Source organism: Oncorhynchus mykiss, chromosome 10 (assembly GCF_057628025.1).
Source record: "Oncorhynchus mykiss isolate SJ-2025 chromosome 10, ASM5762802v1, whole genome shotgun sequence".
NCBI lineage: Eukaryota > Metazoa > Chordata > Actinopteri > Salmoniformes > Salmonidae > Oncorhynchus > Oncorhynchus mykiss.
In genome coordinates, this window is record NC_143031.1 from 54,648,787 (window position 1) to 54,924,650 (window position 275,864).

At 41.8% G+C, this 275,864-nt stretch overlaps 10 protein-coding genes and 1 pseudogene across 27 annotated transcripts; 7 read left to right on the forward strand and 4 right to left on the reverse strand.

Annotated features, from left to right (window-relative positions):
* Positions 1-3,347: 3,347 nt before the first annotated feature.
* Positions 3,348-6,806, reverse strand: LOC110534271 (small ribosomal subunit protein eS6). Its single transcript, XM_021619033.3, has 6 exons — positions 6,757-6,806; positions 5,773-5,904; positions 5,091-5,301; positions 4,430-4,576; positions 3,736-3,893; positions 3,348-3,475 (listed from the first exon to the last, which is right to left on the reverse strand). Exons 1-6 carry the CDS (start codon positions 6,760-6,762, stop codon positions 3,380-3,382), a joined length of 750 nt encoding a protein of 249 aa, XP_021474708.1. The 5' UTR covers positions 6,763-6,806; the 3' UTR covers positions 3,348-3,379.
* A 2,641-nt stretch (positions 6,807-9,447) lies between these two features.
* LOC110534272 (alkaline ceramidase 2) lies at positions 9,448-36,166 on the forward strand. 3 transcript variants are annotated; one of them, XM_021619034.3, is made up of 6 exons: positions 9,448-10,353; positions 10,886-11,000; positions 16,703-16,844; positions 25,559-25,696; positions 33,151-33,288; positions 34,120-36,166. In XM_021619034.3, the coding sequence occupies exons 1-6, from the start codon at positions 10,246-10,248 to the stop codon at positions 34,307-34,309; spliced, it is 831 nt and encodes a 276-aa protein (XP_021474709.1). In that variant the 5' UTR covers positions 9,448-10,245; the 3' UTR covers positions 34,310-36,166. The 3 variants fall into 3 exon arrangements, with proteins under 3 accessions (XP_021474709.1, XP_090043256.1, XP_090043257.1); XM_090187130.1 differs by having other exon boundaries at positions 9,975-10,353; positions 33,151-33,311; XM_090187131.1 differs by lacking the exon at positions 10,886-11,000 and having other exon boundaries at positions 9,982-10,353.
* Positions 36,167-47,091: 10,925 nt separating this feature from the next.
* LOC110534273 (tetraspanin-5) lies at positions 47,092-85,691 on the forward strand. Of its 4 annotated transcripts, XM_021619035.3 has the most exons (10): positions 47,092-47,536; positions 52,455-52,505; positions 53,596-53,742; positions 63,922-64,092; positions 74,075-74,200; positions 76,844-76,891; positions 81,302-81,418; positions 82,605-82,666; positions 83,200-83,245; positions 83,519-85,691. In XM_021619035.3, exons 1-9 carry the CDS (start codon positions 47,453-47,455, stop codon positions 83,210-83,212), a joined length of 819 nt encoding a protein of 272 aa, XP_021474710.1. In that variant the 5' UTR covers positions 47,092-47,452; the 3' UTR covers positions 83,213-83,245; positions 83,519-85,691. The 4 variants fall into 4 exon arrangements, with proteins under 4 accessions (XP_021474710.1, XP_090043258.1, XP_090043259.1 ...); XM_090187134.1 differs by lacking the exon at positions 63,922-64,092 and having other exon boundaries at positions 47,235-47,536; XM_090187132.1 differs by lacking the exons at positions 83,200-83,245; positions 83,519-85,691 and having other exon boundaries at positions 82,605-82,670.
* A 3,620-nt stretch (positions 85,692-89,311) lies between these two features.
* LOC149980075 (uncharacterized) lies at positions 89,312-93,414 on the reverse strand (annotated as a pseudogene).
* A 7,986-nt stretch (positions 93,415-101,400) lies between these two features.
* LOC110534276 (microsomal triglyceride transfer protein) lies at positions 101,401-133,371 on the forward strand. Its single transcript, XM_021619040.3, has 17 exons — positions 101,401-102,087; positions 103,927-104,117; positions 105,981-106,124; positions 108,198-108,305; positions 108,673-108,929; positions 109,277-109,427; positions 109,801-109,958; positions 110,345-110,513; positions 113,578-113,685; positions 114,228-114,440; positions 117,068-117,279; positions 122,480-122,577; positions 122,805-122,926; positions 126,180-126,407; positions 126,735-126,859; positions 131,688-131,858; positions 132,006-133,371. Exons 1-17 carry the CDS (start codon positions 102,027-102,029, stop codon positions 132,151-132,153), a joined length of 2,664 nt encoding a protein of 887 aa, XP_021474715.2. The 5' UTR covers positions 101,401-102,026; the 3' UTR covers positions 132,154-133,371.
* LOC110534275 (uncharacterized protein C4orf54) lies at positions 126,447-160,616 on the reverse strand. Of its 2 annotated transcripts, none has more exons than XM_090187135.1 (2): positions 155,579-160,616; positions 126,447-126,821 (listed from the first exon to the last, which is right to left on the reverse strand). In XM_090187135.1, the coding sequence occupies exon 1, from the start codon at positions 160,186-160,188 to the stop codon at positions 155,599-155,601; it is 4,590 nt and encodes a 1,529-aa protein (XP_090043261.1). In that variant the 5' UTR covers positions 160,189-160,616; the 3' UTR covers positions 126,447-126,821; positions 155,579-155,598. The 2 variants fall into 2 exon arrangements, with proteins under 2 accessions (XP_090043261.1, XP_021474713.3); XM_021619038.3 differs by lacking the exon at positions 126,447-126,821 and adding an exon at positions 140,185-140,321.
* A 33,587-nt stretch (positions 160,617-194,203) lies between these two features.
* Positions 194,204-204,467, forward strand: LOC110534277 (leucine-rich repeat LGI family member 2). The gene is made up of 8 exons (XM_021619041.3): positions 194,204-194,555; positions 194,818-194,889; positions 195,588-195,659; positions 195,970-196,041; positions 199,309-199,380; positions 200,241-200,410; positions 200,995-201,159; positions 202,686-204,467. The coding sequence occupies exons 1-8, from the start codon at positions 194,374-194,376 to the stop codon at positions 203,519-203,521; spliced, it is 1,641 nt and encodes a 546-aa protein (XP_021474716.1). The 5' UTR covers positions 194,204-194,373; the 3' UTR covers positions 203,522-204,467.
* Positions 204,468-205,156: 689 nt separating this feature from the next.
* On the forward strand, positions 205,157-226,435 carry LOC110534278 (coiled-coil domain-containing protein 149). 11 transcript variants are annotated; one of them, XM_036933372.2, is made up of 13 exons: positions 205,164-205,353; positions 211,176-211,337; positions 215,239-215,277; positions 218,577-218,684; positions 218,895-219,011; positions 219,699-219,871; positions 220,021-220,093; positions 220,506-220,590; positions 222,449-222,596; positions 222,829-222,905; positions 223,409-223,444; positions 224,690-225,190; positions 225,448-226,435. In XM_036933372.2, the coding sequence occupies exons 1-13, from the start codon at positions 205,303-205,305 to the stop codon at positions 225,465-225,467; spliced, it is 1,590 nt and encodes a 529-aa protein (XP_036789267.2). In that variant the 5' UTR covers positions 205,164-205,302; the 3' UTR covers positions 225,468-226,435. The 11 variants fall into 11 exon arrangements, 9 of the variants coding, with proteins under 9 accessions (XP_090043264.1, XP_036789267.2, XP_036789264.2 ...); XM_036933369.2 differs by having other exon boundaries at positions 225,453-226,435; XR_016483831.1 differs by having other exon boundaries at positions 205,177-205,353; positions 222,454-222,596.
* Positions 208,895-210,699, forward strand: LOC149980076 (uncharacterized). The gene is made up of 2 exons (XM_090188714.1): positions 208,895-209,098; positions 209,271-210,699. Exons 1-2 carry the CDS (start codon positions 208,895-208,897, stop codon positions 209,706-209,708), a joined length of 642 nt encoding a protein of 213 aa, XP_090044840.1. The 3' UTR covers positions 209,709-210,699.
* A 7,336-nt stretch (positions 226,436-233,771) lies between the features above and the next one.
* LOC110534279 (extracellular superoxide dismutase [Cu-Zn]) lies at positions 233,772-237,528 on the reverse strand. Its single transcript, XM_021619043.3, has 2 exons — positions 237,059-237,528; positions 233,772-234,654 (listed from the first exon to the last, which is right to left on the reverse strand). The coding sequence occupies exon 2, from the start codon at positions 234,630-234,632 to the stop codon at positions 233,994-233,996; it is 639 nt and encodes a 212-aa protein (XP_021474718.1). The 5' UTR covers positions 234,633-234,654; positions 237,059-237,528; the 3' UTR covers positions 233,772-233,993.
* An 8,154-nt stretch (positions 237,529-245,682) lies between these two features.
* On the forward strand, positions 245,683-258,891 carry LOC110534280 (ATP-dependent RNA helicase DHX15). 2 transcript variants are annotated; one of them, XM_021619044.3, is made up of 14 exons: positions 245,683-246,258; positions 247,469-247,811; positions 248,499-248,692; positions 249,292-249,451; positions 250,458-250,676; positions 250,855-251,022; positions 251,304-251,390; positions 254,095-254,244; positions 254,543-254,651; positions 254,900-255,091; positions 256,785-256,907; positions 257,693-257,883; positions 258,010-258,179; positions 258,391-258,891. In XM_021619044.3, exons 1-14 carry the CDS (start codon positions 246,197-246,199, stop codon positions 258,506-258,508), a joined length of 2,286 nt encoding a protein of 761 aa, XP_021474719.3. In that variant the 5' UTR covers positions 245,683-246,196; the 3' UTR covers positions 258,509-258,891. The 2 variants fall into 2 exon arrangements, 1 of the variants encoding a protein (XP_021474719.3); XR_016483832.1 differs by having other exon boundaries at positions 246,027-246,258; positions 256,571-256,907.
* Positions 258,892-275,864: the final 16,973 nt, after the last annotated feature.

A 275,864-nucleotide genomic window follows, 5' to 3' on the forward strand; every position in this document is an offset into this window, starting at 1 on the left:
TTGGAACACCTGTATTTGGGGAGTTTCTCCCATCCTTCTCTGCAGATCCTCAAGCTCTGTCAGGCTGGATGGGGAGCGTCGCTGCACAGCTATTTTCAAGTCTCTCCAGAGATATTCAATCGGGTTCAAGTCCGGGCTCTGGCTGGGCCACTCAAGGACCTTCAGAGACTTGTCCTGAAGCAAATCCTGAGTTGTCTTGGCTGTGTGCTTAGGATCGGTGTCCTTTTGGAAGGTGAACGTTAGCCCCAGTCTGAGGTCCTGAGCGCTCTGGAGCAGATTTTTCATCAAGGTTCTCAATTGGCTCTGTTCATCTTTCCCTCGATCCTGACTAATCTCCCAGTCCCTGCCACTGAAAAAAATCCCCACAGCATGCTGCTGCCAGGGTTCCTCCAGATGTGACGCTTGGCATTCAGGCCAAAGAGTTCAATCTTAGTTTCAACAGACCAGAGAATATTGTTTCTTATGGTCTCAGAGTCTTTAGGTGCCTTTTGGCAAACTCCAAGCAGGCTGTCATGCGCCTTTTACGGAGGAGTGGCTTCCGTCTTGCCACTTTACCATAAAGGCCTGATTGGTGGATAGTTGCAGAGATGGTTGTTCTTCTGGAAGGTTCTCAGAGCTCCAATTGGGTTCTTGGTCACTTCCCTGACCAAGGCCCTTCTTCCCCAATTGCTCAGTTTGTCCGGGTGGCCAGCTCTAAGAAGAGTCTTGGTGGTTCCAAACTTCTTCCATTTTAAGAATGATACAGGTGGACTCCAAGATCATCTCAAGGATGATCAATGGAAATAGGATGCACCTGAGCTCAATTTTGAGGCTCATAGCAAAGGGTCTGAATACTTAAGGTATCTGGTTTTAGGAAGGTATCTGGAAGAGCCCTTACTGCTGCTCGATCATCCTATTTTTCCAACTTAATTGAGGAAAATAAGAACAATCCTAAATTTATTTTTGATACTGTCGCAAAGCTAACTAAAAAGCAGCATTCCCCAAGTGAGGATGGCTTTCACTTCAGCAGTAATAAATTCATAAATCCTATGGACAGAGTCTCCCACCTCAGCTGTAGATCTCTGCAGTTCATCCAGAGTGATCATGGGCCTCTTGGCTGCATCTCTGATCAGTCTTCTCCTTGTATGAGCTGAAAGTTTAGAGGGACGGCCAGGTCTTGGTAGATTTGCAGTGGTCTGATACTCCTTCCATTTCAATATTATTGCTTGCACAGTGCTCCTTGGGATGTTTAAAGCTTGGGAAATCTTTTTGTATCCAAATCCGGCTTTAAACTTCTTCACAACAGTATCTCGGACCTGCCTGGTGTGTTCCTTGTTCTTCGTGATGCTCTCTGCGCTTTTGACGGACCTCTGAGACTATCACAGTGCAGGTGCATTTATACGGAGACTTGATTACACACAGGTGGATTGTATTTATCATCATTAGTCATTTAGGTCAACATTGGATCATTCAGAGATCCTCACTGAACTTCTGGAGAGAGTTTGCTGCACTGAAAGTAAAGGGGCTGAATAATTTTGCACGCCTAATTTTTCAGTTTTTGATTTGTTAAAAAAGTTTGAAATATCCAATAAATGTTGTTCCACTTCATGATTGTGTCCCACTTGTTGTTGATTCTTCACAAAAAAAATACAGTTTTATATCTTTATGTTTGAAGCCTGAAATGTGGCAAAAGGTCGCAAAGTTCAAGGGGGCCGAATACTTTACTTTCGGGATTCTCTGCCTCTAACCCTATTACAGGGGCTGAGTCACTGGCTTACTGGTGCTCTTTCATGCCGTCCCTAGGAGGGGTGCGTCACTCTAGTGGGTTGAGTCACTGATGTGATCTTCCTGTCTGGGTTGGCGCCCCCCTTTGGGTTGTGCCTGGCGGAGATCTTTGTGGGCTATACTCGGCCTTGTCTCAGGATGGTAAGTTGGTGGTTGAAGATATCCCTCTAGTGGTGTGGGGGCTGTGCTTTGGCAAATTGGTTGCTGTTATATCTTTCCTGTTTGGCCCTGTCCGGGGGTATCATCGGATGGGGCCACAGTGTCTCCTGACCCTCCTGTCTCAGCCTCCAGTATTTTGCTGCAGTAGTTTGTGTCGGGGGGCTAGGGTCAGTTTGTTATATCTGGAGTACTTCTCCTGTCGTATCCGGTGTCCTGTGTGAATTTAAGTATGCTCTCTCTAATTCTCTCCTTCTTTCTCTCTCTCGGAGGACCTGAGCCCTAGGACCATGCCTCAGGACTACCTGGCATGATGACTCCTTGCTGTCCCCAGTCCACCTGCGGCTATAGAATCCTGACCTGTTCACCGGACGTGCTACCTGTTCCAGACCTATTATATGACCATGCCGGTCATTTATGAACATTTGAACATCTTTGCCATGTTCTGTTATAATCTCCACCCGGCACAGCCAGAAGAGGACTGGCCACCCCTCATAGCCTGGTTCCTCTCTAGGTTTCTTCCTAGGTTTGGCCTTTCTATGGAGTTTTTCCTAGCTAATGTGCTTCAACACATGCATTGCTTGCTGTTTGGGGTTTTAGGCTGGGTTTCTGTACATCCAGGTGCTTCAGACATGCCAATGTTTGTCTTCCATGGTGTCCTCCCATGAACACCATTCCTGTTTAGTGTTTTACATATCGTAGACTCGTCAAAGATGTTAGCATGTTCCAGAGATTTCTATAAATCTTTATCTGACACTGGGATTCTCATTGAGCATTCTGCACTGTGCTCGAGGTCATCTCTACAGGACGGCCATTCCTAGGGAGTAGCAAGTGCTGAAATGTCTTACTGTGGACGATGAACATAAAGGCTTTTAGAGATACTTTAGTAACCCTTTCCAGCTTTACGCAAGTCAACAATTCTTAATCTTGGGTTTTCTGAGAACTCGTGTGCAAGGCATGGTTCACATCAGGCAATGCTTGTTGTGAATACCAAACTCACATTGTGTGAGTTTTTAAATAGGGCAGCTCTAACCAACATCTCCAATCTCGTCTCATTGATTGGACTCTAGGTTAGCCGACTCCTGACGCCAATTAGCTTTTGGAGAAGTCATTAGCCTTGGGGTTCACATACTTTTCCAACCTACACTGAATGTTTAAAGTATGTATTCAATAGACAAAAAAAATACAATAATTAGTTTAAGCACGGTCTATTGTTGAAACTTAGAGGAAGATCAGATCCCATTTGACCAATTTATGTAGAAATCCAGGTAATTCCAAAGGGTTCATACTTTTTCTTAACAGTTTTAGGAGCCATGGAGCCTCTTATGGATGTGAAAATGATCAATACAAATAGAACCAGGATGTTTGTTTCAGTCATTGACATTATTTTAGATGTATGAAACAATAAAAAAAAAACAGTAACAGCATTTCAGCAAAACATTTAATTCAATTCCACATTTCACTTCTGGCTGGACTCAGATTTGGATGTGGAGGCCCTAAGGGAGGAGAGACGGCGCCTTTTGGCGATCTGTTCCTGGCGCTTCTCCTTAGCCTCCTGCAAACAAGGATGAGATGTTAGTCCTCCTACATGTTACTCTGACAAAATTGTTCACGTCATTGGGGATTTTATACATACGGACATTTTTAATTAATTAACCATTTTATGAGTCAACTTGCAATCATACATCAACTCGCTTGCAATCGTTGGAATTAAATCAATGGTGTTCACAACATTCAGGGCAATTCATTACACAGAATAGATAATGACTCATATTACAGCCAAATGCCTAAGTAGTGCCTAAGTCCCTTCGGTACCTTCATCCTCTTGGCCAGCAGCTTGGCGTACTCGGAAGCCTCTTCCTTGTTCTTCTGGGTGCGCTGTTTCTTAAGGGCAATGCGGCGGCGCTTGTGCTGCAGCACACGAGGTGTCACTAGCCTCTGGATCCTGGGAGCCTTGGTCCTAGGCTTCTTACCTGGAAAAGATGGGGGAGAAGAGGTTACCAGTGGCATTTACTACAAAGTGTGTGCGTGCGCATAGGAAAATAGTTAAGGTTTCAATGTTTATGAAATGTATGTAGATCTTAGTGATTGAGAGTTATAGCTGTTGTTCATTCTAGTTAGCATTCTGAATGTTCACATGAAAGAAATGTCCCATTCATTCAAAATGTCCCACACAAAACTATAAGTTGCCTCAAATGAGATTTTAGCAAATCTACTTATTGGGAGAGCATTGCAGTTCAACCAGCCATGGTCAGAGGGTCAGGTTGCATCTGGTAAAGCAGCTCTACAGTTTCTATAGCACAACATTGTCCCCCCTTTGAGGCTACAGACTAGCCAGAAAGGGTCTACTGGTGTGCCAGACAATAACTTTTGCACAATTTGGCAAGCAGAAATATTAGAAGTTAAAAAAAATAAAATCATGCTGTCAAGAGTTTACAAGTGCTGATGTGCTAAGCTTGTTACCAATCCATTCATTAACAGGACCATTTAGAAGCAGTGTTGGCCTCACCTTCTTTAGTCAGGGGTCTCCTCACAACATACTGCCTGACATCATCCTCCTTGGCCAGGTTGAAGAGCTTGCGGATCTTGCTGGCCCTCTTGGGCCCCAAGCGGCGGGGCACAGTGCTGTCGGTCAGGCCGGGGATGTCCTTCTCACCTGGGAGATGGAGGAAAAAGGTGTCAGGCCACTAGATAAATAAAAAAAAGTCTATACAGAAATCACCACCCAAATGGTTAACCACATCCAAGCGCTGGATGTTCAAGTTGTTTTCAAAGGTATATAGTCTTGAAACATGCACATCTTGTTTTCCTTAATGGGTTTTGTAAATTTGTATTTGGTATATTGTGTTTAATAGATTAGATTTATGCAGGACTCATCTTTAAAAAATTAGAAGGCCCTAGTCTCAGTAGGACTTCCCTGTGAAAATGAAGGTTAAATAATACATGGAAAAAAATATGACCTTTCAAAATAACCCAATGTTAAATGGGAAAAGGATTGGGAGAGCATTGCAGTTCAACCAGTCATGGTCAGAGGGTCAGGTTGCATCTGGTAAAGCAGCTCTACAGTTTCTGTAGCACAACACTGTCCCCCCTTTGAGGCTACAGATCAGCCAGAAAGGGTCTACTAAGGTGTGCCAAAGTGAGTGGTTACCATCATTACAACTCCATACCTTTCTTGATGATAACCAAGTTCAGCACGCTGAGGTTGGCATCAACGATGCAACCACGGACAGACTTGCGTTTGCGCTCTCCTGTCCTACGGGGGCGGTAACAGGAATGGCCCTTGGCAAGCAGCAAGCGCACACGGCCATGGGTCAGCACACCCTGCTTCATGGGGAAGCCCTGCTTGTCGTTGCCTCCGCTGATGCGCACCATGTAGCCCTGAGAGAGATGAGAGCCAAGATTAAGTTTTAAAAAACCTTGCTCTATACAAGGACCTGATGATCATACAAGTTAGACATTTGTTTAGTGAAATGTATTAGCGAAAGGTTTGGAAGAGCAATGCAGTTCAACCAGCCATGGTCAGAGTGTAAAGTTACATCTTGTAAAGCAGCTCTGCAGTTTGTAGCACAACACTGTCCCCCCTACAGACCAGCCAGGAAGGGTCTACTAAGTTGTGTGAGATCATGTTGAGTTGAACACGAAACCGAATGTTGATACTGCTCAAGACACACTGGCATCCAAGGCATTAAATTTACTATTCCAAAATTACCCAGTGCTATAGTCAATGAGCTTGGAGTAAATAATGAAGACTACATTCACTTGAGTTTGAGGCTAACTAATTTAACTATTTAAAAAAAATTGCCTGCAGGATCTGAAAACTGAGCATCTTTCTTAGTGACTGTAGCTTACCTTCCACTCATCTCCCAGGGGATCAGCAGCCACCTCTGTGGCCATACGCTTCTCGTAGAAGGTTCGCAACTTGCGCTCATCATCCACTTCAATCAGCTTCTGACAGCCAGTGGCAGGAAACGAGATATTCAGCTGAGAGAGACATATATAGATCAGTGTGTTGTAGATTGACCAGATGTAGCAAGCTCTCATTGTTGAGAAGGCCATAGCAATGTACATCAGGCAGATTGCTTGCTTGACAATCACCTTGAACCTATGCTACCCATCCATAACCAACTTTAAATGTCTTGAATAATTAACTACTACAGTAGCCTAACCAAAACGATGGTGAGACGGCTGAATTGAATGCAACATGATGCAGATGTACACGGGATGCTAGCATGTTGGCTGTTAATGCAATTGGTTAATTCTTGTTAGCTAGTTTCCTAGAAACAAGATTCGTTACACAGAACACGGGATGCAAGTGAATTTCAGTCACGGGAAAATAATTCGGCAGCTAACTTCACACTATTTGGAACGATCCAGGGACACGCTGTTAAGTAGCTAACGTTAACTGTAGTTAACCAATGTCGGAAGCTAGCTGGCTGTAAGCGGCCTTGAGGATGACTACGTTGCGATTAACAAACCTGCAACTGATTGGCGAAATATGGATGTGTGAACAAACCCACATTAGAGATAATATTCGTACCCCCACCCCAAAGAACAGCAGAGGATACGTTGTTGCGGTTCTTTGAATGACGCCCGGCAAGACATGCACATTTCTCTCAGGAGGCAGACATGTTTTCAGGTTCACTTAGTAACGTTGCCACCCATAGCTAACTAGCTAGCTAGCAACAAAATCAACATGCATCCTAAAATACAATGCAATATCTGACTAAACAAGATACCGTGTTATAATATTGTAATAAACTACTCCAATTCGGCCTGGACATTAACAAGGATATACATGTTAATTGAAAGATGAGTTGAATTGAATTATCTTACCTTCATTTTGTAAAACTGGCTCGACAACAGTCTGCCACCGAAAAGAGAGCGGATGTCCGCCTTTCTGTCTCACATAGGCATCATATGTTATCGCGATAACACGTGGTGTTAGTTACAATGTTGCGTTTTATCATATTAATTTTTCACCAGCATTTAAAACTGCATGCACAAATGTAATGGGAACATTCCGTTTAATACTCCTAAATGAAACATGTAATTATTAAAAAAAATGTAACTGAACCTGGTCTCTAATATCCCCATATTCCCCTCCAATGACAGTATAAACAAGGCATTCGTCTTTCTTTATTGTCAACTATAGGCCTTTCAATATGTTGTAATTCACTACATATATGATTTCATAATTTTTGTCTTTATGGAAAATTATACTTGTGCATCATCATGCATCTGTTACAATTAGTTGCTGTATTCAAGGGTAGTCCTACTTGAGATTTCACCACACTTCAGTGCCAGAAACATGGGAGGGAAAGGTAGATTTATGGAGTAATGGGGTGGAAGAGCCAAGATTGAGTGAAATGCTAAGGAAATATTCAGGGGATGTAGTATTTAACTATGCATTTCATTTCCTTAGGAAGACGAGAATAATGGGTAGAATGTAGACATTCCCTTTCCCTGTTCCACACTCCAGTCTAGTTGGTGGCGGTAATGCGCCCCAAAGTTGGTTGCCAACTGCCATATAAAATCCACAGAAGAAGAAGAAGAAGAATTACAGCGAATTAAATTGTAGACCAGTTAGCCAAAAGAGCTTTGAAACCTGATATAATTGATATTAATGTTCCACTGGGTAGAGGTGAGGCCAAGTGTATGATCAGAGTCATTTTGATAGATGTGTGGCAGAAGAGATGGGACTCTGAGCCCAAGTGCCGGCATTTATATGCCCTGCAAAGAAAGGTCGGTGGACCAATATTCAATGGTCAGATTAGGAAGGAAGAGGTGGTGTTTGCTTGATTGCTCTTCGGACATTGTCCATTGAACTTGTCATTACATCTGGTTGGCAAGCATGTGAATGGTTTGTGTCTGGACTGTATGATCCATGAAACGGTGGTAAGTGGTAAGTATGTTGAGGAGAGGAAAAGATCGAAGTGTAGGGTCATTGAGGTTGGACGGGGTTGGACGGGTTGGAAGGGATTTTGGGGATGTGGGAGGGTCTATAAGAAGTTAGTAGAGCTCTTTTTTATTTTCTCAGAAGTACTGAGTTAGGTAGGAGGATTTAGAAATGTTGTAAACCGTAATAGACTACACACTCCAGCACTGTAGGTTGCAGCACGCAACGTTGGCTTGCGGACCACCATTATATACCGTATGTGAACTGATTGCCCTCCATCTATCTTCAGAGCTCGTGCTGCTAGGTGGCCTAAACTGGGACTTGCTTAACACCCCAGCCACCCTACAATCTAAGCTTGATGCCCTCAATCTCACACAAATGATCAATGAACCTACCAGGTACCACCCCAAAGCCGTAAACACGGGCACCCTCATAGATATCATCCTAACCAACTTGCCCTCTTGACTGTACAGTATGTTTGTTTTACTCCATGTGTAACTCTGTGTTGTTGTATGTGTCGAACTGCTTTGCTTTATCTTGGCCAGGTTGCAATTGTAAATGAGAACTTGTTCTCAACTTGCCTACCTGGTAGGTGAAAAAAAGAAGAGAGTAATTGGGTGAAGGCCACGGTGGGGAGGATCGCGGAAAATAAAATAAAGAAGGAAGTGGAACATATTATGAATAAAGGTGGAGTGGGGGATTGCACAGGCCTTCTGAAAGATCTGGTGAAGATGATGATGATGAAAAAAAAAGGAGAGACATTGAATATTTATTGAGTGAATATGGAATGGAGGATCGCACAGAACTTTTTGAAGAGCTTGAGGAGGAAATGGAATAGGACGAGAGTGAGGATTAATTAAATGTAGTGGCAGGTGCTTTGATGACTGCTGAGAAGAAGTTGAGTGTAGAGGAAAGTAGTGAGGTGAGGAAGGTGGGCGTCAAATGCAAAAACAGGGATACAAGCTCCAATAGTTGAGAGATTAAATTTGTTGAGAGTGAGGGTGAACTACCTGCGGTGAGGATCACCAATTTCGGGCCTCATCCTAAAGATGATTTTGGTCCAGTGGGAGTGAGACTTGTAGAGAGAATGGAGTTTTGCTGTGTGGTTGATCCATATGTGGTATCAGGTTGGGTGGAGGAGAGGTTGGGGACTGTTGAGATGGAGAAGGTAACTTGGAGTGGACTCGTGATTATTTATTGTATTTCCTCCGCCCAGAGGGCGCTCTGGTTTACGAGATTAGGGGCAATAATTTTGACGTGCTTTGCTCTCTATGACAGGGCGCCTTTGAAAGGAATGATAACGGGGGTGGAAGATTCCCAGTGTCTGTGACGCCTGCCGCTTGATGAAACATGGGTCTGTTGGGGAAAAGGAGAAGACATTATCTGTCATGCTGAGTTTTGATGCAGTTGTTACCAGATAAGGTAAAAGTAGGAAGTGTCAGTTATCCATTGAGAGTTTATGTTCTGAAAATATTACAGTGTTTATCAGCATATTGCAACAGATGCCTAGATGTGGGAAGTGTGCAGGAGGGCATGAGACAAAGGAATGTGTAGTATCGGTGTAGAAAGTTCTGTGTGTTAGTTGTGGGGGTGATCATGGGACTGGAGATACGAAGTATCCGGTGAGAGAAAGGCAGATTGAGAGTAGTACAGAAAGTGTTGAATACCGAAGCAGTGAAGAGAGTGATAGAGAAGGATGGGTATAGGTTGAGGGATCCTGAGAGGATTCCCGTGGGTAGGCAGAGGTCGAGAGAGTGATGGGAAGAATGTGCGCTTCAGTAAGGTGGGCTTTTTAGCATTTATAGCCATGGTTGTACTGCAGAAATGAATCGAAAGTCACAGAAAATATAGTTTGTAGTGGTAGCGGCAGAGAGGTACTTGGGATTGCGAGGATTTACTGCAGAGCAGCTAGAGGCGGTGTTGAGTGGTAGTGATATGTCCTCTCAGACCGTTGGTCTGGAGTAGGAATAGATAGGGTTAAATAGTGGAATGAGTGGTGTTTTTTTTAGAGAGGGCTAATAGGTGGTAGGGTAATTTTCCTTTTTCCCAATTTTGCATTATTATTTCCAGTAATGTAATGTATGTAGACCATGAATGGCATCACACACCAGTGCAGTAGGTGGCGGTGTATGCAACTAGAAGTTCGATGCGATCCGACAACCAAATCCCAAGAAGAAGATGACGAAGAACAAGAACAATAATTACAGCGCTTTTGCACTTTGTTGAGAGCGGAGTTGCACCACAAGCTTGCATTGGGATATACTGGTGATTTAAAATGCGTTTGAATTTGGATGCATTTTGTATACAGCTACGTGTTTCAAATTATGGTAATTGATCGTCTAGCGGTCCACAGCTGATTTGATAGTCGACTGCTTTATCTCAATAGTGACTGCGGAGTCCTATCTATTACTAGAACAAGTCGAGACATGACTAATCCTATGTTTTGGGACCAACTGCAAGCTGGAAGCTCCGAGGTGGACTGGTGTGAAGGCAATTACCTTATTTACCCTAGCATTGCAGAGTTTTATAACACGGTTAGTCATTTATCTTTATGCCAATATTGTAATCTGTTTTGTGACAGCCATTGTTTAGTGTCTTTGTGTCAATATTTGCTAATCCTTACTTTTCTGCATGGCACTGCTTCCCGTTATTTACTGTATTGTGATTTCGTTTGAATGTTACTACCCCAGATTGGTAGTCGACACATTCTCACTTTTCAACAGTTGGATTTTTAGGACATAGAAGGGGGTAAAGAACACACAGGCGCAGTGGCACCTCCTCTGTTTCAACAGCTGTCAGCTACCATCAATGCTGAGTTGTTTGTTTGTTTTTGCCTATCAAGAAGACATCTTGGTATTTAGATGAAACATTTTCATATTGTTCAGTAGGCCTACCTCTTGTATTCGTATACGTGTTCCTAAAGATTCAAAAGTTCTGTTGCAATACAGAGTGAAATTAATGGATGTGTATTGTATTTATATCAAGCATATCACATGCTTGGTAACTCTTAGGCTACAATTCTGCTCACATTTTCATTCCCTTCATTTTTTCCCCCCCTCATTTCAGATCAGCAACATCTTGTTTTTTGTTTTACCGCCTATATTAATGTGCTTGTTCCGCCAGTATGCAACACATTTCAACAGTGGAATATATCTCATTTGGATTCTACTGGTTGTGATTGGTAAGTTGTTTTGACAAAGCATGATGATTCCTTCATATACTTTGACGTGTGTGTGTGGTCTGAACGTCATCTTATTTTAAGGGCACTCATACTTATAGGTTTAGGTCTGAAAAAAGGTAGTCTGAATATATAGAACACATCCCACACGTTTTCCTTTAATGGAAGACTTAAGGATGGCCATGTCACTAAAATGGCCATGTCTAGGTGTATGATGACACCAACCAAACATTGCTATCACAGTTAGTGCATTCGGAAAGTATTCAGACCCCTTGACTTTTTCCACATTTTGTTATGTTACACCCTTATTCTAAAATTGATTAAATAGTTTTTTTCTCATCACTTTACACACAATATCCCATAATGACAAACCAAAAACAGGTTTTCAGAACATTTAGCAAATGTTTAAAAGAAATCTACTTCACATTTACGTAAGTACAGCCTCAGTCAGGTCTTCTTGGGTATGGCACTACAGCTTGGCTCACCTGTATTTGGGGAGTTTAATCACATTCTTCTCTGCAGATCCTCAAGCTCTGTCAGGTTGGTTGGGGAGCGTCACTGCACAGCTATTTTAGATCGGGTTCATGTCCGGGCTCTGGCTGGGCCACTCAAGGACATTCAGAGACTTGTCCTGACGCCAATCCTGCATTGTCTTGGCTGTGTACTTAGGGCTGTTGTCCTCTTAGATGGTGAACCTTCACCCCAGTCTGAGGTCCTGAGCGCTCTGGAGCAGGTTTTCATCAAGAATCTCTCTGTACTTTGCTCCGTTCATCTTTCCCTTGATCCTGACTAGTCTCCCAGTCTCTGCCGCTGAAAAACATCCCACAGCATGCTGCTGCCACCACCATGCTTCAACATAGGGATGGTGCCAGGTTTTCTCCAGGATGTGGGGCTTGGCATTCAGGCCAAAGAGTTCAATCTTGGTTTCATCAGACCAGAAAAAATATTGTTTCTCATGGTCTGAATCCTTTAGGTGCCTTTCTGCAAACTCCAAGTGTGCTGTCGTGCCTTACTGAGGTGTGGCTTCGGTCTGGCCACTCTACAATAAAAGGCCTGATTGGTGGAGTGCTGCAGAGATGGTTGTTCTTCTGGAAGGTTTTCCCATCTCTACAGATGAACTCTGGAGCGATGTCAGAGTGACCATCAGGTTTTTGAAAACCTCCCTGACCAATGCCCTTCTCCCCCTATTGCTCAGTTTGGCCAGGTGGCCTGCTCTGGGAAGAGTCTTGGTGATTCCAAACTTCTTATTTTTTTCTTTTCTTTTTTTTTTAAATGACTTTTTCTCTCTAATTTTCATGTTATCCAATTGGTAGTTACAGTCTTATCTCATCGCTGCAACTCCCGTACGGACTCGGGAGAGGTGAAGGTTGAGAGCTGTGCGTCCCCCGAAACACAACCCAGCCAAGCCGCAATGCTTCTTGACACAACAGCCGCTTAACCCGGTAGCCAGCCGCACCAATGTGTCGGAGGAAATACCGTACACCTGGCGACCATGTCAGCGTGCATTGCGCCCGGCCCGCCACAGGAGTCGCTAGAGCGAGATGGGACAAGAACATCCCTCCCCTAACCCGGACGACGCTGGGGCAATTGCAAAAACACATTTTTACTATTTTCTACATTGTAGAATAATAGTGGAGACATCAAAACTATGAAATAACACATGTGGAATCATGTAGTAACCAACAAAGTGTTAACCTCTCTAGGGGGTGTGGTTTTTGGCCAACATCCAGTGAAGTTGCAGAGCACCAAATTAAAAAACAGAAATACTCATTATAAAAATTCATAAAACATACAAGTGTTATACATCGGTTTAAAGATGAACTTCTTGTTAGATGTCAGATTTCTTAAAGGCTTTATGGCGAAAGCATACCATGCGATTATCTGAGAACAGCGCCCAGCAGACAAATCATTACAAACAGTTACCAGCCAAGTAGAGGAGTTACACAAGTCAGAAATAGTGATACAATGAATCATTTACCTTTGATGATCTTCACATGGTTGCACTCACAAGACTCCCATTTAGTCATGATCGTTTTGTTCGATAAAGTCCCTCATTGTATCCAAAAACCTCCGTTTTGTTTGTGCGCTTTGTTCAGTAATCCACATGCTCAATGGCAGTCACAACAGACCGACACAAAATCCGAAAAGTATCAGTAAAGTTCGTAGAGACATGTCAAACAATGTTTATAATCAATCCTCAGGTTGTTTTTAGTCATAATAATCAATAATATTTCAACCGGACAAAAGCTTTGTCAATATAAAAGGAAAACAAGAAAGGCGTGCTCTCGGTTGCGCGCATGAAAAACCTCTGGGACACTGAATGGTCCACTCATTCAGAGTGGTCTTACTCCCTCAATTTTCAGAATACAAGCCTGAAACAATTTCTAAAGACTGTTGACATCTAGTGGAAGCCATATGAAGTGCAATTTGAGTCCTAAGTCAATGCATACTGTAATGGCATTTAATAGAGAACTACAACAACAACAAAAATCCCACTTCCAGGATGGATTTTTCTCAGGTTTTCGCCTGCCATATCAGTTCTGTTATACGCAGACATTATTTTATCAGTTTTGGAAACTTCAGAGTGTTTTCTATCCAAATCTATCAATTATATGCATATCCTAGCTTTTGGGCCTGAGTAGCAGGCTGTTTACTTTGGGCACGCTTTTCATCCAGAAATGATAAGTGCCCCCTACCCTAATGAAGTTAAACAAATCAAAATATATTTTATATTTGAGATTCTTCAAATAGCCACCCTTTGCCTTGATGACAACTTTGAACACTCTTGGCATTCTCTCAACCAGCTTCATGAGGTAGTCACCTGGAATGCATTTAAATTAACAGGTGTGCCTAGTTCAGTTAATTTGTGGAATTTCTTTCTTAAAGATATACTTCTCCTTAATGCAACCACTGTGTCAGATTTCAAAAAAGCTTTACCACGAAACCAAACCATGGAATAATCAGAGTACAGCGCTCTGAGACCAAAACAAGCCATACAAATACCCACCATGTTGTGGAGTCAACAGAAGTCAGAAATAGCATTAAGTATTAATTTACCTTTTGATCTTCACTTCATCAGAATGGAATCCCAGTTCCACAATAAATGTTTGTTTTGTTCAATAAAGTCAATTTATGTCCAAATACCTCCTTTTTGTTTGCGCGTTTAGTTCACAAATCCAAATTCACAAGGTGCGAGAACTAGGTCCAGACAAAGTCAAACAGTTCCATTACAGTTCGTAGAAACATGCCAAACGATGGATAGAATCAATCTTTATGGTGTTTTTATCATAAATCTTCAATAATATTCCAACCGGACAATTCCTTTGTCTTTAGAAATGAAAGGGAATGCAGCTCGCTCTCACAGCCACGTGCGTGATTTAGCTCATGGCATTCTGTCAGACCCCTTAGTCGAACAGCTCTTATTCGCTCCCTCTTCACAGTTGAAGCCTGAAACAAGGTTCTAAAGACTGACATCTAGTGGAAGCCTTAGGAAGTGCAATCAGACCACATTTTACACTGTATATTGGATTGGCAAAGACTTAAACCTACAAACCTCAGATTTCCCACTTCCTGGTTAGATTGTTTCTCAGGTTTTTGCCTGCCATATGAGTTATGTTATACTCACAGACATCATTCAAACAGTTTTAGAAACTTCAACATAGGGATGGAGTGTTTTCTATCCCAATATACTAATAATATGCATATCCTGCCTGAGTAGGAGGCAGTTTACACTGGGCACCTTATCCAAGCTACTCAATACTGCCCCCCTGTTAACAAGAAGTTTGTGGAGTGGTTGAAAAACTTGTTTTAATTACTCCTAACTAAGTTTATGTAAACTTCCGACTTCAAGTGTGTGTGTTGTGTGTGTGTGTGTGTATGTTATTTATTTTACCCATATACCAATGGGTTCCCTTCTTTGCAAGGCATTGGAAATCTCCCTGTTTTTTTGTTGAATCTGTGTTTGAAGTTCACTGCTCAACTGAGAGACCTTACAATTAACTGTATGTGTGGGGTACAGGTAGGTAGGCATTCAATGTCAAGCACTATTATTGCACACAGGCCATGCAACTTATTAAGCAAATGTTTGCTCCTCAGCTTATTTAGGCTTGCCATAAGAAAGGGGTTGAATAATTTTTGACTCGACGTTTCAGCTTTTAATTTATTTATTTGTAAAAATGTCTAAACATCATTCCACTTTCACATTATGGGGTATTGTGTGTAGGCCAGTGAAACAAAATCTCAATTTTAATCAATTTTCAGGCTGTAACACAACACAATGTGGAGAAAGTGAAAGGGTGTGAATAGTTTAAGAGTTCAACTGATATTCCTCTGGTTTTGCATTCAGCCCCGATGCCAAGACAAAACCTCTCGAATCTTGGCCATTCTATCGTGTTTGAAGTCAAAGGGGACTGGAAGAGTTATTTCTACAGCTGCCATTTCTATTTTGTTAGGTCTCTGCGAAGCCTACACTGCAGATTGTTGTACAGGCTGTGGGGTTGCCTAAATTTACAGCAACATATTCCAAACAACATATTCCAAACAACATATTCAACTGTATCCTGATCTGCAAGTCTGCAGTCTAAAATGGATGACTATAAAGACCGTAAAATAGATTACAGAGAGTTAATAGCATACTGCATTACATGCCTAGTGGGACAGCAGCTGCACTGTGGCCACAATTCGCATAACTTCTGCCTCTTCTTACAGTTTCTAGAGCTGAGTTCACCTCTGACCTGAGTTGGAACACAGAGCTGGAATCTAATCTAGAGTTGTATGCCTGGTCTCCTGGCTCCTTCCTCTGTCTAGCTAGGCCCTACCCAGAGTGTCTGGATGCAGTGAACACTAAGAGGATGTTTCCCAATTCTGGTCCTGTTGACCTGAAGGGTAAAAACAAAAATGTGCCCCCTTTTTAGTCCCCAGGACCAGAATTGAGAAACACATCCTCTGTTCACTGCATGCAGTTCTGAAGGGACTGGATAAGTCAAGCAGTGTGGCAATGGCTCCACCTTGGTGAAAGAGATTGGACACCACAACACAAATAATCTTTAGTTATTAATTTATTCCACTGTAGCCTAAACACGTTTCGCCGCAGCCATCCTCTGAGATGGCCCCACCTTGCCTTCGCATGGACAAAAGAGATTTTGCCACATTGTTCACACCTGTGTGGTTCCATCGGATCTGGGGAGGTTAGAGTTTAGGTGGGGGAAGGGCTAGGGGTTGATGTCTGTAGGGAGATAATTGTGTTTCAGGTGAACTCTCCCTCTGTTTTCAATTGACTTCTGAGAGGATGTGTGAAATTGTGTTTCAAAACATCCTGCCGCTAATCAGATAAGTTTGATTTCTGCAAGAGGGTGATATTTCCTTGTTTTGAAAGAACCAAGACCACAATTTGATAAGGGAACATTTTTGGAAAATTATCACAAAGTAATAATATAAAAGTGAATAAAATTAGTCTGGGGGAGTTGAGGAGCTCTTTGTGCCTGCAAATCCTGTGCATCTGAAATGGTACCCTATTCCAGAGTCACTGCTTTTGACCAGAGTTAAAGCAATTTCATTCATAGTCCAAATAAAACACCACCTGTGGACTACCAGTAACACCTGTTGTCAATAGCCCCACAAATGATCAGATGTCTTATTATGCCTACTAAAAGGCAGTGTTGGTTTTGTATAGTATGTAACTCTGGTGTGTGTCTCCCTTGCCTCAGGTATTGGCTCCACATACTTCCATGCCACCCTCAGTTTCCTGGGTCAGATGCTGGATGAGTTGTCCATCCTGTGGGTGCTCATGTGTGCCATCGGCATGTGGTTCCCCAAGAGATATCTGCCCAAGATGTTCAGGAATGACAGGTGAGTCAACAGTTTGCCTTGTCTCACTGCTCAATTCACGCCCTTCACCTTGGCCATTGCGCTTCGATGTTTGCAGATATGAAGGGTCTGTGCAGACTCTAGCCTTTTTGGGGACTGGTTGGTTTCTGTTCCATTAAACTACATGATATCAAATAAAATGTTATTTGTCACTGTGATATGCTGATATGCTAAACAGTGATACATACGTACGTACGTTAAACATACATGCATACACTTGTGTGTGTCCTTTTGAAATTATCTGGATTTCTGCATAAATTAGTCATAAAATGATATCTTCATATTCGTAAAGATTTACATTTACATAATTTAAACATTTGCAGTGTAGGTTTGAAAAAGTATGTGAACCCCAAGGCTAATGACTTCTCCAAAAGCTAATTGGAGTCAACTAACCTGGAGTGTAGTCATTGAGGTGAGATTGGAGAAGTTGGTTAGAGCTGCCCTGTCCTATAAAAACACTCACAAAATGTGAGTTTGCTATTCACAAGAAGCATTGCCTGATGTGAACCATGCCTCGAACAAAAGAGTTCTCAGAAGACCCAAGATTAGTTGTCGACTTGCATAAAGCTGGAAAGGGTTACAAAAGTATCTCTAAAAGCCTTGATTGTCTATAAATGGAGAAAGTTTAGCAGTGTTACTCTCCCTATGAGTGGCCGTCCTGCAAAGATGACTGCAAGAGCACAGCGCATAATGCTCAATGAGGTTAAGAAGAATCTTAGTGTCAGCTATCTCTGGAGCATGCTAACATCTCTGTTGACGAGTCCACGATACGTAAAACATTAAACAAGAATCGTGTTCATGGGAGGACACCACGGAAGAAGCCACTGCTGTCCAAAAAAAACATTGCTGCATGTCTGAAGTTCGCAAAAGAGCATCTGGATGTTCCACAGCGCTACTGGCAAAATATTCTGTGGACAGATGAAACTAAAGTTGAGCTGTTTGGAAGGAACACAACACTATGTGTAGAGAAAAAGGCACAGGACACCTTCATCAACCTAATCCCAACTGTGAAGTATGGTGAAGGGAGCATCATGGTTTGGAGCTGCTCAGTCCAATGATGCTGTGACACACCGCCCCAGATCATGACAGACCCGCCACCTCCAAATGGTGTTGATGTGAGCCATGACCAGCCTTTTTAAAGCATTTCATGGCTATAGATTTTAGTGCTACGGGGCGATAGTAATTTAGGTAGGTTACCTTGGCGTTCTTGGGCACGAGGACTAGTAGGTTGGCTTGAAATAAGCTGGTATTAGACTGGGTCAGAGATGGTCAGAGATGGGAGCCCGATACTTTTGTAACCCTTTCCAGCTTTATGCAAGTCGACAACTAATCTTGTGTCTTCTGAGAACTCTTTTGTTCGAGGCATGGTTCACATCAGGCAATGCTTCTTGTGAATAGCAAACTCACATTTTGTGAGTGTTTTTATCACTCAACCTAAGTGACGTAGTGGTCTAAGGCACACACCAGTGTAAGGGGCGTCACTACAGTCCCTGGTTCGAATCCAGGCTGAATCTCATCTGGCCGTGATTGGGAGTCCCATAGGGCGGTGCACAGTGTTGTCCTGGTTTGGCTGGGGTAGGCCGTCATTGTAATTAAGAATTAGTTCTTAACTGGCTTGCCTAGTTAAATAAAATAAACATGTCAGTGAAAACACTGACCAGCTGGTCAATAATGTAAAATATTACATTTCTAAGTTTTAATTTGTTCTCCTTTGAGTAAGCAACTTTCTTTCCGCAATATTAAGCTGATCCACCCTCCAAAAAAAACAAAAAAAAAAGCAACCTTCCGGATGAAAGAAACACTTATTTTTATTATTATTTGACCTTTATTTAACTAGGCAAGTCAGTTAAGAACAAATTCTTATTTTCAATGACGGCCTAGGAACTGCCTTGTTCAGGGGCAGAACGACAGATTTGTACCTTGTCAGCTCGGGGATTTGAACTTGCAACCTTCCGGTTACTAGTCCAACGCTCTAACCACTAGGCGTACTTACTTCCGGTGCCGACAGAGATGGCCGCCTCGCTTCGTGTTCCTAGGAAACTATGCAGTATTAAAAAAAAAAAAAAAATGTACGTGTTATTTCTTACATTGGTACCCCAGGTAATCTTAGGTTTCATTACATACAGTCGGGAGGAAATACTGAATATAAGAGCAACGTCAACTCACCATCATTACGACCAGGAATATGACTTTCCCGAAGCGGATCCTGTGTTCTGCCCTCCACCCAGGACAATGGATTGGATCCCAGCCGACGACCCAAAACAACGACGTCGTAAAAGAGGCAAACGAAGCGGTCTTCTGGTCAGGCTCCGGAGACGGGCACATCACTCACCGCTCCCTAGCATACTACTCGCCAATGTCCAGTCTCTTGACAACAAGGTTGATGAAATCCGAGCAAGGGTAGCATTCCAGAGAGACATCAGAGACTGTAATATTCTTTGCTTCACGGCAACATGGCTCACTCGAGAGACGCTAACGGAGTCGGTTCAGCCAGCTGGTTTCTTCACGCATCGCGCTGACAGAAACTACCATCTTTCTGGTAAGAATAGTATGCCTTATGATTAACGAGAAATGGTGTGATCATAACAACATACTCGTCCTTCTGTTCACCTGACTTAGAATTCCTCACAATCAAATGTCGACCGCATTATCTACCAAGGGAATTCTCTTCGTATATATTCCCCCCCAAGCAGACATATCGATGGCCCTGAACTAACTTTATTTGACTCTATGTAAACTGGAAACCACATCCTGAGGCTGCATTCATTGTAGCTGGGGATTTTAACAAGACTCCCTAAACTGTATCAGCATATTGATTGTGCTACCAGGGCTGGTAAAACCATGGATCATTGCTATTCTAACTTCCGCGACGCATATAAGGCCCTCCCCCGCTTTCCTTTCGGAAAAGCTGACCACGACTCCATTTTGTTGCTTCCAGCCTATAGACAGAAACTAAAACAAGAAGCTCCCACGCTCAGGTCTGTTCAACGCTGGTCCGACCAATCTGATTCCACGCTTCAAGACCGCTTCGATCACGTGGATTGGGATATGTTCCGCATTGCGTCAAACAACAACATTGATGAATATGCAGATTCGGTGAGTGAGTTCATTAGAAAGTGCATTGACGATGTCGTACCCATAGTAACGATTAAAACAACTCCAAACCAGAAACTGTGGATTGATGGCAGCATTCGCGTGAAACTGAAAGCGCGAACCACTGCTTTTAACCAGGGCAAGGTGACCAGAAACATGACCAAATACAAACAGTGCAGCTATCCCTCCAAGGCAATCAAACAAGCTAAGCGTCAGTATAGCGACAAAGTAGACTCGCAATTCAACGGCTCAGACACGAGGTATGTGGCAGGGTCTACAGTCAATCACGGATTACAAAAAGAAAACCAGCCCCGTCGCGGACCAGGATGTCTTGCTCCCAGACAGACTAAATAACTTTTTTGCCCACTTTGAGGACAATACAGTGCCACTGACGCGGCCCGCTACCCAAACCGGCGGACTCTCCTTCACTGCAGCCGACGTGAGAAAAACATTTTAAACGTGTTAACCCTCGCAGGGCTGCAGGCCCAGACGGCATCCCCAGCCGCATCCTCAGAGCATGCGCAGACCAGCTGGCTGGTGTGTTTACGGACATATTCAATCAATCCTTGTCCCAGTCTGCTGTTCCCACATGCTTCAAGAGGGCCACCATTGTCCCTGTTCCCAAGAAAGCTAAGGTAACTGAGCTAAACTACTATCGCCCCGTAGCACTCACTTCCGTCATCATAAAGTGCTTTGAGAGACTAGTCAAGGACCATATAACCTCCACCCTACCTGACACCCTAGACCCACTCCAATTTGCTTACCGCCCAAATAGGTCCACAGACGACGCAATCGCATCCATACTGCACACTGCCCTAACCCATCTGGACAAGAGGAATAGCTGTGAGAATCCTGTTGATCGACTACAGCTCAGCATTTAACACCATATTACCCTCCAAACGCGTCACCAAGCTCGAGACGCTGGGTCTCGACCCCGCCCTGTGCAACTGGGTACTGGACTTCCTGACGGGCCGCTCCCAGGTGGTGAGGGTAGGTAACAACATCTCCACCCCGCTGATCCTCAACACTGAAGCCCACAAGGGTGCGTTCTGAGCCTTCTCTTGTACTCCCTGTTCACCCACGACTGCGTGGCCATGCACGCCTCCAACTCAATCATCAAGTTTGCGGACGAAACGACAGTGGTAGGCTTGATTACCAACAACGACGAGACGGCCTACAGGGAGGAGGTGAGGGCCCTCGGAGTGTGGTGTCAGGAAAATAACCTCACACAACAAAACAAAGGAGATTGTGGACTTTAGGAAACAGCAGAGGGAGCACCCCCTTATCCACATCGACGGGACAGTAGTGGAGAGGGTAGTAAGTTTTTTTTTAAGTTTCTCGGCGTACACATCACGGACAAACTGAATTGGTCCACCCACACAGACAGCGTCGTGAAGAAGGCGCAGCAGCGCCTCTTCAACCTCAGGAGGCTGAAGAAATTTGACTTGTCACCAAAAGCACTCACAAACAATCGAGAGCATCCTGTCGGGCTGTATCACCGCCTGGTACGGCAACTGCTTCGCCCACAACAGTAAGGCTCTCCAGAGGGTAGTGAGGTCTGCACATCGCATCCCCGAGGGCAACCTACCTGCCCTCCCAGGACACCTACACCACCCAATGTCACAGGAAGGCCATAAAGATCATCAAGGACAACATCCACCCGAGCCACTGCCTGTTCACCCCGCTATCATTCTGAAGGCGAGGTCAGTACAGGTGCATCAAAGCAGGGACCGAGAGACAGAAGCTGTTTTTCAATCTCAAGGCCATCAGACTTAAACAGCCACCACTAACATCGAGAGGCTGCTGCCAACACACTGACTCAACTCCAGCCACTTTAATAATGGAAATGTATTTAAAAATGTATCACTAGCCACTTTAAACAATGCTACTTAATATAATGTTTACATGCCCTACATTACATACTGTATATACTGTACTCGATACCATTTACTGCATCTTTCCTATGCCGTTCTGTACCATCACTCATTCATATCTTTATGTACATATTCTTTATCCCTTTACACTTGTGTGTATAAGTTAGTAGTTTTGGACTTTCCTTAGTCTTACCTGGATCGTTAGTGGCACAAAAGAATACGATCAAAAATAGGATGTAGGGAATCATTGCAAATAAAAACATTTATTGAAGTTGATGTCTCACGTGACATGTTGCATTACATCTCAAGTTGAATTACTGGCGCTAAACAACTCAACCTCACTCATCTCCACAATCAATAAGGGCTCTGAGGACATCCTCTATTCACAATGTCGCAGCTGCTCCCTTCAGGAAGAAGGCACAGAGTTCCCAAAGTGAGGACTTCTCTAGGGCTACAGTGCCTTCAGAAAGTATTGATACCCCTTGACTTATTCCACATTTTGTTGTGTTAAGGGCTGTTGGATGACTGTATTACTGCAACACCGGCGGTCACGAGTCATGACGCCAGTCAAATTCCACGTGACCCTTTATTCACTATAATTAGGCTTCTCCAAGCTCTGATGCTGCTGATGGTGATTTGTAGCCTACCAAACTTGCAAACTACCTGGTACTCAACACTCTGTCCCTCTAATCACTCTGACATCAATGCAAATGTGATCGAAAATTGAATCAAATAATTTGAGATCCCCATTAGCTCATGCAGGCTATGCAATTGCATGAGAAATCAGAGTGATGGCCTCTAAAAAGAGGAGAATCCCATCAACTTTCTATAGGCTAGGCTTACTATATTTATTTATTTATTTCTCAACTTTCCTAATATTAAGCACATTGCTTCACTTTTCAACAGGAGTATAGCCTACCTGGCTGGCATGAAAAAAGCGTCCTCCATTTGCTATTTAAGAGCATGTTTTGAGACCCGTGCATGATAATGGTCAATTCTAAATCAAAACAAGTTTCACACATACAGTACCAGTCAAAAGTTTGGACACCGACTCATTCCAAGACATCAAAACTATGAAATAACACATATGGTATCATGTAGTAACCAAAAAAGTCTTAAACAAATCAAAATATATTCTTCAAAGTAGCCACCATTTGCCTTGATGACAGCATTGCAAAGTCTTGGCATTCTCTCAACCAGCTTCATGAGGTAATCACCTGGAGAGCATTTCAATTAACAGGTGTGTCTTGTTAAAAGTTAATTTGTGGAATTTCTTTCCTTCATGAGTTTGAGTCAATCAGTTGTGTTGTGACAAGGTATACAGAATATAGCCTTATTTGCTAAAATACCATATTATGGAAAGAACAGCTCAAATAAGTGAAGAGAAACAAAAGTCCATTACTTCGACTGACCTTCATGTCATAATCTGGAAAATTTCAAGAACTTTGAAAGTTTCTTCAAGTGCAGTCGTAAAAACCATCTAGCGCTATGATGAAACTGGCTCTCATGAGGACCACCACCCAGAGATGTCTCTGCTGCAGAGGATAAGTTCATTAGAGTTAACTGCACCTCAGATTGCAGCCAAATAAATGCTTCACAGAGCAAGTAACAGACACATCTCAACATCAACTGTTTAGAGGAGACTGTGTGAATCAGGCCTTCATGGTCGAATTGCTGCATAGAAACCACTGCTAAAGGACACCAATAATAATAAGAGACTTGCTTGTGCCAAGAAACACGAGCAATGGACATGACCGGTGTAAATCTGTCATTTGGTCTGTGTCCAAATTTGCGATTTTTGGTTCCAACCGCCGTGTCTTTGTGAGACGCAGAATAGATAAACAGATGATCTCCGCATGTGTAGTTCCCACCGTGAAGCATGGAGGAGAAGGTGTAGGGGGTGCTTTGCTGATGACACTGTCTGTGATTTATTTAGAATTCAAGGCACACTTAACCAGCATTGCTACCACAGAATCCTGCAGCAATATGCCATCCCATCTGGTTTGCGCTTAGTGGGACTATCATTTGTTTTACAACGCAACAATGACACAAAACATACCTCTATTTGACCAAGAAGGAGAGAGATTGATTGAGTGCTGCATCAGATGACCTGGCCTCCACAATCACCTGACCTCAACCCAATTGGGTTGAGCAGCCAACAAGTGCTCAGCGTATGTGGGAACTCCTTCAAGACTGTTGGAAAAGCATTCCTCATGAAGCTGGTTTACTGAATGACAACAGTGCAAAGCTGTCATCAAGGCAAATAAATGGTGGCTACTTTAAAGAGTCGTCTATTTTTTTTAAAGTTAACACTTTTTTGGTTACTACATGATTCCATATGATTTATTTCATAATTTGATGTCTTCACTATTATTCTACGATGTAGAAAATAGTGAAAATAAACACCCTAAAATCAGTAGGTGTGTCAACTTTTTACTGGTACTCTATAAATAAAACATTTAAACTATATAATGTTGTGGATCAGTCCTCAGTTTTCTACTATCACAGCCATTAAACGTTGTAACTGTTTTAACAACACCATTGGCCTCATGGTGAAATCACTGAGTGCGTTCCTTCCTCTCTGGCAACTGAGTTAGGAAGGACGCCTGTATCTTTGTAGTGACTGGGTGCATTGATACACAATCCAAAGTGAAATTAGTAACTTCACCATGCTCAAAAGGATAGTCAATATTCAAAAATGTATTATTTTTACCCATCTACCAATAGGTGCCAGAAGCATACCACCCTGCATCCCACTTTTATCTGAAGCTAAGCAGGGTCGGTCCTGGTCTGTCTCTGGGTGGCAGACTAGATGTTGCTGGAAGTGGTGTTCGAGGGCCAGTATGAGGCACTCTTTCCTCTGGTCTAAAAAAAACACAAAAAAAACACTTAGGGGTGTTTAACCTCGGTGGCCTGGCTAAATTCCCAATATCACCATGGCCACCTAATCGTTCCCAGCTTCCAATTGGCTCATTCATCCCCCCCTTCCTCTCCCCTGTAATCTTTCCCCCTGTCATTGCTGTAAATGAGAACGTGTTCTCAGTCAACTTACCTGGTAAAATAAGGGTTAAATGAATGCAAATAACGACGCATTGATAAACCTCTCTGGACTTTGTGGTTGAAACTGCGTTTGAAATTCACTGATGTTGAATACTTGACTAATGACATTTCAGCTTTTCAGTTGTAATTAATTTATAAAAAATTCTAATAGCATAATTCCACTTTGACATTATGGGGTGTGTGTAGGCCAGTGACAATCTGAATTTTATCCATTTTAAATTCAGGCTGTAACACAACAAAATGTGGAAAAAGTCCAGGAGTGTGAGTACTTTCTGAAGGCACTGTTTGTCCTTCTTTGTAACCAAAGCCATCACATCTCTGAAATCCAGCCTGGTCTGGGCTTGCACTTTACTGAACTTTTTGGACCTACCATTGCACACTGCATTTTGATCCAGTGCATTTGGATTGATGTGAAGTGTTTCCTGTGTTGGTGGCTTTGCACGGGTATCCTGGCTAAACTGTCCTACATCAAAATAAAGGATTTTTCAAATCTTCAGATAAATTGCATCTATTTGAATCCTCAATATACAGCTGTTTTTGTTATTTTATACTGTTTTTCTGTTTGTGCACTATATTCCCATGTCGCACTCTTCCCAGTGCTCATCACATTCTAAATAAAGCAGATGCAGCTTTGCCAGTATGTTTTGCTCTGTGGTCTTTGCCTTCTAGGTCAAGGTTCAAAGTGGTCATCGGCATCTTGTCCGGGATCACCACTGGTTTGGCCTTCGTTAAGCCCGTCATCAACTCGGTGTCTCTGATGACTCTGGGTATCCCCTGCACCGTTCTGCTCATTACTGAGCTCAAAAGGTGAGAATGATTTACTGTTTACTTCAACAGGTGAGTTATTAAGAACAAACACCAACAAATATCACATGCAATAGACTAGCTGGTACATCCTGTTGCAGAAGTGGGACCAAGTCACTATTATTTGAGTCACAAGCAAGTCTTAAGTCACAAGATCCATCTCACGTCGAGTCCCAAGTAGAACAGGTCGAGTCAATTTCCCAGCCCCCGTCCCAACAGGAGGCATTTTGCCTCTTGGTAGGCCGTCACTGTATATAAGAATTTGTTCTTAACTGACTTGCCTAGTTAAAAAAAGAAAAGTCCATGTCGTGCATTCTAAGAGCAAGTCAATTCAAGTCGAGCAAAGTTTTTAAGTCATGTCTGAAGTCAAGTAAAAAATCAAATCTATACATGCGATGACTTGTTCAACTAAAAATCTTTCTCTTTTTATTGAGGCTACCAGACAGCCTTTTTCATTATTTTGTCTACAACACATTTTGATTATGTAATTGTAAAATGGGAACCTTGTAGGTAAGGGCATGAAATCAGCAGAAGGCAAGACGGGTTGATGGGAAAGTGCTATATCATACAAAATATACATGGGCAATAGCCCAAAAGAAATAGCCTCTGTATCAGGCTTAACCTGTCCCATCTGAACAGACACCGGTAGAGAGCAAGACTGCAAAGCCTCCCCTTGGGAGACCAAATTGCTATATCCATACCATTTATACATGGAACAATAATTTGCATTTCACTAGTGACTCTGCCACAAAATGAGTGACAAAACATGGCCAGATAATTTCAAGTCATCAGTCTCAAGTCAAAGTCGAGTCCCGAGTCTTGAGACTCCTTGTCAAGTCTCAAGTCATCAATTTTGTGACTTTAGTCCAAGTCATGTGACTTGAGTCCACAAATCTGTCCTATTGTATGGGGCCTACAGCTAGTTGAGTTTGCTGTCCAGCTAAATTATGATTGAGAAGCCACCACAGATTAAATAATTTATGAATCCATTAAATAACAGAAGGCACATTGACATTGAGTCGTTAGTTCTCTCTGAGGGGCCTTATACTGTAGGCCTATGTAGAAACCAGGGTTGGTGTCAAGTCCATTCCAGGAAGAGCATTGAAATGTAATTAATTAATTGGAAAAAAAATCTTCTGGATATGAATGTCAATTAATCTTCTGAATTGGAATGTAATGGATCTGAATGAAAGAATACACCCTCAAATGTAAGGATTATTTTTTATAAAATAATTTGTGGCCTGTTGCTGAGTGAATGTGAAATAGATAGTACTCCAGACTTCTGAATGTTTTGAAACTGTATCTAATGAGGCGCACAAGGTGTGTTTCGGTGTGTGTTCACATGCGATAGTGGACGTGTGTGGGTATGCACGCGAAAGCCGCAAAGTTGAGCCTCAGGGATAATGTCTTCCTCTCACTCACATTGAAAATAGCGATTTGCCTCACTTTGCGGATTCTACATCAAAACCTTACCTCAATTAATATGATTTAGTGTTGGATAATATGTAAGCCTCAACAATTCCCAGTGCTTTACGAAAGTGACAAGTGTAATGTTATAGTGATGTCACAAGTTTCATGGCAAGTAAGCAACACATGAAGTGGACTCAATTTCCCAGTCATCCAGAGGCAGGTTTTTATTTCTAAACTAGGCACACAATTGGTGACAGGTTGTTAAAGGACCATGGAGTTCAGTCTGCTTCTTGTTTCATGATACTGGTATCGTGACAACACTATGTTGTAGTGTAGTAATTTTCAACCAGTAATGGGCAACACTCAGTCAGTGTTAAGTACATTTCTAAATGTTTTTAGGTCAGAGTGTAGTAGCAGTTAACACACAGAAAACCATTTAGACAGAAAACAAGTTCGTCACATTTTGGAGAGTCCACATTTTTGACTATGGTTATGTGTCACCTATTTTGCATGGTGTTACTTTGAGCCTGTTCAATAGTGTGTTGCTGTCAATGTTGAAGGAAATAACATTCTTCCAAATAGCAGCACAAAGGGCCATTCCTGTCATGTGCGCGTGTCGGTTTGTGTATATGCACCTGTGTGGAAGTGGGTGCATGATGTTTTTTCCTTTTCCTACAAGACTGACTCACTTAAAGCATTTAGCCTTGATTCATCCATTGTTCTACTTGTTTCTGATTCTTGACATAGCTCACACGGCCAGTCATTGATATTGTTGTTTTGTTTTCGTAGTTCTGCTAAATGGATGACAGTTCCTGCAGGAGACCCTTTGCAACATGCCCTGCTGCCTTCTAGTACATCACAATTGATTTTGTAACTCCGTTAACATTTCCCTCTAGTTTATCAACTGAGCCAATAGCTTAGCATCTTACCCACTCTTATTGAACTAAAACACTTAGCGCTCTCATGTCAAACGCTAAGTGCATTGTTTTTATTAACAATTTGAAGTCATTGTTCAGCAATGAAGGACTTGTCATAACTCTCCTGTGACGATCTGAGGGATCAGGTTACAGGGGGGTCCGCTCTACAGCGTGCTCTCTCTCATAGACTGGGAAGTCGACTGTTTTATGGTCGGCCATAAAATACTCTGCCCCTATGCTCTGTAGTTTTCGAGATTGGAATGTAAACTTTGGAACACAGAGAGACCCTTGGACATCAAAAGTTTGAGTAATTAAATAAATGTTTCTACTTTTGAGAATGTGGGAATGTTCGTGGACACTTAGGGGACAGTTATGACGAGTGCTTTTCATTTGGTGATCTCATGAAGGACAGGAAACACACAACTGTATCTCTTAAAGTGTACATTTCCCAGCTGTCAGGTTTACATCTAAATATTGTGAAACGTATGTGTTTAAACATGAAACTATTTGTGAAAAGATGTGATGTTAACCTTCTAAATGAGCGTATGGATTTTTATATAAAGATTAACTAGTCGATTGCCACACACCCGTGAGCCCAGACATCACATTAGGCGTCATAGAACCTCCCCTTCTTCCACAGAGTATAAAACCCACTTCCTACAAAATATACATTAAGTAATGGAACGCCAGGATGGAGTCCCCACATTGGACTGGCTACAAATCCTAGACGTAGAATTACTAGTCTGCAGCTAGAAATTACGTAAACCTAGGACGAGAATACCCACAACCCCCAAAACATCTAATCTAAGAACATGTTACACCTGACGTATCCATTACAACAGACACTATCCAGAGCCACGGAGAAAACTACAACCACGAAGGACATTGTGACTTCTGGGGAAGTTAACAAGAGACTCTGATGAACTGACCGCGATTCCAACAGAGAAAAAAATAACGACATACGGGCATAAATATATACATTGCAATTATTCTTGAATGAGTGGCCGTTCATGTGAAAAGGATTAGCATTTCAATTAATATAATTATCAACTGTGTGTAGTGAATCCATTTTGTCTTTCCCGCTCTTTCTCAGTCCCCACCCCTTTCCTTTGTCTACCAAGCAGTCATATTAGCTTCATCAGCTAGAGACTTTTTCTTTGTATAATGTAGTAACCCAAATATCTACTGTTTGTTTGTTTTGTAATTCTGTGTGGTTAGTTAGTTATACAAAATTGGCTTAATTATTTATTTACTATCGCTGATTCATGATTTAGGCTAGGGTTCGTGCAGATATCTAAGGGGTTGCGACATTCAGTAATGAGAACTGATGAGGTAATAATTCATTAATAGAAGACTGTAATATTAAAATATCTGAAGCGTTATATTCGGAAAATTATAACTCTACATCTCAACATTTTTCGTGGTGCCCTGACTTCCTAGTGAATTAATGTTTACATGATTAGTTTAATCCCTTAATAATTAAACCTAGAGAACTAATTTGATAAGTCTTCACATTTAATGATAGTGACAGACATAACAGACTCATCTGTTATTTACGCAATACATTTCAAACCAATTTTTTTTATTTTCTTCATAATCTTGCTAAGTGGGTGAATTTTTTATTTTTAAATCACTGTTAATGCATGATTTGTGTTCTACGTATGTTTTATCATAGAGCCCAGTTTAGAATGGCCTCATCCTGAACTAAAGGAACATATAGGATCTCTGACTATTCCTGGTTGTAACTTCGGGGAAGCACTTGAAAAGGGAACTATTTAATATATGTGGTGCATCTTGCTTTCATTCTATTATCTTTGTGTGCGTTTTCCTTTTTATACCTTGGGGTGAGAGTAGCTTCATCAGACAGACAGACAGAAAGTATATTGAAAGCAGGTGCTTGCACACAGGTGTGGAATTATCATCTCCTCATGCTTAGTGTATAGAAATGCTAAGCAGATCCAGTTGCCATTATTTTTGCTAGAAGAAGAGATCTCTGACTTTGAAAGAGTTGATTGTTGGGGCACGTTTGGCTGGTGACAAAGACTGCTCAACTTGCTGATGTTTCACTATGTCACCAGATCTCAACCAAATTGAACACTTATGGGAGATTCTGGAGCGGCACCTGAGACCAGCATTTTTCACCACCATCAACAAAGCACCAAATAATGGAATTTCTCGTGAAAGGATGGTGTTGCATCCCTCCAATAGAGTTCCAGAGACTTGTAGAATCTATTCCAAGGCGCATTGAAGCTGTTCTGGCTCGTGGTGGCCCAACTCCCTATTAAAACACTGTTGTATTTCCTTTATTTTGGCAGTTACCTGTAAGTAAGAGTTTACATCGCAATGGAGATTAGTCTTTTGTCTGCATATATTAATTGGTACCTGTGTCGCTAGTAGGTGGGTCGTCCACGAAATGAGTCCGTTTGGATATTTTTAGTAGAGATTGTGCACCAATATTGCATTTTAAAAGCCTATTAAATTAAATGAAGTGCCCTTTAAAATTCAATAAATCAAAATGTTTATATGAACAAGGCAACAGTAAACATGTCGTCCCCCATGACTATCCATTATATTGACCAGATGCTCAAGTCGCTCTAACAATGAAAATACATTTCTTAAAAAAATGGAAGACAGTTAGCCTGGGTACCAGGCTCTTCAGCTAGTTAAAGTGTTGGGCCAGTAACCTAAATGTTGCTGGATCGAAACCTCGAGCCGACAAGGTAAAAATCTGTCGTTCTGCCCCAGAGCAAGGCAGTTAACCCACTTCCCCGGGTGCCGAAGACGTGGATGTCGATTAAGGTAGGCCACAGCACATCTCTGATTGAGGGGTTGGGTTAAATGCGGAAGACACATTTCAGTTGAAGGTATTCAGTTGTACAACTGACTAGGTATCCCCCTTTCCCTAATCCACACCCTGTACTTCGCCTCTTCCTCTCTGATGTGACTCACAAATTTCAGTTAATTACCATAGTTCCTGCCTTGTGCCAATCAGTGCAATTTTGTAAATGACAAATCTCTATGGTGAGATGCATCATTCACCAAGTTTGGTCAAAATTGGGTCAGTGCTGTTTGAGTTTGCGTATAAGGATGGAGGGACAAAGACTTACTAAAGTACAAAAAAAATCACTCTCTTTGACTTCTAGGAGGATTTTAACTCACTTACTCCCCAGATTCCTCGGTTTTCATAATCATTGGAAATCCCTAGTTATTTTGTTGCTTTGAAAAAGTAATTTATGAAGATTTATTATTTTATTTCATGTGATTTAGGGACTGTTAAAAAAAACCTGGCCCTCATTTTAAGATCAACCCTGTTCTATGAACTGAACTTTCATTTGAATAAATGTTTTATTTGAACCTTTATTTAACTAGGCAAGTCCAGTTAAGAACAAAATCTTATTTTACAATGATGGTCTACCCTGGCCAAGTCCTAACCTGGATGACACTGGGCCAATTGTGCGCCGCCCTATGGGACTCCCAATCACAGCAGCCAGGGATCGAACCAGGGTCTGTAGTGACCCCTCTAGCACTGAAATGCAGTGCCTTAGACCTCTGTGCCACTCAGGAGCCCAATATGGTGTTACTATTACAAAAATAAATATATCTTAACAAACAAACTTGCATTCAATTGCCCCTCCCCTGTTGCACACAACCAGCTTCCATTCCCCCTGTCACAAGGGGATTTATGGCTGATTTATGGCCTGTTACGCTCCACCCTGTTACTTTATTTGGCACTTAATACTCACTTACTATAGGCCTATTTTAACTTCTTGAGACGGGAAAACAATTTTTTTTAAATATTTTTTTTAAATATTTTTTTTACATGTTATGAAGTTGAAAATGTGCACTTCATGACAATGTTAAAATCAAGTGTATTTTTTTCAACAAGTTACACATTTTGTGGAACGACCCCATTGTCATTTCACTACCAATAGTCCCTGTGTTTTTTTTAACATGCGTATGTATGTCTCCTTCAAGCTCAAAGTTGCATCGAAATGTGCTGATATGAGTTAATAGTTCTACCACAGTTCTTCTGACATTCTATTTCCTGACACTGTCTTTGTCCCGTCTCTTTATTTTTGCACTTCCTCTTTTACTGCTTGTTCTCTTGTGCATGCGTTTCCCCTTCTCTGTGCTTAATTAGCCAGATGTACAGACTAGGCTGGGCGAAATGAACAAAAATCCATATCGTGATAAATTGCCTGAATTGATGCGATAAATAGAACAATTTTATAGCATTAATATGCACCACAGTTTTTTATTTTATTTTTATGTATTATCCTTTAAACTACTACTACAAGTTTTATGGTTGTAGCCATCAATTGTCCCATTAACAGTCACCCATATTAGCAAACTTCACATTTCTCTAGTACAGCCTACTTTTTGTAATGAACGATATCAGCAAAATGCCTGCGATAAGTGGTCGGTGTTGAGGATTTAATGGTTTCTCGTCCCAGTACAGGCCACATGTCACGACACGGCCCATCGCCACACTTCATTTCCCCTGTCAGGCCGAGTCGCCCGTCAATGTGACATGGGACTGAGGCTCAGTTAAATACTGCTCATGCAGTGTGTGTATTTGTAAATGGCAGTACACAACTACTGTCTGACTGAATTGGAAGCATTTACCTGAGGGGAGTCTACCTGCTTGTTATTATTTTTATACCAGATTCAAAATCTGTATAGGGATTTTAGTTGACTATGGCGGCAGGTAGCCTAGTGGTTAAGAGCAACAGGTCAGTAACCGGAAAGTTGCTGGTTTGAATCCCCAAACAGACGAGGTGAAAAATCCCTTGAGCAACACACTTAACGCTAATTGCTCCTGTAAGTCGCTCTGGATAAGAGCATTTGCTAAATGACTAAAATGAAAATGGGATATTTCATTTCCCATTGCTTTTTACATGCATGGCTTCCTATTGTTTGAAGCTCTTTTATTTGAAATGCAATCAGAAGTCATATGTATGGGCATTTACTGGAAGTTGTACTGGCATGTGGTTTCGTGTTGGCTGTAGTTCAAGCCATGAAGTGTTTGTGTGTGTGTTTTCTTGCTAACATTTGAATAGTGTGTGTCACGTATATGTCTTTGTGTGGGTACTTATGCATTGCCAATATGTTATTGTGTGGTGTTTGCAGGTGTGAGAACCCACGTGTATTCAAGCTGGGGCTTATCTCTGGGTTTTGGTGGGCTCTGGCTCTCCTCTGCTGGATCAGTGACAAGATCTTCTGTGAGATGTGGTCCTCTGTCAACTTCCCCTACCTACACTGTGCTTGGTGAGCTTGAAACTGCATGAAAGGTCATTGAGAGAGTTTTCATTTACATTTTGGTCATTTAGCCGACACTGTTATCCAGAGTGACTTAGTCAGTGAATTCAACTAAGATAAATAAAATAAATGAATCGTTTAAGTGACAATGTTTTCAGACCTCAAAAGTGGTCTAATGGTGAGATGAGTCCATGCACCACACTGTCTGATATGTAGATCCAGCTACTGTATATGCCTCAATCTCAAATTAGTGGGAAAGATGGGTAGCTACCGTTTTAATGTAATCCTTTTAAATGGGGTCCCCTTGACGTTCCATCACACATGGTGCACACATGATGATGACACATATTCTTATGACAATGGCTTTCAGAATTATTTTCCCTTTTTAAGAAGCTTGAAGTATTTTATTAACCACTCTAATGTAGGGCTATTCGATTCTAAGCTTGTGGGATGAAACCTGCAACACCTTTGTTTTCAAAGTCCTAATCAGGTACTGATCTGGGTCACCAGAGGACAGCAATGGTTGGAAATTGCACCTGCTGTTTTTAAGAAGGAAAAGATACATGAAGATTAAAAACATGAAATTGTCTTCACACTTTCTGTATTTAAAAATGTCATTTTTCCTGACACCCAGCAGACTAAACTAGTTGAAAACATGTTATAACCAGAAGCTGGTTGAAATTGTCATTATGAACGTCCTTACAACCATTTTTGCCCACTGGGCAAGTTCTTTCACGTCAGTGCAGATAGAAGAAAGGAGATGAGGAAGGGAAGCCACTCAAGTTTGTTGAGATACACCAAATGTTTTCGGTCCTGACCCCATGACTCTTGTTCCCACAGGCACATCCTTATCTGCCTAGCCTCCTACCTGGGCTGTGTGTGCTTCGCCTACTTCGACGTCGCCACAGAGGCCCCCGAACGAGGCCCGGTCATCATGTTCTGGCCCAACGAGAAATGGGCCTTCATCGGAGTGCCCTATGTCACTCTACTCTGTGAAACCAAGAAATCTGACTCTGTCAAGGTGACATAACATCCTCAGGGCCCACTGAGCTTGGAAAATTCCTCACTATGAGGTGCTCCCCAAACATGCACACAAAATACGCCCTGATGTCAGACAATCTGAACAATGCATGTAGAATGCTTTAAAATGAAGTACCTCTAAAGTACTTCTCTGACATGGGTGACAAAGTTGACATAACGTGTCCGTTATCGCTTCAAAATGAAATCCCCTCAATAATGCAATAATGTTTATGCAACTTAGTGTCAAAGCACAAAAGTGACATAAGTGAGGTTACATCAATGCTAAGAAACTTACCAAGTTCATTAATCAACTGCGAATGTAATTCTCAGGCTTTGTTGTGGTGATCGTGAATAATTCAATTTAGAGTAAGGCAGTAATGTATATAGGTGTGTTGTAGTGTTTCTCACAGAAATGTAATTTTTCAGCTCTGGATCTACTATTCAAAATGCTCACTGCCCTTACATTTTCAGGCAATTGAGCACAAATGGTGAGGACCTTGCCAATGGTGTATATTGTGCAGTATTTACAGTATTTTGTGCAGTGGCTGACTGATTGTTAATACTGTTATAGACGTATATTAATTAACCCCTTAGACTCATGGGAATTGACCTATAGGGAGAAATTGAAATATGGAATGCATAACCAAGGTAGCAATTAAAAGGAAACAGTTTGGTTAGTTATTGGGAAATTATCACACTAAAGCTGAGGACACAAGACTGAATCCAAACATTACATTTTTTGTGCATTTTACTTTCAATGTACTTTTCTCCGCATTTGTTGATAACGAAATCTAAATAATCTGGATACATTCAGTTACATGATAAAAAAATATTATTGGAAAATTTGGGTTAGGTACAACATAAGACAAAAAAAATGACAAGTGAGAGATCTAATTGGTGTTCCCAAGTGGCTTCTCCAAAGTGTGCACAGTTCCGAAGTAATTTCAATGCACTTTTTATGACTCAAAGAAGAGTCTTCAACTATAAGGTGCTTTTTTTTTCTTCTCTCCTAGCTGTGCCGTTGAGGAACTAGAGCACGCACATATGTAGTTTTTTGTTGGGAACACAGCCCTGCATCCCCGTCTTTACACAATTACTGTTGTTTACGCAATCCAAAACTGGTCCATTATAAATCGCAATCTGGGTCAGGTGGGCATAACGTGAAAGATTGTTCTATTGCCAACATGACTAGCTAAATCATAAAATATGTACTCACAGTGTTAGGCCTTCACAAGGCAATTCAGAGAAGCAGATAATCATTTTGGTGCGCATAGAATGGAGTCGTGTGCATTCAGATGCATGGTCCTGCAAATTTATCACGATACAACAAATAGGCTCATTCTGTTCAGGACAACCCAGGTTATAATGCCATGTCATCTGTACATCAAACATGTAATATACATGTTGACACTATATTACTTGAGTTGATATGGTAATGTGAAGTAGACTCACAGGTGTTTGGCTTGGTTGTATGACATCAGAGTGGTATAATCATCCTCATAATTTACAGCCTTTCCCTCACTCAGACAACAAAACATTTGCTAAAGTTAACCAATTATAGCGGGAGGGATGAAGGCAACTTCTTGTCGCGCGCGGTGCTCAAGTTCAGAACAACTGTCAGTCAAGACCCATACAGAGCTGTGAAGCTGAAATCCTGAGGAAATCCTGAGCTCTGACTCATGTATAGCATGTTACTGTACAGCCATTGTGTTTGAATTTAGGCTCTTAGCAATCTTTTTCCACACGTATATGGGTACGAATGTGAAGCGTTAAGACTTTCTGTATACAGTATTATCTCAGTTATTGCATTATCTACAACTATATTTAAGAGCATTTGTATTATATACTTTAAAATGTAAGGCCAAAAGCAAACAATTTTTCTCCCTGTTGAAGGCTCTGGAACACACCTTTTTGAAGTAAGAGGTGTTTAGCTGATTCTTATTTTAAACACTCAACCCCCCCAACCATAGTCTTTACTGAATGCGGAGTATTAGAAGAGAAATGTTAGTCAAGTCTCAGATTGTCAGTTGTCATGAAAATGAGAGTAACAGAACTGAAATGTAAAACACTGTCTCAACTGTTCATGATAGTGAATTGCAACGATATAAATACTCCCATAGGCATAAAAGGGATAGGTCAGTTACCATAGTAATTGTTTGCTGTTGATGTCTTCATGATGCCTTGACAGCAATATTATGCTGGTTGTTACGTGGCCAACCCTACTGAATAGTTACCCAAGTCTAAACTAGACAAGTCTAAACTAGACAACAAGGGAGTGTTTGCACCTGTTATTTTCAGAAGGGAATAAGATAAAAGCAACAAGAATAAAACACACAACTATCTTAATATTTAATCTACCTTTAGGACTAAAATACACTTTTATTATAGGAGATTCATGTGCCATTGAACATTAGTTTTTAGTCCAGGAGTAGATTTTCTCTCTGTCTGGGGAAACTGGCCCTTATTATTTTTATATTTCCTCCTGGAAAATAAGTGGTGCAAAATGTCACTGGTGCTAAACAACTCTGGATGGCCAATGAAGTAGGTCTATTTAACAAATTAATAATTATGTTATGAATTTAAGTTGCTTTCTTAATTGTCATTTTTGTGCCAAAATTTTAGTTTTTTTTTTTTTTTACAGTACTTTTAGCCCTTAGAGAAATATAAGGCATGCAATGCATATCCAATTAAGAGGCACTGTGTGTAGTGGCAAGCCTTGCGTGAAGCTGGTTGGCTTTTTCAATATGCCATGATCTGGCCTATCGGTTGATTCCATGTAAGTGAATTGAAATTGAGTAATTGAATACAACTGCTCAACCTACACTACCATTTGGAAGGGAAGGTTGTTGGTTGCGGGAGGCATAGCAAACACTTTTGACTCCAATAACAGTTTTACCACAAGTAATTTAATCTCAAATCAATGAGCTTTTTGTGGACTCCATTTAGAACTGTTCTGTTTTAAACTAAGCTATACTGTTATTTCTTTAAACAGTCTGATACAATTTGTTTTGTATACAATTTGTTGGGTTGTGTGGTGTCAAAGTATAGGGGCAAACAAGTGCAGGAAATTACTCTATCCAGAGTCCACAAAGTGGTATATTTTGTAACTACAGTATCTGAAGTATTTTGTTTAGCCAAAAAGTATATTTATATTTTCCTAAATGTAGAGCACAACCATTCAAATACATGTTTAAAAGGATGCAAGACAAAAAAAACTGAAGTATTATTATTTAGGATTGTCAACCATTGTAGTGAGTCTTTTAAGGTATTGCATGGGAAAGGAATACCGTAACATGTAGTGCACTGTTTTAACAAAGGCAGAAAGAGCTGCGCTGGTGTCTACAAACCTTGATACCTTCTACTTGGACTTTATTTAAAAACCTGCAGACATGCAGGATGGTAACTGTTTTTAGAATATGACCGTGTAAAATCAAGAATCACCATTCTGTTGCTTTCCAAATGTGAGTGATTTGACAAAGTGCAAAGCTTTTTTACTTGTCAAAATATGTGTTTTGAATCCTATGACAGCCTGTGTAGTAGGCTAACTAACTAATACCCCTTTCACACTATTGTGCACTCCCAAAGCAATTTGTGCTGGCTTCACATTGTCCTTTTCAGCAAGGTTCCAGGAACTAGTGGATGTGTAACTGGGCCAACTGAGTTTGGCTTGGCTCAGTAGTGTGAGAAAAAACAAATGTAGGACCTGTTTGAATGCTTTCACTTAAACAACGCAATCTTATTTCTCTCCCTTCCTCAAAGTAATCACAGATGTGAGATGTTTGATTGGCAAAAGCAGTGGTGTTTAAGCTTTACTTTTACTTAACCAATCACATGTCAGTGATGGCCTCAAGGTTTGGGCGGAAAGAATTATGCATTTTCTATTGAAACGGCCTTGACCTAGCCAACCTAAAGCCTACATAATTGTAACTCCGTTCAAGTGAAGTTTAATCTATAAAAAGAGTTCTTGATCCATCTCTCTACCTGTAATGACAATACATTCAAGTTGCACAGCAATATTTATTTTTAGAGTTTATCCTGTTTTGTAGACAAATATTTTTAATGCGATTGAAGTATTTTATATCATTATTTTATGCAACAAAATATAAACTACTACAAAAAAATGCACTGTCTTTGCATTATTCTTTTTGAGGAATTGATTCAGTTGGTTAGATTGGGCATCAAACACATATTGGAACATTATAGCAAGTCTGTCAAAATATGAGTATCTTTGATCACCAACTTATAACTATGGCTCGCTTTAAAACATGTTGGCTGGAATTGAAGCCTATTGTCATTGTACAGTGAAGTTGATATGTTAAAGCGTTAAGCAGCTGTATATTAGGCCAAGGACAATGTGCTTTCTGCCCTAGTCTTGTCATCTGTCGTCCTACCAACTAAAACTACCTGTTGATCAGAGTTTATGCCACCAGGTGGCAGTGTGTTAAAACAAAAACTTACCGACCATCGAAGCACATAAGGAAGCTGTAGCTTTGACTGAAGTGACAACCACAACAATGTCATATCCATGTCATTGGAAAACCTTCATACACAGTGGATTGTGAATTTGTCTGAAAGCTGTCTGTATGGGATCAATTTGTGAAGTTATTATATTTTTTTAAATGTTAAATTTTTACATGTAGCTACATTCCAAAATATATGTGAGATTGATTTGCAAACATTTACTAGATTAGAATGCTGAACTTTGACTGACTATTTAAACAATGACAGATGAGCAGTGCTGTTTTTTGGAATTGGCAACTTCAACACAAACAATAACCACTAAAGAATAACATTTCATAGAATTCATAATGTCCATGTGTTAGAAATTAGGACGGACTGTCCATGCCCACCATCTTGATTGTAGATCAGAGGTACAGTGCCAAATGTGTACTCCTATCGGGCATGTTTCTCAAGTTATTCCTTCTCTACTGTATAATGGTTCAATTATTTTCTGATCATTGTTTGTACATTATGTACAGTACATGCAACATTCCACTGCCGTAATTGGTACAGAATAGAGTTGGTAGGCTATACTTCAGTGTCAGACTCCTCACATCGCAGCCTGGATCCATAGACTAGATGTAACAAGTGGTGTAAAAAATAACTGAAAGTCTTTTTTTTGGGGAGTACCAGTACTTTACTATGTATATTTTTTACAACTTTTACTTCACTACATTCCTAAAGAAAATGATGTAGTTTTACTCTATACATTTTGGCTGACACTCAAAAGTACTCGTTACATTTTGAATGCTTTGCAGGATAGGATTTATTTTATTTTATTACACACATAATGAGAACATCACTGGTCATCCCAACTGCCTCTGATCTGGGGGACTCAAACACATGCTTAATTTGTAAATTTTATATATATATACTTACCAGTACCCAGTGTTCGCGGGGTCCGACATGCCAATCAACCTGCTATCTGCCAATCACGGGAATGACTGAAATGTTCTGATGCCGGGCATCCTGGCGGTTGGCGGAGTGGCGTGGAGGGGGGTTGGGCAGGGGGATGGAGCATTGGAAGTTAAGACCAGGTTTAGCCTTTTACGTCTGGGCTTCACAAGAGAAGGTCACGATTGGTTTGTGGGGTGTCCTTCATTTATTTGGCGTGGGCTACGGCCAAACAGTAGCCTGTGTAAAGTTGGTTTAATAAACCGTCAATTCGTAAACTCAATCCTCTGACTGGACAATTGTTCCTTTATGATCTAGTCAGGTCATTACAGTATGTTACCAATTTAAGATTGGATCAAAAAGAGAGGGTCCTTGCCGGCTGTGGGAGCACAGTCCTTTCAATTCGCACGGACAGTCTTCCAACATCGTCACCACTTTAGTTACCTGAGTGGTGTTCATGCGTTCACTGCTCACCAGTCAAATTTGCCAAGTCTCTGGAGTTGAAATGCAAGAAGTGTGGTCGCTGTGTTCGCTGTTGGTATTGCACTCTGGACTACTACACTTCCCAAAGCAAATGTTGTTTTCCAGCACCAGTCTTGCAGTCGTCATGATGAACCCTCTAAAAAATAAACATATAATTTACTCATCCAAGTACAAATAAATTCTAATACTTGTTGGGGTATTTGGCAATATTCTTACCTGTGACATTGGCAACGTACGACACATCTGCTGGTTGATCTCATAGTGTCTTAAGGGTATTATAGACAACAACTCAGATCTTCTTCGTAGCAAAAAGCTCTCCCAGAACGATTTGGCATTATTTTGACGAGAGTCGTTGATCTGTCCTGGAATGGATGTCTGTTTCAAGATGGAAGCAACCGCAGTGAGTTGGCTAACCAAGGGCAAATGTCCATTACGCGTGGCATCATTACGCGTGCCATTATGCATCTATTCCATTTTCTTTTTCAGACTCCTACGCTCGTTATTGGAGACTTCACCCTGTCGCAGTGGCCTAAACCACCCGCTCCTCCCTAGTTCTCCAAATGGTATTCCAAAGCACGTCTGAAATGTACACTGCTCAAAAAAATAAAGGGAACACTTAAACAACACAATGTAACTCCAAGTCAATCACACTTCTGTAAAATCAAACTGTCCACTTAGGAAGCTACACAGATTGGCAATAAATTTCACATGTTGTGCAAATGGAATAGACAACAGTTGGAAATTATAGGCAATTAGCAAGACACCCCCATTAAAGGAGTGGTTCTGCAGGTGGTGATCACAGACCACTTCTCAGTTCCTATGCTTCCTGGCTGATGTTTTGGTCACTTTTGAATGCTGGCGGTGCTTTCACTCTAGTGGTAGCGTGAGACGGAGTCTACAACCCACAAAAGTGGCTCAGGTAGTGCAGCTCATCCAGGATGGCACATCAATGCGAGCTGTGGCAAGAAGGTTTGCTGTGTCTGTCAGCGTAGTGTCCAGAGCATGGAGGCGCTACCAGGAGACAGGCCAGTACATCAGGAGACGTGGAGGAGGCCGTAGGAGGGCAACAACCCAGCAGCAGGACCGCTACCTCTGCCTTTGTGCAAGGAGGAGCAGGAGGAGCACTGCCAGAGCCCTGCAAAGTTACCTCCAGCAGGCCACAAATGTGCATGTGTCTGCTCAAACGGTCAGAAACAGACTCCATGAGGGTGATATGAGGGCCCGACATCCACAGGTGGGGGTTGTGCTTACAGCCCAACACCGTGCAGGACGTTTGGCATTTGACAGAGAACACCAAGATTGGCAAATTCGCCAATGGCGCCCTGTGCTCTTCACAGATGAAAGCAGGTTCACACTGAGCACGTGACAAACGTGACAGTGTCTGGAGACGCCGTGGAGAACGTTCTGCTGCCTGCAACATCCTGGAGCATGACTGGTTTGGCGCTGGGTCAGTCATGGTGTGGGGTGGCATTTCTTTGAGGGGCCGCACAGCCCTCGCCAGAGGAGGCCTGACTGCCATTAGGTACCGAGATGAGATCCTCAGACCCCTTGTGAGACCATATGCTGGTGCGGTTGGCCCTGGGTTCCTCCTAATGCAAGACAATGCCTCATGTGGCATGAGTGTGTCAGCAGTTCCTGCTGATGCTATTGATGCTATGGACTGGCCCGCCAGTTCCCCAGACCTGAATCCAATTGAGCACATCTGGGACATCATGTCTCAGTATATCTTGCACCACAGACTCCAGGAGTTGTAGGGAGGTCATACAGGCACGTGGAGACCACACACACTACTGAGCCTCATTTTTACTTGTTTTAAGGACATTACATCAAAGTTGGATCAGCCTGTAGTATGGTTTTCCACTTTAATTTTGAGTGTGACTCCAAATCCAGACCTCCATGGGTTGAGAAATTTTATTTCCATTGATAATTTTTGTGTGATTTTGTTGTCAGCACATTCAACTATGTAAAGAAAAAAGTATTTAATAAGAATATTTCATTCATTCAGATCTAGGATGTGTTATTTTAGTGTTCCATTTATTTTTTGAGCAGTGTATATCCACATACTTCTGTTTGCAGAATGCATATGGATATGATTGTTGAGAAAAATATATGCATCGTCTCTACAAGTTGCAACTGCTCACAAACTTTGGCAGCCTGCAAGCGATGTTCCTGGATGAAAAAGCACAAGCCAAATGCGGAGGAAATGGATGTCAACGTTTTGTTTTATGACCGGGGAAATTTAAGTGCCCCCCCCTAGACTGAACTTTTTTTTATTTTTATTATTATTATTTTTTTCCTCCCCAATTTCGTTGTATCCAATTGTTGTGGTAGCTACTATCTTGTCTCATTGCTACAACTCCCGTACGGGCTCGGGAGAGACGAAGGTTGAAAGTCATGCGTCCTCCGATACACAACCAGCCGCACTGCTTCTTAACACAGCGCCGCATCCAACCCGGAAGCCAGCCGCACCAATGTGTTGGAGGCTACACCGTGCACCTGGCAACCTTGGTTAGCGCGCACTGCGCCCGGCCCGCCACAGGAGTCGCTGGTGCGCGATGAGACAAGGACATCCCTACCGACCAAGCCCTCCCTAACCCGGACGACGCTAGGCCAATTGTGCGTCGCCCCACGGACCTCCCGGTCGCGGCCGGTTACGACAGAGCCTGGGCGCTAACCCAGGGACTCTGATGGCACAGCAGTACAGCGCCCTTAACCACTGCGCCACCCGGGAGGCCCCTAGACCGAACTTAACTTAACGGAGAACCTTGAAGTATTTAGTAGGCTACTACAAAGCACGTGCTAAATTTGTCAGCAAACTGCCTCAAGTTCCTGTTGACATGTTGTCTTTTGATGTTTTCTCACTTCAGAAGTAAAATCGAATTGTTTGTCTGTGTATTAACGAAATAGACATTACACATCGTTTAGGGATGCAATTACCAATGCCATATGCTTTACATGCAATAATGGTATTATAACGATCATTTTCCTGAATTAAAAAAATATTTTAATTTATGGTTTTAGATTCATAGGCTATTTGCTGACAAATACTATATGTTGCAAAAAAAGGTTATTATACAGGATCTTTTTAAAAGCTATTGAAATCATAACAAACTACAGATTCTTCACCTTTCAGTAAAGAAATGTATTCTTAATTAATAATAATAATAATACTTGATGGGAAGTATGTATTTTCCCCAAAAATAATGGTCCTATTGTTATTATTCAGAATCATTATTAGTAGAACTATTATGCTAAGTTTTACTAACAAAATACAAGAAGCCTCATATTGAGAGATTGTTTCAGACCTTAATAGAGGGCTCTACGGACCATATGAGAGGGAAGATAATGGGTCAACTCACAGCTGTGATAACTGTCCTTAGGACATTTGCACATTTGTTGCCTCCTATGCCTGGACCATACTGCTACATTCACTTCGAAGTTACACCTGTTAGCTATATATGTGTTCAAACAATTTAGGTTTTTCATTTGTATATATCATCATGTGAGTCATTGCAAACAACTATATTTTCATAATAAAAACAAATGTTACATTTAGTCTTTCAGATCTTGCCTGATAGAACATAAGAAATTAGAAAAAAATATTTAGTAGAATACTGTATGTCTAGTCAGTAATGGGATGTTTGTTTTTGAATAATCGACAGGCTGGTTCAGTGGGCAAGAAAGGTGAAGCGATAAAGCCAGTAACTTGCTGACCAGACCGGACACGTCGCGTGTGCGAGTGTCGCAAAATAAATTTTGAAATCCATGTTATTCAATTATTGCACCCACACTGCTCGAGCGCGCCAACGAGCGTCTGCGTTGCCAAGGGCTAAAATAGAACTCATTCTTATTTGTGATGCAGATCGCACTGCAAGTCCTGCCTCTCCCATCTCCGCATTGGTTTATAGAAGCAGATACCCACGTGCCATCTCCTCATTGGTTATACCCACGTGGGTGATTGAAAGACGAACTGTTTTGCCGGTAGTTGTGGTAATTTAAATGAAAGTTTAGATGCAATCTTCATATAAATTAAATGATGAAAAAGCCTGGAAGGAGAGATGACTAGAAACGATTCGGTTGGCCGTTTTATGTGTGGATTAATTGTCGGAGTAGAGGTCCTTGTGCATTTCAGGTAAAATAACAACTCAATGTTTATATCCCAGGACAAATTAGCTAGCAGCAGCAAGTTAGCTAAATAGGGCAAATTAACGTTAGCTAGCAAGTGCAAGATAACTAGCTAAATTGCCATACATGTTTAATGCTTTTCGACCTGTCCCCAAATTAATGTCATTGGTTCAGAGTTGTTTTGATATTTAAACCTGCGTGTCGTTATCGCGTTTGGTGTGGGGGGGGGCAAAAAAAAATGTATGCACGATAGCGCACGATGGCGCACGCGTGCAGCCTGTTTGGGTTTCGTGTAAGTGACAAAATGAGACCAACAGCTGTTTATTTTACGTTTAATTTGCTCTGTGTAAAGTTCCTATCTGATTTGGTGACACTTAATCTGATTACTGTGTAGGCCAAGTATTCTTGTGAGTACAGTCTAACAAGTATTGTTATTAGTCATTTTTACACTGTACTTACAGCAGTAACCCTAAACTGTAATTACAATGCTACATTTTACTAACAGGAATAATTACACAGTAATTATAGCACGGTGAGTGTATTTGAGCTGTGTGACTATAGATTGGGGTGTCAATTTGGTTAGATGGCCATGACAGTATGAGGGACCGGAGTAGGACTTTCGTTTGGACATTTGGGATAAAGCCCTGGGACAGGCACATGCACAGATAGAGGCCTAACTGTGTCTGAGCACCTCACCCTTTGCCCTCCCAATCACCAAGTGCCCCATTGGGGGTTGGTACAGGTCGCCGTCAAGTTCGCCACCCCCCCACCCCGTCCATTGGTTTCGCCTTTTGGTCTGCCCTGGATCTCGCTCGCGATTGGTTGCGCCTGTTTCCCGGTCTGTCCACTGAGATTGCACGCTCCCGGTATCCGATCATGCATGTCTTGCGATGTGTGTGTTAGGCAGGACCAGAATACCTAACCCAAGACCTCATCTAGCTATAGGTGTGTTTGTGTGAGACAAGCTACATACTTTAAATATCAACAGTACTGCCACAGCAGCATAACATTTGATTAACACTTTATAACACTTGATTTACATCATCATCAAGATTCGGTCTGGTTGGCTGATACACGCAGCAGTGAGACTCAAAAAGAGAGGAGAGGAGCGGCTGCATCAACTATCCTCTGACCTAACGCCAAAATCTCTTCAGTATTGAGTTGCAGGTGTGTCAGCAGCAACAGAGTTAGTTGACTCTAGCTAACCACAATATACTACAATATCCACACAGGCCACTAGCCAGCCAGACATATATCATGGGTTATAATATTATACTATGAAGTTATTATTTAGAAGAATTTAAGATAAATCACAATGAGTAAAAATGATTTTATCGAGCTAGCTTGAGGGGCTGTTATGAATTTCTAGAAATTAATGTTTAAAGTAGATAATTTTTTTCAGGGAGGGGTACATTTTGAGCCCCTGCCCACTGAAACGTCTGCACAGCCCTGCCCTGGAATACTTGTCCTCAATCAGGGCATCAGTTTATAGTTTTAGCAAGGGTGGCACCCTTTGAGAACAGTGTCCTCATCACCTCTTCCAAAGCCCAACTGGGTGCAACCCGGGAGAGCAGAAGAATGCCAGGTGATATGGCTGCTGACTGTAATTATCAATAACATGTCTTTATTGGACTATGGGCATTTTTTATTTATTTAAATGTAACCTTTATTTAACTTGGCAAGTCAATTAAGATCAAATTATTGTTTACACTGGGCCAATTGTGCGTCGCCCATATCCAATCACAGCTGGATATGTTACAGCTCTTGCACTGAGACGCAGCGACCTGGACTGCTGCGCCACAAGTTTGCAGTTCACCCCCATTCACACACACAATTTGACAATTGTCCCGATATTTCCTAAAATAATTAAACTAATTTAGTCCATTTTTCATCAGAAGGAGTGTAAAACGCTTTTCTTTAATTTGAAACTTTGCCAGGCTGCTTTTTATTTTATTTTACTAGGCAAGTCAGTTAAGAACAAATTCTTATTTACAGCCTGTGAACAGTGGGTTAACTGCCTTGTTCAGAGGCAGAACGACATATTTTTACCTTGTCAGCTCTGGGATTCGATCTAGCAAACTTTCAGTTACCGGCCCAACGCTCATTAGGCAAAACAAACTGCTGCGCTGTGGTATAGGCATGGACATTAAAACCAGGGTATAGGCACAGACAGAACAATGAGGCAGATATTTCTGCCGGATGTATAAATGTGAAGCATCCGCTTGGCGTTTCCACTCACTATCAAATGTGATGGTGAGAAGAAGCTCAGTGGCCGGCAGTGAGAGAAGATAGATTTGTAGACTTTACCCTTTGCCAAACATTTTTTATAAATAAAACGTTCAGGAGTGCTAGGGCGAAACGAGTTTTTGCGTTCTCTTACGGAAATTTGCAAATACATGCTAGAACGCGCCAATATGATATCGCTAGCTCGTGCTTGGCTCTGCCCACCTCCTAATTGTTCTGCCAACTATGACTCATTTGTTCCCGTTGGAAACTACAGGCTGTGGGCTATCTTTGTTAAAGGTCTATTGTCGCGTTCAAAACAACCGGGAACTAGGACAAATATGAGGTCAAATCATGACGTCCGTGAACTTCAGGACGGAAAATCGGAGCTCCAGAAAAAGGATTTCAGAGTTGGGTGACTGTTCAAAACTAGTTGTTTCCAAGTTGTTGTGAACGCACTGAAGTCGGAAGTCGTAGATTTCCAAGTTTCATGTTCCGAGTTCCCAGTTGTTTTGAACGTGGCATATATAGTCATGACATGAAAGCTCTCATTGGTAGGCAGACACGTCCATCAAATAACAGCCATGTCTAGATCATGGACCAGACAGAAGAAAGGTTTTAATCTGGTTGGGCTCATACACTGTAGGTGAAAAATAAATATATATATATATATATATATATATATATATAGATATATATATATAGGATACGACATTCGATATTTGTTTTAAAGCAGATAGTTTGTGACCCTACGCATGTCAAAGAGGAAGCAAGATGTTGAACGTTATTACACGCTGAACAATTGTCGGAACATTTCTACTGGTTGAACCGTTAACTGCGGGTTTTCCGAAACGAACTGTCGAACCCAAACCAGATTGGATGTGATTTAGCCCTATTCTGGTGGGCGACATTTGTAAATACGAGCCAGATGATGTCCGGAAAGTATTTCAAGGCTCATGAAGTCAGTTGCTGTATCAAATATTTCATATTTGGATTCAATATAATATTTTGGGTAAGTAAATCTGCTATATGACGATAGTGTCTGTCAGTGTCTGTCATGGCTTTATAGACTAGCCTACATCATATTGAAATGCTTTTCAACCTTGGCCTGCGTTTCACATATGGGGGAAAATGGGCAAGGAATTTGTATCATTAATGTTTTTTTTAAAAGTCTTACATCAACGGATGCAATAAATAACATAATTGATCGAATTGAAATCTGAATGCAGTGCACATTAGGTTATTGGTCGACCATTATTAACATTGAATAGGTGCTTTATGAGGAGACCAACATACGGGACACAAATAATAGCCGAATCGGTGGTAAATGCGGCAATGTTGAACTAAAATAGTAGAATTATGGTTTATTTTGATAAACGCGGGGTCCGGACCTAGATAAGCAGCTTTCCTCTTGCTGTTGTAATTCTAAGCATCCATTTGTGATTACGTCATGATGTCATTTTTTTTCATTAAATTTGTAGGCCTACTGCTCATGGCACTCCTTAAATGAAATGCAAACTATAGCAGCTTACATCTGATAACATGCTCCCTCTATTGTTTCTATTTTGCAACATCTTGGCATCACTGTGCATGACAATTATGTCAACATGCAGACTATTGAGAAAAATATCTACTTTATCTGATATTTAATCTTTCTTTAACTAGGCAAGTCAGTTTTGAACAAATTCTTATTTACAATTACCGCCTACCAAAAGGCAAAAGGCCTCCTGCGGGGACGGGGCCTGAAATAAAACATAAATACAATTTTTAAATATAGGACTAAACACACATCACAACAAGATAGACCTAAGACAACAACATAGCAAGGCAGCAACACATGACAACACAGCATGTTAGCAACACAACATGGTAGCAGCACAAAACATGGTTCAAACATTATTGGGCACAGACAACAGCACAAAGGGCAAGAAGGTACAGACAACAATATATCACACAAAGCAGCCACAACTGTCAGTAAGAGTGTCCAAGGTTGAGTCTTTGAAAGCAGAGATTGAGATAAAACTGTCCAGTTTGAGTGTTTGTTGCAGCTCATTCCAGTCGCTAGCTGCAGCGGACTGAAAATACCTTTGGGGACCTTTAACAGAATGTGACTGGCAGAATGGGTGTTGTATGTGGAGGATAAGGCCTGCAGTAGATATCTCAGATAGGGGGGAGTGAGGCCTAAGAGGGTTTTATAAATAAGCATCAACCAGTGGGTCTTGCGACGGGTATACGGAGATGACCAGTTTACAGAGGAGTATAGAGTGCAGTAATGTGTCCTATAAGGAGCATTGGTGGCAAATATGATGGCCGAATGGTAAAGAACATCTAGCCGTTTAAGAGCACCTTTACCTATTGTTCTATAAATGATGTCTCCGTAATCTAGCATGGTTAGGATGGTCATCTGAATCAGGGTTAGTTTGGCAGCTGGGGTGAAAGAGAAGCGATTGCGATAGAGGAAACCAAGTCTAGATTTAACTTAAGCCTGCAGCTTTGATATGTGCAGAGAGAAGGACAGTGTACCGTCTAGCCAGGGGCGGCAGGGTAGCCTAGTGGTTAGAGCGTTGGATTAGTAAACGGAACGCCCAATTTTTCAGTTTTTTATTTGTTAAAAAAGTTTGAAATATCCAATAAATGTCGTTCCACTTCATGATTGTGTCCCACTTGTTGTTGATTCTTCACAAAAAAATACAGTTTTATATCTTTATGTTTGAATCCTGAAATGTGGCAAAAGGTCGCAAAGTTCAAGGGGGCCGAATACTTTCGCAAGGCACTGTATATAGCAGGCAGACGGGCCTCGAGGCATTGGGGCGGCAGCGTAGCCTAGTGGTTAGAGCGTTGGACTAGTAACCGAAAGGTTGCAAGATCGAATCCCCGAGCTGACAAGGTACAACATCTGCCGTTCTTAACTGACCTGCCTAGTTAAATAAAGGAAAAATAAAAAAAAATAATCAGTTACTGTTGGATTGAACATTCGACTGGGCAGAAAAAGCAACTTTGAGCATTACCAGTATCTCAGAAACAGCCGTCCTGGACTTTTCGCGCACGACAGTGACGAGAATGATGCGACAAAAAAACAAAACAAAAAAGTCAGCGGCAGTCTTGTGGGCGAAAACAGCATGTTGATGAGTGGTCGAAGGAGAATTGCAAGCTAGTCCAAGCTATCAGCCGGGCCACAAACAGACAAATAACAGTTCTGCAGTGGTGTGCAGAACTGCATCTCAGAATGCACAACTCTTCGATCCTTGTCACAGATGGGCAATTGCAGCAGATGACACTGGAACCCATTCCTATCAGCTAAAAACAAGAAGAAGGGGCTCCAGTGGGCACGCAATCACCAACACTGGACAATTGAGGAGTGGAAAAACATTGCCTGGTTCCGGTTGCGTCATGCATCTGATGGCAGAGTCAGGATTTGGCCTAAGCAGCCCCATCCTGCCAACGATACAGGCTACCTAGACCTACCTAGACTTCAGTTACACTGTAGCCTACCTACACTCATCTGCCAGGTGGTGTACCACTGTGTACCACCAACATCCCTGTGGAATGTTTCTGACTTGTAGAATCCATGCCCCGAAGAATTCAGGCTGATCTGGAGGCAAAGGGGGTACGACCCGGTACTAGATGGGTGTACCTAATAAACTGGCAGATGAGTGTAGGTAGGCTACAGTGTAACTGAAGTCTAGGTAGGTTTACTTGTTCCACGTACATGTTTGCGACATGCACAATGTCAAGGATTTTGTTGAGTTTACAAATGTAATGTTAACATGTAATTACTCAAGTTGTAGCCTAAGTAGTCTACTGTCACAATACTGTATTATCATATTAATATTTATCTCTACAATCATTTAATTGTGCCTGCCTACCATGGAGGCAGGGAGCCTAGTTGGACCAGTAGCTGGAAGGTTGCTGTTTCAAGCCTCGGGCCAGGCGTAAACTGGCCAGTACTGGCAGGTACCATCAACTGCATTTGTGCATCTGAGCAAGGCATTTACACTTAAACTGTTCTCCATCCAGAAGAGCTGCTCCATGGCTGACACTGCGCCTTTCAACGTGTGTATATACAGCACAGTATATGGGGGCAGGTTGAGATATACAGTATACAAATGTCTGTTTCTTATGAAATTGACAATAGTGTATCTATTCTATTCGAATCTATGCTAAGGGACCATTTAAAGTGGGACCCCAAATTCGTGATTGCAAATTGCCTTCACTGAAGTGACAATAGGTCGAGTGGCACTAAAGGATAAGGGGGCATGAATTACATCTATATCCAAAATAGATAGGGTATCTTTGTACATACAAATGTATTGAAGTTGTAACACATTATATCATTTTCGCCGTCAATACACTCCAAAAAGACCAGAAAAGAAATGCAGATCTGGTGCATGCAACGTGTTTCGACTATGTCTTCTGAAGTGAACCATTATATATCAGATTGATTGTTTGAGTCATACAGTATAACCTGGTATATAGTCTGTGATATCTGTTGACACAGTGCTTCCCATAGTCTACAATTTGTTGCCATTGTAAGATGTTCCCGTGCTGATTGATAGGTTAGATTATACATTCAGTAGACTACTGATGGAATCCTTGTCTTATAAAACAACAAAAAATAACATTAATAATTTTGGGATAATTATTTATTTTCATATACGGTAGATCCTCACATCTTGTACAGCATAACTTGACAGGTGAAGTGAACTTCAGGTTAAATGTACACTACGGCGCTCTAAAACACAGTGCGGCAAATCTAATTGTTACGGATGGATGCGCACTATATTAATTCAAGTATATATGACTTCTGTTGTAAGGATGTAGATCCATTGATATAAAACCTATAGGCAGGTTCACTGTACACAATTAAGCCTAGTCCTGGACTAAAAAGCGCTTTCTATTTGGCGATTCTGAGCCAGTTTCCTGAATATAAGCCTCTTGGACTAATAATCATTTTCAATGGACAATCTCAATTTCAATATGGTTTTTAAGCCAGCACTAGGCTTAATCTGTATCATGGAAACTGGCACTTAGAGTGCTCTTTAGTCCAGAACTAGTCAAGGCCTAATCTAGCCTTGTCTAAGATCTGTTTGTGCTGTTTTCCCAACTCTTGTGGTCAACGTCATATCAAAAAAGTGTCTTATATAATTTAATTGCAGAGTCATTTATTTTACCATTTTACCATCTTGAGGGCAGGGAAGAGCTACAGGCAAGTGTAAGGCTTAGGTTTGAGGGCCATGTCATACCTACAATGTTATAATGTAAGATACATGGCACACAGATTACCTGTTCTTAAATCAAAGCACTGAAAGAGCCAACTGTATCTCTGCAGAAAATTTGTGCTTCCTTTATTATGCTTTCAAATTGCTTTTAAAGATTCATCCTAGTGTAGGAGGCCCTAGTGTTGGAGGAGGCCCTAGAAAGTCTCCGACACTAGGGCCATGTACATTTCAGGGTCTGTCCTGGATACTGTGACGACTATTATGTAACCTAAACAGTGGTTCAGTCCATGTGCTTTAGCACAAGATGATAACCCAGTTAATGAAATGCCTGTACAGTTTCTCCCTCATCAATTGCTTTTACGGGTATCGCATTGATGGAAATGCAGGAGGCTATTGTGCTGTAGTATTTTTGCTCACATTATTTCAGGGTTATAGAATTTTGCGTATTAGTCCATAGAGTTATGGCAGTTCTAAATTCCTGGCCCCAAAAAATTGAGGAATCCTCCTACATAACAGCAATAATTGGTTGATGTTAACCCCAACAATATTCAGTACAGCATACCTGTGCACATTTTTCATGTCTTGATGGTTGATTAATGGTGGAATAACTTTCCTCAACCACAACTCAGTAGATAAGCCAGAGAGGATGTCTCTAGTTTTATATTAATAAGTCATATCTAAAATACTTTCTCTCTCTCTCGTGGTTCACAGTTACTTGGAGTGGCGTTCCTTGGCATAGGACTTTGGGCATGGAGCGAGAAGGTGAGTCCAGCTGAGATCCCTGGGTGTCCTGTATCCTATAGATAACTAATGATCTGCTAGCTGACTGCTCAAAGAATTCGAAACACATTGCAAGTGTCTGCAGGTATAGTGCATTATGATGCAGTTATAATGCATTGTAAGACTTTTTGAGCATAATGTCTTATAATTATTTAATAATGATCCAGACTAAATACCAGCCAATTTGAGTCAATATAAGCCTGTTTATAACACATTATAAAGGCTCATATACATGCTTAATAAAGCATTATGCTTGCAGGCTTTAAGTGTTACAGAAGAGATCCTAGTGTTATTTATTATTTCTGTTCTACCAATAAAGAAGTATCATATGCCATGGTAATAGATCACAGGTTTATAAGTCTATGACGAGACTGACCCATGTTAAAGAGTATTCCACATCCACCTGCCCTGCATGCGATCATTTCTGTCAAAAAAAGTGAAAACACTGGAGTTTTCCTGTGGGAAGCGTGACTACACAATAGCTCCTGAATGGATTGGACATTCACAGGTTCATTTGTATTTATTAGGGATAACACAATGAAAAAATGGGTTTCTCCTCTTTTGGCTCATATTTCCAAGCTGTCATGCATATATGTGTGTGCGTGTACATATCCTGGTGTGGATGTGTGCGTGCATGCATGTATATGTTTTTTTTATTTATTTAACTAGGCAAGCCAGTTAAGAACAAATTCCTATTTACAATTACGGCCTCCCCCGACCAAACCCAGATGACACTGGGCCAATTGTGCTCCGCCTTATGGGACTCCCAGTCACGGCCGGATGTGATTCAGCCTGGATTTGAACTAGGGACTGTAGTGACAACTCTTCAACTGAGATGCAGTGCCTTAGACCGCTGTGCCACTCGGGAGCCCAAAATGCCCGTGTCTTTGTCATGAGAGTCCTAGAGTGGAATCATTTTTGTATGTCCAATAAGGTCTCCATTGCTCAAGCTCCATGTTTCAAACTCTTTAAAACAGTTGACATGATTGACTATGAATAAATAACATGACTAATTGACTCTTCATGAGTCAATTATATCTAGTGATATCTCTCTCTCTCTCTCTCTCTCCAGGGTGTGCTCTCCAACATCTCGTCCATCACAGACCTGGGGGGCTTTGACCCCGTCTGGCTCTTCCTGGTGGTGGGAGGAGTTATGTTTATCCTTGGCTTTGCCGGCTGCATCGGAGCACTGAGGGAGAACTCTTTCCTTCTCAAGTTTGTATGTTCCCCTTTTTATTCGAGACCATTATATTTTACATTGATATGACATAACATTGGAAGTATTTTTCCTCCCCTTGTCAATACTTAACCCTACCCTACCAAGCAATTATACAGTTGAAGTCGGACGTTTACATCCACTTAGGTTAGAGTCATTAAAACTAGTTTTTCAACCACTCCACACATTTCTTGTTAGCAAACTATAGTTTTGGCAAGTCGGTTAGGACATCTACTTTGTGCATGACACAAGTAATTTTTCCAACAATTGTTTACAGACAGATTATTTCACTTATAATTCACTGTATCACAATTCCAGTTGGTTAGAAGTTTACATACACTAATTTGACTGTGCCTTTAACCTGTCTAGGACTGGGGTTCCGCCTCCCAACAGCCAGTGAAAGTGCAGGGCGCCAAATTCAAAACAACAGAAATCTCATAATTAAAATTCCTCAAGCATACAAGTATTTTACACCATTTTAAAGATACAATTCTCGTTAATCCAGCCACAGTGTCTGATTTCAAAAAGGATTTACAGCGAAAGCACCACAAACGATTGTTAGGTCACCACCAAGTCACAGAAAAACACAGCCATTTTTTCCAGCCAAAGAGAGGAGTCACAAAAAGCAGAAATAGAGATAAAATTAATAACTAACCTTTGATGATCTTCAGCAGATGACACTCATAGGACTTCATGTTACACACTACATGTATGTTTTGTTTGATAAAGTTAATATTTATATAAAAAAATCTGAGTTTACATTGGCGCGTTACGTTCAGTAGTTCTAAAATATGTGGTGATATTATTGCAGAGAGCCACATCAATTTACAGAAGTACTCAAAATAAACATTGATAAAGATACGACTATTATACATGGAACTTTCGATAAACTTCTCCTTAATGCAACCGCTGTGTCAGATTTCAAAAAAACTTAACGGAGAATGCAAACCATGCAATAATCTGAGTACAGCCTTTAAACAACAAAGCAACCTACCCACTACTATTGGGTAGTCAACATTACTCAGAAATAGCATTTTAAATATTCACTTACCTTTGATGATCTTCATCAGAATGCACTCCCAGGAACCCCAGTTCCACCATAAATGTTTGATTTGTTCGATAATGTCCATCAGTTATGTCCAAATATCTTCTTTTGTTCGGGCGTTTGGTAAACAAATCCAAAAGCTCGTTCAGGTCTGGCCATTACAGCCCGTAGAAACATGCCAAACTAAGTATGGAATAAATCTTTAGGATGTTTTTAACATAAAACTTCATTAATGTTCCAACCGGACAATTCCTTTGTCTGTACAAATGAAGTGATGAGCCCCTCCTTTAGAGTAGAATCCTCAAAACAGTTTCTAAATACTGTTGACATCTAGTGGAAGCCTTGGGAAGTGAAACATAACTAATATCACCCTGTATCTTCAATGGGGGCTGAGTTGAAAAACTATAAACCTCAGATTTCCCACTTCCTGGTTGGATTTTTTCTCAGCTTTTTGCCTGCCATTGTAACGGCTTTCTTCTATCTCCTCCTCGGATGAGGAGGTGTAGCAAGGATCGGACCAAAATGCGGCGTGGCTATTGAGATTCATGTTTAATAAAACAACGTAAACACGAATCAATACAAAAACAATAAACGTAATGTGAAAACCGAAACAGCCTAAACTGGTGCAAACTAACACAGATGACACTAAGGACAATCACCCACAAAACACCCAAAGAATATGGCTGCCTAAATATGGTTCCCAATCAGAGACAACGATAAACACCTGCCTCTGATTGAGAACCACTTCAGACAGCCATAGACTTCACTAGAACACCCCACTAAGCTACAAACCCAACACACCATATACAAAACCCCATGCCACACCCTGGCCTGACCAAATAAATGAAAATAAACCCAAAATACTTCGACAAGGGCGTGACAGAATCCCCCCCCAAGGTGCGGACTCCCGGACGCACACCAAAAACCATAGGGGAGGGTCCGGGTGGGCGTCTGTCCATGGTGGCGGCTCCGGCGCGGGAGGTGGACCCCACTCTATCAAAGTCTTAGTCCCTCCTCCTCGCGTCCCTGGATAGTCCACCCTCGCCGCCGACCATGGCCTAGTAGTCCTCACCCAGAACCCCACTGGACTGAGGGGCAGCTCGGGCCTGAGGGGCAGCTCGGGACTGAGGGGCAGCTCGGGACTGAGAGGAAGCTCAGCACTGAGAGGAAGCTCAGCACTGCGAGGAAGCTCAGCACTGCGAGGAAGCTCAGCACTGAGAGGAAGCTCAGGCAGGTAGTTGGATCCGGCAGATCCTGGCTGGCTGGTGGTTCTGGTAGATCCTGGCTGACTGGCGGATCTGGAAGAGTCTGGTTGATTGGCAGATCTGGAAGAGTCTGGCTGACTGGCAGATCTGGAAGTGTCTGGTTGACTGGCAGATCTGGAAGAGTCTGGTTGACTGGCAGATCTGGAAGAGTCTGGCTGACTGGCAGATCTGGAAGAGTCTGGCTGACTGGCAGATCTGGAAGAGTCTGGCTGACTGGCAGATCTGGACGAGTCTGGCTGACTGGCAGATCTGGAAGAGTCTGGCTGACTGGCAGATCTGGAAGAGTCTGGCTGACTGGCAGTTCTGGCTGCTCCATGCTGCTCTGGATGCTCCATGCTGACTGGCTGCTCCATGCTGACTGGCAGCTCTGGCTGCTCCATGCTGACTGGCTGCTCTGGCTGCTCCATGCTGACTGGCTGCTCCATGCTGACTGGCGGCTCTGGCTGCTCCCTGCTGACTGGCGGCCCTGGCTGCTCCATGCTGACTGGCGGCTCTGACTGCTCCATGCAGACTGGCAGCTCTGGCGGCTCCTTGCAGACTGGCAGCTTTGGCGGCATCCTGCAGACTGGCAGCTTTGGCGGCATCCTGCAGACTGGCAGCTCTGGCGGCTCCTTGCAGACTGGCAGCTCTATGCAGACTGGCAGCTCCATGCAGACTGGCAGCTCCTTGCAGACTGGCAGTTCCTTGCAGACTGGCAGCTCTATGCAGACTGGCAGCTCCTTGCAGACTGGCAGCTCCTTGCAGACTGGCAGCTCCTTGCAGACTGGCAGTTCTGAACAGGCGGGAGACTCCGGCAGCGCTGGAGAGGAGGAAGGCTCCAACTGCGCTGAACAGGCGAGGCGCACTGTAGGCCTGATGCGTGGTGCTGGCACTGGTGGTACTGGGCCGAGGACACGCACAGGAAGCCTGGTGCGGGGAGCTGCTACCGGAGGGCTGGGGTGTGGAGGTGGTACTGGGTAGACCGGACCGTGCAGGCGCACTGGAACTCTTGAGCACCGAGCCTGCCCAACCTTACCCGGTTGAATGGTCCCGGTCGCCCTGCCAGTGCCCCCCGGTAAGCACAGGGAGTTTGCCCAGGTCTCCTACCTGGCGTAGCCATACTCCCTGTTAGCCCCCCCCAATACATTTTTGGGGCTGACTCCCGGGCTTCCTTGCGCGCCGCCGTGCTTGCTTCACCAACTCCATTCTCCGATAACCTTCCTCGCACTGCTCCAGCGAATCCCAGGCGGGCTCCGGCACTCTCCCTGGGTCGACCGCCCACCTGTCTATCTCCTCCCAAGTAGTATAGTCCATGCTCCTGCTGTCCATAACGACCTCCCATGTCCACTCCTCCTTTCGCTGCTGTTGCCTGTCACCACGCCGCTTGGTCCTGTTGTGGTGGGTGATTCTGTAACGGCTTTCTTCTATCTCCTCCTCGGACGAGGACGTGTAGCAAGGATCGGACCAAAATGCGGCGTGGCTATTGAGATTCATGTTTAATAAAACAACGTAAACACGAATCAATACAAAAACAATAAACGTAATGTGAAAACCGAAACAGCCTAAACTGGTGCAAACTAACACTAAGGACAATCACCCACAAAACACCCAAAGAATATGGCTGCCTAAATATGGTTCCCAATCAGAGACAACGATAAACACCTGCCTCTGATTGAGAACCACTTCAGACAGCCATAGACTTCACTAGAACAAACCACTAAGCTACAAACCCAACACACCACATACAAAACCCCATGCCACACCCTGGCCTGACCAAATAAATGAAAATAAACCCAAAATACTTTGATCAGGGCGTGACAGCCATATGAGTTATGTTATACTCACAGACATCATTCAAACAGTTTTAGAAACTTCAGAGTTTTCTATCCAATACGAATAATAATATGCATTTATTAGCATCTGGGACAGAGTAGGAGGCAGTTCACTCTGGGCACGCTATTCATCCAAAAGTGAAAATGCTGCCCCCTATCCCCAAAAAGTTGAACAGCTTGGAAAATTCCAGAAAATGATGTCATGGCTTTAGAAGCTTCTGATAGGCCAATTGACATAATTTGAGTCAATTGGAGGTGTACCTGTGGATTTATTTCAAGGCCTACCTTCAAAGCAAGTGCCTCTTTGCTTGACATCATGGGAAAATCAAAAGAAACCAGCAGAAAAAAATTGCAGACCTCACTAGTCTGATTCATCCTTGGGAGCAATTTCCAAAAGCCTGAAAGTACCACGTTCATCTGTACAAGCAAGAGTACGCAAGTATAAACACCATGGGACCATGCAGCCGTCATACTGCTCAGGAAGAAGACGCGTTCTGTCTCCTACAGATGAACGAACCTTAGTGCAAAAAGTGCAAATCAATCCCAGAACAACAGCAAAGGACGATGTGAAGATGCTGGAGGAAACCGGTACAAAAGTATCTTTATCCACAGTAAAACGAGTCCTATATCGACATGTCCTTAAAGGCCGCTCAGCAAGGAAGAAATCACTGCTCCAAAACCGCTATAAAAAAATCCAGACTACAATTTGCAACTGCTCATGGGGACAAAGATCATGTCCTCCAGTCTGATTAAACAAAAATATAACCTTTTGGCCATAATGACCATTGTTATGTTTGGAGGAAAAAGCTTGGTCACAAATGGGTCTTCCAAATGGACAATGACCCCAAGCATACTTCCAAAGTTGCTGCAAAATGGCTTAAGGACAACAAAGTCAAGGTATTGGAGTGGCCATCACAAAGCCCTGACCTCAATCCCATAGAAAATGTGTGAGCAGAACTGAAAAAGTGTGTGCGAGCAAGGAAGCCTACAAACCTGACTCAGTTACACCAGCTATGTCAGGAGGAATGGGCCAAAAAATTCAACCAACTTATTGTGCGACGCTTGTGGAAGGCTACCCGATAGATTTGACCCAAGTTAAATCATTTAATGGCAATGCTACCAAATACTAATTGAGTGTATGTAAACTGCTGACCCACTGGGAATGTGATGAAAGAAATAAAAGCTGAAATAAATAATTCTCTCTACTATTATTCTGACATTTCACATTCTTAAAATAAAGTGGTGATCCTAACTGACCTAAGACAGGGAATTTTTACTAGGATTAAATGTCAGGAATTGTGAAAAACTGAGTTTAAATGTATTTGGCTTAGGTGGATGTAAACTTCCGACTTCAACTGTAGGTCCACTATAATGTGTGTACTAAACCAGAGCACACAGCTTTACGGAGCAGGTGTGTGTTTTTGTTTTGTTTGGACTGGTGAATTATTGCTCTCAATTATGTCTTTAATGATGTATTTTATTACAATGTGATGTCTTTTAGGAAGTCATGGTTAGGTCAGTTTGTTTAAGGATGTTTTTTTAACATCTTTTTAACAACCAGAAAAGGATATTTTTATCAGGTCGTAATATGGTTGAACAGATATCAACCAAAATCTTTCCCAGGACTTCTTGATGTTGTCACGAAAGAGACCTTAGGTAACAGAGACCATTTTGTTCTCAACCAGAAAACCAGTTTAACAAACAGATTTTTTTTCCCCATTTGTGATTGGTGGGCCTTTGATATAAATATTGTACACTCTTAGAAAAAAGGTGCTATCTAGAACCTTGAAGGGTTATTTTGGCTGTCCCCATAGGAGAACCCTTTGAATAACCTTTTTGGTTCTAGGTAGAGCCCTTTTGGGTTCCATGTAGAACCCTTTCCACAGAGGGTTTTACATGGAACTCAAAAGGCTTCTACCTGAAACCGAAAAGCGTTATCCTATGGGGACAGCCGAAGAACCCTTTCAGAATCCTTTTTTTCCAGGAGTGTAGATGAAAGGGAGGTTTAGGTTTATGACAAAAAGCTTTATATTGAGAGTCTTATAAACCAAGGCAACATCTTAGATAATGTCAATGCAATGTTGAATAGATTGGCAATGAATTGTTAGAGGTCCAGAATAGATTAATTCTCTCTCTGATGGCTTGGTTACACCCCCGGGTTCTCTTGAACTGGGTGATGGAAGGGGTAGCTGATAGTAGAAAGCTTGAAAACAACAACAGTGATTACTAATGTGTTTGCATAATATATTTGGTTGGCAGTGTTGATTAGCTCAGTTTTTTAAGTTCAGTTGCTTTATCTACAAATATGTAGCATTTGTTCATGTTTCATATACTGTGCTATGCTTCTATCCAGTGGGGAAAAGATGGAATGCGAAAACATAATGACTTCATATCCTGGCTGTAAACTGGTTTGCTGGTTGTAGAGATCACATAATTCTTTCATGATGTCATAACCAAGTGTCGTGTCTGGACTATCATTAAATGTGAAGACAGTTATTTAATCAAATAAATTCTATAAGTGTAATTATTATTACGCGATTAAACTAATCATGTAAACTTTAATTAACTAGGAAGTTGGGGCACCACAGAATTTTTTTAATAGAGTATTTCCTGAATTGACTCTTCAGATATTTTCATATCTTATCGAGTACAGTCATCTATTAATGTCTATAACTCTTTACCTTTCGTTAGTCTCATTCCAAACGTTGTAAAATTCTTGGTTATTTTCATGAACTCTAGCATAAATTATGAATCAGCGATATACAAATTGGCTTAATTATTTCTTTCCTAACTAACTTAGTTAATCACAGAAATACATAACAAACAAACAGTAGATTACTAACACAATGCATTATTGGTTACTAACACAATGCATTGATAACATGATAGAAAAGTCCCTAGTGAGCTAAGCCGATATGCCGGCTTGGGAGACAAAAGAAAAGGGGTGGGGACTGAGAAAGAGCGGGAGAACAGAATGGATAAAACTACACTCATAGAAATTGCTAATACTTTACATGAATGACCGCTCATTCAACATATTTACGAGTGTATGTCTTGCTGTCTTTCTTTGTGGTCGCCGGTCCATCTGCTGGAGAGAATCAACAGAAAAGTCTCTGGTTGTGTTTCCCTGAAGATCAAAGTCATAGGTGGTTAGTATAGATACCATTCGGGAATGTTAGAATAGATGTTGTTCTGCGGTTGTCGCTATTCTCGTTCTAGGTTTATGTCATTTCTAGCTGCAGACTAGTAATTAGTTTGTCTAGAATTTCTCACTTATTCTGTAGTGATCAATAGTCTCAGAGTTGAACCATTTCCAGCCATGTAGCCAATGCTCCGTGTGGTATGGGCTTCTGGTCTTGTAGTTTTAACCAATTTCACACATAGCTTCAGCTGCATGTTTTCTAGTCTAATGTGAATTTCATCAGGAGTGGGTTTTATACACTTCAGAGAAAAGGGTGGTCGATGATGCCGACGTAATGTCTACGTGGGCGTGGCCATTGATGTGGTTAACTATATGGAAACCTATATTTTCTCATTTAGAAGGTTGATATTTTCTCATTTAGAAGGTTGACATCACATTACATCTTTCCACAAATAGTTTAATGTTTAATCACGTTTCACAATATTTAGATGTAAACCTGACAGCCGGGAAATGTACACTAGGAGATGTTATGTGTGTTTCCTGTCCTTCACCAAATGAAACAACTTTGTTCATTAAATACCCGCGGACCATTCCCATATTTCTCAAAACTAGAAATATCGTTTAATCCTCCAATTTTGGGGATTAGGAGTTGAAGAAAGAGAAACTCTTTGTTCCACTGTGAAATCCCCTCTCACCATACTGCATGTCCAAAGGGGGAGCGGGTCCCTTCCAGGAATTTACGACCTGTCGTTAAGTCATGAAACTGTGGAGAGGGGGGGGGGGGGGGGGCTATGATCCTCCCCCCCCAGGGCACGTCATGACACAAATCAATTAGCACTGTTGGGAGATTTGGAAAGCCATAGGCAAATCAATCAACAATATAATAATACTTTTATTATAAATATTCATCTTTAATTTACAATCTGTAAGTACTAAGTGATTAGAAAGGTTCAGAATTTATGTGAAACATCACAGCACAGTTGAAAAATATATGGCACATGGAAATCATAAGTGTGGTTTACATAGATAGGTGGGATGGACTGAGAGTAGCTGAGGGGTGGGTTATAAAGCTCATATTCTATAATAGTGTCATAATAATATGACTGAAAACACGATATATAATGTATACAGAATGTTTTTAATTATATCCAGATATATATAATGTATATCAAATAACTATATTCTTCCTATGTAACTACTGTGAAAAAAGTGCCATTTATGTAAAACGTGTGTAGAATGTACATGTAACAAAAAAAACTAAAAGTTATTTTTGTCCTCTGAAGAGGGGAGATGGGACACAATTTTTTTTACATTTGAAAATAATAAAAATACATTTACAAAAGCTCCTATCGCAACCAGTATACAACCTGCTCATTAACTTCTTATGGCAGGGGGCAGTATTGAGTAGCTTGGATGAATAAGGTGCCCAGAGTAAACTGCCTGCTACTCAGTCCCAGAAGCTAAGCTTTGCATATTAGTAGTATATTTGGGTAGAAAACACTCTGGAGTTTCTAAAACTAAGCTTTGCATATTAGTAGTATATTTGGGTAGAAAACACTCTGGAGTTTCTAAAACTGTTTGAATGATGTCTGTGAGTATAACAGAACACATATGGCAGGCAAAAACCTGAGAAAAATCCAACCAGGAAGTGGGAAATCTGAGGTTTGTCATTTTTCAACTCTTGGCCTATCGAATTCACAGTGGGATATTGGTCATATTGCACTTCCTAAGGCTTCCACTAGATGTCAACAGTCCTTATAACCTTGTTTGATGCTTCTACTGTGAAGTGGGGGCGAATGAGAGGGTAATGAGTCAGAGGTCTGTCAGAGAGCCACAAGCTCAGTCTCGCAAGCTCTGTTCCATTGCATTTCTACAGACAGGAATTCTCTGGTTGGAACATTATTGAAGATTTATTTTACGTCCTAAAGATTGTTTCTATACTTCGTTTGACATGCTTCTACAAACTGTAATATAACTTTTTGGACTTTCTGCTGGACTTGCAAGCGCGTCGTGAGATTGGATTTGTTTACCAAACTCGCTAACAAAAGTAGTATTTGGACATAAATTGTGAACTTTATCGAACAAATCAAACATTTATTATGGAACTGGGATTCCTGGGAGGGCATTCTGATGAAGATTATCAAAGGTAAGTGAATATTTATAATGCCTATTTCTGACTTCTGTTGACTACACAACATGGTGGATATCTGTTTGGCTTGTTTTGGTCTCTGAGTGCTGTACTCAGATTATTGCATGGTTTGCTTTTTCTGTAAAGCTTTTTTTTAAATCTGACATGCGGTTGCATTGAGAAGTTTATCTAAAGTTCCATGTATAACACTTGTATTTTCATCAACATTTATGATGAGTATTTCTGTAAATTGATGTGGCTCTCTGCAAAATCACCGGATGTTTTTGGAACTACTGAACATAACACGCCAATGTATACTGAGATGTTTTGATATAAATATGAACTTTATTGAACAAAACATACATGTATTGTGTAACACGAAGTCCTGTGAGTGTCATCTGATGAAGATCATCAAAGGTTAGTGATTCATTTATCTCTATTTCTGCTTTTTGTGACTCCTCTCTTTGGCTGGAAAAATGGCTGTGTTTTTCTGTGAATAGGCACTCACCTAACATAATCGTTTGTGGTACCTTTCACCGTAAAGCCTATTTGAAATCGGACACTGTGGTGGGATTAACAAGAAGTGTATCTTTTAAAATGGAGTGAAATAATTGTATGTTTGAGGAATTTTAATTATGAGATTTCTGTTTGGCGCCCTGCACTTTCACTGGCTGTTGTCATATCGATCCCGTTAGCGGGATCTCAGGCATAAGATTTTTTTAAGTGATTTGAACCAATTTTTCTTGCTGGCTATTCCATATTAAGTGTTGGCCAATGTCACTCTGTTCCAGTTCTCTGTGTTCCTGGGGATCATCTTCTTCCTGGAGCTGACAGCTGGAGTCTTGGCCTTCGTCTTCAAGGACTGGATAAAGGACCAGCTCAACTTCTTCATTAACAACAACATCCGGGCGTACCGGGATGACATTGACCTACAGAATCTCATAGATTTCACCCAAGAATACGTAAGAGCAGTTATCTTTTCACAACTGTCTTTCTGTGTGATAAGATAATTTACTGGTGCATCCAGTGGTGTATTTGGGGCTATACGCAGGTACAGTGCCTTTGGAAAGTGTTCAGAATCCTTTACTTTTTCCACACTTTGTCACTTTACAGCCTTATTCTAAAATAGATTTTTTTTAAATAATAATAATTCCCTCAATCTACACACTAACCCATAATGACAAATAAAAAAGTTGTTTATACATTTTTGAAAATGAATAAAAAATGTAATACTGAAATATCACATTTACATACAGTTGAAGTCGGCAGTTTACATACACTTAGGTTGGAGTCATTAACTCGTTTTTCAACCACTCCACAAATTTCTTGTTAACAAACTATAGTTTTGGCAAGTCAGTGAGGACATCAACTTTGTGCATGACACAAATAATTTTTCCAACAATTGTTTACAGAAAGATTATTTCACTTATCACAATTCCAGTGGGTCAGAAGTTTACATACTCTAAGTTGACTGCCGTTAAACAGCTTGGAAAATTCCAGAAAATTATGTCATGGCTTTAGAAGCTTCTGATAGGCTAATTGACATCATTTGAGTCAATTGGAGGTGTACCTGTGGATTTATTTCAAGGCCTACCTTCAAACAGTGCCTCTTTGCTTGACATCATGGAGATATCAGCTAAGACTTCAGAAAAAAATTGCAGACCTCCACTAGTCTGGTTCATCCTTGGGAGCAATTTCCAAACGTCTGAAGGTACCACGTTCATCTGTACAAATAAGAGTATACAAGTATAAACACCATGGGACCATGCAGCCGTCATACTGCTCAGGAAGGAGATGCGTTCTGTCTCCTAGAGATTAATGTACTTTGGTGAAAAAAGTGCAAATCAATCCCAGAACAACAGCAAAGGACGTTGTGAAGATGCTGGAGGAAACCGGTACAAAAGTATTTATATTCACAGTAAAACGAGTCCAATATCGACATAACCTGAAAGGCCACTCAGCAAGGAAGAAGCCACTGCTCCAAAACCGGCATAAAAAAGCCAGACTATGATTTGCAACTGACATGGGGACAAAGATCGTACTTTTTGGAGAAATGTCCTCTGGTATGATGAAACAAAAATATAACTATTTGGCCATAATGACCATTGTTATGTTTGGAGGTAAAAGGGGGAGGCTTGCAAGCTGAAGAACACCATCCCAACCGTGAAGCACGGGGTGGCAGCATCATGTTGTGGGGGTGCTTTGCTGCAGGAGGGACTGGTGCACTTCACAAAATACATGGTATCATGAGGGAGGAAAATTATGTGGATATATTGAAGCAACATCTCTGACATCAGTCAGGAAGTTAAAACTTGGTCGCAAATGGGTCTTCCAAATGGACAATGACCCCAAGCATACTTCCAAAGTTGTGGCCAAATGGCTTAAGGACAACCAAGTCAAGGTATTGGAGTGGCCATCTCAAAGCCCTGACCTCAATCCTATAGAACATTTGTGGGCAGAACTGAAAAGTCGTGTGCGAGCAAGGTGGCCTACAAACCTGACTCAGTTACACCAGCTCTGTCAGGAGGAATGGGCCAAAATTCACCCAACTTATTGTGGGACGCTTGTGGAAGGCTACCCGATTTAAACAATTTAAAGGCAATGCTAACAAATACTAATTGAGTGTATGTAAACGTCTGACCCACTGGGAATGTGGTGAAAGAAATCAAATCTGAAATAAATCATTCTCTTTACTTTTATTTAGACATTTCACATTCTTAAAATAAAGTGGTGATCCTAACGGACCTAAGACAGGGAATTTTTACTAGGATCAAATGTCAGGAATTGTGAAAAACTGAGTTTAAATGTATTTGGCTAAGGTGTATGTAAACTTCCGACTTCAACTGTAAGTATTCAGACCCTTTACTCAGTACTTTGTTGAAGCATATTTGGCAGCGAATACAGCCTCGAGTCTTCTTGGGTATGCCACTACAAATGTGGCACACCTGTATTTGAGGAGTTTCTCCCATTCTTCTCTGCAGATCCTCTCAAGCTCTGTCAGGTTGGATGGGGAGTGTCGCTCCACAGCTATTTTCAGGCCTCTCTGGAGATGTTCGATTGCGTTCAAGTCCGGGCTCTGGCTGGGCCACTCAAGGACATTCAGAGGCTTGTCCCAGAGCCATTCCTGCGTTGTCTTGGCTGTGTGCTTAGGGTTGTTGTCCTGTTGGAAGGTGAACCTTCACCCCAGTCTGAGGTCCTGAGCACTCTGGAACAAGTTCCTGGACATTTCTGGGGAGAATGCCCCTAGCCCTCACCCTTCGATCCAAAAGGTCCCAGACTTGCTCAATGGGATTGAGATCTGGGCTCTTCACTGGCCATGGCAGAACACATTCCTGTCTTGCAGGAAATCACACACAGAACGAGCAGTATGGCTGGTGGCATTGTCATGCTGGAGGGTCATGTTAGGATGAGCCCGTAGGAAGTGTACCACATGAGGGAGGAGGATGTCTTCCCTGTAACGCACAGCGTTGAGATTGCCTGCAATGACAACAAGCTCAGTCCGATGATACTGTGACACACCGCCCCAGACCATGACAGATCCTCCACCTCCAAATCGATCCCGCCCCAGAGTACAGGCCTCGGTGTAACGCTCATTCCTTCGACTATAAACGCGAATCCGACCATCACACCTGGTGAAACAAAACCGCGACTCGTCAGCGAAGAGCACTTTTTGCCAGCCCTGTCTGGTCCAGCAACGGTGGGTTTGTACCCATAGGCGACGTTGTTGCCAGTGATGTCTGGTGAGTCTCCCAATAGCGCTGTCTTAGGCGTCACAGTACTGACATTGCAATTTATTGCCCTGGCCACATCTGCAGTCTTCATGCCTCCTTGCAGTTTGCCTAAGGCACGTTCACGCAGATGAGCAGGGAGCCTGGGCATCTTAGTTTTGGTGTTTTTCAGAGTCAGTAGAAAGGCCTCTTTAGTGTCCTAAGTTTGACCTTAATTGCCTAACTGTGACCTTAATTGCCTACCGTCGTAAGCTGTTAGTGTCTTAACGACTGTTCCACAGGTGCATGTTGATTAATTGTTTATGATTCATTGAACAAGCATTGGAAACAGTGTTTAAACCCTTTACAATGAAGATCTGTGAAATTATTTGGATTTTTACGACAGGACAGGGTCCTGAAAATGGGACATTTCTTTTTTTTTGCTGAGTTTATATATGGAGACTCTTTAGTGACAAAAATAAGGGGTAAAATACATGTACAAATGTAATAAAAGAAAGATCAGGATTTTTTTTTATCTCTCAGATACAGGACAGACACTTCAGAACAAACTTCATTTTGATTGTTTTGGGGGGGACTATCTGTTGTTCCCTTTAGGGAATCTGTTATTCAATGCGTTTGTGTCACATGTGCTCCTTCTCCGGCCTCTAGGTCACCAGGCAGCTTGTGATGGCGCACCCCTGTCACCATCATTATGCGCACCTGCGCGTCATCACTTACCTGGACTCCATCACTTCCCTGATTACCTTCCCTATATATGTCACTCCCTTTGGTTCCTTCCCCAGGAATTATTGTTTCTGTTTCTGTGTCATGTCTGTGTGTTGTCCGTGTTTCTTATTTTGTATTATGTTGTGTTTATTTATTAAAACACTCACTCCCTGAACTTGCTTCCCGACTCTCAGCGCACATCGTTCAAGAATAACCCCTCATCTAGGTAAGCATCAGAGAGTGCTTTTTTTGTGTCAGGTGGAATGATGTCAGGTATGGGGGCCGCTACAGGCTTTCATGCCTCAGCCAGATCGCCTGGCTTCCCTGCCTCCGCCAGCTCGTCAGGCTCTCATGCCTCAGCCGGATTTCCAGGCTCCACTGCCTCAGCCAGCTCGTCAGACTTTCAAGCCTTCGCCGGATCGCCAGGCTCCCCTGCTTCCACCGGCTCGTCAGGTTCTTGTGCCTCAGCCAGATTGCCAGGATCCCCTGCCTCAGCTGGTCTGTAAGGTTCCCGCGTCCCAGCCGGCAACAGGTTCCCGCGCATCAGCAGGTATGACCGGTCCGATCCTGATCCCCGGGATCGTCCCTTGGGTTGGCGTCCTGAGGCTGGAGCCGAAGGCGCCGGGGAGGGGGTATCGTCACGTCTGCTCTCTCCGGTGCTCTAGGCCGCCATGCTCCCGCGTCTCAGCCGGCCTGACATGTTTCCCGCACCTCAGCAGAGGTGACTGGTCCACTCCTGATCCCTGGGATTGTCATTTTGGTCAGCGTCCTGCGGCTGTAGCCACGCGTCGGGGAGGGGGTACTGTCACGTGTGCTCCCTCTCCGCCCTCTTGTTCACCAGGCAGCTCTTAATGGTGCACACCTGTCACCATCGTTACGCGCACCTGCACGTCATCATTCAACTGGACTCCATCACTTCCTTGATTACCTTCCCTATATATGTCACTCCCTTTGGTTCCTTCCACAGGTGTTATTGTTTCTGTGTCATGTCTGTGCGTTGTCCGTGTTTCTTATTTTGTATTATGTTGTGTTTTTATTTATTTATTTATTATTATTATTATTATTATTTAAAACACTCACTCCCTGAACTTGCTTCCCGACTCTCACCGCACATCGCTACAGTTGGGCTAATAGCAGTCAGGCCGAATACAAATGTTAATTAAATACTTTTTAAATATTGTTTTTGTTACTTCAAGGGGTCTTAAAAATGAAATAGCAAAATTTGTTTGAATTTTAACAATTATTTGATGAAAAAATGACTATGTGCTTTCAATTTATGATATCTATCGGTAAAAGTTAACTAAGGCAACAAAAGTTTGGTCCGGAGTCTTGGCTGAATCTTTGCGATGCGCAATTCAGACCCCAATACACCTTCCCAATTAAATGTTCACTGCAAAGTAGGCAGAATGATATCATGATGATTTGTATGAATCGGGAGGGCATTTGTTAAAGCAAAGTGTGGGCAGCGGTGACCGCTGATTGGCTGTATATCCGTGACGCGAGGTGGTTGGAGTTGTCAACAAAGGAGCATGACAGAAACAAGTTTCTTAGAAAATATATACTGTATGAAGCAATCTGTGCATTTGAACAACAGTATAAATACACCTATTTCACTTTTGCTTGTCAAAAACCGAATGACCATTGCTGCACATGCTGCCGCTCTTTTGAACAGATTAGATTATGCTGTTTAGAACGAGCAGCCAGCTCACAAACAACAAGTGCACCAGGGAGAACGCAACAAGCATGCAGATGCAATAAGTGAAAACACATTATGTAACTTGGGATAGATTGCTAACATAATGTCACAAAGCATGATTCGCTAGCCAGTTAACTTCCATATTAATTTAGAAAGACTTGAAATTGGCATGGGTGCTTGCTAGCTAGCTAGCTGATTTTTAAAGGTAGATAACTGGTTAATTTGACAAAAACATAAAAATATTTCTCAATGTTTCTCAAAATGACTGTAGCTGGCTAATTAAATCGATCATGCTTTGTGATACACCCAGTGCTTTGGAATACAATCCGGGGTAGTTCCCCCTCATAGCAAATAGCTGGCAAAACAATCCAAGCAATGTTCGCACGGCCTATGCGCCCACAGAGGCGAAGCTGCTACTGCTGGCAGTCACTGAGGGGCAGAGTAGCCCAACAGCTTGTTTTGAACATTTACCAGACTTTTATGAGTGTTTACAACACAATCCATGAATTATATATATATTTTTAAATAAAAATGTTGTCACTTTTTTATCACAAGTTTTTTTGTTTTTTTTTGTGGACCAATCACAAGTGGGGCACGGCTGCTAATGCCCTAATGGGTGAGCCGCCGCTGACTGTGGGCCTACATTCAAATCGAATCAAATTGTATTTGTCACGCACCGAATACAACATGTGAAATGCTTACTTACTACAAACCCCTAACCAACAATGCAGCTCAAGAAATAGAGTTAAGAAAACATTACTAAATAAACTAAAGTCAAAAATATAATTAAGTCAAAAAGTAATACAAGAAAATGACAATAATGAGGCTATATACGGGGTACAAGTACTGAGTCAATGTGCGGGGGTACAGGTTAGGTGAGGTAATTTGTAAAGTGACTATGCATAGATAATAAACAGCGAGTAGCAGCAGTGTAAAAACAAAGTGTGTGTGTGGGTGGGGGGGTGCAATGTAAATAGTCCAGATGGCCTTTTGATTAATTGTTCAGCAGTCTGATGGTTTGGGGGTAGAAGCTGTTAAGGAGCCTTTTGGTCCTGGACTTGGTGCTCGGGCACCGCTTGCCGTGCGGTAGCAGAGAGAAAAGTTTATGATTTGTGTGACTGGAGTCTTTTGACAATTTTTTGGGCCTTCCTCTGATACCGCCTAGTATATATAGGTCCTGGATGTGAGGAAGTTTGCCCCCAGTGATATACTGGGCCGTACGCACTACCCTCTGTAGAGCCTTACAGTCAGATGCCGAGCAGTTGCCATACCAGGCGATGATGCAACCGGTCAGGATGCTCTCGATGGTGCAGCTGTAGAACTTTTTGAGGATCTGGGGACCCATGCCAAATCTTTTCAGTCTCCTGCTCTCTTCACAGCTGCCTTGGTGTGTTTGGAAAATGATAGTTCTTTGATGATGTGGACACCAAGGAACTTGAAACTCTCAACCTGTTCCACTTCAGCCCCATCGATGTTAATGGAGGCCTGTTCGGCCATCCTTTTCCTGAAGTCCACCAACAGCTCCTTACATTGTCATAGGCCTACAGTACAGAAACACCACTAGCCAAATGGTCTGTTGCCTGTGTTCAGTTGAAAAAATATTAGTTTGTATATTTTTCACTGACATCAAAAATGGTCTCCTGATATGGTTTAAGCATTGTTGTGGACTTAAAAAAAATATATATATTTTTTTAAGTGTGATTTTAAGAGTAAAATCTAGAAAAAAGTATTCACACTCCTTAAACTTTTACACATTTTGCTGTGTTACAGCCTGAATTTAAAATTAATTCAATTGAGATTTTGTGTCACTGGCCTACACACAATACCCCTAAATGTCAAAGTGGAATTATGTTTTTCTAAATTTTTACAAATTAATAAAAAATGTAGGGCTGAAATGTCTTTAGTCAGTAAGTATTCAATGGCAAACCCAAATAAGTTCAGGAGTAAAAATTAGCTGAACAAGGTCCCTCAGTTGAGCAGTGAATTTCAAACACAGATTCAACCACAAAGACCAGGGAGGATTTCCAATGCCAAGAGACCACCTAATGGTAGATGGTGTCACGATCGTTTAGAGATTGATTGGACCAAGGTGCAGCGTGGTAGGCGTACATTTTTCCTTTATTTAAATGACACCGAAAAAACAACAATATACAAAAAAACAAACATAAAGCTACATGCAGTGCAGAAAGCAACTGCACACAAACATTCAAGATCCCACAAACTAAAGGTGGAAAAAAGTCTGCCTAAGTATGATCCCCAATCAGAGACAACGATAGACCGCTGCCTCGGATTGGGAACCATACCCGGTCAACAAAGAAATAGAAAAAACTAGAATGCCCACCCAAATCACACCCCGACCTAACCAAATAGAGAAATTAAAAGGCTCTCTAAGGTCAGGGTGTGACAGATGGGTAAAAATACAAATAAAAAATACACTGAATATCCCATTGAACATGGTGAAGTTATTAATTACACTTTGGATGATGTATCAATATACCCAGCCACTACAAAGATACAGGCGTCCTTCCTAACTCAGTGGCTGGAGAGGAAGGAAAACGCTCAAGGATTTCACCATGAGGCTGAATGGTGACATTAAAACAGTTACATAGTTTAATGACTGTGATAGGTGAAAACTGAGGATGCATCAACAACATTGTAGTTACTCTACAATACTAACCTAAATGACAAAGTGAAAAGAAGGAAGCCTGTACAGAATACACATCATACAAAACATGCATCCTGTTTGCAATAAGGTACTTAAGTAAAACTGCAAAAATAATGTGTGTCACGTTCTGACCTTTATTTCCTTTGTTTTGTCTTTATTTAGTTTGGTCGGGGCATGAGTTGGGGTGGACAGTCTGTGTGTTTTTCTATGTTGGGGTTTTGAGTTTAGCCTAGTATGGTTCTCAATCAGAGGCAGGTGTCGTTAGTTGTCTCTGATTGAGAATCATACTTGTGTAGCCTGGGTTTCACTTTTGAGTTGTGGGTGTTTGTTGCCACACGGTACTGTTTCGGTTTTCGTTCATGTTCACATTTATTGTTTTGTATTTCATAGTGTTCAGTTTGTCTTAAAATAAATGTTATGGACACTTACCACGCAGCGCATTGGTCCTCCGATCCTTCTCGCTACTCCTCCTCAGAAGAGGAGGAAGAATGCCATTACAATGTGCCTAAGATATTAACTTAATGTCCTGAATACAAAACATTATGTTTGGGGAAAATCCAACATCACTCTTCATATTTTCAAGCATGGTTGTGGCTGTGTCAAGTTATGGATATGCTTGTCATCGGCAAGGTCTAGTGAGTTTTTTAGGATAAAAAGAAAAAGAATAGAGCAAAGCACAGGCAAAATCCTAGAGGAAAACCTGGCTCAGTCTGCTTTCCAACAGACACTGGGAGACAAATTCACCCTTCAGCAGGAAAATAACCAAAACACAAAGCCATACACTGGAGTTGCTTATCAAGACAACATTGAATGTTCCTGAGTGGCCTAGTTACAGGTTTTACTTAAATCAGCTTGAAAATCTATAGCAAGAGTTGAAAATGGCTGTCTAGGAACGATCAACAACCAAATTGATAGTGCTTGATAAAAATATATATATTGTACAATGCAGGTGTGCTAAGCTCTGAGAGACTCACAGCTGTAATCGCTCCCAAAGGTGATTCTAACATGTATTGACTCAGGGGCTGTGAACACTTACGTAAATTAGGCATTTCATTTTCAATCAATTTACAAAATTAAAAAAAAACATGTTTTCACTTTGTCTTCATGGATTATTCTATGTAGATGGGTGAAAAATAAGTGGAACAAGTCAAGGGGTATGAATACTTTCTGAAGGCACTGATAGGAAAGCATAGACCTTTTCAGACCTTTCCTTCACGGGTGGGCCATTTGGGAAATGTATACAACTTTTCAACTTTTCTCCAATACTATAGAGGCATTACCATGTCCATCAATTCTTGAATAGAAACCTAGTTCACACTCCCGATTTTGAAGTCAACACAGTCGCTACAGTCCCATTAGTTTTCTTTGTAGCCTCGTTTGAATGTTGCGGTTACGCACATTTGTACGGAATGGGGTGAGTTTACGTTAGTTATTTTCAGAAGCTTCTGCCTAGCATTACCTAGCTAGCTAAATAGCCAAATGCACATAAAACTGTCTATGTGGATTGACAACTACCTAGGTTAATGGAAAGTAATGTAAGGGCCACACCCACTGTGATGCTAGTAGCAATTCAATTATGTGTATTACTGAATGCTCAATTATGTGTATTACTGAATGCAATGTTTACCTCTCAGTAATGCTGCGTTTATATGGTACGAGGTTGATGGCAAACAATGTAATTGTTTTCAATGAGAGCATGACGGTAAATGCTGTTGAGTATTACTGAATGCTCAATTATGTGTATTACTGAATGCAATGTTTACCTCTCAGTAATGCTGCGTTTATATGGTACGAGGTTGATGGCAAACAATGTAATTGTTTTCAATGAGAGCATGACGGTAAATGCTGTTGAGGCTGGAGGTGAATGTCATTAGCCGCCACAGTAGATGACACTTGCCACCAGAGTTCAAATATTTCAACTTTTGGTGTGTGCCCTAGCTTTGTTTTCTACCGGATGTTGATTTGCAATGTTTATTTACTGAAATCACCATAGCAACTCATACCATTGTGCTGGCTTGCTTTTGCCATCACTCATTTTCTTGCTTTCTTGTCCTACTGGTATGACGTTTTTTGCGTCCCTTGTCTGAGCTCAGCATAAGACGTTGTTGATGTCTAAACATGATGTTGTTCTGTCTCTTTGGCCTTTCCAGTGGGAGTGTTGTGGAGCCTTTGGGGCAGACGACTGGAACTTGAACATCTACTTCAACTGCACTGATTCCAACCCAAGTCGCGAGAAGTGCGGAGTCCCCTTTTCATGCTGCACCAAAGACCCCGCAGTACGTGTTCTCTCACTTCACTGAACTATACCCACTATCTTCTGAAGTACAGACAGCTTTTATTGGAGTTGATCAGTCAGTACTTCAGTTATAAAATGCCCCATTCTAATGTCCAGCCACCAGCGTATTACATTAGTTCATACCAATACACTTGAATAGTAAAGTGGCCTGCGAACACACTTAGCAAAGTCAGTAGGTTAAAGCTCAATACCTTCCTAGTTGTTTCTCTCTGCCTAGTCAGAAGACATGTCGTAGTCTCTGTCAAACGCACTGGCTAGATTACAGTATTCAGATCGTAGTGTTTAGTCTTCTCAGAGGCTGCCGAACAGAATGTCCTATCTTAGCTCATGTCCCTTTTTAAGAGGTTAACGTCTCAGTGGCTAACTTCACGTCACCATAAATCATACTCATATGACACATACAAGGAGGGAAACAACTAGCCTGTGCCGCACAGAACTAACTCATACTACAGCCAAACGGCACACAAATAGGCTATATAACCCTAGCTGAACCTTGTTTGAAGATGTTTATGATGAAATCTCTTTTTTTAGCATGCAACAAGACCAGATGGCATATATCTTCAAATTACATTTCCTTGCCTACAAGCACGTGCAAAATCTAAGTCCTTGACATTGACATTATCCATGATATTAAAAATAAAATAATATATTAAAATTAAAAATAACTAATGGTTTGGCTTACTATACAGGTATACAGTGGGGCAAAAAAGTATTTAGTCAGCCACCAATTGTGCAAGTTCTCCCACTTAAAAAGATGAGAGCGGCCTGTAATGTTCATCATAGGTACACTTCAACTATGACAGACAAAATGAGAAGAAAAAAATCCAGAAAATCACATTGTAGGATTTTTTATGAATTTATTTCCAAATTATGGTGGAAAATAAGTATTTGGTCAATAACAAAAGTTTATCTGAATACTTTGTTATATACCCTTTGTTGGCAATGACAGAGGTCAAACGTTTTCTGTAAGTCTTCACAAGGTTTTCACACATTGTTGCTGGTATTTTGGCCCATTCCTCCATGCAGATCTCCTCTAGAGCAGTGATGTTTTGGGGCTGTTGATGGGCAACACGGACTTTCAACTCCCTCCAAAGATTTTCTATGGGGTTGAGATCTGGAGACTGGCTAGGCCACTCCAGGACCTTGAAATGCTTCTTACGAAGCCACTCGTTCGTTGCCCGGGCGGTGTGTTTGGGATCATTGTCATGCTGAAAGACCCAGCCACATTTCATCTTCAATGCCCTTGCTGATGGAAGGAGGTTTTCACTCAAAATCTCACCATACATGGCCCCATTCATTCTTTCCTTTACACAGATCAGTCGTCCTGGTCCCTTTGCAGAAAAACAGCCCCAAAGCATGATGTTTCCACCCCCATGCTTCACAGTAGGTATGGTGTTCTTTGGGTGCAACTCAGCATTCTTTGTCCTCCAAACATGACGAGTTGGGTTTTTACCAAAAAGTTATATTTTGGTTTCATCTGACCATATGACATTCTCCCAATCTTCTTCTGGATCATCCAAATGCTCTCTAGCAAACTTTAGACGTGCCTGGTCATGTACTGGCTTAAGCAGGGGGACACGTCTGGCACTGCAGGATTTGAGTCCCTGGCGGCGTAGTGTGTTACTGATGGTAGGCTTTGTTACATTGGTCCCAGCTCTCTGCAGGTCATTCACTAGGTCCCCCCATGTGGTTCTGGTTTTTTTGCTCACCGCTCTTGTGATCATTTTGACCCCACGGGGTGAGATCTTGCGTGGAGCCCCAGATCGAGGGAGATTATCAGTGGTCTTGTATGTCTTCCATTTCCTAATAATTGCTACCACAGCCGGGGCGGCAGCGTAGCCTAGTGGTTAGAGTGTTGGACTAGTAACCGAAAGGTTGCAAGTTCAAATCCCCGAGCTGACAAGGTACAAATCTGTCGTTCTAGGCCGTCGTTCCTAGGCCGTCATTGAAAATAAGAATTTGTTCTTAACTGACTTGCCTAGTAAAATAAAGGTAAAAAAAAAAAAAAAAAAAATTCTTCAAACCAAGCTGCTTACCTATTGCAGATTCAGTCTTCCCAGCCTGGTGCAGGTCTACAATTTTGTTTCTGGTGTCCTTCGACAGCTCTTTTGTCTTGGCCATAGTGGAGTTTGGAGTGTGACTGTTTGAGGTTGTGGACAGATGCCTTTTATACTGATAACAAGTTCAAACAGGTGCCATTAATACAGGTAACGAGTGGAGGACAGAGGAGCCTCTTAAAGAAGAAGTTACAGGTCTGTGAGAGACAGAAATCTTGCTTGTTTGTAGGTGACCAAATACTTTTTTTCCACCATAATTTGCAAATAAATTCATTAAAAATCATACAATGTGATTTTCTGGATTTTTTTTCTCTCATTTTGTCTGTCATAGTTGAAGTGTACCCTTATCTTTTTAAGTGGGAGAATTTGCACAAATGGTGGCCGACTAAATACTTTTTTGCCCCACTGTATATGCCTATATCAAGCTCATTAACAACCCCAGTTTTAGCAGCCTCTACATCCATTTCTATCTACTGTTTGCAAACTTGTCCCAGGTTTGGTTTTGAGTCAATTAGGCGAATGCTGTGAATATACCGTTTATAAATATCCTCTCGTTTATATTGTAGGAGGATGTCATTAACACCCAGTGTGGCTACGACATTCGAGCTAAAGCGGTGAGTTTAATCATTATTTTTGCAGAAAATATGTTATTTCCCAACAGTAACTTATTTGAGATTCCTGGAAATGCTGTGAAGTACTTAATCCAAGAGTCTTCACCTATATTCTAACTCGAAAGTTGCTGTTATTAGTGTTGAGCCGACACAGTTAGGCTGGTGCAATGCCTGAGTAGTAGAGGGGAAAACGTTCTTCAGAGACCCACTGTCTTGCCTCTTGGATCAAAATGAATAATATTACATGGAAAGGGGGGACTTGATCCTAGATCAGCACTCCTACTCCGAGACACTTGATACATACAGCCCCAGAATCCAACATTACGGCAGTCAGTTCACTTGGAAGCAAGCTCTGGGAGCTTTTTCCACAGCATGGGGATGGGTTGTTTCATCAAAAGGCAGCCCTCAAAATAAAACAGTGGAATTGCGAAATAGGAATCGTAGAAAACTGTTTCCCATTAGTCATTGGCAGGTTGGTTGAGCTAGATGAGGTAATTCTTACTGCACTCCACCCAAGTCTGTCACAACACTGGTCTCACAGTCCATCACCACTCTCCCAGCCCCCCATTTAACAACAGCTGGTTCCCTCAGTACTATGGGTTGCATGGAATTACTCATGGTGGAGAAATGTGCTTTGGGCCAAGTACCATGGGAGAGAGAGTAATGTAAGGAAGGGGTGTATTTATTTTCCAAACATTACCCTCAAACTGTGAAAAGCATACATTTGGAGACTGTTTTGATAAGATTCAGTTCAGGGAAGGTATTTTAACAAAAGGACATGGTGAACTGCAGGATGTTCATGGAATGGCCATTTGGTGAGATATAGTAAGCTCCAAGAGTATTGGGACAGTGACAAATGTTTTGTTGTTTTGGCTCTGTACTCCAGCACTTTGGATTTGAAATGATACAAACATCTTTGGATTGTCAGCTTAATTTGAGGGTATTTTTATTCATATCGGGGGAACCGTTTAAAAATTGCAGCACGATTTGTACATAGTCCACCCATTTTAGGGGGACCAAAAATTATTCTGACTAGGGCTGTTATGGTGACCGTATTACCGCCACACCGACGGCCATGAGTCATGATAGTCAAATTCCTCGTGACCGTTTAGTCACGGTAATTAGGCTTCTTCAAGCTCTGATGCTGTTGATGGTCATTAGTAGCCTACCAAGTTTGGTACTCAGCACTCTATTGTCCCTCTAATCACTCTGACATCAATGCAAATGTTATCGAATATCTAATCAAACACTTCACGAGAGCCCATGAGCTCATGCAACATTTCTATAGGCTATGCAATTACGTGAGAAAACAGAATGATGGCCTCTATTAAAAAGAGGAGGATCCCATCAGCTTTCTATAAGCTATGCCTACTATATTTATTTCTCAACTTTTCTAATATTAAGCACATTGCTTCTCTTTACAACAGGATGGCATGAAGATTAACAATGGGAATAGCATCCTCCATTCGCTATTTAAGTGCATAGATGACATGTATTTTTTCCTCCTGCCCCTGCTTCGAGACAGGTGCATGATAATGGTCCATTCTAAATAAATAAAAATTCACACATATATTACATTATATTACATTACATATATTATATTACATATTATATATTATTTAGTATATGTAAAGACAAGATTAAATCAAGAATAGTCTGATGGTTGACAATATTAGGCTATCACTTGTGAATTATATATTTGTTGCCGGGAAAATCAAAGCATTTTTTCAAATCATCATTACGGTCGCAGCCTTAGAATATAAAAAAAAAAATCTAAACATATAGCCCAACGTTTGCATCTGACCATGGAGAGCCCTCGGGGTTCTCTGTGGTGTAGTGGGTCGGGGCGTGACTAGGGGGGTTTCTAGGTATTGTATTTCTATGTTGGTGTGTGTGTATGGTTCCCAATTGGAGGCAGCTGTTAATCGTTACCTCTAAATGGGGATCATACTTAGTGTGTCCTTTTTCCCACCTGCTATGGGGGATATTGTTTTGTATGAGTGCCTATGTGCGCTACGTATTTCACGATCGTTATATCTTTGTTGTTTTGGAAGTTTCACTATCATTAAAATGTGGAACTCTACTCACGCTGTGCCTTGGTCCAATTATTCATATGACGGTCGTGACGGTATCAAAAATCAAGTGGCCAAATAACTTCGTAAAGTTAAGCACATTAATCTGATTTACAACAGGTGTAGAGCCCAACTGGCATACATATGCAGCGAGTGGGTATCAAGTTTGAGTTTCAATATAAATTTAACCATTAAAATACACATTTATAATAAAAGCATTACATGCATAATTGCATTTGCTGTCACTTTTGAGGGTGGTGTTTTCCTGCTAATGGAACATTTGCGCGTATAGCCTAATGCCATGGGTCATTGCTGAGCTTATAATGTGAAGAAATAGCCTAATAGTTTAGCAACATTTTAAGTTAAACGTTCTGATCTGTTGCGTCATTACTTTAAAAGTGTTTTTGATGCTAGTGGTTGTATTATGACATCCCACAACTGTCCCAGACTATGCTGGGAATATTTATTTCCCGCACAGAATAGGTCAACTTTTGTTCTATGGGGGATAGTAGAGTGTGCATTTGCTGTTTGTTAGGCCTACTTCTCTTGTTGATTGACAAAAATAAATGTGGACAGTTCTTCCAATATCTTCAATTTGCGCTTCGGAGTTAGATAAGGAGGACAGTTGCGTCCCCGATGTGTCTGTCTTCACTTGTATCCTGTGAGAAAGACCCGATCAAGTGACAGAGAGTGAGAGGTTCTTCGGCGCGCCCAGCTGGGAGAAGGGAATTATAATTATTATATTCAGCCCAAGGGCACAACAGCTGCTGGTCGCAAAAGGCATGGATTTTTTTAGGGGGCATTATGGCCACACAAAAAGAATGCCGCCGTGAAATCTGATACATTATCCAGTGCTTGTCAAATTTTAAAAGACTGATGAAGTGTGTACAGCCTGTGCAAAAAACAAAGCAGAGCTCATGCCTTTCAAATCATCATTAGAGTCGCATTATGCAGCCCTAGAATGTTTTAAAAATCTAAACACATAGCCCAAGGTTTGTTTCACAACTAAAGTTACATAAATAACTCTAAATTAAACATATAGGAGTACCTGTTTCTTTATTAACCTCTCAACACAGAATAGCCGCATGTGCGCACTCCCCCAAATAATTTGGAGAAAATATCATTTTTATTTTATTCAGCTATGTTCAATTGTGTTCTTCATACTATATAAAATCATCTAAAATAATGCCACGGAATTCAAAGCAAATCATGTCTGCTAAATGAACTAGTGTAGCCCACAGCCATATGGCATTGCCAGATAAGCCAGATAAGATAAAATAAGCCAGATAAGGACAACTCAGAGTATGCTATTCTGTTCTTCTGAAACACACTACATTTTCTTCATATCATGTTTCTTTAGACTGGTATAAAATAAATCATGGATTTATTGTGATGGTGTAGGCTATAGTACATGGATTTCTTATACTTTTTAAAGTGTAGATGTTCCTTAGGTCTGCATCAGTGGCTTGTAGGCTATGCATGAATGCCAGTAGATGTTAAATGTGTTAATTATCGGTCAATTACCATGAGACCGGCAGTTATTAGCTTGAAATTCACCGGCTAACACAATTTCATGACCGCCACAGCCCTAATTGTGCTTAAAGGAGTTTAAAGTAATCAAAAGTTGAATATTTGGTCTCCTATTCCTAGCACGCAATGATTACATCAAGCTTGTGGTCTAAACACTTGTTTATAAGAATATAATATGTTTCTTAACTCTTCTACATTAATGTGTATGCTACCATGATTACAGATAATCTTTAATGAATCGTGAATAATGATGAGTGAGACGCATATTTTTCATCAGTCTCACTCATCCTTATTCACATTTCAAAACAACAAATGTTGTGAAATGTGTCACTGTCTCAATACCTTTGGAGCTCACTGTATATGGCATGCAAGTCAGGGTGAAGTTGCCGCTACACGCTGATCTTTGGTCAGTTTTGCATTTAGGATTGGGGGAGGGGAAGCTGTTCCTAGATCTATATGTAGGAGAAACTTCACCCCATAGTGCCCGCGAAAACACTTGAGGTGACTAATAAGGTGGCTAACAAAAGCTGACATTTAACATCTAGGCTACTGAACCATGATTAACCTGATGTACAATTCACATAATAATATAACAATACTTTAAAGTAGCTATGCCATTTAGCAGACGCTGTTATCCAAAGCGACTTCTAGTATAGTAACTGTTTTTTGTAAATGTGGTGGTAGCATGATGCTCTAACCAACTGAGCTACACTTGATAACAGAGTAAATACCAATTAAATTATGGACTGTAAGATAAAAATGTTAGCATGAAAGGTCATTGTTTTGTTTTGTGTCGTATCTGCTGTGTTAGGACTCGGAGCAGATGACCTTTATCTACATCAAAGGCTGTGTGCCTCAGTTTGAGAAGTGGCTTCAAGACAACCTGACAGTGGTGGCAGGGATCTTCATAGGAATCGCTTTACTACAGGTTGGGAACACATAAGCCCCAAATACACCGGAGTATGAACCCTAGTTTTACCTGTCTGCTTTCAGTGCATTTTTGGTTTTAAAGCTAAAGCCTGGGATTTGAGAAGCTGTTCAATGGTAATTTCAATTCTTGATATTTTACACATTGATATAGCTCACTGTATATGTATAATTTATAAATGCCTCATGAGTTTAGCACAACTGTTTGTCTTCACCATAATCCAAAATATAAGGGACGGAAATCAATCCAAAGCTGCGTTATGGAGCACTTGACATATTCAGATAATTTCCAATAGAGCTGACATCTGCCATGTTTACCTTGGATGCGATCTCCACGTATGCGGTAACATTGGCTTTAAAAAGGTACATTGTTCGACAACGTTCTATGGGTTGAATCCCCTCCAAGGTTTCATTATTCCATTGTTTACAAACACGAAGAATGTGAACTAATATGGTTGAAACTATCATGTAGATGTCATGGACTGTCAGACCTTGCATCTAGAGTGCTGTCTATGAATTTGAGAGGGGTTACATTTCCCGACCCCCATCCCTCAGATGTATAATAAAACAAATAGCGGGCACCCCTTTTGTTGTTTTTTCAAATCCCAGAATGTAGCTTTAAGGGGCTGTACTTTCAACATTGTCTCTGACATTTTCTCTGATATGTCGCGGGAATGGACTGTAACTTGAAATAGCCAGGTTTTTTTTATTTGATAGTGGTGTCAATGATCAATTTCTTAAGATGTCTTGAAACATTGTTTATCTCTGCTTTTTATGTTCATAGCTGACTATGCTTGTGCATATGGTTGTGGACTTTACTTGCTACTATTTTTTATTTTACCTTTATTTAACTAGGCAAGTCAGTTAAGAACAAATTATTATTTACAATAAAGGCCTAGGAACAGTGGATTAACTGCCTTGTTCAGGGTCAGAACGACAGATTTTTACCATGTCAGCTCAGGGATTCGATCTAGCAACCTTTCGGTTACTGGTCCAAAGCGCTGACCACTAGGCTACCTGCCGCCCAAAATGATACTAAATGATGACTTAGGCTATTGTCTGAGAATAGAATTTAGACATTAAAAAAACTGTATTGCTGATCATAAAACTGACCATGAAACACTGAAATCAACTAGATCTATCACCACAGTAGCGATGTCTCACCTAATCTTTGTGCCCTTTTTCAGATTTTTGGGATCTGTTTAGCACAGAATCTAGTGAGCGACATTGAAGTAGTGAGAGAGAGTTGGTAAGAACCACAATTGATTATTTAAAAACGTATATACTTATTTTTTTTTTTACTTCCATGTTCAAGGAAAACTCCACCCCAAAACTATATTTTGGTATTTGTTTCATTAGTCCATTGATGATTTATTCCCCAAAATGTTTTGCATGTCAGCAATCAAGTTTGTATGTATATGTATGTATATGTAACTATACTAACTAGCTAATATGTAACTTTAAAAATAAGAAATCTGGCCTGTATGATGCATTTTGAATCATATGATGCTGCAGAGTTCTGTATTTTGAACGTTACATATTTTGGGGGTGGAGTTTTCCTTTAAACCAACAAAATAAGTCTGGTTTCAGTATAGTTATGCCCACCTGGTGGTCATAGCCAGTACTAAGGGATTAAATTCTGTTGACCTTTTGTTGAATCACTCTGCATAGAGATGATGTATTGAAAAAACATTTAAATACAACCAGGATTATAAACCCAGGATTTGGTGAGTGCACTTTTCATTTATTTTCACTTTCCTTTCTTTCCCCGTCACACATCAGTTTGTTTACCTGAAACACCTCAAGCAAACTAAAGGTTGTAACGAAGGTAAGCCCCTTTACGCTTGTTCTACAATCGTTCTAGACTCCAGAATCTTTTTAATCTCATCTATTAAAGACCATGGAACCAATAAAACTATAGTTGATAAATAACAGTGAAAGAAGTCCTCCCTGCTACCACTGTATTCTCTTGATTGAAATATATGTCCTTAAGATTAACTACCATACTTTGACCTACATCTTTCATCCATACATTTAAATGAAATATTTTAATCCATACATTTAAATGAAATATTGATTTGATTTCGTATCTCCCATGCAGATCTCTTGAGTTTTGCCACCTTCTAAAGGGAGACGATCAGGACACTTGAGAAATGTACAAAATGAAGAGTCTCGCTGCTTCCTTTATGCTCTGTATATAATACTTTTGTAAGAATTTGTTTTTAAATGTCTCACTGATGCAGTGTCAAACACTGCCTGGAAGGGTCATGTACAAAGCCATATGTATACATATGTGTATATAAGGGAGCCAGACATATGTATCTATATGGCTCTGGTCATGTACAGTATAGAGCTGAGGTCGTTCTGTAAATGCGCTGCATGCCTATTCATAGGGCATTCGTTCTCCTTACCTGTATTCTTTATTGTTATAATGTCTGATGTATTGTACAGTATAAGTCAGATTCCCAGTATGGAGTGAATTGGCTGGGTAGCACTTTGCACACTGTTATAAAGCCTGCATAGCTGTAGCAGTAACATGTATTGTAATGTCATGCTATACTGTGTGAAGTGTCACAAATTGGTTTAGGGTCCCTAAACCATTTTGTGACACTTCACACAGTATAGCATGACATTACAATATCATGCAGCAGTTTGGGATCTTTAGTAAGTTACATTTAAATTAATGACTGTGTTTTGTGATGTCGTTGGTCAAAAAGTGACATGATGAACTATCATTAGGTAATGTGCTTGGTGTCATGTCATGGCAGAATTCATCTATGCTTCATGAAGTTTGAGTCTCGTAATTAAGTGTTCCAGTTTCTAAAGAGGGAACAAGATTTAAAGAGAATTAGTGTTACTAATACCACACACATCCTGTCTATTGACTAGCAATAACTTCAAGAACCATGAACTAACTCAATTTCAGCCACAAGTGTTGTATTTCATTGTTGTGTTCAATTTATAACAGTTGCCCCATAAAGGTGAGGTATCAAAACCCAACTAGGTTCTTTACTGAATTTTGATTGCCTTTTAGCTGTTCCTGATTTATTTCTCTGTTTTGTCAGAATTTTTTCAACAGAAGAATCCCATGAGGCAAAAATTTGGCAAATGTCGTCTTAATGGCATCATTTTGTGGTTGTATGGTTGAGACTTCATAATTCCAGATGCAACAGAACGGTCTCTGTTACAGTATAACCAGGCGATGACATCAAGAGGTCATGGGAAAGAGTAATATTTTGGTTGTTATTTGGTCAGATTAAGAGCGTTTAGGCCAGTAACTGAAAGGCCACTGGTTCGAATCCTGAGCCGACTAGGTGAAAAGTATAACCCTAACTGCTCTTCTAAATTGCTCTGGGTAAGAGTGTCTGCTAAATTAATACATTTTAAATAAAAAGACAATAACAAAACTTACTTATGAAACCTGACCATGTCATCAAAATGACATTGCAACCAGTTTTGCCTGCTTGGATGAGACTTCGCTGATGTTCACCCACCTAATGTTCCTGGCAGGCACACAGCACATCACCAGCTGGTTCGCTTTCTGGAAGCAGACGACATTTGCATTCTCACCAGCAGATTTTAAGAGGGAACTGAGATATTTGTATTACATCTATGTGAGACCACATTGTATTGATTGAAGTAGGGTTGTGGTCAAAACCATTTAAATTTAGAATGACATGACTTACAATTCAAGATTTTTAAAAGTGCTATTTTGAATTTCAATAAACTTTCTGAATTGAAATGGAGGTGACCACAACCATGTATTGAAGTGACCTCTGATTTGATCTCAAATCTAGATCCTCAAAAGACGTGCAAAAGCTACATTAGACGCTGTGGCCCTTATTTCCTAAGGCAATATTTTCATTAGAGTAAAAAACAGTAGATTGGTAATAATGGCTGGAATGGAATAAATGGAATGGTATCAAACACATTTAATGCCATTCCATTCACTCCATTCCAGCCATTATGAGCCGTCCTACCCTCAGCAGCCTCCACTGGTGCACACTAAGTAAATCTGGCCCTATTTGGGGTATAGAGTAAGAATATCACATATTCTGTAAAAACTGACTTTTTGATTTTCTTGGGGATTGCATGTAGGTTGTACTTTTCACAGCGCCATCTCACAAAACACAAAAACAAACATTTTCCCTGTGCCATAGGTGTGATCATGATGTTCTGTACTTTCATGTCATATGTGTTTTAAATCATGTAAATAACTGGATAGTGAGAAGTTGTAAATATGTCAAAATAAATGTATGCTGCTTTGTATTAAAGTGGGTCTGGTAGGTGATTCATTCATGTATTTGTGTAAAAGTGTAACATGTTTGTTGACAAGTTGACCATTAACCACCGGCCAATTCATCATTATTTAAAAAAATTAAATTAAAAAATATGGAAATGTAAGAAGAGAATGGACATCGGCCTATAAGATTGATTCAGCTTACTATTGTGCTGCTTTGGAACTGTATTTGATCCAGATCCATCAAATAAGGGCCCTCAGTCTATCCGAAAGGCCAACTTTAGTGGCTTTAAGGAGCAGTTCTCTCTGTGGGTCTAACCCTGGAAAAGTTCTGGAAAACGGTTAAAGACCTGGAGAATAAACCCTCCTCCTCACACCTGCCCATGTTACTTAAAGTTGATGATGTGGTTGTTACTGACAAGAAGCACATGGCTGAGCTCTTTAATCACCACTTCATTAAGTCAGGATTCCTATTTGACTCAGCCATGTCTTCTTGCCCGTCCAACATTTCCTCATCTCCTACCCCTTCTAATGCGACTAGCCCCGATGCTCCTCCCTTTTTTTCCTCTACCCGCAACAAAGTTTCTCCCTGCAGGCGGTCACTGAGTCCAAGGTGCTAAAGGAGCTCCTTAAACTTGACCCCCAAAAAACATTTGGGTCAGATGGTTTAGACCCTTTCTACTTTAAGGTTGCCTATCATCGCCAAGCCTGTCTCTGACCTTTTTTAACCTGTCTCCTCTCTGGGGAGGTTTCCATTGATTTGAAGGCAACCACGGGTTTGTCCTTTATTTAAAGGGGGAGATCAAGCTAATCATAAATGTTATAGGCGTATTTCTATTTTGCCATGTTTATGAAAAGTGTTGTAAAAACGTGTCAATAATCAAATGACTGGCTTTCTTGATTCTCTTTGCGATGCAATCTGGTACCCGCTCAGGTTATGGATGTGTCACTGCAACCTTAAAGGTCCTCAATGATGACACCATTGTCCTTGATTCTAAGCAATGTTGTGCTGCTATTTTTATTGACTTGGCCAAAGCTTTTGATACAGTAGACCATTTAATTCTTATGGGCCAGGCTAAGGAGTATTGGTGTCTCTGAGGGGGTCTTTGGCCTGGTTTGCTAACTACCTCTCTTACAGAGTGGTGTAATAAAGTCAGAACATCTGCTCTCTCAGCCACTGCCTGTCACCAAGGGTGAACCCCCAAGGCTCAATCCTAGGACCCACACGCTTCTCAATTTACATCAACAACATAGCTCAGGCAGTAGGAAGCTTTCATCCATTTCAATGCAGATGATACAGTCTTACTCAGCTGGCCCCTCCACGGATTTTGTGTTACATGCTCTACAACAAAGCTTTTTTTAGTGTCCAACAAGCTTTCTCTGCCCTTAACCTTGTTCTGAACACCTCCAAAACAAAGGTAATGTGGAATAATGCCCATCGTCCCACAGGTGTTATTACTACCTCTGAGGGTTTAGAGCTTGAAGTAGTCACCTCATACAAGTACTTGGGAGTATGGCTAGACGGTACACTGTCCTTCTCTCAGCACATATCAAATCTGCAGGCTAAAGTTAAATGTAGACTTGGTTTCCTGTATCGTAATGCCTCCTTTTTCACCCCAGCTGCCAAACTAACCCTTATTCAGATTACCCTAACATGCTAGATTACGGAGATGTAATTTATAGATTGGCAGGTAAGGGTGCTCTCGAGTGGCTAGATGTGCTTTACCATTCTGCCATCAGATTTGCCACCAATGTTCCTTATAGGACACATCACTGCACTCTATACTCCTCTGTAGACTGGTTATCTCTGTATACCCGTCGCAAGACCCACTGGTTGATGCTTATTTACAAAACCCTCTTAGGCCTCACTCCCCCCTATCTGAGATATCTGCTGCAACCCTCATCCTCCACAAACAACACGCGTTCTGCCAGTCACATTCTGTTAAAGGTCCCCAAAACACACATCACTGGGTTGCTCGTCTTTTTTAGTTCACTGCAGCTAGAGACTAGAATTAGCTGCAACAAACACTCAAACTGGACAGTTTTATCTCAATCTCTTAATTCAAAGACTCAATCATGGACTCTCTTACTGACAGTTGTGGATGCTTTGCGTGATGTATTGTTGTCTCTACCTTCTTGCCCTTTGTGCTGTTGTCTGTGCCCAATAATGTTTGTACCCTGTTTTGTGCTGCTACCATGTTGTGCTGCTGCCATGTTGTGTTTCTACCATACTGTGTTGTAATGTGTTGCTGCCATGTTATGATATTGTCTTAGGTCTCTCTTTATGTAGTGTTGTATTGTCTCTCTTGTCGTGATGTGTGTCTTGTCCTATATTTTTATAGATTTATTTTTAATCCCTGCCTTATTTACAATGATGGCCTTCCCCGCAGGAGTTCTTTTGGGAAGGCCGTCATTGTAAATAAGAATTTGTTCTTAACTGACTTGCCTATTTAAATAAATCAATAAAATTAACCATTTCATCTCAGGTATCATCAAAAGCCTTTTCCTGCTAAATGTCTCTAGCTGCAGGTAAATTAGTGACAGTACACAAACTACATGGGTGAGGTAACCATCCAGTGATAATTGACTCAGCCAGGGCCGATTCCAGGCATAAGTGACATCAGGCACAAGTGACATCGCCGTAACTCAGTCTCAACTTACTATTGAGAGTAACAATAGTAGAATGCACCAGGTGCAATTTCGAAATGTGGTTGTGCAGAAGCAGTTTTTCTGTTGTTCTTTCAGTCGCTGGCAGTCACTCAATTAGCCATGTCAGCTAACAAATTTTAGATTGGTAGTTAATCTAGCCAGCTACCTAAACTTGTAGTAATCATGGCCGAATACCGACTGGGCATGCAGGGCACGTGCCCAGGGGCCCTGACCTCTAGGGGTCCCCCATTGATTTTGATTGTGATTCCTCACTCAGATAATATTAGCATGGCATAAGTCATTACAAAATGTGTAGAATGACAGGAAATGTGCTTTAAAACTGCACCCAGACTTATCTCTCTTCTTATCTTCCAAATCTTAAAACAGGAGTGGCCTACGTTATACGCGTTTCTTCCAGCCCTGCTCTAGCACACCTGATTCTATTAATTAGCTGCTCATCTTCACATTGATTAGCCAAATTATGTGTGTTAAAGCAGGGCTGGAAAGAAAAGCCTACTGGGGCTGCCCAGTATCTCCAGGAGGATGTTTTTAATTTGGATAATAATACATAATAATACATAATTTGCTTATGATAAAATAACATGTAAAAAAGTTCATTAAAATAATTAAATCAAAGCATACTTGTGATGTGCTTAACAGGAGAGTATACATAACACGTTATTGTGCTGTATGGTTTCATTGGGATTACAAAACAAATGCACTAAAACAATGTTCCTCCTTTATCAGAGGCCCGCCCGGGAAGGCCTTTGTTAGAGTGGTTGAGCTCTGGTTTGGGAAATTTTGTTCAATGCGATGCATGACCTGCATGTGAGAAAATACAAACACCATGTCCAGACATGGTGTTTGTATTTTCTCACATGCAGGTCATGCATCGCATTGAACATCGCATTGAACCACTTTATTTTGAGCATCGCATTGAACCACTTTATTTTGATTTAAAGGGATAATTCATCCCTAAAGAAAAAGCACTTACATGGTGTCTTTTTAGATACTTGCCTTTCTAAACAATTCATAAATATGATCCACACAAGTATAGCTATTGATTTGCCTCCATGATGAGCTGGACAAACAATGTGCCCATCTCTATCTCTGTAGGACTTAGTATCTGGGGTGGGAATAAAATGAGGGTTTACGCAGACTGATTTACAAACAATATAATGCATGAATATGAGTTAATGTGATCCACTAACCTGGTGTGCAGGACAGAAGGGAGATGAAATCCTTATCTCTGTGCTACCTCCTGATAAGAGTAATTCTCTAACCCCAGGCACTATGTCACTTACCAAAACAGACCATTCCTTGACTGAAACAACGAACATGCAAATCGTCTGTAGGCTCTCTATTTAAATAAAAAACAGTGAATTGTTTACAAACATTTTTGAAACACAAAATGAAAATGCAAGGATTGGTTTTGTTGCTCAAGGCCTCGCAGTTCAAGTGTGTGAATATGTTGTTGATGGGGAAGATTTCAGGTTTAGGGTTGTCACGTCCTGACCTTAGTTCCTTTTTTATGTCTCTATTTTAGTTTGGTCAGGGCGTGAGTTGGGGTGGGCATTCTATGTGTTGTTCTATGTTTTCTATGTGTTTGGCCTGGTATGGTTCCCAATCAGAGGCAGCTGGCAATCGGTGTCTCTGATTGAGAACCATACTTAGGTAGCCTGTTTTCCCACTATGGGTTGTGGGTAGTTATTTTCTGTTTAGTGTTTTTGTTGCACCTTACAGAACTGTTCGTTTGTCGGTTTGTTGTTTTTGTTCAGTATTCATCTTTATTAAAATTATTATGAATACGTACCACGCTGCACTTTGGTCCGATCCTTCCTACTCCTTCTCAGAATAGGAGGAAAACCGTTACAGAACTACCCACCACCAAAGGACCAAGCAGCGTGGTGAAAGGGACTCCTGGACAGGTGAGCAGCGCTATCTGGAGTATGAGACAACCTGGGAGTAGATAGGGAGGTGGTCGGTCGACCCAGGGAGAGTGCCGAAGCCCGCCTGGGATTATCTAGAACGGTGCGAGGAGGGATACTGGAGAATGGAGTTGGTGACACAAACAAGGCAGCGAAACAGCAAAAACATTTTTTTGGGGGGGGGAGGGGGCACACGGGGAGATTGGCGGAGTCAGGCGATAGACCTGAGCCAACTCCCGTGCTTACCGGAAGAAGCGCAGTACTGGTCAGGCACCGTGTTATGCGGTCAAGCGCACGGTTTCGCCAGTACGCGCTCATAGCTCGGTGCGCTATAGGCCATTCCCCCGCAAGTGCCATGCGAGAGTGGGCATCCAGCCAGGGCGTATTGTGCCGGCTCAGCGTGTTTGGGCTCCGGTACGCCGTTTCGGCCCAGGGAATCCTGCGCCGGCGCTGCGTGCTGTGTCTCCGGGCGCTGGGAGAATGCAGTGCGCCCTATGCCTGCGCTAAGGGAGAGATGCGAGTGGTATGCACCAGATCTCCAGTGCTCACCCACAGCCCGGTTCAACCTGTGCCTGCACCGTTACAAGGGTAGTTTTTCTTTTAGTGGACAATGATGTTTCCCAGCTCTCAGCTGTGACATGACGATCACAAAGACGCTGTCCGACAAGTACTGCTCCTCATGTTTAGAGAATGCTTGCACATCTCCTGCAAGAACACACTAAAATTCAGTCACAGAGGAGACAAACCTTTGACTACTGAACATATAGATAGATACCTAGTCCTTCACCCCTCTGCTCAGCTTGTTGTCATCATCAAACTTCACGTTATTATTGAACAGGGCCAGGTGCTTCCTACCAGACTCATGAGAATACATCTGATAGTGCAAAGCAATGACAGATGCAAAGGTTATTTACGCCTCGATCACACCTACAAAATGGAACACAGCATCATCTGGATATGTGTTCAGCAAAAGTTTAACATTCACCTTCTGCTACCATTTCTGTCAAGCCGTCTATGCATACAATTTGATGCATACGTTTTATGTATCCTGCTTTACAAGTGGTGCTATAACCACTGTGTAATAAAATTGTAGGACAAACCGCAATAACTGTGTATGGTTTGTTTACACTGTAGGACTATCCTTTCAAGGCAAGATTATATATACTGTATTTATTTTTTATGACTTTAAAGTAACTCAAATGATTGTTTTCTGTAAATACAGTACCCCCAGCGCTTCATATGTAAGCTCATTGGTCTAATAGGATATAAGCAAAGAGACTGGCAACTATTTTGGGGCGGTAAAGTGGTCCATGATGATTACCATGATGCGGTAAAGTGGTCAATCAAACTCAACCAAAACAATGGAATTGGCATGGAATCGCGTGGGGGATAGGGCCTTGTGGGAAAGATCCCGAGTCTCCTCATTGCCCCCCAGCAAAATTTGCCTCCATTTTAGTGTATTTCACACTATATTGAGGTAAAAAGCATTTTTGAGGTACAAGCATTTCACTACACTCGCACTAACATCTGCTAACCATGTGTATGTGACAAATAAAATTTGATTTGAAAAAAAAATTGGGGTATAATGCTTGTATGGATGTCAACCCTGTAACAATAATGCTTGTACGAACTCGAACCCAGGAGCAGAGAAACCAAGCCCTCTTCCAGGTCCTGCGGCAACTTGAGATGAGACGTTGAGCGGATGGAACTGCCACTTCAATCTCCGGATCTGGAAACAGAGGAGGCTGGTATCCGTACAAAACCTGGAATGGTGACAGGCCGGTGGAGGAACACTGGATAGTGTTGTGTGCGTACTCCACCCAGGGAAGATGCTGTGGCGGGGTTGGCGGACACACAGCACCGTAAGGCGGTCTCCAGATCCTGGTTCACCCACTCCGTTTGACCGTTGGACTGAGGGTGATAGCCTGAAGACAAACTGGCTGATGACCCCAGAAGAGTACAGAATGCCCTCCAGAATCTGTAGGCAAACTGGGGGCCTGCTGAATGAATGAATGAAACATGCTGAATGCAAAACCCCAAAACCGCTTGACTCTGCTGTGCCGTGGCCAGTTGACCACCGCTTCTACCTTTTGGGAGTCCATCCATACACAGCCCTGAGACACGATGTACCCCAGGAAGGAGATCTGAGGAACGCAAAACTCACTTTTCGTCCTTCACAAACAAGTGGATGTGTTCAACCACGGACTTGGAGAAGATCAGGCTTGTCATCCCCAGCCGGGGAAACAGGAGAATCGGAAGCCTCCAGACGAGCAGGGCCAGAAAGCTGTGGAGAGCGTTGATGGCAGGTGGACTGTCATGAAGGATTCCATCCCAGAACTCTTCCTGAGGGCCTGTCAATTTGAGGATTATGGATAGAAAGCCAAGGATGTCCAAGAACCAGGGGAAGCGCAGGAGAGTACACCAAATATAACTGGATAAACTCGACATGATAATACAGAACTTGTAGCTGAATAGGCCTGGTGAGTTGCTTCACCTTCCCAGAACCTAAGAGTTGACCATCCAGCGCAGTGACCGACAACGTAATGCTCAGCTTAGTGAGAGGCAGCCCCTGTTGGTCCAGAAAACAGCCGGTAGCCCCATGTCTATAAAAGCAGGAATGTCCAACTGCCCATTGTCCCACCGCAGGTTGGCCGGAAGCAAGGTGCGTACCATTTCGGCAGCTGGAGACTGTATCTGACTCGCCAGTATTCTCCCAACTACTGACAAGTTATCCCGTTTCCCGTCAGCTTGGGACAGAAGGCACTGAAATGTCCAGACTGTTCACAGTAAAGACAACGTTGCTCGTTAATGCTGTGCCTTCTCTCCAGAGCTGAAAGTCTGGTGCATCCCAATTGCGTCGGCTCCTCTGAAGGATATGAAGGAGAACAAGAGCCGAATTGAGAACTCTGATGACAAGCAGACGCAGCATAAGGCAGTGGAACAAATGACGATATGACTCTCAGTGGGACCCAAAACACTGGAAACAATTCGTAACCCATCCGTCCTCTCATGACGATGTTCCTGACGCCGGTTGTCAATCCGGATGGCCAGAACGATAAGCTCATCCAGAGTGTCGGGGTTGTCCTGGAAATCCAGTGCATCCTTGAGAACCTCGCTGAGTCCGTTCAGAAAGGCTGAGTGAAGTGCCTCTGTATTCCATCCGCTCTCAGCGGGAAGCATCCGAAAGTAAATGGCGCAATCAGTTACACTACGGCTGCTCTGCCAAAGCGCTTTGAGTCTTTGAGCAGCGTTCCTGCCACTGATGGGGTGATCAAAAACCCTCTTCATCTCCTGGGTGAAGCTTTTCCAATTAAAACACGTCTCATTGCTGCTCCCATATGGCCTTGGCCCAGGCCAGAGCTCGTCCTAAGAGAAAGAAGATGACTTATGCCACTCTGGAACACACGGTAGGAAACGTTGATGCCTGCAGCTCGAAGGCCAGCGAACATTGGAGCAGGAACCCACGACACCTCCCAGGATGCCCCTCATAGCGCTCCAGTGCCGGGAAATGAGGCTCCAGAAGGGAGGAAGGAAACAACAATCAAATAAAACAGAAACTGTGACAAACCCCAACCAGTGGCAATAAAAATACAAATAAACTTTGTGGGATGAATGCCAGCAAAGCCACTACACAACACAACACTAAACAATACATTAATTGCGCTATATAAGTGACAAACAGTGCCCACAAACTGTTGGGGCCTACATAAAGCTGTCCCAACAGGAGTCTGAACATCTTACCACTTGTCACATTGGTATGAATGAGTCGGGAGATAGGTGCAGGAATAGTTTTTTTTATTACACCCAAATTATGGCGTGTTGTGTAAAGGCACGGGGAAGAAGACCAAACAAACACTATACAAAACACAGGGTAGAAACCCAAACAAAAGAGCGAGGAGTTCCCTCAAATATATAACAAGTGCACAATGATTGACACACGGGACGAGACCCGTAATCATCTGCGCAATCCACAATGGCACGAAAGCCAAAACACAGCACAGGTACTCACACGCACCAACGGACATTGTAACAATAATTGACAGGACAATGGTGAACCAAGGACACACTTATACAATTTGTAATCACTGGGAATAGGGGCCAGGTGTGCGTAATGAAAGTTCCAGAGGGATCCGTAACACCACTGCTACACCTGGTTATCAGCGGAGCCTTGTCTGGCAGCGAAACAGTTCATTCAGCCTCATTTACTGCCTTTAAAAAAAACATAGCTTATATGGCTGACTTGCTTAAACAAATGTGGTTTCTAATGACAATTGAGATGTACAAACTATGGCATAAGGGCACGACAAGTGGATAAGAGGCAATCCGTAATTTTGATTAAGACATTAATGAGCGAGCTCGGACGGACAAAGTCAATATAACTATTTGTTTTGCACTTTTGAAATGTACAGCGACAGAATTCAGAACATGGGCCGTTCTTAATGTATTCTCCTTGTACACTAAGTCAGAACCGTAGGATAAATAAACAGGGCACATAAGCAGACAATGAAAGCTCTTACAATGATTGATGATTACATTTCTCTAAAGCAGGATATAGGCTACGTGTGCACCTCCAAGTCAGAACAGTAGACTAAATTAAGAGGTGTAAATAGACCAAATTATTAGGGTGAGGCACATGGGCTACTAACATCTTACTATACAAAATACACTTACTATTACTTTCATAGCTTCAGTATACATATCTCCCTGGCATATTGCATAATTTATGCAGCAGCCTACAATACATTTTTGGACTCACCTTGTTGTGCTGTGCTCACTTGAACTAGGTGGCGTGGCGGTCCTTTGTGGGCAAATTTTGTCATCAAAGTCGACTTGTCGACTTGATTCATGATGATAACTGATAGCTAAGATTTTCAAAGTATGATGTTGACATGATCAGTCCAATCAACGTGATTTGACATCATGTTATCTGTGGCCAATGACCTTGAGCCTTCTTGGATGGGCACTTCTAATGTAACTCTAGGGCAGCACCCAAGGGGCTAGAATTTTCTAGCTCTACACTTGGACTTGGCTGTGACGTAGTGTCCCCATGAGTGGCAGAACACTGAGCCATTTTTCTGCTGGCTTGCCCCACCACCACAGAAAGCACTGAGCTAGGCTGAAACACCTGCATTTTGGAGCTGCCTTACTTAAGAAAACAAAAAAGAGACCATGTTTGTATGCGGCTTTATTAACTCAATGATACAGTGCCTTGCGAAAGTATTCGGCCCCCTTGAACTTTGCGACCTTTTGCCACATTTCAGGCTTCAAACATAAAGATATAAAACTGTATTTTTTTGTGAAGAATCAACAACAAGTGGGACAAAATCATGAAGTGGAACGACATTTATTGGATATTTCAAACCTTTTTAACAAATCAAAAACTGAAAAATTGGGCGTGCAAAAATATTCAGCCCCTTTACTTTCAGTGCAGCAAACTCTCTCCAGAAGTTCAGTGAGGATCTCTGAATGATCCAATGTTGACCTAAATGACTAATGATGATAAATACAATCCACCTGTGTGTAATCAAGTCTCCGTATAAATGCACCTGCACTGTGATAGTCTCAGAGGTCCGTTAAAAGCGCAGAGAGCATCATGAAGAACAAGGAACACACCAGGCAGGTCCGAGATACTGTTGTGAAGAAGTTTAAAGCCGGATTTGGATACAAAAAGATTTCCCAAGCTTTAAACATCCCAAGGAGCACTGTGCAAGCGATAATATTGAAATGGAAGGAGTATCAGACCACTGCAAATCTACCAAGACCTGGCCGTCCCTCTAAACTTTCAGCTCATACAAGGAAAAGACTGATCAGAGATGCAGCCAAGAGGCCCATGATCACTCTGGATGAACTGCAGAGATCTACAGCTGAGGTGGAAGACTCTGTCCATAGGACAACAATCAGTCGTATATTGCACAAATCTGGCCTTTATGGAAGAGTGGCAAGAAGAAAGCCATTTCTTAAAGATATCCATAAAAAGTGTTGTTTAAAGTTTGCCACAAGCCATCTGGGAGACACACCAAACATTTGGAAGAAGGTGCTCTGGTCAGATGAAACCAAAATTGAACTTTTTGGCAACAATGCAAAACGTTATGTTTAGCGTAAAAGCAACACAGCTGAACACACCATCCCCACTGTCAAACATGGTGGTGGCAGCATCATGGTTTGGGCCTGCTTTTCTTCAGCAGGGACAGGGAAGATGGTTAAAATTGATGGGAAGATGGATGGAGCCAAATACAGGACCATTCTGGAAGAAAACCTGATGGAGTCTGCAAAAGACCTGAGACTGGGACGGAGATTTGTCTTCCAACAAGACAATGATCCAAAACATAAAGCAAAATCTACAATGGAATGGTTCAAAAATAAACATATCCAGGTGTTAGAATGGCCAAGTCAAAGTCCAGACCTGAATCCAATCGAGAATCTGTGGAAAGAACTGAAAACTGCTGTTCACAAATGCTCTCCATCCAACCTCACTGAGCTCGAGCTGTTTTGCAAGGAGGAATGGGAAAAAATGTCAGTCTCTCGATGTGCAAAACTGATAGAGACATACCCCAAGCGACTTACAGCTGTAATCGCAGCAAAAGGTGGCGCTACAAAGTATTAACTTAAGGGGGCTGAATAATTTTGCACGCCCAATTTTTCAGTTTTTGATTTGTTAAAAAAGTTTGAAATATCCAATAAATGTCGTTCCACTTCATGATTGTGTCCCACTTGTTGTTGATTCTTCACAAAAAAATACAGTTTTATATCTTTATGTTTGAAGTCTGAAATGTGGCAAAAGGTCGCAAAGTTCAAGGGGGCCGAATACTTTCGCAAGGCACTGTATATTAGTTTAAAATTATAATTTTTTACATTATTTGCAAACTGATATGTGACAAGTATTATGGCAAAAAAGACAAGCCCCCCCCCCCCCCCCCCCCCAAAAAAAAAAGAATGTGGGGCTCTGCCCTACCTACCCTGAATTACGGGTCGCCACTGACACCAACACATGTTCATGTCATTATTACTATTCAACTGGATTACAGTTTTTTTTAAATGACTTTGACTACCAATAGTGACTGCAATAGCCAGCAAATTGTAAGCATTTAAAACTTGCAAACCTTGATATGTTCGTTTAAAACACACAAGTCCAGGATGGGAAGCAACGCTCCATCGCTCTTGGGAACCAATAAGTACCGGTCTTACCACCCGCTCTGTACTTCTGAAGGGACCACCCGAATAGACTGATTTTGAAGGACAGAGGAAACCATTGACGTAATGATACCACAAAAAGGAGGAGGGCTAGCTGCGTACACTACAGATCCTGGTTCGATCCCAGGCTGTGTGGCAGCCGGCCGCGACCCATGGGGTGGCGCACAATTGGCCCAGCATAGTCCGAGTTAGGGGAGGGTGTGGCCAGACGGGATGTTTTTGTCCTATCGTGCACTAGCAATGTCATGGTGACTATTAAGTTCTTGGTCACCTCCCTGACCATGGCCCTTCTCCCCAATTTCTCAGTTTGGCCAGGCGGCCAGCTCTAGGAAGAGTCTTGGTGGTTCCAAACTTCTTCCATTTAAGAATGATGGAGGCCACTGAGTTCTTGGGGACCTTCAATGCTGCAGACATTTTTTGGTAGTTTTTTTTGGTAGTCCTAATATTGAGTTTCACCCACCCCCCCTTTCGCCTTCAGAACAGCCTCGATTCGTCAGGGCATGGACTCTACAAGGTGTCAAAAGCATTCCACAGGGATGCTGGCCCATGTTAACTCCAATGCTTCCCACAGTTGTGTCAAGTTGGCTGGATGTTCTTAAGGTGGTGGAATATTCATGATACACACGGAAAACTACATGAAAAACCACGCAGCATTGCAGCCCGTGACACAAACTGGTATGCCTGGCACCTACTACCATACACCATTCAAAGCCACTTAAATCTTTTGTCTTGCCCATTCACCCTCTGAATGGCACACATACAAAATTAATGTCTCAATTGTGTCAAGGCTTTAAAACTACACTAATGGAAGTGGATTTAAAAAGTAAAGGATCACAGCTTTCACTGGGATTCACCTGGTCAGTCTATGTACACTCAGTGTATACTTCCATTCAGACTACTCTTGTGAGGCTTGTGGGCGTCCTAAAGCAAATACAACCAACATGTACGTGTTCATGAGAGTAAACAGTTTCCATAGAGGGGTCATATTAATGTGTAGCCCAAACTGTTTCGGACGCCACAGACAGAAGTTGGCATATCGGCGGTACCGACTTCAGACGATTCCCATGATGCTTGTGGGGGTCATGGAGCATAACGGAGAACACCATCGTGTTCTTGACAGTCTCACCTTTCCTTTTTTTAATTTAGGACCCCTGTAGGTTAAATATGAAAAAATGATTTGATAAAATATTAAATTTGACCTTTACTACAATAGCCCATAGAAACACATTGAATAACACATTATTAAATGGCGAAACACAGAAGAAGAAAAAATCAGGTTTTGAAGTGTCTGTCCTACACTATACAGTATATACAAAAGTATGTGGACACCCCTTAAATTAGTGGATTCGCTATTTCAGCGACAACTGTATAATTCGAGCACACAGCCCTGCAATCTCATTAGACAAACATTTGCAGTAGAATGCCCTTAATGAAGAGCTCAGTGACCTTCAACGTGGCACCATAAGAAGATGCCACCTTTCCAACAAGTTACTTTAATTAAATTCACTTTTAATAAGGCACACCTGTCAATTGAAATCCATTCCAGGTGACTACCTCATGAAGCTGGTTAAGAGAATGCCAAGATTGTGCAAAGCTGTCATCAAGGCAAAGGGTAGTTACTTTGAAGAATCTAAAATCTAAAATATATTTTGATTACGATTCCATATGTGTTATTTCATTGTTTTGATGTCTTCATTATTATTCTACAATGTAGAAAATAGTCCAAATAAATAAAAACCCTTGGATGAGTAGGTCTGTCCAAACCTTTGACAGATACTGTACATATCCCAACCAGAAGCCATAGGCAACAATTGCATTGAGCTAAAGGCTAGAGCTGCCGCTTTCAAGGAGTGGGACACTAATCCGGATGCTTATAAGAAATCCCACAATGCCCTGCGACAAACCATCAAACAGGCAAAGTGTCAATACAGGACTAAAGATCGAATCCTACTACACTGGCTCTGGCGCTTGTCGGATTTGGGAAGGCATGCAAACTTTCACGGATTACAAAGGGAAACCTAGCTGAGAGCTGTCCAGTGATGCAAGCCTACCAGACGAGCTACATGCTTTATATGCTAGCTTCGAGACAAGCAACACTGAACTGTGCATGAGAGCACTATATTTTCCAGATGACTGTGTGAGCACACTCTCTATAGCCAATGTGCGTATGATCTGCAAACAGGTTAACATTCCCAAAGCTGCAGGGCCAGATGGAATATCAGGACGCTTACTCAAAGCATGGGCTGACCAGCTGGAAAGTGTCTTCACTGACATTTTCAACCTCTCCCTGACTGAGTCTGTAATATCTACATACAGTACGTATTTCAAGCAGACCACCATAGTCCCTGTACCCAAGAACGCCAAGGTAACCTGTCTAAATGACGACCGCACTGTAGCACTCACATATGTAGCCATGAAATGCTTTGGAAGGCTGGTCATGACTCACATCAAATAAAATACAATTTTATTGGTCATATACACATATTAGCAGATGTTATTGCGGGTGTAGCGAAATGCTTGTGTTTCAAGTTCCAGCAGTGCAGTAGTACCTAACAGTTCACAACAATACACACAAATCTAAAAGTAAAATATTGGAATTAAGAAATATATAACAGTTAGGACAAGCAATGTCTGAGTGGCATTGACTAAAATACAGTAGAATAGAATACAGTATACACATTTGAGATGAGTAAAGCAGTATATAAACATTATTAAAGTGACTAGTGTTCCATTATTAAAGTGATTCCATGTCTATGTATATAGGGAAGCAGCCTCTAAGGTGCAGAGTTGCGTAACCAGGTGGTAGCCAGCTAGTAAAGGCTATTTAACAGTCTGATGGACTTGATATAGAAGCTGTTGAATTAGGTTTGGTTTGAATTAGATTTTGAATGAGTGTTTGATTGAGTTGGAAAGGGAGTTAAAACGGGAGTTGAAATTGTGATAGACAACAAAAAAATACTCCGACTTGATTGATGTCTTCTAGTTTTACTCGCTATAGTGCCCTCATTACTGTGTAATTTGTTTTATGTCATTACAGTCTGAGTATGGTTAATTACTAATTATTACGCTCTACTTACTTTGGGTTAGGGGTAGGGTTAACGTTAGAGTTATTGCTACAGTGTAATCATTAGTTACAACAATACTTTTTACACTGCAATTACATAAGTAGTTACACAATAATAATGGCAATGTAATGTAAGTGTTACCACATACCACATACTGCACCACTACCAGTATTTCTAGACTGACAATTGTTCAGAACAAAAGAATAACATCACCTGAAAGACTATAAAGACAATATGATCTGTACTCAATATCTCTGTATATATCTAAATTTTTCCCCAAATGCATGAAAAAATAAAGTGAACTAATGAATACAATAGATCGATTGGAAATCACTCAAAATTACATTCATCCAGACATCGATGAAGTAGGGCTGCATGCAAAATCTAATTTAATCATTGTGGTGTTGTCGCTGATGACAGAGTTGATCTAATCAGATAAGTATCACCTTGAAAGGAGGTCTCCATATTCCTTTCCGAAGTGTGAGATACTTTGTTTATGGTTAATCAGTAGAAGCATATGAGCTTCAAAAAATATATATAGATAGGATTCTCCAATAAAGACAATTATAAAAACGACTTCACTGTCAAGGAAATTACTTCACTGCTTGATGAATTATAGAACTGTTATTTCCCTTTCCCTCGCAATGTAATCAAAGATATGAATCATCTATAATGTAAACCCAGATCAATTTATCCCTGATGGGAATGGGGGGTCACAGGTCACGGATCAGTCAGCGTCCCCTCCCCACATGTCCCCACATCCATCCTTACCATTAGAGTGTGGAAACGCAAAACTGACCTCAAGCTGGTGCTTACAAATTCCCCCAAACCGCACACAAACACGGCAAAAAAAAAACAAATACTTACCATTGGCTCATATGCTGGCAGTTATAGTGTGACGTGTATAGTCAATTTCCTTCAACCGTGTGTGCAACGATGTCAATCTGTTTATTACCGACATGCAAAATTAGGTGAAAGGTTCAATCTCAAATTGACGCCGTCTCACAACCGAGGGGTAAATGTCACCATAGTTGAACCACTTTAGACGTACGTTGTAAATGTAGTTTTATTGTTTTAAACTTGTTGCTTAAATTTGGGCCAAATTCAGAAGTATCGCTACTGCTGTGAAACTACTGTTTTAGCCTATATGTAATTGTCTCGCTGATTTTATCATGATAGGCTACTGCTTGAGGACGAAATATCGATGTCAATTCGCATTTGTGTATGCGCTGTTGATAAGCCTATCATCCGATCATTAGGTGTAGCGTAAATTAACTGCTCCCGTATCCCACAGCGACAGTGGGCATTGCACCTATCGATATTTGAAGGGATTGTTAAAACTCTGCGCTACAAGTTAATGATTTGCTCTTTATCTCGTACTTAGTTCTTGAGCGTGGAGTTTGGATTCTGCCCTCCACATCGTTTAACATAATTTGAGTAGCTTCAGGTAGCTGAGCCTTTCTTTCTGGCCTGTGAGCGCCTATTCAGTAAAGGTTTACCTGCAATCACCTTCTTGCTCCTAATATATAGTGCAAAATGTTAGCTCTCTTTGTGCTTTTGCTCTGCATGACATCTTCATTTTCTGCTTCTAATAGAGGTGAGTTATTGGGTTTTTTCATGTACCGATATGTGTGATGAATATGTTGTTTTATATTGTGTTGGTTTGTGATTTGCTTAGAGAGTATGTTAGGAGTTGGGCTCTAGGCCTACAGTCAAGGAGTTGGGCTCTAGGCCTACAATCAGTGACCTTGGAACTTCTGTAATAAAACCTTTGAATGGTCTTGCAACAGCCAAGAAACCAACAAATCACTTTCGCTGGAGATTCACAAAACATGTTCGTTCCTAAATTCAATAGTTACATAGAGTTTCCTAGTGATGTAATGTGGTTTCCTGAGTGGCGCAGTGGTCTAAGACGCTGCATCTCAGTGCTAGAGGCATCACTACAGACCCTGGTTCGATTCCAGATTGTATCACAACCGGCCGTGATTGGGAGTCCCATAGGGCGGTGCACAATTGGCCCAGCGTTGTTAAGATTTGGCCAGGGTAGGTCTTCATTGTAAATAAGAATTTGCTTCATAACTGACTTGCCTAGTTAAATAAACATTTAAGTACACAACCAATAGTAATTAGTTCCCTAAACATTTGAGGCAACCTGAAGGGTAGGTATTGTGGATATTACTGTAGTTGGTGGTGGTAAAGTAGTTTCTTTGGGTGCCATATCTATTAATCATAGGTGATATTAATTAAATTCTTTAATGTTCAACTTGGTCAGTAGAAACTGAGTCAGTTGACAAAGTGGTTGAATACAGCTGTCTGTGACAGATTTTGTATGTTTGATTCAGCACTTGGTGATGCAACTCGAAAGTGACACGTCAGTCTTGACTGGCCTAATGTCACTTATTTTGGAATGCTACACTGTATTAGAGCAATAGAGGACTTTAATAGTCCACCCACAACGTTCACTGTCTCCAGTGTTGATTGTGTCCATCAGAAACGTAGACCATCGTAGGTTTAGCTTACAAGGGTTCTCATAATAATGACACAATATTACAAGCTGTAATTGCACCACCATGCAGGGCTCACCTTCTCACCTTCTGAATCCAGGATGTATACATATTACTGTCTGTTTTAAATAATCTGCTACAGAGGATAAGATTTTTGGAAGTATTTTGCCCAAAGCTACACATGGTTTTACATGTATCACAGTCTCATCCACCTGCCTGATCTTTCTCTGTCGAACCAGTAGCAAATAGCCAGGGGACTAGGTCACGTGTGTAATGGTTAAACGGTTAATTGTTGCCAAGACATTACAAATCTAACAGAGTAACTAATTCCTCCAATCTGAACTCAAGCCTTTTTGTAATGATTGACATGCAAAGGGAAGTAATTGACTGCTGAGGAAAATACCTTAATTCAATCACTGCTTAATGGTATATACCAACTATTTTTTTAGGAGTGGTTTTGACAGACATCTCACTCAGCAGTGAGGGCCCTTTAGTGTTAATCAGCTTACTGACATTGTGCAGTTACTGATGAAAGACCTTGATATTTATATAGAGAAACACCTGATCTAAGTGACTCCCAACCCTTTGGGGTCCTCAGGGTCTCCGTAGCCATGTTCCAACTGCTCTCAACACCCTGGGTTGTCACCCAATTGACTCCAGAAAAGTGACACAGGAATATTCTACTCCAGAAAAGTGACAGTTGGTTTCAACTAGCCAGGGTTAACAAATGCTTGTGTAAAAGGACGTTAAACTGGCCCTGGGCTAATTTTAACCCAGGGTTAAGGATAGCCCTGGGCTAAGAGAATGCAGTTTGAAAGGGCCTAGTGGGGCTCAAAAAGAAAACAGACAGAACCCCTGCCTTAAGTCACTCATATCACTGTGCGCTTTGATATCACGCTGTGATTCCAGCATGCCCCCTCCTGTTGTTTCAGGTGCTGGTGCTGCTGGACCCAGGCTGAACAATGACCGGTTGTACAAATTCAGCTACACCACGGAGGTGCTGGTGGACAGGGCCAAGGGGTCAAAAGATGGCAGTGCTGGCTATAGGATCTCCAGTGACGTGGATGTCAATTTAGTGTGGAGAGACCCCAGCAGCAAGGACGACCAGCTCATACAACTGGTGGTAAATAATCCCACAGCACCACCTCCTCACCCTGACCCTGACTTTGCTGATAGCTACATTGAGGGAAAATGTACTGGACTGATGGTACCTGCATCTGATGGTCAACGAGATCAAATCACGACATCAGTGATCTTCAGGTCGAAAAGTCAGAGCTCTAGAAAGATGCCCGGGTTTCTGACTTGGAATTCCGAGTTCAAAACTATTTTTTCCAACCGCCTCTCACGGCCTGCTCTCTCCTTCCTTTCCTCCAGTGAGACTGACCAGAGAGAGGGGACACAGTCTTCCACCTGATGGCGAAACTCGAATCCCACCGCATCTGCCTCATGCACAAATTCATGTTGTTCCTATGACCAGAGAAAGTTAAATATTCCTTAATATTAAAATTGACACGACGAGCTGCTAATAATAATAAAACGCAGGGCTATCGATACTTGGCTACTCATTCATTGCAGCTGCAGCCCGAGCGGAAGTACGGAGGAGTGCGTTTTGTAATAGTGTTGAATAAAAACAGTGACAGTGCTGAATATAAACTTGAACATGAACTCACTCATAAAAACAGCTGTATTCGTTGAGTCTCTCTGTGGTCATGGTTTCAAAAGTTATTCAATCTTACATAGGCTAGTAGCCTATTAAACGTGGCTGTGGCCAGGGTCATGGAAGCTCTGTAGCCACTGTGATTTGAGCTATCCGATTGGGCAGCGCAGTAGGTGCACTCGATTTAGTCACAGATTTGCCAGGTAGGCGGAGTTTGTCTCATGGTAACACTTTGCTACCCGGTGCGCAGGACTTTTGAGTCAAGTGCACCTACCGGCAACAGCGCAACACGATTTTAAAAAAGGAGCGCAAGCCTTTATCGTTCGTTGGCTTTTCTACATAAATATTTGGTGAATGACATGGAATGCCTTGAAGATTGATCGCAATCGACCGGTTGGCGACCACTGCACTAACTGTAAGTCGCTCTGGATAAGAATGTCTGCTAAATGACTTAAATGTATGTTGGATAGATTAACCTGAATCCCAAATCCACCGTTAAAACCCCAGCCACTAGACCATATGTAGATCTGAGAGTATTGGATATGTGTAACTGGTTTATGGCAGTAACCCTACCTCGCCTAGTTGGGACTTTCACCATAACACTTAGACCTATCCAGTCTTTTCAGATCTACACAAACGCAGAGAAGGCAGTGAGTAGGGGTATATATATATATATATTTTTTTTTGAAAACACCTCTTGTTTTGGGAGGGTACATGTTGGAGTTTATACATGCAACATATTGTTTACAATGTGAAAGGAAAGGAAACTCAAGCACATATTGATATGATCCTGGGAAAGTGGTCTTGGGAAAGTGGTCCTGGGAAAGAGGTTCTTAATGTCCCCTGTAATTGGCGCAAATAGAAAAAAAGCCTGGTCTGATTGTGTAAAAATAGTACTTAAGTTCTCAGACAGGCCCCTTAGGGAGTCTGTTTTATAAATTGTATTTAAAAAGGCCTGGGTTCAAATAGTATTTGAATTCTGTTACACTTAAGTTGTGCTTAATTGTGCGTGCCTGGCCCAAAATCAGTCATCTCAAAAGTGCCAACATGCCTGCCTGGAATTCCAGACAGGCTAAACCAAACACTGACATTTTTTTTAAACATTTCAAATACTATTTGAAGTCTATACCTTCCACTCTGGTTGTATTCTATGGAGAATATTGATATTGAGCTGCTTGACATGTCCTAAGCTTTTTAGTCACTAACTTTTCTTCTGCCCGTTGAGGAACATGCATCCATGTTATAAATTCCTCCTTTTTTCTTAACATGACTATGTCCTCCTCTTTGTCCTCCAGATCATCTAACAAGCTCTTCCATTCCCATCCACAGATCTCAAATGTGAAGATAAAAAATGTGGCCCCACGCTCAGCCAAGAAGAACATATTCCATGGCGCAACAACGCAAAGCCTTCTCGGAGAGAAGAAGCTGGCAGCACTGGAAAGGCCGTTCATGGTGCACCTGAAAAACGGAAAGGTAAGAGCTGTGGATGTTGGTTTGTGTCTATGGAAACAAACAGTTATTAGACATTATAAAGGGGCTCATTCATGCTCATAACAGGTCTAAAAAAGAATTAGAACGGATCATAATGTATTATACCTGCAGGCGCTAAGTAAAGTGTTACTGTATGTTTTTATCGATGCATAATGCTAAATTATTGATTGAATTTAAGGCAGTTACTAGGAACACGAATGTACTTTGGGTATACTGTAGTGGAGATTATCTGCCATAGGTAGATGTAGTAACATGTGTAGGTAGTAGGGTGTTTAATTATTACCAGAAGTATACTAGATATACTACAAATAGCTATTTTTCTGTCATTGTAGTACTTTTGTTATATCCTCATAGGTCAATAGTCATAAAAGTATTGTTCAATTTTACATGTATTTCTATATCAACCATCACTTTTACTACAATCAGTTTAGATAAAAAAATACGTAATCTAGTATGGGAGCCGTTTCCGGAGCATCCTTGACGACATCCATATTTCCGAGGACTATTCATGGAGCTGTAATTAGCAATGTGTTAGTGTGGTGACGCTGGAAGGGGAAATACCAGACAGATGGTGTGTATGTGCAAAGGTCAACTGTTCAGATTGCCGGCCGTCCGGTTATCAGATCCCACGGGAGACAAGTGTGGGGGTATTGGCGTGGCAAAGGGGCCCCGTTCCTTGATGACACAGACATGGTAAGGTGAATAGTTGAACCAGTTGATCAGTGAATGTCCTGTTGAATGCATTGTGATCAGCTAAATCTGTTATGAAAATAGTAACAATTTAGCACTGGACTGTACATATTGAAACCAAATGTATCTCATAGTATTACAAACTATAATAAGTGATTACATGCACTCACCGGACAGTTTATTAGATACACCCATCTACTACCGAGTCGGACCCCCCCCCCCCCCTCTTTGCATTCCACAGGAATGTTCCACAGGGATGTTGGTCCATTCTGACGAGATGGCATCACACAGTTGATGCAGATTGGACGTCTGTTAGCTTGCAAGATTCATGTCATTCTCCTTGGCCCACTCTCATCAACAAGCTGTTTTCGCCCACAGGACTGCCGTTGACTGGATGTTTTTGTTTGTCGCACCATTCTCTGTAAACCTAGACACATTCGTATGTGAAAAACCCAGAATACCATGCTCAAAGATGCTTAGGTCACTTGTTTTGCCTATTCTAATGTTCAATCAAACAGTAACTGAATGCCTTGATGCCTGTCTGCCTGCTTCATATTACAAGCCATGTGACTCACTGTCTGTAGGAGCCACCTATGTACCTAATAAACTTCCCGTTGAGTGTAAGATAATGAACGAGTGACAAAGATTTTGAAACTTTTGTGATAATGGTGACCTTAGGGTGACGATGTGTTTGTTTTTACTACAATGTGATCTATTGTCTGCAACCTTTGTACTTCTGTATTGTATTTAAGACTTTTTTTCTGCAATCTCTGCAATGTTAGACATGGTTTTTCAAATAAAGCTTTCTATCACTATTGAGTTGATAAAGGCTGAATATGGACAAATAAGGTTAAAGAGGGTTATAGTTTTTAACAAATATAGTAAATAAAGCCTAATCAATCTAGTCATTTAATCTAAGCCTCAAAGTGTGATTTATAGTATGATGCCCTGAGTTGAGTGGAATATGCTGGGAAAGTGAATAAGACATTTGTTTGATAGTGTCTGACTGCAGAATTTGTCTTGGGTTGCGTTCCTTGCCGTGGGCATTCCTTGACAAGAAAATGGCACTCATATTGGCCCCTGCGCAATGCCATGTGCATACCTTGCCAAGAAAAAAGGAACTCCCTCGCAAGGAACACCCTCAAGATGAAGTTCAGTCAGATCCTATGAAGTCAGACCCTATTCCATTTGTTGACATCTCATGATTATCTGAGGCACTTAGATAATGTTAATCTGAGAACTACAGTTATGTCACTGTTCCCTGTCATTTGACTCTAGTGCATTGTTACTATGCACACTTTCAGCAAATAAGAAGTCACTTTCGTATCGTATTGACTTGTTTGTTGTTCCATTCCTCTGTTTCAGGTGAGCAGCTTTTACTGCTATAAGGCGGAGCCTGCTTCCATTAAGAACTTGAAGAGGGGTGTGGCCAGCCTGCTGCAGGTGCAATGCAGATCTGGGAAAGTCATAGAGGTAAATGAGATCCAATACATATGCAGTTATAGGTAATCATGGAAACAGTTAAATGTTTTACTCTACAGTCGTATTTTAGCAGGCACTTACAAAGAGAAATTACTTTTGGGTAATTTTTAATAAACTCAATTGGTAACCACCACGTGTACTAAATTGATAAACCAAAAAGAAAAACCAAAAAGTAATTATAAGTGGATACTCATGTAATTGCCATTATATCATGTCATCCCAAAAAAATAATGCACTGTAAAATACAATTTTATGAATTCTCAATGTAAATCATTCAAACAATTGCTTAAAACTGTTTTTCAATGGTTTTCTGTATGAGTACTTGGTTGGCTGACTGATCTGTCTGGTCTGGGAACAGAATGACGTGTCCGGGAGGTGTACGGTAGAGTATAAGGCTGCCCAGGGCCAGGTGACAAGGACCAAGGCTTTGGAGACCTGCAAGACCGCAGAGACCGGCTTCACCACCTACATTCAGGTCCTGGGCGTGAGTGGGGAGTCCAGCTCTGTCACTGTTTTCACCCTGGAGGATGGCTTCATTAAGTCAGCCATAGCCAAGGAGACTCACATCTTAGCAGTCAATGCACGCCGCACCACCGCTGCTAAAATAGTGTCCAGGTAAGGTTGGCACAAATCAGATGTTATTTGTCACATGCGCCGAATACAATTGTAGACCTTACCATTAAATTCTCACTTACAAGCCCTTAACGAACAATGCAGTTTTAAGAAATATAAGACACAAGGGAGTCCAATGGAATGTTAATGGTGAAAAACATGTCCTGTAAACTTTGAGGCAATAGTTTATTTTCTTCTTCTTTTGTTTACTACACTAATTCAACACATGCATTTTTCATTGTGAAAGTAATGTTGTTTTTTCACTTATTGATTGAATAGGCTTTCTGAGAACATCAATAGCAAAGGAACAGAAACTGATTGATGGATTTGTTCGTTTATGTTGTCCTCAGGCAAAGCTTGACGCTGGTAGCAATTGAGGCTGGGCCGTTTGAGGCTGCGGGGAAGAATGTCGCCAGTGTTGTCAAATCACTTGATGAGAAATTGTTTGCTGTTGGTGTGGCAGCTGAGAAGGTCAAATCCCAATGCAAGGGCTGTCAATCGGTGAGTGGTTGTGAGAAGCAATAAAGCAAAGAAATTGCTTCAGGTTGTTGTCAACCTTGGACACTGACTTTTCCCTCTGAAAGGTTCCAATATACTGCCAAAACAAATGCTTAAAAAATTACTCTTTGCTAAAGAATAATTAAAAAGGGCAGAGCAGGGCAAAACTATGGTGGCCTGGTTGATTGCTGCAATGGTGCTAGAATTAAATGATCAGAGTACGGGGTGTTACAATAGTGTGAAAAGCTGCCCTTTTTAGTAGTCTGCATTTGCCAACCCTATACCACACTGTCGATACATGTCCTTGCCAACCAAACATTTAATTAAGACATTACTATTTTTCCTTTCTTTTCCTTTTCTCTGCCCATCCCACTAGCTGTTTGAGCACTGGCAAGCAGTCCAGAAGCAGTTTGAACCAGATAGCTTGTCTAAGGCCATCGCTCCCCGAAGCTTCCTGGCTCTCATCCAGAGCATAAGGAAAGCCTCCAAGGACGAGATCCTCCAAGTGCTGAAGCGCTCCAGCAAGACTGCCTTGTAATCCCTAGCACTTTCCCACCTCTCTGTCTCTCTCTCCCTCCTTTTCATTCTCTTTCTGTCTGCCTCTTTCTCTAGCTCTCCTCTTTTTTGTCTTTCCCTCTTCATTCCCTTTTTCTTCTCTTTATTTTCACTTCTCTAATATCATTCTTTCTCTTCTCGATCTCTCATTTTCTCCTCTTTTTCTGTCTTTTTTTCTCTCTCTCTCAGGCTTTGATGCTTTCTTATGAGATGTAGAGACTCCTCACCCCGTTTCCTTGCTGTCTGTCTCTCGCCCCATGTTTCTTTTGGCCAGAGCCACATAGTTAACTATACAGGGAATATGGTGCCATTTTAGATATGACTTCTGACTCACCGCCTCTCTCCAATTCTCTTGGGGTCTGCAGACCTCAGGTGGTGGACGCCGTGACCTCGTCCCAGACGCCCGATTCCTTGGACGCCATGCTGCAGTTCCTCAACTTTGCCGACCCCAAAGGCCTGGTTCTGCAGGAGAGGTTCCTGTATGCCTGCGGCTTTGCCTCGCACCCCAACGAGAGAATGCTCCAAGCTTTGGTGGTGAGTGGCCAATGGCTGACTCTTGCTCAAATTCTACATTTTATGGTGCCTTCAAATCAAAATAAATTAAAATCATGTCCAACACAGCAGGATGGGGAGAAATTGTTTGGTAAAAAGTCAGTTCAATGTTTTCAATTGGTTAGACAGATGTTTTATTTAACCGTTATTTAATTAGTTAAGTCAGTTATGAACAAATTAATATTTACAATGACGGCCTACCCCAGCCAATGGGACAATTGTGCATCGCCCTATGGGACTCCCAATCACGGCCGGATGTGATGCAGCCTGGATAGGAACCAGGGACTGCAGTGATGCCTCTTGCACTGAGATGCAGTGCCTTCGACCTCTGCGCCACTCGGGAGCCCAAAAATGCATCATTGTGACTTCTGACGGACTGCGCAACACAACACTGTACCCTCCCCCAACGCACGGCTCCCAGTGAAAATCATTGACTTACTGTGTTTTTTACGTATCCATTTTTTTCTGGTTTGAAAGCACCCTTATGCTCATCATCAGGGCAATATTCAGTAAGAACATTAGCACAATGTTTTACAACTTTACATTTTAGTCATTTAGCAGACTCTCTTATCCAGAGCGACCTACAGTTAGTGCATTCATCTTGAGATAGCTAGGTGGGACAACCACATATCACAGGCATAGAAAGTAAATATTTCCTCAATAATGTAGCTATTAGTAGAGTCAGAGCTAGAAGGGGGGGGGGGGGGGGGGGTAAAGTGCAAGTGTTGGTACATTTATTTATTATATATACAATACCAGTCAAACGTTTGGACACATACTACTTCAAGGGTTTTTCTTTATTTTTACTATTTTCTACATTGTTGATAAATAGTGAAGACATCAAAACTAAAATAACACATATGGAATCATATAGTAACCAAAAAAGTTTAAACAACTCAAAATCTATTTTATATTTGAGATTCTTCAAAGTAGCCACCCTTTGCCTTGATGACAGCTTTGCACACTCTTGGCATTCTCTCAACCAGCTTCACCTGGAATGCTTTTCCAACGGTTTTGAAGGAGTTCCCACAAATGCTGAGCACTTGTTGGCTGCTTTTCCTTCACTCTGTGGTCTAACTCATCCCAAACCCTCTCCATTGGGTTGAGGTCAGGTGATTATGGAGGCCAGGTCATCTGATGCAGCACTCCATCACTCTCCTTCCTGGTCAAATAGCCCTTACACAGCCTGGAGGTGTGTTGGGTCATTGTCCTGTTGAAAAACAAATGATAGTCCCACTAAGCGCAAACGAGATGGGATGGTGTATCGCTGCAGAATGCTGTGGTAGCCATGCTGGTTAAGTGTGCCTTGAATTCTAACTAAATCACTGACAGTGTCACCAACAAAGCACCCCCACCACCTCCTCCATGCTTCACTGTGAGAACTACACATGCGGAGATCATCCATTCACTTACTCTGTGTCTCACAAAGACACAGCGGTTGGAACCAAAAATCTCAAATTTGGAATCATCAGACCAAAAGACAGATTTCCACCAGTCTTAATGTCCATTGCTTGTATTGTTAGTAGTTACTATCTTGTCGCTACAACTCCCGTACGGGCTCGGGAGAGACGAAGGTCGAGAGTCATGTGTCCTCCGCAACACAACCCAACTAAGCCGCACTGCTTCTTAACACAGTGCACATCCAACCCAGAAGCCAGCCACACCAATGTGTCGGAGGAAACACCGTGCACCTAGCGACCTGGTCAGCGTGCACTGCGCCCGACCCACCACAGGAGTCGCTAGTGCGCGATGAGACAAGGATATCCCTACCGGCCAAACCCTCCCTAACCCGGACAACGCTAGGCCAATTGTGCGTCACCCCATGGACCTCCCGGTTGCGGCCGGCTGCGACAGAGCCTGAGCTCGAACCCAGAGTCTCTGGTGGCACAGCTAACACTGCGATGCAGTGCCTTAGACCACTGCGCCACCCGGGAGGCAAGTCTTTTCTTCTTATTGGTATTCTTTAGTAGTAGTTTCTTTGCAGCAATTCAACCATGAAGGCCTGATTCATGCACTCTCCTTTGAACGGTTGATGTTGAGATGTGTCTGTTACTTGAACTCTGAAGCATTTATTTGGGTTGCAATTTCTGAGGCTGGTAACACTAAGGAATTTATCCTCTGCAGCAGAGGATAACTCTGGGTCTTCCTTTCCTGTGGCAGTCCTCATGAGAGCCAGTTTCATCATAGCGCTTGATGGTTTTTGCGACTGCACTTGAAGAAATGTTTAAAGTTCTTGAAATGTTCTGGATTGATTGACCTTTATGTCTTAAAGTAATGATGGACTGTCGTTTCTCTTTGCTTATTTGAGCTGTTCTTGCCATAATATGGACTTGGTCTTTTACCAAATAGGGTTATCTTCTGTATACCACCCCTACCTTATCACAACACAACTGATTGGCTCAAACGCATTAAGAAGGGAAAGAAAATCCACAAATTAACTTTTATCAAGGCACACCTGTTAATTGTAATACATTCCAGGTTACTACCTCATGAAGCTGGTTGAGAGAATGCCAAAAGTGTGCAAAGCTGTCATCAAGGCAAAGGGTGGCTACTCTGAAGAATCTTACATTTTTAATATGTTTTGATTTGCTTAACACTTTTTTTTGGTTACAACATGTATGGAATAATGTAATTTCATAGTTGGGATATCTTCACAATTATTCTACAACGTATAATTTTTTTTTTTAATTATTAAAAAAAAAATTAAAAACTTGAGTAGGTGTCAACTTTTGACTGGTAGTGTAAATATTTTTCAACCTTGCCATTTGAAAATGTTTTCTCCATACTGATCACGACCCAGCGCTCTCAATGCACCCTTCATGACATTGTTGATTGTAGCATTTCTGTGGCTCAGTCTGACTATGTCCTATGTTGCGTTAAAGGAAATAACACATACATTATTTGTGGGGCAGTTGTTTCTCCTTCTCTTAGATTTTGTACCTACTCTCTAATGACTTCCAAAATTGCAATTTTATTTAAAATCATGTTTTTTGGGGTACTGTATGATGATAAATCATATGATGATAATGACACATTGTTTTTTCAGGACATTTCAAAGGGCAAGATTGGCAGTAAAGACATCAAAGAATCGGTGGTGATCATCATGGGTGCCATTGTGCACAAACTCTGTCAAAAAGGAGGTTGCGAGCTACCAGTGAGTAAAGTTATCAAATATGTTTAGTCCGTGTCTATAATGAGGGGAGTTGTACAAAACAAATTCTTAAAGAGATTAAAACATTATTTTTTACTTCATATTAATCATCTCAAGCACCACCCCAACGTCATCAAATGTGAAAATGGCGTTTTTCTGTTTCATAGTTCAAAAGATGGATGAATATAAGTGTTTCCGATGACGTCATCTTGTTGTGCATCATATGATTTTAACCAACTATGAGTAGGCATTGTCTCGATGAATATGAAGTAAAATGTGTTTAAATGTCCCTTTTAAGCAATTTAATCATCTTCAACCAAGATAATACTGATTGGACTTTTTTAACTGAGCCAAGTGGGACTCTATTGGAATGCCAGACTGGAATAGTGAAGTGAAACAGTAGTGAGAGGTAGCTGTGTCTGATAGCTTGAAAATATACAGAAATGATCCCGTTGTGAAATGCACCAAAGAAAGTCACAAATTCTTAAAAGGAACTATACAATGGCTGATTTATTGTGTGTGTTTTTGTCCCATGTTCAACGCAGACTGTGGTTGAGGTGAAGAAGATGATTCTGGAAGGTCCCGACAGCACGCAGGTGGTGTCAGACATTCAGATGTACCTGCTAGCGCTGAAGAACTCCCTGCTGCCCGAGGCCATTCCCCTGTTTTCCAAATATGCTGAGTCGGAGGTCGGGGCATACTGCACTATCTCCCTCACAGCCCTGCAGAGATACGACGTCGCCCTCATCACAGATGAGGTGAGGCCATTGGAATAGCCAGACAACCATTCATGAGGGAAGCTGGATTGCCATTCCCAGAGCCATATATTTAGATGTATTTATCTTATTTCGATAGACACTGAGTACCAAAAGTATGTGGACACTTGCTGTAACTTAACAAATTGTGGAAAAAGTCAAGGGGTCTGTATACTTTCCGAATGCACTGTATGTACTGTTGTATGTATACTGCAATCGGAAAGTATTCAGACCCCTTGAAATTCCCACATTTTTTATGCTACAGTCTTATTCTAAAATATATTAAATTATTTGTTTTCCTCATTAATCTAAACACAATTCCCCATAATGACAAAGGAACATTTGTTTTTTATAAATGTTAGCTAATTTAATTTATACATTTTACAGTTTACATACACTCAGGTTGCAGTCATTAAAACTTGTTTTTCAACCACTCCGCAAATTTATTGTTAATTAACAAACTATAGTTTTGACAAGTCGGTTAGGATATTTTTGTGAATGACACAAGTAATTTTTCCAACAATTGTTTACAGACAGATTATATCACTTATTCCAGTGGGTCAGAAGATTACATACACTAAATTGACTGTGCCTTTAAACAGCTTGGAAAATTCCAGAAAATGATGTCATGGCGTTAGAAGCTTCTGATAGGCTAATTTACATCATTTGAGCCAGTTGTAGGTGTACCTGTGGATGTATTTCAAGGCCTTTCTTCAAACTCAGTCCCTCTTTGCTTGACATCATGGAAAAATCAACAGAAATCAGACAAGACCTCAGAAAAAAATTGTAGACCTCCCTAAGTCTGGTTCATCCTTGGGAGAAATTTCCAAACGTCTGAAGGTACCACGTTCATCTGTAGAAACAATATTACTCAAGTATAAACACCATGGGACCACGCAGCCGTCATACCGCTCAGGAAGGAGACGCATTCTGTCTCCTCTAGATTAATGTACTTTGGTGTGAAAAGTGAAAATCAATCACAGAACAACAGCAAAGGACCTTGTGAAGATGCTGGAGGAAACAGATACAAAAGTATCTCTATCCACGGTAAAACAAGTCATATATCGACATAACCTGAAAGGCCGCTCAGCAAGGAAGAAGCCGCTGCTCCAAAACCGCAATAAAAAAGCCAGACTACAGTTTGCAACTGCACATGGGGACAAAGATCGTACTTTTTGGAGAAATGTCCTCTGGTCTTGCAATGCTTAGAGTTTGTCAGAATTTGTGGGTTTTTGTTTGTCCACCCGCCTCTTGAGGATTGACTACAAGTTTTCAATGGGATTAAGGTCTGGGGAGTTTCCTGGCCATGGACCCAAAATATTGATGTTTTGTTCCCTGAGCCACTTAGTTATCACTTTTGCCTTATGGTAAGGTGCTCCATCTTGCTGGAAAAGGCATTGTTAGTCACCAAACTGTTCCTGGATGGTTGGGAGAAGTTGCTCTCGGAGGATGCGTTGGTACCATTCTTTATTCATGGCTGTGTTCTTAGGCAAAATTGTGAGTGAGCCCACTCCCTTGGCTGAGAAGCAACCCCACACATGAATGGTCTCAGGGTGCTTTACTGTTGGCATGACACAGGACCGATGGTAGCGCTCACCTTGTTTTCCCCGGACAAGCTTTTTTCCGGATGCCCCAAAAATTCGGAAAGGGGATTCATCAGAGAAAATGACTTTACCCCCGTCCTCAGCAGTCCAATCCCTGTACCTTTTGCAGAATATCAGTGTGTCCCTGATGTTTGTCCTGGAGAGAAGTGGCTTCTTTGGTTCCCTTCTTGACACCAGGCCATCCTCCAAAAGTCTTCGCCTCACTGAGCGTGCAGATGCACTCACACCTGCCTGCTACAAGCTCTGTACAGGTGGTGCCCCGATACCGCAGCTGAATCAACTTTAGGAGACGGTCCTGGTGCTTGCTGGACTTTCTTGGGCTCCCTGAAGCCTTCTTCACAACAATTGAACCGCTCTCCTTGAAGTTCTTGATGTGCCGATAAATGGTTGATTTAGGTGCAATCTTACTGGCAACAATATCCTTGCCTTTGAAGTCATTTTTGTGAAAAGCAATGACTGCACGTGCTTCCTTGCAGGTAACCATGATTGAGAGAGGAAGAACAATGATTCCAAGCACCACCCTCCTTTTGAAGCTTCCAGTCTGTTATTCGAACTCAATCAGCATGACCGTGTGATCTTCAGCCTTGTTCTCATCAACACTCACACTTGTGTTAACGAGAGAATCACTGACATGATGTCAGCTGGTCCTTTTGTGGCAGGGCTGAAATGCAATGGAAATGTTTTTGGGGGATTCAGTTCACTTGCATGGCAAAGAGGGGCTTTGCAATTAATTGCAGTTCATTAGATCACTCTTCATAACATTCTGGAGTATATGCAAATTGCCATCATACCAACTGAGGCAGCAGACTTTGTGAAAATGTATATTTGTGTCATTCTCAAAACTTTTGTTTTTTCAGATTTTATTGAAAGGATGATAGCAGTGGGGAACTATAGAGAGAAGTTGTGTTAAAGGGCATTAGGTCGGGTTCAAACTTATGCCAACATCATAGATGTGTGCTCGCGCTTGACCAGCCTGGCCAACAAAACTGATCTTTTAAACTGTTTTCGTGCCTCACTCCATTTCAGGTGAAGCAGACGGTGAACCGAGTGTACCACCAGAACCGCCGGGTCTACGAGAAGAATGTGAGGGCAGCAGCTGCGGATGTCGTCTTTAGCAGCAACCCCTCATACATGGAGGTGAAGAATGTGCTCCTGTCCATCGGAAACCTTCCCAAAGAGTTGAACAAGTACATGCTTTCCAAGGTCAAGGACATCCTCCATTTTGAAATGCCTGCCAGGTGGGTGATGGGATTTACATTTGATTTGATTTTTTTTGTGTTATTTTCATTTTATTCAGACTGAAACAGCACTAAATGAGTGGGGAGACTGGCGATTGGGCTGGGATTCGTACCCACACTGGGGTGGTGTATATGTGGTGCAGGCAGTGGTGTTACTTGCTAGACCAGCAGGCACTCATTTTATTTAATTAAAATCCTAAATTGAAGGCAGGCATTACTTACAGTGAGCTCCAAAAGTATTGGGACAGTGACACATTTTGTTGTTTTGAAATTATACAATGTTTGAGGTTAAAGTGCAGACTGTCAGTTTTAATTGAGGGTATTTCCATCCATATTAGTTGAACCTTTTAGAAATTACAGCAATGTATGTAGTCCCCCCATTTTAGGGGACTTGAGTGTACGAAACATCAATAATAGACTCATAGCCCCCACCCCACCCTCAGAATAGCCTCAATTCGTTGGGGCATTGTCTTTACAAGGTGTCAGTAGCGTTCCACAGATGCTGGCCCATGTTGGACTCCAATGCTTTCCACAGTTGTGTCAAGTTGGCTGGATGTCCTTTGGGTGGTTGACCGTTCTTGATACATATGGGAAACTGTTGCATTTGAAAAACCCAGCAGCTTTGCAGTTCTTGACACAAACCTGTGCACCTGGCACCTACTAACAGTCCGGTCTCGAGATCACATATTGAGTGTCTCGGTCTTGTGTCGGATACATTTGTACTTGGTCTTGACTCGCTCTCGGACAGTGAGGACTCGTAACTTCTTGCCGAGACCAGCGTAGTAAAAAACCCTGCATAAAACCGCTTTGCCAGGCCAAGTATATACACTCCTTTCTTGAAACAGTATCTTAACAGCCTTTTTGTATTTATTTATTTATTTTACCTTTATTTAACTAGGCAAGTCAGTTAAGAACAAATTCTTATTTTCAATGACGGCCTAGGTACAGTTCAGGGGCAGAACGACAGATTTGTACCTTGTCAGCTCGGGGGTTTGAACTTGCAACCTTCCGGTTACTAGTCCAACATTCTAACCACTAGGCTACCCTGCCGCCCCTTTATATCTATTATTTGCGCAGTGGCAAACCTATAGGCCTTCAGTGTGTGACAGGTTTGATTCTGAAAGGACAGCAACCGTTATACCAGCGCACTCATGTAGGAGAGTGCACTTTCCTTAAACACAAAGGGCCAGTGGTGTATCCCTACTTCTTAATCCCTACTGATGCGTAGTGGAGGTACACGATTGTTCAATTATGTAGTAGAATAGAGAAATCCTGCACAAAGGAGCTTCTGTGATGGTCCAGAGGGTGGTGCGGTCTGCCCATCTCATCACCAGAGACACACAAAGATCATCAAGGACATCAACCACTTAAGCCATGGCCTGTTCACCCCGTTATTATCCAGACGGCGATGTCAGTTCAGATGCATCAAAGCTGGGACTGAAAAACAGCTTCTATCTCAAGGCCATCAGACTGTTAAATAGTCATCACTAGCCGGCTACCACCCTGTTACTCAACACTGCACCTTAGAGGCTGCTGCCCTATGTCGTGTCTTTGGCTATGCCGGATTAAGTGATATGACATGCTATTCTATAAAATAATATTACCAGATTGGGCTAATCATGTAAATGTAATTAACTAGAGAGTCGGGGCACCACAAAATAATATTTATAGAGCTGTTATCTTTTGAATAAACTCTTAAAGACCTAGTAATATTTTACATCAATAGCAGTCAATATTATAATCGTCACCTTAATTCAGTCTCTTCTTAAAGTTGTACATTCTTGGTTATTGTCATGAACACTGGCTAACAAGTTGAATCAGCAAGACAAAATTGGGTTTATTTATTTACTAAATACCTAACTAATCACACAGAATTACACATACACATAATTAATCATAACTTGATTACAAATGACATCATAAAGGAAAACGTCCCTAGCGGGCGGAACAGATATGACAGCTTGTTACACAAAAGAAAAGGGGCTGGGTTTGAGTGAAAGAGCGGGAAGACTGAGTAACAAAGGAAGAAGCTGTGCTATCGTAAATACAGTATCTTATGCATTCTAAATTACCGCCCATTTGGAAAAGGAAAATGCAATAAATATTTACTCTGAGCTGCGCTTCAGTAGGTTGGTGGTAGATGGAAGGCTGTGTTGCCAAACCGAGTCCTTTGAAGAATGTCTCTGGTGGTCAATTGGATACATTGTAGTAACGTCGTTTTGTGATAGACTGGATACTCTGTCTGTTCCTTCCTAACCCTCGTTTGCAGCTGCTGTTGCTAACTCAACGGCTAGGAGGTATCACTTCTGTAGTGAATAAGAGTTCAAAGTTCATACCATTCACAACCAAAACTCACGCTGATCTTGGCTTCGTTCTGTAGTTATTATCTGAACCATTCTGACATCGGACCGTCGTCCTCACATCCTCGGAACAGGAGGTTATATTGTCGTCAAGGCTTTATACAGTGGAGCGAGAAGGCTGTGACTGAAAAGTTTTTTTTTTATAACCCATGACTCTTCACTGGGGCTGGCCACTGATTGAGCAGAGCCCTAACCTTATAAAAACCCAATTCTCACATTTTAGAAGCTAAAATCACATTTCATCCCATCACAAATAATTTCATATTCAAACATTTAAATTGAACAACAATTCCATGTGAATCCGATAACTCTGATATGTAGACTTTCCACTGTAGACTTTGTCATCTTATCATTGATGAGAATGTCTCAGATGACAACCAAACTGACATCATATTCATTAAGTACCATTGCATATATTCAATTGGTCGGAATACCATAATATAGTTCATTTCCCCCCACCTTCTGATGTTCCCAGAATTTCTATGTTAACTAAGTTGTTTGCAAATGTAACATCAGTAGGGTAGAGAGAGAAAAAAGGGGGGAAGAGGTATTTATGACTGTCTGACAACTACAGTGGGGCAAAAAAGTATTTAGTCAGCCACCAAATGTGCAAGTTCTCCCACTTAAAAGGATGAGAGAGGCCTGTAATTTTCATCATAGGTACACTTCAAATGACAGACAAAATCCAGAAAATCACATTGTAGGATTTTTAATGAATTTATTTGCAAATTATGGTGGAAAATAAGTATTTGGTCAATAACAAGAGTTTATCTCAATACTTTGTTTAATAGCCTTTGTTGGCAATGACAGAGGTCAAACGTTTTCTGTAAGTCTTCACAAGGTTTTCACACACTGTTGCTGGTATTTTGGCTCATTCCTCCATGCAGATCTCCTCTAGAGCAGGGATGTTTTGGGGCTGTTGCTGGGCAACACGGACTTCCAACTCCCTCCAAAGATTTTCTATGGGGTTGAGATCTGGAGACTGGCTAGGCCACTCCAGGACCTTGAAATGCTTCTTACGAAGCCACTCCTTCGTTGCCCGGGTGGTGTGTTTGGGATCATTGTCATGCTGAAAAACCCAGCCACATTTCATCTTCAATGCCCTTACTGATGGAAGGAGGTTTTCACTCAAAATCTCACGATACATGGCCCTTTCATTCATTCCTTTACACGGATCAGTCGTCCTGGTCCCTTTGCAGAAAAACAGCCCCAAAGCATGATGTTTCCACCCCCATGCTTCACAGTAGGTATGGTGTTCTTTGGATGCAACTCAGCATTCTTTGTCCTCCAAACACGACGAGTTGGGTTTTTACCAAAAAGTTATATTTTGGTTTCATCTGACCATATGACATTCTCCCAATCTTCTTCTGGATCATCCAAATGCTCTCTAGCAAACTTCAGACCGGCCTGGCTTAAGCAGGGGAACGCGTCTGGCACTACAGGATTTGAGTCCCTGGCGGCGTAGTGTGTTACTGATGGTAGGCTTTGTTACTTTGGTCCCAGCTCTCTGCAGGTCATTCACTAGGTCCCCGTATGGTTCTGGGATTTTTGCTCACCGTTCTTGTGATCATTTTGACCCCATGGGGTGAGATCTTGCATGGAGCCCCAGATCGAGGGAGATTATCAGTGGTCTTGATGTCTTCCATTTCCTAATAATTGCTCCCACAGTTGATTTCTTCAAACCAAGCTGCTTACCTATTGCAGATTCAGTCTTCCCAGCCGGGTGCAGGTCTACAATTTTTTGTTTCTGGTGTCCTATGACAGCTCTTTGGTCTTGGCCATAGTGGAGTTTGGAGTGTGACTGTTTGAGGTTGTGGACAGGTGTCTTTTATACTGATAACAAGTTCAAACAGCTGCCATTAATACAGGTAACGAGTGGAGGACAGAGGAGCCTCTTAAAGAGGCCTGTGAGAGCCAGAAATCTTGCTTGTTTGTAGGTGACCAAATATTTATTTTCCACCATAATTTGCAAATAAATTCATTAAAACACCTACAATGTGATTTTCTGGATTTTTTTTCTCATTTTGTCTGTCATAGTTGAAGTGTACCTATGAAAATTACAGGCCTCTCTCATATTTTTAAGTGGGAGAACTTGCACAATTGGTGGTTGACTAAATACTTTTTTGCCCCACTGTATCTACAGTACTAAATCCATGTATAGTGTGTTTGTGTATGCGTGTTTGTGTGCCAATGTTTGTTGCTTATTGTTGTCTTGTGTATTGAAGTAGTCAAAAGTTTAGTATTTGGTCCCATATTCCTAGCATATTCCTAGCACAAATGGTCCACCAGTCAACTTTACACAACTGTGATGGACATTGGAGTCAACATGACCAGTATTTGGTCCCATATCCCTAGCACACAATGATTGCATCAAGCTTGTGACTCTACAAACATGTTGGATACATTTTGCTGGATGTTTCATATTATTTTGTGCCCAATAGATATGGGTAAATAATGTATTTTTGTCATTTTTGAAGTCACTTTTAAATAAGAATACAATATGTTTCTAAACACTTCTACGTTAATGTAGATTCTAGCGTGATTACGCATAATCTTGAATGAATCGTGAATAATGATGAGTGAGTTAGTTATGGACGCACAAATATCATACCCCAAAGACATAACCGCTCACCATTACAATAAAAGGGGAGGTTAGCATTTTTGGGAGGTATGATATTTATGCCTCTAACTTTCTCACTCATCATTATAATTCATTCAGAATTATCCGTAATCATGCTAGCATCCACATTAATGTAGAAGTATTATATTCTTATTTACAATAAAAGTGACTCCGAAATGACACATTTCATTTCATTTCTATTGGTCGCTACAATTTCCAGCAAAATTCTACGGCAAGCCATGAAGGACATGATCTCCCACAACTATGACCGCTTCTCCAAGGTTGGGTCATCCTCTGCTTTCTCTGGCTTCATGGCACGTAAGTGGCCCTCTCCACCTTTCTCCTGAAAAAATGAAAAAAATACTTTCCACATTAAGGATTTTTTTTGTACATTTTAAAGAATAATCAATACAGCTATGTGATATAATCATATATGTATCAAGTTCATAGTCTTGTTTATTAGTCATTGCTGCCATGAGACACAGTCACAGGTTCCATTTTATGTACTGTATAATTATGTTTATAACTAAATCAACTTCCTGCAGGTACCGCTGATGCCACTACCACCTACAGTCTGGACATTCTGTACTCTGGCTCTGGGGTCCTCAGGAGGAGCAACATGAACATCTACGGAGCCAGTAATGGCGCCCTGCTACATGGCCTCCAGGTGATGAGAATGAATTTGTGAATTGATAATGAAGAAATGATTATATTTACAGTGCCTTCATAAAGTATTCCAGGGTTCTCACAAGGTGTTTGAGGTGCTTAAAGTACTTGAGTTTGGCACTCTGAAATTCAAGTACTGGAATACCTTAAATCAGACATTTTCTCAAGTTTGTAGTTGAAAATACTTGAATTAAAACGAGAAGAGAACAGGAAATATAAAATATGTTAATATGAGATATGATCTAATTTCCATGCAGACTGGTTGCCAGGCGAGCTCACTCATTCCACCCACACTGTCGCCAGGCAGCTACAGAACTGACTGATTAGGCGCAGCCAAAGGTTAATTTGATAGCTAAAATGCCGGGCAAATGTAGCTATTATAAAGAATAATTATTCCTGGCAAGATATTGATGTTTATGAATGGGGTTTGCCAGACCTAACCAGGTGGAGGGTAAACACCATTTACGTACCTTGTTTATTTGTGAAATAGCGTTTACGCACCTTTTTATTCAGTTAATTATCGTTTACCCATTTATTATTGCGTTCCCAGCATTGATCGATGCTCAGGAGGCTTCTTGATCTGAGTGCTAATCATGCCTACCTCTGCGAACGAGTGGAATCATGAGTAATTCATGTATGCTTGTTATGTTTGCCTTTTCCCCCGGAATTGGCTTGTTTGCAGCGCATTAATTCACTACTCTGTACGGGAAACTCCGCCCAGGACATAGAAAGGTGAAACAAATTAGCTCACCAGAGACCTACAGTAGCAAGTAGCAGAGAGATGCCATTGACAGTCAGAATTTTCTAAACATCCCTCGTCTCCTGCCGTGTCAACAGATATCCCCCAAACAAAAACCCCCTGACACTTGGAGAATAGTGTACAACTGGTAAATAGTCACAGATATTTCAGTCAACTAGGTATCTCAAGGGCTGGCTATTAGCCAGGTATCTAGCGATAACTATACTGAACAAAAATATCAACTCAACATGTCACAATTTTCAACAATTTCAACAATTTTACAGTTCATATAAGGAAATCAGTCAATTGAAATATGTCTGTTAGGCTCTAATCTATGGATTTCACATGATTGAATAAGGTGCCCAGCCATGGGTGGGCCTGGGAGGGCATAGGCCCACCCACTGGGGAGCCAATCAGAATACTTTTTTTCCCCACAAAAGGGCTTTATTACAGACAGAAATACTTCCCAGTTTCATCAGCTGTCCGGGTGGCTGGTCTTAGACAATCCCGCAGGTGAAGAAGCCGGATATGGAGATCCCTTGACTTTTTCCGCATTTTGTTGTTACAAAGTGGGATTTTTTTACCCCCTTTTTTCTCCCCAATTTTGTGGTATCCAATTGGTAGTAGTTAGTCTTGTCTCATCGTTGTAACTCCCATACGGACTCGGGAGAGGCTAAGGTCGAGAGCCATGCGTCAACCTAACCAAGCCGCACTGCTTTTTGACACAATGCCCATCCGACCCAGAAGCCAGCCGCACCAATGTGTCAGAGGAAACACCGTACACCTGGCGACCTGGTCAGCGTGCACTGCGCCCGGCCTGCCACAGGAGTCGCTAGTGCGCAATGAGACAAGGATATCCCTGCCGGCCAAACCCTCCCTAACCCGGACGAAGCTGGGCCAATTGTGTGCCGCATGGGCCTCCCAGGCTCAAACCCAGAATCTCGCCACCCGGGAGGCCTAATTGTAATTTTTTGTCAATGATCTACAAAAGACTGTCAAAGTGGGGGGAAGGGGGATTCTAACATTTGTAAACAAAGAAATAATATGAATAATAAAACACTAATATATCTTTATTAGATAAGTATTCAACCCCCTGAGTCAGTACACATTAGAATCACCTTTGGCAGTGATTACAGCTGTGGGTCTTTCTGGATAAGTCTCGAAGAGCTTTCCACACGTGGATTGTACAACATTTTCCAATTTATTATTTTCAAAATTCATGTTGGTTGTTGATCATTGCTAGACAACCATTTTCAGCTCTTGCCATTAGATTTTGAAGCAGATTTAAGTCCAAACGTAACTTAGCCACTCAGGAACATTCACTATCTTTTTGGTTAGCAACTCCATTGGAGATTTGATCTTTTTAAGTGTTTTAGGTTATTGTCCTGCTGAAAGGTGAATTCCATCTTCCAGTGTCTGGTGGAAAGGTTTCCCCCTCAAACCAGGTTTCCCTCTAGGAAAATGCCGTGTCTGACGTTTTTTATTCTTTTTGGAATGTAAATATTCCAAAACATGCATCCTGTATGCAACAAGGCACTAAAGTAATACTGCAAAAAAACTGCAAAGGAATACACTTTTTTGGCCTAACTGCAAAGCCTTAATGTATGGGGAAAACAAAACACATCACTGAGTAACTGTCTCATTTTCAAGCATGGTGGTGGCTGCATCATGGTATGGGTATGCTTGACATCGGCAAATACTGTGAAGGTTTTTAGGATAAAAAGAAAAGCAATGGTGCTAAGGACAGGCAAAATCCTAGAGGAAAATCTGCTTCAGTCTGCTTTACACCAAACACTGCAAGAGGAATTTATCTTTCAAAAGGACAATAACCTACAACACAAGGCCAAATCTACATTGGAGTTGCTTACCAAGAAGACAGTGAATGTTCCTGAGTCGCCAAGCTACAGTTTTGACTTGAATCTGCTTGAAAATCTATGGCAAGACGTGAACATTGCTGTCAAGCCATTATCCCCAACATCTTGACAGAGTTTGAATAATTTTAAAAAGAATAATGGGCAAATATTGGTGTGCAATGCTCTTAGAGACTCACAGCTGCCAAAGGAGTGATTCTAACATGTATTGACTCAGAGGTGAATACTTATCGAAGGAACATAAGTGTTTTATGTTCAAATAATTTGTAAAAAAATATATATAATTCTTTCTTTCACTTTGACATTAGAGTATTTTCTGTAGATCATTGGCAACAACAAAAAAAAGAAACCTTTGTAAAAACACAATAAAATGTGAAGAAATCCAAAGGGGGTGAATACTTATGATACCCACTGTACATCTAATCATGTAGAAGAGCAGAAGCTAAGATTTTGCACGCTCTTAGGTTAAGTTTGCCGTAGGTACAGCTTATTTTATTGGAGAACAGGCTAAACTGATCCAAGATCAGTATTTAGGGGCAACTTCACCTTAGAATGACTTGCTTTACTCAACTAAGGAAGATGAACCAGTGCCGACTTGTTGACAGTTAGGATCTGACTGCCATATTTGATCTCTCGCTGTCCAGGTGGCAATTGAGGCCCAAGGCATGGAGTCCCTGATCGCGGCCAAGCCGGACGAAGGCGAGGAGGACCTGGAGTCCTTCGCTGGGATGTCGGCTCTGCTTTTCGACGTCCAGCTACGGCCTGTGACCTTCTTCAAGGGCTACAGTGACCTCATGTCCAAGATGTTCTCCATGTCCGGCGAGCCCATGAACGTGGTAAAGGGCCTGATCCTGCTCACTGACCACTCTCAGGTTGGCATCCTTAAATCAATTAATCAACCAATCAGTCAATCGATCAATCAAACTTTATTTAGAGTGTATTTTTTTAATGACACCCCACAAATAAAATGTTCTACTGTATCATATAAAGTCGCTGATATCTCAGACATTTTTAACAATTTTCTTCATATAGACTCAATTAAACTATTATAGGTGTTGGTATCCGCCTAGGCCACATTTTAGTTGTCAGTGCCTTCTTCAGCCACTTGGTTTCAAACCATTCTGACACTAGCACTCACTGGCCCGGACGGGCAAGCAGCTATTGTGATTTTACTCCTGTTTTCTCATTCTCTCTTTCAGGTCATCCAGCTTCAGTCTGGGCTGAAGGCCAATGCCGAGTTCCAGGGTGGCTTGGCCATCGACATCTCAGGAGGCATGGAGGTCAGCCTGTGGTACAGGGAGTCAAAGACCAGCGTCAACAACAGGTAGGGAACCTGGGTTCAATAGTGATGGGCAGGATGATAACAGAAACACTTTTTCAATTTGATCATTCTTCTCATATGTTGCCTGATTGTACTCAGTCATGCTTATCATTGGATAGTTTTTAATAATCATCGAACGATAATGACAAAAGGTTTTTGGTGGGCTCAGATTAGAGAAATAGGCCAAAATTCAATCCAATGCGTGTTATAGAACAACTGAATTTTAAAGGTAAGTTATGCTTAAGCCGACATGCTCAACATTTACAAACTCAATTGGTAATACATGATTGACAATGGTGAGGATTGACGTTAAGGGTTGATCTAAAAATGATGACTGATTCATTTCATACACTGATTCATAGAGCATGTTCGCGAATAGTGATGTGACTATTCTTGTCTCATCAGATATATGTGAAGGTGACATTTCATTCAGCTCTAGATTAGAGTAGTTGACTGATTGATGCTTCCTGTTAATGCAAACACAATAGCCATTTCAACCAGAGAATATCAATCAATCAAATGTATTTATGAAGCCATTTTTACATCAGGAAATGTCACAAAGTGCTGTACAGAAACCCAGCCTAAAACCACAAACAGCAGGCAATGCATATGAAGAATAACGGTGGCTAGGAAAAACTCCCTAGAAAGGTCAGAACCGAGGGAGAAACCTAGAGAGGAACCAGGCTCTGAGGGGTGGCCAGTCCTCTTCTGGCTGTGCCGGGTGGAGATTATAACAGTATATGGCCAAGATGTTCAAATGTTCATAGATGACCAGCAGGGTCAGATAATGATAATCAGTGGTTGTAGAGGGTGCAACAGGACAGCACCTCAGGAGTAAATGTAAGTTGGCTTTTCATAGCCGACCATTCAGCAGTAGAGAGAGAGTCCAAAACAGCAGGTCCGGGACAAGGTAGCACATCCAGTGAACAGGTCAGGGTTCCATAGCCGCAGGCAGAACAGTTGAAACTAGCCAGGAGGAGAGGAAAGAGGGAATACATAAATTCACACAGGACACCGGATGAGACAGGAGAAATACTCCAGATATAAGACTGATCCTAGCCTCCCGACACACAAACTATTGCAGCATAAATACTGGAGGCTGAGACAGGAGCAGTCGGGAGACACTGTAGCCCTGTCTGACGATACTCCCGGACAGGGCCAAACAGGCAGGATATAACCCCACCCACTTTGCCAAAGCACAGCCCCCACACCACTAGAGGGATATCTTCAACCACCAACCTACTACCCTGAGACAAGGCCGTGTATAGCCCACGAAGATCTCAGCCATGGCACGAACGCGAGGGGGGCGCCAACCCGGACAGGAAGATCACATCAGTGACTCAACCCACTCAATTGATTCATGGAAGTGCACCATTAAGCCAGTGACTCAGCCCCCATAATAGGGTTTGAGGCAGAGAATCCCAGTGGAGAGAGGGGAACCGGCCAGGCAGAGACAGCAAGGGCGGTTCGTCGCTCCAGTGCCTTTCTGTTCACCTTCACACCCCTGGGCCAGACTACAGTCAATCATAGTACCTACTGAAGAGATGAATCTTCAATAAACACTTAAAGTCGAGACCGAGTCTACGTCTCTCACATGGATAGGCAGACCATTCCATAAAAATGGAGCTCTATATGAGAAAGCCCTGCCTCTAGCTGTTTGCTTAGAAATTCTAGGACAGTAAGGAGGTCTGCATCTTGTGACCGTAGCGTACGTGTAGGTATGTAGGGATGCGCTTGTTATGTTCAAAATAGGAGAAGGCCAAGTACAGGAAGCTGCTCTTTCAGTAGTTTAGTTGGAATAGGGTCCAGTATGCAGCTTGAAGGTTTAGAGGCCAAGAGATATAGGATTCAAAAACTTGAGTGTCTCCCTTGATCTTAGGTCCTGGCATTGTTTTGCAGACTCAGGACAACTAAGCTTTGGAGAAATACGCAGATTTAAATAGGAGTCTGTCATTTGCTTTCTAATGATCATGATCTGTGGCAGCGAGTAGGTCCGGAGACATGTTGGACAAAACCCACTGAGTCGATGATGGCTCCAAAAGCCTTTCGGAGTGGGTCTGTGGACTTTCCCATGAAATGTGCTGTCGTAAATGTTAGGAACACCTCTGCCTTTGCGGGATGCGCGGGGGATATGGTCACTAGGTGTAACCAGGAGGTGAGGCCTCATTTAAGACGGTAAATTCATCATGCTTAAGCACCCCTCCAGCTAGGATGGAGTTCGTCACTCCTCAGCAGGCCAGTCTTGGTCCTGTTTGAGGGTGAGTCCCAGAAAGAGGGCCAAATATCTACAAATTCTATCTTTTGGGAGGGACAGAAAACAGTTTTCAACCAGCGATTGAGTTGTGAGACTGCTGTAGAGCTCATCACTCGCCCTAACTGATCAAGTAGATAAATGTGTGACATCATCCAGTGATTAAAATGGAGATGGAATTGTTAGAATCTAGATGGGTGCTTTACAGTTCCAAGGCTTTACAGGAATCAGGGACCATATTCATAAAGGGCCGGATTTTAGTAAATGTACACCTTTTCCTTCGCACGCCTTTCCTACGCACTTCTCAGATGTTGGTATTCAGACTTACCTGGTGTGTAAACAGGCTTTGTAGGCTTGGTTCCCTTTTGTGCGCCGAATCAATTTGAACACTCCCGCTGGCCAACAGATTTTATCTTGGAGTTTTCATTCAATAGGTTTTTCAGTACATTTATCTAAAGCCATCCCTTTAAATTTGGTGTAGCTTTTTTAATTAGAATTTTCTCGACAGACTCAGTAGAATATATGGCGAGATCGGTTCAGAGTATTAGGGATCAATGAAAGAAAACCATGTAAATACACTCATATTCGTGTCCTTTTCAGCACCAATTGGTTGATGAAAGAAATACTCTGATCTTGTATATCACTTAGGGTTAGGAAAGTATTTATGAATAATACAAAAAAAATGGTTTGAAGAGTCTGTTATGCACAAAATATATTGGTGATTCATCCTGAAAGTTGGCATATTCAATTGTTAAATCCCTGAAATATTGGAAGGTGAGATAAGTGTAGAATTGGGGTTGAACAGTAGTTGTAAAAATCTACCCTAATAATTCTCACTAATCATGGAACTGTGATGAAGACGGTCCAGTCATCGTGAGCCAAGCTCCAGGTTTTAACTGCTGGTTTGCGTTCCAGAATGATTAAAATAGGCTACATGTCCCAAATTATTGCACAACTTGTAATATGTTAGCTTAATATATTTATTTAACTAGGCAAGTCAGTTAAGAACAAATTCTTATTTATGTAAATGATCCACTATTGCCAGCGGTCCTCAGGAACAGCCACGCTAATGTGACACAGAAAAGATGGGTAAACTAACGATGTAATGGAATGATACAAAAGGTAAGAAAACTAATACTAAAGTCAGTGACCGTTATAAATGTATGTAGGTATATCTGATGGTGGCTACCGATAGTGGCTAATATTTTACACAATACAAATTGTAAAAAATACAGTGAAAGGTATATTATAATTGAAACATTCTTGAAATCATAAATCAACTCAGTAGGTTTGGCACTATACTGCCATTTGCTCATGGCTACAGAAGCCTATAGCTAGGTCTCCAAATTTCATCCTAAGTTTAAGGCCAGCATTTCATCAACTTCACTGGGGAAAGGTGATATGTTGATATGCTTCAGTTTGCTGCCATATGACTGGTTTTGCATTTGTCTCCAGCATTCATAAGGTAAAATATATCAAAAACAATTGTAAATTATATTTACAATCCACTTATCCAAATGGTTTACTAATTTACTTAGCTCCATTGCATGGACAATGGTGTTAATTCTTTCTGAAAAAATTAATTAGATGTTCCACATGGAACCGACAGATTCCTCAACCTTATTCATCATTTCATCGCGTATAAAGGTGGTGGAATTATGAGGGAGTAAAGGTCAGAATACAGTGTAGACACACCTCCGCCACACCTTCATTTCTTTGATCTCAAACGAATAACGAATAACGGGTGAATAGCATGCTATTCTAATGCTAATCCTCATTTAAAGGTTGGAACACTCATAGAGAGGAAAGTGCATAAAGGGGAATTAGGTTCCATTTAAACATGCTTAACTCTGGTCGGAATTCCCCCCAAAGCATCTCAGACTAGGATCAGGTCTCCTCTGTCCATGTTGTAATCTTATTCAAAAAGGCAAAACTGATCATAGATCAGCAATCCTACCATGAGGCATTTAATTCCAGTGCTTGAATCACCTATTTGAGCCTAATGGTCTTGTCTCGACAATGTCAAGTTGTTTTGTCTAGTCAAAATTATGTTACCCAAGATCTGATTTGGTTGGTCTGATCTTAGTGCCATTGGGATTGTTCCTTCAAATATACTAGTTGAAGAAATGACATTTGCTCGATTCATGACTTCCTAAACGTGGAACACTGATCCAGATACTGTAGATAGACTTCTGCTGCTTTCTTGGTCTTTGTTTTGCAATGGCATTTTAGGTGGCATTCTGTGTTGGGTCAAAGTCAACGAGGGGAATGGCAGAGGCAGGTGTATGGATCAGGGGCAGTCGTAATGTACCTCCTCTCCTCTGATAATAGACCAGCAGGCTATCTATAGGAACAGAACAAACATCTTTGCCAAGGCATGCTTAGACAGACAGACAGACAGACAGACAGACAGACAGACAGACCTCTGTCTACCATCAGTCACCACCTGTTCATTTTATGTTGAGTCAAAAGGCATTTTACTGGTCAAAGACTTGCAAAATGCAATTGAATCTTAATTTGAGAAAATGAACAATTTATTCTCATCCACCCATGAGTTTTTGTAATTGTGTCTATTTTCAGGGGAGCCATGGTGGTGACTGGGAATGTGACCGTGGACATGGACTTTGTGCGCACTGGGATGGAGGTGAGCTTTGAGACAGAGGCGTCTCTAGACTTTATCACCACGGTCCAGTTCTCGGAGTACCCTTTCCTGGTGTGCATGCAGATGGACAAGACCACCTTCCCCTTCAGGTAGGCCAGGGCTAAGACCAATTGCAGCCTAGTGAATTCTACATTGTATTTTCAGTGAATTATGAATGAGTTAATGGCTCATTATAATTCCACTCTGAGCTGTCTCTGATTACATAGCTCATGAATTGACATAGTCCCTTATTGCAGTGAGTCCCTAACAAAATACGAGAGCCTGCCATCGGGGAAGAGCTACGTGTCACGCATGGGCCACAAGCAGCTGTTGCCTGGCTCAGAGTTCCCACTCCACCAGGAGAACTCCAACATGTGCAAGAGGGTGTTTGACTCAGACTGGTAGTCTTCTCTGGGTCAATCCATCGGTAAGAAGATGGAAGATCTTTTGCAGAGTGTAGAGTTATGGATCAACAACTCTATTTTGTTATTATGTCACAGTGTAAACAGTGTGTTGTATGAGGCGGATAAATGGATGCTAGCTAGTTAAGATATGACCATTGTAAAATGTGTGCCTTTTTTGTTGATCTGATTGGAAAATGGGCAACATTTTTCACCGCTTTACGTCGGAGTTCAGTTTACTGAAAAATTGCTAACTAGAGGCTAACTTGTTAGCTGTTTACTACTATTTATCTCCCTTTCGATCCCACAACACAATGCGTTATTTACAGTGTGACAATAGTGAAATAAGGTTATTCTTTTAATGAGTCCTACTTGAAATTCTGTCTGGAGAGTTATTTATTATTATTTTTTAAAGCTATCCAGGAACACCTACTGTATCGCACCACAGGCAAAAAACATTAAATGGATTTCTTTTTTTTTTTTACAACATAAACATGTTTTTATTTCAAATCAGGAATTTCTCTGGTGACTTAATGAATTTGTTTGCATATCTATTTATATGGGTAGATGAGTACCACATTATGTGGTATATACCCAATATAGCTATGTGATACAACACCATATTCACCTATGTAAATATGGTACATAGCTTTGGGTGAGTTGATGCTATAGTTGAATTTGCTGTAATTTACATAAATGCTCACATTACACAGTTTCTAGTTTGTGGATGTGGTTTCCATGGCTACAGAGATTGAATTACACTAAAGTAATTGCGTAACAATGTAATCATTACTTGATTCACTCTGTAACAAGCTTGAAGGAGCTGTTACATGAGACCAGATAACACAGGGTTCATTTATTTAATTAATTTCTATAATTTGAATTTATGGATGTTAAACATGTATATCAATAGGAAAATGTATGAAGAATGTATTTACATTTGTAATTGGGCCTATTTACATAATTTGGTCCTGTATCCCTAAGAAATGTGACTTAATATTATAATTATTACATTAAACCTTTGATATATATTTTTTTGTACCGTAGTTTGAGATCAGTTTGTTAGGTTTGTACTTGACCAACAACAAAGAGTGCACTGGAACCACTATGCCCCATTGACTTGTAAGTGTATAAGAAATTGTACATACAGTATGCAGTGCTTTTCTGGCATTACACTAGTGTGTATGTGTAAGATTATTTTCAAAAAAGATATGAAAAACAATTTCCATTCTGGTTGTCTTTTGACCTTTCCCACTAATATTACTGACCTGCACTTGGCCGTTGTGCCTACTTGGTTAAGCTAAGAACACTGGCTTACCTGACATGTCTTTTAGTTAATAATAGATTTTCTGTGTGGCTTCTTCAGGTTGACAATTTTAACGCATGTCAATCATAGTAGAAAGTTATGGGAAGAAGTACAGTACATAAGGGATATTTACAGATAGTGCCTTCAGAAAGTATTCATACCCCTTGATTTATTCCACATTTTGTTGTTACAGACAGAATTAAGAATGGATTAAATATTTTTCTTTCACCCATCTACACACCCCATAATGACAAAGTGAAAACCTGTTTTAAAACATTTTTGCAAATGTATTGAAAATGAAATATAAATGATCAAATCTACATAAGTATTCATGCCCCTTTGCTCTGACACGTCAAATTGAGCTCCAATGCATCCAATTTCCTTTGACCATACTTGAGATGTCACTACAACTTGATTGGAGCCCACCAGAAACTATACCATGAACTCCAAGGAACTGTCTGTAGATCTGCAAGATGATAGAATTGTGATGAGGCATATATCTGGGGTAGAAAACCATGTATATAGTTTCCAAAAGCACAGTGGTCTCCATCATTGGGAAATTGAAAAAATTACCCAGACTTTGCCTAGAGCTGGCCATCCGACCAAACTGAGCAACCGGACAAGAAGGACCTTGGTCAGGGAGGTGACCAAGAACCAAATGACAACTCTGACAGAACTAGAGAGCGCTTTGGCAGAGAAGGAAGAACCTGCCAGAAAACACGACCGTCTCTGCAGCACTTCACCAATCTGGACTTTATGGGGGAGTGGCCAAACGGAAGCCACTCCTGTGAAAAAGGCATGTGAAATACTCCGAGCATAAGGCAAAAGATTCTGTGGTCTGATGAGACAAATACTACGCTGTGGCCTGAATGCAAAGCACTATGTCTGGAGAAAACCAGGCACAGCTCATCACCCGTCTAACACCAACCCTAATGTGAAGCATGGGGATGCTTTTCAGGGGCAGAGACTGGCAAGGCTAGAGGGAGCAAATAACGGAGCCAAGTACAGGCAAATCCTTAATGAGAACCAGCCTCAGAGTGCAAAGGAAGATTACAGGCAAGGCAATGCTGGAATGGCTTCAGAACAAGAATGTGAAAGTCCTTGAGTGGCCCAGCCAAAGCTCCCCTGTTAACAGAGCTTGAGAAAATCTGCAAGGAAGAATGGGAGAAATTCAGGCTTTAACACAACAAAATGTGGAATAAGTCAATAGGTAGGAATACTTTCTGAAGGCAATGTATGTTTACAGGATATGGTTAAAAAGTAATTTCACAAGCCTATTAACGTTGCACTTTAGTAATGATTTATAGTATAAAAAACATCAAATGTGGGAAACCAAGTCCTGTTATGTTTTTTACACTTTGTGTTAATGGCATTTAGCATAAGCAAAGTATGTCATCCAAGGGAGAGCATTGATTCTGGATGCCTAATTGACCCCTAACCCCTACAGACTCAGTCTTGTCAATCTGAGATATAAGCATCATGTAAATCACTTCATCTTGTCTTATGATTGGCTGGGTGGAAATGTCGCCATATCACCTCCACCTATCCAATCCTGTCAGATCTACGGAGTGGCTAGGGATTAAGGGCCAGGGGTTGATTTGGAAATCAGCATGATATGAGAGTGAGTGAGTGTGTGAAGGAGCACTGAATGAGTAGTGCACCCATTTGCTGACCGGGGTGAGTCAATAAATCGTGTCTGGCCTTGTGTCACAGTTGTGACATCAGAGCCCCCGGTTGGCATCCAAGCACAACAACAGGGCCTTATAGGAGATTCTTTAGGAAGTACAGAGAGCAGCTGGGAGCGAGGGGTTGTCTGCCAGTCTCACTGCCTCCATGGCAACGATGTAAACACACCAGCAAACTGTCAGATTGAACTTAAGCCCAGGCCGGGTGAGGTTTCAGGGCCATCAGAAAGCTAACCTTGCACCCTTTGGCAGACTCCAACACTTTTATGTGTCTCTCCAAGTAAATCAATTTGCTCCTCTTGTTTTTCTCGGGATGCATTTTTTCAGGAGCAGATTCAGTAGAGCAGAAAGAAACAGAAATTATACGAATTGACCAGAAAAACACTGGTTGGGACACCACTTAGTGTGTTTAAAGATAGCTGTGATTCCAAACGCTTTGATCACTGTCAGTATGTTATGGAAGTACCTTAGCAAAGAAAAATGGACACAAGCAAGACAACCATGATGAGCAACATACGCAACAGACTGTTAATTAGCTTGCAATTTGATTTATTCCAAACACTTATAGGCTTTTGGGCCTACAGCGTGTTCTTTTCACCTCAGTCTACTTGTCATATTTCATCACCATCACCTTGCAAGTGCAAACATGGCACTGCTTCATCTAACAAACTCTGCATTGACCTCCCGGTCTCGTGCTCCTTCTTAGGCCGCCATCTTAAGTACGTAAAGCATAATACTTTCACAATACATACATAATGTCACTTTTGTATGACTGTCTTGCAGACACCAAGCCTAATGTAGCCACTCAATCATAATAGCGCCGTTCTTTCTCATGCATTCATTCACGTACATTTCTCCCATCGCAAAATTACTTCCCCATCAGTCTTTCATTCTTTTCAACATCTTTCAAAAAGCAAGCATTTACACAGAATGTTTCTTTCATTGGGCATCAGGGAACATGAAAGCAAGTAGATTTATGGGCTTTGGGAGGGATGTTGTGCTTAGGTGAAGCTGTAAACTGAGATTTCTTATTCAATGACTCATAATTTATGCTACAGTGTGTCTGGGTAGTTCTTTACTAAATTATGTTATCACTTTTACTAAGCTTAACATATATCATGTCAAATCATGACTGTTCATGTTAGTGACAAATTATAACTCAGTAAGTTATGAAATGCTAACATCAGCTAAGTTGAGCTAAAATGTAATGTAACTTTTCAGAAATGGACAATGAAGAGACATAAAGGTAATGACAGTGTAATGACATATTTCTGTTGTAGTCAGCTAGACTAGAACATCTAACATTACCAAATTAAATACACATATTTACACAGTGCCTTCATACAGTATTTATAACCCTTGACTTATTCCACCCTTTCTTCTGTTACAGACAGAATTCAAAATTGATTAAATTGATTTTTTTTCTCACCCATCTACACACTTAATGACAAAGTGAAAACATGGTTCATGAAATGTTTGCTAATTTATTGAAAATGAAATAAAGAAATATCTCATTTACATAAATATTCACACCCCTGAGTCAATACTTTGTAGAAGCACTTTTGGCAGCAATTACAGCTGTGAGTCTTTCTATGTAAGCCTCTAAGAGTTTCCACACCTGGATTGTGCAACATGTTCCCATTATTCTTTAAAAAAGTATTCAAGCTCTGTCAAATTGGTTGTTAATCATTGCTAGACAACCATTTTGAGGTCTTGCCATAAATTTTGACCTAGATTTAAGTCAAAACTGTAACTCGGCCAGTCAGGAACATTCACTGTCTTCTTGGTAAGCAACTCCAGTGTAGATTTGGCTTTATGTTTTAGGTTATTGTCATCTGCCAGTGTCTGGTGGGAAGCAGACTGAACCTTTGCTTAGTTCAGTTACGTTTCTTTTTTATCCTGAAAAACTCCCCAGTCCTTAACAATTACAAGCATACCCATACCACGATGCAGCCACCACTATGCTTGAAAAGATGGAAAGGGGTACTTAGTAATGTGTTGTATTGGATTTGCCCCAAACATAACACTTTGTATTCAGGACCTAAAGTGAACTGCTTTGCCACATTTTTTACAGTATAGTGCCTTGTTGGAATATTTTTATTTTGTACAGGCTTCCTTCTTTTCACTCTGTTAATTAGGTTAGTATTGTGGAGTAACTACAATGTTGATTATCCATTTTATCCTATCACAGCCATTCAACCTTGTAACTGTTTTAAAGTCACCATTGGCATCATGGTAAAATCCCTGACCGGTTTCCTTCCTCTCCGGCAACAGAGTTAGGAAGGAAGCCTGTATCTTTGTAGTGACTGAGTATATTGATACACCATCCAAAGTGTAATTAATAACTTCACCATGCTCAAAGGGATATTCAATGTCAGATTTTTTTTTACCCATCTACCAATAGGTGCCCTTCTTTGCGAGGTATTGGGAAAACTCCATGGTCTGTGTTTCCAATTCACTGCTCGACTGAGGGACCTTACACAAAATTGTATGTGTGGTGTACAGAGAGGATATAGTCATTAAAAAAGTAATGTTAAACACTGTTATTGCACACAGAGTGAGCCCATGCAATTGGAAAAAAAAGAAATAGTAAACATTTCTAAAAACATTATTCCACTTTGACATTATTGGGTATTGTATGTGACACAAAACCTAAATTTAACCCATTTTAAATGCAGGCTGTAACACAACAAAAATGTTGGAAAAGTCAATCGTTTCTGAAGGCACTGTAAGTAGTGTGAATGTACTGTTCAGAAAAATGTGCTACTTTGTGTCAGAATTCAATTAGACTACATTCTAGTATTCAACAATTCATCAGGATAATGTGTAACGAATTTCCTTTTGAAGGACAAGAAACATCATCAACCAATTTTCAACTGTTATAGTATGCACTGCGATTGGTTGGTGAATAAAATAATTTAGCTGGCCTGCCAAGTGCACAAACGTGCCCAACAGCAATTACAAACCCTTAAGAAGGAAATTCAGTTTACATACCACAGTATATGAACCATTTCATAAAAACCAACAACACAAGACATGATATGTCAAAAAAAAAATACATTGTCTTCTTTGGTTTGACATTTTGAAAGGTATCATGTTTGACGTTTGAATCCAAATGTTTGCATGATGAAGGTGAAATACTATAAGTCAATTTAATACATCCTTTTGTAACAGGTGAACATTTTCTAAATGTTATAGAGCCATGGCCCAGTGGGTTGTACTGTGACTATACTTACTTCTACAGTGGAATCAACTCATAGGGTACTTTTTTTATACAGTATGTTGTCACGGACGGAAAACTCAAATATATTTTTTTACACAATTCAGGTTCATAGACTGACCAGCAGCTCCACATACCTTGTATGTATGTTCAAATTTGAGAAAAACAGCAACCTACAGTGTGCATATTCAAAAATGAAGAAAGCACCATTGCACTAAGCATGAGCGTCTATTGTTGCACTGCATAATTGTTCATAAGGAAAGAACAAGATTAGTGTTTTTAATTTGATTTCAAATCATAACTTGAAATGACTGAATTGAAATTTGAATTCAACCCAACCCTGGTCCTGATTGAATATGAATATAAGCATTATTTACAATTGGCATTCAGAATTATTCTAAAAGTATTCAGAATGGGCATGAATTGGCAGTATCCATTATTTTTGAAATAATTTCCATTTAAGAAAAGGATCAAAGGGAAAGACAATTCCTTTCCCGTTTCTGTTTACAAGTAGGCAACCACCCAAAACATTGTGAAAACTGAAATAAAAAATACTTATGTATGAATGAATGATTGACTGATGCATTTCTAATGTATCTGAGCTCTCTGTATTCTACTTCTATGCCATCTTTCTATCGCTGAAGTAGCACGCCAGCCTGTTGTCTGTTCACATAATGCATAATACCTCACAATTACTAAACACCTACAGTGCACACAGGCACCATATCATTGTCCTCTTACACATGAGTGTAAAAGTTAGCCAAAACCTATAGAGGAAGTTATCCCCTAAAATGTCTCAACTATAGCTGGCTCCCCTAAGCTTAAAGCTACTTGGGAAATGTTTGCCTCAAATACACTATATAGCCAACGTCTGACCCTGAACAACCACTAAATATGTGGCAGGTCCCAGGGCTCCAGCTTTTCTCGGCAACACAGTGTGTTTCTCTTAAGTCTATCCTCATATTATTTGCATACAAAGAGAGTGCCATACGAATGTCAAATAAAAGCACATCAAATCACACAATGCAATAACTGTGTGGCCATTACCTGCAAAATTAGGAAACAATGGGTGCAGCTAGTTCAGAGAGAGAGAGAAAAAATAATTCTACTTCTACAGGTCACCTAACAGCCAAGAGAAAAAGGAAACGCGTCAGTTCAGAGAATAAAAAAAATCCCTTGTTAAAAATCCTTCATGGGTTGGATTTTGAATTTATATGATGCATTAAATTGGAATTGACCCATGTGCAAATGCAAATGTTTTCCAATGTATGGTGTAATAGGGTCTACTGATGTCTATTGTCTACTGATTATGTCTACTGATTAAATATTTTTGTTGGGGCAATCACACCCGCGCACGTTCCCGCGCGCGTGTGACTTTTATGGGCCTTCCATTTAAATCGAAATCTTTACTTATTCTCCCATGAATTATAGAAGCTTAAACATTGTATGCTACTGTATGATGAATGATAGTGTTTGCTGCAATATATTTTTTCAACAATAACTGCGAGAAACAAAACACATCTTGTTCTGAATTCCTGCTTCACAGGAAGGGAAACATGCTGAATTCATGGTTTGTGGACCCAATAAAGTGTCTAAAAGGTTGAATCTTAATAGGAAAACAGTCATTATTTCCTTTTGAATCACAATATTGCAGTGCCTGAATCCAAATGCTTTTGAACAAAAAGGGATGGTCTGTAATCTAAATACAGATCCGAAAGCAGTCTTACAAAGCAATTAGCTACCTTACAAACAAGTAGTAGGCATAGCTTTACAGATACAGACAGATGCTGCAACGACCACCGGCAGGATAGAGTTGGGTGGGGCGGTGATGGTGGCAGGTGGTTGGGCTTGGAAACATGGTGGGTTCAGGTGGAATTTGGTGGACTGGGTGCGAAGAAGGGTGTGAGAAGATTACCATGAAATATCTACTTATCACTGGACAGGCTCCCCAAGAAGCACTCCTGTGTAGAAAAACAACAAAGGATTGTGGTCAGGACACATGTTATAAAACGTAATCAGGGTAAGGGTCAATTTGAAAAGGCTTGAATTTGTTTTTGTTTTCTTGGCAAACCTCACACACAATATTTTGACCACATCCACTTTTGCAACAACGGTTCAGTGAATTTAACACTCACATTAACTATTATACCTGTGTGATACTAATTAGTCAAGAAATTGTATTCAGAGGCTAATTCAGTGGCCTTGTGATTAGAGTGTCCTCCCTGACATTGGTTTGGGGTTCAAACTCCGGTGAGTCATAGCAAAGAAAAGAAAATGGGACCCCATGCTTGGCACTTGACATTAAGGAGATGAATTTGGGGTAAGGCCCGGTGATATACTAGCATTCTGTCCAGATGTACTTACATCAAGCTACCTCACACTACAGAAACAGGAGATGGGCTGTTCTGGCTTGGACAAGGTTTTTTAAGGTTATTTAATTGTATTGACTCAACTATTGACAAAGTGACAGGACACCATTATGTTAGCTTTAGGGACGTCTTTATGAAGATAAAACCAGATATTTTACACAGAGCATTGTGCGTGCTGTAGTACAGTGGTTCCCAACCAGGGGTACTAGGACCTGGCCTATCTACAGGGGGTACTTGAGAAGACTCATGAGACCATAGGCCTACAGGTAAAATGCACATGAGGGGGTACTTCTAGGGTACTCCAGGCAGAGCAACCGAAAAAGTTGCTGCTGTAGTGGATTATGCCACAACAATAACATTGTACTAGCATGCTGTTATTTAAGTGATAATGCCCTTGAAGCCGGTGTTTGGAGGATATATTGGCATGGGTGTTGTCAGGCCTGAGACAAAGTATTATAATTTTTATACAACGGGTTACCAACATGTTCAAATAATGATTTATTTACATATTTTCATTTAAAAGTGATTTTGGTTCATTTATTCATGCTAAACTCACTGTCAACTACGTTTATTTTCACTTGTGCAAACTTTTAACATGTAAATATTCGTATGAACATAACAAGATTCAACATTTAAGACATAAACTGAACAATTTCCACAGACATGTGACCAACAGAAATTGAATATTGTGTCTCTGAACAAAGGGGGCTGAGATCTGGGCTCTTCACTGGCCATGGCAGAACACTGACATTCCTGTCTTGCTGGAAATCACGCACAGAAAGAGAAGTATGGCTGGTGGCATTGTCATGCTGGAGGGTCATGTCAGGATGAGCCTGCAGAAAGGGTACCACATGAGGGAGGAGGATGTCGTCCCTGTAACGCACAGCATTGAGATTGCCTGCAATGACAACAAGCTCAGTCTGATGATGCTGTGACACACCGCCCCAGATCACCTCCAAATTGATCCCGCTCCAGAGTACAGGCCTCGGTGTAACGCTCATTCCTTTGATGATGAACGCGAATCCGACCATCACCCCTGGTGAGACAAAACCGCGACTCGTCAGTGAAAAGCACTTTTTGCTGTCTGGTCCAACGACGGTGGGTTTGTGCCCATAGGCGACATTGTTGCCGGTGATTTCTGATGAGAACCTGCCTTACAACAGGCTTACAAGCCCTCAGTCCAGGTTCTCATAGCTTATTACTGACGGTCTGAGCACTGATGGAGGGATTGTGCGTTCCTGGTGCAACTACGGTAGTTGTTATTGCCATCCTGTACCTGTCCCACAGGTGTGATGTTCAGATGTACCGATAATTGACGATGCAATTACAAAGCAACTACTAAATTAACTTATAATATAAAACAACATTATTACTTGAGTAATTACAGCGTTATTACATAGGTCTAACATTTCATATAAAGTGTTACCCTTTTGACATGGTCAAAATATTTGGTGTGAGGTTTTGTGTGGTGTTATTATACAGGAATAAGAGCAACTTAATGTAAAGTGTGACCATTAAAAGATACAGTAAAACGTAGTAAAAGTATATTATCCCTTTATGTAAGAGCTGGAGGTCAGCACCACTCCACCTCCCCTTTTTGGAGAGAGGGGCGACCTATAAAAAGTTTAACCTGCTGCAGCCTCGCTCACCCACCTATTCTCCCCCTCCCTCCAGCATTTGATCTCTCCCAGCAGCTGTCCTCCTCCTGCCTCAGCACAACAAATACTTTACATTGCCTGACCTTTTCTCTCCCGTCGCTATCCCAGCCGTGCCCAATGCTACAACTCAACCCCACCTGACTCCCCTGCCACTGACCCAGCTGACATGTATCCCTCACGCAATTGTCTCAATACCGACGTGTGTGTGTGTGTGTGTGTGTGTGTGTGTGTGTGTGTGTGTGTGTGTGTGTGTGTGTGTGTGTGTGTGTGTGTGTGTGTGTGTGTGTGTGTGTGTGTGCGTGTGCGTGTGCGTGTGTGTGTGTGAAAGAGAAGATGAGGACAGAAGGGGTAGGAGAGGGTGCATAGAGGTGAAGAATTATGAATTGATTTTGAGTTTCAATATATCCACAAATGTCAATACACAAAGGACAGTGCCAATGGAAATCTCCATTCACATATATGATCAATTTAATATTGAGGAACCCATATCACATAAATGTAATTAAGTTAAATGTAGACGTAATTCATAAAATTGTGTGAAATAAATATTCAACATTTAAACTGTATTTTGTCACAATAACCAGGTTTCCATCCAACGTTTTTATGCCCTTAAAGTACTTGCCGGACAAAAAATGTCATGACAGGCCTGATGGAAACAGCAAATTTGTCATAAACTTTCCAAATGTCGACAAAACAAAATACGATAGACAAGGTGGGGTTTTTTTGTGTCTAAAATTAATAATGCAATAAATGGCAGTGAAAACGCTCTTATATGCAAATATTTATATAATAACCATCATATCGAAGTAAACTTGGAGTCACGCACATGTTGTGTGGTCCTCCCACTACGACTCCGGAAAACATTCAGTTTATTAAATGTTTATTAAATAAATGATGATGAACTTCACAGGGTGGTGAAAGTGCAAGGTGGTGAGCTTTATGCTCCTTTCCAATAAATATCGAAGGTCTTATTCTGGTAACATGATGATCGATACTTGGCTGCCATTTGACAAATTAAAATAATCTTGCTCTTTTGACCATAATAATAACATATCTGCACATACTTTTATCTGCAACAAGTCAATTTGATGGAAACACATCGCTGGTGGGAAAATGGGCCTATTTTATTTATGCAGATTTTAGAATATTCGCATGAAAATCTGTCAGCCAATTGGATGGAAACCTAGCTAGTGTGGCATTGTATAGCCTATATTGTAGATTACATGTCACTAAACATTTCTACACCTGTTGGATTCGGCGCATGTGGCATATACAATTTGATTTGATTTGATTACTGGCCTACTATTAACATTATTCCAACGTACTGTACTTAAGGATAACACTTTTTTGTGAGTCCTTATAAAATGCTAGTTGTGCATTATTTTACAAGGTTTTAGTGCAGTGATGTTTAACTACAAATAAAAATCGGCATCAGGATAGATAATAATAAGAGCAAAATAAAGAACAGAGTAGCAGCAGCAAATGATGAGTGTAAAAGTGGGTGAGTGTGCGCGTCTGTGTGTAATGTGTATGTATGTGTGTGTGTGTTATGTGTGCATAGTGTTTGTGAATGTGTGTGGGCTTTGTGTGGGAGTGTCAAAGTAGTGAGTGTGCGTAGGGTCAGTGCAAGATACAGTCAGTGGAGATAGTTTTGGTACCATTCATTGACTATTTAGCAATCTGGCTATTCAAATTGCCAGATTTAAGATTATATTGTCCCACCAGTCAATATACAGTGCCTTGCGAAAGTATTCGGCCCCCTTGAACTTTGCGACCTTTTTCCACATTTCAGGCTTCAAACATAAAGATATAAAACTGTATTTTTTTGTGAAGAATCAACAACAAGTGGGACACAATCATGAAGTGGAACGACATTTATTGGATATTTCAAACTTTTTTAACAAATCAAAAACTGAAAAATTGGCCGTGCAAAATTATTCAGCCCCCTTAAGTTAATACTTTGTAGCGCCACCTTTTGCTGCGATTACAGCTGTAAGTCGCTTGGGGTATGTCTCTATCAGTTTTGCACATCGAGAGACTGACATTTTTTCCCATTCCTCCTTGCAAAACAGCTCGAGCTCAGTGAGGTTGGATGGAGAGCATTTGTGAACAGCAGTTTTCAGTTCTTTCCACAGATTCTCGATTGGATTCAGGTCTGGACTTTGACTTGGCCATTCTAACACCTGGATATGTTTATTTTTGAACCATTCCATTGTAGATTTTGCTTTATGTTTTGGATCATTGTCTTGTTGGAAGACAAATCTCCGTCCCAGTCTCAGGTCTTTTGCAGACTCCATCAGGTTTTCTTCCAGAATGGTCCTGTATTTGGCTCCATCCATCTTCCCATCAATTTTAACCATCTTCCCTGTCCCTGCTGAAGAAAAGCAGGCCCAAACCATGATGCTGCCACCACCATGTTTGACATTGGGGATGGTGTGTTCAGCTGTGTTGCTTTTACGCCAAACATAACGTTTTGCATTGTTGCCAAAAAGTTCAATTTTGGTTTCATCTGACCAGAGCACCTTCTTCCACATGTTTGGTGTGTCTCCCAGGTGGCTTGTGGCAAACTTTAAACGACACTTTTTATGGATATCTTTAAGAAATGGCTTTCTTCTTGCCACTCTTCCATAAAGGCCAGATTTGTGCAATATACAACTGATTGTTGTCCTATGGACAGAGTCTCCCACCTCAGCTGTAGATCTCTGCAGTTCATCCAGAGTGATCATGGGCCTCTTGGCTGCATCTCTGATCAGTCTTCTCCTTGTATGAGCTGAAAGTTTAGAGGGACGGCCAGGTCTTGGTAGATTTGCAGTGGTCTGATACTCCTTCCATTTCAATATTATCGCTTGCACAGTGCTCCTTGGGATGTTTAAAGCTTGGGAAATCTTTTTGTATCCAAATCCGGCTTTAAACCTCTTCACAACAGTATCTCGGACCTGCCTGGTGTGTTCCTTGTTCTTCATGCTGCTCTCTGCGCTTTTAACGGACCTCTGAGACTATCACAGTGCAGGTGCATTTATACGGAGACTTGATTACACACAGGTGGATTGTATTTATCATCATTAGTAATTTAGGTCAACATTGGATCATTCAGAGATCCTCACTGAACTTCTGGAGAGAGTTTGCTGCACTGAAAGTAAAGGGGCTGAATAATTTTGCACGGCCAATTTTTCAGTTTTTGATTTGTTAAAAAAGTTTGAAATATCCAATAAATGTCATTCCACTTCATGATTGTGTCCCACTTGTTGTTGATTCTTCACAAAAAAATACAGTTTTATATTTGAAGCCTGAAATGTGGCAAAAGGTCGCAAAGTTCAAGGGGGCCGAATACTTTCGCAAGGCACTGTAATCTTAAACATTACGATTTCTAAAATAGAAAACTGATTCCACATCACCACTCCTACTCTAAGACGCTTTGTGAATACTTTACTTCGAAAGTATAGGGTAAATTGAAAACACAGAATTACATTTTTCTTTCTTTAGAATTCACTAAAACAAGCACCATCAAGTTTGCCTACAAATTGTGTATAATTATTTAAAGTAAGTACCAGCAAGTATTGTTACCAGATCATTTTCTAGCAAACACCAGGTAACTAGTGGAAATACTGGTGTAAAGTAGAGTGCAACTCAAAGCAAGTGACTGATTCCTTAGAAACACTGATAAACTATAATACCACATAACTCATTTGGGGCCGGATTCAAATTTAGGAAATGTACGCCTTCCCTACGCACTTCTCAGTAGTTGATATTCAGACGTACTTTACGTAAGTGTGTAATGGGCTTTGCCGGCATGGTTCCCCTGCGCATGCTGAATAAATGTAATTCAACCACTGAAAACTCTCCCACTTGCTGGCCAAGGGTTGTCGTTGGTGGAAGAAGGAGAGGACCAAAGCACAGCGTGGTTAGTGTTCATCTTTTTAATAAACAACTGAACACTTCAAAAATACAAAACAACAAAGTGACAACCCGAAGCAGTTCTATCTGGTGCAGACACACAAAGACTGAAAATAACCACCCACAAAACACAAAGGAAAACAGGCTACCTAAATATGGTTCTCAATCAGGGACAACGATAGACAGCTGCCTCTGATTGAGAACCATATCAGGCCAAACACAGAAATACAAAAATATAGAAAAACTAACATAGACTGCCCACCCCAACTCACGCCTGACCATACTAAATAAAGACAAAACAAAGGAATAAAGGTCAGAACGTGACACCAACAGATTTTCTCCTGGTGTTTTCATTCAATAGGGTTTTCAGTACATTTATCTAAAGCCATCCCTTTAAGTTTGGTGTACGTTTAATTTGAATTTTCTCCACAGACAATATATGTAGTTAACGGTTTCAGAATATTAGGGATCAATGAAAGAAAGTCACGTAGCCCTAAATACACGCATATTTGTCTACTTTTCAGCACCAATTGGTAGATTTAAAAATACTTTGGTCTTGTATGTTATCTATTTATTGTCAGGAAAGTATTCATGAATAAAAAATAAAAAAACAGGTTTGGAGAGACTTTACGCACTAAATATATTGGTGAGTCAAAATTACAGTGGTTTGATTCAAAGTATACAATGGGGATTGAACAGTAGTGCTATACATCTACCCTAATAATACCCACTAATCATGGAACTGTGGTGACAACATTCCAGTTGTCATGAACTCAGCGCCAGGCAAGTTTAAACTGCTACATGTCCCAAATTACTGCAGAACTTGTAATATATTAGCCTAATATGAGCAACTATTGCTAGCGATCCTCAGGAACAACCACACAAATGTGACAGAGGAAAGAAAGGTAATCTAAGTATGTAATGGAATGATGCAAAATTTAAGGAAATGAACACTAAACTGACAGTTATAAATGTACAGTATGTGGGTATAACTGATGGTGGCTACCGAAAATGGCTAATTGTTTAACATGATACCATTTTTTGTTATACATTAAAAAGTCGAGGCATATAATTAAAACATACTAGAAATCACAAATCAACTCCGTAGGTTTTCCCCTTTAATGTTATTTGTGCATGGCTACAGAAGCCTATTATAACTTAGGGATCCAATTTTCATCCTTGCGATTAATTAAGGCCAGCATTTCATCAACTTCATTGTGGAAAAGTTGATAAGTGACCCGATTCAGGAAACTAAGCTTCACAGGAGAGCTGTTTGAATTTAAAATATATATTTTTTAATTGAAATGCACTTTTGGCAGAAATGCCTTCTTGAACATGTGAACATTCATGTGCCTTAATGACAAACTTGTATGCCATCTGTAAATATGAAAATAATTGCTAAATTACGAACCTTGTTGGTTAAGCCACGGGAAAAGGTAGCAACCTTCCCACTAGCCATTTATGGCTGAGATAATGAGTGGGCTGGACATGCCGAGAGAGGAGTTCGGATTGGTCTGCCATATTGAAGGCGTCTGTCTATTTGAGCTCGTCAGTCTGTGTTGGTAATCCTGTCGAACACTGCTTTTTAAAACAAATATTGTGTAGTGGAGCTGCATAAGTGTTGCTCTCCATTTTCTGGAGGATCAAGTTTTGAAATCAGTGGAATTAGAGTATGATAGCTAAAGAGATGGAGAAAACACCTGTCTCTGGATTACATCTTTAAAACTAAGGGCAACCGTGGTATGACATTCCTAACAGGGAGACGCATCCATGATGTATGTTGATGTATACAGGTAAGTAGCGTTAGCTAGCTACATTTTCAGATATTACACGTTTCTAATTTTGACAGAAAGTGGTTTCATTTCAATAGCTGACATTATTATTTGTTTCACAGAGCCATTTTCTTTTCTAGTTGAAGCCTAATGTTAGCTAGCTAACACTGGACCTGGTTGGTTAGCTCCCAGCACTGTGGCATTATTGCCACTTTGTTCATTGTTGTTTAACTAGCTAACGCTATCTGGCTAGCACGTTAGCTAACGTTACGTGATGTGGGTGATCTTAAACTTTGTTTACCTAGCTAGGTTAATTATTTACCTAGCTAGATAGTTATATGTCTTACGATAAAATGTACTGTTAGCTAGCTAACGTTAGCTGACTGGCTCCCTAGCCGACATTATTATTTGTTTCCTAGAGATGTTTGCTTTTCTAGTTAGAGCCTAATGATAGGCATTGTTGGCACTTTGTTCATTGTTGTTTAACTAGCTAACATTAGCTGGCTGGCTCGTTAGCTAACGTTATGTGACATGTGTGGTCTTAAACGTTGTTTACCTAGCTAGGTTCATTGTTTACCTGGCTAGCTAACTATATGTCTTTAGCTAAAGTGTACTGTTAGCTAGCTAGTTAACGTTAGCTGGCTGGCTCCCTAGCAGACGTTATTATTAGTTTCCCAGAGCTGTTTGCTTTTCTAGTTAGAGTCTAATGTTAGGCAGTGTTGGCACTTTGTTGATTGTTGTTTAACTAGCTAACATTAGTTGGCTGGCTCGTTAGCTAACGTTATGTGATGTGTGCACAACACCCGTTGAATACGTCCGGTGTCGGTAAACGTCTGCAAAAAAGGGTAATGGAATTGTTATTCAAATGCTGTATATGATATAGCATTTTGTAGCTCTGAATCTCTACTTTTATCCAATGTAAAAACCACCATTTCACATTTTACTACATAAGACCATATCCAGGTGGTGAGTCACATATGTTGATATTCTTCAGTTAGCTGCCATTTGACTGTAATTACAGTGCATGGAGAATGGTGCTATTTCTATCGGGAAAAAATTAAGTAGATTTTATTCCACTTGGAACCAACAGGTTGCTCAACGTTATTCATTGTTTAAATCAGCCAATGGTCCATGGAATAACGATCAGCTTAGACAGCATGAGGGCTCTGTTAAAGCACAATTGTTCAGGTCACCTTTATGTGACAAGTGTCAAACCCTGAGAATAAACTTGTAAACACACACTCGTCTCGTACTATGGAAATAGCCCGCCAGTGTGTAATGCAGAGAAAGGGAACTGTCTATCCCGGACCACAAGTCCAACCAGAGCCCACCCAGAGTCGAATTACCCCCGGGGTGTGTCGTAAAACTAGCAGTGTCTATTAGCGCCATTTGTTACGGGCACAACTCAAACATGCTGGCCGACATGACGTAGTACATCAAATCGTCTGCACAAAACCACATGCCTCTAAACGCTGGGCTGGCCCACATCTAGGGACTCAAACATTGACGACCTCGTACCAGCAATTAGATGTCATGTTGTAAAGGAATTATGGGGCCTATTTCAACTGTACATTTGCTAAGGCTTTAAGGAAGGACTCATTACACATTAGAAAGTATGGAACCCTCCATTCCTACAACTACATCAAAACGTTTTTATTTTCAGTCTCTTACTAGAAATGCATTCATTTGAGAGTTCTGAACATGGCATGTGTGTAAATGTAATATTAATCAAAAAGCCCTTTTAATTGAGCTTTATATAATTGCTCACAGATTACCAGATATTTACTACAAATGTAATTTTTAGATGGTACTTATACTTACTTATAGCAATAACCTATGAAGTACACATATGTTACTTAGCCTGTTAAACTCTGAGCAGTTGTTTTGGGCCCTGTACATTTATTTGGTTGAAAATAGAAAGTGATATATCATTTGAAAGCTACAGCCCTTGTCTTTTTGGGAATTGAACTCAAATCTTACTGCTGGCAATTTCATAAGAAACCCTCCACTGTAACAGTTTTCGTCGTCTGAAGAAGAGGAAGTGGACCAAAGCACAGCATGGTAAGTGTTCATGCTTTTTATTGAAACTGAACACTAACAAAAATAACAAAGGGAATAACCGAAACCAAAACCAAAACAGTCCTGTAAGGTGCAAAACACTAAACAGAAAATAACTCCCCACAAAAACCATGTGGGGAAAAAGCTACCTAAGTATGGTTCCCAATCAGAGACAACGATAGACAGCTGTCCCTGATTGAGAACCATACCTGGCCAAAACAAAGAAATACAAAAACATAGAAAAAATAACGTAGAATGCCCACCCAAATCACACCCTGACCAAACCAAAATAGAGACATAAAAAGCTCTCTAAGGTCAGGGTGTGACATGCGCGACACCACCACCCCTACCTCTCCCCATAAAGGCCATAAATCATGACCTATATTCGTAGTATGCAATGTCGTTCAAGTCACCAAAACTGCAAACATTTAGTATGCATGGAAAGGGTATACCTTGATGTTCATTGTAAAAGCAATGCATTTCCTTCTCCACCCACATTACCTTGTATGCATTTGTAACAGTATAACTTTCGTCCGTCCCCTCGCCCCTGCCTGGGCTTGAACCAGGGACCCTCTGCACACATCAACAACAGTCACCCACGAAGCATCGTTACCCATCGCTCCACAAAAACCACGGCCCTTGCAGAGCAAGGGGAACCACTACTTCAAGGTCTCAGAGCGAGTGACGTCACCGATTGAAACGCTATTAGCGCGCACCACCGCTAACTAGCTAGCCATTTCACATCGGTTACACATTCTCCACATGTGCCATTGATCTATCTCAATTGTTTTACAATAGGGAAAGTGAATTGGAAAATAAGTTAGACATTTCTTCACCTGTCAATAAACAATCTCGATACCTTGAAAGGCCTCATTGCTAGGTTCAATTTAAGATGTCAGGCTTGAAAATCCATTCAGCCATTTTGGCACAGTGACTCACTACCCAAACCAGACCCAACCGGTTTAAAGTGGCCAAGAGACATCATGTGATCACATACAGCTGCTATCTAGTGCAGGGGCTGCCAATTTTTTTCACTCAGGCGCCCCTTCCAGCACAGGGGAACATCCCGCTCCCCCCATGCACATGCCACATCTATTTCTATGGGTACAAGCACTGTTCATGACATACTGTAAACTGTTCACGCCGATCTTGTTGGCGGAGAGAACATTTTGCAGTTTTAAAATCTTATTTTATGCAATTCTACACATTTTGTCAAGAGGTGTAGAGAAAATGTTGCAGTTTTAAAGCAAATTATCTTGCAATTCTATACATTTTGCCATGTCTAATGTGTATTCATGTGAAATTTGAGTGACTCGAACTTTCCAACCAAATCTATGGGCTAAAAAACCTAGCTAAAAAACTTTAGTTGACATGGGCTATTTTGATCTGGACATTTCTGGAAAGTTATAAATAACTATCTAAGGTATGCAATGACTGACATGACAAGAGGATTACACTAGTGCATTCTATTGTTACAACATTCAAGAGTAAGTTGAAAAAAAAAGAACAGCATGGAACCACTGGTCTAGTAGGTAAACTGGGAATCAGACATTCCTATGGGAATTTGTGCATGTTTAGAGAGCCACCAGTAGGTGAAAGATCGTACATTTTCTTTTATAAATAATAATTTTTTAAACAGTAATTGGTTAACATATTTAATTTAAAACCCAGACTCTTAAATGTCTTATTGCCCAACATAGGGACAATTGGAGGGTGGGGGGGTAAATTTCAGGATTTTTGGTCTGCTGTATCTAGTAGTCACATTGACACTTTTATCAGAATTCCTCAGTTCCACTTTCTAAAAATACTAAGCATGTGGTTGTAGGACATAGTTTAGGAAACAAAATGTACTTTGTGAGGATAGTATACAATATTATGCATTGTTTAGAAAATGCCACCAGAGGGCATCAGAGTTTAAGACACCTGGTACCACGTAGACACCTGCTACCAGATAATTAGTTACCAATTTTGTTTACTTATTTGAAGTGATTACCAGAAAGTACCCATTGTTACCATAGAATTTCTTAGTAAATGCCAACTAAATACCAATGGAGACAGCAATGTAAAATAAAATACACTTCAGGGGACATAAGAAAAGTGAAAAAAAAGTGCCAAGTCAATCTGGTCTCATCATTCATTATACTAAGTCATAATATCTAAAATTCCTCATTCATCTTAAAGTTTATGGGAGGGCGGGGGAGGCATAGCACTTTTAATACTAATGCAATAATGGTGCATTAATTAAAGGCTTTATGAAAACTGTCGCAAACCCACTTACCATTTTTTTTTATTACAATTGAAAAAAAAAAACATTTAAATACCCCCCTGCAATTCATATATGTCACGAATTCCAATTTGTACAATATGTAATGAATTTGGTGCTTAAGATTTCATTCAATATCTTTAACCAACTTGGTTAATTTCTTCACACTAATCTCAAACCAAATCTGAACTATTATTTCTCATAAGGCTCATAAGGCCCGATTCCAAACCAAGTTAAGTGCACATAAATGCACCATAATTCAATTTTTATGCACTTTTCTCTCTATTCTGACCTTGAACTTAAGCATGCCATTCACCTGCTATTCATTCGGGGTGGAGATCTAAGAAATTAAGGTGTGGCGGAGGTGTGTTTACAGATACATCGTATTTTGACCTTGACTTAATTCTCTCATAATTCCACCACCTTTACGGGCACGGAAACCATGAATAAGGTTGAGTGATCCTGATGGTTCCAAGTGGAAAAAGCATCTACTTTATATTTTCTAATAGAAATAACAGCATTCTCCATGCACTGTAATTTACAACTTGATATAGCTAGGTAAATTAGTAACGCATTTGAATAAGGGAATTATAAATATAAATTACACTTGTTTTATTTTACTTTATAATCGCTGGAGACAAATGTAACACCTGTCATATCAAATCAAATATTATTTGTCACATACACATGGTTAGCAGATGTTAATGCGAGTGTAGCGAAATGCTTGTGCTTCTAGTTCCGACAATGCAGTAATAACCAACAAGTAATCTAACCTGTAGAATTGTTATTCCACAACTACTACCTTATACACACAAGTGTAAAGGGATAAAGAATATGTACATAAAGATATGTGAAGGAGTGATGGTACAGAACGGCATAGGCAAGATGCAGTAGAAAGTAACAAGTACAGTATATACATATGAGATGAGTAATGTAGGGTATGTAAACATAAAAGTGGCATAGTTTGAAATTGCTAGTGATACATGTATTACATAAAGATGGCAAGATGCAGTAGATGATATAGAGTACAGTATAATACATATGAGATGAGTAATGTAGGGTATGTAAACATTATATTAAGTGGCATGGTTTAAAGTGGCTAGTGATACATTTTTTTTACATCAATTTCCATTATTAAAGTGGTTGGAGTTCAGTCAGTATGTTGGCAGCAGCCACTCAATGTTAGTGGTGGCTGTTTAACAGTCTGATGGCCTTGAGATAGAAGCTTTTTTTTCAGTCTCTCGGTCCCTGCTTTGATGCACCTGTATATGACAGCAAACTGAAGCATTTCAACATATCAACTTTCTCACAGTAAAGTTTATGAAATGCTGTGCCATTATGCAGAATTGAAATTGTACAGCCTTCTAACTTGCAGGGACGGGCACTCTTGAATGTCTGAATTATAGGCTACCCTGGCTTTCTCTGTTTCCTATTTCTATCACGTTAAATATTTAGTCACTGTCAGTATCGACCGTCAGTAACAGCACATATTCAACTGTCAATTTACTGTTAATTCCCTTCAGTTAGGAAAGCCTACATTATCATTACATTTACAGTTGTTTCATTTAACTTAGTTTGCTTCCTCTGTAAACACCATCACGGCGGGGTGGTTGTTGCTGAGGATCAGTTGATAATGTAAAAAAAGACATGTAGGCTAATTAAAATATTATGGAGCGGAGCACAGACCAAGTCATAACAGTTTGAACCCAACGCCTGGCACAGTACTTGGCCGTGTCATTACACAGTTCCATGGTTAGTGCAGGCAATAGACGAGGGTATAGCCTACTATTGTACACTATTCTCCCTATTATAATTCTATGTACACTAATATTCCAACATTATCATGGGTCGAAGAACTGAATTTGGCCATTTTCAGAATTAAAGCTGCAATATGTAACTTTTTGGGTGATCTGACCAAATTCACATAACTATTTGTGTAATATATCTGTAATTCTCATTGAAAGCAAGTCTAAGAAACGTTATATATGTTCTATGTGTTCTATTTCTATGCTTCCAGTTCATAAGTTTCATTTTTGCGGCGGCAGCGTAGCCTAGTGGTTAGAGCGTTGGACTAGTAACCAGTAGGTTGCAAGTTCAAACCCCCAAGCCAACAAGGTCATTCTGCCCCTGAACAGGCAGTTAACCCACTGAAAATAAGAATTTGTTTTTCTTAACTGACTTGCCTAGTTAAATAAAGGTAAAATTAAAGTAGTTGAAAAGTAGATACAAATTACTAAGTAGTTGAAAATATGCTAAAATTCTAAAGTTGTCCTTTGGGTTGCTAAACATTTGCTTTATATGCCCACCCATCCAGCCTGACCAACAACACTACTTTAGTTTTTGCCTAAGCTAACCAACTATCTTATGTAACCATACCAAACGTTACATATCATACTAAATGGAGTATCTCTGATTTACATACAGAATCATACTAAATGCTTTGAGACCAGTTTGGGAAATGGCAGAGCATCTTTAATCAAACCATAGTTTTCTTTATTTTGTGAGTAAAGAATCTCCATACCTGCTTTTAATGATTCATAATTATTTTCCTAAAACTAAATAATATAAAGATCTGAGTATTTTTTATCTACCAATTGGTGCTGAAATGGAGACGATATGCATTTAGCCTATTTAGATGGCTTTCTTTCATTGATCCCTAATATTCTGAACTCGTCATCTCTATATATTCTATTGAGTGTCGCTAAAATTCTAACTAAAAAGAACAACGTATTAAAAGGGATGGCTTAAGATAAATAATCTGAAAACCCTATTGAATGAAAACTCCACGAGAAAATCTGTTGGCGAGCAAGTCGGAGGGTTTTCAGCGGTTGAATTACATGTATTCAGCGCGCGCAAGGGAACCACCCCTGTAAAGCCCGTTCCGATAAGGCAAGTCTGAATATCAACTACTGAGAAGTGCGTAGGAAAGGCTTAATTTCCAAAGTCGGAATCGGGGCCATACAGAGATAATACTCAACTGCTCTTTATGCGGTCAAAAAGTGGAGTTTAAACACTATGACACTAAGACACTATGTAAACATTTTAATGCCATGTTTGGTGGTATTCCAATACAGAGTGGGCTCTTTGCATGTTGTCAATATAATATATATATACGAGTTATTTAAGGTTGTATTCCAGCCACATACTGTACAGCTTTGAAGTGGTACAAGCATGAGTGAGAAGGAAACACCCAATGTGACTCACTGTGTATATTCCCTTAGTGGTTACCGGTGCTCCACCACGAAGCTCATGGTCGTCCCATCAAAGGAGGGCGGTGCGATTATTCTCGGGCGTTGCTGCGACGTGATGCTGATGACCGCTGGTTTCCCTTCTGACGTCACCGCACTCCCAGGGGGGACGGGCACTGATGCCGGCACTGACTCTCCCGTAGCACTGTAGTAGGGGCTCTCTGCCCCCATCATGTTACCCTCCTGCACCAGGGTGTATTTCCCTTGAGCCGTCTCCCCACTCTCTTCCTCTAATTGGGACACCATGTGGGTTGCAACCTGTGGTGCCATCACCGTCTGGGCAGCAAGAGTGGGTGAGAGGAACCCCGGGTAGATCATGTAGGTGGGTGCGTACATCCCTCCCGGGTTCAGTGCCAGGGGGGATACGGACATGGGGGTCACTGGCTGTGGCGGAGGCATAGGCATGGGCATGTCCACATACTGGCCCATCTCAGGGTGGAAGAGACACTGGGTGACTGGCTCAATCGGCGTGTCTACCAGGTAGTATTGTCCGGTGGTGGGATCAAAGAGCATCTTCCTCTGTGTATGCTGGAAGGGGTCTCCCCCCAAAGGGGTGGTGGGCAAGGGGGCAATAGAGGGGGAGAAGCAGAACACCTGCGGCTGGGGCGTTCCTTGCTTGACCACTGGTCGAGAGTGGTGGTAGATGGTGGCGGTAGTGGCGGTATCCGGGGCTCGCGTCTCTATGACAACAGGGGACCGTTTGAGGGACTGGATAGAATTATGCTTGTGTCTCTTGGTGACGGTGATGCCAGGTTGACTGGCGGCAGGGCTGCTTGGGAATACCTGCTCTTGAATGGGCAGTTTCATTTGACCGACACTCCTGCCTTCTACAGGTATTGTTAAGTAGTTTTCAGAGTCTGGGTTGCCAGATTTGATGGGCTGTGGTGGAGTCTCTGTGGTGGGGTTGCTTTTGAACCTTCCCCTGTCTACAAGGGCTCGTTTTGGGGGGGATATTTTCAATGACAGTGGAGCTTTCGGGGTCTTAGAGCTAATGCTTTTCACCATAGAGGTTGCATGTGATGGAGAACAGGTTTGTGGCCCATTCCAACTATTAGAGCTGCTGCTACTGACAGCTGTCTTAATGCTGTTCGCCAAATGAAACACGCTTTTGTTACTAAACGTCTTACTTTGTTGTGACTGGGTTTTAAAGGTGTCCTCTGTTAATGGGACATGGATTATTCTTAGACAACCTTTCTCTTCTTGAATGTTGCATGTTTCTGGCAACCTGTCTGTGTTTATCGCTGTACTAAGCCTCTCCCTGCCACCTGCTGCACCTAGCTCCTCGGGGCCACCATGCTCCTCTCTAGCAATAAGTGACAGAACATGACTGTCTGTAATAGGCCAGGGAGCCTGGCTCTTGCGCTTCCATTCATTTCTGTCAAAAACATAAAGCTGTTCCATTGTTTTAACGGCAGCCTTTAGTTTCTCTAATGCCACCTGTTTTGGTATTTTCGACTCTGGTTTGCGTTCACCTGCCTCGACCATTTTTTCCTGCTTTTGTTTAGCCTCGGACTGATCTGTGTTTGGCTGTTTTGCGAAGCCAATTGGAGGTCTGCCCGTCGCCCTGTGCAGCGACATGGGTTCATTTTTGGCACATTCTGGAGATGGTTTGGGGGATGACCTATCGTTCTCAATTTGTCTCCGCTTTGGAGCCTCGGTTACAAGCACACGCTGTTTAGTACTGCTATTTGTATTTACAGACTGACATTTTATTACAATTGAAGAGGGAGGCGATTTCTTATATAGTTCTTTCTTAGAACTTTTATTTTCTTCGCGTAATGAGGCAGCAGCAGAGGCGACTGCGCCTTTACTCTCGCTGTTATCCACTGAGACTAAACGATATGAACTCTTGACCAATTTACGCACGTCTCTAACCTGATGAATTGGCGTCTGAAACTTGCACTTATTGTCCCTTATATCCCTAACCGTAAAGTGTGGCACTCTGTCTGACGCTGGCAGCACCTGACATTTGGAGTCAGCTGCTGACTTTATTGGATAACTTATATTAGGGGTTAACAATTTGTCAATATTTAGCGGATTGCATTTGTTTTCTTTTACGCTCCTCAGACGTATTTTTATCTCGGGTGCCTTTGACCCTTTCACGATTCCTGCATTGTTGTCAGGTCTAAACTTTCTCTCCCCGTACCCCCGTTGCTCTTTTTGCGCACCAACTAAAGTACTGTCTGACACCTTTTCTTTCAATTTATTTTCTTTGGGGAGAAGCTGGGAACTTGGAACAAACAAGTGTGACAATTTAGTTAGCTTGCTACTTACAACTCTGGAGTCTAACTCCCTTCCCCCCGTATAATCTGTTGTCGAGGGTGTCCCATCTAAAATGGTACGAATTTCATGTTTCTCTTGGGGCTCTGGCTCACCATCCCTCCATGATTTGAATGCGCTGTTTTGGCTATGGCTCAGGGATCCTCTTGTGGGCTCGCATGCATCCTTTTGAAAATCTAATCGTGCCTCATTTATAGTTTGAAAGCTTTCTAATGCCTCAGTAAGCTCTTCTTTGGGGTCACAAGAATTAGGTCTAAGGTCCACAGCCCCTTGTTCATCAGAAGAATTGCTTGTGTATCCCGAACCCGATTCTGAGGTTTGACTATGCACGCCTTTCTCTGTATCCCTCTCTCTTACCCCATCTTGATCCTTGCATTGAAAGCATGGGGAGTGCGTGGGATGCGTGTCCCGTATCTCCCCCCTCTCCATCTTGCGCTCCTGTTCAAATTGCATTTTTTTGGATATTACATTTTTTAAGAGACTTGATGCGAAACTTGCCTTCTTATGTGTGCATTCCATGCTATCACCCGCATCACTGTGTTGGTAGCTCACTTCATATTCTGGCTCTGCTGGCAAGGTGCCGGGAACTTCATCCATGGAACGTGCTCCTGACACATTTTCTGAATATTTGGGAGGTTTCCCGCGTTCAGGTGACCCCGCTTCAACATTACAGCGAAAATCCAATGTCTTTGTCAAAGTGATAACCTCACTGCCTGGTTCAAATGGGCCTGTAAACTCTACGTTTTGGGTAGAGGAAGATGCATGTTGTGGACTAGATATTTTTGTATTCAAAGAAAACATATTGGTTTGGGGACCTTTCTTACTGCTTATGGCAATACCATTTATACTCTTATACTCTGCGTTCTTGCTCATTTCAAAAGTTGCAGTTGCACTCTTTTGGGCGATTAGATTTTGCTCTCTGCCCTGTGACATGTTACCATATTTAAGGTCAACGAAAGCTGACCATTTGTTTAAACCAAGCCCATATTCTGACATTGAAGACTCACTTGAAGTGCTCAAATGTATAGCATCGAAATAGGGACATGCTAAACTCCTAAATGATTTCGCGGTTAAATTACGCACTTCTTTATCAGCGTCGTCCAGTTCACTTATTGAACTGGACGCACCGCTGGAATATTCGTTAACATCTTTCCCTCTTAATTTAGTTGCAAAGTGTTGGCGTCCCGGGGCTGGGATAAAATATTGGGATCTATCGCACAAGGCTTCCGCTCTGGCGTCAGTGCTTGTAAAAAAGAAGTGACTCCTGTCTCCCACATGCTTGGTATGATAACAAATGTTTTCATTTTCAATTGTATTGTTATAGTCGTTTATCGCTGTGGATGATGTCTTGATTGACAGGTGAATTTGCCCCGCCGAATTCCCACTACCATTTTGGTTTTTACAAATGCTTTCATCTGAGCTGGGGCATTTGTCAGAGTCACAAAACTCACTCTCAGTGCTGACAACTGCACAACCAGCAACACTTTGGTGCACATTATTATATTGCGCCTTACTGCTTTTCACTTTCGCCAGGCTCCTACCATCCACGAGGCCTATCAAAGTCCCCCCTGTTGTTTCATCGCTTTCAAAAGAGGCATAATCCACAAATGAATAAACCAGATTGTCGTCCTCAATATCCCAACAGCTTCCCCGTCCAAAATCATAATCGACATCATGGTCAAGCTCTGTCAGTTGGATTTCGTGCGTTGTAATGTAGTGCGATTCGTCTATCACGGTATCAGGCGCACAATGGTCCGACAATACTACGCTCTCACAGTCGTCCGATTCGGATTTACTGTTCAAATACATGTCCGTGTATTGTAACTCCTCACACTCGCTGGGGACATTATTATCACGAGGCACAATTTCGCTCTGGAGTTCTGTCATATTGTCATTCTCCAAGTCCACATTGCTGTTAAATTCTGTCAAAGACGTGTTCATGGGGGGATCTTCCGATACAGGCATATCTACTGACTTGTCCTTGGATTTTACCTCATAGATTTTATCCACATTGTCATCAATCTCGCGAATCCTGGGGCTCCTCTCTCCGGACGTATCACTGTTGCATTTGAATACCGCCAGTTGGTTACCGTCACCGGTAAAAGCCACTTTAACCGTTTTTGTGACCTCTGATTTCATATCAATTAAGTCATTCAAATCAACATAATTGTATTCGTCACTTTTTGTTTTAGGGTTGCACTTGTCATTGTCTTTATTTCCAGGGAGCAGCTTTCTATAAGGTCCGGTGTTGTCTCGGTAAGTGAGAGTTTTCTCAACTGCTTCCATTTGTGCCGTTTCTTACCGCCAGAAATGCTCTGTTAGCGATGTTATCCTGACACAGGACGAAAAACTCTGCACGAGGGAGAGACTGGAGTGAAGGAGGGAGGGAGAGTGAGAGGGGGGTCAGTCTAGTTGCCCTCGGAATTCCAAGTGCACTCTGTTGAATATTCCGCTGTCCGTTCTGAAGCGCATGGAGCTGTTGCTCTTCACCGCTTCTCTCGATGACGGTTGTCTGTATAACGCTCGAGTAATATTTCGGACGACATATCAGCTACATTAGCAGAGGCTGGGGTCAAACCTTCGCCACAGTGTGCGAATTTAGGACTACATGCTAATCTCCTTGATGCTACTCTCTTTGATAACGTGGCAGTGCACAATCGGCTGAGAGAGGGGGGAGAGAGAGAGAGAGACGAATGACCATGTGGACCCTTATGGAATGCGCGTGAAAATGATCTCCCCTGTACCAAATTACATAAATTATGCACAGCCACAGAATACCCAAAGTGTTACTGTATTTTCTAATAAATATTTGGTGCGCCCATGCAGTGTATTAGATACTAAAACGTAAACATCAAAGCTCTATAGTGTTGCCTTAAACACTTGCATATGTGACAAATAGGCTATAAAAGATGACGGAATGGAAGACGCGCTATTTTTATCAGCCGTGCATGGAGCTAAATCTCAGTGCCGCACAGCACAGGTACTCGCTGACTGCATAGTAGGCCTACTCTTTATGAAAAATATTATGTCCTAATTTAACTCATAATTAAAAAGTAAAAATATATATATATATATATATATTTTCGAAATATGTTAAAGGGGTTTAATAACGCTTCCTCCTATTTCCAAGAGAATTGTCGCGTCAGCTTCTGTATGCCCAAAGCGCAGTTAAGGACATGGAATGTGCGTCACCTTTCCTAGAAGAACAGCTAATTTTCCTAGAAAATTGCGAAAAATTCTATCCAGATCTTTCTTTCTTTCGTTCTATACTTTCGAAATAAATACCTTCTAAGTAAATAAATACATTTCGGAAGGAAATATTTTCTAAAGAAAGGGGCGATCAGAAATGCAGAGCATCAATGTCTCTAACAAATTAACAAAATTGCTAGACTACTTTGATATTAGAAACCGAAACAGTTTTCAGCTCTTATTCGCTGTATTTATGTGATAGCTGCAATACATTGGACTACAACTATTTTTTGACAGCTGAATGCTATCAATGCTCCACCCACGATTTTCAACAGCTGCAAATAAAGAGAACCGGGGAGGTTGTCCAATAAGTTCCATCGTGGAACTCACAGCAAGGACTGCGATCCAATGCGTCAACAATAGTATATGTTTTTCTCATCTTATACAGTATGTATGGACTTTGCGATCGACCTGACTGTATATTGGTGACAAACTTGATGAAAAAATGTCCAAATTTGTACAGCAGTGGTATTCAAACGTTTTCATCCGAAATGCCAAAAACATTATCGGGGACAGTGGACAGTGGACAACACACATTTCTGCAGAATAACCATTATTCAAATATAAAACATTGATGTTCCCTGGCACATTTTCTGAATAGATGCTATATTGTTTGAGCTCCTTTGTTGATCTGTCTTCCTCTAACTTTTCAGTCATTGACTGGTGGCCAGAGCTCAGTAATGAATCAGTAGGCCTAATGGAGAAATAAAACATTGATGATATTTTAAATTAACATTAAGTAGCCATTGATTCTTGAAGAATATAGCTTATAAATGTATCATGACCTTAGTTTAACTGTCTTACCCCATTATATAAACTTGTTTTATACTATTGTTTGTAAACAATTTAGGCCTAATTGTAATCAAGCACTGTATAGATTTAAAAAAAAAATGAAACTATAATTTGGATCTTAGGATGGTCGATCCTTGCATCCATAGTTCTGTCTATGAATTTGAGAGTTACATTTCTACAGTCCCATCCCTCAGCTGTTTTCCAAAACAAGATTTCTGAGGCATTTATGTAGTGCTTATGAAGATGCTATGAATGCCCTGGTAAGCCTTTGTGACCACACACACACACACACACACACACACACACACACACACACACACACACACACACACAGTTGTATACCTCTTATTTTTCCCGAAACCACAATAAATGAAAGTAAGCAGGATATGCAGATGAGGCACAGGCACAGCCTCGTGACAAGGAATGACTGTCCCTCGGTTGGTTCTAACTTGACATCAAACTGAGGGGTGTGGGGGTAGAACCGGGCCTCATTCCATTCCAAAATTCTGCCCCCTCCCTTCTGCTCTCGTTCACTTGTCATCACAGCCTTGAGGCGACTGGGTGGGTGTTATGCAATACCTTCACCTAGTTTCAGCCATATTGCTTTTGTTTCACCTATACTGTCTGGTCAGTTCTGTGAAGGGGTGCAGGAAACTGCCAAATCTACAAATCACATTGCATCATAAATAACAACTCATTATTATTTGTAGATCAGTCAGTCACAACTTACCCATGATACATTACAGTTTTGATGCTCTGGAACATGGCCACATTCTGCATGTGAGAGAAGCTCCAGCTAACAGCTTCTGTCACTCATAGGGAATATTTAAACTCTTGACACCCACCACCTTTCTCTCTAGCTTTGATAACATGAGGGAGAGGTGTGGGGGTTTGACTGCATTTGTCTCTATGGTGTCTTGGTGTCAGTTATGAGTGGGTTCTTTAACTCTCTGACACACCCACATGTTTAAATGACCTCCACAAAGCTGATAAATTTAGGCAGCTATTTAAAATGGGGACGCCCCTCATGCAAGCATGTTGGGATCAGTTACTTACAGTGGGCACATTAAAACAGCAGGTGTTAAATCATGACCAACATTAATCAAAGCCCTGAACAGTCCATGTGGAGATCTTTTAAACCCTCCCTCACACATAAACACACACAGACAAATACACCAACACATGGGCAAATGTTCCACAGGAAGTATATAACATTTTTTTGAATAACCTAAATAATGTTATAATTTAGGTAATGTTCATAATGATATGTAGTCCCATTCAAAAGATCAATGGATTTCTGAATGAATTTACTCAAACTCATCTGATGAGATTTTTTATCAATGCAAGGGAAGGAACCATTATGTCAGAGGTCACAAAATATGTAATCCGATTGGATTCTCTCACACCAAAAACAACTTAAAATGGCTCCATTTACTATACTAAAATGTCACAAATTTAGATCTATATTTCAAATACTTGAAATGGAACGACTTGTGTGTATAAGGGCACAAGGCGAGACCCAAATGCAGACACAGGAGGCAGATGGTTGAGCTCCAATATTTATTATACCAAAAGGGGTAGGCAAAAGGCAGGTCGGGGACAGGCGAAAGTTCATAAACCAGGTCAGAGTACAAACAGTACCAGGGGATAGGCAGGCTCAAGGTCAGGACAGGCAGGGGTTTAGTGAACAGGTCCGAATCCAAACAGTACAAGGGGATAGAGCGAGCATGACAGTGTGTGTGTTAACCAGCTACGCAAGTCTGTCATCAGAGACTATATATTTACAAAATCAAAATAGCTCATAACATAGTGGATCAGTTTCTGTAACATACAACAACTATTTTCTCCAGAGCTTGTGGAAGGGGCAGTCTTGGGCAGTTTGTACAATGGACACTTTTGGGAACTGAACAACAACACTGTATATCGAACCAAAATGTTTGGCCTTATCATTGTTTATTCATTAAATATTTTTTAAATAAGCTTTATTTTCAAGGAAACCTGACTTAAAACTTCTTATGCCTGGAGGCAGTATTGAGTAGCTTGGATGAATAAGGTGGCCAGAGGTGCCCAGAGTAAACTACCTGCTCCTCAGTCCCAGTTGCTAATATATGCATATTATTGGTATATGTGGATAGGAAACACTCTGACGTTTCTAAAACTGTTTGAATGATGTCTGTGAGTATAACAGAACTCATATGGCAGGCAAAAACCTGAGAAAAAAATCCAACCAGGAAGTGGGAAATCTGAGGTTGGTCGATTTTCAACTCAGCCCCTATTGAAGATACAGTGGGATATTGGTCATGTTGCACTTCCTAAGGCTTCCACTAGATGTCAACCATCTTTAGAAACTTGTTTGAGGCTTCTACTATGAAGGGGGGCTGAATGAGAGGGAAATGAGTCAGAGGTCTGCCAGCAGTCACACGCTGGTCACACGCATTCACATGAGAGGTAGCTCCCGTTCCATTTGCTTTTATGAAGACAAAGGAATTCTCCGGTTGGAATATTATTGAAGTTTTATGTTAAAAACATCCTAAAGATTGATTCTATACATCGTTTGACATGTTTCTAATGACTGTAACAGAACGTTTTGACATTTCGTCTGCAACTAGTGAACGCGCTTCGTGAGTTTTGATTTGTTTACCAAACACGCTAACAAAAGTAGCTATTTGGACATAAATGATGGACATTATCGAACAAATCAAACATTTATTGTGTAACTGGGATTCCTGGTAGTGCATTCTGATGAAGATCATCAAAGGTAAGTGAATATTTATAATGTTATTTCTGACTTCTGTTGACTGCACAATATGGCAATATCTTTTTGGCTTGTTGGTTCTCTGAGGGCCGTACTCAGATTATTGCATGGTTGCATTTTCCGTAAAGCTTTTTTTAAATCTGACACAGCGGTTGCATTAAGGAGAAGTTTATGTATATTTCCATGTATAACACTTGTATTTTCATCAACATTTATAATGAGTATTTCTGTAAATTGATGTGGCTCTCTGCAAAATCACCGGATGTTTTTGGAACTACTGAACACAACACGCCAATGTAAAATGAGATTTTGGGATATAAATATGCACTTTATAGAACAAAACAAACATGTATTGTGTAACATGAAGTCCTTTGAGTGTCATCTGATGAAGATCATCAAAGGTTAGTGATTATCTCTATTTCTGATTTTTGTGACTCTACTCTTTGGCAGGAAAATTGGCTGTGTTTTTCTGTGATTTGGCTCTGACCTAACATAATCGTTTGTGGTGCTTTCGCTGTAAAGCCTATTTGAAATTGGACACTGTGGTGGGATTACCAACAAGATTACCTTTAAAATGGTATACGATACTTGTATGTTTGAGGAATTTTAATTATGAGATTTCTGTTGTTTTGAATTTGGCGCCGTGCACTTTCACTGGCTCTTGTCATATTGATCCCGTTTAACGGGATCTCAACCCTAAGAAGTTTTTTAACTCAACCAGAAGAAACATATTGTGTCCTGTCTGTCAGGTAGTTTTCAAACCAAATGCAGCCTGCCTGACCCAGGACAATTTCAGACTGTCTATGAATTAATAATGAATGGTCAATCAATCAATCAATTCAATGTATTTATACAGCCCTTCTTACATCAGCTGATGTCACAAAGTGCTGTACAGAAACCCAGCCTAAAACCCCCAAAAGCAAGCAATGCAGGTGTAGAAGTGCGGTGGCTAGGAAAAACTCCCTAGAAAGACCAGAAATCTAGGAAGAAACCAAGAAAGGAACCTGTCACGCCCTGGCCTTAGTATTCTGTGTTTTCTTTATTATTTTGGTTAGGCCAGGGTGTGACATGGGTGATTTATTGTGTTTCATCTTGTCTAGGGGTTTATTAGATTTATGGGGTTGTGTTCAGTGTAGTTGTCTAGGTAAGTCTATGGTTGCCTAGAGTGGTTCTCAATCAGAGGCAGGTGTTTATTGTTGTCTCTGATTGGAAACCATATTTAGGCAGCCATATTCTTTGGGTATTTTGTGGGTGGTTGTCTCCTGTGTCAGTGTTTGTGCCACACGGAACTGTTTTCGGGTTTTCACGTTTCTTGTTTTGTAGTTTGTTCATGTATAGTTTCTATTATTAAAGAACGATGAACTTCAATCACGTTGCGTTTCTTCCTTCGACGGAAGAATCCCGTTACAGAACCAGGTTATGAGGGGTGGCTAGTCCTCTTCTGGCTTTGCCGGGTGGATATTATAACAGAGCATGGCCAAGATGTTCAAATGTTCATAGATGGCCAGCATGGTCAAATAGTACTAATCACATTGGTTGTATGTAGAGGGTGCAACAGGTCAGCACCTCAGGAGTAAATGTCAGTTGGCTTTTCATAGCCGATCATTCAGAGTATCTCTACCGCTCTTGATGTCTCTAGAGAGTTGAAAACAGCAGGTCTGGGACAAGGAAGCAGGTCCGGTGAACAGGTCAGGGTTCCATAGCCGCAGGCAGAACAGTTGAAACTGGAGCAGCAGCACGACCAGGTGGACTGGGTACAGCAAAGAGTCATCAGGCCAGGTAGTCCTAAGGCATGGTCCTAGGGCTCAGATCCTCTGAGAGAAAGAAAGAAAGAAAGAAGGAAAGAAAGAAAGAAAGAAAGAAAGAAAGAAAGAAAGAAAGAGAGAAAAAGGGAGAGAGAATTAGACTTACATACTTAAATTAAAGGACACCGGATAAGAGGAGAAATACTCCAGATATAACAGACTGACCCTAGCCCACCGACATATAAACTATTTCAGCATAAATACTAGAGGCTGAGACAGGAGGGGTCGGGAGACACTGTGGCCCCATCCGACGATACCCCCTGACAGGGCCAAACAGGCAAGATATAACCCCACCCACTTTGCCAAAGCACAGCCCCCATACAACTAGAGGGATATCTTCAACCACCAACTTACATTCCTGACTCAACCCATTCAAGTGACACACCCCTCCTAGGGATGGCATGGAAGAGCACAAGTGAGCCAGTGACTCAGCCCCTGTAATCGGGTTAGAGGCAGAGAATCCCAGTGGAGAGATGGGAACCGGCCAGGCAGAGACAGCAAGGGCGGTTTGTTGCCTCTCTGTTCACCTTCACACTCCTGGGCCAGACTACATTCAATCATAGGACCTACTGAAGAGATGAGTCTTCAATAAAGACTTAAAGGTCGAGACCGAGTCTGCGTCTCTCACATGGATAGGTAGACCATTCCATAAAAATGGAGCTCTACAGGAGAAAGCCCTGCCTTCTGCTGTTTGCTTATAAATTCTAAGGACAGTAAGGAGGCCTGCGTCTTGTGACTGTAGCGTACGTGTAGGTATGTACGGCAGGACCAAATCGGAAAGATAGGTAGGAGCAAGTCCATGTAATGCTTTGTAGGTTAGCAGTAAAACCTTGAAATCAGCCTTAGCCTTAACAGGAAGCCAGTGTAGAGGCTAGCACTGGAGTAATTTGATCAAATTTTCTGGTTCTAATCAGGATTCTAGCAGCCGTGTTTAGCACTAACTGAAGTTTATTTAATGCTTTATCTGGGTAGCCGGAATGTAGAGCATTGAAGTAGTCTAATCTAGAAGTGACAAAAGCATGGATACATTTTTCTGCATCATTTTTGGACAGAAAGTTTATGATTTTTGTAATGTTGCGTAAATGGAAAAAAGCTGTCCTAGAAACAGTCTTGATATGTTCGTCAAAAGAGAGATCAGGGTTCAGAGTAACGTCGAGGTCCTTCACAGTTTTATTTGAGACAACTGTACAACCATCAAGATTAATTGTCAGATTCAACAGAAGATCTCTTTGTTTCTTGGGACCTAGAACTAGCATCTCTGTTTTGTCCGAGTTTAAAAGTAGAACATTTGCCGCCATCCACTTCCTTATGTCTGAAACACAGGCTTCCAGGGAGGGCAATTTTGGGGCTTCACCATGTTTCATTGAAATGTACAGCTGTGTGTGGTCCGCATAGCAGTGAAAGTTAACATTATGTTTCCGAATGACATCACCAAGAGGTAAAATATTTAGTGAAAACAATAGTCCTAAAACGGAGCCTTGAGGAACACCGAAATTTACAGTTGATTTGTCAGAAGACAAACCATCCATAGAGATAAACTGATATATTTCTGACAGATAAGATCTAAACCAGGCCAGAACTTGTCCATGTAGACAAATTTGGGGTTCAAAGAATGTGGTGATCGATGGGATTAAAAGCAGCACTAAGGTCTAGGAGCACGAGGACAGATGCAGAGCCTCGGTCTGACGCCATTAAAAAGTCATTTACCACTTTACAACTTTCAGATGAGACTGAATTAAGATGACGATTAATATTGACTGCTATTGATGTAAAATATTACTAGGTCTTTAAGAGTTTATTCGGAAGATAACAGCTCTAGAAATATTATTTTGTGGTGCCCGACTCTCTAGTTAATTACATTTACATGATTAGCTCAATCAGGTAATATTAATTACGGAGAAATTATTTTATAGAATAGCATGTCATATCACTTAATCCGGCATAGCCAAAGACACGACAATAGCCACAGGCAGAACAAAGACACGACAGGTTCTACAGCTGCAACATCGAGAGCATCCTGACCGGTTGCATCACTGCCTGGTACGGCAATTGCTTGGCCTCCGACCGCAAGGCACTTCAGAGGGTACTGCGTACGGCCCAGTACATCACTGGGTCAAAGCTGCCTGCCATCCAGGACCTCTACACCAGGCGGTGTCAGAGGAAGGCCCTAAAAATTGTCAAAGACTCCAGCCACCCCAGTCATAGACTGTTCTCTCTACTACCGCATGGCAAGCGGTACCAAAGTGCCAAGTCTAGGACAAAAAGGCTTCTCAACAGTTTTACCCCCAAGCCATAAGACTTCTGAACAGGTAACCAAATGGTTACCTGACTATTTGCATTGTGTGCCTCCCCCAACCCTTCTTTTACGCTGCTGTTACTCACTGTTTATCTTATATGCATAGTCACTTTAACTATACATTCATGTACATACTACCTAAATTTGCCCGACCAACCAGAGCTCCCGCACATTGGCTAACAGGGCTATCTGCATTGTGTCCCACCACCCGCAAACACCTCTTTTTACGCTTCTGCTACTCTCTGTTCATCATATATGCATAGTCACTTTAACGATACCTACATGTACATACTACCTCAATAAGCCTGACTAACAGGTTTGCTACTCTTTTTTCAAATGTCTATTTACTGTTGTTTTATTTCTTTACTTACACACACACACACACACACACACATACCTTTTTTTCCGCACCATTGGTTAGAGCCTGTAAGTAAGCATTTCACTGTAAGGTCTACCTACACCTGTTGTATTCGGCACACGTGACAAATAAACTTTGTTTTGATTTGATGTCTGTCAATGTGGGTCAAATATGTACGTTGAAAACAATTTTATGTCAAAAGCACCATCTCTGTGTAACTACTTCCACAGCCTTTTATTTAGTGAAGATGCACAAATAACCATTTCTAGTTAAATGAACATATGATTTAAAAAAATTCAACTATCGTTTTACGTTGACTGAATTTTTGCCACATTTTTGAAGTTGGAGCTAAGTTTGGGCCAATTAAAAGTGTTACGTTCAGGAATCAGGAATTCTCCAGGGCAGCTGTCTAGGCCCCTTACTTTTTTCAGTGTTTCAATGAGTAAAGCCAGTGTGTCTATGTATGCGGATGACTCAACACTATACACGTCAGCTACTGCAGCGACTGAAATGACTGCAACACTTAATAAAAAGCTGCAGTTAGTTTCAGAATGGTGGGCAAGGAATAAGTTAGCCCTAAATATTACAAAAACTAAAAGCATTGTACTTGGGACAAATCCTTCAAATAAAACCCCAAAACCTCAAATAAATATTGTAATAAATCATGTGGAAATTAAGCAATTTGAGGTGACTAAACTGCTTGGAGTAACCCTGAATTGTAAACTGTCATGCTCAAAACATAAACCTCAAATAAATATTGTAATAAATCATGTGGAAATTAAGCAATTTGAGGTGACTAAACTGCTTGGAGTAACCCTGAATTGTAAACTGTCATGCTCAAAACATATGGATACAACTGTAGATAAGATGGGGAGAAGTCTGTCCATAATAAAACACTGCTCTACCTTCTTAACCTACCAACAAGGCAGGTCCTACAGGCTCAAGTCTTGTCACACAAAGAGGGACTTAGGAAAATTGCAATAGGCTCAGAACAGGGCAACACTGCTGGCCCTTGGATGTACACAGAGAGCAAACATTAATAATATGCATCTCAATCTCTCCTGGCTCAAAGTGGAGGAGAGATTGACTTCATCACTACTTGTATTTGTGAGAAGTATTGACATGTTAAAAGCACCGAGCTGTTTGTTTAAATGACTAGCACACAGCACAGACACCCATGCATACCCCACAAGACATGCCACAAGAGGTCTCTTCACAGTCCCCAAGTCCATAACAGACTATGGGAGGTGCACAGTAGTGCATAGAGCCATGACTACATGGAACTCTTTCAAGCAGTAGAATCAGATTCAAAAGACAGATAAAAATACACCTTACAGAACAGTGGGGACTGTGAGGCAACACAAACATAGGCACCGACACATGCATGCACACACATGATAAGATACACACTATGCACACACATACCTATGGATTTTGTGTTGTAGATATGTGGTTGTGGAGTAGGGGCCTGAGGGCACACACTTAGTGTGTTGTGAAATCTGTTATGAATGTATTGTAATGTTTTTAAAATTGTATAAATGCCTTAATTTTGCTTTTTGTAAAAAAGGTATTTCTGTTTTTTTTATACATTTAATACATTTGCAAACATTTCTATAAACCTGTTTTGGCTTTGTCATTATATAAATGCAACATGTGACAATTTCTCGTATTTTACTGAGTTACAGTTCATATAAGGAATTCAGTCAATTGAAATAAATTGATTAGCCTCTATTCTATGGATTTCACAACTGGGAATACAGATATGCCTCTGTTGGCCATAGATACCTTTAAAAAAAGGTAGGGGCATGGATCAGAAAACCAGTCAGCATCTGAGGTGACCTCATGCATCGCGACACATTTCCTTCGCATTGAGTTGATCAGGCTGTTGATTGTGGCCTGTGGAATGTTGTCCCACTGTCACAGTACTGTTGCTCATTCCATGCACCAGTTTCGGAGGTCTACGTCACCGGCCTCTAGGAACTGAACTGTGTCATTATGCACACCTGGTCCCCATTCCTACTGATTATAATTGTATACATCTGCCCTTTGGTTCACCACTGGGCTGTCCATTATTGTTCCAATGTCCGTTGTGCTTGAGAGTACCTGTGCCTTGTTGTTTTGGCTTTCATGCTGCTTGTATTGCACAGATGATTACAGGTCTCGTCCCCTACTGACTTTCAATGTGCGTTTGTGTATTTATTCAAGGAACTCCTCGCTGTTTTGTTTGGGTCTCAACCCTGTGTTTTGTATACGTGTTAGTGTGGACTTTGTCCCCATGCCTTTACATGACACGCTATATTTTGGGTGAAAAAAAAAAAACTATTACGCATTCCTGCACCTGTCTCCAAATCATTCACACAATGTGACAGAATAATCGACCATTAAGGGAGACAGCGGGAATGGTCCGTCAAACGATGTTACGACTGGTCCGTCCTCGGCAACTTCAGCAGCTGCAACTGGCCTGTTCGACGCCGCCACAACTGGTCCATCTGACGCCACAGCAACTGGTCCGTCCGACGCCGCTGCAACTTCGGCAGTGGCAACTGGCCCGTACGACGACGAGGCAACTTTGGCAGCTGCATCGGGTCCTGATCGACCCGCACTGCTTCCTGTGATCGTCCTCGAGGCCGGTGTCGTCCCGCTGCTGGTGCAGCGCATCGTGGGGGTACTGTTACGGATCCCTCGTACTGTTTCTCATTCCGTGCACCAGTTTCAGAGGTCTACGTCACCGGCCTCTAGGAACTGAACTGTGTCATTATGCACACCTAGTCCCCATTCCTACTGATTATAATTGTATACATCTGCCCTTTGGTTCACCATTGGGCTGTCAATTATTGTTCCAATGTCCGTTGTGCCTGTCAGTACCTGAGCCTTGTTGTTTTGGCTTTCGTGCCGCTTGTATTGCGCAGATGATTACGGGTCTCTTATCGTGTGGTATCATTGTGCACTTGTGTATTTTTTCAAGGTACTCCTCGCTCTTTTGTTTGGGTCTCAACCCTGTGTTTTGTACATGTGTTTGTTTGGTTTTCGTCCCTTGCCTTTACATGGCACGCTATAATTTGGGTGAATTAAATATCCTATTGCGCTTTCCTGCGCCTGTCTCCCGATCATTCACACAACATGACATCCACTCCTCTTCAATGGCCGTGTGAAGTTGCTGGATATTGGTGGGATACTGGAACACGCTGTTGTACCCCTCTACCCAGAGCATCCCAAACATGCTCAATGGGTGACATGTCTGGTGAGTATGCAGGTCATGGAAGAACTGGGATATTTTCTGCTTGTAGGAATTGTGTACAAATCCTTGCGATATCGGGCTGTGCATTATTATGCAGAAACATGAGGTGATGGCAGCGGATGACAATGGGCCTCAGGATCTCGTCACGGTATTTCTGTTCATTCAAATTGACATTGATAAAATGCAATTGTGTTCGTTGTCTCTAGCTTATGCCTGTCCATACCACAACCCCACCACCACCATATTCCCAATGTTGACATAATCAAACTGCTCATCCATACGACGCCATACACATGGTCTGTGGTTGTGATGCCGGTTGGACATACTGCCAAATTCACTAAAACAAAGTTGGATGTGGCTTATGGTAGAGAAATGAACATTCAATTCTCTGGCAACAGCTCTGGTGGACATGCCTGAAGTCAACATGCTAATTGCAAGCTCTCTCAAGACATCTGTGGCATTGTGTTGTATGACAAAACTGCACATTTAAGAGTGGACTTTTATTGTCCCCAGCACAAGCTGCACCTACAGTATGTAATAATCATGCTGTTTAATTAGGTACATGGATTATCTTGGCAAAGGAGAAATGCTCATTAACAGGGATGTAACCAAATTTGTGCATACATTTTGAGAGAAATAAGCTTTTTGTGCACATGAACCATTTCTGGGATATTTTATTTCAGTTCATGAATCATAGGACCAACACTTTACATGTTGTGTTTATATTTTTGTTCAGTGTATACATTGCCTTGAATTCACCCCTTTGGCGTTTTTCCTATTTTGTTGCATTACAACCTGTAATTTAAATTGATTTCTAGTTGGATTTCATGTAATGAACATACACAAAATAGTCCAAATTGGTGAAGTAAAATAATAAAAACTAACTTATTTCCAAAAATGTAAAAACGGGCCGCCCACCAAAACTTACCGACCAGGCAAGGAGGGCATTAATCAGAGGCAACAAAGTGACCAAAGATAACCCTGAAGGAGCTGCCAAGCTCCACAGCGGAGATTGGAGTATCTGTCCATAGGAACACTTTAAGCCATTCACTCCACAGTGGCCAGAAAAAAATCCATTGCTTAAAGAAAGAAAAAAACAAGTTTGGTGTTCGTTAAAAGGCATTCATCTCCCTCACTTTCATCTCCCTCACCAACTTCAAACATCTGCTATCTGAGCAGCTAACCGATCGCTGCAGCTGTACATAGTCTATCGGTAAATAGCCCACCCATTTTTACCTACCTCATCCCCATACTGTTTTTATTTATTTACTTTTCTGCTCTTTTGCACACCAATATCTCCACCTGTACATGACCATCTGATCATTTATCACTCCAGTGTTAATCTGCAAAATTGTAATTATTCGCCTACCTCCTCATGCCTTTTGCACACAATGTATATAGACTCCCCTTTTTTTTCTACTGTGTTATTGACTTGTTAATTGTTTACTCCATGTGTAACTCTGTGTTGTCTGTTCACACTGCTATGCTTTATCTTGGCCAGGTTGCAGTTGCAAATGAGAACTTGTTCTCAACTAGCCTACCTGGTTAAATAAAGGTGAAATAAAAATAAAAATAAAAACTCCCCAAACATATGGAAGAAGGTACTCTGGTCAGATGAGACTAAAATTGAGCTATTTGGCCATCAAGGAAAATGCTATGTTTGGCGCAAACCCAACACCTCTCATCATCCCGAGAACTCAGTGAAGCATGGTGGTGGCAGCATCATGCTGTGGGGATGTTTTTCATTGGCAGGGACTGGGAAACGGGTTAGAAAACTGGTTAGAATGATGGATGGCACTAAATATGGGGGAATTCTTGAGGGAAATCTGTTTCAGTCTTCCAGAGATTTGAGACTGGGTCGGTGGTTCATCTTCCAGCAGGAAAATGACCCTAAACATACTGCTAAAGCAACACTTGAGTGTTTTAAGGGGAAACATTTAAATGTCTTGGAATGACCTAGTCAAAGCCCAGACCTCAATCCAATTGAGAATCTGTGGTATGACAAAGATTGCTGTACACCAGGGGAACCCATCCAATTTGAAGGAGCTGGAGCAGTTTTGCATTGAAGAATGGGCAAAAATCCCAGTGGCTAGAGGTGCCAAGTTTATAGAGACATACCCCAAGAGATTTGCAGCTGTAATGTGGTGGCCCTGTAATGTGCAGCTATAATGTGGTGCAAAAGGTGGCCCTACAAAGTATTGACTTTGGGGGGGTGAATAGTTATGCACGCTCAAGTTTTCAGTTTTTTTTTTGTCTTATTTCTTTTGTCTTATATCAAATAACACAAACCCCCAAAAAATCCATTTTAATTCCAGGTTGTAAGGCAACAAAATAGGAAAAATGCCAAGGGGGTGAACACTTTTGCAAGCCACTGTATATATTTAATGAACGCTACATTTCCCACTATTTACACTGATTACACACAATTTGTTTTAAGAGACAGAAAAGTACCACGAAATGACATGGTAACATGGTAATTACACAGTAATAATAACATATTAATTAGTTGTTTGTTTCTTTGGGATTCATTACAACAAGCCAGGACCAGATAGGTACCAATTGTTACCAATTTCTACAGGATTAAATTACCAGGTAAATACGGTAAATAAAAGTGAAAAACAACCTCTAGAGGGCACTGTTGGGCAATCCTCAAGTACTGTATGTGTTAAACTATATGTTTAGCTACTTATTACATATATTTACAAATTGTTCTACAAATAGTTATTGTTTTGTTGGAATAATGGATAGAATGACTGGAAATAAATGCCACCACATTGCAGTGAGATTGGGATTTGAATTCACACAGTCACGGTACGTATGTGTAGGCCTAGATGGCGCCGATGCAAGATGGCTCCTACAAATGTGTTGGCCTTGCCTCGATCTCCTACAAAACTTTGCAGGTTTTTACTTTTTCTAGTGTTTTTGTGTGTGTTTTTCTCAAATTTTCTAGTTTGTTTCGTGCATTTCTTCATACACCGGGGAAGAACTATTGGAATATGAATCGCGGTGTACTCACCGTCCAACCGACCTTCCCAAATTCCCGGAGACAGCGGAACAGTGATCTAGCCCCTTTGGTGAGGCGCGGGGTAGCCTGGGAGTCCTACCGGAGAGAAGGAAACAAAGATGTCGATGGAGAGGCAGACGTGGGGGTCTTAGGTGAGATTAGTGAGATTGAGGCGCCGAGCGACTAGTCCTCCATTACCGAGCATACTTCTCGCCAATGTTCAATCATTAGTGAATAAACTTGAGTACCTCTGAGCGAGGATCCCCTTCCATATCTGTTTTTATGAGACTTGGCTTTCCTCCAACATCAAAACAGATTATATAAAACAAGCTGGTTTTACAGTTCGTCAAGTGGATCGGAAGCGGGCTCTCTGACAAGAAGAAAGACAGTGGGGTCTGCTTTATGACCAATAACAAGTGGTGCGATGGGTGAAACAGGAACGTGTGAGCTTCTGCTCTCCCAACTTGGAATATTCTTGGTTATCAAATGTTGCCCTTTTTACCTTCTAAGAGAGTTTTCAGGCATTATCATGGCTGTGTACATCCCGCCACAAGCCGACCCTGAACTAACTGGGGACCAGGTACCAGGAGGTAGCATTCATTGTCTCGGGAGACTTTAACAAAAGTAATTTGAGGACCGTGCTCCCTAATTACTATCAACACATTGACTGTCCAACTCGCTGAAATTCCACTCTTGACCACTGCTACATGCCTTTTTGACATGGGTATATGGCCTTCTCCTGTCCTCCTTTCAGCAAATTGGACCACGACTCCATTTTTCTCCTCCCCACCTACAAACAAAGACTCAAGAGGGAAGTTCAGGTTTGGTCAGGTTTGTACAACACAGGTCTGACCAATCAGAATCCATGCTCCAAGACTTTTGATCACATAGACTGGAATATGTCACTGGTCGCCTCTGGGCATAACATCAATGAATACGTCGACTTAGTCACCGGATTCATAAAAAAAAATGCATAGATGATGTGATACCGATGGTGTCTTTCAAAACTTCCCCGAATCAAAAACCGTGGATTAATGGCAGCCTTGTCGGGAAGCTGAAGGAGAGAGATGCTTATAAACAATTGTATGGTTAAACAGTACAAATACGACCTACGCAGATCAATCAAGATGGCGAGACACAAGTATATAGACAAAGTGGAGGAGCAATTCCAAGGGTCGAACACAAGGTGTATGTGGCAGGGACTTCTTAACAATCACAAAAAGAAAGACAGTCACATCGTGAACACAAACGCCACAGCACCGGATGAGCACCGGAGGACATATGTAAGTCATTAAAACGTGTTAACTCTCGCAAGGCTGCCGGCGCAGATGGCATCCCCAGCCACGCTCCTTCAGAGCATGTGTAAGACCAGCTAGCTGCTGTGTTTTCTGACATTTTCTCGAGCTCAGGCCTCTATCCCCACCCGCTATCCCTACCTGCTTCATCCAGTGCCTCAAAGGGAAAGTAAGTGAACTGAAGGACTACCGACCCTAAGGACCCTGGGACTAAACACCTTCCTCCGTCATCATGAAGTGCTCAAGAGGCTAGTCAAAGACCACATCACTTCCTCCCTCCCCGATACACTCAAGCCTCTCCAATTTGCCTACCCTGCACACTGCACACTGCCCTCGCCCACCGGGACTAAAAGGAATGCATATGTGAGGATGCTGTTCACCGAATACAGCTCGGTCTTCAATACCATAGTGCTCTTTAAGCTCACCACAAAACTCACGGCCCTGGGACTGAACTCCACCGTATGCAATGGATCCTGGACTTCCTGACGGGACACTCCTAGGTGGTGAAGGTAGGCAACATCACCTCCTCAACACTGATCCTCAGCACGGGGGACCCACAAAAGTGCCTCCTCAGCCCCCTCTCAGTCCCTGTATAGCCACAACTGCTTGGCCTCACACAGTTCCAACAGTAGTAGGCCTGATTAGCAACAATGACGAGAAGGCCTACAGAGAGGAGGTAGGCACTCTGACAGTGTGGTGCCAGTTCTTCCCCTTTCCCATTCCAGCCCCCCAGATTTCCTCCCCCACCCTCCCCCTACTGCTTCCCCTATGGACATTTTATTTCCCCCCCCAAAATTGAAATTTTACCCTGCCCCCACCCCGCAATGGACATTTATCATTATTACAGTTGTAAATATGTTTGTATATATTGTTATTATTTGTATTATTATTGTTTCATTCACTTCACTTTGACCTGCACTGTTGGAGCTCAGAGCTTAAGAATTTCACTGTACCCTGCCATTACATCCACGACCCTGTGCATGTGACTAAAAAACTCTAAACTAAACTAACTACTAAATGCATGGCTTTAACTTTGAATGTTCAACCATTTATTAACGTTAAGTTGCTCCCAAATCAGTTTGTCCATAATTTTCATTACTGGTCTCAAGTTATCACAACCTATCTAAATTCTGTTGATTCCGAGAAAATCTGCAAGCTACAATTACAAAAGAATGGGAACTAATGTGATTGATAAATACCTCCATGAGAGTAGTACAGGGTTGTGTTCAGTATGACAGAACGGTGTGCAATGTTGAGGAGAAGATGGCACCGATAGAGATGGCAGCTTCACTTCTAGTCCATAGTATTTAGTTTTTTATGTATTATTTCTTACATTGTTAGCCCAGAAAACCTTACGTTTTATTACATACAGCCGGGAAGAACTATTGGATATGTCAACTTACCAGCACTACGACCAGGAATACGACTTTCCCAAAGCGGACCCTTTGCCTGCACCTTCCAGGGCATTTGAACTGATTCCAGAGGTCGACCCAAAACAACGCCGCCAGAGGAGAGGGAGCAGATGCACGTACACCACCCACCGCTTCCGACATTACTCGCTAATGTCCAGTCCCTAGTTAACAAAGTCGACGAAATCAGGGCAAGAGTTGCTTTCCAAAGAAATATCCGGGATTGTAACACACTCTGTTTCACGGAAACATGGCTAGCTGGGGACATGCTGTCGGAGTCCATACAGCCAGGGGGATTTTCAATGCAGCCTGGAAACCATATATCCTGAGGCTGCATTTAGTGTAGCTGGGGATTTTAACAAAGCTACTTTGAGAACAAGGCTATCTAAATTCTATCAGAGTAACACGCTCGACCATTGCTACTCTGACTTCCGCGATGCTTACATCACCTTCCTTTTGACAAATCTGACCATGACTCCATCTTGTTGATCGCCTCCTCTAAGCAGAAACTAAAACAGGAAGCGCCCGTGCTTAGGTCTATCCAACGCTGGTCTGACCAATCAGATTCCACGCTTCAAGATTGCTTCAACACCAAAGTGCCCTCAAAGCTCATCAATAAGCTAAGGACCCTGGGACTAAACACCTCCCTCTGCAACTGGATCCTGGACTTCCTGACGGGCCGCCCCCAGGTGGTAGGGGTAGGTAACAACACATCCACCACGCTGATCCTCAACACGGGGGCCCCTCAGGGGTGCGTGCTCAGTCCCCTCCTGTACTCCTTGTTCACTCATGACTGCACGGCCAGGCACGACTCCAACACCATCATTAAGTTTGCCGACACAATGAGGAGACAGCCTATAGGGAGGAGGTAAGAGAGATGGCCGTGTGGTGCCAGGACAACAACCTCTCCCTCAACGTGATCAAGACAAAGGAGATAATTTTGTGGACTACAGGAAAAGGAGGGCCGAGTACACCCCCATCCTCATAGACGGGGCTGTAGTGGAGCAGGTTGAGAGTTTCAAGTTCATTGGTGTCCACATCACCAACAAACTAACATGGTCCAAGCACACCAAGACAGTCGTGAAGAGGGCACGACAAAACCCCTCAGGAGACTGAACAGATTTGGCATGGGTCCTCAGATCCTCAAAAGTTTCTACAGCTGCACCATCGAGAGAATCCTAACTGGTTGCATTACTGCCTGGTATGGCAACTGCTTCGGCCTCCGACCGCAAGGCACTACAGAGGCTGGTGCAAACGGCCCCGTATATCACTGGGGCCAAGCTTCCTTCCATCCAGAACCTCTATACCAGGTGGTGTCAGAGGAAGGCTCTAAAAATTGTCAAAGACAATAGCCACCCTAGTCATGGGCTGTTCTCTCTGCTACCGCATGGCAAGCAGTAATGGAGCGCCAAGTCTAGGTCCAATAGGCTTCTAAAACAGCTTCTACCCCCAAGCCATACGACTCCTGAACAGCTAATCAAAGAGCTAGCCCAGACACCGCTGCTAATCTCTGTTGTTATCATCTATGCATAGTAACTTTAATAACTCTACCTACATGTACATATTACCTCAACACCAGTGCCCCAGCACATTGACTCTGTACCGGTACCCCCTGTATATAGTCTCGCTATTGTTATTTGACTGCTGCCCTTTAATTACTTGTTACTTTTATTTCTTATCCATATTTTTTTAAACTGCATTGTTGGTTAGGGGCTCATGTTAGGGTTCGTTTCCTCGTTTCCTTATCAGTTACTCATTGGTTAAATTAGCATTATGACTATCTTTAATTAAATCATTAAAAAAACCTTTAATGCAATTGCAGACAGAAGTTGACAAACAGGAACATAGCACGAATGTTGCTGAGTAAGTTCTGCATCAAACAAAAGGCCTCAAGTTGTTTTATTAAACCAAAGTCCCGCCTTAGTGATGTCACTGACTACGTCATTACCTTTTTATTCCTGAGACCATAAACCCTGCATCCATAGCTATTCAAACAGTTTGTGTTTATCTAAAATCTAGGCAAAAATGTCCCCTCCCCAAAGTTGATTTATTGTGGAATGTCTGAGTAGTCTCTAATCTCCCACACTCCGCTGCAGAGTTCTGTCTCAGTCACACATGTGTGTGAGTGAGTGAAAGAGTGTGAGAAAACTGTGGAACAATTGTAAAACCATAAATTGAATATATATAGTTAATCTGTATGTAGTCTAGGACCCTATAAATGTAAGGGAGGGGTCTTATAACCCCTCCCCTTCTATTAATATAAGCATAATCAATTATTCTAATACATCAAACATTTGTACAGCCCCAAATCATGACCGCTAGGGGAATACTGACACTCGTAAGTAAGCATTTCACTGTAAGGTTGGCACATGTGACAATGTTTTTTTTATTTGATCTGATCATGTGGACTGGGATATGTTCTGGGTAGCCTGAGAGAATGACATATACGCTGACTCTGTGAGCGAGTTTACAAGGAAGTGTATAGAAGATGTTGTACCCACTGTGACTTTAAAATCTTCCCTAACCAGAAACTGTGGATTGATGGCAGCATTCGCGCAAAACTGAAAGCACATACCACCGCATTTAATCATGGACTGTGGAGGCGCACTGGAGGCCTGATGCGTGGGACCCGTACAGGTGGCACCGGGCTGATGACACGCACTTCAGGGCGAGTACGGAGAGGAGGCACAGGACGTACTGGACTGTGGAGGCACACTGGAGGTCTAGAGCGCAGAGCTGGCACAACGCGTCCTGGCTGGATGCTCACTTTAGCCCAGCAAGTGCGGGGCGCTGGCAAGGACGCACTGGGCTGTGAAGGCGCACTGGTGATACAGTGCGTAGAGCCGGCGCAGGATATCCTGTACCGAGGAGATGTACTGGAGACCAGGAGCGCTGAATCGGCACAACCCGTCCTGGCTGGATGCTCCCTTTCGCACGGCAAGTGCGAGAAGCTGGCATAGAACGCACCGGCTGTGAATGCGCACTGGAGACACAGTGCAGCATCACCGCATAACATGGTGCCTGACCGGTCACACGCTCCCCACGGTAAGCACGGGGAGTTGGCTCAGGTCTAAACCTTGACTCCGCCAATCTCCCCGTGTACCCCCTCCCAAATATGTTTTGGAGCTGCCTCTCGGGCTTCCGTCGTTGACTTAACTCCTCGTATCGTCGCATCGTCGCGGTTCCTCTCTCGCTGCCTCCATCTGCTCAGGATGTCCTCCCATGTCCACTCCTCCTGGCAACGCTGCTTTGTCCGTTTTTGGCGGGATCTTCTGTCACGATCGTTGTAATGAGTAGACCAAGGCGCAGCCTGCGTAGAGTTCCACATATTTTTTATAAACCGAAACTCATAGAACAAAACAATAAAGCACAAACGAAACATGCCGCTACTGGTGTCCAAACAGGCAACTGACTGTAGACAAGATTCCACAAACACAATGGGGAAAATGGCTATATAAACATGATCCCCAATCAGAGACAACGATAAACAGCTGCCTCTGATTGGGAACCATATCAGGCCAACATAGAAATACAATTCACCTAGATGACCCACCCTAGTCACTATCACGCCCCAACAAACATAGAGAATAAACAGTTTTCCATGGTCAGGGCGTGACAGTATGTGACCAATACAATTTGAATTGATTTTAATTCAATGTAAACTGTACTCTACAGAACAATCAGTTAAAAAACGTGATTATGGTGGCCCAGAGGGTAATTACTGTACGAGCTGTTTTGGGGAAACGTGTCATTCAGTACAAACCATTACACCATGTAGAAAACATTGAAGCAAACTGAACACACCCCAGCTGTCTTGTAATGTTTCCCTTGTGGAATGTAATTCCTTGAGCACATTCTTTGAGAACATACTGTAGGAATCAAGATTATTTGCATGTGAAAATGTCATGGGGTGCATTTGCTTCATTGTTTAAATTTTTTTGCTGGCCCATTCTCTGATGGTATGCACATTTTACAGTGTGTGGTTTTACTCTAATTGGAGTATTCCAGTGAGCCCTACCTTATATTACAATCTACTTCCCCCTTGTGGTGGACTATATGTACAAAATCCATTTTAGGAGAACATTTCCACTTAAACAGTGCTTTGTCAATGAATGAATGAAATATGCACACAGTGCCTCGCAAAATTATTCATACCGCTTGGATTTCCTCACATTTTATGTTAAAGTGGGATTAAAATGGATTTAACTGTACAAAAAAATGTCAACGATCTACACAAAATACACAGTCAAAAAAACAAATAAAGCTTTTAAGATTGATAGAAATGAAATAACTAAAATAAAGTTGTCTAATGAGTAACATGAGTAATGAGTAACATCACATGTTAGAAACACATTTGGCAACAATTACAGCTGTGAGTCTTCTTGAGTAAGTCTCTAAGAGCTTTACACAACTGGATTGTGCAATATTTGTCCATTATTCTTTTCATAATTCTTTAAGATCTGTCAAGATGTTGGGGATCATGACTAGACAGCAAATGTCATGTCTTGCCATAGATTTTCAAGCAGACTTAAGTCCAGGAACATTAACTGTTTTCATGGTAAGCAACTCCAGTTGGTCTTGTTGAAGGTTATTGTCCTGATGAAAGGTGAATTCCTCTCCCAGTGTCAAGCGGTTTTCATCTAGGATTTTGCCTGTGCTTAGCAGCATCCTGTTTCTTTTTTTCCTGAAAACCTCCCAAGCATTTGCCGATGCCAAGCAAACACATACCATGATGCAGCCACCACTATGCTTGAATATAAGGAAGCAGTTACTCAGTGATGTGTTGTGTTTGATTTGCATGGGGGTGGCAGGTAGCCTAGCGGTTGGAGCATTGGGCCAGTAACCGAAAGGTTGCTAGATCGAATCCCAGAGCTGACAAGGTGAACATCTGTCGTTCTGCCCCTGAACAAGGCAGTGTAGGTTGTCATTGTAAATACAAATGTGTTCTTAACTGACTTTCCTTGTTTAAATAAAAAAAACTTAAGCCTTTGCATTTAGGCCAAAAAAGTGTATTCCTTTACAGTGTTTTTTTTCTTCATACCAGAGGCATGTTTTGGAATATTTCAATCAATCAATCAAATTAATTCATAAAGCCCTTTTTACATCAGCTGATGTCACAAAGTGCTATACAGAAACACAGCCTAAAATCCCAAACAACAAGCAATGCAGATGTAGAAGTACGGTGGCTAGGAAAAACTATCTAGAAAGGCCGGAACCTATGAAGAAACCTAGAGAGGAACCAGGCTCTGAGGGTTGGCCAGTCCTCTTCTGGCTGTGCCGGGTGGAGATTATAACAGAACATGGCCAAGATGTTCAAACGTTCATAGATGACCAGCAGGGTCAAATAATAATAATCACAGTGGTTGTAGAGGGTGCAACAGGTCAGCACCACAGGAGTAAATGTCAGTTGGCTTTTCATGGCCGATTATTCAGAGGTAGCACGTCGGCTGATGTAAAAAGGGCTTTATAAATACATTTGATTGATTGATTGAAATATTCCAAAACATGCATCTTGTATGAAGAAAAAAAACACTGTAAAGGAATACACTTTTTGGCCTAAATGCAAAGCCTTCTGTTTTTTAAATTTAATTTAACAAGGAAAGTCAGTTAAGAACACAGTTTATTTACAAGGTAGCAAGTCCGGGGAACATGTCAGGGTTCCATAGCCGCAGGCAGAACAGTTGAAACTGGAGCAGCAGCACGGCCAGGTGGACTGGGGACCACAAGGAGTCATCAGGCCAGGTAGTCCTGAGGCATGGTCATAGGGCGAGAAAGAGAATAAGAGAGAGAGATAGAGGGAGCTTACTTAAATTCACACAGGACACTGGATAAGACAGGATAAATACTCCAGATATAACAGACTGACAGCCTCTCGACACATAAACTATTGCAGCATAAATACTGGAGGCTGAGACAGGATGGGTCGGGAGACACTGTGGCCCCGTCCGACGATACCCCTGGACAGGGCCAACCAGAATACAATATTTGTGTTCTGTATATTTGCAATTTAAGCCATTATTTTGGAGTCACTACAATGTTGTTGATCCATCCTTCATTTTCTCCCATCACAGCCATTGAACTCTGTAACTTTTTTTAAATCACCAATGGCCTCATGGTAACATTCCTGAACAGTTTAATTCCTGTCCTGGAGCTGTATTCAGAAGGAAGACTATCTTTGATGTATCTAGGTAGTTTAATACATCATCCACAGCATAATTATTGTGGCCGCTTCGCGTGATGTATTGTTGTCTCTACCTTCTTGCCTTTGTGCTGTTGTCTGTGCCCAATAATGTTTGTACCATGTTTTGTGCTGCTACCATGTTGTGCTGCTTCCATGTTGTGTTGCTAACATTGTTGTGGTGTGGATAGCAATGCTGTGTTGTCATGTGTTACTGCCATGCTATGTTGTTGTCTTAGGTCCCTCTTTATGTAGTGTTGTTGTGTCTTTCTTATCGTGATGTGTGTTTTGTCCTATATTTATATCTTTCATCGCCCGTCCCTTTGGGAGACCTTTTGCCTTTTGGTAGGCCGTCGTTGTAAATACGAATTTGTTCTTAACTGACTTGCCTAGTTAAATAAAGTTTAAATAAAAATGTAATAAAAAATAAATTAACTTGACCATGCTTAAAGAGATATTCAATGTCTGATTTGTTATGGTTATCCATGTACTAATCGCTGCCCTTCTTTATGAAGCTTATGAGGAAACGCTCCCCTGGTCTTTGTAATTGAATCTGTGCTTGAAATTCAATACTTGACTGAGGGACCTTATACATGTTGTATGTATGGGGGACAGAGTAATGGGTGTCAAACCCTATTATTTCTTACAGAGTGAGTCCATGTAACTTATTATGTGATTTGTTAAGACTCCCTCTCTTTTCTTGCCCTCCTGGTTTTGACCCTTGCCTGTCCTGACTCCGAGCCCGCCTCGGAGTCAGCTTTGTGGGCTGATGGAGGGAGTCCAAACGTTGGCTGAGTGCCATGAACATGCTGCTGGAGCAATTCCACGGTTCATCTGGGGGGCAGCCTGCCACGGTGGTAACCCCACTGCCCCTCAGAAACTCGGAGGTTAGTAGCGCTGCCCCACCAGCCACTCCACTTTCCCGGGAGCCCCGGTTACCTCCTCCGGAACGCTTCAATGGAGAGCCGAGCACCTCTTAGCATTTTTAGCTCAGTGTGCCCTCATTTACGAGTTTCAGCCCTCCTCCATCCCCTCAGATTACTCCAAAATAGCCTATCTCATCACCCTGATGTCTGGAAGGGCTCTCACCTGGGTTACCACTGTATGGGAAGAACAGCCGTCCATATGCGTGAGCCTGGAGGGGTTCGTGGGAGAGGTGAGGAAAGTTTTTGATGCCTAGTTCTCCGGGAGGAAAGCTGCCCGGAAGCTAATCCAGCTCCGGCTATGTGGTGGATTTCCGTACGTTGGCAGCGGAGAGAGCGTGGAACCCGGAAGCACTGTTCAACATGTTCCTGCACCGCGTCTCGGAGGATGTTAAGGATGAGCTTGCTCACGGATTTTGACTCCCTCATCGCTCTGACCATCTGCATAAATGGGCGATTGCGGGAACAACGGATGGAGAGGAAATTCAATTTCTCTTGCACGTCCAGGGATTCCACCTCGCCTCCGAGTCATCCCGGAAGTCCACAATGGTCCAGTGGCCGAGAGCACCCAAGATTCCCCCGACCTTCCTCAAGAGTCACCGAGGAGGGCAGAGGCACTGTTTTCCGAGCCCATGCAACTAGGCAGGGCTGGGCTGTCCCTGGCGGAACGGCAACACCGGATCAGCACAAGGAGCTGCATGTATTGCGGGACTTTTGGTGATTTCGTGTCCTCGTGCCCGGTAAAAGACCAGGCTCACCAGTAGGAGCGAGTACTCTAGTGGGACATATGGGGATCTTTTCTGCTTCCCTCACTCGCACCCCATTTCATTTCATGTCATTCTGCTGTGGGGTAACAAGGCCAAATTTCTCCGGGTCCTCATTGAGGATGAGAGCTTTTTGGATGCCACACTGGCTTCCGAGCTGAACATCCCCACTCAGACCTTCTCCATTCCCGTGGATGTTAGAGCTTTGGGCGGGCGCTCTATATGTCAGGTCACCCATAACACCACTCCCATCAACCTACGTGTGTAGGGTTAGGGTTAGCCATCATGGGCTGGGTTAGCCATCATGGGCTGGAGTCCGTTCTGCCACACGCACTGTCTGAAGTTGGCGCAACCTGCACCGGGACAGCAAGTCCCGGGCCACTTCCCTTCCGCCTTCTGGAGAACCAGTTATTTGTTAAGGCGGAAAAGTGTGAGTTCCATCGGTCCACCATTCCCTTTCTGGGCTACATTATCTCTGCTGGGAGCATCAAGATGGATCCCGAGAATGTGAAAGCGGTGGTAGATTGGCCCCAGCCTACGTCCAGGGTGCAGCTGCAACTCTTCCTGGGGTCCGCCAACTTTTATTGCCGCTATATCCAGGGTTACAGCACTCTGGCCTCCCCTGTGTCTGCCCTCACCTCTACCAAGGTTCCGTGCTCCACAGCCGCTGACTGGGTGTTCCGGGACCTTAAACACCGCTTCACCACGGCTCCGATCAGTCAGTTTGTGGTGGAGGTGGATGCTTTGGATGTCGGAGCTGTTCGGGTCCCAACATTCTGCCCTGGACTTTAAGCTGCATCCCTGCGACATCCCTGCACCTTCGCAGTCTATCACAGTGCCATCCGTTTTGTCACCAAAGCCTCATCTACTAGCCACCACTGCAACCTGTATGCTCTCGTTGGCTGGCCCTCACTTCATATTCATCACCAAACCACCTTATCTCAGCTGGGCTGGCGCTCTCACTGGTCATCATAGCAACACTCAGCCGTAGCACGCGCTCTAGCAGGTATATTTCACTGATCATCCCCAAAGCCAATACTTACTTTCCTACCAGTTCTCTGCTGCCAATGACTGGAAAGAATTGCAAAAATCACTGAAGCTGGAGACTTATTGTCACGTCGTCGTTGGAAGTAGACCAAAGTGCAGCGTGATGAGCGTACATTTTCTTTTATTGTGGAATGACGCCAACAAAACAAGAAACAAAATGAACAACCGTGAAGCTTACAGGGCTAAGTGCCAAAAACAAAGTTAACTACCCACACTGAAAGGAGGGAAAAAGGGCTACCTAAGTATGATTCCAAATCAGAGACAACGATAGACAGCTGGCCCTGATTGAGAACCATACCCGGCCAAAACATAGATATAAAGAAACATAGAAAACAAAAAATAAAATGCCCACCCCACATCACACCCTGACCTAACCAAATAGAGAACTAAAATGGCTCTCTAAGGTCAGGGCGTGACAGTACCCCCCCCCCCCCCCAAAGGTGCGGACTCCGGCCGCAAAACCTGAACCTACAGGGGAGGGTCCGGGTGGGCATCTATCCACGGTGACGGCTCTGGTGCGGGACGCAGACCCCGCTCCACCTCTGGCTCACCCCGCTTGGTGGCGCCTCTGGTGTGGGGACCCTTTCCCCCGACACCGGACTGGGGACCATCGCTGCGGGCCCCGGACTGGGCACCCTTACTGCGGGCCCCGGACTGGGCACTCTCGTTGCGGGCCCCGGACTGGTCACCCTCGCTGCGGGCCCCGGACTGGGGACCCTCGCTGCGGGCCCCGGACTGGGCACCCTCGTTGCGGGCCCCGGACTGGGCACCCTCACTGCGGGCCCCGGACTGGGCACCCTCGCTGCGGGCCCCGGACTGGGCACCCTCGTTGCGGGCCCCGGACTGGGCACCCTCGTTGCGGGCCCTAGACTGGGCACCCTCACTGCGGGCCCCGGACTGGGCACCCTCGATGCGGGCCCCGGACTGGACTCCCTCGTTGTGGGCCCCGGACTGAAGGACGTCGCTGGAGGCTCCGGACTGTAGACCGTCTCTGGAGGCTCCGGACTGGAGGCCGTCGCTGGAGGCTCCGGACTGGAGGCCATCGTTGGAGGCTTCGTGCCATGACTTCTCATTGGTGGCTTCGTGCCATGGATCATCACTGGAGGCTTCTTGCCATAGATCATCACTGGAGGCTTCTTGCCATGGATCATCACTGGAGGCTTCGTGCCATGGATCATCACTGGAGGCATCTTGCCATGGATCATCACTGGAGGCTTCTTGCCATGGAACATCACTGGAGGCTTCTTGCCATGGATCATCACTGGAGGCTTCATGCCATCGATCATCACTGGAGGCTTTGTGCCATGGATCATCACTGGAGGCTTCATGCCATGGATCATCACTGGAGGCATCTTGCCATGGATCATCACTGGAGGCTTCTTGCCATGGACCATCACTGGAGGCTTCGTGCCATGGATCATCACTGGAGGCTTCTTGCCATGGATCACCACTGGAGGCTTCTTGCCATGGATCATCACTGGAGGCTTTGTGCCATGGATCATCACTGGAGGCTTCTTGCCATGGATCATTACTGGAGGCTTCTTGCCATGGATCATCACTGGAGGCTTGGTGCATGGGGCGGGCATCGGATACACTGGGCGGTGAAGACGCACTGGCGGTCTCGAGCACAGAGCTGGCACAACCCGTTCTGGCTGGATGCCCACTTCCACCCGGCAAATGCGGGACACTGGCACAGAGCACGGCGGCCTGTGAATGCTCACTTGAGACACCGTGCGCCTCACCCCATAACACGGTGCCTGACCAGTCACATGCTCTCCACGGTAAGCATGGGGAGTTGGCTCAGGTCTAAACCCCCAAAAAAAACGTTTTTTGGAGCTGCCTCTCGGGCTTCCGTGACCGGGTCTTGTCCCCTGCATCAGCTGTCAGAGCAGCTTACCAATCACTGTACACAGCCAATCTGCAAATAGCCCATCCAACTACCTCATCCCCATACTGTTATTTATCTTCTTCCTCTTTTGCACCCCAGTATCTCTACTTGCACATGATCATCTGCATATCTATCACTCCAGTGTTAATGCTAAATTAACATCCATCCAGTACCGTTGCCCCACCTCTGGTTTTCTGACCCCGGCCTGCCTTGACCTGTCTATTGCCTGCCCCTGTTTGGAACATTAAACTATTGTTTATTCGACGTGGTCTGCATCTGGGTCTTCCCTTCATATCTGATAGTTATCACATCTTTATTAATCTTTAAAAAATGTTTGAATTTTTTTTCTCCCACTTTGACAGAGTATTTTGAGTAGATTGTTGACAAAAAATGTCAATTAAATCTATTTTAATTCCACTTTGTAACACAATACAATGTGAAGAAATCCAAGGGGTATGAATACTTTTGCAAGGCACTATAAAAACAATTTATAACAGAAGAACTGCCCTGACATTGCTAATCTGTATAATTTCTTTGCCGATTAAAAAAATTCTGCATCTGGACGACAGCCTTACTTGACTTAGTTTGTTGTTTATGGTATGTTTTGCTTAAGTAGGTATGCAGCATTGTCAGAGCCAGAACTGCTCATAGAGCAGGAGATGGTTTCTGTAGCTTCAGGCAGCTTGATGCACAAGTACACCTCCTGAACCGGACGCTATAGTTTATTTCATGGCCTTATCATCGATCCATCTCCTTAATGCTGAGAGCCAAGCAGAGCGGCATCAGTCTTTGCTGACTCAAATGGGGATCAAACCCCCAACCTTCCAATATCAGGGCTGACACTAACCACAAGGCAACGTAGTTTGTCTGAGTTGTTCTGCTGAAAGAGTTGATATTCTAGAGGTAATGAGAGAGAATCCCCGGGCTGACCTATTATCTCACTGAGATAATACATCCTTTTCCTACAGTGTCCTTTTCTCTCTTGATTGCTACATTAGCCTAATGCAACCGCATTGCACATGTCAGTACAATTAGCCCTCACTTAGTCATTAAGGTTGGCCAGTCTTATTTGTAATGGGCATGGTAACCATATTCTACAAAGAGGATTTTGTACAGTCTATTCAAATCAAATCAAATTTTATTGGTTGTGTACACAGATTTGCAGATGTTATCGCAGGTGCAGTGAAATGCTTGTGTTTCTAGCTTCAACAGTGCAGTAATACCTAACAATAGATAACAATAACAATATTATACACATAATGCAGAAAAACTAAGAAATATCAGAATGAGCAATGTCAGAGACCGGAATATGTTTTGTATGGAAACATTATTAAAGTGGCCAGTGTTCAATGACTAGAACACAATATTGACATATAAAGTGGGGAAAGCAGTATGTAAACATGGTCAGGGTCCTGTGTGTAGCTGGTGTAGAGAGTCAGGCGCAGGACAGCAGAAATTAGTAATCACCGTATTTTTACTCAAAATATCAAAATACAAAGTAACATCACGAGCACACCATGACAGACCGAAAATACAATAAACAATCACTCACAAATACAACATGGGGAACAGAGGGTTAAATAATAAACAAGTAATTAGTTGAGTGAAGCCAGGTGTGAAAAAGACAAAGACAGAACAAATGGAAAATGGATCGGCGGTGGCTAGAAAGCTGGTGACGTCAACTGCCAAACGCCTCCCGAACAAAGAGAGGGACCGACTTCGGCAAAAGTCGTGACAAACATTTTTTAAAGTGACCAGTGTTCAATGACTCTATGTACATCGGGCAGCAGTCTCTAAGGTGTTGAGTAGAGTAGCGGGTGGTAACCGGTTGAGAACAGTGACTAAGGTTAGTGGTGAATGTTTAACAGTCTGATGGCCTGGAGGTAGAATTTGTTCCTCAATTTCTTGGTCCCGGGCTTTGATGCACCTGTACTGTCTCCACATTCTAGATGGTAGTGGGGTGAACAGGCCGTGGCTCGGGTGGCTGAGGACCTTGATGATCTTATTGGCCTTCCTGTGACACAGGTGCAGTAGATGTCCTGGAGGGCAGGCAATGTGCCCTCAGTGATGCGTTGGGATGACCGCATAACCCTCTGGAGATCCCTGCGATTTCTGATGTTACAGTTGCAGTACCAGGATGCACGACAGGATGCTCTCAATGGTGCATCTGTAGAAGTTTGTGAGGGTCTTAGGTTCCAAGCCAAATTTCTTCAGCCTCCTGAGGTTGAAGAGGGGCAGGTTGTGAGTGATGTGCACACCGAGGAACTTGAAGCTTTTGACTCTCTCCACTGTGGCCCTGTCGATGTGGATGGGGGCATGCTTTCTCTACTGTCTCCTGTAGTCCACAATCAGCTCCTTTGTTTTGTTGACGTTGAAGTAGAGGTTATCTTTTTGTCACCACTCCGCCGGGGGCTCTCACCTCCTCCCTGTAGGCTGTCTCACTGTTATTGTTATTCAGGCCTAGCACTGATGTGTCGTCAGCAAACTTGATGATTGAATTGGAAACGTGAGTGGCCACAAAGTCATGGGTGAACAGGGAGCACGCACTTCTGTGGAGCCCCCGTATTGAGGATCAGCGTGGCGGATATGTTGTTTCCTACCCTTCACCACTTGGGGCAAGCCCGTCAGGAAGTCCAGGACCCAGTTGCACAGGGAGGGGTTCAGAACCAGGGACCTGAGCTTAGTGGAGAGCTTGGAAGGCACTAGCTGTAGTCGATGAACAAAATTCTTACATACAGTTGAAGTCAGAAGTTTACATACACTTAGGTTGGAGTCATTAAAACTAATTTTCAACCACTCCACAAATTTCTTGTTAACAAACTATAGTTTTGGCAAATCGGAAAGGACATCTACTCTGTGCATGACACAAGTAAATATTCCAACAAAACTATAGTTTTGTTTACAGTATCACAATTCCAGTGGGTCAGAAGTTTACATACACTAAGTTCACTGTACTTTTAAACAGCTTGGAAAATTCAAGAAAATTATGTCATGGCTTTAGAAGCTTCTGATAGTTAAAGGCACATGACAGCCCACTTGGAGTTTGCCAACAGGCACCTAAAGACTCTCAGACCATGAGAAACAATATTCACTGGTTTGATGAAACCAAGATTGAACTATTTGTCCTGAATGCCAAGCGTCACGTCTGGAGGAAACCTGGCACCATCCCTTCGACGAAGAATGGTGGTGGCAGCATCATGCAGTGGGGATGTGCTTCAGCGGCAGGGACTAGGAGAATCATCAGGATTGAGGGAAAGATGAATGGAGCAAAGCACAGATTCCTTGATGAAAACCTGCTCCAGAGCTCTCAGGACCTAAGACTGGGGTGAATGTTCATCTCCCAACAGGACAATGATCCTAAGCACACAGTCAAGACAATGCAGGAGTGGCTTTGGGACAAGTCTCTGAATGTTCTTGAGTGACCAGCCAGAGCCCGGACTTGAACACAATCGAAACATCTCTGGAGAGACCTGAAAATAGCTGTGCAGCGATGCTCCCCATCCAACATGACAGAGCCTGAGAGGATCTGTGAGGCAAGCTTGTAGCGTCATACCCAAGAAGACTCGAGGCTGTAATTTCTGCCAAAGGTTCTTCAACAAAGTACTGAGTCTGAATACTTATTGTTAGGTGAAAAAATAATATCATTTTCAAAATGTTTGTAAACATTAAGAGCTCAGTATTTGAATTATTTATTTTATTCAGTCTTTTTGCTAATCTTTATCAATGGTTCCACAATTTGGGAGGTAACTGTATGTGTTGTGTGGGGGATATAGCCAGAGCACTTACTGTTATAAATGTTTAATGTACACACTTATCGTTAATGCATCTTATCTTAACTAATTCAGTCACAATGCCATTAGGGTTGTCAATAGATTATATTAGCAGAGGTTATGATACAGAGGTCATAAATCAAAAGGATGAGTTGCAAACAAGTCCACAGCCCTAAAGGCCTATACAGAGTATTCAATGGTTTCAAATGTAAAATGTGTCTAGGCCTAGAGGTAGAACTATTACATTTGATCTAAGGTACTCTAAAAGTATGGAATTGCTTCATCACCTGAGCTGGATCTGCCTCATTGTTTACACTAGCTTCTACAGTATATCCACACAGTCAGATTCCACAGACACTAATTGAGATTCACAGCTATAAAGTAAAATTGGCTACAAAAATGATCTTAATTGAAATCTTCTTAATTTAAGGTTAGGGTTAGGCATAAGGTTAGCAGTGCAGTTAAGGTTAGATTTAAAATAAAATTTTATGAAAAGAAATGGTAAATATGGGTGGGGTTTATGACTTAGAAGCTAGTCTAGGAGTTAGACATGAATCTGTCTCTCCTGTAGTTATCCTTCCTTGTCGTCTGTACTGGTGTAGGATCTTAATGTGATCACTCTTTTGTTGCTGGGATTTTTTTCTGCACTGCAGGAAAATCAAATCAAATGTTATTTGTCCAATGTCCCGAATAAAACAGGTGTAGTAGACCTTACCATGAAATGTTTTCCTACAAACCCTTAATTAAACAACAATGCGGTTCAAGAAATAGAGTTAAGAAAATATTTACTAAATACACTAAAGTAAAAATTAAATAAAGTACATATGAGCTTCATGATTTACACAAATTCACTGAAAACACGCAATAACAACGGTTATATTAGCAGGCTATTGCACTTTTCATTAAGCATAATTTTGGACAAATAATAGATTCATGCAACATTATAGACTAAACTTTCAAATCCTGTTAGGCCTACTGTAGGTTTATTTTTCTGCGACAATAGGCTTATTGGTCAAATTAAAATCCTACACCTGTAAATCAACCATATCCTGAACAACTAGGATGGCCCATGAATTTAGTTGTAATCAGGCATCAGACAAAACAAATATATAAGGGCGAGATATTGGAGATCACGAGACATGTACTAAATCATTCAAGAGAGGTCACAAATTGTTTAGTTTAAACATGGAGCTGTAACATAATTGCGGACAGTATCCTATTTAGCCTATTTATAAAGGAGAAACGTATCCCGACAAAAAGCAGATATTGCCATGGCGGACACGTGGGTTTATGTGTTGGGGAAAAAAGGGGACAATTTATTTGAGAACACTACAATCCTATTTTACAACAAAAAAAGTCTCCTTTTTCCGCTGCACATGTCAAGACTTCAAAAATCACTAGTCTGTCGCACATATGGGCCAACTTTCTCACCTATTGTAGCTTTGAAAGAAGGCTAACTACTGATATTATCATCAACATTTTTTTAATATTTTAATCGATCGTAGCTTGCCTGGAATCCCGGAAATCTTCCTGAATAGCGTTGGATGCGAAATTAGGAAGCCTAGCGGGAAGCATCTGCAGCAGAATCTGCTTATGTCAGGTGTTCTTCTGTCCACTGCTGTAGTCAAGGCACGGAGCGGTGAGATAGAGGTGGATTGCATCGAAGTCACTCTCTGCCATTGTCATACATAAAAAAAAAAATGTTAGCCTCGAAGCATTGGTTATGGATAAATTTGATTATACTGTGTCTCGGTCAAGCCAGTCTAGCTGCACCTAAAAAGGTTTTTCGATGCCCTTCGGGATGCTCGTGCTCCAGGGAGACCATTATCTGTGTCGGGACCTCAAGTGTACCACGGACTATGCCGAATGACATCAACTCACTGTGAGTATTGTCCTCAATTTATTCATCGTCACACATAGTTGAAAGGAAAATACAGTTGGCCTATCACATGGAATGTTGAAAAACGTGCAAGCATGAATTGTGTAATGACATGAAGTTTGTAATGACTTCAGTGTTACAAATGTAGCCTAACCCACTTTTTTGTGTCAATGATTTCCTCGTTACAGACTATTTAGACAACTGAAGCATATTAATAGGTTAATGCTGGTTTCATATTGTCAACATTATGTCGATCTTCCACCAGGAGCATAGTAAATGGATCCCTCGCAGAAATTACAGAGGCCATGTTCTCCCTCATGCCATCTCTGCAGTTGCTGTACGTAGCCACATAATTTACATTTTCAGCAAGTACCTAAGAATATTTTGTTTTTATAGTAACCTGTACATGGATGCAGCAATGCAGGCCTACACCACTAACTGTAAATGCAATTCTGATGAGGCTGTGGTCCTGGCTCAGTTGGTAGAGCATGACGCTTGCTAAATCAGGGCTGTGGTTTGAATTCCTGGTGCTACCCAAACGTACAATGTGTGCATGATGTATGCATGAATAAGTCGCTTTCTGTTAAATGGCATAAATTATTACTATATCAGACAGAGACACATGCAGGGAGTCGTGTCAGACTGAACTGCCTTATTTATGAACAGTATTTCAATGACTTCGATAGTCTGTTTGGTCATTGTGTCTTGCAGATCGAAGGTCCGTCACTCACTAAATGGTCCGTCACTCACTAAATGATATTACTAGATATTCACTAGATATTATGATGTAGCCATGAAAATGATTACTACAGTAATCATTTCAATTCTTCACTTGAAATCACACACACACACTTGCGCGAGTACGAATGCAAGCCCTAACACGCACACAACTCACTGCATCCATGCTGCTAATCATTTTTTTTTCTTCATCTTTAATAAGTGTAACATTTGCCTTCTAAATGTTAAAAGTGGAATATGCTATGGAATTTTGGCTAGTATGAACCAAAACGTATCATGTTTTTCTTATTTTCTCAGGCTTCTCAATTCAAATTCATTGACCACCATCAAAGATGATGCATTCTATGGCCTTCCTCATCTTGAATATTTGTGAGTATTTGGTTCAAACTAATTTGGCTTCCTCTCCTCAGTCAACTGTTTTTGCAGAGACTGTATGATTAACAAACATCTGAATTAATCTTCAATGTCTAAACACATTTTAAGGTGGCCTATGGAGCACTAGTGTAATGTGATACCTGTCATTCGCCATAATTTTTTCTTAATTTGTGTCATATAAAACCAAAAGTTATTAGCTTTAGTAAAATAAGTAACTTGATGTTTTTAAAAGTGAATAACAAGCTCAAAAGACAGCTAGAGTAACATCATTACTCCCTTAATTTATTACATTTGTGATTAACAGATTCATAGAAGGCAACAAGATTGAGACCATCGCCAAAAATGCCCTCAGAGGTCTCCGAGACGTGACTCATTTGTAAGTCTGCTGATACCATTTCTACCATCTCTATTCTACCCAGGGCTGTAACTGCATATGAAGGCACCAAGGTCCCGGACCTCTGTAATTGTTTAGAATTTAAAAAATATACAGTACCAGTCAAAAGTTTGGACACACCTACTCATTCAAGGGTTTTTCTTTATTTCTACTATTTTCTACATTGTATAATAATAGTGAAGACATCAAAACAATGAAATAACACATATGGAATCATGTAGTAACCAAAAAAGTGTTAATTAAACAAATAAAAATATATTGTATATTTTAGATTATTCAGGGTAGCCACCCTTTGCCTTGATGACAGCTTTGCACACTCTTGGCATTCTCTCAACCAAATTCACCTGGAATTAATTTCAAACAATCTTGAAGGAGTTCCCACATATGCTGAGTACTTGTTGGCCGCTGTTCCTTCACTCTGTGGTCCAACTCATCCCAAATCATCTCAATTGGGTTGAGGTCGGGTGATTGTGAAGGCCATATCATCTGATGCAGCACTCCATCATTCTCCTTCTTGGTCAAATAGCCCTTACACAGCCTGGAGGTGTGTTGGGTCATTGTCCTGTTGAAAAACAAATGATAGTCCCACTAAGCGCAAACCATGGCGTATCGCTGCAGAACGCTGTGGTAGCCATGCTGGTTAAGTGTGCCTTGAATACTAAATAAATCAGTGACAGTGTCACCAGCAAAGCACCCCCATCACAACTCCTCCTCCATGCTTCACGGTGGGAACCACACATGGGGAGATCATCCATTCACCTGCTCTGCGTCTCACAAAGACTAGTGGTGGAAAAAGAACCAAATTGTCATACTTCATTAAAAGTATCGATACCTTAATGGAAAATTACTCAAGTAAAAGTGAAAGTTACTCAAGTAAAAGTGAAATACTACTTGAGTAAAAGTCTAAAAGTATTTGGTGCTAAATATAATTGAAAATGTAAATGTAATTGATAAAATATACTTATGTATGAAAAGTGTAAATCATTTCAAATTTCTTATATTAAGCAAAGCAGACGGCACCCTGTCTGGGTACATTACAACACTCAGACATAATCTACAAATTATGCATTTGTGTTTAGTGAGCCTGTCAGATCAGAGGCAGTAGGGATAACCACGTATTATCTTGATAAGTGCGTGAAAGTCCTCAACTGGCAGCTTCATGAAATAGTACCCACAAAACACCAGTCTCAACGTCAACAGTGAAGAGGCGACTCCGGGATGCTGGCCTTCTAGGCAGAGTTCCTCTGTCCAGTGTCTGTGTTCTTTTGCCCATCTTAATCTTTTATTTTTATTGGCCAGTCTGAGATATGGCCTTTTCTTTGCAACTCTGCCTAGAAGGCCAGCATGACTGACGAGTTTCAGAAGAAAGGTCTTTGTTTCTAGCCATTTTCTGGCCTGTAATCGAACCCACAAATGATGATGCTCCTGATACTCAACTAGTCTAAAGAAGGACAGTTTTATTACTTCTTTAATCAGCACAACAGTTTTCAGCTGTGCTAATATGATTGAAAAAAGGTTTTCTGATGATCAATTAGCATTTTAAAATGATAACCTTGGATTAGCTAACACAACGTGCCATTGGAACACAGGAGTGATGGTTGCTGATAATGGGCCTCTGTACGCCTATGTAGATATTCCATAAATAAAATCAGCCGTTTCCAGCTACAATAGTCATTTACAACATTAACAATGTATACACCGCCTTTCTGATCAATTTTATGTTATTTTAATGGACAAAAATGTTCTTTTCTTTCAAAAACAAGGACATTTCTAAGTGACCCCAAACTTTGGAACGGTAGTGTATATATAGAGAGAGATTTTTTAGGACCTCAGTCAAGGTCTCAACTTACTGCTGAGAGTTAGAATAGTAGAATACACAAGGTGCAATTTTGAAACTTAGTTGTGAATTGGCAGTTTTTCTTTTGTTATATGTCACTCACAGACAGTCACTCAATTAGCCCAAGTCAGTTAAAACAGTTTTGATTGGTAAATTAGTCTAGTTAGTCTATCCAGCTATATAAAATTGCAGTAATCATGGCCGAATTCCCGACCCGGCCCAGGGGCCCTGACTTCCAGGGGGCCCCCGTTGATTTTGTTAGTCACTCCCACTCAGATATCATATTAGCATGGCATAAGTCATGACAAAATGTGTAGAATTGCTTTAAAACTGCAAAAAATTATCCCCATCCAAAGACAAAACATTTAGAATTGTAGGAAATTATCTGTAAAACTGCAACCCCCCCAAAATGATTTGTTTACTTTTTGTTCATAAAATACTTTTTCTGCTTACAAATTCCTTTGTACGCATTCAATTATAGTTTTGAATCCTGGTGCTGAGTTAATGTGAGTTAATGTGTTGCGACTTATTCTATAGCTAATAGGCTATGGCTGAATCTCAAACCAAACACTTGGCCACTAAGTCCTTTATTGAGTGGTGTTGTGTTCGATAGTGATCATTCGTGTTTTGGCCAAAATGAGCATTGGGACAATGCGCACTCCATGTCCCAATTGCCACTTAGCAATATTTAAAAATTCTAAATCCATTTGCGAGAATCGCCTCCTGCGATCTGTCTTGTACCATGACTCACTTGCTATGAAACATGGGTACTGAGAACCTGGGGAAGACACAGATGCATACTCGGATAGACAGCTAGAAAGTTGCACAAAAAAAAGAATCGGCGTTGGATGCCCACTCAATAAAGAGGCTTCCAAAGGGCGCAGTGGAGCCATCAATGACTCAAGACTAGCATTTTTAGATTGACTCAATTGACTTGTAAGTGCTCGAAGTACTCAAGTGTTTGGTTTGAGATTCAGCCTATATGTTTATAGATCGACTTTTTGCTGACCCCCCAACCCCCCCGTCCAAACCTCACTAAACTCAGACAGACCCTGTCTCTGCCATCTCTTCCATCTTTATTGTCTCTCGATCTCTATTATATTCCATCTTTATAATCTCTACCATCTCTATTTTCTATCATGTCTATCATCTGTACTATTTCTACCATCTCTTCCATTTTTCAATAATTTCTATCGGCGCTATCATTTCACTCCCCTGATCATCTCTCTGTACCACCTCTGTCATTTCTATCAGATCTACCAATCTCTTATATCTACCATTTCTATTGTCTCTACCATTTCTATCATTTCTATTCTCTACTATCTTTATCATCTCAATCCTCCACCCAAGAATCTCTCTCCATGATGACACATTATTTTTCTCACCGTCTCCTGCCGCACTGTCTCTCGCAGGTCGCTGGCTAACAACAACATGAGGGCTTTGCCAAGGGATCTCTTCCACGATCTTGACTCCCTGCTAGAGCTGTGAGTAAGAAACACAGCTAGCAATCACTTATAGGACCACAGGTTTCTATGAGGCAGCACTGACACTGCACCAAACATCTCTAATTGACAGTTGGCAACCCGCTCTTATTAGGCTTTTAATGAGATTAACAGGAAATGGTTGTTATACTCAGCTACTTCAGTCAGAATGCTGCTTGTGCTTAAAGAGTTAATGGTCAATTTGTGTATATACCTCAATGTTTTGTTTTTAGTAGGTTCAATAATTAAGTGCTTTGTACCGTACACTGGCCAGACAGTGATTTAGAAATGGTGCACAAAATTGTTACTAGGGACAAGCTTAGTCCCACATGCATACAGGGCGCCATTTTTGTCACAGAACAGAGCACAGATCTGTGAAAAACATTGTAGAGCTCCACATTTATAATATGCAGTGCAATATAATTTGAAAACGTTATTTAATGTTGTGCATAACTGCCAATTGCTCATGCAAAATTTTGCCCATAATGTGTTGTTGTTTTGGCATTTGAAAAGGTGTATGGGATGTTACGCCTGGTCCAGAGACAACCTTGAGCCCCTTTCCCCTAGGTCCATCTGAAAACCCACAAGGGGCTAAGGAAAGGGACTAGGGGTTGTTTTGAAAAAAGTGTTAGAGTTAGGTTTAATCCCAAACAATCCCAAACTATCCCTTTAATTGGTGTCCAGGAAACTAGCCCCTAGAGTCCAGACATTATTTTCTTGCAGTGTGAGGATACTGGATGGTATACATGTTCCCCATTATTTTAACTCTGAATGCCCTAAGCTTTGCCTTTTACTAAGTAATCACATTCTATCTTTTGGTGGATTTGTTTATGTTACTGCATCCATCCTCTGTCACATGTTAGGGATTTGAGAGGCAACATATTTCAGTGTGACTGCGAGAACAAGTGGCTGATGATGTGGCTGAAAAACACCAACGCTACCGTATCGGATGTCAACTGCGCAGGTCCCATAGAAATGAAGGGCAAACGCCTGAACGACCTTCCCATCCCGCCAGACGAGTGTATCTCCACGGGTAATTTAACCAGTCAAACATAAATGTCACACCCAACAAATGTATATTATTTCTCCTTTTAAGAATTATAATTTTGGTGTGTGTGTTGAGGGGGAATCAAATATACAGTTATGCATTTTATTTATAGGCACACTTGCCATCTGTGTGATACTGTAATAATACTACACATATACTGTAGTAGCTCTACATACTATGAACCATGTTTGATTTACATATTGTGATACACAAAGGTTTCATGACACACAGTCCTTTCACACCATATGTGTTGTCTGTTCAGCAGTTGATCAGATTTCTTGTAACAACACAAATACCTTTTTAACTCTTACATGGTAAAATACATTTTACTTTCTGTAATAATGTATTGGACATCATCAGTACTTTGCTGTTGAATAATTAACAAAAAATTACCAATATGGACAATGGGGGCTTTAATTCTTCAAATTAAAGTTATATTTAATTACTAATTTGTTGTAGCTTAATTAGAGAGTTGCCAGATTATTGTGGCCTTGTGTGGATATCAGGGTCTCCTCTGTACACATTTTTGTGTTGTGTTCATCATGTTGTGTTCCTTTTCTGCCCCACAGACTTTGTCCATCATCAGTCCATTCCAACCCAGGCTTTGTCGGCTGACATTTTCTCCCATAAGGAGGACATTTATGTGGCGATGGCTGACCCCAATTACAACAGCTGTGTGGTCATGGAATGGGACCACATTGAAATGAATTTCAGGCCTTTCGATAACATCACAGGTTTGTTTTCTTTTCGTGTTTGTTTAAAAAATAAAATAAAAGTTTATTGATTGTAGGCCTATCCTTGTTGTTTAGTTAAATATACTAGAAATCTCACCGTCCATTTTTTTTGTTTTTCAGTTGTACCATACACTGAGTTTACAAAACATTTCCATGCTCTTTCCATGACATAGACTGACCAGGTGAATCCAGGTGAAATCTATGATCCCTTATTGATATCACCTGTTAAATCCACGTCAATTAGTGTAGATGAAGGGGAGGAGACAAGTTAAAGAAGATTGTTAAGCCTTGACACAATTGAGACATGGATTGTGTATGTGTACCATTCAGGGGGTAAATGGGCAAGACAAAATATTTAAGTGCCTTTGAAAGGGGTATTGTAGTAGGTGCAAGGCACTCCGGTTTGAGTGTACCAAGAACTGCAACGCTGCTGGATTTTTCACACTCAACAGTTTCCCGTGTGTATCAAGAATGGTTGGGAGGCATTGGAGTCAACATGCGCCAGCTTCCCTGTGGAATGCTTTCGACACCTTGTAGTCCATGCCCCTACAAATTGAATTTAGGCCCCAACGAATTACGGAAAAGGAGGGTACAACTCAATTTTTTTCATTTGTAAAAACGTTTTAAATTTTATTTAACCAGACAAGTCAGTTAAGAACAAATTCTTATTTACAATGACGGCCTACCCCGGGCAAACCTGGACGACACCCTATGGGACTCCCCAATCACGGCCGGATGTGATGCAGTCTGGATTTGAACCAGAGACTGTAGTGATACCTCTTGCACAGAGATGCAGTGCCTTAGACTGCTGCGCAACTCTGGAGCAGATATTAGGAAGGTGTTCCTAATGTTTTTTACACTCAGTTTACATTTGTTGTTCCACACACAATTCAATAGAAATCACAAATTTGACTGGCCAGGACCTTAAAACAACTTATCTAGTGTGAATGTATATTGAGAAACATTCTTTTCAAGTTGAAGTTTTTATTACACTCATATAGCAGTCAATATAAACTGAAATACAATCAGCATACAAAATATTAAGATAAGAGTAACAAAATAAAAAGTGTAAGTAAATACATTTGATAAAAAATGTCCTGCATCTTAAAGCGGCTCCTTAATCAATGAGCAGAAATATAGGGTGGTTGACCTCTTGTACTGTTCAGTTCTAGACTTTGGTATAGTCAGTTGGTTTTGGCTGCGGGTGTTCCTGCCTGTCACTGTTTCGTCAGGGGGTAGCCAGTCTTTGAATTTAGATTTTAGGAGGCTGACAGCAAAATCCTTGCAGAGTTGTGTCGTTATTTCATCGCAAGTGCCTCAGTATAACGGGAGTATCAATCCTAGGATGGTGTAGCATGCTCTTTTCTGAATAATTTCCAGGTCATCAGACTGGGCCTGGGTCAGTGAGCTATTCCATCACATGAGTAGTGGTAGAGCTTATAGGACTTGATAATTTGACTATATTTTATTTCATTTTGTTCTCATTCATAATTTCACTATTACTAATTATTTAAATATTACTCCAGGAAAGTCTGTTGTTGGATGCAAGTCTGTTCTGATTGACAACCACGTCTTGGTAATCGTGACTCAGCTCTTTGGCGGATCCCACATCTACAAGTTTGATGATCAGCAAAACAAGTTCACCAAGTTCCAAACCATTGAGGTCTTCAACATCTCCAAACCCAATGACATTGAGGTGTTCCAAATAGCCGGCGAGTGGTACTTCATCATTGTGGACAGCTCCAAGGCAGGCCTATCTACTCTGTACAAGTGGAACGACCAAACGGACCGGAACGAGACCGGTTTCTACTCCTACCAGTTCCTCCACGAGTGGTTCCGAGATACGGACGCCGAGTTCGTTGAGCTAGACGGGAAGTCCCACCTCATCTTGGCCAGTCGCTCTCAGGCGCCTGTCATTTACCTCTGGAACAAGAGCAGCCAGAAGTTCCAGCTGCACAACGAAATCCCAAATGTTGACGATGTGGTGGCGGTCAAAGCCTTCCGGGTGGACGAGGAGCTCTACCTGGCCATGACGTGCTACATCGGTGACTCCAAAGTCCTCAAGTGGACCAGCAAGCAGTTCACTGAGGTGCAGGCCCTGCCTTCTCGTGGCGCTATGGTCCTCCAGCCGTTTTCATTCAAGGACAGGCACTACTTGGCCCTGGGAAGTGATTACTCCTTCACACAGATCTACTTGTGGGATGAGGAGATCAAAATGTTCTCTAAGTTCAAGGATATCTATGTGCAGTCTCCACGTTCTTTCAATGTGGTGTCCACTGACCGGCGTAATTTTTTATTTTCCTCCAGCTTCAAAGGGAAAACTATGGTCTTTGAGCATGTTATTGTCGACATAAGCCTGTGAAACTAGAAAGCTTTTATTTGTGCCTAACACCATCAAATGATTGTTTCTGACACATTTATACCCCTGGCCATGAGTAGTAAATTATTTATTTATTTCATGAAAGATGAATATAGTGTTTTAAATTAGTATTTTTCATTTGCAATGAACTATGGTTTAGACAGTCTCTGCAAAACTATGAATTTCTCTTTGTTTACGTTTGTTAACATTTTGTTATTGAATGTAATGATAGATTGGTAAAATGATTTCCCTGTTAAGTGTGAAACCAAAATAATCATATTAAAGCAATGACAATATGTGAAATGTAACCCGCATGCTGAACAATTGGCTGCCAATACCTGCAATGGTCTTGTACAGTGACTTATCAGGGATATGATTATAGCAACTGCACAGTATTTACAGCTAGCTGTTAAACATTAACAACTATTATACCTTTACTGAACATAATGAATAACGGAACTGAAATTGATGATGGCCAGCTATATGGTGGAACAGTGCCTGGCTAATAGCAAAACAGAATGTCAATAATGTAGTATTAATTCCTATGCAAGATAATGATACATATCTTTCTGTATATTTAATGCTGTACTTTATTATTATGCTTTATTATATGCTGTACTACATTAGTACAGTTAGCTAGAATTTCATTTATATAATACACATATATTCCTTGTCTTTAGTGTCATGACCTTGCTGCCTTTACCTTCAACATGTTAACTATGCCCTACTACAGTATGTTACCTCTGTACAATGTTGATGTTCTGAACAAATGGTGTTTTCAGCCACATCTATCTATGTACTGTATATAAGTTAGACATAAAGAACATTAATTGAATGTAGATTCCATTTGGCTTTAAGAATATCCTCGTGAAATAATTGTTCTTCATTTATTGTTTAACATTTGTGGATTTAAAATGCAATAGAATTAAAGCATCTGACAGGAAATATACTGCACTGTTGTTTTTGTTCCCATTATTCTGTACAGCATACCTAGCACTTACAAATGCTGAGAATTTGTCTGTGTGGCAATGATAAAGTGCCTAAGATGGCAAAGTTAAGATGTGTAGCCTTCTCAGCACTGAGCCTTTGTGACAGATTTATCTCTGGCTTGCAAGAATAGAGGACATCAGTGCATCGTTAGGCTACATGTATTAGCTAGTGTTATGAGAATAAGAGAAATTGTAATGTGTGGAGAAATTTCCAAACCACTTCCATTCCTTGATTAGTTGTCAATCAATGTTGTAATAGGAAGGCAAGTAGGCCTATGCTGTTATATTTCTTTCTTTGTGAAACAACAACACATTGTCAATATTCTTTGAATAAATTAACAAGGGCTATGAGCATCACCTGATTCTGTAGGATATAGCCTATAAGCCTACGCATTTACCTCAAGATGAGTGTGATAAGTGCACCACCCTATGTTTAAGACCGACATTGCAGGGCATTGAGGCAAAAGGAAAACACAATATTTCGTATACAAATGCATTAAAATGTACTTTCCATGTCGGCATATTTGCATAACAAAGAAGACACAGATCACACTGAAAGGTCAGTCATATTCATATTAATGACCCTGATAGCTGCTCGACCCTGATAGCTGCTCAACTCTGCTGACGTTTCACACGCACGCATGCACGCAATTGACAGACAGACGGAAGTGAGGTAGACTGAAATAGCATGTCTTCCTATGCAGAATAAATACAGTGATGCTTCCCTCCTGATACTGACTGTACCGTCAAGCTTGATAAACGACAACATTGAAAAGCTGTCATAAAACAAACGAGATGAATTCCTCAAGAAGAAGCGAAAGCGATTGGCAGGGTTTGGTCAGCGAGGTGAGTTTATTCAATATGCCACTGCCTCCATGTCAAACTTAATCCCAATCCCAATACATCGGCTCACAGCTGTCAGTATCTTTATCACGTTTGAAATAAATGTGGCTACAGTATCTCGTTTTTTTAAAACACTTCCTATAGTTTAAATGTTCATGTTTGTCGGGTAGCCTATTTAATCTACAACGCAGTTGCATATTTCAAATTCAACATGCTAGCCTACAACAAACTAGAACTGCATACAGGGTATTTTATTTCTAAAACAGATCCGCTACGTCGTTTCTTTTGATAAATATGACGGCTTGAACATGGAATGAGAGACAACATTTTGACGCATGTTCATTTTAAATGGAAATGGATTAACCTGCGATTATAAAATCGTCCTCGTTTGTTAGGAGGGAGGGAGGGAAGACCGTTTAGTACTGCACTAATAAACATCTAAATGTTTTCAATAAAGTCCATTACATGTTTTCCTGCTACGGACATAGTCTTCCTTGTGGGCATAGGCTATATGCTATCCCCGATAACATTTGTAAGCATAAGGAAGTACATTTTGAGAAGAATCCAGACAAATGTTTTCACACGGTGTTTGTACTGTTGGCCTACAGTACATTCTAAGCTTTACAGAAGCTTTTGTTAACAATTAGGTTAAGGTTAGTCAGTCAAAAAGCACACAGGCGCAGAACAGGAATGTGACAGCTATATAAAGCATTATATAAACTATTCCAATCTTTATTTTGGTCATGTATTCATTGGGTGTGAATAATAGTAGAGAATGATTTATTTAATATTTTATTTCTTTCATCACATTCCCAATGGGTCAGAAGTTTATATACACTCAATTCATATTTGGTAGCATTGCCTTTAAATTGTTTCACTTGGGTCAAATGTTTCAGGTAGCCTTCCACAAGCTTCCCACAATAAGTTGGCTGAATTTTGGCCCATTCCTCCTAACAGAGCTGGTGTAACTGAGTCAGGTTTGTAGACCTCCTTGCTCGCACACGCTTTTTCAGTTCTGCCCACAAATTTTCTATGGGATTGAGGTCAGGGCTTTGTGATGGCCACTCCAATACCTTGACTTTGTTGTCATTAAGCCATTTTGCCACAACTTTGGAAGTATGCTTGGTGTCATTGTCCATTTGGAAGACCCATTTGTGACCAAGTTTTAACTTCCTGACTGATGTCTTGAGGTGTTGCTTCAATGTATCCACATCATTTCCCTTCTTCCCTCTTCATGATGCCATCTATTTTGAAGTGCACCAGTCCCTCCTTCTGTAAGCACCACCACAACATGATGCTGCCACCCCTGTGCTTCACGGTTGGGGTGGTGTTCTTCGGCTTGCAATCATCCCCCTTTTTCCTCCAAACATAACGATGGTCATTTGCTTCATCAGACCAGAGGACATTTCTCCAAAAAGTACGATCTTTGTCCCAATGTGCAGTTGCAAACCGTAGTCTGGTTTTTTTATGGTGGTTTTGGAGCAGTGGCTTCTTCCTTGCCTTTCCGGTTACGTCAATATTAGGACTTGTTTTACTGTGGATATAGATACTTTTGTACCGGCATCTTCACAAGGTCTTTTGCTGTTGTTCTGGGATTGATTTGCACTTCTCACACCAAAGTACATTCATCTCTACTTGCATACTATTGTTTGTACAGATGAACCTTCAAGCATTTGGAAATTGCTCCCGAGGATGAACCAGACTTGTGGAGGTCTACCATTTTCTTTCTGAGGTCTTGGCTGATTTCTTTAGATTTTCCCATGATGTCAAGCAGAGGCAGGCCTTGAAATACATCCACAGGTACACCCCCAAATAACTCAAATGATGTCAATTAGCCTATCAGAAGCTTCAAAAGCCATGACATCATTTTCTGGAATTTTCCAAGCTGTTTAAAGACACAGTCAACTTAGTGTATGTAAACATCTGACCCACTGGAATTGTGATACAGTTACTTATAAATTCAATAATCTGTTAAATAATCTGTCTGTAAACAATTGTTGGAAAAATTACTTGTGTCATGCACAAAGTAGATGTCCTAACCGACTTGCCATAACTAGTTTGTTAACAAGAAATTTTTGGAGTGGTTGAAAAACGAGTTTTAATGACTCCAACCTGAGCGTATGTAAACTTCTGACTTCAACTGTAGATGTAACAAATAGGTAACAAATTACTAAAGAGGGAGCCAGAGATAAATATAGTCTAACCAGAACCTGTTCAGCCCTACTTTAAGAAAATATCTGTGACTTTGAAAGAGGGGTCTCAAAGGAGCATAGAGGGTTTAAAGTGTGTGTGTGTGTGTGTATGCATGCGCGTGCCTCAGGCATGAGATTTCAACCAAATTGAACCATTATGGGAGATTCTGGACCAGCGCCTAAGACGGCGTTTTCCACCACCATCAACAAAACACCAAATTGTGGAAAAATTGGGGGTGGGGACAAAATAAATGCACTATGCCATAGATGCACATGGCGCACGATGGTTTGGATTCCGCGTAATAGGCGAAGTTTCGCTATCTGCATGTGTGTCTCCCGCCGTCTGTGTGTCCTTGTTTCACGCGTCACCTGCCTCGCAAGTGCGATGGTCAGGTGCATACATGAATGATGCAGGTTAAACAGCGGCAAGGAAGCGAGAAAGCTAACGTTAAGTGAACCTTCAGCTCTGCCTGGAAAATGTACATTCCAGGACTCGAGGCTCACCAAAGACATTTACAAAGACTGGCTTGTTAAAGATCATCCATATGGCCCGATGAAGAGCCTGCCGCAAATCAATAAAAGTGGGTGAAGCAGCTGTGACGAGCCATGCTGCTGGAGCATCACACATGACGACACTGCACAAGTTAAAAGCAGGTGGGTCCTACCCCTGGTAACATGTAGAAAGGATTACTATACTTTGCTATGTTGTTGTTAGCTAACGTTATCTAGATATCAGTTCTCCCACAAAATCACACCTGTCAATATAGTGCTAGCTAGCTAACGTTAGCCAACTTGAGACAAGCAGAGCTAGACAGTGAACATTTCAAATAAATGACAGTTTGCTGACATTGACTGAAAGTTTACATTTAGTTAAAGGACGTTAACTAGAGTCGTTAGTGACAACATTTCATGACTAATGCTAGTTAACGTTAACCAGCTAGCTAGTCATTCATCAGACTTGGACACTTATTTTCTTACAGTTCCCACTCTATTGAACTAAGTGGAAAAGTAATCGTCATCTACATCACCACCAAGACAATCTTCTACAACTACTACCACATTCACCACCTCCTCAAGACAGTCTGTCATAACTGGCGTTCCCAAAGAGGACACATTGCGGGCTGAGACGTTATGGTGTCTGAATATGATGGAGTCTTACTACTCTTTCCACTCTAGTGAACGCACAGGTGAGTGGTATGGTTTATAAACTGTCACATGTAACATTAAATTATTTTTAGGAACATGTTTGTTTTCATATTCCCTCTCTGACACACACACACACACAGGCTAGATGCAGAAATAAGTGTTTGATTTCAATCTTTTTTTCTAACTTTTAGGTGCTGTTCTTAGTGATGTTCCCAGACAGTGCACTAGCCCAGACCTTTGCATGCGGGGCAACAAAGACCAGCTATGTGTGCACAGATGGCTTGGCTCCTCATTTCAGGCATTTATTGTCTAAAAAATGGTCTGCTGGGGAGGAGGACTATGTACTTCTCTTTGAGAGCTTTAACAGAAAGGCACAGTCAAAGCAGTGTGACTCACGCCCGTTTATGGGATAAGGACAAAGTCGTGACAAGAATTTATGATTCTAAATTCATGGGACATGCGACTGCTTTGGACCTTAAAGCTGTTTATGAGAAGAGCACCGAAGATCTACCAAAGAAAAACATGCTTCAGAATCAGATCTCCATGGGTGGACCAAATGTAATTTGGCCGTTTTACTCATAGGTTGAGAAGTCCCTCCTTGATGCTATTTACCAACTTCTGAAGGATACTCCAGCCCGCAGGGAGGACTACTTTAACGTAATTGGATCATCAGATCCCCCAATGCCACTTAGGTTTTGCAAGACACAGTGGGTTGAAAATGCGCCCGTGCTTGAACGAGCTTTAGAGTTTTTACCCCATATGGCAACATGTGAAGGCTGTAGATCTAGGCATAATCCAGGCACAAAGTCCTTTGAGGTGATTCAGGAGGCTGTTAAGGACCCTCTCATGAAAGCAAAATTTTATTTTATCTTGTCAGTGAGCAAAGAAGGGACACCATTCCTCACACGCTACCAGACCGATAAGCCCATGGTGCCATTGTTCAAGCTGCTTAAGAGCTTGATAAGCAGATTCATTAAGCCAGACCTCATGAAAGAAGTGAAGACCCCTCAAACTTATTGATGTCGAGGTGAGCCAGTCATCCAATCACATCGACTCCTCACAGGTAGACTTGGGCTTTGTTACTTGAAGAATTATGAGAGACTTGTCCGCAGGGATTTTTTTTTTTGCCCGAGAACATTGATGGACTTCAAAATCGCTTGCAGGAAGTGTATGCTCACAACTGTTAACAAACTCATTGAGAAATCCCCATTGAAGTACTCTCTGGTCTCGCATCTTTCTTTGATCCAAGGGAAATGGCAGGCACAAATGGAAAGATGCTGTCTACAGAAAAATCGAAGATGGCCCTGACCTGCCTTGTAAATGGTCAACGAGAGGAAGAAGATTGTCATAACATCATTCAACAATACTCACATTTTATTGATGACATTGTCCACACATTTTTACATGAGTATATGTCAAAGGACAGAGTTCAGAAATCCTTGGAGACTTTGCCGCCAACTCCTCTTACTGTCACATGGGCAAGCCTCCGTAGAGCACGGATTCTCCATCAATCGGAAGATTGAAGTGGAGAACTTGAAGATTCATACGTAGCACAGAGATGTGTAGTTGACCACATAAGAGCTGTGGGTGGCATAATAATGTGTGCATTGACAGATCTCTGCTGATGTCAGTGGCATCTGCAAGGCAGAGGTATGTGACACATCAAGAAGAAGAGAGTAACGGAGAAGAATGGATGAGAAAAAAACAGAGACCTAATAGATTAACTTAAAGGGAAGAAAAAGACTGACAAATGCACTTGAGACCTCAGCAGACAAATTTGCCCTAAAAGCGGAGAGCACAGGCAATCTCACTCTTATTGCCAAGTCCAATAGCCTGAGAAGGGGTGCTAAAGACGAGTGCTGAAATAGAAACACTACTCAACAAAAAAGTGAATGTCCTAAAAGTGAATGACTGGGGGAAAAAAGGTCATGTTTTTGCTCTGCGACATGTTTCGTGTTAAGCTGGTGGTAATGAAATAAACAAGGAGTTACTTAGCTCTTCAACTCGTAAATAAGTCTGTCTTTATTACTCATTATACACAATATATTGTTTTGCTTTGTTAGAGAAGGCAAGAGACCACGTAGTCTGCCGTCACTGTAACACAGCACAATTGAGAAGTGTTCACACATTCAAGCCTCTCTCTCTTTAATTGTCTGTGAGCTTCTGTAAAGCCTGCTAGTTCTCATTATAATAATTCTCAGTGTTGTAACTGTAATTAACCTTGATCCATGTCTCAAACTATGCCATGCTGGGTCCTTGAATTGGGCCTGGAAAGGACTTAAAGTCCTTGAATTTGATGTTTAAGAAGGTGTGGGGACCCTGGTTGGTGTTTCCATTATTTTGGCAGTTAGCTGTACAGTGTGTCCTGCTTATAGAAGTTTAATATGTCCCACACAGTGATCTCATCATGCAGGCAAGTTGCCTTTTTTACAGTATGTCTGATCTGCTTGCACAAGATGACAATGTGTGTTCCTGTCATGTGTACAGTTCCTGGTGTGTAAGCGCAAGTTGGAGAGCAAGAAGGAGGCCCTCCTGATTCTGTCCAAGGAGCTGGATACCTGTCAACAGGAGAGAGACCAATACCAGCTGATGGCCAACCAGCTCCGAGAACGCCACCAGGGACTCAAGAAGAAGTACAGGGAACTCATAGTGAGTCTACACCCTCGGAATAGGGTGATTTTGGATCAGTTACATTTTCAGGATTAGGGGAGGGGAATCTGATCCCAGATCTGTACCTAGGGGGGAAACTTCACCCCGGAGCCACTACTTCACACTACGACTCCACAACTGCTCCTCACATTGCTACAATACCTTACTACTGCCTATCTCACACGAGGGACATTAAAGGCCTCATTCAATCAAAAGTTGTATTACCGAGTTCTAATAATTCAAAGTGACACTTCCGGTATCACAAGAAATATGAAGATCAAGTTTGATTTGTTACATGCTTCCTAAACAACAGGTGTAGACTCAGTGGCATGCTTACTTATGGACCCTTCCAACAATGCAGAGAGGAAAAAGAGAAATAATAGAAAAATAATAACACAAGGGATAAATACACATTGAGTGTATTGATAACTTGGCTATATACACAGGGTACCAGTACTGAGTCGATGTGCAGGGCTACGAGGTAGTTGATGTAGATATGTACATATAGGTAGGGATAAAGTTACTAGTCAACAGGATATATAATAAACAGTAACAGCCGTGTATGTGATGAGTCAATGCTGATAGCCTGGGTAGCTTAACTATTTACACTGCCTTGGGAAAGTATTCGGCCCCCTTGAACTTTGCGACCTTTTGCCACATTTCAGGCTTCAAACATAAAGATATAAAACTGTATTTTTTTGTGAAGAATCAACAACAAGTGGGACACAATCATGAAGTGGAACGAAATTTATTGGATATTTCAAACTTTTTTAACAAATCAAAAACTGAAAAATTGGGCGTGCAAAATAATTCTGCCGCTTTACTTTCAGTGCAGCAAACTCTCTCCAGAAGTTCAGTGAGGATCTCTGAATGATCCAATGTTGACCTAAATGACTAATGATGATAAATGCAATCCACCTGTGTGTAATCAAGTCTCCGTATAAATGCACCTGCACTGTGATAGTCTCAGAGGTCCGTTAAAAGCGCAGAGAGCATCATGAAGAACAAGGAACACACCAGGCAGGTTTGAGATACTGTTGTGAAGAAGTTTAAAGCCGGATTTGGATACAAAAAGATTTCCCAAGCTTTAAACATCCCAAGGAGCACTGTGCAAGCGATAATATTGAAATGGAAGGAGTATCAGACCACTGCAAATCTACCAAGACCTGGCCGTCCCTCTAAACTTTCAGCTCATACAAGGAGAAGACTGATCAGAGATGCAGCCAAGAGGCCCATGATCACTCTGGATGAACTGCAGAGATCTACAGCTGAGGTGGGAGACTCTGTCCATAGGACAACAATCAGTTGTATATTGCACAAATCTGGCCTTTATGGAAGAGTGGCAAGAAGAAAGCCATTTCTTAAAGATATCCATAAAAAGTGTCGTTTAAAGTTTGCCACAAGCCACCTGGGAGACACACCAAACATGTGGAAGAAGGTGCTCTGGTCAGATGAAACCAAAATTGAACTTTTTGGCAACAATGCAAAACGTTATGTTTGGCGTAAAAGCAACACAGCTGAACACACCATCCCCAATGTCAAACATGGTGGTGGCAGCATCATGGTTTGGGCCTGCTTTTCTTCAGCAGGGACAGGGAAGATGGTTAAAATTGATGGGAAGATGGATGGAGCCAAATACAGGACCATTCTGGAAGAAAACCTGATGGAGTCTGCAAAAGACCTGAGACTGGGACGGAGATTTGTCTTCCAACAAGACAATGATCCAAAACATAAAGCAAAATCTACAATGGAATGGTTCAAAAATAAACATATCCAGGTGTTAGAATGGCCAAGTCAAAGTCCAGACCTGAATCCAATCGAGAATCTGTGGAAAGAACTGAAAACTGCTGTTCACAAATGCTCTCCATCCAACCTCACTGAGCTCGAGCTGTTTTGCAAGGAGGAATGGGAAAAAATGTCAGTCTCTCGATGTGCAAAACTGATAGAGACATACCCCAAGCGACTTACAGCTGTAATCGCAGCAAAAGGTGGCGCTACAAAGTATTAACTTAAGGGGGCTGAATAATTTTGCACGCCCAATTTTTCAGTTTTTGATTTGTTAAAGTTTGAAATATCCAATAAATGTTGTTCCACTTCATGATTGTGTCCCACTTGTTGATTCTTCACAAAAAAATACAGTTTTATATCTTTATGTTTGAAGCCTGAATTGTGGCAAAAGGTCGCAAAGTTCAAGGGGGCCGAATACTTTCGCAAGGCACTGTAACTAGCTTTTTAGCAGGGTATGGCACTACAAGCTTGACACCTGTATTTGGAGAGTTTCTCCCATTCTTCTCTGCAGATCTTCTCAAGCTCTCAGTTTGGATGGAGAGTGTCACTGCACATCTATTTTCAGGTCTCTCCAGAGATGTAAGATCAGGTTCAAGTCCGGGCTCTGGCTGCACCACTCAAGGACATTGACACTTGTCCCGAAGCCACTTCTGCGTTGTCTTGGCTGTGTGGTTAGGGTTGTTGTCCTGTTGGAAGGTGAACCTTCGCCCCAGTCTAAGGTCCTGAGTGCTCTGGAGTAGTTTTTTTCGTCAAGGATCTTTCTGTAATTTTCTCCGTTCATCCTTCCCTCGATTCTGACTTGTCTCCCAGTCCCTGCCACTGAAAAACATAATAATGATGCTGCCAACACCATGCTTCACCGTAAGGATGGTACTGGCCAGGTGATGAGTGGTGCCTGGTTTCCTCCAGATGTGACGCTTGGCATTCAGGCCGAAGCGTTGGATCTAAGTTTCATCAGACCAGAGAATCTGTGTCTCATGGTCTGAGAATCCTTTAGGTGCCTTTTAACAAACTCCAAGTGGGCTGTCATGTGCCTTTTTACTGAGGAGTGGCTTCCGTCTGGCCACTACCATAAAGGCCTGATTTGCGGAGTGCTGCAGAAATGGTTGTCTTTCTGGAAGGTTCTCCCATCTCCACAGAGGAACTTTGGACCATCAGATTCTAGGTCACCTCCCTGACCGAGGCCCTTATCCCCCGATTGCTCAGTTTGGCCGGGCGGCCAGCTCTAGGAAGTGTCTTAAGTTAAAAAACACTATTTCATTTAAGTGTGATTGAGGCCGCTATGTTCTTTTTTGTAACATTTTTTTTTATTTAACATTTATTTAACTAGGCTAGTCTGTAAATAAGAATTTGTTCTTTACTATGACGGCCTACCCCGGCTAAACCCTAACGACACTGGGCCAATTGTGCGCCGCCCTATGGGACTCCCAATCACGGTCGGTTGTGTTACAGCCTGGAATCAAACCAGGGTCTGTAACGACTCTTTTAGCACTGAGATGCAGTTCCTTAGACTGCTGCGCCACTCTTGGGGCTGAAGAATATTTTTGGTACCCTTCCCCAGATTTGTGCCTTGACACAATCTTGTCTCAGAGCTCTAAGGACAATTCCTTTCGATCTCATGGTTTGGTTTTTGCTCTGTCTGTGGGACATTATATAGACAGGTGTGTGCCCTTCCAAATCATGTCCAATCATTTGGATTTACCACAGTTGGGCTCCCATTAAGTTGAAACATCTGAAGGATGATCAATGGAAACAGGATGCACCTGAGCAAAATTGAGTCTTGTAGCAAAGGATCTGAATACTTATGTAAATAAGGTATTTCTGTTTAATACATTTAAAAAATAAAAAAACTGTATTCTCTTTGTTATTATGGGGCTTTGTGTGTAGATTGAGGGAAAACAATTATTTAATCAATTTTAGATCAACGCTGTAATGTAACGAAATGTGGGAATAAAGGAAGGGATCTGAATACTTTCCGAATGCACTGTATAGTACTTTATTTCTTTACATTTTCATAATTTATTAACCATAGTCATATCAATCATACAATTTTATCTTGACTTCTGGTAAGTGATCTGTCCTCACTATCTATTTTTTTTCTTCTGCATTCTAGGATGGAGACTCCAGTCTACCACCTGAAAAACGAAATCAAGTAAGTCGACATCAATAGACGCCATGGCGTCAAAATATTTTCTTACTATTTGTGGCAGTCTAAATGTGTCGACTGAAAAGTAAATGATAAACCGTGTCAAATTGGATGACCGAGGTAACGGTTTGCATTATGACTGTACTGTACTGATATAACACCCTTGGCCAGCAACTTCCCTATGTCGAGGACGTTATAGTATGCTAGACTACACAGCAAATTTGCGGGTGTTAAAATCTCTGTGATGAGGTAAGTGTTGTCATTGTAATATCTGAATGTTGATTCTAGTGGGGTTAACAGTGGGATCGAAATTGACACCATATGCTGTGAGTAAATTAAGTGTTATTTGAATCATAGTGGAATCAACACCAGTTGGTGTTACTCGACTGTGTTGCGTTAATTTCCATGAAAAAGACGTGGGAGGGGCCTCATCATATTTCCCAGCATTCTTTGTTGCAGGTTGCTTTTTAGAATTGTTTATTTTAATATGTATGTTACTGAATTAATTCATTGATCTTATGCCACACAAAGATAAATACAAATTGGATTTGTTTAAAAAATATGTTAAGTGGTTGGACTTATTTCACCCGTTATTGAGATGGTCGATCCAGTTTAGATGTTTAGGTAGTCTTATTTATCAATCTCCCTACCTGGGCAGTTATTCTATCTGCAGATGCGGGTGATTAGAAGTACAGACTGTTGTATATCCTAAATGGATTCCAATAGGAATTATATAACACTATGCAAGCCAGCAGAATATTACTTGCCGACGTAGCCTACAAACCAGGAGTTATAGGCCACTGTGTTAGGGTAAAACTAGGCTGTCAAAGTATGGTGTTAGGTTCTTATTTTTCAGAGTAAATAACTCAAGAACACTAGAGAAGCTTTAATTAAGCTTTAACCAAGTTTAATCATTCCCAAAGGTTCTGCACAGCTGAAATCAGACAGCAAACATTTCAGACATCACAGTTTATATACATCCTACTTAAGACACTCCTCCTTACAGTTTGTCTCCACAGGAAAGAAGGTAGCCAGATACTAACCCTGATTACTCCCTTAAGGGGAACTGACCTCACCCCTCACCTCCTGATCCACAGATGTCCATCTGTCTTCCCTATATCAACACATCGCTCTCCTCTCCTACATCAAACACATTCCAAAGCCTTCTGTCTTTCTTTAGAGAACCATTAACTTCTAACATAGGAAATGAAAGAGACTATCATTCATTTACTACCTCAATGATCAAAGTTTAGCCGATTCCAACAATGGTATTGTCAAGAATGTTATGTATTCTCATAAATAATTTCATTTGTATTATAAAATATGACCTTACGCACTAACTTAGTGAAGGCTACAGGACTGAAAACCATCGAATGCAACAATCATGTCTCTGTCACTAGAAAAGGCCGTCATGGGTGCAACAGGTACCTCTAAAATTCACTCAAAAGGCACTCCGAGAAATAAATATGCCAAAGGCTTTATGTTAACACCCCAAAAATAGTTACTGAAAGTCCACAGGTGTAAATTCCATAAGACTATTAGAGCTGATGCTGTTACATTTTCTTAGTGTGCATTTATCAGCAACATTCTGATGGGTCACATACACATTTAAGAAAGTGTTACATTTAACACTGTTAAAATTCTGATCTCACATTTGCTGTGTAGATGTGAAAGAACAGTATCGTGTACAGTTGAAGTCTGAGGTTTATATTCACTTAGGTTGAAGTCCATTAAAACTAATTTTTTCAACCACTCCAAAAATGTATTGTTAACAACCTGTAGTTTTGGCAAGTCTGTTAGGACATCTACTTTGTGCATGACACAAGTAATTTTTCCAACAATTGTTTACAGACAAATTTCACTTCACATAATTCACTATCACAATTCCAGTGGGTCAGATGTTAACATGCACTAATTTGACTGTGCCTTTTGAACAGCTTGAAAAATTTCAGAAAATGATGTCATGGTTTTAGAAGCTTCTGATAGACTAATTGACATCATTTGAGTCAATTGGAGGCATACCTGTGGATGTATTTGGATGTATTTCAAGGCCTTCAAAATCAAACTCACTCGCTTGACATCATGGGAAAATCAAAAGAAATCAGCCAAGACCTCAGAAAGAAAATGGTAGACCTCCACAAGTCCAGTTCATCCTTGGGAACAATTTCCAAACTCCTGAAGGTACCACGTTCATCTGTACAAACAATAGTACGCAAGTAGAAACGCCATGGGACCACGCACCCGTCATACCGCTCAGGAAGGAGACGCATTCTGTCTCTTAGAGATGAATGTACTTTGGTGTGAAAAGTGCAAATCAATCCCAGAACAACAGCAAAGGACCTTGTGAAGATGCTAGAGGAAACCGGTACAAAAGTATCTATATCCACAGTAAAACAAGTCCTATATCGACATAAATTGAAAGGCTGCTCACTAAGGAAGAAGCCACTGCTCCAAAACCGCCTTTAAAAAATCCAGACTACGGTTTGCAACTGAGCATGGGAACATTTTGGGCTTTTTGGAGAAATGTCCTCTGGTCATTATCATTATGTTTGGAGGAAAAAGGGGTAGGCTTGCAAGCCGAAGAACACCATCCCAACCGTGAAGCACGGGGTGGCAGCATCATGTTGTGGGGGTGCTTTGCTGCAGGAGGGACTGGTGCACTTTACAAAATAGATAGCATCATGAGGAGGGAAATTGTGGCTATATTGAAGAAACATCTCAAGACATCAGTCACGAAGTTAAAGCTTGGTCGCAAATGGGTCTTCCAAATGGACAATGACACCAAGCATACTTCCAAAGTCGTGGCAAAATGGCTTAAAGTCAAGGTATTGGAGTGGCTATCCCAAAGCCCTGACTTCAATCCCATAGAAAATGTGTGGGCAGAACTGAAACAGCGTGTGCGAGCAAGGAGGCCTACAAACCTGACTCAGTTACACCAGCTCTGTCAGGAGGAATGGGCCAAAATTCACCAAACTTATTGTGGGAAGCTTGTGGAAGGCTACCTGAAAAGTTTTTCCCCAAGTTAAACAATTGACAGGCAATGCTACCAAATACTAATTGAGTGTATGTAAACCTCTGACCCACTGGGAATGTGATGAAAGAAATAAAATATTAAATAAATCCTTCTCTACTATTATTCTGACATTTCACATTCTTTAGGATCACCACTTTATTTTAACTGACCTAAGACAGGGAATTTTACTTGGATTATATGTCAGGAATTGTTTAAAACTGAGTTTAAATGTATTTGGCTAAGGTGTATGTAAACTTCTGACTTCAGCTGTACATATCATTCACTCTATCAGTTGAATTTGGCCCAGCTGTTGAGAGACTCCAGAGAAAGGACTAAGCAGCTGTCTGAAGAGGTGAAGGAGCTGCGTCAACGACTGGCTGAGGCCCAGGGGGATAACAAGGTATGATATCCTTAAGGGATGGGGTCAATTCTTTTTCAATTCAGGAAGTAAACTCAAATTCAAATTTTCATAATTTGAAAAAAAATTAAGTTTACTTCCTGACAGTGCAGCAATGGTTTACGCAAATTTGAAATCCAACAGTGGAGTTACTGTCAGTTGCATTCCAAATTGAAATGGAATTGACTCTGTCCTCCCCCTACCCTCCCACAGCTCCTGCGGATGACCATAGCCAGACAGAGGTTGGGGGATGAAGAGGTGGGGGCAAGGCACTTCCAGGCCTATGAGCGGGAGGACCTGGTCCAGCAGTTGGAGACAGCACGAGAGCAGGTGAGGAATGGAACGGTTGTGCCATAATTTGTAACTGTTGGGATCTGAACCCCGGGCTACCATTCAGGAAACCAACTTATTTAACATTCGATCAAGAGGAAATTCCAGGGCAGGGCTACCTCATTGCAAAAGTGTGAGTCTGATTCACCTTTGCTACATTTGGTTGAGTGGTACTGCGACTAATTGCATTGGACCACATGTCCACTCTAGAGACCAGGGTTCAATTCCCCGGTCTGGCACTTCTGAACTGTTTCCACCCTCATCTCTCTCCTTTTTACTGTCTTAAATACATTTAAAAATTCTGAACAAGACTGCATTCTCTTTTTTTTTTTTTTTTTAAATCAGTTGTAGAATAAGTTGTCCTGCAAAGAGGGTATGGTGGTGGGTTAATAAAAGAAGACAAGCAAGTGTGAGGAACATACCTTGGGTGATGTTGGAAACAATACTAATGTCAGAATGAAGTTGTACAGATGGTTTTAATATTTTCATATAGCAAGATAAGAGATCAATTGTCACAATACCATATTCCCAACCAACCATAGTTCAGCCTATGTTGCCCACTCATTATGCAAGGCAGTGTTGGAGGTTTGTCACAATCTGTAATATTATTATAGGCATCTCTTACAATGTTTGAAATGCCTTACAAAGTTTGAAATCGTACATGTTCTGTTTTTTTGTTTGTCCTAGAATGAGGAGCTGGAGCACAGTGTGAAATCTCTGACGGATGAGCTGCAGGATGTGAGGGCGGAGCGTAACGTGTTCCAGGAAAAGGCCCAGCGGCTGAACCACGAGGTGAACCACATCTTGGGGGGACACGAGTGTCGGATTCTAGACGTAGATGCACTCTGCATGGAGAACAGGTGTGTTTGTGTGTGGGAGAACATAATGTATGTAATATCTGTAATGTTTTACTGAATGCAATAAGGATGTTCATGAACAACTTTCTTCACAATGTATGACTTTGGGCATTTGTTTTGGAATACTTTTTAAATAAACTGTTTTCTTTCAGATATTTACACGAGCGGTTCAAACAACTGCAGGAGGAGGTCACCATGCTCAAAATGAATGTCATGAAGTACAAGGTATTGTAAGCAACATATAAACAAGCCTTTAACATTGTTGTGTGAATAGTACTAATAATACTATAGAATAGAACAATCCTTAGAGATGGTCTTAAATATCACAACTACTCAAGGCCTTATTTGGTCAAAGCTGGTAACTGAGTTTCTGGGCTCATGTTCTAATGTCAATTAAAATGTAATCTTTAGTGACAGTTTTGTTGCCAAGATGGCACCCATAACAGTTGTAGCTCTCAAACCAAGTTTGACAAACTGTATGATTATCTGAATGTTTTTTTTACTTGGTAATATTTTGTATGTTTTTTTTTTTTTCCACAGTTTGTATGGTTCACAATCCTCTACTACTACACATGCTCAATCATGTTAGTGAACAAGGGTATACAATATATCATATTAATATTTTACTGGTTTTCAGAGTGCTCTGGAGAGCAGGAAGAACTCCAAGACTTATGGCAAAGCTAACAGCAGTGCACTCACTGGGGTGCTCTCTGCCAAACAAGGTACTGCACAAACCGTTCCCCCACTCATCTTCTTTCTGTTAGTATTTTGTTCATTAGTTCATAATGCAAATCAATCATTGTACTCTATTTTGAAACCGTGCACACTTCCAGACCTGGAGTTAGAAAACACCTTTTTGGGGGATTGTATTAACAGTGGACTAATTAACACAATAATAAACATTTTATTTGTATGTAGTTTATTTGTAGTAGACCTATTGAGACCTAGGTCTCTTTTTGAAATGTGACCTGCAAACACAAATATACACACACAGAGTACCAGTCAAAAGTTTGGACACCTACTCATTCAAGGGTTTTTCTTTATTTTTACTATTTTCTACATTGTAGTATAATAGTGAAGGAATCAAAACTATGAAATAACACATGGAATTATGTAGTAACCGGAAAAGTGTTAAACAAATAAAAATATATTGTATATTTGAGATTCTTCAAAGTAGCCACCTTGATGACAGCTTTGCACACTCTTGGCATTCTCTAAACCAGCTTTACCTGGAATGCTTTTCCAACAGCCTTGAAGGAGTTCCCACATATGCTGAGCACTTGTTGGCTGCTTTTCCTTCACTCTGCGGTCTAACTCATCCCAAACCATCTCAATTCGTTTGAGGTCGGTTGATTGTGGAGGCCAGGTCATCTGATGCAGCACTCCACTTTCCTTCTTGGTCAATTAGCGGCTTACACAGCCTGGAGGTGTGTTGGGTCATTGTCCTGTTGAATAACAAAATATAGTCCTACTAAGCGCAAACCAGATGGGATGGCGTATCGCTGCAGAATCCTATGGTAGACATGCTTGTTAAGTGTGCCTTGAATTCTAAATAAATCAGACTGTGTCACCAGCAAGCACCCCCAGCAATTTGACCATGAAGGCCTGGTTCACGCAGTCTCCTCTGAACAGTTGATGTTGAAATGTGTCTGTTACTTGAACTCTGAAGCATTTATTTGGGCTGCAATTTCTGAGGCTGCTAATTCTAATGAACTTATCCTCTGCAGCAGAGGTAACTCTGGGTCTTCCTTACCTGTGGTGGTCCTCATGGGAGCCGGTTTCATCATAGCACTTGATGGTTTTTGCGACTGCACTTGAAGAAACTTTCAAAGTTCTTAATTTTACATGACACAAGTAATTTTTCCAACAATTGTTTACAGACAGATTATTTCACTTATAATTCGCTGTATCACAATTCCATTGGGTCGGAATAATGCTTTATGACAGTGTCAAAGTGTATTTTCGACAAGTTTATTTAAAATGTTATGGAAAAAACAACATGACTGTAAAGAATTCATTACAACAATAGAAAATTACTTTTAAAAAAACACTTTCAAATGAAAGGAAACTTCTTGGCAGGTAAACAACTAATCTGAGTAAATGTGGGTTTTGATGTGTGTAGGTGTCATAACAGCCATAAAATAACACACTGTCTCAACCGGTGTAAATATGGGTCATGACATGTTACGACAAGGTGTCAGCTGTTACGACATGCTATGTCAGCTGTTATGACATGGTTATGACGCTGGGTGTCGAGTAAAGTGTTACCTAATTTTCCTCTAAAGCCAGTGCTGATGTAGATATCTCTGAACATTGTGTCAGTTCTCTGCACATTTAATTTTAGATAATGAATACATAATCAAAATGCCAACATCCCTCTGTATCCAGCTAACATGCTCTTGCACCATGCATTTTCTTTCATATGTAATACGCATCAAAAGGCAAAGCTATCCAAGATGGACACTCTAAACTTAAACCCCCCCCAAAACATCTGCCTAGGCAAACATAATCACAGACTAAATCTAGTAGTCTTTTTTTCTGATCATCTTACCTATCTTAATGGGATTTGTGTGTGTTCAGTGCAGGAATTATTGCTTTCTGAGGACAACGGATGCAGTCTCCCTGTCACGTCTCAGTCCATCTCAGACCTCAAGTCCCTGGCCACAGCCCTACTGGAAACTATCCATGAGAAGAACCTGGTCATTCAGCACCAGCGCCAAACCAACAAGTAGGGAGCTCTTCTACTCTGTAGAAATGTTTTAATTCCTTTCTTCTTAATCAGAATTTCTTCTGTTTTTCTAACTCTCATGACCAATTTCCTCTAGTTACTCTAAGTGGCCCCTATACCATGTACTCAATTATTGCATTTCTACCTGTAACGTTGTGAACATCTCACCTCAGTGAATACAGTCTGTTTGTAACTCTTCCTATGTTGTTTGTAACTCTTCCTATGTAAACAGGATTCTGGGAAACCGAGTAGGGGAGCTTGAGAAGAAACTGAAGACTCTAGAGGTGTCGGGATTATGGAGCCTCCCAGGTCTCTGCCACACACTGTTTATTTTTTGGTTCTGGGGTCATTTTTATTATTTTAGAATTTATATCATGATGCATATTGCATAATGAATAACTTACTAGCCTGTATGTATACCATGCAAATATACATGTGGACCTCGAAGCCAGTTCCATGATTGATTTTCATTTCCCTGCTGTAATCAGGGACTGATTTAGATCCTGGGACACCAGGTGGATGCAATTAATGATCAGGTAGAACAGAAAACCAGCAGTACTCCGGACCCCCAGGCTCTCATTTGAATTCCCCTGCTGTATACATTCATAAATGCTGTTTGAAAGTGGCATGAGCTCATAAAAATAGAGTATTAACTGGTGACTTATACTGATAGCTTTTGATCCTGTATGTGGTCACTGGCCAGTATTATTGTTACCCAGTCACTATTGTCAAACTATGAATGATTTTGATTGATGTTCCATCTCTCCCACTGTACTGAGTTTTTTTCTCTCTTTTCCTTCTGCTTTCTGGAGGCCTGACTTACAATGTGTCTCTGGGATTCTCTGGAAGTATGTTTCCACTGCTTTACTTTACTTCACTAATACTATACTGTACTATAGTGCACTACCATTTTTAAAGTTGCTTGCTTTATCTCCATCCTGTCCCTGAAAATATCCATGGTACACTTTTTTTGCTATATGTATACTTAGCAATCCCCACTGCATGCATGTTTTGAGATTAGTCTGTTGTTTTACGGAGAAGAAAATACACTAATGCAACAACCATACTTATAAAGCTTTTGAGTCACTGCAGAAAGCCTGACCGGCCTTCAAAATAATAAGGCAGGTCAGGCAGAGAGAAAGTCGCAATGCTGTCCCTGTCTTTCTTGTCTACAGTGTGAACCCAAAAATAAACCTCTGAACATTCTTTCTTTCTCACTGGATGGGAAGAATGTCCTTTGCACTGATCCCTGTAAACCCAGACTCGACTGAAGAGAGGTAGCCTGGTCCCAGATCTGTTTGAGCTGCATAGTCAACTCGTATGGTCGTTTCTGCAATGGTGTGCTACACAGCACAAACTGATCTGGGCCCAGTCCAGAAGAGAAGCCACTCTGAAGCCACACCCTATATTTACCCTGTCCCTTCTACAGTATGATGTATCCAAAAATAAGGGATGCTCTGCCCAGTCACACAACACTGAGACGCCTTGGTTGCCAGTTCTTTGTATTGTAAATTCATTACAAGTAAAGATCTTGGCTTTTATGTGCAGGGTAGGTTGGGAGTATAATGTTTTTGTCAATACAGTTGCTGACGTGATCTAGTAGAAATATGTGACAATTGTTGCAACATGGTTATGTTAACAAGTCCTAATGCCTGTACAGTGTTATTATATCAAAAGTGTAATATGGCCCTCCCGAGTGGCGCAGTGGTCTAAGGCACTGCATCGCAGTGCTAGTGACCGGGAGACCTGTGAGACGGCGCACAATTGGCCCAGCGTCGTCCGGGTTAGGGGAGGGTTTGGCCGGCCGGGATGTCCTTGTGCCATTGACTCATGTGCACGCTGACATGGTCGCCAGGAGTACGGTGTTTCCTCCGACACATTGGTGCGGCTGGCTTCCGGGTTTAGCAAGCAGTGTGTCAAGAAGTAGTGCGGCTTGGCGGGGTCGTGCTTCGGAGGACGCATGGCTCTCGACCTTCGTCTCTCCTGTACTAGAGTTTTAGCGATGGGACAAGACTGTAAACTACCAATTTGGATATAACAAAAAAGGGGTCAAAAATAGTGCTTGTAATATAATTTGGCTTGTTTTGTGATAGGAGGGAGAGATGCCATCATCCTGAATGAAACTCTGCAGCCTAGCTCCACTGTGACAAGCTCTGAGGAGAAGAAAGTACCATCCAATGATCACGAAGTACCCCCTACTGAGCACGAAGTACCCCCTACTGAGCACGAAGTACCCCCTACTGAGCACGAAGTACCCGCTACTGAGCACGAAGTACCCGCTACTGAGCACGAAGTACCCGCTACTGAGCACGAAGTACCCGCTACTGAGCACGAAGTACCCGCTACTGAGCACGAAGTACCCCCTACTGAGCACGAAGTACCCCCTACTGAGCACGAAGTACCCCCTACTGAGCACGAAGTACCCCCTACTGAGCACGAAGTACCCCCTACTGAGCACGAAGTACCCCCTACTGAGCACGAAGTACCCCCTACTGAGCAGGATGTAACCCCCAATGAGCAGGAAGTACCTCCCACTAACCACAAAGTACCCCCTACTGAGCAGGAGGTACCTTCCACTGTGCAGTCTACCACAGGTAAGAATAGTCCATGTAATTATGTGGGGCTAACTGTATAAATAGCAATTTTATTAAATATCTTGCATTCCAATTCTCATGCATTATATAGAGTAATGTATCTTTCACTGGCTCTTATGTACTATATTGTTAATTTGTATTACAGCAGACTACACCATTATCATTGCTGCCAATTTGGTTCTGGGTGTTGAAATCAATGTTACTAATGCTGCTACATTTCAATTACACCATAACATTCTCAATTCTTTTGACCGTAGAGCAGAGGATGACAAGGTAGCCAATGACATGCAGATCCCCGTCCCAAGACATGTGGGGGGGTTACCCAGTGTGACGGGGGATACAGAAATAAGCACCAAGGAGTCAGAGCCACTAGTGTCACCAGTCAGCCTGGACACATCCAAGCAAAACTAGTCAGGCAAAACTGCTGAGGAAGTCACTGACTTCTCAAGCAGAGACAATATACCTGGATGAATGTCAGACTGTCGACCAATCACAAAGTGCAAATGAGGTCACGGTGCTTCCATGGTACCAATTAGATGAGACTGTAGGCGGGACTCCATCCCCTTCCTCAAGGCCAGACTTGGACGTGTCCTCCTGTAAGACATATGCCACATCAGAGCCTCTAAATTACACAAAACCCACCCAGAGAGAGGTAAGTTGGTCAGATGACAGCGTCTTTAGGGTGGGGTCTGAGGAGATTGACATGGCAGAGGGCTCTATGACAGAAAACACCAATCTTCCATCCTCAACATCAACCTGCAGCTCTCCTATTCAAACTAGTCCCACCCACGGGGAGAATAACCAATCACACCACAAGGCAGAACATTCAGAAGATGTGAGGGTCGAGTGCTTAACGAATAAGAAGTCAAATCCTTCCCTTGAACAGTAGCCACTCAAGTACTGAATGATCAGACCGGGATGGGAAAACAGTGAAGAATGACAGCTACTTCAGCCAAAACCATGCCTAGATTGACACTGTAATAGAATGGGTTTCAATATTCCTGAGGGTGCATTCTGTAAAATGTCGTACTGCTTATTGGTGATTCCAAGCTCCCAAGATTTCTGTTTTTACTCTGCTACAGTTGCTCTAACGTGGAATTGAACCCTGCGGCCCTTCTATTCAGTGGTTGAAGCTGGCCTGGACTGACCAGTACAGAGAACCTACTAGCTCCTCATATGTTCTACTGCTTTTTATTTTTATTTTTATGTACACTGCTCAAAAAAATAAAGGGAACACTAAAATAACACTTCCTAGATCTGAATGAATGAAATATTCTTATTACATACTTTTTTCTTTACATAGTTGAATGTTCTGACAACAAAATCACACAACAATTATCAATGGAAATCAAATGTATCAACCCATGGAGGTCTGGATTTGGAGTCACACTCAAAATTAAAGTGGAAAACCACACTACAGGCTGATCCAACTTTGATGTAATGTCCTTAAAACAAGTCAAAATGAGGCTCAGTAGTGTGTGTGGCCTCCACGTGCCTGTATCAAATCAAATCAAATTTTATTTGTCACATACACATGGTTAGCAGATGTTAATGCGAGTGTAGCGAAATGCTTGTGCTTCTAGTTCCGACAATGCAGTAATAACCAACAAGTAATCTAACTAACAATTCCAAAACTACTGTCTTGTACACAGTGTAAGGGGATAAAGAATATGTACATAAGGATATATGAATGAGTGATGGTACAGAGCAGCATAGGCAAGATACAGTAGATGGTATCGAGTACAGTATATACATATGAGATGAGTATGTAAACAAAGTGGCATAGTTAAAGTGGCTAGTGATACATGTATTACATAAGGATACAGTCGATGATAGAGTACAGTATATACGTATGCATTTGAGATGAATAATGTAGGGTAAGTAACATTATATAAGGTAGCATTGTTTAAAGTGGCTAGTGATATATTTACATTTCCCATCAATTCCCATTATTAAAGTGGCTGGAGTTGAGTCAGTGTCAGTGTGTTGGCAGCAGCCACTCAATGTTAGTGGTGGCTGTTTAACAGTCTGATGGCCTTGAGATAGAAGCTGTTTTTCAGTCTCTCGGTCCCAGCTTTGATGCACCTGTACTGACCTCGCCTTCTGGATGATAGCGGGGTGAACAGGCAGTGGCTCGGGTGGTTGATGTCCTTGATGATCTTTATGGCCTTCCTGTGACATCGGGTGGTGTAGGTGTCCTGGAGGGCAGGTAGTTTGCCCCCGGTGATGCGTTGTGCAGACCTCACCACCCTCTGGAGAGCCTTACGGTTGAGGGCGGAGCAGTTGCCGTACCAGGCGGTGATACAGCCCGCCAGGATGCTCTCGATTGTGCATCTGTAGAAGTTTGTGTACTTTTGGTGACGAGCCGAATTTCTTCAGCCTCCTGAGGTTGAAGAGGTGCTGCTGCGCCTTCTTCACAATGCTGTCTGTGTGAGTGGACCAATTCAGTTTGTCTGTGATGTGTATGCCGAGGAACTTAACTTGCTACCCTCTCCACTACTGTTCCATCGATGTGGATAGGGGGGTGTTCCCTCTGCTGTTTCCTGAAGTCCACAATCATCTCCTTAGTTTTGTTGACGTTGAGTGTGAGGTTATTTTCCTGACACCACACTCCGAGGGCCCTCACCTCCTCCCTGTAGGCCGTCTCGTCGTTGTTGGTAATCAAGCCTACCACTGTTGTGTCGTCCGCAAACTTGATGAGTTGGAGGCGTGCGTGGCCACGCAGTCGTGGGTGAACAGGGAGTACAGGAGAGGGCTCAGAACGCACCCTTGTGGGGCCCCAGTGGTGGATCAGCGGGGAGGAGATGTTGTTGCCTACCCTCACCACCTGGGGGCGGCCCGTCAGGAAGTCCAGTACCCAGTTGCACAGGGCGGGGTCGAGACCCAGGGTCTCGAGCTTGATGACGAGCTTGGAGGGTACTATGGTGTTGAATGCCGAGCTGTAGTCGATGAACAGCATTCTCACATAGGTATTCCTCTTGTCCAGATGGGTTAGGGCGGTGTGCAGTGTGGTTGAGATTGCATCGTCTGTGGACCTATTTGGGCGGTAAGCAAATTGGAGTGGGTCTAGGGTGTCAGGTAGGGTGGAGGTGATATGGTCCTTGACTAGTCTCTCAAAGCACTTCATGATGACGGAAGTGAGTGCTACGGGGCGGTAGTCGTTTAGCTCAGTTACCTTAGCTTTCTTGGGAACAGGAACAATGGTGGCCCTCTTGAAGCATGTGGGAACAGCAGACTGGTATAGGGATTGATTGAATATGTCCGTAAACACACCGGCCAGCTGGTCTGCGCATGCTCTGAGGGCGCGGCTGGGGATGCCGTCTGGGCCTGCAGCCTTGCGAGGGTTAACACGTTTAAATGTCTTACTCACCTCGGCTGCAGTGAAGGAGAGACCGCATGTTTTCGTTGCAGGCCTGTATGACCTCCCTACAATGCCTGGGCATGCTCCTGATGAGGTGGCGGATGGTCTCCTGAGGGATCTCCTCCCAGACCTGGACTAAAGCATCCGCCAACTCCTAGACAGTCTGTGGTGCAACGTGGCGTTGGTGGATGGAGCGAGACATGATGTCCCAGATGTGCTCAATTGGATTCAGGTGTGGGGAACGGGCGGGCCAGTCCATAGCATCAATGCCTTCCTCTTGCAGGAACTGCTGACACACTCCAGCGGAGGTAGCGGTCCTGCTGCTGGGTTGTTGCCCTCCTACGGCCTCCTCGTCTCCTGATGTACTGGCCTGTCTCCTGGTAGCGCCTCCATGCTCTGGACACAACGCTGACAGACACAGCAAACCACAGCAAACCTCAGCAAACCTGAGCCACTTATGTGGGTTGTAGACTCCGTCTCATGCTACCACTAGAGTGAAAGCACCGCCAGCATTCAAAAGTGACCAAAACATCATCCAGGAAGCATAGGAACTGAGAAGTGGTCTGTGGTCACCACCTGCAGAACCACTCCTTTATTGGGGGTGTCTTGCTAATTGCCTATAATTTCCACCTGTTGTCTATTCCATTTGCACAACAGCATGTGAAATGTATTGTCAATCAGTGTTGCTTCCTAAGTAGACAGTTTGATTTCACAGAAGTGTGATTGACTTGGAGTTACATTGTGTTGTCTGGGAGTGGTGTGAGTGGCGAGGGGAAAACTGAAATCTAGCTGTTATTGCCAGTGATGTTTGTAACTCTTTGGTCTATTAACCAATTTACAGCATGGTGACGTCACCATGGAAAGCCGAAACTCCCGCCCATGCAAACCTGCTGATTTATAAGGTCCTGCGTAGAATATATTTTCAACCAGCAACTATCAGGAAATAACACTGATCAAATGTTTTCACACTTTTACAGTGTTCATTTCATCAGCTGTTGTACAATGTGATATAAAGAAAAACATTTAAATTGCATTTTGACTGCACTGGGCTTTAAGAGTATTGGAACATGTAAGGAGTTGCAGGTAAATCCATTTGAATTCAATCACTCTTTGACAGCATCCCTTTTGATTTAATCGAAACTTTCCATACATGTTTGCCCTTGGAAGAAGTGGTCAGAGAGTGACTTTTTGGACCTTTTTGGCCAAAACAATCAGGAGATAAAGGTGCTCAAAGTTGACCTATTTTGCATACCATGAGATATTCATGTCTTCATTTTTTACCTTTATTTAACTAGACAAGTCGGTTAAGAACAAATTCTTATTTTCAATGACGGCCTAGGAACGGTGGGTTAACTGCCTGCTCAGGGGCAGAACGACAGATTTGTACCTTGTCAGCTCGGGGATATGAACTTGCAACCTTTCGGTTACTAGTCCAACGCTGTAACCGCTGTAAGTTTGAAATAATTTTAAAAGCTTACAAACAGTGTCAACCTATTTTCTTATTTATTGGAGTGCACAACAATTTAATAAAGAAATTAATTTTTAAAACTTTTAGTGTCAATTATCTAAAACCAGTAAAAAGGATTTCACATCATCTGAGGTTTTAGTGTTCAAAAAATAGCTCTTGAACACAGGGTAGGTGTTATTTCATTTAAGTGTGTTAACACTTACAAGGCTGCCGGCCCAGATGGCATCCCAAGCCGTGTCCTCAGAGCATGTGCAGACTAGATGGCTGGAGTGTTTACCGTCATACCGGTATTCAATCTATTCATATCCCAGTCTGTTGTCACCACTTGCTTCGAGATGTCCAACATTGTTCCTGTACCCAAGAAAGTGAAGATAACTGAACTAAATGACTAGCACTCACTACTGTCATCATGAAGTGCTTTGAGAGGCTAGTTAAGGACCATATCATCTCCACCTTACTTAACAACTTAAACCCACTACAATTCACATACTGCCCCAACAGATCCATGGACGATGCAATTGCTATGGCACTGCACACTGCCCTACCCCAACTGGACAAGAGAAATATCTATATAATGCTGTTCATCGACTACAGCTCAGCCTTCAATACCATAGTGCCCTCCAAGCTCATCACTAAGTTCAGGGTCCTGGGTCTGAAACCCTCCCTGTGCAACTGGGTCCTGGACTTCCTGACAGGCCGACCCCAAGTGGTGGAGGTAGGCAACAACACCTCCGCCAAGCTGATCCTCAACACCGAAGGCCCCACAAGGGTATGTGCTCAGCCTCCTCTTATACTCCCTGTTCACCTACGACTGCGTAGCCACACGTCTCAAACTCCATCATCAAATTTGATACACTTTATATGTACAGTGCATTCGGAAAGTATTCAGACTCCTTCACTCTATCCACATTTTGTTACATTACAGCCTCATTCTAAAGTGGATTAAATACAAAAATCGACACACACTACCCCATAGTGACAAGTGAAACAATTATTATTTTTTTTTTTGTATACACATTTATTTTTTTCAAATAATACCCTATGTAAATAAGTATTCAGACCTTTTGCTATGAGACTCAATTAAGCTCAGGTGCATCCTGTTTCCATTGCTCAAGATGTAGAAACATCTCAAACATGATTGGAGTCCATCTGTGGTAAATTGATTGGACTTGATTTGGAAAGGCACAAACCTGTCTGTATACGGTTCCACAGTTGACAGTGCATGTCAGAGCAAAAACCAAGCCATGAGCTCGAAGGAGTTGTCCCAGACAGGAGCTCCCAGATATTGTTGTTTTGAGGCACAGATCTGTGGGAAGGGTACCAAAACATTTCTGCAGCATTGAAGGTCCCCAAGAACACAGTGGCCTTCATCATTCTTAAATGGAAGAAGATTGGAACCACCAACACTCTTCCTAGAGCTGGCAGCCCGGTCAAACTGAGCAATCGGGGGAGAAGGGCCTTGGTCAAGGATGTGACCAAGAACCTGATGGTCACTCTGACAGAGCTCCAGAGTTCCTCTAAGTGCATACACACACAATAACATACACACGTACACGTGTATTTTGTGTTGTAGATACAGTTGAAGTCGGAAGTTTACATACACTTAGGTTGGAGTCATTAAAACTTGTTTTTCAACCAGTCCACACATTTCTTGTTAAACTATAGTTTTGGCAAGTCAGTTAGGACATCTACTTTGTGCATGACACAAGTCATGTTTCCAACAATTGTTTACAGCTTATTTAACTTATAATTCACTGTATCACAATTCCAGTGGGTCAGAAGTTTACATACAGTAAGTTGACTGTGCCTTTCAACAGCTTGGAAAATTCCAGAACCAACAATCTACCAGTGGCACCGATGGCTTTAGCCTATCAGAAATAAATAAATAGGCTAATGGACATCATTTGAGTCAATTGGAGGCATACCTGTGGATGTATTTCAAGGCCTACCTTCAAACTCAGTGCCTCTTTGCTTGACATCATGGGAAAACCAAAAGAAATCAGCCAAGACCTCAGGAAAAAAAATGGTAGACCTCCACAAGTCTGGTTCATCCTTGGGAGCAATTTCCAAACTCCTGAAGGTACCGCCTCATCTGTACAAACAATAGAACGCAAGTATAAACACCATGGGACCACGCAGCCGTCATACCGCTCAGCAAGGAGACGCGTTCTGTCTCCTAGAGATGAATGTACTTTTTAGTACGAAAAGTGCAAATCAATCCCAGAACAATAGCAAAGGACCTTGTGAAGATGCTGGAGGAAACAGATACAAAAGTATCTATATCCCCCTGTATTCAAGAGCATGTTGTGTCTCAACTAATGGCAGACATGATGTAAAATAGGGTCTAAGCTACAACGTTAAAAAAAATTGGTGTTCATGCTTTTTTGGATAACTGGCGTTAAATAGGGACCATTTTTATTTAAAAAAATACTTTATATTATATAATTGTTTGATAACCCTGTTTTGTAAGCTTTTAAATTATATCAATCTCAACCATTTATCTTTTCCAGTGAGGAAGACCTGGATGTCTCATGGTATGGTGGGGTATACCAAATGGATCAACTTTGAGGACCTTTCTCTCTTGAATATTTTGGCATTCAGGTCCAAAAAGTCACTTCGGAGCACTTGGGCAAATATGTATGGAAGGTTTCGTTCCAATAAAGACGGGTGCTGTCAAAAAAGTGATTTACCTAGGTGCAATATACTGTACCATGCCATTTTGGGCATATGCCCTTCCCACTGGGCACACCACATAATTTCAACGTGGACAATCAGGTAATATTTGGTTGAGGCATTGATCAATGAGATTAAAACCTATTATTGCCCCACTCAAAAAGACAGCCAGAAGTTTGTTGAATTTCCAATGTGTTATCACTACTTTCAACCATCACAAAGCACACTGCTTGGCTAGTATCTGCTTAGATAGTTCCATCAGTGCCACGGGGGGATTGTTGGTTGAGTTGACATGAATCCAACATAATTTGTCAACAATTTATTCAGCTAGTTACTGTATTATAAAAGTGATTTTGAATTGTGTTTGGTTGTCAACACAAACAAATATAAACATTTTAAAGAGATGTATCTATTGCTTGGAAAGTTCCATCTGTCCTATATTCTTTAACTTCAATTTTTGGTTGAATCCAACATATCAATAATTAACTTGTCAACAACCTGGAACTAAATTTGAAATCAACCAAAGCTTGAAACCCTAGGCCTATATTGTCTTTTTTGTTGGATCTTGGGTTAAATTGCTTAATCGAAACGATTGAAATACTGCTAGTTTTCCCAGAAAGCTTCCCTTTTCATTAGCCAATGCAGCAATTTTTAAATGGAAGTGTCAGCCAATCAGCTCCTTTGTTGTTCAACACAATGTGCCATTCCATATTTGCTAATGGGGCTAATGCTAGCTAGCGTGAGAACAAAAAGTGCAGTTTTCCTGGAAAACTAGCAGTATTTCAATCTTCTCAATTGAGCAGTATGGATAAAGGTAACATTTGGAGTACAATGGCATATCCCATCCCTGGATTGAGGTATGTTTTCTGACGAATATCTTGCGCCATAACCACGGTGTCTTAATGTAAACATGATTGCGTTCCGACCCTATTGCAGCTCAGTGTAAACAAGCACAACGGTAGGGTCGGGATCTTCTAGCTTCATTTGAAAGATCTTTTTTGATATACCAGTTAAAGTATAATGAAATGTAATGAAAATAAACAAATTTCTCAGAAATGATTTACAAAGCACACTTGGAATTTCAATAAAGGTCTTTTCAAAGTTTAATACAAGATACATGAATTGCTATCAGCTATGGTAAACCTGTCCTATCCCTTAAAATAAAAGATAAACATGTCTTTAAAAGAGAAGGAAACATTTTTGTAATTTAGATCTGGATAAAATTAAAGCAATGAAATTAAGTTGTCTTGCGATGAAAGATGGTGAGCTCAGAAAGAAAAGGGAAGAATAAACTATGATTCTCATCCCCTTCTTCTCTGCTGTCGATGATGGTGCTTATCCCACAGTTTGGGACTGCTCATCCCGATGGTGCAACATGCCAGCCTCCGCCCAGCATTACCATGTAGCAGGCTCCCCGCATCCCCGCCCTGCCCTAGGTCGTCTGCCTTCTCATGGACCACCACCGCCCGCCCAAGCACCGACAGCCCCCCGAACAGAGTGGCCTTTGATTCAGTCAACTTGTGAACCCTCCCCTCGTGGGCCACAAAGTTCCCAAAGTCCCCCGGGTGGCTGGGATGGGGGACCCTGTAAGGGTTGTAATGGCCGCCTGTGGAATCGCAGCCCTGGCTGAAATCCCCGTACTGGTGGATGTGGATGGCTTTTGACTGATGATCACTGTCACTTGGGAAACCATGGAGACGAAAGAGGACTTTGAGGCTTCCCTCAGGGTATTCCTGCTTGAACAGCACCTGTCCATACACGTTAGGTAGACCTTCGCCTAGTTTGGTGCTGGGTCTCATTTTGCAGGCTGCATAGACAGTTCTGTTATACTCCATGGCCTCTGGTGGGGCCATGTTGGAGGCAGCCTCCTGGCTGTGTGTAGAGGAGCATGCTTGGAAGCTTACCAGAACAAACAGAAATATTGGATGAAATAAAGGCATGGTCCTAGCTTTTTTGTGTAACCTAGAAGAAAAACAAAATACACAATCAGGATCTCATAGTGTCCACAGGGCAACCATGTTTTATCATTAAACTAACCTGTAGCCTAACTAATGCACTTAAATATAAACAGATTTAAATTGGGAGGATGAAGCCTTTAGGTCGAAGTTGGGATTTTAAGTACATTAAACTATTCTATACTAATTAAGTACACTTCTTTATACATTTCTAATATTGGCCTAACACTATAGACTTGTAGTAGGCTAACCATTGCCTACCTAACCTTGTAGATATTTTTGAAAGATATGCCCCGTCATATTTACATTTAGAATATTTAGAAAAGTCTATTGAAAAGCCAGGTTTACCTGCCAGGCTGGTATTACAGAGACATGGGAGGGTAAATACAGTGGGGCAAAAAAGTATTTAGTCAACCACCAATTGTGCAAGTTCTCCCACTTAAAAAGATGAGAGAGGCCTGTAATTTTCATCATAGGTACACTTCAACTATGACAGACAAAATGAGAAAAAAAATCCAGAAAATCACATTGTAGGTTTTTTAATGAATTTATTTGCAAATTATGGTGGAAAATAAGCATTTGGTCACCTACAAACAAGCAAGATTTCTGGCTCTCACAGACCTGTAACTTCTTTAAGAGGCTCCTCTGTCCTCCACTCGTTACCTGTATTAATGGCACCTGTTTGAACTTGTTATCAGTATAAAAGACACCTGTCCACAACCTCAAACAGTCACACTCCAAACTCCACTATGGCCAAGACCAAAGGGCTGTCAAAGGACACCAGAAACAAAATTGTAGACCTGCACCAGGCTGGGAAGACTGAATCTGCAATCTGCAGCTTGGTTTGAAGAAATCAACTGTGGGAGCAATTATTAGGAAATGGAAGAAATACAAGACCACTGATAATCTCCCTCGATCTAGGGCTCCACGCAAGATCTCACGCAGTGGGGTCAAAATGATCACAAGAACGGTGAGCAAAAATCCCAGAACCACAACCTAGTGGATGACCTGCAGAGAGCTGGGACCAAAGTAACAAAGCCTACCAACAGTAACACACTACGCCGCCAAGGACTCAAATCCTACAGTGCCAGACGTGTCCCCCTGCTTAAGCCAGTACATGTCCAGGCCCGTCTGATGTTTGCTAGAGAGAATTTGGATGATCCAGAAGAAGATTGGGAGAATGTCATATGGTCAGATGAAACCAAAATATAACTTTTTGGTAAAAACTCAACTTGTCATTTTTGGAGGACAAAGAATGCTGAGTTGCATCCAAAGAACACCATACCTACTGTGAAGCATGGGGGTGGAAACATCATGCTTTGGGGCTGTTTTTCTGCAAAGGGACCAGGACGACTGATCCGTGTAAAGATAAGAATGAATGGGGCCATGTATCGTGAGATTTTTAGTGAAAAGCTCCTTCCATCAGCAAGGGCATTGAAGATGAAACGTGGCTGGGTCTTTCAGCATGACAATGATCCCAAACACACCGCCCGGGCAACGAAGGAGTGGCTTCGTAAGAAGCATTTCAAGGTCCTGGAGTGGCCTAGCCAGTCTCCAGATCTCAACCCCATAGAAAATCTTTGGAGGGAGTTGAAAGTCGGTGTTGCCCAGCAACAGCCCCAAAACATCACTTCTCTAGAGGAGATCTGCATGGAGGAATGGGCCGAAATACCAGCAACAGTGTGTGAAAACCTTGTGAAGACTTACAGAAAACATTTGACCTCTGTCATTGCCAACAAAGGGTATATAACAAAGTATTGAGAAACTTTTGTTATTGACCAAATACTTATTTTCCACCATCATTTGCAAATAAATTCTTTAAAAATCCTACAATGTGATTTTCTGGATTTTTTTTCTTCTCATTTTGTCTGTCATAGTTGAAGTGTACCTATGATGAAAATTACAGGTCTCTCTAATCTTTTTAAGTGGGAGAACTTGCACAATTGGTGGCTGACTAAATACTTTTTTGCCCCACTGTATCTATACTACACTTGATGCTTAATTTAGCCAATACTACAATTTCTGTTTAGCCTACTTCTCTAATACGAATAGGTTTAAACACATATAAACACTATAGGCCGTGGTGTAAAGTACTTAAGTACTACTTAAGTAGTTTTGGGGGGGTATCTGTACTTTACTACTTGTATTTTTGACAACTTTTACTTTTACTTCACTACATTCCTAAAGAATATAATGTACTTTTTACTCCATACATTTTCCCTGACACCCAAAAGTACTCATTACAAAAAAATCACAAGGTATAGCTTGTAGTAATAATTGAGGAAAACACACCCAAATGAACACATATTCCTCAATCGTTTACGGTCTTTGAAGTCCAACGTAATTCGGATTTGGCAAGCAATTTTCTAGAATATAAATTGATGGCCATGTTCGTGATCTCTGTAGCCTACCTGTCTGGCGAAATCACAGTTCTTGACAATTGTCGGAATAAACCATCGGGGTTGTCACAAACTTTGCAGAGATAGAGCCCGTCAATCTTGAGGGTGTTCGATTAAGTGCACCGTGCTATTGTCCATGACATGAACGGGTAAAAAGTAGTGAGGGTAGAGCGCCCTCTAATAATCTCAAATAGAAAAAGTAATCTGCACCGCTCGGTCATGTTGTAAACACTGCAGCATGATGTGTAGTTCAGAAACATACATCTATTTTCCATTAAAGTATGTGTTCGAATTCTCAAAATAGTATTTTTATCAAAAGCAGTCACTTCTGCATGTGAAAACACAGAATCCTACTCATTACTACGTCATTTTTGTTTTGAGCCGATTTGGCACCTGGCTCACACCAGGGTGGAAGCCGGTTCCTAAACGAACGCATTAATAAAATCCTCTCCTTGTGTAACCAGAGGGCGTAGGTGGTGGGTGGAGCGGGGGTGAGAAGGGACACATTCTTTCCAGGGCATTTCGCTCGGGGGCGGTGCTTTACGTCACGGTGGGCGTAGGTTTCAAAGTGCATGGACTGTCCAGATGCTCGTCCACGTTCAACCGAGAACCTTCCGCCTGGGACCTTCATAAATTAAAGTCTGGTGGGTTTATACTTTATAGTTTACACTTGAACTTTCGTATTAGTACATCATTTTGCTTTATTTGAACTAACAATAGCTAGCTGGACCAGTTTTCCCCAAAGTTAACGATGTGTAAAGGTTTGCTTTCTAGCCAACCAACAACGTCAATGCTGCTATCAAGCCAATCTACTTTAGCTGAATGAAATATATGAAATTGATCATGACTAGATTTAATCTCATTTCACTGCAATTGTTTAGTCAACGTGCAATAATACCTGTATACTGTCAATCACTGAGATTAATTATTTGCCTTGCTGGCTTCATTCAAAACTCTTAATCTGATGGATTTTGGATGTCTTTGATTTTATTGATTTGTTCAAGGGCCTATACATGAGGCCAACTTTACCATAATTTATCTTAGAGGCATTGGGCATACTCACACATCCAGTCTCATTACTTTGCGTGAATGAAACAGTATCTCTCAACTTTTAACAATGCAAAATATCAATACAAAATCATTTGTTTTAGCTTCTTTCTATTCTGTGGCTGCATTATTAGCAAACAACGTGAATTCAGAGATTACATTTGTTTAGGCTACTTCATCTTTGTGGCTCCCTGATTAAACAGTAACATCCATTACTGTAGTTAGGCTTGGTATGTCCACCAGATGCATGTCCACCAGATCAGTGGATGCTGGTGGGAGAAGCTATAGGAGGACTGGCTCATTGTAATGGCTGGAATGGAATTAATGGAATGGAGTCAAACGTGTGGTTTCCATATGTTTGATGTGTTTGAGACCGTTCCATTAATTGCATTCCAGCCATTACAATGAGCCTGTCTTCCTATAGCTCCTCCCACCAGCCTCCCCTGCACCTGATGCATCAAACTCTGCTTTCTGGCGGAGGTCATTCGTTGTCAATGGAGCAGTCAGCAGTGCAATTTTGGGGATGCCGCACTAGGCTGCGGTGCATTCTGTGTACCACATGCATTCAATATTTTAAACTCTTGCTTTAATTTAACATGTGGTGGTACAAATGGAAGTACACACACAGACTCCAACTAGCTAGTTTTTAGCTAGTTGAAAAGCGAGCTACACATCAGGCAAAACAAAACGCATATGCATCTGGTGGACATCGGACATACCCCTGCACATCGACTCGGTACTGGCACCCCTTGTATATAGCCAAGTTAATGTTACTCATTATGTATCTATTATTACTTTTATTATTAAGTGTTTTACTTTTCTATTATTTCTCTATTTCATTTTGCTGCATTGTTGGGAAGGACCCGTAAGGAAGCATTTCACTGTTAGTATACACCTGTTGTTTACGAAGCATGTGAAGAATAACATTTCATTTTAATTCCAACTCGGAAACTTTCTAGAGCTCTGACTTTCGACCTGAAGATCACTGACGTCATGATTTGACATAACTTTTTCAGAGTTCCCAGTTGTCTTGAAAGCACAATGGGTGGTTCTCAAAATCCATACTACTTTGAGGTGTTATATGTGTCTATACCTTAATTGTAAAATGTAATATTAAACTAACAACTGATAAGTCAATGATTATTGTAGTGATTATTGGAAGACTCGAACTGCTCATGCTCCGAGCACGCAAATTGGACCAAGGAGGCTGGAGAATGAGCCCAAATCAAAGTATGCGAAACGGAGCGCGGAGAGCATTTCTCGAATGCGTACTCCGTTTGAACATATTTTGAAGAATGTATCGATGCTTCAATGGAAGGTATGCAAAGAAATATGACGCAACCACAAAAAAAAAATTGACGCAAAAATGTATTGAAATCAATGGCAGACATTATTTGAGCTGACATACTTTCTCTCATTATTTGAGAGAAAATACACTCTGACTTCAGAATGAAATGTTGCCTATTCACATCTCATACAGTATGGTTACCTGACTGCAATACGTTATCTTGATATGTTAATAAAGACATGCTGTGTTAATTTTGGCATGTTTACCTGGCTATGTACCGTAGATAGCAAGCCCATAATAAGTCAATAGGGGTAACTGGCGAGCTACTACTACTGTTTGCTAGCCAGCCAGATAGCCATGAAAAATTGTTAGCAAGCTATCAATGAAGAATTGACATCTATCTTGCATAATATTTGTTTTAGGTCATTTTTGCCTGCTAAACTATCTGGTTAGCTACATTATCATGATTCACATATAGCTTGCTGTTAGTTATGAAGTAAAACGGTTGCTTTGTGTATATATTCTTCTCTATTGCCATTGTTGTCCTGGCTGGAAGACGGTTCAGTAAATGGGTATTGTAAGTTAACTGACTAGCCAGGAAAAATTGGTGGCTACCCATGAAAAATGTACATCTACCTTGCATATTTTTAATTTTACCTTTATTTAACTAAGCAAGTCAGTTAAGATAAATTCTTATTTACAATGACGGCCAAGGAACAGCAGGTTAACTGTCTTGTTCAGGGGCAGAACGACAGATTTTTACCATGTCAGTTCAGGGATTCTATCTAACAACCTTTCAGTTACTCGCCCAACGCTCTAACCACTAAGCTACCTGCCGCCCCGCATAACATTAGTTGTAGGTCATGTTTGGCCGTTTAACTAGCTGACTAGCTAGATTATTACGATTCACATATCTAGCTGATAATTATGTATCAAAACATTTGCTTTGTGTATATCTTGTTTCGTCTATTGTTGCCATTGCCATAGCTGGACAAGTTCTATAATTGTTTTATTATTAACAACAAATCAATACAAAAAGTACATGGGGAACACAAGTATATATCAAATCAAAGCAGATGTTATTGTGAGTGGAGTGAAATGCTTTTGTTTCTAGCGCCAACAGTGCAGTAATATCTAACAATTTCTCAAAAATACACACAAATCGAAAAAAAATCTTAAACAGTTATCATTTTATATATATATATACACTACCGGTCAAAAGTTTTAGAACACCTATTCATTCGAGGGTTTTTCTTTATTTGTACTATTTTCTACATTGGAGACATCAACACTATGAAATAACACATATGAAATCAAGTAGTATCAAAATATATTTTAAAAATCACTTTGCCTTGATGATAGCTTTGCACACACTCTTGGCATTCTCTCAACCAGCTTCATGAGGTAGTCACCTGGAATGCAATTCAATTAACAGTTGTGCCTTGTTAAAAGTTAATTTGTGGAATTTCTTTCCTTCTTAATGCATTTGATCCAATCAGTTGTGTTGTGACATGGTAGGGGTGGTATACAGAAGATAGCCCTATTTGGTAAAAGACCAAATCCATATTATAGCAAGATCAGCTCAAATAAGAAAAAATAAAAGACGTCCGTTACTTTAAGACACAAAGGTCTGCCAATCCGGAAAATTTCAAGAACTTTTAAAGTTTCTTCAAGTGCAACCACAAAAACCATCAAGCGCTATGATGAAACTGCCTCTCATGAGGACCACCACAGGAAAGGAAGACCCAGAGTTACCTCTGCAGCAGAAGATAAGTTCATTAGTGTTAACTGCACCTCAGATTTCAGCCCAAATAAATGCTTCACAGAGTTCAAGTAACAGACACAACTCAACATCAACTATTCAGAGGAGACTGCGTGAATCAAGCCTTTATGGTCGAATTGCTGCAAAGAAACCACTGATAAAGGACACAAATAATAAGGAGAGACTTTCTTGGGCCAAGAAACAATGGACATTAAACTGGTGGAAATCTGTTCTTTGATCTGATGAGTCAAAATTTGAGATTTTTGCTTCCAACCGCCGTGTCTTTGTGAGACGCAGAGTAAGTGAACGGATGACCACCGCATGTGTGGTTCCAACCGTGAAGCATGGAGCTGCATTCTGCAGTGATTCGCCATCCCATTTGGTTTGCAGTTATCAGACAAAGATTGTACTTTTTGGAGAAATGTCCTCTGATCTGATGAAACAAAAATAGAACTGTTTGGCCATAATGACCATCGTTATGTTTGAAGGAAAAAGGGGGAGGCTTGCAAGCTGAAGAACACCATCCCAACCGTGATGCACGGGGGGGGGGGGGGGGGGGGGGGCAGCATCATGTTGTGGGGGTGCTTACATCAAGAGGGACTGGTGCACTTCACAAAATAGATGGCATCATGAGGAGGACAATTATGTGGATATATTAAAGCAACATCTCAAGACATCAGTCAGGAAGTTAAACCTTGGTTGCAAATGAGTCTTCCAAATGGACAATGACCCCAAGCATACTTACAAAGTTGTGGCAAAATGGCTTAAGGACAACAACATTAAGGTATTGAAGTGGCCATCACAAAGCCCTGACCTCAATCCTATATAAATGTGTGGGCAGAACTGAAAAATTGTGTGTGAGCAAGGAGGCATACAAACCTGACTCAGTTACACCAGCTGTGTCAGGAGGAATGGGAGGAGGAAAATTCACCCAACTTATTGTGGGAAGCTTGTGGAAGGCTACCTGAAACGTTTGACCCAAGTTAAACAATTTAAAGGCAATGCTACCAAATACTAATTGAGTGCATGTAAACTTCTGAGCCACTGCGAATGCGATGAAAGAAATAAAAGCTGAAATAAATCATTCTCTCTACTATTATTCTTGACTCTTCACATTCTTAAAATAAAGTGGTGATCCTAACTGACCTAAGACAGGGAATTTTTACTACAATTAAATGTCAGGAATTGTGAAAAACTGAGTTAAAATGTACTAAAGTGTATGTAAACTTCCGACTTCAACTGTACCTACTTATTAACAAAATTAAGGAAGTTTCTTTAACAAGTATTAATACATATTACCCTGCCAACCACTATATGAAGTGATAAAAAAATAAATAAATACCACCCAGAAACATATTTTTTGGCATTGTATTCATGTTAGGAATCTGTGGCAGGATATCAATAGATTTATAACTGATTTATAACACATTTATGAATATTTTACACTATTATGGAGAGATGTACTGCTTGTATTCTTTACTTATGATAGAAATAAGTTTAAACAATTTAATGTAATTAATTTCATTATTCTTTTGGCCAAATGTCATATTCACAAATGTAAATTTACAAACAAAACATCACATTTTCTTACCTTGCAAAAAGAAATTGAACTATATTTTAAGACAGCTGGAAGAAGGTTCAGTTAATGGGAAGGTGAAGCATGAGGTAATACAGTAGGGGGGGTGCGAGTGCTTCTCAAATGTATTGTTTTATGCATTCTCCACACTCTCGTCCTCACAAGAAAGTACTCAAGAGAACGTGGTCGGAGAACACTCGGAGCATGAGAGTGCGGAGCACGGTATAATGCACATTGATGAATACCCAATGTGTCCCCATTGCTTATAGAGCTTGCCAGTTTGTTCTAAAATCCGGAAATGAAACCTCTGGTTCGTTCAGCCAGAGATTTGTGTATAATGAGGAGATGCCCTAACAATGGGAGTCAATGGGCTCGTTTTAGTGGTATAGCAACCGACCGTTGTCCCAAAGGCGGGAAAGGCAGGTAACAAGTTTAGGTCCAAAATAAATCAAGAGAAACGTATTGGGCAGATTTTGGGGAGATGTTATCTCTCGCTTCGCCTCTTCTTCTCTGCTTCACCCCTTCCGGTAGGGCAGTGGTTCCCAAACTTTTTATAGTCCCGTACCCCTTCAAACATTCAACCTCCAGCTGCGTACCCCCTCTAGCACCACGGTCAGCGCACTCTCAAATGTTAGTTTTTTTGCCACACACACACACATTATACGATACATTTATTAAACATAAGAATGAGTGTACGTTTTTGTCACAACCCAGCTCGTGGGAAGTGACAATGAGCTCTTATAGGATCAGGGCACAAATAATAATGTAATAATAATCAATAATTTTGCTCCTTATTTAACCATCTTACATATAAAACCTTATTTGTTAATCGAAAATTCTGAATAACTCATCACAGGTTAATGAGAAGGGTGTGCTTGAAAGGATGCACATAACTCTGCAATGTTGGGTTGTATTGGAGAGAGTCTCAGTCTTAAATCATTTTCCACACACAGTCTCTGCCTGTATTTATTTTTCATGCTAGTGAGGGCCGAGAATCCACTCTCACATAGGTACATGGTTGCAAAGGGTCTTAACAGCTCAGTTTGCCAAGGCAAGATAATCTGAGTGCAGCCCAAATCCAGAAATCTGGCAGTGGCTTCTGATTAAATTAAATTTCCACAGAACCGCTTGATGCAATTTCGATGAGGCTTTCTTGTTCAGATATCGGTAAGCGGACTGGAGGCAGGGCATGAATGGGATAACGAATCCAGTTGTTTATGTCATCCGTTTTGGGAAAGTACCTGCATAATTGCTCACCCAACTCACTCAGGTGCTTCACTATATCACATTTGACATTGTCCGTAAGCTTCAATTCATTTGCACACAAAAAAATCATACAATGATGGAAAGACCTGTGTGTTGTTCTTGTTAATGCAGACAGAGAAGAGCTCTAACTTCTTAATCATAGCCTGAATTTTGTCCCGCACATTGAATATAGTTGCGGAGAGTCCCTGTAATCCTAGTTTCAGATCATCCTGGAAAGAAAAAACATCACCCAGATAGACCAGTCGTGTGGGAAATTCGTCATCATACAAGTGGCCAGACATGTGAAAATGATGGTCAGGGAAGAAAACTTTAAGCTCGTCTCTCAATTAAAAAACGTGTCAATACTTTGACCCTTGACAACCAGCTCTCTTCTGTATGTTGTAAAAGCGTCACATGGTCACTGCCCATATCATTGCATAGTGCAGAAAATACACGGAAGTTCAGGGGCTTTGCTTTAACAGTGTATTTGTATTTTTCTAATAGGCCTTAATGTGATCTACAATTTCTTGTCACAAAGAATATTCAATATCCTGAAAATAAGTAGCCTAGTCCAAGAGACAGAACGTAAAACCTGCGGATCTTACGATAACGTAGCCTATTTTCCCAGTGCACACTAGCAAATCACTGTTGCCAACTCCTCGGTAAGGAAAGTAGCCATTGGCTGTCCTAAAAGTCGCTATAAGTAGCTGGATGACGCCATCACCTCATTTGCATAATTGACAATGTGCATGTAATTGTGATGGACACTGTAGGAGAAAGGAATAACGTGGGAGACAAAAAGTGAGTAAAAAACACCCTAAATATGTTTAGAACTACAAATGAACTTTCTTCTGTCAATTCTTGTGTTTTTTTATGACCGGCAAAAGTGACCCAAAAGAGACACTGGCGGAGTTACTTCGTTTTTTATTTTATTTTTTTGGTTTAGTTAGTTAGTTTAGTTCTTAATTTGGTTTGGTTTTTAACCTTATGATCCACTCAGGAGCCTACAACAAGTCACAGTAAAACATTAACATTTTTAACCATAATATTTTGTACATTTTTTGTATACAATCTACATCAACAATCTAAAAATGGAACAAAAAGAGACATTAGAAAAAACACAATGGCAATGTGAGAAAATTATGGTAACTAGTCTGGCCCTAATTCAGGATCATTTTAATTTTCATGTAAACCAGGGTGGCATTAGCCAGCGGCGGCTTCCCGCATGCGTGATTCATTTGCAGTGTGGAAGAGGAGGGATGAACATCTCCTGCTCTGACTGCTGCGCGAGGACTGGGCCACCTGTGAGTGCTTTGGGACCCACCGCAGCACCCGCTGCTCGTTGAGAAGAGTAAGAACGATACGTGCTTTCACGTCCGAGTCTCCAAAAGTCTCCAATAACACCAGAAAAAGTCGCTAGATTTGTCGCTAGTCGCTTTTTTGAAAATGTGTCGCTAGAGGGGCCTGAATACTCGCTAAATATAGCGACTAGTCGATAAATTGGCAACACTGTAAATAGAAAGACACCAAATATACTGAGAACTTCCGCTATTCAACTGTGCTGAAACATATGAGTCTGACCGTGTAACAACTGTTATGGCGCAATGATACAGAGGATGGCAGCAGTGAGCGACATACTGTTTTACCGAAGATGTTTTATAACTAAACCAAGATAGACCATCGCCCCTCGTTTCCAATGGGGAACAAATTACCAATAGTGGGCAGATTCAAGCACGAGCTAGCGAGATCCTATTGGCGTGTTCTAATATAATCTGCAGATTTCCGTTCGGGAACGCCTATTCTGTGAAGTGCGCGTGTGCAAGAACTCAATTCGCCTTTGCGCACCTTCTAAACAACGCGATTTTTAAAAACGTTTGCAAAGGGCAAAGTCTACAATAATTAGTCCACTATGTTCATAACAGATTATAGTTTTGTGAACAGAAAACTGTATTGAGATCACATGTTTCGTCGATAAGAAAATTTGCAGAATGTCTGCCAAAATCCATCTCCTCCCACTGCCCAAAGCAGATGCTTCACATTTATTATCCAGTGAAACATCTGTCTCATTGTCCTAGTCTGTGGTTTTACCCTCTGCCCGAACACAACCAGCGAGCTAAAACAAACTGCTTCCGGGTTACCCGAATTTGCTTCCTCGCGCGGAACACTAGCTTGCCGGTTGTAAAGGAAACTAGCTAAATATACGCTGTTATTTTAAATCTGTGTTTATTCATCATGTCTAAAAGACACCGTTTAGATTTAGGCGACGACTACTCCAATAAAAAGCGATCTGATGGGTAAGCTTCTCGTTTCATGCAGCTACTGTCTTTCGGGTAGCAAGTTGTTGCTAGCGAACGGCTAGATTGTTTTGTTTAGCTAGGTACCAACCGGCAAATATTGCGTCTTACTAGTTATCATTTATAAATTTGATACTTTGTAGAGATGATACACGATTAGCTACATATCCGCGAGTTTCCTGTGTTATTCAGCCTGTGACGCTCGTGTAGTCATGTTGACAAGGCACGTGTTGATGTTCTGCGGCCTAGCGCTAACGTTACACAGAGTAAACTGGCTAGCCATAATGTTAACTCAATTCCACGATGTCTTTACATCAAAGGAGTTGGGTGGACTGGAGCTCCGACGTCACATACAATGGAGTTTTTATTTTAAAAACTACGGCACTCAAAAAATAGCCCGCAATTATGCGACACATTGGAGCTCCGATGTCACAGAAAACGACAATGTGTCGCATAATTGCGGGCTATTTTTTGAGTGCGGTAGTTTTTAAAATAAAAACTCCATTGTATGTGACGTCGGAGCTCCAGTCCGCCCACGCCTTCGCTCAATTCTGTTTATGTACCGGAGCTGGGTGGCAGGTAACCGAAAGGTTGCCTGTTCTAATCCCTGAGCTGACAAGGTGAACAATCTGCCGTTCTGCCTTTGAGCAAGGCAGTTAATCACCCACAAACAGGTGCCCAATGTGGCAGCCCCATGCACTTCTCTGATTCAGAGGGGTTGGGCCTTGTGGGCAATTGACGATAAATGTAATCCTTTAATCATGGAGTTGGGGTTTATTTGGCAATTAATTGGCCAAGATATTTCCCAAGTTCAGGAACTAGCCTCTCAGCTGAAAGATAGCCAAATAACAAACACTTGCGTATTGTAATATTGCATCCCAATTAGCATTAGCACATAATCTGATTTAATCTACATACAATAGTATTTTGGGGACCAGGTGAAAAACTTGCATATTTGGATTCCATGAATGGGTCATATGTAAAAATGTCCTGCTGTAGAATGGTCAATGAATAATACAAATACACTGATTATTGAGTAATAATTCTTTTTGACATAACCCCAAATATAAGAATATATAACTGTTTTTGTCATTGAGTTTTTATTAACACACTGTGCACATTTTGTAAATGTCCCACTGCATTAAAGTGCACTCTATTTCAAGTAATATACTATCGTGGGTTGACTTATGTATATTATTCTATTTTTCAGGAAAGACCGAGATCGCGACAGGGACCGTGACGAGCGCTCTAAAGACAGGGAGAGGGACAGGGACCGCGACAGAGATCGGGACCGAGATAGGGACGTGAAGCCCTCTGTCGTGCCCCCCAACACCATGATGGCCGTTGGAGGCATGCTTCCTCTCAAGCAGACAGCCATGCAGCAGCAGATCAACCCGTTCACAAACCTGCCCCACACACCACGCTACTATGAGATCTTGAAGAAAAGGCTGCAGCTGCCTGTGTGGGAGTACAAGGAGCGCTTCAATGACATCCTGGCACGCCACCAGAGCTTTGTGCTTGTCGGAGAGACGGGCTCCGGGAAAACCACACAGGTGCAGTTCTGTTCAATAGTCCTTAAACAGGGATTGACATTAAGGTCTAAACGGCTCTTCCCATTGGGCAAGTCAGGAGTACTTTTTTTTGGTTGGCCCGAAAGATTATGATCACTTATTTTCACCTACCCACGGGAGGAACCAGAAAGACCAAACTACTAGATTTCTTTGCATTTTGGTTATCTGTAAATAAACTCTCCCCTGCCCAATGGGGCAACTTGCCTGACTGCTCAGGTCACTTGCCCCGGGAAATAGGGAAACCCTTAATGTTAATCTCTGGCTTAAATTATTCTGTTTCTCTACTTTGCAGAGGTGCTTCGTTTGCATTTTTGCATTGGTGAATCTTCACTCTTGTAACAGAAGAAGCAGTTTGGATTGACTTTTAGTTTGATCTCCCGTTCCATCTGTTTGTGTTTCTGATGGAATCAGATGGGTGATATTGCTTACTGTACACTTTTCACCCCCCTCCCCACACATGCCATTGAAGGCCAAGTGGTTACATCACTGTGTTGTTTACACCTACTCTGTTCCCTCAGATTTGCAAACACAGAAGAGGTAGTGTTTAAGGGCCATTTGTAATTTGGCATTCCAGTCAATTCTCTCCCTCACCTCCAAACCAATGCACTTTGAAATATGTTTGTTTCAAGTAGACACATCCATAACATGCACTCCCTTTTCCCTCCTCAGATCCCCCAATGGTGTGTGGACATGGTGAAGGGCTTGGGTGGCCCCAAGAAGGCGGTGGCCTGTACCCAGCCCAGAAGGGTGGCAGCCATGAGCGTGGCCCAAAGGGTGGCCGACGAGATGGATGTCATGCTGGGCCAGGAGGTGGGCTACTCCATACGATTTGAGGACTGCAGCTCCGCCAAGACCATACTGAAGTAAGCAACTTCTTGTCTGGATAGTAGAGGCTACATCAGGGTTATTCAATTCCAGGCCTAAACACTTCTGGTTTTCATTCTTGCATACTACCAGGATCGTTAATTATTAGGGCACGCACGTAGCAAAGCGCTGCAAAATGTTATGCAACGGAATTAGAAAATGAGCATTTGTTATTGGATAAGTTCAGATGGTACCTCTATTTCACTCAGTTTTTAAGAGTTTTCTTCTGTTTTGTGCCTACTAAACACAACATAGGTCAAACCAAAAAAACAGCATTTTGGCCCTTCAGTACTGTAATTTGAATACCCCCAGAATACAGAATTTGCGGTCATAGCCAGTTAATTCAATTTGATACACAGCTTCAGTCAAAATACGTTGGACGTGCTTTAATAATGAATAAGAATTAAGTTATTTTAGGCAACTGTGGTCAACAAGTATTTGGTATAGTGTTGCAGCTGCACACTAAAAGAGAGCAAAGGTTGTTTATATTTATTCATTTTGAAGAGGCGTAAAATCAATGAACACACATTTTGGTGTTCAAGCCATCACTCGGTCAGCATCTGCTATGTTTTAAACCGTGTGTCCTTTCCCCTTTAAGGTATATGACAGACGGTATGTTGCTTCGGGAAGCCATGAACGACCCCTTGCTGGAGCGGTATGGCGTGATCATCCTGGATGAGGCCCACGAGAGAACGCTGGCCACGGACATCCTAATGGGAGTATTGAAGGAGGTGGTCCGACAGAGGTCAGACCTCAAGGTACAGCTTCCGCGTCCAGGGGGGAATCTCAAGTCTTTCCTCGATTCCTCATGTCCTTGATTTGGATATTCTCCTTTGTGTTTTGAGAAAGAGGCGAGGAATCAAGGAAAGACAAATGAGGGTTGGTATCTCTTTTTTCTTTTTTTTTTGCATTTGGTCCATTCTGGAGATACATTTGATTCATTAGTTTAATGTAAATTAGCTTGTTTTTGGGTGAAGTTAAAATGGCATTGACCATGACTGAATGAGTCGCATGAAGAAAGAAAATCACATATGAATTGTAAATTTTGTTTTACCGTTGAAATTATTTTAAAGTCCCAAAACAACTCCTGGCTTAGCCCATTCCCCATGCCTCTACAAAAGGCAAAAAGAGCCACTGAACACCCCAATTGGCACGTGGTTTTTTGTTGCTTATTAGAAAAATTGAATTTCTGTCTTGGTGTGTTTCCTGACAGGTTCTGCGTTTGGTTAGTTTGTCGCCCATGAAACACTAGACACGGAAGCCTATTTCACTTCCGCAAGCTCCCCAGAATGACTCTTAAGATACTGTAACTCAAGAAATATGTTTTTGCAGAGATGTTTTAGCGGCGCAATTTTACCTGTAAGTTGTTTGTGCAGTATTTGGACAAATGGACATTGTCAAATCAAAACCCAACCTTAATTTATCCGTTGTGACTCACTGATTATCCAAACTGTTTTAGACAACACAAGAATAACTGTTTCTGACTCATATCGATGCCACATAGGCCATTTTCAAAGGGATTTCTTTGCTTTTTAAATTCAGTCGCTCTTTAGGGGTTATGTTTTTGGATTGCTTTTGACTTACCTTAGTCCCAATGTAATTTAGCCTAGTTATTTGCTCGCCCATTCTAGATCCCTATTCAAACGTAGATGTTTCCCTCTTTGGCTCCCATAGTCAGGCTTTCACTATTGTACACTAAAAGTGGCATTGCAACAATCCTTAACAACCACAAAGCATTAGCAGGAATATGTTCTTTGCCCACAGGTGATTGTGATGAGTGCCACATTAGACGCCGGGAAGTTCCAAGTGTACTTTGACAGCTGTCCGCTGCTGACCATTCCCGGACGCACACACCCCGTGGAGATCTTCTACACCCCTGAGCCGGAGCGGGACTACCTGGAAGCCGCCATCCGCACGGTCGTTCAGATCCACATGTGTGAGGAAGAGGAGGGGGACTGTCTGCTGTTCCTCACCGGACAAGAGGTATACTTCCACCCCTTCTCAAATGCAGTCAAGATGGTTAAATTCAGTGTTGAAGAGTGATACTGTCAACACCAAGGTTGTCGCCTGAATATAAGTTGAATTGTTGGGGAGGTTTAACTTTCAGGATACTTGTCTACTGCTCAACGTAAATATTGCCTGACTCTGAACTGTCTATCAGGAAATTGACGAGGCCTGTAAACGGATCAAACGGGAGATCGACGACTTGGGACCTGAAGTCGGAGACATCAAAGTCATTCCACTATATTCCACACTGCCTCCCCAGCAGCAACAAAGAATCTTTGAGGCCGCACCCCCCAGGAAGCCCAGCGGTGCGATAGGAAGAAAGGTAGACCCGCAGAACACTGCAAAAACAGGGTTGTGTTCAGTAGGAAGAAAACATTTTGTAACTGAGAAGAAATGGGAAGGTACTTCCTGAACTTGTACAATCAGATTTTAATTTTCCATTTCAAAATGTTTTGCTATGGGGTGCCCTACTGTATATACAACCCAGATTTCATACATTGGTGCTTGTTTATCACCAAATATTTCCAATGTCTTATGATGTAAGTATGTATAGAAAGTCCTTGAATTGTCTGCTAGTGCTAACCCCCAATGCCTGTTCCCTAGGTTGTGGTTTCGACAAACATTGCTGAGACATCCCTTACCATCGACGGAGTGGTGTTTGTGATCGATCCCGGTTTTGCCAAGCAAAAGGTAGGCTGCTACTCCTCTCCCTCTATAATGTTTTACTTTACCTTGTCTCGTCATTTCAAACCCAGAGGGAATACCTGGCACTAGAACTACGAACTTGTACTTTTTTCAATAACAGGGACACTTGAACTGTCTGTGGTCCACAATCTGAGCACAATGCAGATAGAAAAGTAATAGTAGTTCATTAACCAGGTTTCCATCCAACCAGTTCAAGCGGATTAATTACCTGACGCATAAAACAACTCATGACAGGCCTCATAGAAACAGAATGTTATCAGTAAAGTTTTGCAATTTCGACAAATCAAAAATACGAAAGACAAGATAGGATCTTTGTGTTGTTGTCTGTGAAGTAGATTGTGCGACAATTGTGGTAGAAATGCTTTTATGTGCAAATATTGATATAAAAACCATCATACTTTTGGCCATGAAGTGTATATGGACACCCCTTTAAATTAATGGATTCATCTATTTCAGCCACACCTGTGTATAAAATCGAGCACACAGTCCCATAGACAAACATTGGCAGTAGAATGGCCCATACTGAAGAGCTCACTGTCTTTCAACGTGGCACCGTAATAAGATGCCACCTTTCCAACAAGTCAGTCCCGCTAGAGCTGCCCCGGTCAACTGTAAGTGCTGTTATTTATTATGAAGTGGAAAAGTCTAGGAACAATGGCTCAGCCTCTAAGTTTTAGGCCACACACACTGCCGAGGGCTGTAGTGTGTAAAAATGGTCTGTTCTTGGTTGCAACACTTACTACGGAGTTCCAAACTGCCGCTGGAAGCAATGTCAACATAAGAACTGTTTGTCGTGAGCTTCATTAAATGGGTTTCCATGGCCGAGCAGCCGCACACAAGCCTAAAATAACCATGCGCCATGCAAGCGTTGGCTGGAGTGGTGTAAAGCTCGCCGCCATTGGACTCTGTAGCAGTGGAAACGAGTTCTCTGTAGTGATGAATCATGAAATTGCGGTCCGACGGACAAATCTTGGTTTGGCCGATGCCAGGAGAATGCTACCTGCCCGACTGCATAGTGCCAACTGTAGAGTTTGGTGGAGGAGGAATAATGGTCTGGGGCTATTTTTAATGGTTCGGGCTAGGCCCCTTATTTCCAGTGAAGGGAAATATTAACGCTACAGCATGCAATGACATTCTAGACGATTCTGTTCTTCCATCTTTGTGGCAACAGTTTGGTGAAGGCCCTTTCCTGTTTCCACATAACAATGCCCCGTGTACAAAGCGAGCTACATACAGAAATGGTTTGTCGATCGAGGGAGGGAGAACTTGACTGGCCTGCACAGAGCCCTGAACTCAACCCCATTGGACACCTTTGGGATGAATTGGAACGCCGACTTAATTGCGGGCCTAATCGCCCAACATCAGTGCCCGACCTCACTAATGCTCTTGTGGCTGAATGGAAGCAAGTCCCCACAGCAATGTTCCAACATCTAGTGGAAAGCCTTCCCAGAAGAGTGGAAGCTGTTATAGCAGCAAAGGGGGGGACCAACTCCATATCAATGCCCATGATTTTGGAATGAGATTGTGCCAATGTAGTTTCTAAGTGAACTTAGTCATGTGATATGTTTTGTTGTACAACACCACGACTCGAAAAAGCATGCAGAGTTTATAGGCAGATGGAATAAGTTACGATGAACTTTATAGCGTATGTCTTTACTTGGTGGTTAAGTGCACTGTGATGAGCTTCATGCACATTTCCACTAAATATCGAGGGTAGGCGATCATTTGAATGATGCTGGTGACATGATGACCGGTTTGCTTGGCTGCCAATTATCAATTAAAAATGATCTGGCTTTTATCATATAACCTACCCTGTCCACTTTATCAGCAAACTGTCTGTAGAGCATGCGCCAAAAACATATTGGGCAAGTTTGCTATATTATTGCAACAGTTTTTGGGTCAAAATCATCAGTGGAGTTGAAAATGCAATGGACACCCATTTAACTTAGATTATTTAATTCGGTACATTGGGAATTTAACCGCAAAATCATTTTTAATGTTCACTACGTCATTACACACAGCCATTTATCCTCAACAAGTCAGTTTGGCAGAAACGCCCCTCTGGTGGGAAAATGTGCTTAACCTAGCGACAGTACATTTTTTGAGAACATTTGTTCCCTTTATTACCTGTTTTTTTTACCTGGGATTTGAACCAGAAACCCTCCCATTACTCATTCACCTCGCTGCCGTTGTAGACTAACACTTGTGTAATGGGTTCCCCTTCGCCCCATATCCAAATCCCTCCAACTGTACCTACAGATGAACAAGTGATTATCTTCAATCATTTGTGTATTCATTGATTTTCACCTGTACATCTGTGGTACAGTTTAAGTAATGAATGTATGATTTAGGACAGCACTTCTAGAGATAATCTATGACATTCACTGTGGACTTAACTGTTAAGTTCATGTTTTAAGTATCCCTATATTTCTGTTATTACGGCGCTATCACTCTGTTAGTACGCCTGTGCAGTAGTCTCACTGGAGATGGACCTGACTTGAGTGTGATTGGCACCTACCGGTATGTACTGTAGTCATACGGTGAAGTAAACATTGTTAAACTGGAACCTGGTCGTGGTGTCATCTTGAGTTAACATTAACCAACGTGGAATCCAGCGTTTTTTTTTTGTTGTGTTTTTTAATAAAATACAGACTTGAGTGAGAATGTTGTCTATACCTGTAACCCACAGGTGTACAATCCTCGTATCAGGGTGGAGTCTCTCCTGGTAACGGCGATCAGCAAAGCCTCGGCGCAGCAGAGGGCGGGCCGTGCCGGCAGGACACGGCCAGGGAAGACTTTCCGCCTCTACACTGAGAAAGCCTACAAGACCGAGATGCAGGTGAACTGTCCTGGGTTGTAGAAATGTTGGGGCAAAGTATACGGTCGAATGAAATATTGAATAAATTGTTATCTTATGGATAATGTTGAGGACAATTAATTTAAGGAAATGTTTATAGTCTAACTTATCTCATGTGGTGCTGGGCATTTTACAGAAGCCTGTTTCGGCCAGTACGTTCAGCTCTTGTTAAACACATGATTTGGCAGAATTAGCCGACCTTGTTACACAACGGATTATATAATACAGTAGAATGGCTTCATGTTCTACTGATCTGACTATTTTCCTTTCCACACTACAGGACAACACGTATCCTGAGATTCTCCGGTCCAACTTGGGTTCTGTCGTGTTGCAGTTGAAGAAGCTGGGTATCGATGACCTGGTGCACTTTGACTTCATGGACCCACCAGGTGAGGAGCCAAGGTTTTGCTGCAATACTTGCCTTTTGGAAGTGCTACTTTAGTTTGAAACTGTTTCATTTGAAACTGACTGGCAGCCCTTTTTCTTGATATACCTCTTGACCAACCATTTTATCATAAAATATAATTTGTTGATTGATCCTTTGACAGACAGAAAAGTAAAAATGACAAAGAGATCAAACATGTTCTATGCTGTACTGATCACTTGCTCTTCTTGCTTCCTCCCTTGCGCTCTCAAGCCCCGGAGACCCTGATGCGGGCGCTGGAGCTGCTCAACTACCTGGCGGCGCTCAACGACGACGGCGACCTGACAGAGCTGGGCTCCATGATGGCAGAGTTCCCGTTGGACCCACAGCTGGCCAAGATGGTGATCGCCAGCTGCGAGTTCAACTGCTCCAACGAGATCCTCTCCATCACCGCCATGCTGTCAGGTAATGGCCCAGGGCCGGGATGGCTGGCATCCAAAGTCGCCCAGTGCCCACCCTTGGCACCAGTTGGCACCCTCTCAACCCTGTGGGTTCCAATTTAATGCAAGATGGAGATCTCTAAATTGATCGTCTCCTCAGTGCTTTGTTAATGCTATTTGTTAATTCCTGGTAGAGTTCATTAATATTTTGGAAAAGTAAGGAGGTGGCCCACAGTTAAGGGGGTTTGCAGATCTAGTTAGCAAAGATGCTAGAAAGTATTAGATTTATATGGAGGGATCAAGTTAACAATATTTGGTAAGTATTCCTCAAATCAAAATGTGAGAACAAAAAGCCAATTGTGGGAAACTTCCGCTGTAGAGGGCTCCGTGGAAAAATACACTTTTTTTGGTCTACACAGTATTTGGATTGCTTACTGGTTAGATACTTGATTGATAATGACAATTAGTAATTTAAGGTGATGGTTGATGGAAAAGTAAACTGAAAGCCAATTGTATTCTGTATCAAATTGAAAAGTTGACCATGTTTCTTCCAGCTGCTTGAAATATGGGAGTGTTTATCCTCAGTGCAATTGGGCAGGGCAGGCATCTCAATATAGTGCTCTCAGATAGGTCTAAAACATTGCCTCTGCATTTGTTTAGTGGTTTGTCTATGGCTGCTTTAATGGTGTCTCTTGATGTATTATTGGCCCAAATGCAGTACAAGATACCATGGCAAACAATGTTTTTTTTTATCGTCAAGATGTTGTAATGGTCTTACTCGTCAAATGTATTTCTCATCAAGACCTGATCTTTATTTTTGTTTTAAGTGAGGTTTTACACATTTTAAAGGATTATTTGTTATCTGCATGTGGGTGGTTGATTTAGGTTATATTTAAGCTTTCTTGGCCAGTTTTGGTTTTACTACCGGGGGGGTGGGGGGAACCATTTGCGTTCAATATGGCAAGATAGAGTTCTGATTATATCATATAGAATGTTCAGTGTTTGGACTATTCACAATATTTCAAATTGGCATTCCCCTCGTGTTTTACTCGTACACATTTGTGATTCGGTTGTGGTCAATTCAATATCAACTCAGGAGATTCATAGAAATTCCAGTTCAGTACAAAGGCCATACATTTTTTGTTTCCTGAAATTCATGTTGAAGTTGGTCTGCGACTGTAAAATGACTACCTTGAATGTCAAATATTAATTTAAACATGTATGAGTAAAGCAAAATTAGACTTACCAGCGGAACATGAAAGTAATGATCGGTGGTGTTGCAAAAACTCCCAATTTGGACATATTGATCTTCTTTCATACAAAGCCGTATGTCAGTAGTGACATCGTATAAGGACATCTATTTCCCTTTTATAACGTCAAGGCCATTGACTTGAATGTGAAATGGACTTGGATTCTCTTGAATGTTATACATATATACACTGTTCTCAAGTTCAATGCTCTCTTTTAACGCTCTGCAGGTGTGTGAAACCTCTTTGTTTTGCAGATGTGGTTAGGTGTTGACTCCCTTGACAAGCTAGTAGCCAGTCATCATGCAGTCGGAAGAGCCCCCCCTCATAAACACACCACTTGGTCCTGCCCTGCCCACCTATGCTCTCTGTCAAGTTTTCTAGCTACAATAGGCCTTGTTCCTCTGTTCTGTGAATGCTTGACTCATCCCTATGGGCGTCTGTGTTGGGGCCCATACCAACCTTGTCTAGTCCCGCAGTGTTTCGTCCGCCCCACCGAGGCTAAGAAGGCGGCGGACGAGTCCAAGATGCGGTTCGCCCACATCGACGGAGACCACCTGACGCTCCTCAACGTCTACCACGCCTTCAAACAAAGTAAACATGGCCACCACAACCTATTTTGATAGGTTAAAATGAATTAAAGGGACAGATTAGACTCCAAAATCAACGTTAATCAGATGTTTTCAGACCTCAAAAGTGAGTCCACATCCTATGCCATCAGTTGTGTAGACCAACCTTTAATTAATGACAGACTAAAGATAAGCATCACAAATCTGGAATTAACATGGGATATTTGGATCTATAAATTGATAGACTGATACATGGGCCGTGTCCGAAATCTTACTAAAACAACATACTGTGTACTTAGTTGTACTGCATACTATTTAGAATGTATTGTTTAGTAAAAAACAAATGCAGTAAGCAACAAATGTCCTGAGAATGTACCATCTGATGCGTATTTGCGTTGATTCCCGCAATTCGTTCATTTGGGTACAGCGTGTCCCCTTATCTCATCAGCTGATATTCAGCTGTTGTCAAACACAGTGAGTGAGTCTGGAAAGATGATTCTCTTCCTCAAAAGTGTGTAGCAAATTCTACTAGAAGAGAAGCCGAAATGAGTATAACAAACATCCTGCATTTAAAGCATACTTGAATTTTTTTACATTTACTATAAAACTTTATTTTCGCATACCTAATATGCTTACTATGTAGAATGCAAGTATGGGTAATCGGACTTGGCCATGGACTTATCTCAACAGAAGATTAACCTTTGAAGACTGATTTTTAAGTGTAATGTCCCTTTAAGTAACTTACTTTGAAACATGATGCTTATTTGACTTGTCGTTGCCTATAGGTTGATCTTTGTTGTCGTTTCTCAGACCACGAGTCTACACAGTGGTGCTACGACAACTTTGTGAACTACCGTTCGCTGATGTCGGCCGACAACGTGCGCTCGCAGCTGTCCCGGATCATGGACCGCTTCAACCTGCCCCGGCGCAGCACCGAATTCACCAGCAGGGACTACTACATCAACATCCGCCGAGCGCTAGTCACAGGCTTTTTCATGCAGGTCAGTCGGTGCACAGCAGGGCAAGTTCCATTTCAATTAACTCCGAATTGAAATGGAATTAAAGTGAACAAATACGATTTATCTCGCATTGTGTGCATTTTCTTAAATGTTTTCTTGTTTGCTTAGGTGGCTCATTTGGAGCGCACGGGCCATTATCTCACAGTCAAGGACAACCAGGTGGTCCAGCTACACCCCTCTACCGTCCTGGACCACAAGCCAGAGTGGGTGCTCTACAATGAGTTTGTCCTCACAACCAAGAACTACATTCGCACCTGCTCGGATATCAAACCGGAATGGTATGTTTGTGGTCATGAAGTATGACTCGGAAATGTCCACACAAATAAAACGATTAGCGAATACACTGTCAATAACAAGGGTTTTTGATAAGCGTCAACATTTCAAAACTAATTGATCTCTTATGACTTATTAGTCATTTACAGGTAATGCTTTTATTGGATATTTTGATTATATTCTACGACTTTGCTTTAATTGATCTCGTCTCCCCAGGCTGGTGAAGGTTGCTCCTCAGTACTACGAAATGGGCAACTTCCCACAGTGTGAAGCCAAGAGGCAGTTGGAGCGAATCGTTGCCAAACTCCAGACCAAGGAGTATTCCCAGTACTGATTAACAGCGACTGGAGAGAGGAAGACATCCTTGAAAGAGCTTGGCACAATTCATACTTTAAAAGTTGTATCCTATCTTCAATCTTAATGTTTCTCTCGATTCAAGATATGATTTTTATAACTTTTGTTTGTGGTTTTTCTGTCCATTCAATAGCAACGTGTATAACTGTAAGCATTTATGAAATTGATCTCAATGGTGAATATTAGGCTATTCTGATTAGAGATTTTCGAAAAGGAATTCAATTAACATGTTAAGCATGAGAATTCATGTGGATATTGTTATGTTCCTCTAGGAAATTGTGAACCCTGAGAAAGTGTACTTGCCTAGGTTGTCCTTGTTTCTTCAATAAAGGAGCTTCGACTTGAATAAAACCATGAATAATAGCTCATGGTCTTTGATTGTCTACTGGTACGGGAATTACTACTAAAAAACATGTTATGGGTCTAATCCTAGAAGTACATCTAGAATCCCTATTCGTTTAGTGACCTCTGTGGGTCAAGTAGGCCCATGAAGATTTGTCATAACTTTGATCATGTGTTTATACCACATTAAAAGGTAATACAACTACTTTTGTTTTCATCTGATTGTCAAAAATATCACTTCAAAACGCTCTCCTGTTGACTACCGGGGCGGCATATTTCACCTCTCGCTAAATTCCAGCATCCAAACGGTGCACCTGCAATTTGATGAATGGAAAGCGACGTCTGTTAAACTAAGACGTGTAAATAACGTTCAGCGATTGACATTAGGCACACTACACTTATAGCCTGAATTAATGCATCCAGTGCTGTTTGTGCGCTTCTCTGTCTGGGCCACATATCTCCACCTTGATAACATTTTAGTGTTCTTGTCGAACCACGATGCAATTTGGAGAGTATACTGCACATGTTGAAGTCAATTTGCTCATGTTCATGCAGCTGACATGCGGTAATGTTAAATAATGGTGCAATTGCCAACAGTGCTAGGCTTGTGTTTAACTGGTATGGCGTACCCCCAGAATTTATTTTGTCAGGACACCGAACCATACCATCTTACTTTCACCCCTGAGTATACCTTACATTTGCATTGCTGAACTTATCAATGACCTTTGAGTCCCAAGCTCATACATTGATTAAAATGGAAAACAATTGATAAAAAATGTCATGACAACGATGTTCCAGCTTCGGCATATTTACTTAGTTTAGTCTGCATGTTATACATAACTATGGATGCACACAAGGGACATTGTACTACATCTTTTCTCTTATGAACAAGAAGTCAACATTCCTAACATTGAAAAATAACTTCAATGCAATTTGAGAACAAGTATTCTTTAACAATGCAACTTCACATCCAGAAACTGTATGAAAGCATGAAATTACAGTCTGAACTCTTGTATAGTCTCTCTTTTTGCTGGGTATAGGTCCCCCCAACAGTATATTCTATTCACATAATATAGTATTTTTGGGGGAGCTTGTGGCTCTGAGGATTCTCTCTCCACCCCCCTCTTTGTGTGTTGTCTGTGGCTGGATCTGGAAGTGCTCTGAGGTCTTGTTCCTCCTCTGAGCCTGTGTCCACCACATTGAAGCGTGGTGCATCTGCATTCCGCTGTACTGTTGCTGGTGTCTTTGAGGTTGTAATCCACACACGTTGACCTTCTCACAGCCCGGTGTCTGATTAAAGTTTACAGTTTGTGTTTGTTTCAGCTGTTTGTCCCTCAGGGAATGCCTTCCTGTTAGGCCATTGGGGATTGAGCTGAGCTGGCGAGACAGGCAATGGGGAACGCAGCCTCTTGCCCATAAGGAGCTCGACAGGCAACGGCCCATGATGCAGTGGTGTGACCCTGTTAGCTAACAGCCCTGTACGGATCCTTGTTCTTTTTCAACAGTCCCTTGACTGTTTTCACAGCCCACTCAGACTCACAGTTGCTTTGTGCGTGGTATTGGTTATTGGTCACGTGTGAAGTCCTGTTGTGCTGAAAAAGCAGAAAAGGAGCTTGTGGAGACCTGGGAAGCATTATCTTTAACCAGGACCTCAGTGACCACTGGCAAAAATGTACTGTAATCCATTGATAACTCCAGCTGATGTGGTTATGGGTGTCTTTGCTATTTCAATGTATCTTGAATAGTAACCTACAACTAGCACATACGTCATTTTTCCAATAAAACATATATGCCGCTACCTTTTTCAATGGCCATGTGTCCCTCATGCACTCTGTCTAGCATTTCCGGTTGTAAAGTTTCTGGGATTACGATACGTTGTACTATCATGAGAAGGTCCATTACAGTGGAAGTCACTTTGATGAATCCAGCAGCTGATAAAATTGAACTTTATTAATCCCCCAGAGGGGAAATCTGATTGTACCAGTCAATACTTACATTACCAGTAAATAGACCATAAAAACACAAGGACACACAGACATTAAAAGCAGCACATCATAAATGGATATAAAAAAAACGAAGTGTTTGTGTTCAAAAGTCTCATGGCATATGGTAAGGAGGATCTGCGGAAACTTTTTGTTTTGGCCATGGGTAAAATAAATCTGTCTACCATCGCACTGCAATGTTCCAGGCAGGTACTGTGGCTAGTGTTGGCCTCTATACTTCTAAGCTTTTTGAGGATCCATTTATCCAGCAGTTTAGACAATCTCTAGTTTGTCCTGGTTGGTGCTGATGGTAGATCCAGCCTTCTTGATGATTTTGTTTAACCTGTTTGCTTCATCCCTAGTGATGTTAACCCATTACACTGCAGATTACACTGTAAAAAAGCCACAACACAATTAAAAAACATTTGGACCATTTTTGAACAGATGTCAAAGGATCTGAGCTTCCTTAAAAAGAATAGCCTTTGCTGAGCCTTTTTAAAAACCATGGAGGCAGTCTGCTGTGTAGCGGGTGAAGAGGAATGGTGACAAAAACGTATCTTGTGGGGCACCTGTGTTAGTGATGATCATGTCTAAGAACGAGTGGTTCTGTAGTCTTTTATTTAACCTTTCTTTAACTAGGCAAGTCAGTTAAGAACAAATTCGTATTTACCCCAGCCAAACCCTAACTCGGACGACGCTGGGCCAATTGTGCGCCACCCTATGGGACTCCCAATCATGGCCGGTTGTGATACAGCCTGGGATCGAACCAGGGTCTGTAGTGATGCCTCTAGCACTGAGATGCAGTGCCTTAGGCTACTGTAGGTACACTAGAGGTAGACAGTGACTGCATAAAGATAAAGTGCAGGACCCTGCTCAGCTATTCAGCACAGTCCTTGAGCACATGGGGTCTGACTCCATCCGGCACTGCAGCCTTCCTGGCATTTGTCAGTTTTAACTGTTTCCTTACCTGGTCAAGAGTAAATGCAGGACTGCTGCTGTAACCTCTCCATAGACCCTTCTGTCTTTCTGTGGAGAAATCGCAGTTATCAAAGCGTGCAAAGAACTGGTTGAGCTCATTAGCTGGTACCAGCTCAGTTCCCTCAGCTGAACGCCCACCATATCCAGTCATGAGCTGCATCCCCTTCCACACCTCCCAGATGTTGTTGCGAGCAAATTGTTGCTCAATCTTACACTTGAAGTCCCTCTTCCCAGCCCGGATCTATTGTTTTAATTCCTTCTGTATCCATTTCACCCTGACTATGTCACCCATCAGGAATGCTTGCTTTTTGTGGAACAACATTATCCACACAGAAGTTGATATAGTCAGCAATACTGTTGGATAGAAGGTTTATGTCACCGCCAGAGGCATCAATGAATGTATTCCACTCAGTACACTCAAAGCATCTCCTCAAAGTTTCACAGCTGTCCTGTGACCATTTCTGTACCATGATGGTTTTGGGCTTCTGGTGCTGGACAAGTGGTCTGTACTTAGGCAGAAGGTGGATAGTATTGATGCAGTTTCTCCTGCCTCGGCAAATCCATCCATTCTGGAAACAGAAGACAAAGGGCTTTGAGACAAGAGCTTAATCCTGGACACATGAAAAGTAGGGTGTGTACAGAGGGTACGGGGTAACAGCAGATGAACAGCAGTGGGACTAAGGACTCTAGAGATGGGGAAAGGACCAATGAAACAGGGGGAAAGTGGCAGGGGGTAACGATTCTTTACCGTGATGTTATTGAGTCCCCGGTATTCGATACATGGATGCAGGGTCTTGTCCTTCTTCTCCACAAAGAAGAACCCTGCACCCGCAGGGGAGGCAGAACAGTGAATGCTCCCGGCAGCCAGAGAGTCCTCATTGTATTCCTCCATGGCCTTGGTCTCAGGACCAGACAGGGAAAATAGCCAGCCTCGAGGCAGTGTGGAGCCCGGGAGGAGGTCAATAGCGCAGTCGTAAGAACGATGCGGAGGAAGAGAGGTAGCACGAGCCTTGCTGAAAACCTCCAGGTTATGGTACTCTTGAGGGAATGGCAGAGAAATCTGAGGCAGTACTTAAACCTGGAGGAGGATGTTCCAGGTGAGGCTGCACCGCCTTAAGGCAATGTGAGTGGTAAAACGGACTCCAACCCAGGATTGAAACCGTGGTCCAGTCAATAACGGGGTTGTGCTTCTGGAGCCATGAGAATCCCAAAACAACTGGGACGTGGGGAGATTCGATAAGGAGAAGCTGTATGGACTCACTGTGATTTCCTGATACCCGCAAGTGAATGGGAACTGTTCTGTGCGTTCCCCTGCCAATGGAGCAGCCGTCCAGTGCTCTGGCGTCTATGGGAATGGAGAGGAGTTCTGTGGAGATATCTAGCTTGGATACCAGGGTAGCGTCCATAAAACTTTAATCTGCCCCAGAGTCGATGAGCACCCGGAGAGAATTAGACCGGTCACCCCACAGCAGAAGAAAAAGGGAGTACAAGTAATGGGAGTTAGAAAATTCCCAGTCTGGTCCACCAGCGTACTCGTTCCTACTGATGAGCCTGGTCTTTCGACTGGGCAGGTGGCTATGTAATGCCCCGCAGCACCACAATACAGACAACAGTTGGAGCTCAGCCTTCGTGAACGTTCCTTAGGCGATAATCTAGCTCTGCCTAGTTGCATAGGCTCCAGAGTAAATGAGTCACCCCTCGCCATTGATTCCCGAGGGAGTTCGGGTGGCTTCAGCTCCTCTCGGATATGCAGACATCGGGGACTTCTTTGGAGGTGAGCAGGCAGCAGCGGATGAACGAGTGTGACCGAGATCCGACCTCTCACTCCTGCGGTCCCGTAGACGCCTATCAATCCTAATTGTTATGGCAATGAGGTGATCGAGGTCCAAAGGTAACTCCCGAGCTGCGAGATCGTCTTTTATCTCCTCCGACAGTCCGTGAAGGAAAGTATCGAATAGGGACTCCGGATTCCAGGCACTACTGGAGTCTTAACGTAATCCAAGTAGTTTTCAGGCCGCCTCTCTCCCGGGTATAGGAAAATCGAACACCTTCCTCCCCTCCGTCATGAAAACTTTCAGATGACGACAAATGGCGGATTGTTGCTCCCAAACTGCCGTTGCCCAGGAGAGCGCCCTTACAGACATTAGCGTAATCAGATACTATATCTTCGAGCGATCCGAAGGGAACGAAGACAGTTTCTCAGTGCTCAAAAACGAGGTGGCACTGAGAAAGAAACGCCCGGCAGGTTCCAGGATCCCCAGAATATCGCTCAGGAGGAGATAAGCGGGGTCCTCGGAGAGCCGGGTCGGCTGTACCAACCCACCACTGGTAGGGGAGTTACTGAGTGGCTTGCAGGTCTCAGTTGTGGTATGCTGCCTGTGAGATAACGGAATTGCTCCAGTAATGTCTTGAAGCCCTGGTCGTGGCGTTCCACCAGCGAATGGAGCCCTTCCATAAGATTCTGGAGTAGCTCGTTATGTCTTCCAATGGTGGCTCTATGCAGAGAGACAGTTTTGCGGAGCTGGTTTGAGTCTGCTGGGTCAGTCATGGCCAGGTCGTACTATAACGACACAGGGCGAGACCCAGATGCCGGCACAGGAGGCAGATGGTTGGAGTCTCTGATATTTAAGGGGCAGGCAAGAGTCAGGTTGAGGACAGGCAAAAGTTCATAAAGCATGTCAGAGTTCCAAACGGTACAGGGCGGCAGGCAGGCTCGAGGTCAGGGCAGGCTGAATGGTCAGGCAGGTGGACTTAGTGTCAGGGCAAGCAAGAGGTCAGAACTGGGAGGACTAGAAAAACAGACTAGGACCAGAAGCTCGGAAAAAACACGCTGATTAGCTTGACAAGACAAGACGAACTGGCAACAGACAAACAGAGAACACAGGAATAAATACACTGGGAATAATGGGGAAGTTGGGTGACACCTGGAGGCTGGTGGAGACAATCACAAAGACAGGTGAAACAGATCAGGGTGTGACACTTTCAACCATGGTCGACAGTAACCAGCCACACCCAACAAAGACATGGTGCTGCTTGCTAACAGGTTTAGGCACATATTTAATTGCTTCTAATCTATCTTTGGAGAGGACGCTAGCCCCAGAAGTAATGTCATGACCCAAATATTTAACGGAGCTTTATGACCTTTTTCTGCCAAAAAAATTAACAATGCCCTAGTGTCCTCATGCCATATCTCCTCTGATTTTGAGCAAACCAACAAATCGTCAACATACTGAACCAAAGTACTCCCTCCCGGAGAAACAAAACCCCCTAGGTTTTGAGACCAACATATTTCAAGCAGACCACCATAGTCCCTGTGCCCAAGAAAACAAAGGCAACCTGCCTAAGTGACTACAGATCCGTAGCACTCACGTCCATAGCCATGAGGTGCTTTGAAAGGTTGGTCATGGCTCACATCAACACCATTATCCCAGAAACCCTAGACCCACTGCAATTTGCATACCGCCCAAACAGATCCACAGATGATGCAATCTCTATTGCACTCCACACTGCCCTTTCCCACCTGGACAAAAGGAACACTTATGTGAGAATGCTATTCATTGACTACAGCTCAGCGTTCAACACCATAGTGCCCTCAAAGCTCATCACTTAGCTAAGGATCCTGGGACTAAACACCTCCCTCTGCAACTGGATCCTGGACTTCCTGACGGACCCCCAAGTGGTGAGGGTAGGTAGCAACACATCTTACATGCTGACCCTCAACACTGGAGCTCCCCAGAGGTGCGTGCTCAGTCCCCTCCTGTACTCCCTGTTCACCCACGACTGCATGGCCAGGCACGACTCCAGCACCATCATTAAGTTTGCAGAATACACACAACAGTGTAGTAGACCTGATCACCTACAACGAAGAGACAGCCTATAGGGAGGAGGTCAGAGACCTGGCCGGGTGGTGCCAGAATAACAACCTATCTCTTAACATAACCAAGACTAAGGAGATGATTGTGGACTACAGGAAAAGGAGGACCGAGCACGCCCCCATTCTCATCGATGGGGCTGTAGTGGAGCAGGTTGAGAACTTCAAGTTCCTTGGTGTCCACATCAACAACAAAATAGAATGGTCCAAACACACCAAAACAGTCGTGAAGAGAGCACGACAAAGCCTATTCCCCCTCAGGAAACTAAAAAGATTTGGCATGGGTCCTGAGATCCTCAAAAGGTTCTACAGCTGTAACATCGAGAGCATGTTGCATCACTGCCTGGTTCGGCAATTGCTCGGCCTCCGACCGCAAGGCACTTCAAAGCGTAGTGCGTCCGGCCCAGTACATCACTGGGGCAAAGTTGCCTGCCATCCAGGACCTCTACACCAGGCGGTGTCAGAGGAAGGCCCTAAAAATTGTCAAAGACCCCAGCCACCCCGGTCATAGACTGTTCTCTCTACTACCACATGGCAAGCAGTACCGGAGTGTGCCAAGTCTAGGATAGGTAATCAAATGGCTACCCGGACTATTTGCATTATGAGCCCCCCCCCCCCCCCCGCAACCCCTCTATTTATGCTGCTGATATATGTTTATCATATATGCAATGTCACTATAGCTATACACTCATGTACATAGTACCTCAATTGGGCTGACCAACCACTGTTCCCACACATTGGCTAACCAGGCTATCTGCATTGTGTCCCACCCACCACACACCAACCCCTATTTTACACTACTGCTACTCTCTGTTCATCATATATGCATAGTCACTTTAACCATATCTACATGTACATACTACCTCAATCAACCTGACCCTGAGTAACCGGTGTCTGTATGTAGCCTCGCTACTTTTATAGCCTCGCTACTGTATATAGCCTATATTTTTTACTCTTGTTTTTATTTCTTTACCTAACTATTGTTCACCTAACACCTTTTTGCACTATTGGTTAGAACCTGTAAGTAAGCATTTCACCTGTTGTATTCGGCGCACGTGACAAATAAACTTTGATTTGATTTGACATTTCTTTTGCAAATATTTACGGTGATTCCACGTAGCCTTGTAGCATCACCGTCCATTTCCATTTTGTCCCAAGAAATGTAAACGAGATCCAGTCCTGTGACTCTTCAGCCACAGGGACGCTAAAGAAAGCATTAGCTAAATTAATTACTGATAAACAACAACTACCTGGAGGCACCTGGGATAAAATGGTAACATTGTTAGGCACCAGGGGTGCTCTAGCATGTACAGCATTGTTTACTAGTCTAAGGTCTTGCACAAAACGATAATCACCAGATGGTTTCCTATCAGGTAAAATTGGTGTGTTTAAAAGGCTAATTCGGGGGAGGGAACCAGAGCGCCTCTTTCAACTAATGCACTATGAATTAGAATGATACCCTTTTCGGCTTCCTTGCTAATAGGTTACTGAGCTTTGTAAGGTCTGTGGGTGCTTTTTGGAATTACCACAACTGGTGGAGCTCCTTTCATGTCTCCAATGCCAGTCTTTGATTTAGCCCACAGTTCTTCAGGGATATCTTTTAGCCAATCAATGTGTGAATTATATTGTAATACCACAGGCATGGTTTCAACGGGAATTAGTTATTTTCTTGGTGTTGTCATTGCAGTAGCCCATTATGGGGAATAGAAAGTTGCTGTAGAAGCTGACCACTGTCCTTACCCTTCCCAGGCCACCCAATCAGTTGCTTCCATCACTTTTTCATCCAAATACCCACATCTTTCCATTGTTTTTCTGGAGCTTTTGATAAGCTACAATGGGGAACTGAGCCAGGGACTTCATACAAACTCATCTGAGTATCCATCAACAACACTCCAGCTGCTACAAAGTCTTCTCCTCTGTATACTCCATTCATGGTTATCTCCACTTTCTCTTTTTGTTTTGACCATCTCTGTTGGTATTCAGTGTCATCTTCGCATGAGGGAAAAGCAGCAGTACAATGTAGGTATTCAGACACTTTCCAGTTACCACGCAACGGGGAAGAGAGGGATTGCTTTCTCAGATGTCCCTCAACATGGTGATCATTCAGGTGCCAAGCATAGTAACAGTTCATCAGGTATGGGAAGATCCCAATGACAATCCTTCTTCAATACAGGCAACAGATAAATTAATTTTACACATCAAATCTCTTCCTAATAAATTTACTTGGCAGGCGGAGGAGTACAGGAATCGGTGTCTCCATTTGCCCTCTCCCCACGTCCAGAGGAAAAGTCTAACATTCTTCAGATGGAATTCCAAACGCTCCCAATGTGTGCATAGTTTTTTTGAGGGGGAGACAGACACGGCAGACATTTTCAACACTTAGACCGCTGCCCCCTCAGCCCCCTCATCCACCTCCTCTTCCAAATGGGTTGTTCACCTGCATGACCACAGGTAGGGACGGCCACTCTCCTTGTCCTTCACCTACTGGGCAGTGTGTTGTAAGATGCCCTACCTTCCCACAGTTGTAGCAGCTCCAGTCTCTACCTTCGTCAGCTCCAGGGCCCACTTCAGGGCAATGTCTTGAAAAATGCCCTAACTTCCCACCGTTGTAGCACTTCCAGTCTCGCCCCGCCAGCTCCAGCAGGGGACCCCTCGACCTCTACCTCACCTCTACCTCCTTGGATTCCTCAGTTGCCACCATTGTCCCAATGTCCTCTTCCTCCTCCAGGGTAGTACATCAGCTGTGCCTTCTTCAGTGTCTTTCCATCCTTCGTTTCATTTTCCTTCAACTGTGGGTGATATAAGGCTTTACGTCAGATAGTGGTTTCATTTCCCATGCAATACAAGTTGTAGTTACAGCTGTCTTCAGATCTTGTCTCAGGCCTGTCACCACAGCATGGCACAATAAGCTGCTGTACGAGTCTTGGTCAGGCATCAGACCTGAGTGTTGGAGGAAGACTGTCTCCATTCATTCCATGTAGTCACTCAATTTCTCATCAGTTCCCTGTTTGGTGGAATGGATTTTCTGCCAGTCTGTGTGTTTGGGTAAAGCAGCCTTTATAGCGGCAAAAACTGCATCCAGCTGGTCACCACAATCATCAACTGGTACATTGCGGTCCCACATGTGTTTATAGTCCCCCCAATTAAATTTCATGCAGTGGCGATACACTTCTATTTCTCTGGTGGTGGGGTTGTACATGGAGATGATTGCTTTTACCTCTTCCTCAAACCTCACAGCATCTTTTGCTGGGTCATTGACATTGCCCACTATTGTTTTTATTTCGTCAACATCCCACGTTTTCTCCATTTCCAATATCCCACCTCCATTGGTGTCGGGGTAGCGTATTATTGGAAACACTCTCTCAAGCTTCTTTTTGGAGGTTTTCTTTCTGTCATTCTGCTGGTCTTTTCTGCTTTGTCCTTCATTGCTGTCCTCGCTGCTGCTCCTTTTATCTTCGTCTTGGCTACTTTCTTCTTCATTCCTCCTGCTTGCACTCCTTAATTTGCTTCTTATTTCTCCACTTTACTTTTTTTTCTTACATTTCTCCAGTTCTTTCCTGAGGTCTTTATAGCTCCTCTTCTTCACTCTCCCTGTCCTCTGTTTTTCTCTGCTCGTTCGCTCTGGTCCTTGTTTTTTGCTGTTAGCTTTCTGTCTTCAGCTCCAGCAACCACAGCACCTTCAACAGCTCCTAATCCCATGTCTCCTCCACGTGGCACAGGCCCAACCCCTGCTTTCTTCTCTGGTTCTACTTGCTTTACCATCAGTCCTCTTATAGCTTTATATTTAGCATTTTCTGCTTCTCGCTCCCACTTTCTGAAATCGTCCCACTTCACTTTAACCTTCTTGTGTGTTTTTTCAAGTTGGCCTCTCACGGACTCCAGTCTTTCTGTGCTCAGTGTCCCATCAACAGGGAAATGACCATCTATTCATTTTGTCCAGCCCTCTGTTTGGTTCAGTACCCCCCTACAAATATTTTTTTCTCCATTACACTACACGGCCCTTTTGGTTCCCAGCACTGATCCTCCATCTTACTCTTACTATTTCCCTTTCCCATACTCAAACCCTTTGTTGAACTCTTCAGAAAAAAAATTATGCTTAACGTCATCCCACATTCCAAAACACATTCCCAAACACAGTAATCTCCCGTATCACTCGTCGTTACCTCCTATGCATACATATGCATCTTCTGCGGTACCTCTAGTCTCTATAGTTGCCATAGTCTCTACAGTTTCCATAGTCCCTGAGCATCTATAGTATCAATAGTTTATATAGTCATAAATGCTATGGTCTCTATAGACTCTATAGTCTTGCTGATTCTCATATATATAGAATAGCACCTTGTGCACCTAATGCTATTCTCAGTGGTTCCCCGACCACATAGACACTTTTCATAAATGCCTAAAATAACACTTTTTGCTATTATCAGCGGTTCTCAGACACGTAGACACTTCTCATATAAATGCCCACAAACAATTATCAGTGGGGCCTCTCCTGCCCTCACTCTAGCCTTCTCTTAAGACTAGTTCTAGCCTTATTCTAAAACTAGTGATACCCTTCTTCTACATATTTTTGTTAAATTTTATTGGTTTTATCATTTTTATTTTATTTTTATGCAAATTCATTTAAATTGAATTACTGAAATTCAGTAGACGTGTCCCTCAGAGGTTAGCGGATCAGGTATCGTCCTCCGGGCAGCTCACAGTAAAAGTCTGGTCTGGGCGGGTCCTTGACGTCTTCGGTCAGACAGGAATTTCCCTTGCACGCCTTCTCATGGAATACATCACTGGTGTTCCCGCGCAGACCTTCACTGGGATGCTCCAAAAGTAGAATCACTGATCAAGTTCGAACGCCAGATTGTGGTGGAAGTTCAACACCAGGGACACCTGAAACCATTCTTGAAATGAATCACTCTTTATTATCAGCAAGCTGGAGAGGTTACAACAAACTCTGCACACCGTACAGGTCTATCAGAAACTCTGCTGGAGTGGTCCCAGCAGTTGTCTTTTATACATACATACACAGACAAGATATATGGGGCGATGCACAATTGGCATAGCGTCGCCCGATACATTGGTGCGGCTGGCATCCGGGTTGGATGCGCGCTGTGTTAAGAAGCAGTGTGGGTTGTGTATCGGAGGACGCATGACTTTCAACCTTCGTCTCTCCCAAGCCAGTACGGGAGTTGTAGCGATGAGACAAGATAGTAGCTACTAACAATTGGATATCACGAAATTGGGGAGAAAAAAGGGGGTAAAAATTCAAAACAAAAAAAACACACAAAAAAAGTACCATTGATTTGGTACATAAACATAACATTTCCTTCACAGAGGTCTTCCAATGCCTTGCAAAGAACGACACCTATTGGTAGATGGCAAACAACAATTTCAAGCAGACATTGAATATCCCTTTGAACATGGTGAATTTATTAATTACAATTTGTAATTAATAATAAACAGTCACAAACATACAGGTGTCCGTCCTTCCTAACTCAGTTGCCGTACAGGAAGGAAACCGCTCAGGGATTTCACCATTTAAAAAATATATATTTCACCTTTATTTAACCAGGTAGGCTAGTTGAGAACAAGTTCTCATTTACAACTGCAACCTGGCCTGTCACGCCCTGACCGTAAGAGAGCCTTTTAATGTCTCTATTTGGTTTGGTCAGGGTGTGATTTGGGGTGGGCAATCTATGTTAATTTTTCTATGTTTTGTATTTCTTTGTTTTGGCCGGGTATGGTTCTCAATCAGGGACAGTTGTCTATCAATTTTTCCACCTGTCTTTGTGGGTAGTTGTCTATAGCCTTGAGCTTCACGGTCGTTTCTGTATGTTTATTGTTTTGTTGGCGACATCTACTAATGAAAGTATGTACGCTCACCACGCTGCGCCTTGGTCCTGTTCCTTTGACGGCCGTGACATGGCCGAGATAAAGCAAAGCAGTGCGACACAAACAACAACACAGAGTTACACATGGAATAAACAAACATACAGTAGAAAAAGTATATATACAGTGTGTGCAAATGAGGTAAGATTAAGGGAGGTAAGGCAATAAATAGGCCATGGTGGCGGAATAATTACAGTATAGCAATTAAACACTGGCGTGATAGATGTGCAGAAGATGAGTGTGCAAGTAAAGATACTGGGGTGCAAAGGAGCAAAATAAATAAAATACATAACAGTATAGGGATGAGGTAGTAGCTCTGACAGCTGGTGCTTAAAGTTAGTGAGGGTTATATGAGTCTCCAGCTTCAGTAATTTGTTTATTCTCAGTTCGTTCCAGTCATTGGCAGCAGAGAACTGGAAGGAAAGGCGGCCAAAGGAGGAATTGGCTTTGAGGGTGGCCAGTGAAATATACCTGCTGGAGCGCGTGCTATGGGTAGGTGCTGCTATGGTGAGCTGAGATAAGGCGGGGCTTTACCTAGCAAAGACTTATAGATGACCTGAAGCCAGTGAGTTTGGCGACAAATATGAAGCGAGGGCCAGCCTACGAGAACATACAGGTCGAAGTGGTGGGTGGTATATGGGGCTTTGGTGACAAAACGGATGGCGCTCTGATAGACTGCATCCAATTTTCTGAGTAGAGTGTTGGAGGCTATTTTGTAAATGACATCTCCAAAATCAAGGATCGGTAGGATAGTCAGTTTTACAAGGGTATGTTTGGCAGCATGAGTGAAGGATGCTTTGTTGCGAAATAGGAAGCCGATTCTACATTTAATTTTAGATTGGAGATGCTTAATGTAAGTCTGGAAGGAGAGTTTGCAGTCTAACCAGACACCTAGGTATGTGTAGTTGTCCACATATTCTAAAAGCCAATGGTGACTTTAAAACAGCTACGGAGTTGAATGGCTGTGATAGGAGAAAACTGAGGATGGATCAACAGCATTAACAATACCAACCTAGTTGACAGAATGAAAAGAAGGCTAGCTTGTACAGAATAAAAATGCATCCTGTTTGCAACAAGGCACTAGAGGTATACTGCCAGAAATGTGGCAAAGCAATTCACTTTTTGTCCTGAATACAAAGTGTTTATGTTTGGGGCAAATCCAATACAACACATTACTGAGTACCACTCTCCATAGCATAGTCATGGCTGCATCACATTATGGGTGTGCTTGTAATAGTTAAAGACTGGGGAGTATTTCAGAATAAAAAACAAACGCAATGGAGCTAAGCACAGGCAAAAACGAGTCTGCTATCCACCACACTATGGGAGATGAATTCACTTTTCAGCAGGACAATAACTTAAAACACAACACTGGAGTTGCTTACCAAGAAGACTGTGAATGTTCCTGAGTGGTTTGGCTTAAATGTACTTTAAAATCAATGGCAAGACCTGAAAATCTAGCAATGATCAACAACCAATTTTGAAAAGAATAATGGGAAAATGTTGCACAGTCCAGGTGTGGAAAGCTCTTAGAGACTTACCTAGAAAGACTCACAGCTGTAATTGCTGTCAAAGGTGATTCTACAAAGTGACTTAGGGGTGTGAATAGTTCATTAAATTAGATATTTCTGTATTTCATTTTCAATAAATTAGCAACATTTCCTAAAAACATGTTTTCACTTTGTCATTATGGGGTATTGTGTTTAGATGGGTGAGAGAAAAATGATATTTAATACATTTTGAATTTGTATTTGCCAAAGCAGCAGTTACTCCTCCTGGGGTCCAGCAAAATTAAAGCAGTTTACACAATTTTAAAACATTACAATACATTCACAGATTTCACAACACACTGTGTGCTCTCAGACCCCTACTCCACTACTACCACATATTTACAGTACTAAATCCATGTGTATGTATAGTGTGTGTGTGTGTGTGTGTGTGTGTGTGTGTGTGTGTGTGTGTGTGTGTGTGTGTGTGTGTGTGTGTGTGTGTGTGTGTGTGTGTGTGTGTGTGTGTGTGTGCATATGTCTGTGCCATTGTCTGTGTTGCTTCACAGTCCTGTTCCATAAAGTGTTTTTTTAATCTGTTTTTAAAATCTAATTCTACTGCTTGCGTCAGTTACTTATCGTGGAATAGAGTTCCATGTAGTCATGGCTCTATGTAATACTGTGTGCCTCCCATAGTCTGTTCTGGACTTGGGGACTGTGAAGAGACCTCTTGTAGCATGTCTTGTGGGGTATGCATGGGTGTCCGAGCTGTGTGCCAGTAGATTAGACAGACAGCTCGGTGCATTCAACATGTCAATGTCAAGGTCAATCATGTCAAATTGAAACCTCTCATAAATAAAAGTATTGATGAAGTCAATCTCTCCTCCTCCTTCAGCCAGGAGAGATTGACATGCATATTATTAATATTAGCTCTCTGTGTACATCCAAGGGCCAGCCGTGCTGTATATTTAAAACCAAATACTTTTACTCAAGTAGTATTTTACTGGGTGACTTTCACTTTCACTTGAGTTATTTCCTATTAAGGTATTGTTCCTTTTACTTAAGTATGACAATTGGGTACTTTTTACACCACTAGCTCCATGTATTCTGCGCTGCTCCCCCAGGCTACGGCAGAACTAGGCTACATCTCTGTTAAATTCGCAAATGTTATCTCACCGGAGAAAGCATCCAATCAAGCAAAACAGCTCTCCTCTATCTTACTATATGGAGCCTATGTATCTGATGCTGTCTGGCCAAAAAGAGTATGACATGCCATTATCTTTTTGTCCAGACAGCATCAGATACATGGGCTACACATACTAAGACAGAGGGGCGCTGTTTCGCTTGCTCGGATGCTTTATGTGAGATCGATATGTCTTTATGTCGGCATGCGTTTCGGTCAAATAAATTATCAACATTTAAATATTTTATTTGGACGAGCAAGAAGGTATGGGGCCAGGCCCCCTAAGGCCCATGTTTGTGATGGCGCTGATCTTCTCTGGGTCCGGCTCTATACTAGCTGTGCTGATTTTGCGTCCCAAGAACAGGACCTCTGATTGTGCGAAGGTGCATTTTTCATTGAGTGTCATGCCAACCTCCTGGATGTTTATTTAAATGTATTCAAACAGGGAAATCCCAATTTAGACCAAGGCCTCTTTTACAAGGGAGTCCTGCACACAATCCTACAAATTCACAGTATTTACAGTTCCAACACAATAAAAACATACAATATTTAGAAGCAATTTAAGAAAAGTAACTTACAAAACATGATCATGAAAAACAAACATTCCTCAGTAAAAAAGCCATCAACCAGCCATCTGAACGGCCCTAGCAGCACCAAAACAACCAACTTTAGAGAGTTCTGGAGATCATTCCACAAGTAAGATGCAAAATAACTAAACACAGACCTTCCAGATCTACAGTACGTACCTACCTAACTCAGTGGAGCATTTTGCATCATTGTGATGATGTGGCCAGTGACACTTTGCTTCTTTAAAGTCCAATATCTTGAAAACTTGACTGCTGACATGCAAAACATTTTGGGACTGTGTCAACAGTAATGAAAAAAAGACCAAAAGATAGCCCAATCTCGCTGGGACATCTTGGGAAGAGTGCTTGAACCAGGGAGTAGATCAGCGTGGGAGAACTCAGCTGGTATGGCACCCACATCTATGGCGATACACTGGACAGCGACAGTTGAGTCATTACTGCCATCTTTAGCACTTGAAGATCTGTATGGATTGTGTACGTGTGCCATTCAGAAGTTGAATGGGCAAGACAAAATATTTAAGTACCTTTGAACGGGGTATGGTAGTAGGTGTCAGGCGCACTGGTTTATGTCAAGAACTGCAACGCTGCTGGGTTTTTTATGCTCAACAGTTTCCCGTGTGTATCAAGAATGGTTCACCGCCCAAAGGACATCCAGCCAACTTGACACAACTGTGGGAAGCATTAGAGTCAACATGGGCCAGCATCCCTGGGGAACGCTTTTGACACCTTGTGCACTGACAAATTAAGGCGGTTCAAAGGGAAAAGGGGGGGTGCAACTCAATGATAGGAAGGTGTTCTTAATGTTTTGTACACTCAGTGTACAGTTCTGTATGGACTCTGTTGGCTTATTAGTGGATTTCCTAATGCCTGGCCATCCTCGAGGTTGAGAATTTTTCAGTAGTATTCTAAATTGATAAAGACCCTTTATGAGCTCCTGACTCATGGTTTGTTTAATCCTCTTGAAACTACGAAGGAAGATGTGTGTCCCCCATTCCTGTACAATGTTGTTCTTTGTAGTCTTCC

Excerpts from the sequence above, each read along its gene's own strand:
- LOC110534271 (XM_021619033.3), bottom strand. Across the intron at positions 3,894-4,429 it reads GAGACCCCTGACTAAAGAAG|GTAAGAAGCCTAGGACCAAG; the intron begins GTGAGGCCAACA and ends CATCTTTTCCAG. Across the intron at positions 3,476-3,735 it reads TGCTGGCCAAGAGGATGAAG|GAGGCTAAGGAGAAGCGCCA; the intron begins GTACCGAAGGGA and ends CCTTGTTTGCAG.
- LOC110534272 (XM_021619034.3), top strand. The coding sequence starts at position 10,246 with ATGACTAATCCTATGTTTTGGGACCAACTGCAAGCTGGAAGCTCCGAG. Across the intron at positions 16,845-25,558 it reads AAGATGTTCAGGAATGACAG|GTCAAGGTTCAAAGTGGTCA; the intron begins GTGAGTCAACAG and ends TTTGCCTTCTAG. Across the intron at positions 25,697-33,150 it reads CTCATTACTGAGCTCAAAAG|GTGTGAGAACCCACGTGTAT; the intron begins GTGAGAATGATT and ends TGGTGTTTGCAG.
- LOC110534273 (XM_021619035.3), top strand. The coding sequence starts at position 47,453 with ATGATGTCCGGAAAGTATTTCAAGGCTCATGAAGTCAGTTGCTGTATC. Across the intron at positions 64,093-74,074 it reads TAGATTTCACCCAAGAATAC|TGGGAGTGTTGTGGAGCCTT; the intron begins GTAAGAGCAGTT and ends TGGCCTTTCCAG. Across the intron at positions 76,892-81,301 it reads ACGACATTCGAGCTAAAGCG|GACTCGGAGCAGATGACCTT; the intron begins GTGAGTTTAATC and ends CTGCTGTGTTAG.
- LOC110534276 (XM_021619040.3), top strand. The coding sequence starts at position 102,027 with ATGTTAGCTCTCTTTGTGCTTTTGCTCTGCATGACATCTTCATTTTCT. Across the intron at positions 104,118-105,980 it reads ACCAGCTCATACAACTGGTG|ATCTCAAATGTGAAGATAAA; the intron begins GTAAATAATCCC and ends TCCCATCCACAG. Across the intron at positions 110,514-113,577 it reads GAATGCTCCAAGCTTTGGTG|GACATTTCAAAGGGCAAGAT; the intron begins GTGAGTGGCCAA and ends TTGTTTTTTCAG.
- LOC110534275 (XM_090187135.1), bottom strand. The coding sequence starts at position 160,188 with ATGGAAGCAGTTGAGAAAACTCTCACTTACCGAGACAACACCGGACCT.
- LOC110534277 (XM_021619041.3), top strand. The coding sequence starts at position 194,374 with ATGTTAGCCTCGAAGCATTGGTTATGGATAAATTTGATTATACTGTGT. Across the intron at positions 199,381-200,240 it reads CTTGACTCCCTGCTAGAGCT|GGATTTGAGAGGCAACATAT; the intron begins GTGAGTAAGAAA and ends GTCACATGTTAG. Across the intron at positions 200,411-200,994 it reads AGACGAGTGTATCTCCACGG|ACTTTGTCCATCATCAGTCC; the intron begins GTAATTTAACCA and ends TCTGCCCCACAG.
- LOC110534278 (XM_036933369.2), top strand. The coding sequence starts at position 205,303 with ATGAATTCCTCAAGAAGAAGCGAAAGCGATTGGCAGGGTTTGGTCAGC. Across the intron at positions 220,591-222,448 it reads GGTGCTCTCTGCCAAACAAG|TGCAGGAATTATTGCTTTCT; the intron begins GTACTGCACAAA and ends GTGTGTGTTCAG. Across the intron at positions 222,906-223,408 it reads GGGATTATGGAGCCTCCCAG|GCCTGACTTACAATGTGTCT; the intron begins GTCTCTGCCACA and ends TGCTTTCTGGAG.
- LOC149980076 (XM_090188714.1), top strand. The coding sequence starts at position 208,895 with ATGTTCCCAGACAGTGCACTAGCCCAGACCTTTGCATGCGGGGCAACA. Across the intron at positions 209,099-209,270 it reads ACTCACGCCCGTTTATGGGA|GTTGAGAAGTCCCTCCTTGA; the intron begins TAAGGACAAAGT and ends TTTTACTCATAG.
- LOC110534279 (XM_021619043.3), bottom strand. The coding sequence starts at position 234,632 with ATGCCTTTATTTCATCCAATATTTCTGTTTGTTCTGGTAAGCTTCCAA.
- LOC110534280 (XM_021619044.3), top strand. The coding sequence starts at position 246,197 with ATGTCTAAAAGACACCGTTTAGATTTAGGCGACGACTACTCCAATAAA. Across the intron at positions 247,812-248,498 it reads GCTCCGGGAAAACCACACAG|ATCCCCCAATGGTGTGTGGA; the intron begins GTGCAGTTCTGT and ends TTCCCTCCTCAG. Across the intron at positions 249,452-250,457 it reads GACAGAGGTCAGACCTCAAG|GTGATTGTGATGAGTGCCAC; the intron begins GTACAGCTTCCG and ends CTTTGCCCACAG.